The following is a 288,358-nucleotide window of genomic DNA, read 5'->3' as shown; positions in this document are numbered from 1 at the left end:
CTAGACTAAAAAACTTATCAACAAAGCTAAATCAGAAAGAGAGAGCCCTCTCTGATTGCAAGTGGGCTAAAACCTGCAGCCCAAAGATTGGTCTGTGGTTTCCTCGACCGTATCCTTTTGAGCTGACCAAAAGGACAACCTGAGTGATAACATAATGGCGACTCCACTGGGGACATCCTCAGTTATTTTCACAAATCAAGTTGGAAAACTCCATAGGAACAAAAATCAGTGTTGTCTATTCCTTAAAACTACAGATGAAGTCTGAATGTCGGCCAGGAAGCCTTTGAAACTATTCTTGCTTTGCAGTTACAGGAGTAAATAAATGTTGCTTCAGTCAATCTTCATGCTAGTTTTAAACTACAGATAGCTGTCCCAGAAATTTGATCAGTTCCTTGCTAATTCTAAAAACATTCATAGAAAATACCAAAACAAATTTAGAATCTGGCTCCCAAAAATAATTCTCGCTATACTAGGTCAAATCCAGACCCAAATCCCCCAGCTGCTTTTGAAAATCTGAACTTAATCCCAAAAATCCTTAGGAAGCAAGAACAAAGAGAAGATTTTGCTGATAACAGTCCTGAAGCAGTTCACCCAAGCAGTGTTCCAACCCCTGTCAAAGTTTTATTTCGTTCAACCCCTGCTTCCCCTTGTTCATCATCTAATTCCCAAAGCACTCCTTCCACACCTCCATTCACTGCACATACTACCATTACCACTACTGTTGTTCCAGTTGTCCCAGTTGTTCCACTTATCCCTGTTGTTCCGGTCGTCCCTGTAAACATGGCCAATAGATATGCACCCTTGCAATTACCTGCAAACCCTGGGGCTATGCCTCAGGATTATCAAACTAAAATCACATATTTTGATGGAACTGGTACTTGCACAGCCCTTCAGCATACAAAGAAGATGCAAGACTACTTTGAGAACTACGAAATAGATGGTGATAGTGTGAGAATGAAAATTTTTGTTCAAAGTTTAACAGGTGATATAAGAACTTGGTTCAGATCACTTGCTGCAAATTCCATAACCACTCCGGATGAGCTTTACCAATCCTTTACCAATAGATGGGAGAAAAAGAAAGACCCCTTACACATACTTGTTGAATACGATACAATAAAAAGAGGCCCTCAAGAGTCTGTCCTAGATTACTGTGCAAGATTCAATAATGTCTATAATGCAATACCACAAAACCTAAGACCTCCACCTAACCTTGCCTTGTATAAATTCCCTGATGGATTCAACACAGATATGGCCTACCAGTTAAAAGAAAGAACCCCTCAAACCCTTGCAAACATGCAAAATGTTGCTATTAGTGTAGAGGCCAACCTAATTGCCAAAAGAAATAGAGCTAGAATGGAGAGAAGAACCACTTTCAAAGAAGAACCCTCAGCCTTAGATTAGAAACTTGATGCTATTATCAATGGCATGCAAAGGCTGGGAGACAGAGTAGAAAGTGTTGAGAGGAAATCATCATGGGAAGGACAACAATCCAATACCATAAGGAACCCAAATTTCAGGAAAACGCAGAACACAAATGCTGGTAGGTCTAGTCTAGACCATGATATAGGACCACCTTTTCATGAAAATTATGCAGAAGCATCCCCATCTAGTGAGCCCACAGAGGACACTCATATGAACCTGGTGGATTCGAGGGCTGAGCAACAAATTTTCCTAACTCAACAAGACCAGGATGAGCATGACTTTAATCAATTTCAGACTAAGTCTGGTGAGTCTTTTGATTTTAAACAAGGCTATGATAATGTTGTGTATGAGGTCCACAAACAATATAAGCTGAGAACTAGGACCATTGACATTCCTGAACCTAACAAACCAAAGGATGGCAAACAGCCCAACAAGATTAAAGGCAAGGCTGCCATAACCGAACCAGCTGATATACATATCCCAAACCCGCATCAAGTGACTGTAGAGGACATAACACAAATGTAGCCTTCTATTGACCAGCCTCTGCCACCTTCTTCCTCGAAAGAAAATTTGAACAACATTCCAAAAAGCCCTCCTAAAACAGAAAAACCGCAATCAAATACTTCCCGTAACACTGATAAACAAGACCAAATTGCTGATACTCCAATGGAAAAAGGGAAACCTGCCTCTCACATTACTAAAACCCAATCTGAAAAATCATTTGACTTAGAGGTAGAAATAGGTAAATTGAAGATATCCATCCCCTTATTCGAACTGGCCAAACATGATGTGTATAGGCAACAAATTCAAAGGTCACTTCAAATGCCAGAGGTAAAGGATAATGTGAATGTTCTTGATGATCAACATGAGCTGCTGTTCGGTCCAGAAGTTAATGGGAAATCAACATATGGATCTGTCTTGCCCTTTTATGTCAGTTTACATATACATGACAAAGTCCTGCACAATGCCATGTTTGACTCAGGTGCCTCACACAACCTTATGCCCAAAGCTGTAATGGAAAAGTTGAACCTTGATGTTACAAGACCCCACAAAGATCTATTCTCCTTTGACTCAAGTCAAGTCAAGTGTTTAGGCCTCATCAAAGACATGTGTGTCTCCTTAGTCCAATTTCCTAACAAGACAATCCTCATGGATGTGGTGGTTGCTGACATTCCACCAAAGTATGGCATGTTATTGTCAAGATCTTGGGGAGAAAAACTCCAAGGATCCCTCCAATTAGACCTCTCTTATGCCACTATATCTGTCTTTGGGCAACCAAAGAGACTGTATAGAGAAACACTGATGAAATATGTGGTAACTAGTGAGAGCAAGCCTGAAAATTTTCCCATTTACTCAATCCATTTTGATATGGATTCTTTCATTTTATTTAATGATGAAATAAGTCCTCCCATTGATGACAAGTCGTTGGCTTTAGAACTGAACACACACATCAATGAAGAATCGGTTGCCCATACTGATAAAACTGTCAAAACAATCAAGGCAACCAGCTTACAATAAGAACCTCCCCAAACAGAAAATTCAAATCTGTCCACTGCAAGAATGACTGAAACTCTTGACACTAACCACAAGCAAGAAATCACATGGTATTTAGATTTTGATGGCTCTGTCAACAAGTTAGGAGCGGGGGCAGGTGTCTGGATTCACAATACACATAACAATCATGTAGAAGGCCATGCCTACAGACTAAATTTCAAATGCACTAATAACATGGCAGAGTATGAGGCTCTCCTCTTAGGCCTTAAACTGCTCAAAGCTCTAGGAGCTGCAAAAGTATCCATTTTAGGTGACTCTGATTTAATCATACAACATATGAAAGGTAATTTTGTTACCAATGACAATAGAATGAGGGCCTATAGGACTGCTGCCACTACTATACTCAATACATTCACTGAATCCAAGCTTGCCAAAATTTCAAGAGAGCATAACATTCATGCACACAGCCTAGCCACTTTTGCTAGTACATGTAAGCTTCCCTTTGAGTCAAATCATCATTTTACTGCTGAGATAAAACACAGGCCCGTTGTCCCAAATAATGTTAAAGATTGGCAAGTGTTCGAGAATGATGCCCAGATTAACAATTTCCTCACTCTTGAGCATGAGTTTTCAAATATTAACATTGACATGGATGCTATGACGGATGAACAACAGCAAACGAATGAAAATCAGCAGGCTGTAACACCTATAACAGCCAAATGAATGCTGAACCCAACTGTTTTTGACAATACAAGCATAAAAGAGCTGAAACAGATGCATTTGGAGGAAATAGAAGAAACAGAGGCCGAGATCATTGATCTGAAAGATAACTTTCTCCCTGCTAGCCTCACTCCATTGGAAGATATGTTTGATGCTAATGATGTTCCCAAAAAACCAAAAATGCAACCCCTAAACGCTGCTATAGAAGAACATAACATCGGGACAGCAGAGAAGCCCAAAATGATTAAATTATCTAAAAATTTTCCACCTGATCAGAAGCCCAAATATGTTGATTTGTTCAAAGAATTCCAAGATGTATTTGCTTGGAGTTATGAGGATTTGAAATCATATGACACCTCAGTAATCCAACACACCATTCCCTTAAAACCAAACCAAAATCCCTTCAAACAGAAACTAAGGAGAATCAATCCTATGCTTATCCCTTTGATTGAAAAGGAAGTGAAAAGAATGTTTGAAGCAGGTATCATAGCACCCATCATATTTTCTGAATGGGTATCCAATCTTGTTCCTACAAGGAAAAAGACAGGTGAGATTAGGCTATGTGTAGACCTAAGAAATTTAAGACACGTCTCCCTAAAATACCACTACCCATTGCCCAAAATGGATCATATTTTGTAGAGAGTAGTGGGACCATCTAGAATTTCTTTGCTAGATGGCTTTTCAGGTTTCAATCAAATACTGGTTCACCCGGATGACCAAGACAAGACAGCCTTTACCACACCGTGGGGAACATTTAAGTATGTGAAGATGCCATTCGGACTTAAAAACGCTGGTGCTACCTTTCAAAGGGCAATGGATATTGCATTTGCCAAAGAAATACATGATTTCCTAGTTGTATATCTTGATGATCTAACCCCTTTCTCTAAATCTGATCAAGAGCACTTGAGGCAAATATTCATGACATGTAGGAAATATGGCATTTCCTTGAACCCCAAGAAATCCCTCTTTGGCCTTGAAGAAGGCAAACTCCTTGGCCATATCATATCAAAGGACGGGATTAGAATTGATCCTGAAAGAATCCAAGCCATCCTCCAAATCCCATATCCAAGAAACATAAAAGAGTTGCAAGCATTCCTTGGAAAGATCAACTTCCTAAGGAGATTTATTCCAAATCTAGCTGATCTGATAAGACTGTTAAGCAACATGTTAAAAAAGGATGCCAAGGTAAGATTGTCTCTTGAAACCAAACAAGCCTTTGAGGGAATAAAATCTGCCTTAACCCAAGCCGCTGTCCTCACAAGTCCACAATTTGATAGGGACTTTATCATATTTTCTTTTGCATCTGATCACACCATAGCTGTTGTTCTTTTGCAAAAGGATGATCAGGGAGCTGGAAAGCCAATTGCATTTTTCAGCCGAGCCTTAAGAGATGCCACTTTGAAGTACCCAATCATGGAGAAGCAGGCCTATGCCCTGGTCAAAGCAATCAAAGATTTCCGAGTGTACATTTCATATTCACATGTGATTGCCTATGTCCCAAATCCTGTTGTAAAGGACATATTAACCCAAGAGGGATTAGAGGGCAAAAGAGGCAAATGGATTGCAAACATCCTTGAGTATGACATATAAATAAAACCAACCAAGCTCATAAAGGGACAAGGTTTAGCCAAACTGATGTCCGAAACAAACTTTCAAGCCTTAGACCTTAACCAATTGGACAATGACAGGAGCTGGCGACTCCACAGATCAGTGAAACCTTTTTGCAATCCCCATGGTATGCTAATATATGCTTTGTATTGTTAAACCTGTTTGCTCCCCCAGGATTTTCCAGAACTAAGAAAATATTTTTAAGAATGAAGGCTTCAAAGTTTTGTGTCATAGATGGTGCATTATTTTGGAAAAATCATGAAGGTATATTGCTTAATTTTTTAATCATGAATGAAACTAACAATGTCATGAAAGAATTCCATGCTGGTGACTGTGGAGGGCATTTATATTGGAAGTCCACTGCTGATAAAATTCTAAGGGTTGGTTTCTATTGGCCCTCTCTTTTTGCAGATGTAAATAAGTTTGCCATTTCATGTCACAAATGCCAAATCTTTGAGGGCAAAAGAAAGTTGTTGTCCTTGCCCCTTAAACCCATCTCAACTAAAAAGCCTTTTCAACAATGGGGTCTTGACTTCATTGGAGAAATCCATCCCTCTTCCTCAGGCCAGCATAAATTGATTTTAACAACCACCGACTATTTCACCAAGTGGGTTGAGGCCATCCCATGCATACAAGCCAATGACACCATCATTATCCAATTCCTTGAGTGTAACATCCTTTCTAGATTTGGCTGCCCTGAGAAGATCATTACTGATAACATCGTTGCTTTTAAATCCAAAAAAATGATCAATTTTTGCCACAAATTTCACATCACCTTGGGGCATTCCACAGCCTATTACCCCCAAGGTAATGGCTTGGCTGAGTCATCTAATAAGAGCCTGATTAATATCATAAAGAAAGTGCTAGAAGAAAACAAGAAGAACTGGCATAGAAAGCTCACAAATGCCCTATGGGCAGACAGACTTTCAACAAAGAAATCCATTGGGATGAGCCCTTATGAGCTAGTATATGGCATGGAAGCCAGGTTTCCTTCATCTTTGGGCATCCCTACTATCAGACTGTTACAGGAGATTCAGGCTGAACCAAACGACATTCAACGAAGAATCAACCAAACCGTTCATCTTCAGCAAACCAGAGAGCAAGTTTATGACAGAGCCCAGATTTTGCAAAAAAGCTCAAAAATATGTTTGATAAGAGAGCTAAGGCTGAGGATTTCTGCATTGGTGACAAAGTTCTAAGGTGGGATTCACGGAGAGAAGACAAGGGAAAAAATGCAAAATTTGATTTTTTATGGAAAGGGCCATTCGTATTTCTGTTGTTCAGGGAAATAACACATATTTTCTCAAATTTGTAGAGGGCAGCACGGCTGAAGAAGGCCCTGTAAATGGCCGAATGCTGAAACATTACCATGATCCCTTTTAAAGGGATACAATCCAGCTCTGTACATATCTCTTTGTACATTGATATTTGTATATATCAGCGCTTTGTTTTTAGTTTTTGTATAAGCAGTCTGAGTGTTAGAGGAGCGGCAGCAATGTTTGGAAAGACACAGCCAATTGCCAATATTCCATTTTTAAAGCTCTGCCTCTGCATTAATCTCGGTAAAACAGCAATAGTAGCACTGTCATATCACAGAAATTCATGGTAAAAGCAAACAGTGAGCAGCTTGCAGTCTTCAGTCAAACAGTATTAATAAGAGCGGAGCATTTTTTAATTTCACATCAGCAACTGATTCTAGACCAGAGCTAAAGGAAACACATTAGTTTTGATCTATGTTTTTCAAAGGCACAATGCTCAAGCAATACTGTACATGACATCAAGCACGCAGAAGAAAGAAGGCGATGCTATACAGTTCACAGTAATTCAGTTGAGGAGGGAGTTGTTCATATTTCAAAGTTTCACACTTTAACAGCCAGCATAAAGAAATTTTTCAATCTACAGCAACAATAGAAGATCAAGGCAGTCTGACCTGCTGTTCTTGTCTTTTCACAAGGAAAATCCATCCCCAAGTGGAGCCACTGTTAGCCTCCTGTTGCAACAAGTGTTCATCTTTCATGATTGACAGTTTTACATGCCAAATATGTCATACTTTTCATACTACAATGCTCCATATTTCTTAAAGAGGCCAAAGAAGAGGCCATGAAAATGTGCCAGTCTAAATGCCACTGTTGTATTCCAATTTTGATGACTTAACCATTTTTGAAGAATGTTCTGTAAAAGGGAAGTCCAAACAGCTTAATCTTTGCTTCCTTAGGTTTCAATTTCTTGTTTTAGAATGTAGAGAATTGATATCTGTCCAAACAGTTTAATCGTGGCAGATTTGTAGATAGGTAGAGAATCAAAGGAGCCCAACTGCTTAATATGGGCCCTTGGTAGAAATAAGTGTAGATTTAGATAGAAGGGCAGTCAAAAGAAAAATTGTAAATCAGGGTCTGTAAGTCTAAGTGCACCCAAACCAAAAAGAAGAAAAAATGCTAGGTAAGTAGGCTGGGTAGGTAGTTTTTGAGGTTGCAGAATGTTGATATGTGATCAGTTTTGTGTTTTAAAGTGATATAATACTTCAGATCACAGGTACAAGGCAGTTTTCATTTGGAGGAGCTCAAACTGGACATCTCTAACCTCCCCTTCTTCCTCTTCCCCCAAATCACTCACTAATTTCCCTGAAGAGGTCAAGATCTGCTTCATTCCTCTTAGTTTCATCATTTTCCATATCATTTGCCTGGTGAAGATCTGCTTCACTCAAAGATTTCCATTCTTCCTCTACGAGTCACTTTTCCCCCTTTGATAGCCTAAGATCCACATACTTAGCACTTTCTTGTCATTTCCATATTAACTACTGACTCTATTAAGTAAATCCCTATCTGTGTTCCCTTTCCCCTACTAAAATTATGTTAATAGCTCCCCTATATACTTATCCCCTCCCCCTGGTTGAAACATAACCATAAGTTCATTGGGAATTTCTAAGTTTATCTAAAACGCAGCAAGAACCCTCATCTCCACCCTCAAACTATCTCTTCATGCATATTACTCCATTACACAGCATAAAATTCCCTTCATGTGTATAAAAACCATCTTATTTGACTTATTTTCACCCTCCCAAGGCATAAACCCCTTGTTTTATCTTAAAACCCTTCTCAAACTGCATAAATCCATCTTTCTAGGCTTTCGAACCCCTCCTGATGCCTTTAAAAATCTGTTATAACCCATAAACCCACATTTCTAATGTTTAAAACCCCCCTCCGTTTAATAAACCATTCAAATCGCGCCGCGGGCCCCGTCCCTAATCCTCCGCCGCCTCATCTTTGCCGCCAACCGTTAGATCTGGGGTGCCACAAATCAACGGTGGGCAGGTCCTTTCCCCAGCGAAGTTGCCGAGGGTTAACGCCCGAGAGATCGGCGGTTTTGCCATCGTACTCCCGCCACACGTCACCCTCCCGGTTGTGGCGGAGCCCCCTCTGCCGAAACCACCTACGCAGATAGGCGGTGCACCCGAAACCGGATACCGCTCTCTCCCCCTTCCTGCTTCAGCATGACGTCACCCTACCGCATCACCATCCCGCGCCAGCCTCCTGCCACTGTGTCCTTGCCACGTAGCTGCCTCCGTATCGCCAAGTCACCTCCTCTGCCATCCCGCCACTTCACCGCCGTACTGGGACCCACTGTTGACGTCATGCTGATTTCATGCTGACGTCATCGTCAAAAAGTGTGAAAGGCACAAATCACAACCTAGGAAGCCCGGAATCAGAATATGAGGCAGTTTTTCATGATGGCTACAGGAAATAGGCCAAAATGGAAAGCCCCTCACTACGCGGCCCCTAGCAAGCCCGAAAGGCACAGAATGACCCGATTTTCTTCGCGAAGCATTCAGAAAGGGTCAAACACAATTTTTAAAGCAACAGAGGGCTGAACAACTGCCATGAAAGATCGATGGGACAGTCTAAACCACTCAGAAGATATTAAAGACTCCAGGATCAGCGCCAAAGAGTATCAGTTCAACAACATCAAAGTAGGTGAAAATTAAAAACCTTCATCAAAGTCAGCAAAGCAGTTAAGGCCATTTAAAAGCCTATCTGGTCGGGATTAGTGCACATTAATTCCATAAAACAGCAGCAAAACCAAGTTAGAGGTGGAGATAATGGACAAATCACAGTTATTACAGGAGGACTGCACTGAGCCACCCAGGACAGACATTAACTCAGTTTTGATACAACTGCCCTCAGCGCAGCTCAAAGATATTTTCATGCATTTATTTCTGGATAAGATTAGGTTAAAGTAATCATTTTCTTTCAGACCTGTTTAGGTCGGCTATAATAGATTAATTTTTGGATAATTTTCCCTATTTATACCGACCCTCTGTATTGTTTAAAGGGTTGGTTGGTTGATAATCTTCATTAGAGACTCGCATTAGATATTTGAGATGTTTTACTTAATCAAAGATTGCTGAAAAGCTTTGGGGAAACGACTATCTGCTCTATGTCTAATGGTTTGAAGAATTGAATGTGGAATTCTTGTGCTGCAATATGAATCAATAATTGTTCCTCACCTTTGTTATTTCAATTTCATTTATGCTCAAGTTGCAGAACGAAGGATTGGTTTAGAATTTGCTTAGCTGCACTCTATGCTCAGTTTTTGTGGCTTATTAATGTTTTCTTCTTGATTTAGGCATAAATATGAATTCTGTTATGGCTCATGTTTGACATATTTCACATATGGATGACTGTTATCTAGGAATTCTTAACTGCTCCTAGATAGGGCTCATTTATCTTCTTTCTGCTAACCTGAAAGAGAGATTCTTAATTGCCCCTCATTCCTTAGCCATTAATCCATCTCTTTTACCTTGAATGATTGTTTCATATGCAGCTGGCTTGCTCGATATTCCTTCTTGTGACCAAGAAAACGCACCAGCAGTCCTACTCCTTGACTCCACGCCCAATGGTTCTAAAACTTTCATGCTATCCCTGCCTCTTTACTTGAAAGCATCATCCTTCCCCCCAAAAAACAAAACAAAACCCCTTGAAACTCAATAACTAGCCTAAAAACCTTATCAACAAAGCTAAATCAGAAAGAGAGAGCCCTCTCTGATTGCAGGTGGGCTAGAACCTACAATCCAAAGATTGGTCTGTGGTTACCTCGGTCGTATCCTTTTGAGCCGACCAGAAGGACAACCTCAGTGATAACATTAATAAAGCTATTTAAGTTTTCCTCCACATTCTTGTATGCTTTATGATATATGCAGTGGTGTGGTCAATATATATCTAGTCCTATATTGTTTATGATTGTAGATCTCTCTTCTTCGATAGTATTATGCCGCTTTGATTCCATAGGTGCTCTTCGAAGCTGGGTAGATGAAGGCAAAGTGGCAAGGATCTGTTAGTAGGGAGAGGAACCAAGCAAGGAACTAAGCACAAGACTGAGGTTGGTGTCCTTCGTTCCCCTCTTATCTACTTCTCATAAAGGAAAGTGAAAGTAGTTTTAGTTTGTTTGTTTCTAAGATAGCTACCAGTCTTAGTGGGACTAGCAGCTCCGAGTGGACACTAGATTTCCCGATAACAAAATGGCAACTCCACTGGGGAGCGAATAGATTGTTTTCTTGTCTATATTTGTTTGTTTTATAAACTTACAGACGGAGCCTGAAGTTAAGCCAGCTAGCCTTCGAACTGCATTTTCTATGCAAGTGCAAAGTAGATCAATGTTGCTTCAGTCTATCTCCGGGTTTTGTTTATAAACTGAACAATCGATTTGCAAACCTTCTAATTGCCCTAGTGGTTTCTCTAGTAACCTCATTAGATCAACCCATGTGATTTATATTTACTGAACATCACTTGCTCGCCCTAAATCCCTGAACTGAGCTGCAAAATGTGACCAAGAGCCAAGTAAAGTCTCATCCTGCTACCATTGCACCCTCTCTTCAAGGAAGTCTGTATGCATCGCACCTCCCATGTGCAGTAGATGGGATGCATACTGGATTCCCTGTGTTATAGGTGCGATGATCCGAAAAGGCTAATTTTGCCTCTAGGTTTTGGTTTTTCTTCACTCTTTTCAGCTCTATTCAGGAGTTTTGCTATCTGTGATTAGTATACCACTGTGGAAACCCTTTTCCTTTCCATCATTCCGCCTCCATTGTGCAAAGAACTGTAAAAATTTTTATGTATTGTGTGCCATTTTTAGTTCTCTTTTACACAGTAGTAGTGTAATCGAACTATCGTTTCTTGATTTGGAAGTGTCGCAAGTGTCATTTTCAGTCATAGAAAAGAATCCTATCGTTCTTGGTGGTCGATTATACAATTACTCTTGTATTTGATATTTGAATTAGTAGTTTTTCAAGTGTCGAAAGTAGTTTTCAATTCAAAATTGCAAAGTGTCGTCATTATCTTCCTTTCGTTTTTGAAGAGAAATTTGTTAGTACTGTCGCTTTGAAAAGATAATTCAGCTTTGTACTTAGTGTTCTTCTCGTCATTCACACATTAAGAAAGCTGAAAACAAATACATGCATGTGTATTTTCATTTAGACTGCTTGTTGGTTTGATTTAGGACAGTGCATCTAATGTGTGCTCTCTACTCTATGTTGAAAGAATATCATCTCTCTTTCTTTAGTAGCTAGAATTTTCATTACAAAAAGAAGATTAAACGATTGTTTATCATCTTAGATTTCATTTTAGGAATTGTATATCTACATCACGCGGTGAAACTGAAACGAAAATTTCTTAAGAAAGATCAACTGTAAAATAAATTCAATGAACATAAAAATTCTTTAGAACCTAACGTACAACATCTAGAAGTCTAGGCTAGAGACGTATTCTGGCGTCGTAAAGCCTGATAACTGTCACTTTCATTGTTGGTTGGGTGATTCCTCCTCTTTGAGATGACAAGTGCCAGTATGGACTTGTGCTCCCACGTACCGTCAAGTATATATTGGGAGACCACAATAGGCTATATCCTTTATCCATAGGAAGCCGTGTCTGCCGCCCATCGATCGCAATGCACTGAACATAGCATTCGGGATGATTGACTGCCGTATCGTAAAAAGTATTCTATAGTTTTGCGATTGGTTTGGTAATCCCTCTGTCTAGATTTCCAGAGCAGTCTCTTTCATTCCTTTTCAGACTCCTTAAAGGAAAAGGTCCATCTGAGCACTTGTCACTTCAGGCTCATTAAAAATCGAAGGCAACTAAAGTCATCTTTTGTTTTTTCTCGACTCTTAAAAATTGAAAAACAAGTTGTGTCAAAGCGTCTAAAATTCATTTAATTTGGTAACATTTTCCCCTTTATCTTTAGTTGATTGAGTAATCCACAATCGTGGAGGAAATTCAATTAAAACCCCATCGTTCGTGGAGACTTACGAGTCAACCGTCTTTGTCTCCAGAATCAAAACTATTCCGGACAAAGCGAACTCGTTTAACCAGTTCAAAGTCCCCTGGTCGGGTTGGAACAAGGGTTTCGACACCCTCGGAGACTCTGGTTACTCCAAACATTTCTGGTATCCCTGCCCTTGCAGAACAAGTTCCACAGCCACAAAAGGACATTACAACTGATCCTAGTGTGAGGATAAACATTTCTATACCTTAACTGGCTCCATCTACAGCTGATTCGGAAGGTGTTATTCCCAAAACATCTGTCACTGTAGAATCTAAACCTTCTTCGGCACCGGAAATATTTTATGTACCTGACAGTCTTCCTCTTCCACCAGGATTGATTGCTATAGAAGAGATTGTGGAGGATCCCCCATCTAGTACTCCATCACATTTTGGAGTTGGGATCACCCTATATTCTTCTTCGTCAGAAATTAGTCTAATGTTATCAGAAGTTCCTGTAGAATCGCTAGGAAATATTTTGGATAGACTAGATATGTCTGAACAACCGTCGACATCTAGGACTGTGTCATCTGACACAGCAGCGGCAGAACTTCCTGCTGCCACTCCAACAATGTTCGCTGGTGTACCGTCTATCGCAACTAGCTCTCAATCACTGGATGGAATCCATCCAGGGGCTGTTTCAACAGTATGGTATGTTCCCATTTGTTCGTCTGGAATAATATATGGAATCTCTTATGTTGAGTCTCAACAAATTGATCCCTCGCAGTGTCAATTTGGGAAATCTGGTCCTCAAAGGCAAATCATTCCCTTAAGCACTGGATTACCGCCATATGGGGGGCAATATGCCCTTTCATTGTCTCCTCTGGGAGGTCAAACATACGAGAGTTCGTAACAGAATTCAAGTTATGCTGGAATTACATCCAGTGGTTGGATGCCAATACTGCCTCAACAACCAAGAGTTGTATACTCAATGCAACAAAGTCTACCTATGTCAAATATCCCCACTACACCGGCTATTGTGATGGTGTCGCAAGTACAAGCGTTACCTATTGTATGCCAACCTCAAGTTTCTCAAGTTGCAATCCAACAGCCCCTTGTCTCTATGACGCCACCACAATCATCGATTAGTGGCTTCTTAACTGGAGTGACCTAGGCTCAAACGAGTACCATTACCCCTCATCTTGGTCAAACAGCCAGTATTGGAAAACAGCACATGGTCTCACAACCATTGCTGGTGCAATATCAACAACCACGATTCCAACAAGTTTACCGAGGATCTGAGCACCAAATATTTGCAAGTAATGGGCAGTCATATATTCAAAACAGTCAAAATCAACCATTTCATAATGGTTATGCCATCAACCTTACCAAAGTTATCAGCATCGAATGCACTATGCTAGTATGCAAAGACCCACTGCTCAGGCAATCCCATCTTATCCTGGGTATGCTTCGACGAACCTGAATCAATAGTTTCCCTTTGTGGCAACTTTAGAGTTACCAGATCTAAATCGGCTAACAAATGATCCAATCACTTACGCCCCTTGGTGGCTAGCGATTCCTCATAAAACTCCGTCAAATATTCCTAAATTTAATGGAAATCCAAGTGAAGACCCGTCGAATCATGTGATGACCTTTCATTTGTGGTGTTCAGCTAACACTCTAAATGATGATTCGATTAGGCTTCGCCTTTTTCAGCGAACTTTAACTGGTCCGACAGCAAAATGGTATATCGAATTGCCTAGATCTTCATTTGATAACTTCAGTGCCCTAGCCACAACCTTTTTAACCCATTTTTAGCTACCCATAACGTATGAAACGGGAACAGAGCTTCTTACCAATTTCAAGCAAACGATGGCCACTCACATATCTGATCATATTCATGAGTGGCGACGTCATCGTAGAATGGTTAAAACATAAGTTCCTAATCAACTGTTGGCTGAATGGGTTATTAAGTCATTGTTACCTTCTATTACAGAAGATGTGGCAAAAGGAGGAGTCGTCACTGAAGAACAAGTTATTGCTCATGTGCAATGATAGAGCCTAAATATGCCTTAGGCTGAAGGAAGGCAAATTTCAGGATAACCACAAATCACGCTCAGTCTGGTAGCTAGCCCTACCAAAACAGGAGAGGGCTCTCTCCGAGTCACACTCAATAAAAATAAACAATAGGGTCTGAGATGACTCAAAATGAATACTGATTTTAGGCTAGTAAATAAATATGAAAGAGGTGATTTAATGAATGACTGAATTTTTTGGGCTGTATGGGATGAAGGACAACATGAGCAGGGAAATTGAATCAAAGACGCGGAGTATTTCGTGAGGCAAGATAGGCAGGAGGTTTAGCAGTCAAATTGAAGTAATATGGAGTGGAAAGACCATTGAGTGGTTGAAAAGGGCACAACCAATTAATCCTTTTCAAATAGAAGAAGACACACTGAGGATGAATGCTTTTCCAAGGCAAAGCAATAAACTTGATTCTACCTTTCTTACTTAAAAACATTCAACTGGAAATGATTATGAATGAACTGTAAAACATAACAGGATACGCATGAAACAGAAAGAAGAAACATATGCTAAACTCATACCACATGAATCTCATGAATCACAGCTGCATCATTTTATTAATTTCCTGGCCAAAATGTACAATGAGGCGCTGAGTTTTCTTTCACACCTTTCCCAGAAACTCCAACCCTTTACAAATGATTTTCAATACAATAAATAAACTCCACTATGAGAAAATGGATCGACCAAAAATACGGGATGTTTAATCATTATTAACAGAAGATGAAAAGCCAACCATCTGTAAAAGGAGCAGCGTTCAATATGAAATCTGTTTGATGACCAATGAGTAGGCAGAACCTGTAGCGCAGACCTTCTGAGTCGTAACTGAAGACAAAAATAGACCTGTGATCCTATTTCCCCTGCTATGGTTGATGTTTTCATTTAAATTTAGGCATTTCGGTCTTTGACTGTTCACCTTCTCTTTGTCGTTTGAATAAAAACCAAATTTTTATAATTAGCGTCATTTGCAATATTTGGGGCGCTTTCATTTCGATGTCACAACCTTTTAGGCATGTTATTCCATTCATATATAGTGATGATACGAGTAAAGAACATCGTGGAACATATTCCATACGCCTATCAAAGATTTCCATCTAGATTTCCTCGGCCTCTTCTATTCTTTGCTTTTTGACAAGAGCATTCAATAACATGTAGTATTATATGATCAGATTTCACCCATTGATAAGTCTTTCACCAACATGGAGCGAGAAGAGCCGAGTGATTTGAACTCTTGCAGAGCAATGATAAAAATTTGCTTTTTCTGCCCTATGCACCACGCGCGAGCCCAACGTGTTGCACTCACTGTATGCGCTGCGCTCGTGGGAAAATACACAGTGGCAGGAGGCCATGTGCGCCGTGACCTCCCAATGCGTCGCACCTTCTCCCAATGTGCCGCGCGCATTCCAAACACACAGTTTCACCTCGGCTTCTTTGATGTAAAGATGCCATTTGAAAAAGGCCCAACAGAGGTGCCAAGTGAGTCCATTGCAACACAATTCATCAAAGTATTGTGGGATCGGCAAAAGCTGGTTGTTTCTGGTGAGTTTAGCTTTTCAATTTGGCAGTGAATGTATGTTCGACTAGGAACAACTATCTGGCGTCTCTTCAATGGGTTGAATCTTGAGCAAAAACAAAATGTTTTAAATCGAGCTTCATTGCCATCTAAGTCCAAAATATTGCCCTCAGATCTCCAAATCTCATTCTTGACAGAGACATTTACTGCCTGGTACTCTTCAGTTACCCAGAATTCAAAGTTGAATAACTCATGGCAAGAAGTCAAATGTCTTCTTAACCCCGTAAAACTGGCGCAATGAACCAAACAAAAGGGCAGGAGAAATTTTCAGTAACTTTTGTCTTCTGCAATGTATTATTATAATACCTATAATTGAAAATCACATTTCCAGCCCTCAATCGAATAATACGGCTGATGAGCATAATTGCAGATCCTTCCCATTACAAACATTCCTAGGGTCCACACAACTACGAGGCAAATATGTGTGTTGTTGAGCGTTTTGAGCAATGTTTGACCATTTTTGGGCCTCTGGCTGTATGCGCCGCGCAACAGGCCCAATGTGTCGCGCGTCACCAGTGCGTCGCACCACTGTAAATTTACATTGTGTGTTCATGCCTAGTGCGCCGCACCCCTCCAGTGTGTCGTGCCAGTTGCCCAGTGCGCCGCGCCTGGCAACTTAATGCGTTTTTCACCCAATTTCTCACTTGATTGCCCTGCCTTGCTTCTCTTTTACAAATGATCTTTTCAAATGAAGTAATTGCTTATAAACAAAGAGCCTTTGAGATTTTAGTTCATGAAACCCACTTTCATAATGTTTGCAGAACTTTGGCATTTTCACATAACTCTGTTTTTTGCTTCCACTTTGATTTGTTGAACTGATGATGAATCTCTTTGTCTATTCTACAGGGATGAATGGCCTGGAAATTTGCAAAGGATGACCAGGGCTGCTCCTAAATATTTTCACAATTGAAAAACTTTGACAATTACATGACAGAAATGACAATTTTCTTCAAAACAGAGTTTTGAAGAAAAGTCATGATCAAGCGATATAATGATGAAATTTTGCGATGAAAACTTATTTGGAAACCTCCCTCATATGCCTGCTGATGTTATTAGTCATTCTGAAGACTAAACCCTAGACCTAGTGACTGAAATGACTTGCTGATCAAGAGACTAAAACGGGACTGTAAGTGACTTTAAAACTTGATTTTAATGAACAGACCTGAGCCAACAGGGCAAGGCATGAGGGGTAATGAATGACAAGACCCTTCCGTCAGATTATGGCATGCCCCTAGTGGAATGCAGATGATCTAGCTGAATGAGACACCTAAACATGAAATGCAACCAAAGAGGTTTTGATCTCTGACAGAGGGCTGAACAGACCGACTCTAACATTGGCTCCAATGTGGATGGTAGCTCCCGCTCCTTGGAGGTGCCAAGAACTGCAGATCTTTGGGAGAGCAGACGGTGCCTTCGTCCATTGGGCTATGGAGTCATTATTTTGACAAACAACACAAGACTTTGACTCATTTATTGACATGAAACTTGACTCAAACCAACTCAATTATGAAACCAAAATGACCGAAAAACTGACTCGAAAAACTGAACTGAAAACTGAAATCTTTCTTTAGAATTATAGCCTTCACTTTGAGCCCCAGACTGAAGAAAAGATCACAGCACACGTTCTTGCAATGAAACTAAAATAAAATGGTATTTACAGTGACAATGGAAACAGCAGAAACAACTCAGAAATGATACCGCTTGAGCAGTCGACCATTGACCGGCCCTCCTAGACAATCTTCCTCGTTCATCTCCTTCAGAAGAAAGGCATTCTAACCCCGATATGTTGCAATCTTGAAGGGACCTTTCCAGAGATTCTCGAACTTACCGTGCTTACCCTTTTCCTCATTCCTTGCATCCCACTTCAGCACCACATCATCCAACTGAAATCTGTCCGCCTTTGCTTTTCTGTCATAGATTTTCTTAATCTTCTCCTGCAACTTGGATGTGTTTTGGAAAACTTCTTCTCTTGTCTGCTACAAATGGATCATTTGATTCAATCTTCTCTGCATAGGATCGTCTTCACTACCGGCTTCCTGAAGAATTCTGACTACCGGAGCTGCGAGAGAGGTAGGAAACATTGTATCAACTCCATAAACAAGCTCAAAGGGGGACATACCAATGGATTTCTTCTGACTGACCCGATCTGCCCAAAGTGCATTGACCAACTTCTTATGCCAGCTCTTCTTGTTGATTTCCAGCATCTTCTTAATGATTTTGACTAAATATTTGTTAGAAGACTTCGCCAACCCATTGCCTTGCGAATGATAGGCAGTCGAGTGACCCAAAATGATTTTATACTTGTTACAAAACTAAATCATCTTCTTTGATTTGGAAGTTGTTGCGTTATCAGTGATCAACCTATTCAGGCAACCAAAACGAGACAAAATGTTATTCTCCAGGAATGAAATAATTACCGCATCTATAGCTTGTCTGGTGGGAATTGCTTCGATCCATTTCGTGAAATAATCTGTTTCCGTGAGGATCCACCGATGCTGACCGGAAGAAGCGAGATGAATTTCACCAATGAAATCCAACCCCCACTGCTGAAAAGGGGCACTCACCTCAATGGGCTTAAGTGGAAAAGGCTGTAATTTCTGCCTTCCTTCAAAAATCTGACATTTATGACAACTCTTGACAACCTTATATACATCAGCAAACAATGTCAGCCAATAGTATCCCGCTCTCAGAATTTTATTTGCCGTTGTTTTCCAAAAAAGGTGACCGCCACAATCTCCTTTGTGGAAATCCTCCATGACCTTCTTTGCTTCTTCTTCCACCAAACAATTCAACAGAACGCCACTGGGATCTTTCCAATAAAGTTCAGAATTTAGAATGTAAAACTTAGCAGCCTTTAATTTGAGAGTTCTACTTTTGTTTCTAGTCATGCCGGGTGGTGGTGACAAATTCTGAAGCACATATATGATATCTGAATACCACGGAGAAAGAAAAAACATTTCAGATACCTGAATTGACGAACCTTCCTCATTCTCATCGGACATAGCAGCAATCAAATTTATGTCTAAGGCGTGCAAGTTTGATTCGGCCATTAACTTTTCCAATCCTTGTCCTTTAACAAGCTTTGTGGGCTTTATTTCCACATCATACTCCAAAAAAGCTGCAATCCACTTGCCTCGTCTTCCTTTTGGATCTATCTGCACTAAAACATCCTTGACAACAGCGTTAGGAACATAAGCCAAAATATGAGAATGCAGAATGTATACCCGAAAATCTTTCAATGCTTTCACAAGTGCAAGGGCTTGCTTTTCAATGATGTTGTAATTTAAGGTTGCATCTCTTATAGTTTGGCTGAAGAAAGAAATTGGTCTTTCGTGCCGATATTTTTTCTACATTAACACAGCTGCCATATTATGCTTTGAAGCAAATGAAAATAGTATAAAATCCTGAGTGTAATCCGGGCTGATTAGAACTGGAGCTGAAGAAAGAGCCAATTTTACTAGATTGAAAGATTTTACAGCCTCTTCTGTCCACTTCACTTGGCTGTCCTTCTTAAGCATGTTTGTAATCTCTCTTAGGTGTTCAGCAAGATTAGGTACAAAGCGGCGCAAAAAATTCATCTTATCATTAAAAGATTGAATCTCCTTCCTATTCCAAGGCAGATCAATTCGCTGAATCGCTTGTACACGTGCTGGATCAATACGAATGCCATATTTTGAGATAATGTGCCCAAGTATTTTGCCCTCAGCCATGGCAAACAAGCTCTTCTTCGGATTCAACGACACACCATATTTTCTGCACTTTTGAAAGACAATTTTCAAATGATACATGTGTTCTTCATCTGATTTGGAAAACACCTTCAGATCATCAAGGTACACAACCAAAAAGACATCCTTCTCATTTGCGAAAGCCAAGTCCATTGCCCGCTGAAATGTGGCACCAGCGTTCTTCAAACCAAAAGGCATTTTAGCGTAATGAAAAGTTCCCCACAGAGTGGTGAACACTATTTTGTCTTGGTCATCTTCATGGACCAAAACTTGGTTATATCCAGAATAACCATCGAGTAGTGACATACGAGATGCTCCAACTACTCACTGAAGTATATGATCCATTTTGGGAAATGGATAGTTATCTTTCAATGCACTTTATTGAGATTCCTAAAATCAATGCACAAGCGAATCGCACCTGTCTTCTTTTGTACGGGCACCAAATTAGAGATCCAGTCAAAAAATCTGATGGGAACAATGATTCATGATTTGTACAACCTATTTTGTATCTCCTTTTCAATTGATGGCAGCAGTTTTGGATTTAGCCTTCTCAACTTCTGTCTGAAAGGTTTCTGATTAGGCTTAATGGGTATAGTGTGCTGAATTATATTGGTATCATATGTCTTTAAGTCAGAATAATCCCAAGCAAACACATTAGCAAAAGATGACAGCAAACTGATATATTTGGCTTTTATCTTTTGTGGCAATGCTTTAGACAGTTTTACCATTTTTGGATTTGCAGCTGTTCCGATATTGACCTCTTCAACACCCTTCTCTGTTGGCTGCAATGTTGGTTTGCGGGCTACGTCATCTTGATCAAAGAGTTCTTCTAAAGGTATCAAGCCTTTAGGAATAATGTTATCCTTTAGCTGCAACACTTCCATTTGATTGATCTGCACATCATCTTTGCCATCATCATTTTCTACATCAACTGAGGTATCTTTGAACTTACCTTTGTTTTGTAGAAAATCATCAATCTCCTCATCATCTTGGAAAACTTGCCAATACCTCTGATTGTCTAGGACATTCGGACAATGCTTGACATGGATTTCGAATTTATTACTAGAGTTCATTGGAATCTTCAAGCTACTTGCTTCCTTAGCAAGTGCATCAGCAATGCCATTTTGGATACGAGGCACACACATCAAGGTGTACTCTGAAAATAATTTCAGGATGTCTAGAACTGCATTCCGGTAAGCCTGCATTCAAGGATGCTTTACTTGATATTCACCTTTGACTTCCTTAATCACCAATTCATAGTCACCGTATACAGCAATCCTCTTAGCATTCAAAATTCTTAGAATTTTTAGGCCAGCAATCAAAGCTTCGTACTCAGCTTCATTGTTCGAACAATCAAAAGCTAGCTTGTAAGAACATATCCGCACCTTACTAGGCACTTTGTTCGGAGCGGAAAAAGGACTGCGTACCCATATACCAATTCTAGCACCATCATTTCCCATGGCACCATTGAAATCCATGGTCCAGAGACCATCTTCATCTTCTCCTAAGTGCTGAAATTCTGTTGGCTCTGTTTTTCCTGCTCATTATCCATTACCTTCAGCTGATTTCTCAATGGTGTTTTGTTGTTCTTGTCCTTCTTTCTTCAAAAATTCTCTGAAATTTTCTACTATTTCTGGAATATCATCTGCTACAACTAACTAACTATCAATATCATTGAAACTATCTAAATACAAAACAAAAGACTCTAGATCGGTATGTACATAATTAATCGGATGATTAATTGGTTTCTCCTTGCTTGTAATCATGTATTTCATTTTTTGTTCCCAATACAGTTTTCTCATTTGGCCAAACATAGGAATCATTACATAGGAGAAATCTAGTTGGAGTGTCCCTTTCACTTTTGCTGCCCCAGACCTGGAAAGAAGCATACCGAATTTGGGAGGAATATCTGCCACAAAAATATCCATCAAAACATTCTTCATTGGGATTTGATCTAGACTTACAACCAAGTCTTTGATGAGCCCAATATATCTTACTCTGCTGGAATCAAATGAATAGAGATCATGGTATTTCCTGGTGATGTCCAAACCCAGCTTATCCATGATAGCCTTTCGCATAAGATTGTGGGAAGCTCCGGAATCGAACATGGCATTATGTAACACAAAATCATGAAAACTTAAACTGATATAAAAAGGTGGCACATCACTATCTGGAGACTCACCATTCAATGCTGGCCCAAAAATCAATTCAGGTTGATCATGTTTGACATTCACCATATCAGACATTGGATCAAAATTCAAAATTTTAGAAACTTGCCCTCTGTAACTATTGTTCCTCATTATTTCAGTTAAGGGGATGGATACCTTCAATTTAGAAATTTCATTCTCTAAAATAAAAGCTGAAGTCTTTTCTACCTCTTTGATTGGGACATCTTTCTTTTCATTTTCTTTCATTACAGTTGGCTGATTTGATTTTTCTGCTGATGGTGATTTGTTGATATTAGGATCAACTGCCTCTTTTCCTTTCTTTTGTACAATAGGTGAATCATTCTTTGATGCTGAAACTTCCTTCCTCTTCTGAATTGGGTTAACATGCACATCTCTGTTTCTAAGTGAATATTGTCGTTGCTGAGCAGACAGAGCATTCATATAACCTCTTTGATACTCATCTAATTCTTCTTCCAAAACTGTGTCATTTGCTAGAATGAAATCTGCATCTTTGTGTGCGGCTGAACTTTCTGCATACTCCTCATCTTCAGTAATATAAATAGGCAAATCATCAGGAGTAAAGAAGTGGTTTTCTTCCCCTATCACATTCCCTTCCTCATCTGACTTCGGTCCATGCACAAAATTTTGCTGCAGAGGTGGCTGTACTGGCTGTTGTGCTATCTGATCTTGGGTTCCCTGCTCTCTCTGTTTTTATTCTATATTGTGGCTGCTGCTAGCCACGGAAGTTAGGATTTCTAACTTGTAGCTCAGGTTTTTCAAGTTTCACCCTTTCAAACATCTGCTCTACCTTCCGGAGTAATTGATCTATCGAGGAAGACTCTTCTTTTACTGTGACCTTCTTTTCTGCTTTTTCTCTAGCCCTCTTGGTCAGCAGATTTGCTTCAACGCTGACCGCGATCTTCTGCATGTCTTCCATTGTGGCCGGCTCTCTCTCTCTTAGTTGATAAGCCATGTTAGCATCAAAACCATCCAGAAAATTCATCATGGCTAGCCCCACAGGTGGCCTTAGATGATCAGGAATTGCATTATAAACGGAATTGAATCTAATGTAGTAGTCTTGGACCGACTCACCAACGTTTCGCTTGATCTAATCATATTCGGCAAGAATTTGAAGAGGATTATTTTTCACTTCCCAGCGATCTAAAAATTGTCTTTGTAGCTAGGCCAAGGTAGTGATACTTGCAGCCAGCAAAGCTCTGAACTCTTTCCTAACTTCACCCGCAAATGTTTGTACAAAGAGTTTCATTGTCACATTTTCTGCATCGATCTCATGAAGGTCACAGAAATCTACCATTATGTCCACATGTTGCTAAGAGGTAATGTTGTGAGGAGTGCCATCAAACAAAGGAATTTTTCTTTGATAATCTGCGAGCATATCATCCAAAACTTGAGGCAGCACAAGAGGTGCAAAACGAGCAACCATCACTCTTGGTGAATTTGGTCTTGGGGATGTTGGAGGAGTGGGTGCACTGATGTGTGAGGCGTATGAGGAGGGGTGTGCGGGGGAGAAGCAATTTTAGATGTAGAAGGAGTATATGGAGGTAATTTTTTGTAGGAGTTGCAGATGTAGTTTCTAGGAAATCAATGAGGTTTGAAGCCACAATTGAAGTTTGAAGCTATGTCACAATATAATCATCAATTGACCAGTTAGCCCTTTCAGTTTCTAGGTCTACAAGAAAATGCGGATTGGGGATAGTAGAGCCAACAGGATTTTCGGATTTGGTCTCAAACAATGATATTTCAAACTGCTCATCAAAACCAAGCTCTTCAAGATACTCAAAAATGGCAGGACATGAATGGGATTTGAACACAGGAGTTATAGAGCTCTCTTGACGAAGAAGTCTTGGAATCAAATTGAGATTTTCGTAGATAGGAGGAGTATCTAGACCTGGATTAGCTCTGGTATATCTTCTTGAAGCCAGTTTGTTATTTTCAAAAGATCAAAAGGACATAAACAACTTACTCATCCTATCAAATCCTAAACTTATCATCCGGAAGCTTAGAATTATCAGAAGTACTGGGGTGTTTGAGTTTGCAGGTTAAGCCTGCCATTTACGCAACGAAGAAGACTAACAAACAAAGAATTTCTTCCCCAGTGGAGTCGCCATAATGTTAGAGCCTAAATCTGCCTTAGGCTAAAAGAAGGCAAATTTTAGGATAACCACAAACCACGCTCAGTCTGGTAGCTAGCCCTACGAGAACAGGAGAGGGCTCTCTCCGGGTCACACTCAGTAAAAATAAACAATAGGGTCTGAGATGACTCAAAATGAATACTGATTTTAGGCTAGTAAATAAATATGAAAGAGGTAATTTAATGAATGACTGAATTTTCTGGGCTGTATGGGACGAAGGACAGCATGAGCTAGGAAATTGAATTAAAGATGCAGAGTATTTCGTGAGGCAAGATAGGCAGGAGGTTTAGCAGTCAAATTGAAGTAATATGGAGTGGAAAGACCATTGAGCAGTTGAAAAGGGCATAACCAATGAATTCTTTTCAAATAGAAGAAGACACACTGAGGATGAATGCTTTTCTAAGGCAGAGCAATAAACTGGATTCTACCTTTCTTACTTAAAAACATTCAACTGGAAATGATTATGAATGAGCTGTAAAACATAACAGGATATGCATGAAACAAAAAGAAGAAACATATGCTAAACTCATACCACATGAATCTCATGAATCAGGGCTACATCATTTTATTAATTTCCTGGCCAAACTGTACAGTGAGGTGCTGAGTTTTCTTTCACACCTTTCCTAGAAACTCCAACCCTTTACAAATGATTTTCAATACAATAAATAAACTCCACTATGAGAAAATGGATCGACCAAAAATAGGGGATGTTTAATTATTATTAACAGAAGATGAAAAACCAACCATCTGTAAAAGGAGCAGCGTTCAATATGAAATCTGTTTGATGACCAATGAGTAGGCAGAACTTGTAGCGTAGACCTTCTAAGTCGTAACTGAAGACAAAAATAGACCTGCGATCCTATTTCTCTGCTATGGTTGATGTTTTCATTTAAATTTAGGCGTTTCGGTCTTTGATTGTTCACCTTCCCTTTGCCGTTTGAACAAAAACCAAATTTTTATAATTAGCGTCCTTTGCAATATTTGGGGCGCTTTCATTTCAATGTAGCAACTTTTTAGGCATGTTATTTCACTCATATATAGTGATGATACGAGTAAAGAACATCGTGGAACATATTCCATACGCCTATCAAAGATTTCCATCTAGATTTTCTCGGCCTCTTCTATTCTTCGGTTTTTGACAAGAGCATTCAATAACATGTAGTATTATATGATCAGATTTCACCCATCGATAAGTCTTTCACCAACATGGAGCGAGAAGAGCTGAGTTATTTGAATTCTTGCAGAGCAACGATAAAAATTCGCTTTGTCTACCCTGTGCGCCGCGCGTGATCCCAATGCGCCGCACTCACTGTATGCATCGCGCTCGTGGGAAAATACACAGTGGCAGGAGGCCATGTGCGCCGCGACCTCCCAATATGTCGTGCCTTCTCCCAATGCGCCGTGCGCATTCCAAACACATAGTTTCACCTCGGCTTCTTTGATGTAAAGATGCCATTTGAAAAAGGCCCAATAGAGGTGCCAAGTGATTCCATTGCAACACAATTCATCAAAGTATTGTGGGATCAACAAAAGCTGGTTGTTTCTGGTGAGTTTAGCTTTTCAATTTTGGCAGTGAATGTATGTTCGACTAGGAACAGTTGTCTGGCGTCTCTTCAATGGGTTGAATCTTGAGCAGAAACAGAATGTTTTAATTGAGCTTCATTGCCATCTGAGTCCAAAATATTGCCCTCAGATATCCAAATCTCATTCTTGACAGAGACATTTACTGCCTCGTACTCTTCAGTTACCCAGAATTCAAAGTTGAATAACTCATGGCAAGAAGTCAAATGTCTTCTTAACCCCGTAAAATTGGCGCAATGAACCAAACAAAAGGGCAGGAGAAATTTTCAGTAACTTCTGTCTTCTGCAATGTATTGTTATAATACCTATAATTGAAAATCACATTTCCAGCCCTCAATCGAATAATACGGCTGATGAGCATAATTGCAGATCCTTCCCATTGCAAACATTCCTAGGGTCCACACAACTACGAGGCAAATCCGTGTGTTGTTGAGCGCTTTGAGCGAGGTTTGACCGTTTTCTGGCCTCTATATGTATGCGCCACACGGCAAGCCCAATGCGTCGCGCATCACCAGTGCACCACGCTAGTGTAAATTTACACTATGTGTTCACCCCCAATGCGTCGCGCCCCTCTAGTGCGCCGCGCCAATTGCCCAGTGCGCCGCGCCTGGCAACTTAATGCATTTTTCTCCAATTTCTCACTTGATTGCCCTGCCTTGCTTCTCTTTTACAAATGATCTTTTCAAATGAAGGAATTTCTTATAAACAAAGAGCCTTTGACATTTTAGCTCATGAAACCCACCTTCATAACGTTTGCAGAACTTTGGCATTTTCACATAACTCTGTTTTTGCTTCCACTTTGATTTGTTGAACTGATGATGAATCTCTTTGTCTATTCTGTAGGGTTGAATGGCCTGGAACTTTGCAAAGGATGACTAGGGCTGCTCCTGAATATTTTCACAATTGAAAAACTTTGACAATTACATGACAGAAATGACAATTGAAGTCATGATCAAGCGATATAACGATGAATTTTTACGATGAAAACTTATTTGGAAACCTCCCTCATATGCCTGTTGATGTTATTAGTCATTCTGAAGACTAAACCCTAGACCTAGTGACTGAAATGACTTGCTGATCAAGAGACTAAAATGGGACTGTAAGTGACTTTAAAACTTGATTTTAATGAACAGACCTGAGCCAGCAAGGCGAGGCATGAGGGGTAATGAATGAAAAGACCCTTCCATCAGATTATGGCATGCCCCTAGTGGAATGCAGATGATCCAGCTGAATGAGACACCTAAACATGAAATGCAACCAAAGAGGTTTTGATCTCTGACGGAGGGCTGAACAGACCGACTCTAACACGCAATATTTAGATTTGATCTATACTCAGCCTGGCATGCTCTATGATAAAATCCTTGATGCTCCTAGACCGGAATTTTCCATTCCTCCCTCTCGTAAATCAAACAAAGACTCTCATGTCGGGGACGGTGTGATAGGAACGACCATCATGAAAACCGTAAAGGCTAAGTCAAAGAAGGCCCATATGGTTTCAGGTCAAAATGCAAATGAAGAACTTCTCACGTCAGAAGTAAATGTCGTATCAACTGACAAAGGCAAAGAAACCAAGCAACCAGGAGGCAAGAAGAAAAAGAAAGGGAAAAAGAAGAAACAGGAGTCGTCCCCTGAAAAATCTTCTGCAAACCCTTCTAGAGATAGGAAACCAAATCGTCCATGCCTTATATGTGATGAGAATCATTAGACAAGAGAATGTCCATATAAAGCCGAGCTTAGAAAATTCTTCAAGAATTCAAAAACCTCGGCGGTATTGACTGATCCGTTTCCAAATCCAGGAACAAATCTAGTTGCTAGTGACAATGCTTCCCCATCCCAAGTGCTAATGTTGACGATTTCAAAGTAGCAAATGATGCTTTGATATCGACAAGGAATAAAGATTACAGGAATCCACAGCTGTCGGACAACAAGGCTAATGATCAACCTAATAGTTCAACAACAACTTCAACCGAAGTTGTGCGACCCATCATTCCTGAACTAACGATAAAGCCGCCAAAGGGAGTAGTACATAAATCGACATTTAATCCTTGTGCCAGAGCAGCACAGCATTATAACATAGTGGAGGATCTGGCCCAATCACCATCCGCTATGTTGACACTTGAGGTACTGCAAAATTGCCCCTCCCAAAAGCAGGCTTTATTATCGGCGATAGGTGGGATTGACCCAATGGATTCCAATCTGGTGTCCTTTAATCACAAAGGATATGACCCTCAGTTACCAGCTCAACTAACTTTCCTGATTCAAGTGAAAGCCCTCAACAAAACTTTTCATCGAACAATTATTGATGAGGGGGCATCTACATGTATGATGTCGATGAGTTGCTGGAAAACTATAGGATCTCCACCCTTGTCACGATCTTCGACGACATTAAAAGCATTTGATGGACGAACATACACCCCATATGGGATTTTAAGTAACTTTCCAGTCGAACTGGGGGGAAAAACAGTATAAATAGATGTTGAAGTAATTGACAGAAACCTCGATTACAACATCCTACTGGGAAGGCCCTAGATATATGCTATGGCAGCCGTTGTGTCAACCTACTTCAAGAAGATTGCATTTCCCTTTCAAGGAGGAATTACAATCGTCGACCAACAAACATTTCTCCCCAATAGTTCACAAGTTACAGGAAGCATTCCAATGATCCATGGAAGCCCTCATTCGCTTCAAAATATCGGAGTAGGCCTACTAAAAGACCCTATATTAATGGGGACTTTTTCCCTACCGCCTCCAATCAATCTGGCGAAAGTGGCAACAGTAGGAACCTACAATATGATATCTTTTATTCAAAATATCTCTGAAAATGATATTAACATGGATCATCTGCTGGTATTTCCTCCAAGCACAATAGAAATATTGTAGCAATCAATGTTTTCGGCATGGGAGGCAAACCCAAATCAACGCTCATCAAGAATTTAGATAGATAGGTCTAAGGAATATGGCACCCCTACAAATTCTTGGTCGCAAGTACATTCTGCAGACCAAGGAATTGTTTAGTCAATGATGATTGACGGGGCACCATGGGAAGATTACCACCATCGTTCCCATCTTCCGGATTACAACGAAGATACCCCTACTGACCTTCATCATCCATCAGTTTTTTACTTTCTATCAAATACTGTAAATACGGTGGATTCCGAGCGAAACTTGTCCAATATTGAAGAGACTATCGCCATAAATATCTCGACCAAAACAGATGTTGTAGAGAATATTCATGTCAGCAAATATTGTTCTCCTTCAGAACTGGAAATATATCACGCTCTTTTTCGCGAATTTAGAGATGTCTTTGCTTGGTCGTATGATGAAATGCCAGGCATTGACTCGAGCATAGTTGAACACGAAATTAAGATGTATCCAGATGTCAAACCGGTACGACAACGGCTACGGTAGGTGCACCCCAAGAAAGCCACTGCCATCAAGGTAGAAGTTGAAAAACTTCTCCATGCTGGTTTTATTTACCTGGTTCCTCTAACCGATTGGGTATCGAATATTGTTCTTGTAATGAAAAAACAAGGAACGATTAGAGTGTGCATTGATTATAGGGATGTAAATCAAGCTTGTCTGAAAGACAACTACCCTACACCCTTCATTGACCAAATAATTGATGAATGCACCGGATGTGAAATATTTTCATTTATGGATGGATTTTCCGGGTATAATCAAATAAATATCCACCCACAGGACCAGTCAAAGATTGCATTTATTTGTCCGTGAGGCACATTTGCGTATTGCAAGCTACCCTTTAGTTTAAAGAACGCAGGGGCAACATTTCAGAGGGCAATGAATTACGCCTTCCATGACACCAAAAAAATCATTCAACTATATCTCGATGATCTTCTGGCTCATTCGCGACAGCAGACCGATCATCTGCATCATTTGAGAGCGATATTTCTACGCTGCCGACACTACAAGATACGACTCAATCCACACAAATGTGTGTTCTGTGTCAGTTCTGGTCGTTTACTTGGCTTTGTGGTCTCAAAGGATGGGATTCGTCTCGACCCATGTAAGGTTCAGGCAATCATTGATTTGCCTCCACCTTCAAATCTACTTCAGATTCAGAAACTCCAAGGGAAAGTAAACTTTCTAAGGAGGTTCATTCCAAATTACACCGAACTTGCTAAAGGTTACACTCGTCTATTGAAAAAATAAGTACCCTTCGTCTAGGATCAGGTCGTGCAAGCTTCCTTTGATGCTTTAAAGGAATCCCTAATAAAAGCATCATTAATGTACGCTCCTAATTATCAAAAAGACTTTAACCTGTATCTTGTTGCAGCGGATATGACCATCGCAATGGTTTTAGTTCAAGAAGACAATGGAATTGAACATCCTATATATTATTTGAGTAGAAACTTAAATGATACAGAAAGCAAGTACTCCTACGTTGAAAAGCTATCTCTCGCAGCTGTTCAAGCGATATAGAGATTTCGACACTATGTCTTCTTTCGAAAAACCACCATTTTGTCAGATTGCAACCCCATGACTTATATATTGTCACGACAGTTGCTGGGGGGGAAATATTCAAAATGGATAGCAATTCTACAAGAGTTTGATTTGGAATTTATAAAATCCAAATCGAAAAAATCCTTGGTTTTTGCAAAGTTACTAAGTGATCTCCCATATTCGTCCAATGATGCAACATCAGAAGAAGCGATCGTGGACTAATCTTTGTTTCTAATATCTTCAAGCAATCCGTGGTATGGAGACATAATCATCTATCTCCAAACCCAAACATATAGGTCTAATACCTCACGCTTGGAACAACGATGCATTCGATACCAAGCAAAAGACTACATGATCGTCGGTGATACACTTTACCATCATGGTGTCAATACAGTTCTGAGGAGGTGCCTCACCCACGAGGAGGCCGAAAAAGTCCTGAATGATTGCCATTCAGGCACGTGTGGGGGGCATCAATCTGGTTACGCTACGGCGCAAAAGATTTTACGAGCAGGATACTTCTGGCCAACAATGTTCAAAGATTGCATAACCGCAGTCAGAAGTTGCCATGCATGTCAAATCTTTGATCGAAAAACCAGAATACCACCCGCACCTCTGCAACCAGTAGTTGTTGTTGGGCCATTTGCCAAATGGGGCATAGATTTCATGACATGTAACCCCACCTCGGCCGGGGGGCATGGGTATATCATAGTTGCAGTAGACTATTTTACCAAATGGGCCGAGGCGATGCCTACATTAAACAACAGCGGCGAAACAGTTGCCCTCTTCTTTTTCAATCATGTAGTCTCCAGATTCGGCGTTCCACAGGCCATAGTCATAGATCATGGATCGCATTTTTGCAATCACATGATGGTTGAATTGACTGCCAAATTAGGGTTGTCCCATGACAGCTCTACTCCGTATTATCCGCAAGCTAATGGACAAGTTGAGGCAATCAACAAGGTCCTGAAGCGGATGTTGCAAAGGATGATTGGAGTCCATAAAAGGAGTTGGCACCTGATCCTGTACTTGGCCTTGTGGGCATACTGGACATCGGCGAGGAATGCAATTGGGTTTACACCATTTCAACTGGTGTATGGCCTGGAAGCAATCTTACCCGTTCAGTGTGAAAACTCGTCCCTCAAACTCGCCGTCGACCTTCTCCCCGGAACTTCAAAAGAGGAGGCTCGTTTCTTGGAACCAATCCAATTGGATGAAACCCATCATGATGTCGCTTTGGCTAAGGAAGCACATAAGAAATGAGTCAAGGCGTAGTTCAACAAGAATGTCAAACCCCGTGTCTTCTCAGAAGGTGACCTGGTCTTACTTTACGACCAGGAGTCCGATAAATTGGGAGCAGGCAAATTCAAGTCTTTATGGATGGGCCCCTATATTGTTAAGTGCATGTTAGCAAAAGGAGCCTACGAGTTAGTGGATTATGATGGGACTCCACTGGCGCAACCCCTCAATGAGTTGTACCTTAAGCGTTACTATGCTTGACTCAAGATAGTAACCCCTATGCTTTTGTTACATTTTTGTTTTCGCTAAGGGTAATTGTTTTGGTTAAGTGATCCACTTTTACGTTTGTTGCAGATGTTGGACCTATTGGAATCATTTTTTGGATATGCCGACGAAGCGAGTCGTAGTTCGCGGAACCTATCTTCTACGGCTTGGGCCATCTTCGATCCAAGCGGCGAGTTAGTGAGTTTCAGAGGGGTATGTATTGGTCGGTCAACGAACAATATTGCTAAATACAGTGCGTTGATAGAGCTCCTCTCTGATGCCATTACGCGTGGCATACACCAACTCGTCGTCAAGCTAGACTCACAACTCGTCATCCTACAGCTCACTGGTATCTACTCCATACGGAATCCAGCTATCTATCGCATGTTCCTAAGGGTCAAGATTTTGGAAAGGCAGTTTGATTCTATTCAATATCAGCATATTTCCAAAAACTTAAACACATTAACAGACTCATTGGCAAATTATGTGTTAGATAGACATTTGCAACATTTATAAAAGAAGCATTTCATCAATATTTGCATCAAGATCACGTAACTCAACCAAAATAAAGCTCCGAAAATCAAAAATATATATATAATTGTTTATGGTTTATACATAATGTTCTGTAACCAAGAAAAAATCGGTCAAATGACCCAAAACTCAAAATGCTAGGGGGCACCCTAGTCTAATGATGCTGGTGATAACAAGTCACCGCCTGTGCAATCATGCGTAAAAGCCTAGTCCATCGACTCGGCACACCAGTAGTATGTCGCTGCAACCTCAGAGGCAGCTCGTCGGTCCTCACGTCTGGAATACCAAGAGTGAGACCCTCGACCTGATCCTGCAATGTTGAAAGAGTCTTGGCCACATCAAGGTCGCGAAGGATAGCCCTCCCCACAGCCTCTCCTGCTGGAACGGCAGCTAGTGCTCTTAGACGTATCGCTGACCGAACTGGTCCAATATCTACACGAGCACATGAGTTTTGATTAGTCTTGATAGAAGAAAGCACAAGAACATTATAAAAAGAAACGATAAGCAGAGATATGGTCAGATAATTTACCGATAGCACCCCACTGCTCACCAGCCGACAGCACCAAATCCGGGTCACCCCGGAAATCCATACCAGCATATGGACACTCGGAAAAAACCATCTCCTGACGGTTGAACCACTCGAAGAAGGTATCAGAGAAGGAAACCTGGGACTGACCAGCATGTCGGGCCATGAGGTCGACCCATCTCTGCATCTGTGGCTCAGTCGGTGGAGGTAAACTAAGTGAAATGTACTGCAGCTGCATCAGTGGGATCTTTTCCAAGGCGAAAGCGGTCAAAATAGAACCATAGCCGAAGTTCTTGGATTTTTCGCTTTTTACCTTGGTCAGTTGTTCTTTCATCACAGGGAGTACTGCGTCACACCAGTTGAACACCTTTGGTTCAAGGCATTCCAAGGCGTACTGCATATAGGACCTGTTAGCCACGTGAAGAGCCGCACTACCAGCCAGTCTAGCAAAAGTGAACAAAATGGTCCTCAAGGACCGGTCAGTGACATCTCGGATGTTGATCTTTCCATCTCTACTCGGCTGAGATCCCTCTCTGCAATACCGGCGAATATAATCTCTCACGGATTCGCCCCCACGGGCGGAACCTGATAATGAAAGAGCGGCACCACGCCTCGATAAACCTGTCAAAAATAGATGTCCATGACAGTCAAGGGGATAGATTTGCCTCTGATCTAGAACACCTAGTTGGTAGGATACCATGCATCGAGAAAATATTACAACAAATTGATTTGTTGCCTCATGCTAGAGATGCGGAAAAACTTGAGCAAGCCGCAGTTCTGCAATTCAATTACCGTACCCGGATCATGTAAAGCAACCATGTCCTCTTCTTCATGCTCGCATTCTCACCATGTAACAACCATTTTGCTCTGATGAATCTCTGCAAAACAAGCAAGAGAAGAGTCAGGGTCCTGATTTGGCAAAAAACAGGCAAAAATTCCATGAGAAAACAGTGCAAAAGTTTCCCTTCTCATGCCCATCGCACCCCAGTAGTGTACTGGGTGAGATGCATACTGACTAGCCAATGGCCAGGCTAGTATGCATCGCACCTTTTGATATAGAAAGGGTGCGATGGAGCCAGGGCAAATTTTTCAAACCCCAAGGGCTCAAAAAAATAGGGAAACATGCTCAGAATTTAGAAAGGAAGGAATACAACTGAAGAGCTCAGGTTTAGCTCCTACCTGGTCCAAACGGCACTGAGAATCATCGACAGAATCTCCCAGAATCAGCTGGTGAAAATCAAGGGGGAAAAGCGCCTCCAGAGCCCCAACGAACCAAAGTTCAAATGAAATGGTAAAATGAGGGGTAAAAACCACTTTTAAATTACTTTCACGTAATTCAAGTAAAATATTAGTGTTTTAACTCATTTGTCAAGCATATATTGTTCATTTCTAATTGGTTTGGCGAAGCAATTGAACAGGTAGTACAACCTTTGAAGGAACAAAGTGGTCAACGGTGAAATCAAATAATCAATGACCATTATCACAAGCAGATTTTATGTGAGGTTCAAGCTCATTAAAAATAAACCTAAGCAATGAGCAAATGTTTCCCCCAAAGTTTAATCTTGTTAAAAAATGAACTAATTTCCGGTAAATAACCATTGTGAATGCATTATCGTCAGCTTTTGAGCCCTAGTCGTGTTCTCATCATCACCTCCACTCTGTTTTAGCTGATCATTCACCTCCATTTGATTGTTTACCCCTTTTGAGGAACAGTTGCGAAGAGTGATCCTACTAGCCATCCTTGTGACACTATCATGATTGGAAAATTCCAAACCTTACCTAGAATCAGCTGCTACCTAAATTTATCACTCGTTCCTCAAAAGATGAGTCTCCTTTAAGCTCTTTTCATCTGACTCATAAAATATGAAAACATTGCCGAGCAATTGGCCTCTCCAGCTTGTTAAAGCGACTGGAAGTTCTATCCCTCCTCTAGATTTTAATATTTTTGGACCTAAGGGATTATTACACAAAAAGATCGAGCGCTTGTTTTGTTCGGCTCGTTAAATTTACCTAAAATTCATCCCTTTCATATTATTTTATACTTTTTCAGACTTAAGGGATTATATGACAAAAAATGATTATTGGAGTTTCCTTTACGTCCCTTTCAGACTCTCTAAAATTGAAAAGGACCGAGTTATCTTTGTCATTAAACTCGTTAAAACCGAATAGCAACAAAATTGTCCATAAAGACAAGAACGAGTTTCACTGTCGCTAGGCTCGTTAAAACGTAGCGACGGGTTTTCCCGAAGGGAAAATTATAGAAAAAGCATATGTTATCCTCCTCAAGCTTGATAAAAATAAAGAGGTACTGGTCAGCAATGACTGGGGAAAAATTGGGAAGAAAACTTGAAGAAACTTTATTGGTAGCAAGTTGCTCTTGAACATGACACTTTCACTCCACGTCCGAGTCGGGTTGGGTTATTCTGTTCACCGATCATATCACCATTGGTCCATCGCACCATCCATTTTTGGGGTTAACGCTACCAATCCATTTCAGTTTCGCCGGTATGTTCAAGAGAAGTTGCTTAGAGAATTCACCTGTGTCTCATCCACTGCAATACATTCACGCTCCATTCTTTCATGACCACCACCCTGAACCCTGTATCATCAGATCGTTTTCACCTCCAAAAATCATTTACTCCGTTCTGTGTTGTAGATGTGGGATTCATTAAGGCCCTCCTACAATGAGTCGCTTCTTGTCAACATCAGCTCATTATCCAAGAATTCGACTTAGGAACAACCCTTTCAGTAGTTTGAAGCTTGCATGCCTCAATGGCAAGTTTCTCACTTCCGGCGACAGGTTTACATCAATGGCCTTCGACCGAAAGATTTTGCGTGGTGTTCAACACCAAGTCCCTTTTTCACACCACGTGAATTGTACTGTAGTACCTTGAGGGTCATCATCATTATCAGTGATTCCTCTCGCACATGTTAATAGCTTACATCACTGGCTGGTAATCAGGCGATGTCTTTCCATGTTCGACTCCAGAACATCTTTCACATGGATCGGCTTGTACTCCGAGTGAAGATTGGACGAGTTTGAAGACCCTGGATCTAGTTTCATCCATCCGGGCTGCGATATATTCAGGAAAATAAAGACATCGAATGTACATCATTGTTGCACAGATGATCATCCGAATCAAAGGATGATGGCTCTATCAGAATCATCAGTCTGCCACACAGACGGTTGTCTGTCTTATGTACATGAAAATGAATTTATAAAGTTGAGCATGGGAATGCCCGCCTCAGCTAGATCATGAAAAATATTATGAAGATAATGTATTGTATTGTATCTTATTACAGGTCGCCTTCCAGCTCGAAAAAACTTCGGATCCTCATGATAAAGCATTTCACCCGACATCAAAAGATTAACAACCTCATGCTTTAGGGGGCAACTGTTATAGAAATTTTTGGGCATTGCAACCCCAATCATACATGTCCATAAACCAAGGGCTCCTAAGTCCCTAAAAGTGTTGCTTCACACCCTAAAGGAACAAGGTTAGATGATTACATCATCTCCTAGAAGTTCTCCACAGAAAACTGCTAAGAACTGGTCAAAGCTGGACCATACAGGCTACCCAGTGCAGAGGGTGCAATGCATCTCACCTGCCCAGTGTAAAGGGTGCGATGCATACTGGAAATCCCTTCTGTATGGTGCAATGGGTGAGAGTAGACAAATGGTAGAGACAGTTTTCAAGGTGGATCGTCATGGAATCTTCTAGAAACTTCTCCTGTGACACTTGCCTCTCTGAATTCGCCCAGGGATGAGTAAGAGATCATCAATCTCCAAGTGGAATCAAGAACTGTCAGAGAGAGGACAGTAATTAAAATCCTAGAAGCTGACTCACCCCCCCGCAATCATCTATATATGGATCCCTCATCCCAGAGATCCAAAGGCTAGAATTTTGTATCTTGAAAGGAAGTGTTGTTGGTTTCTTGGTGGAACATCATAGTGTTGGGTGATCTAAGCTTTTCATGAGGTGAAGAAGGGCTTTCATGCTAAGAGGATGACGTTGGGTCAGAACAATTGGTTGTAATCCTCTTTGCTTTTCTTGATATTAATAAAGCTATTCAATTTTTCCTCCACATTCTTGTATGTTTGATGATATATGGAGTTTTGTGGTCAATATATATCTGGTCCTATATTGTTTATGATTGTAGAACTCTGTTCTTCGATAGTATTATGCTGCTTTGATTCCACAGGTGCTTTTTGAAGCTGGGTAGACGAAGGCAAAGCGCAAGGATCTGTCAGAACGGAGAGGAACCAAGCAAGGAACTAAGCGCAAGATTGAGGTTGGTGTCCTTCATTCCCCTCTTATCTACTTCTCATAAAGGAAAGCGAAAGTAGTTTTAGTTTGTTTGTTTCTAAGATAGCTACCAGTCTTAGTGGGACTGGCAGCTCTGAGTGGACACTAGATTTCCCGATAACAGCATACAACTTGCACAACTGTACTAGCTAAATCCTAACTAACATGACTTCATTTCTTGAAATAGAATATTTACAGAAAACATAAAATAGTAAGATGTCATGATTGACATGATCAGAAAATATCTTCATCTTCACTGGTGAGGTTCTGGAGGAAGAGTTGTTGGGTCGATGATCTAGAGTTGTGGAGGATTTACAAACTGGTCACATTTTTGCCATAGTGTTAGGTGCGGTAGAGGAGAGATAATCAAGTTTTGATAAGAAATATTAAGACCAGTGACCCCTACATAATTGGTCTTGGTGAAAAACAAAGTCCTCACTAGCAAAAGTAGTTGGAAATCTCTCCTTAGATAGTTCACAACTATCCTTCCCTTTAAGGAGGAGGTCTTCTCGTGAGAGGAATCAGCCCTTCTCTTAGCCTCTACAAGCATATGATTGTATTTCTCCCATGGGATCAATCCTCCTACGAGGTCCCAACAACTAGACAGTCTAGCTCTAACCCTCTACTCAAATTCTGAGTGAAAAAAAACAATGTCCTTCAACACCCTTTCTAGACATTCCTCAACCTCAACCCTGGTTGTTTCCTTTTGGATCATTTTAAATACCTCCATGATTGCAGTCACCCGATCTACCATATATATGGCCCTCAACTCGCTGAGTGGTTTTTCATTGATATACTTAATGAATCTCTTGGTTTTCTTAGCATTATTTTCAAACTCCTCCTTGGCGGATAGGATAAAGAACTCACAATATTTGACTGCAACCTTTTTCTCTGCCATCATGGTCAAATAATCCCAAATATTCTTCTTCTTTTTTATTATCTCATCCTAAATCAGTTTTTTAGCCTATAGGAAGTACATGTTACCTTTCATCTTGTCTTTCGGTTCAGCAATTTCTTAGTTTGTTGTATATATATTTTTACTGATTAGTTCTACATTTTTCTTGGTAATTTCCAGTTGTTTCTACTTTTGAGTAAGGAATTTCTTGGCATTGTCTAAATCCATCTGTACTTTCTTTAGTTCTCCTTTTGAGAGTTGCAACTTGGTGAGGGCCTTAGTGAGCTACTCTATGGGATTTTGAGGATTCTTTGGCACAATCACTGCATAAATATGAAAGTCACTTTTTTTTGGAGCTCTGCTACCTGTTGCTTGAGGACCACCACTTCATTATTATGGTCTATCACTCCTTAGATAGGATATATTTTTCTTCCTCCACCTGTGCAAGTTCTTTGGATTACACATGTTCACTAGTAGGCATTTTCACCTTATGCCTCAGTTCTTGGATCTCAACATGTGAACTCTGGATAATAGTTTCTACAGTAGCTTTATCTTCTAGGTTGACTCTTAGCTTTACAATCATTTCTTTGAAGATCTCATTTTGTAAGTGTAGAGCTCTATAATTTTCTTTCTTCTGCTTTAGTTTTGTTGTAATCTTCTCTGAGAGATTTTCATCTTTGTTGATGGTCATGGAGTTCCTACTTAATTCACTATACATCATCTCTCCCACCTGCCTATGGAAATTGATTTTGTCTGGAAAAGGGATGATTGTTAGGTCTAGAGATAAATCCATGGTCCTAACTTGTGAGCATGATGGGAGGGACTATGTTGAGGGGTGATATAGCGAAAATTTCATTTGATTCTTCTCCAAGTCCATAGGACCCAAGAGTCTGGTCTGATAGGGGACTGAATGTGATGCCAGTTGTTGTTGCATCTCTTATTTGGCCTTCTTGTTGCTTTCCTCTATCACCTTCCCTATTGTCCAACTAGATTCTGGCATTGCTAAGCTCATAGGGGAACTCAGTAGGGCTACTTCTGTAGATGAAGAGGAAGAAGCTTGAAGTGGATCTTATAAGGTCACCTAGAAGCTTGGTTGATCTGGCTTTGTCTCGGTCAACATGGTTTCAATCTCCATTTCTGTATTAATAGGACGGGAATCAATATTAGCTTTCCACTCAACTTATGACCTGGGTTCATGATCATAGGTTGAGGCATTAATAACTTTTCTTCTTTTAGATATGATAACATAAAGGTCATAATTCCAAATATCCCCCATTTTAAATTTTAGTTCTTTCAACATATTTTCAGCATACTAAAGAGCTTTCCTGGTGTTTACAACAAAGGGATCTATTGGCTTTCCCAACTTAAACATATATCCTTTCTTAGCAGGAATGAAGTGGATTTTATCCACGTGTAGGATCTGTCTAATGAATTCCAAGGAAAATATTCTCATTGGCATAAAAATAGGTAAATGGTAAGGAGGGATCTCACACCCATAAATCTGAATTTCTGTGTATTCCACAAACAGGTACCAATCACCTAGCCTAGTTTCCTTACTAATCTAAAGGATTTCTTTTTTTTGAGGTAGAATCCTTCGGGGAGAGACATTCTGGATGATTTTGTATGAAGTATCCATATAAGTGGATATTAATTGAGAATATCCCTCATTATTGGGTTTCTATCTGACAGCAACATCCCAATCAAAAATAGAATTTCATTGTTTGTGTGAATCCATGAGGTTGAGACCCATGTATTCAAATTCATCTACATGGGTATATAGGAACAAATAAAACATTATGGAGTAATATCTGGAAAATGAAGTGACAAAAAAATGATGTACTTGGAATTTGATGGGTTCAGCTAGGAAAGAAGGTATATCGAAAAAATGGTTTCGTTGCATCATTGTTCTCAGAAACCCTATAGTGGATTTGGTGAAAATATTGACATCATCCTCCCCAAACATCTGGGAAATTATAGTAAGGATAGGTTGCACAACCTTTGTAAAGGTGGGTACTGGAAAAGTATCAGCAACAGGTAAGGATTGGTGGCTTGGGACCAAAATCATCTATAAGAAGGCTCATTGTTCCCCATCTAGGAGGGATATATAGTTGTAAAAGAGGGTTGTCTCAGTAAATTTTGTTGGTTCAGGAGAAATTGGGTATACCATAGCCTTTTTAAGCAACTTTGGAGTTATCTCTAGGATTTTTACTCTAGTGGATGATATAAAACAATTTTTCTCCTCGACATAAGATGAGGCAAGCCACAAAATGAACTCTGGAAAGTGATAGATAGATGGCGCGATTTGGTAGTATAACCCTGATTCCACTACTCTGAAAGGGTCTTCTCCTTTGACATAGTGGTCATACATGTCGAACCGGAGGTCTAATAGGCAGTAGGGGTATACTGGGTTGGATATTTGTGACTCTATATCCATGAGCGGCTCAATGTTGGATGACGGTTTGGCTTCTCACGCTTTTGGATTTTTGGGGCCCAGTTTCTTCATTTTGAGCATGAGGATAAAATATACTAGTAAAAGGCTTGTGGGATACTTGGTTGACCGGGTGAGAATCAAAGAACGACGTTGGTGGGAGCTCTGGAGCAGTCCGATAGGTGAACAACGTCATAGACCAGTGGAACGAAAGGAGAAATCGGTTGCAAAAAATATGAATTTGAATTCAAACGGATAAAGGGTTGGGTCTTTAGAGGTGGAAGGAAATGGTCATCTGATGTCAGGTGAGGTCATGAGGGGAGGACACGTGGTGGAAAGTGGTTGGAAGGGTGACAAGTGGATGTTGGGGGGAATGCTTTATTGTTACCTCGGTTTTCGCTTGTTGGAATTGTCGGCGATCAATGCATGGCGGATGTGGTCCCCACCTCTCTTCAACCAGTGGATGAGAAGGATACAGGACCAAGCCGATACCTCCCATAGTTAATATGGGTCGTAGATCTGCATGTTGACTTTTCAACTCCATGCAATGGCACAGACATATCAATCACACAAATTTCCCCCCGCAATGACTCTGGGGGTCAGTTGGGCTGTGATGAATGTTGATCCAATCAGGCACCTGCTCGATCTTTAAACATGGACCCACTTCCCTTTGGCTTTCAGCTTATCATTTTGGCTTTTAGATTTCGACTTTCCCTTTTGGATTTCAACTTGTCATTCCGGCTTCCAAATTTCAACTTTCAAATTCCGAAATTTTAGATTTCTCTTCCAAATTTAAACCGAAGGAAATATTTTTCTAATATTTCTTTTTCTGGAGGGAATTTGGTATGTTGCTAAAGCCAAATTTTATCCCTTTAGCCAACCTAGATTGCACCAGTCCTTCTTTGTACCAAGGATGAAAAATAAGACCATTTGACACAAATACAAGATGGTACGATAGATCACAACACCCTACAATTATACATCGTGACAACCAAAGTTGCAAAAGGTTGACTAAGGACCCAATGTTTCATGCTAGAACAAAGCATATTAACAATAAGTACCACTTTATCATAAGCTTGGTATGAGATGGAGTCATGAAGCTACATTATATTTCTAAAAATGAACAAGTATTTGATATTCTAACGAAGGCCCTTCCAAACAAGAAGCTTGAGTACTTAAGAAGCAACCTTGGTTTGGTGGATATCTCTTCCCTGGTTGAGAAGGAGTGATGATGGACATTATATTCTCTTATTCACGTGTCATGCACTAGGCTAGGACTAACAACCATAAGTCTAAGTGAAGGCCATGAAGGGAGAATGGAGTTTGGAGGATTGGATAAGCATCTTAGATCAGTACTTCTTGAGGATTGAGAAATCCAAGATAGAAGTATATAGATACTCTTTGAGGATGAAGTAGGGAATCCAAGACAAGATTATTCGAAGAGGATTTATATTCTTTGAGGATTGGGAATCCAAGATAATAATAGTCCTAAAAGGACATACCTATTGAACATCTGGATGGGGTATGTGCCTTAAGAGGTAGTGTTTTATATCACATAAATCTTCCCAGCATTATACTCTGAAATAAGAAGTGTTTATTATTTAAAGGCCTTGTTATGTTGACAATGTTTGTTATGATATTGATGCTTAAAATATGGCTTATCAATCCAATTATTCTTCTGACAATAATTCAATTTGAGAATCCTTGTAGCACATGATGGATTATGAATACCTCCCTATTTAAGAGTGAGCGTTGGAGAATGTAACTAGATTTGGTCTTCATAATGACTTTTGTAATCATTACATTGTATATTTTATACAAAAAGAGAAAAATAATTTTTATTTATTCAAGCATGGGTTTCATGCTCAAAGTATAGGTCAAAGCATGTTCTTCATGCTTCTAGAGCTTGTTGAGTCAAATAAGAATTATTTTCATGTATTATAGTCCTATTTCAACTTCTTGTAACAAAATAAAATCATTATTTTTTATTCTAGAAATCCAATTTGTCCTCGAAGACCAAGTTAGCTCATTCATGGACAAGTCAACCTAAAAGGGGCCTATTCAACTTCTTGAGAAGTGTATAAATAGAAGGGACTTAGACTCATTTGATAGATCACACACAAGTTCTATTTGTAATAGTAAAGGAAGCATTTTCAAGAGTGAAAGTCAATAAGAGAAGGACAAGTCTAGATTCAAGGAAGGAGACCTGAAATTTGGACCATTTTTATTCACATGTTTGAATAATAGGGTTTCTTGAGCAAGTTGCAGGCTGAATTGAAGACATGAAGTTGCAGGACTGAAACTTTGACTAGAAAAATTTTACCTTCATTGAATCTCATGGACTTCGACTTGTTTGAAAAGATCTTGTTGGAGGGTTGACTTGGTGCTTGGGAGGAATCTTGGCTTTAGTCTTTGGGTCTTGGAAGTCTAATTTTAATTTTATTTTATAGGAAGAGAAGTATTCTTTCTCTGTTTTCCCCTTGGAGGGTTTTTTTCCCTAGCTTAGAGCCTATATCTTGTGTACTTTGTATCTTTGTGATATTTTTTGTTTTGGTAAATATCTAATGAAGAAGAAACAAAAGTAATAAAGGCCAACAAATATCACAAGTAATTATCAATTTAAGGAATAAAATCTAATATACAAACACTTTGAATTTCCAACAAATTGCACATCTACATGACACTTAAAAGATTATGTTTGAGTCCTTTAATGCACTAAAACATATTTTTCTTTATCCCTACCATTGTCAAGGCTCATGGCCTCTTCTAACAATTCTTTCAGATCCATTGTCTCCAAAGGTCACATTTCCTCCTTTTTCTTCTCTTATGGTAATAAATTTCTTTTGAACTTTTTTCATGTGTCTAGAGCATTCGTTATCAACCTACCATTGACTTTCACTGATTTGAGCATACATAACTAGTCAACATTTTTCTGTTGGTGGTGTTGGCATTATGATACAGGTATTTTCCTTGATGGCAACTCACTCAAATGAAAGATCACAGTACAGCAGGTTAACAGCAAAGAATTACAGATTAGTCTACATAGAATGAATAAAGAGAGGTATACGCAGGTTCACCTTGACCAATGTACGTATACACGCAGGTTCACTGACCACAAGTAGTGTATAAGTACACACGCACTTTCACCGAAGGAAAAGCGCGTATACCTTGGAAAACTAAGTTTTTGGTCTGAAGTATTTGGTCCATGGTATTTTGATCCATGGTATTGGTCCAAGGTATCTGGTCTGAGGTATTGACCCTAGGTATTTGGTCCAAGGTATTGGTCCTAAGTGGTTTTGGTCCATGGTATTGAGAAAGGCCTAAAACTATAAAAGGAGGAGAAGATCATTAGGCCAAGGTGTGCAAGTATCGAATATTTGATGAAGTGTGAGATCTAGTATGCATGTTATTGGCTTATGGTGTTGTGCTTGATCTAAACCAGGGATGAAGCTTAGCAGTTGATGGAGGATAAGATCTAATGATGGATCCAGATATTAAGGATTGAAATGAATTATCTTTATATGGTTTTATCATGTTTATTCTAGATCTGTATACTGACGCATGTGTTGTTCTGTAAATATTATTATTTAGGTATAACTAAAGTCTGGAATAGCTATAGAATTATGAATTATTATTTACAGATGTATATGCTGGTTGGCTTTGGGAAAAGCACGTATACACGCAGGTTCGACACATGGAAGTAGCATATACCTTATAAAATATGTTTAAGTTGTTTCTGTTTGCTGTTGTAGAGTTTTGGGTTCTGGTTTGGGTTCTGGTTACTGTATTCTGGTGACAGTATTCTGAATGATCAAATTGATGGGTTGTCAAAGTGATTGATTGATTCGGTTGTGGTTGGTTCAGAAAGTGATTGATTGATGCAGATGTATTTGATGATTGAATTACATTAATGATGTTGTTGATGGATCTAGTCTAAAAATTTATGAAATGTGGTCCTTGGAGGAAGAAAGAAGGTCATAGCCTTCTGTAGGTCGCAGCCTACGTACTAGTAAACATATTAGCTAGTACAAGACTTATGGGATTGTAGCTCCCTTCCAGGAGAAGCTGAAGAACAAGAGAAGGTTGTAACCTTCTGCAGGTAGAAGCCTGCGTACTGGTATAAGTCTGCACCAATACAAAATTGTAATCTTTTTTTCTTATTATTAAAAGAAGACAGAGACGACAGCAGCAGGTGGTTTTCACCCACATTGGGTTTCCACCTTATATCTTGGTGTTCACGTGTGTTGCTTATGTGTGATGCTTTATTCTTATTTTAATGCACTATCTAATAAATCTCTGATATACTGGTTAAATTTCAATGCATGATAAATTGGGTAAATCAAAAGTTCTCTGCATATATGCTGGTTGCCTTAAGTACAGTCGCGTATACACGCTAGTTCACTTAGCTGAAGTAGCGTATACAAATCTGTTTGGAAAATTAAATTATTGATCTGATAATATTGATTCACCCCCCTTCTCAGTATTATTTCCAACAATTGGTTTCAGAGCAGGTCCTTCAGAAGAAGCTTGATCGCTTGAATGGAGATCCATCATCATGAGTAATCAATAAAGCGTGGGATCCATCAGACTGCCAATATTTGATGGGAGCAACTTTTTTATTGGAAGATAAGAACCACAGCCTATCTACAATCACTTGGAATAGATGTCTGGGAAACCGTGGAAGGAGGATGTACATTTCCATCAGCAATTCCTACAGATACGGCAAGTAAAAAGCAATATGAAACCAATGCCAAGGTTGTCAATACATTATTGGGAAGTCTATCACAATCAGAGTTTGTCAAAGTTATGCAGCTCAAATTAGCCAAAGAAATATGGGACAAAATCGTTCTAAGCTACGAAGGAGACTCTCAGGTAAAACGTGCTAAACTGCAAACTCTCAGAATTCAATATGAAACTCTTAAGATGCACAATGATGAAAGTATAGCTAGTTACTTCTTATGTATAGATGAGTTTGTTAATTGCATGAAGAATCTGGGTGAAGAGATAAAGGAAGTTACCTTAGTTGAGAAAGTTTTAAGATCCTTGTCTGCTAAATTGGAATCAAAAGTATCTGCCATAGAAGAAAAACGGGATCTACAGACTATCACTATGACACAGCTTCATGGAATATTAACTGCCTTTGAGATGAGAAAAGGAGGCCCGTCAGATATGAGATATGTCGCATTTAAAGCTTCAGCAAAAGGAAAGGAAGAACTCAATGAATCAGGACATATTTCAGAAGAAGAAGATGAAGTAAACTTTGTCAAGAAGATTCAATGGGGTTCCGGAAGATTTAGAGGTAAACTACCTTTCAAATGTTTTGCCTATGGTAGAGTCGGTCATTATGCTGCCAAATGTCTTCATAAAGATAAATATGATAAAGGGAAGGAATTTGCAAAATGGAATAGAAAACAAAGTGTAAGTAAAAAGAGTTACTATACTCATGAAGATAGTGATGGTTTATCAAATAGTGATGAAGATGAAAATAGTAATGACTATATACTTCTAATGGCTTATGAAGATGATAATTTTTGGGATGCTTTAAAAGAAGATGACCTTCATGAAGAAATCTCTAAACTCAAAATCTGTTTAGAAGAAAAGAATATGATTATAGATACCTTGACATACCAACTTGCTAAAAGAGAAAAACAAAATGAAAAACTAGAATGTAAAATTGTGGGTCTAAGAAAGGATCTTGAGAAAACAAAATCTCTCAATCTTAGATTTTCTAAAGCATCAGAAACCTTAAATGAAATTATCAAAGTGCAGTGTTCCCCTCTGGTAAATACAGGTCTTGGATATACTAAATAAGCATCTCAATCACAGAAGTTGTTAACCTCCACTAAAAGCTATCTTGATGCAACAAAGAACAGTGAACAGTATGACAATTGTCAGCAAAGGCATAAAGCAGATCACCAGGTAAATCAGGCTCATTTTGCTTCAAGGTTGAAAATAAGCCACAACCAACCTTAGGTAAATCATACTCAATTTGCTTCAAAGATGAATATCAATAGAAACTACAATCACCAAGTCAATAGATTCGATAATCGCATGAACTTCTTTAATGGTCAATGTTTCTCATGTCATAATTTTGGACACAAAGCTACTCAATGTGTTTCTTACAAAACCATCATGACTAGAGAAGCACGAAATCAAAGGAATGTGATAGGGATCAATAAAAGTTCCTACTGTAACTTTTCTCTTCTTGAAAATGAAATAGAATTCTCAATCTGTAACAACTTTGGCCATGAAGAATCTGAACGCAGGAGTAAATTTCGGCAAATATCTCAAAAGGAGCAAACTCCATTAAATCCCAAAATATGGAGAAAGAAAGAACTACAAACAGAAAGATGTGGTATAGCCTTGTATGCAGAAGGACAAGAAAATCAATGGTACATCGACAGTGGATGCTCAAAACACATGACAAGTGATAGAGAAAAACTTCACGCATATAATTCCTTAGAAAAGGAAAAGAATGTCTCATTTGGAAACGACACTCCTGCTGTCATAAAAGGTAAATGCTCTATTTTCTTCAAAGAAAAGGTTAAAGCTGGGAATGTTATGTATGTAGATGGCCTAAAGCATAACATGTTGAGTGTCAGTCAAATGTGTGATCAAGGAAATGAAGTGGTGTTTCGATCAAATGGATGTGTTGTTCGTGAGCTTGATACAGAAGAAACTGTGATCAAAGGTACAAGAACTCCAAACAACTTATACATACTCAAGGGAGGACAACAATAGTACTATCTAAGAAAAAATGATGAAAAGTAGCTATGGAACAGAAGATTGGGACATCGAAGCTTTTCTCAAATAAGAAAAGCATGCATATTCAAGGCTATTCGTAATCTTCCAGATATCAACATTCCTGAAATACAATATGCAAACCATGTCAATTTGGTAAGAAAACTAGATCTCACTTTTTTAGAATCTAAACTCAGATAATCCACGGTATTCATTTTTCTTTATCGACATTTTGAGTCTAGACCAAGACTCATCATCAGGACTTGATTTACAAAGGAGAGAGAGAAAACAGTGTTGATAAATAGGGTTGAGGTTGAACTGTCAAGAATGTGAGCTGACCAGTTTCATGATTTGAATAAACTAGATTATTTTTAATATTTCTAATATATATTCTATTAAGGTTCTTTTTAATTTTATTTATTATTTATGGGTCATTGTTATAGATATATATTAATTTCTTTTTTTTAAATGATGACTTTGTTTTAATTATTTGTGACTTTTATGGTAATTATGTTTATATTTTTAATTTGTTACAAGGTTTTTTAAGGTGTATGTATTATACAGCTAAAAGGAAATGTATTATAAAGCTATATATGCTTAGGATGATTTTAATATTTACTATTCTTATTATTTTTAATATTTAATATTCTTCTCATTTTTAGTATATTAAAGTTATTTTTATTTTGTTTATTATACATATATTATAAAGCTAAAAGATCATAATGTTTTGTTTTAACTAATTGTTAAATATTTCTAATTTTTGTTTATTTTTCCTTTAATATATTTAATTCATGTAAGATTTTAAGAGGTTAATGAGTTATTAAAGAAGAGCTTTGGCCTATAAGCTACAAGGTGATTTACATAAAGATTTAAGGGAAGGGGGCGATTTGATCTAAAGAAGGGAGGATGAGAGGAAAGGGAGGGAAAGGAGGGTCAATTTTACTCTATGGGGGTGAGGAGAGAGGTCCAATTCTTACTAATTTCTAAGCCTCCATCTCTGTTGAGGTTATGGGGGTGTTTTATGATTTCAAGAGCCTCCCGGACTTTTCGCTTGAAATGGTGTTTTTCATTTGCAATGACTTTTATGTTTTCAAGGCATATATGGTGGTTTGTCTTACCAGCATGTTCTGCCAAGGCCGAGGAACGGGTTCTTTCCCTCCGAATATCTGCACTATGCTCTTTTAGCCTAATACTGACTGATCTACCTGTTTCCCCGATATATTGCTCTCCACAGGAGCAGCTGATGATATAGGCACCTTTTTGTAGGAGATGTTCCGGGTTGTCTTTCACTGATTTCATTCTTTGTCTAATAGTTGTCAAGGGTTTGAATGAGGTTTTGATATTCTTTTTTAAGAGAATTTTGGCTAGCTTGTCTGTTACACCCTGAATATATGGTAGGTGGGCGCTAGCAGCTGGGGGTTTGCTAGTTTTGTTTTTATTGTTTCCAGTTTTGGCTTTTTTAATGGCTTTGAAGATATCTTTATTATGGTATCCTAGTTTGGAAAAAGCTCTTTTTAAGTAGGTGATTTATTCGTCAGTGTTGCTTTCATCTGAAATTCTGCAAGCTCTAGTGAAGAGGGTTTGAAGAACTCGGGCTGGGTGGTGGTGGGAATCTGCGTGGAGATAGTTATCAGTATGGGCCTTTTTCCTAAACACTTTGTGACCTATAGAACCATCCTTGTTTCTAATGAGGAGGATGTCCAGGAAAGAGATGCAATTATTATCTTCAATTTCCATTGTAAATTTTATGTCCTTAGAAATGCTATTGAGATGGTTTAGAAAGTTTTTCAGTTCGTCCTCTCCGTGGGGCCAATCCACACTGGTGTCGTCCACGAACCTGATCCAAAACTAGGGTTTTAATGGGTAGGTGTCTAGGGCCTTCTTTTCAAACTTTTCCATGAATAGATTGGCTACAATAGGTGAAAGGGGTGATCCCATAGCCACTCCCGATGTTTGCTCAAAAATCTCCCCTTGGAATGTGAAGAAGGTGGATCGTAGAGAGACTTCAATTAATTTTGCAGTTTGTGGGTCTGCCACCTCTTTCACAACTTGTACTGCTTCATCTAAGGGAATTTTAGTGAACAGCTGGACAACATCGAAACTAACGATTTTATCACCTGGATCTATCTTAGTATTTTTAATGAATTCCACATATTGGCTGGAATCTTTTATGTAAGAACTGGTCTTACCAACAAGCAGAGCTAATTTTCTAGCGACATATTTTGCTAATTCGTATGTGGGTGATCCAATAGTATTGACTATAGGTCTCAAGGGGACATCTGCTTTATGATTTTTGGGGCTCCATAAATACGAGGGGTAATTTCACCGTCAGGAGTAAGGTGTTTTATTAATTTTTCATCAAGATTAGTCTCTTTTTCAGCTTTTTTGACAAGTCTTGTAATTTTAGAGATGGGGTTATTTTCAAGTTTCTTGTAGCTGCCACTGTTGTATAAGTGGTCCTTCATTTTACTTATGTAATCATCATGATTCATTATAACAGTGGCTCCTCCTTTGTCAGCTTTTAAAATGACAATGTCTTTGTTATTCCTAAGATTTTTTAGGGCTCTGAGTTGCTCTTGGTTCAGATTCGTTTTAGGGGGTCTCACTTTCCTAAGGATAACTCCACATTCTTGTCTGACAAGCTCTTTGTCTTCTTCTTTGAGCGTTTACCCGTGATGTTTGTTGGCAAGTTAATGATGTTGTTGTTAAGCGGAATCATGCATGAGTTGGAAGAAGCTTCTACGTTGTCCACTGCACCCTTGTTGCGTGTTTTATTATTTCCCATCATGTTGTTGACCAATGATTTCATGCTGCGCAGTTCATTGTGCTCGTTTGACCCCAATTCTGTATCTTTTTCCAGAGTTCTGATTTGTTCGAGCTTTCTGTTAGCGTTCTGCGTTTTTGCTGGCTAGAGTTGTATTCTGCTTCAGCGTTGTCCATGTCTGATGTATTAGTCCCTCCTCCATTTTCTGCACCTGGTTCCAATTCATTCACGCTGGGTGTCCATGTCATTATTCTGCATGTTTGTAGCCTGGAGCTGCCTTCTGCTTCAGCGTTGTTTTTGTCCATGCATTGATTTTCTGTTTCAGACTCTGCACTATTCATTATTATCTGATATTCATGAGATTCATCATTATCTGCGTGTTTTATTTTCCTTGATTCTTTGCTGAGTGGTTCAGTTCTTCCGATTTTGTGCGCTTGAAGCCACTCTAGTTTCTCCAGCTTGTTTTTGTGCTTAGTCTGCGCTGTTTGTCTTTCATTTTCAGCTTTGAGCGCTGCGCAGGAATCTATGACTTTCCAAAGGTCTTCTCTGATCTTCGCTGCAAGTTTTAGGTGGGCCTCAAAGGTTGCTGTAGATAATTTCCATAACAGAATTCTGCACCTGCGTATTTCAAGGCAGATTAAGGTTTTACTGAGTTTTTCAAATGCTCTATGGTTGTGCTGGTTGTATAATCTGTGTTTGATGCAAGCAAAGGTTGGAGTAAGATTAGAATCTCTGCATTGCTTGAGAAAGTGAAGATCTGCCTCATTCCTTTGTATTTTAACCCTTATCTTTTCGAGAATATGTATCTCCTTCCATGTTACCCCTCCGTACAGGTTCAAGATAATGGATTGCAGATTTCTGTGGTTCGGTTTTTTAGAATCGAAACTCGGATAATCCACAGTATTCATTTTTCGTTATCGACGTTTCAAGTCTAGACCAAGACTCATCATCAGGACTTGATTTACAAAGGAGAGAGAGAAAACAGTGTTGATAGATAGGGTTCTGCCTCTTTCCTTTGTATTTTAACCCTTATCTTTTCGAGAATACGTATCTCCTTCCATGTTACCCCTCCGTAAAGGTTCAAGATAATGGATTGCAGATTTCTGTGGTTCGGTTTTTTAGAATCTAAACTTGGATAATCCACAGTATTCATTTTTCTTTATCGACGTTTCGAGTCTAGACCAAGACTCATCATCAGGACTTGATTTACAAAGGAGAGAGAGAAAATAGTGTTGATAAATAGGGTTCTGCCTCTTTCCTTTGTATTTTAACCCTTATCTTTTCAAGAATACGTATCTCCTTCCATGTTACCCCTCCGTACAGGTTCAAGATAATGGATTGCAGATTTCTGTGGTTCGGTTTTTTAGAATCTAAACTTCATTGAAATAAGGGTCAGCTAGTAAGCCTCTTGAACTTGTTCATACTGATTTATAAGGACCATGAAGGAAAAAGTCACCTTGTGGAGAAGAATACTTTATATTGTTCATCGATGATTTTTCCATAATGTGTTGGATGGGTCTTCTAAAGCATAAAGATGAAGCATTTGAAAAGTTCAAAGCCTTCAAAGCTTTGGTTGAAAATGAATCAAATCGCAAAATCAAATGCCTTAGATCTGATCAAGGAGGGGAATTTACCTACAATGAATTCTTTGACTTTTGTGAACAACATGGAATAAAAAGGTAGTTCTCCATGCAAGGACTCCTCAGCAAAATGGAGTGGTAGAAAGAATGAACATAACTATTCAACAAATGGCTCAAGCTATGCTAGATGAATCTGGAACTCCTGCAACCTTCTGGGGTAAAGTTGCATTCGTCGTTGTCACTATTCTCAACCAAGCAAATGTTTGGGTAAACAGGACTCAAACTCCACATGAACTTTGGTATGGTAAGACTCCTACTGTAAAATAATTTAAAGTTTTTGGAAGCAAATGTTACATAAAAATGACTGATGAACTTGGTAAGGTATTCTTCTTGGTTACTCTTCCAAAAGTAAAGGATATAATGGTATAATAAAAAGACTTGGGAAAATTATTGAAAGTATTAATGTTGTGGTTGATGAAGCATGCAAAAATCCAAAACAGATAAAAACTGAAGATTATGACAATGAAGAAGATTGGGATAATTTTCCCATATCAAATCACACTGATTCTGAAGAAGAAACCAATGAAGCACCATAAGAAGAGATAACGGTAGAAGAAAAGACTCTGTCTAGGTATGTTTAGAAAAATCATCCAGAAACTCAAATTTTAGGGGAAAAAGAGGCAAGTGTACAGACAAGAAGAACTATTACAAAAACCTCAAGCTATTTAGCATTACTATCCTCCACTGAACCTCAAAATGTAAATGAAGCATGCAAAGATGAATGTTTGGTCAAGGCCATGAATGAATAACTTGAGCAAATTGAAAAGAATAATACTTGGGAATTAGTTCCCAGACCCCATGATAAGAATATCATAGGAACTAAATGGATATTCAAAAACAAGCTGAATGAAAATGGAGAAGTTATTAGAAACAAGGCCAGACTTGTTTGTAAAGGATAAGCTCAACAAGAAGGTATAGATTTTGAAGAAACTTTTGCACCTGTTGCTAGCCTTGAAGCCATAAGGATGTTTCTTGCTCTTTCTAGTTTTCATAAATTCAAAGTATACCAAATGGATGTAGAATCTACCTTCCTTAATGGAGACTTAGAAGAAGAATTCTATATTGAACAACTAGAAGGACTCATTCTTGTAAATGATGCAAAACTTGTATGCAAACTCAGAAAGGCTCTCTATGGTCTAAAATGGGCTCCAAGGGCCTGGTATTATCATCTTGACAAATATCTCCACCAACAGGGTTTTTCAAAGGGGTCAACAGATAGCAATCTATATACAAAGATTGACACTGATAAATTGCTAATAATTGTTGTTTATGTTGATGACATCATTTTCGGTAGCAATGAAAAATCCATGAGTCAGAATTTTGCTTCAGTAATGCAGCAAGAATTTGAAATGTCCTTGCTTGGTGAGCTTACCTATTTTCTTGGTCTACAAGTTCAACAAAATAAAGATGGTATTTTTCTTTCACAAACCAAATATCTCAAACGAGTCTTGAAAAAGTACGGCACTGAAGATTCTAAACCACTATGTTCCCCAATGGTAACACGATGCCGTCTCAGCTCAAATGATGAATCAACAGTAGTACCTCAACCAACTTACAGATCCATGATTGGCAGTCTGCTTTATCTAACAGGTACCCGACCTAACATCGTGCATGCAGTAAGAATAGTTGGAAGATTCCAAGCAAATCCAAAGGATCACACCATCAGGCAGTCAAAAGGATTTTCAAATATCTTCAAGGAACACAAAAATTTAGGTTATGGTATACTAGAGATACAGATCTTACTCTTCATGCATATATAGATGTAGATTGGGCAGGAAGTGGTGATGACAGAAAAAGCACTAGTGGTGGTGCATTCTATATGGGTTCCAGGGTAGTGTCTTGGTTCAGCAAGAAACAAAGGTCAATTTCATTATCTAATGCTGAAGTAGAATATGTGGTTGTTGCATCTTGCTGCACACAACTACTTTGGATGATGCAAACCTTGCAAGACATTCAAATCACATGTACTCCACCCATCTCCATTCTATGTGATAATACAAGTGCCATCAGTATTTCAAAGAATCCAGTCATACACTCCAAGACCAAGCACATACCCATCAAATATCATTTTCTACGTGAACAAGTACTTGAACAAAAGGTCAAATTGGAGTATGTTCCCTCCAAAGAACAGGTTGCTGATATATTCACTAAACCACTGCCCAGAGAGACATTTGAATATCTCAGACAAAAGATGGGAGTAGTTGTTGCATCATCCTATTGTTAAATCCTATTTTTTAGAGAAAGGTTGTTATACGCGAGTTTCATAAAGCGTAGTCGCGTACATACACGGGTTTCTATGGGCACAGTCGCGTATATGTTGGTTTGAGGAAAAGCAGTGGGTCAGACTCAAGAAAAAGGGGTCTGATATGGTTTTGTCAATTATCTACTCTGTTTGATGATGGATACAATATGTTGATAACATGTGGAAATATGTTGGTCCTCATAAGTTGTTGACAACTTGATGTATATCTGATTGATGTTGATGCCTTGATATTTCTTACTGATATATGCAATAATTAGATCTGACATTGAACATCTGGCACAGGTTCAGGGGGAGCATATGCTTCTAATAATTCATTGTTGGCATTATCTTAGAAGATCTTGGTACAGATCCGCATAATTGTTTTGATTCAGGTGACTCTTTTGATGATGGAAATATACAAGTTGTTGATCTTGATGTTGCTGATGGTGCAGATCATATATGGTGTATGATAGTTGCTGATGACTATCATGGTCTTGTTTAGATTGGTTGTCCTTATTATAAATGTCATGTATATCGTTTAAAGTAAAGGTCGTGGAAATACCTAATTTGTAACCCCACTATGCATGGGATGGATGATGTAATATTTCTTGTTTTTGTCATGTATAAACAATTGGTATATCCCCACTTGGTTGGGTGGATGAGTCAAATTTGGTATATCCCCACTTGGTTGGGAGATGGATGTATGTATGAGTCATTGGTGATAGGAAGGTCATTGGTGATGTATGTATAGAGTCATGTTTGCAGACTTTTCTTGTGCTCAAGGGGAGCATGGACTCAATCATGGGAGCTCAATCAGTACACTTCATCATATCAAAGAATTCAGCATGTACTCAGGGGGAGCATGACCAGCATAATGTATGTCAGAAGGGGAGCATGACCCTTTGCCCTTGATGTCAAAGTGGGAGAGTGACTTGGTGTTGTTGTTGCCATCAAGTCCAAAGGGGAATATTGTTGGCATTATGATACATGTATTGTCCTTGATGGCAACTCACTCAGATGAAAGATCACAATACAACAGATTAACAGCAAAGAATTACATATCAGCCTACACAGAATGAAGAAAGAGAGGTATACATAGGTTCAACTTGACCAAGGTGTATACATGCAAGTTCACTGACCACGAGTAGCGTATACGTACACACTCACTTTCACCAAAGGAAAAGCGCGTATACCTTGGAAAACTAAGTTTTTGGTCTGAAGTATTTGGTCCATGGTATTTTGATCCATGGTATTGGTCCAAGGTATCTGGTCTGAGGTATTGACCATAGGTATTTTGTCCAAGGTATTGGTCCCAATTGGTTTTGGTCCATGGTATTGAGGAAGGCCTAAAACTATAAAAGGAGGAGAAGATCATTAGGCCAAGGTGTGTAAGTATCGAATATCTGATGAAGTGTGAGATCTAGTATGCAAGTTATTGGCTTATGGTGTTGTGCTTGATCTAAACTAGGGATGAACCTTAGCGGTTGATGGAGGATAAGATCTAATGATGGATCGAGATCTTAAGGCTTGAAATGAATTATCTTTATATGGTTTTATCATGTTTATTCTAGATCTGTATACTGACGCATGTGTTGTTCTGTAAATATTATGATCTGGGTATAACTGAAGTCTGGAATAGCTGCAGAATTATGAATTAATATTTACAGATGTATACGCTGGTTGGCTTTGAGAAAAGTGTGTATACACGCAGGTTCGACACATGGAAGTAGCATATACCTTATAAAATATGTTTCAGTTGTTTCTGTTTTCTGTTGCAAAGTTCTAGGTTCTGGTTTGGGTTCTGGTTACTGTATTCTGGTGACAGTATTGAATGATCAGATTGATGGGTTGTCAAAGTGATTGATTGATTCGGTTGTGGTTGGTTCAGAAAGTGATTGATTGATGCAGATGTATTTGATGATTGAATTACAGTAATGATGTTGTTGATGGATCTAGTCTGAAAATTTATGAAACGTGGTCCTTGGAGGAAGAAAGAAGGTCGTAGCCTTCTGTAGGTCGCAACCTACGTACTAGTAAACATATCAGCTAGTACAAGAGTTAGGGGGTTGTAGCTCCCTTCCAGGAGAAGCTGGAGAATGAGAGAAGGTTGTAACCTTCTGCAGGTAGAAGCCTGCGTACTGGTATAAGTCTGCACCAATACAAAATTGTAAACAGATTTTCTTATTATTAAAAGAAGGTAGCGACAACAGTGGCAGGTGGTTTTCACCCACATTGGGTTTCCACCTTATATCTTGGTGTTCATGTGTGTTGCTTATGTGTGATGCTTTATTCTATTTTTATTGCACTGTCTAATAAATCTCTGATATACTGGTTAAAGTTCAATGCATGATAAATTGGGTAAATCAAAAGTTCTCTGCATATACGTTGGTTGCCTTAAGTACAGTCGCGTATACACGCTAGTTCACTTAGTTGAAGTAGCATATACAAATCTGTTTGGAAAATTAAATTATTGATCTAATAATACTGATTCACCCCCCTCTCAGTATTATTTCCAACAGGTGGTTCATCCTATTTTTTCTTCCAAAGCCCTTCTCTTGATTTTGTGGAACAATTTTGTGTCATATGTCCAAAATTTTCACATCTATAACACTTTATATTGTACCTAGATAATGGAAAAATTGAATTATGATTTATGTTATTGAAGCCATAAGTATCTTTGTTCCTATTTTCTACGAGCTTGTTCTAGAGGTTTGATGAGAACATCTTTCATAATCATTTTTTGCACAACCTTTACAATATCTTGCTTGATGTCCAAAATTTTTGCATGAAAAGCAATGACCAAGAAAAATTGTTTGATATCTTGTTGTGTATGATTTCCTTAATGAAACAATTCTTCTTAAGTTGTTCTACTTTGGAGATGATCCAAATTTAAACAGGAATGCAACAAATTACAGATATAGCCATACACACAGAGATGCAACGGAAATAAAACTTCCTTTCATTAATATCAAAGAATTGAAATATGCTTACATACAAAATGGAAATAAACTAGCTCATGCGATGGTACCTTATCTCTGAGAAGAGATGTAGCGGCTACATGCCTCTAAACTGTGTTACAATGAGGCTTGAAGGCCTATTTATTATTGAGAAACAATGGAAAACCCTAACATCCAAAAATATAACCCTAGGAGATGAAACACAAAACTATGGGCCCCATTGGGGTAAGTTGGTACATCAACTTCTCGGGGTCGTAAATTTGGCATACGATCTTCGTTTGACGCACAGGATACCTAGTTAGAAAGATCTATCTAAGGACTACTACTAACAAAAAATATTGAATTAAATACTTGTATTTTCCATTGGTGGTTTTCCCAAAAAAAACGTCGTTTAGGGCCTCAAAACAGCTCCGGAAGTTCAAGGTCCAAAAAACTACTAAAAATAGTAAAATGTGCTACAATAAGGAAACTGAAAAACTGAAAGAAATAATGGTGGGGATCCAAGTGGAATAGGTGGGTGGACACCAATATCCCCCTAGATCATTCCTCCCCCCTTAGGAAGCAATGGTCCCCATTGCGTTGAGTTCCTCCATGAGATGAGGAAACTTTTGCTGAACTTAGTCCCTGGTGAGCCACTTGCCCTGGTGAAGGAATTGGCCTACTTTGAGAAATCGATATAGTTGAATCCTTTGTTGTCGGTTGTTCTTGATCTATGTGTCCATAATCCGATCAGTTGTGGCTTTTTCCATATAGTCTGGGTTTAACTCTATTCGTGTGAGTTGTTTAGCAATGTCAGATGTGTCCAACAATGGTGGAAGGTAGGGCCGAAGGCGATCCACATTGAACACTGGGTGCAAACCAAGGAAATGGTGGAATATTGAGCTCGAAGGCATTGTCACCTAATGCCTTAGTGATGGTGTATGGCCCATATTGGAGCGGGCGAAGCTTGTGGTGGGGCCCAACAAGGCGCTCCTTCTACAAATGTAGCCAAACTTTGTCGCCCACCTGGAACTTGTGTGGCTCCCGATGATGATCATGTCATTGCTTGTATTTAGCATTGGCTCTGTCCAATATGTCATGGAACTGTTGGTAGATGTGCTGAATGTGCTCAATGATTTTGTTTGCCTTGTCGGCTTCGGACTGGACATGAGTCGAATCTACCTTAGTAGCTGCAAATGGTATGGCCACATCAATGGGACATAGTGGCTGGAACACCAAGCCCACCTGAAAAGGGTTGTGTCCAGTTGAGCTATGGAGAGTCTGGTTATAGATGTGTTGGACATATGGGAGGCTCTCATCCCATGTGCATGGATGCTTTGAGTTGTACATGCATAGAATGTGTATGATCAATTTGTTGATGGCCTTTGTCTGGCCATCAGTTTGGGGATGGAAAGATGTGGACTTAGTGAGCTTGGTGTCCAGCATCGACCAGAGACTGGACCAAAATGTATTGAGGAACCTGTTATCTCGATTTGAGATGATAAACTGTGGGATCCCAAAGTGTACCCACACTCATTCAAAGAAGAGTTTAGCAATGGCTTTTGTTGTGATATTCTTCTTGCAAGCTTCCATAATGGCCATCTTTGAGAATTTGTCAACGACCACAAAAACACATTCGTTTCCATGCTTAGTAGAAGGAAGGCTCGACATGTAATCCATGGAGATGGATTCCCAAGGTCGACTAGGGGTAGGCAACGTAGTATAGAGGCCTTGCTTCTTAATGGTCAGTTTGGAAATGGCGCAGGCAGTGCAAGATCTGATGTACTTCCCAACATCCTGTCGAAGATTCGGCCAGTAGAAATACTTCTGCAGTACTACCACTGTTTTCTTGACCCCGAAATTCCTAGCGACCCGACTATAGTGCGATTCCAAAATCATCTTGGCACGCTCACTTGAAGGAACACAAAGTTGTCCCATGTGGCATAACAGTGCATTTTGTAGGTGAAAATTTGGCATTTGTTGACCCTCCAAGAGCATCTAGTATGTGTGTCCAAATTCTGGGTCACTTTTGTAGAGAAGTGTCCAATCAAAATTCTCGTGCCCACAAGAGTTGAGCACAGTGGTTAACACCATGATTGAGGGTCGGCTGAGGTAGTATGCAACATTATTGGTGTTGCCCTTCTTGTACTTGATATACAAATGGAATTTTGTAGGTATGTGGATCACTTATGATGGTGATCATTCTGCAACTTCCCTTATGTCTGTATGAACTGTAGGGATCAGTGGTATGTGTGGATGACTGTTTCCTTCCCAAAAATGTAATTCTTCCATTATCGACAGGCCTACACAATGGAATAAATCTCTTTGTCATAAGTGGGATACTCTTGAACTGTGTCTGAAAGTGTCTCACTATGATATGCCACTGGATGCCCCTGATGCGTAATGTAGTCAGAGGCATCTGTCTCGATCTCAAATGGTTGTTGCAAGTCTGGTAATGTGAGCACTGGTGCAGAGAAAAGGCGATGTTTCAATTTTTTGAACACCTTCTGTTGAGATTTAGACCAAAAGAATTTTTCTTTCACTCCTCCCTTGGTGACTTGACTAAAGGGCTAAGTGATATGAGAGAACCCCAACACGAACCTGCAGTATAAATTGGCAAGACCCAGAAAGTTGCGGAGCTCTGTCATAGTGGTTGGGGCTAGTCAATCCCGAACGACTTGGATCTTGGTTGGATCCACATGCACCCCCCGTTCATTAATAATATATCCCAGGTACTGAACCTGGGTCATGCCAAAAGTGCATTTCTCCAAATTGGCACACAAATTGTGTTTCCACAATGTTTGGAGAACCTGTTGGATGTGGTGGAGGTGCTCTTCTCAAATTTGGATGAAGATTAGGATGTCATCCACGTATACCACTACAAATAAGTTGGTGAATGGCTGCAAGATGTCATACATTAGCCTCATGAAGGTTTCATGAGCATTCTTCAATTCGAAAGGAATAACTAGCCATTCAAAAATGCCCTCCTTGGCTTTGAAGACAGTCTTCCACACATCAAAGGGTTTGATTGGTACCTAGTGATATCTAGACTTCAAGTTCATATTGCTGAAATATTTCCCCCCTTGAGCTATTCCAGAAGGTCATCAATCTGTGGGATCGGGTACCCATTCCAGACAGTGATCTCATTCAGTTCCTGGTAGTCAATACAAAGCCTCCAAGTCCCATCCTTCTTCTGTACCAACATGATAGAGCTCCCATAGGGAGATGAACTCGGCCAGATGTGACCTTTCTATAGCAGCTCTTGAATCTTCCTCTTGATTTCGTCGTTCTCCAAAACAGAGCGTCGATAGATTGTTCCATTTGGCAATGACACACCTAGGGTCAAATCGATGGAGTGCTTAACCTAATAGTGCAAAGTCACCCCTGCCAAGGAGGTGAAGATGTCCTCGTACTCCTCCATGACCTTGTCCATCTGTTGTTGTCATGCGAAGGGTCCCTATCTAAAGGTCATGGCCACCATCTTCTTCTCTCCTTGAGGGCATATCATCAGAAAAATAGATTTCCTGGTTTTGGAAATGAGCTTACTGCATTGTTTTGCAGTGACCAAAGAGATGGTGCTAGGCAGTGCTACCTCCGGTATCCTGTACACCTTATTTCCCAAGGTAACAATAACAGTGCAAGGCCTTGACTCATACACAACATGTCACTTCCACAAGTATGGTTGGCCTAATAATACATCACAAACAACAAGAGGAGAAACGTCACATAATACCTCATCCATAAAGGGCTTGATGTTGCATGGAAGGTGACATTGTTGGCTGATGTGAAGATCTCATCCTTGGTGAAGCCACCGAATGGTGTACAGTTGTGGGTGTGTTGCAGTCGATAAGCCCAGCCACTTGACGACCTCTGCTGAAATGAGCTTCTTTTGGCTCCCGTTGTCGACAATGAACTGTAGCGGGCAACCCTTTACCCACATCTAGGAGTGGAAGAGGTGCTCCTCCTCCTCTGTATCTTCGGGTTCCTCCTTCTGGATCTTCATGGTGGCAATGGTGGCATTGGGCTCCACATCGATAATCTACTTCCCTTTTTCATTCCCCTTGTTGGGTTCTGACTCAAAGTCATAACATGTGTCTGATTCAGAAGCCTTTAGCTCGGCCACCAGTGACCACTTGGCCCGACACTCACTTGTGTTGTGAGTGGAGCTCTTATGGAACTCACACCACTTTCCCATGTCCTTATTTGGCTTCGTGGTGTTGTTCTTTTCTTGTGGATTTGGCGGGTCGTCCTGGGTCGCCCCGCCTTGGCTTTGTCCTTTGTTCTGCAATTTTGGGGTACCTTTCCCTTACTTCAGATTTGCAGATCCAAAATCTCGCTTTTTCTATTTAAGCTTCTTCTTGATATTAACAGTGTATCGATACGTTGTGCCGAGTGAGGAGATGTCTAGGAACTCCATCTCATCCTGGATGTACCTGTGTAGGTAGTCGCAGTACTTGAGTACCAAATGTTTCTCAGAATCCTTGATACCCAACTTTGTGTGAAGGGTATGAAAAACATTGGTAAACTCTGGCACGTCTTGGTCCCTTCCCTACCACAACGTGGTCCACTTTATGTATTTATCCTTAGAGCTCCCGACAGGGTAGTACTTCTCCTTGATGGAATCTCGGAACGAATCACAGGTGGGTGCGATTGAAAATAGTGAAGACGTACTTTCATCTTTCTACTTGCAGTAGGTTTCCCACTAGTCCTTGACATGGGGGGTGGCTTTGAGAAGAGGAAAAGTAATCTTTTCCCAACTGGAAAAATCATGAACAAAAAAATATCCTTCTAGCAGATTTAACCATTTATCTATGGCGTCTGCATCTATTTGGCCCTCAAATATGGGAATGTCAAAGCTTACTTGTACCTTAAAAGGAGTAGTGCCTCCATAGTGGCTGAAGGATGTGGATATGTCGCCGGTGGGCAACCATTGAAGGATCTGGGCAAATTTATCCATCATTTCGTTCGTTTGTTTCTCGAGGGCCTCCTCGAGCAATATTTTGATAGGATCTCTTGCTCCTTCATATTTCTTTTCTTCCCCCATGGGCGGATGTTAGGGTTTGTGAGGTTGATCTTGCAAAGGTTCAACTAGATCGAGCCCTAACTCCTTATACCCCAACCTCATTGGGGACATGCAAAGAAGGATCAAGAAAGAGTGGACCGCTATGATACCACTGATTCAAATTTAAACAGGAACACAATAAATTATAGATATAACCATACACACAGAGATGCAGTGGAAATAAAACTTCATTTCATTAATATCAAAGAACTGAAATATGCTTACATAAAAAATGGAAATAAACTAACTCGAGCAATGGTAGCTTATCTCTGAGAAGAGATGTGGCAGCTACATGCCTATGAACTGTGTTACAATGAGTCTTGAAGGCCTATTTATTATTGAGAAACAATGTAAAACCCTAAATATCCAAAGCATCCAAAAATCTAACCCTGAGAGATGAGACGTCAAACTATGGGCCTTGTTGGGGTAAGTTGGTACATCAACTTCCTGGGGTCGTAATTTTGGCATATGGTCTCTGTTTGATGCACACGATACCTCATTAGAAAGATCTATAGGAGGACTACAATTATTGATATTTAATACTGAGTTGAAAACTCATATTCACTACCGGTGGTTTTCCCAAAAAATGTCATTTAGGCCTCAAAATAGCTCCGGAAGTTCAGGACCCGAAAAACTGCCAAAAATAGTAAATTGTGCTACAATTAAGGAAACTGGAAAACTAAAAGAAGAAATGGTGGGGGTCCAAGTGGAATAGGCGGGTGTGCACCAATATCCGCCAAGATCAGGAGAAGATTCAATTTTATGTTGGTCCTTGTCCCTCATCTTATTGCTACCTGCATTGTGAATGAACTCCTTGGGACCAGCAACATAACTTTTTGGTGTAGCAATGTTTCCAGACTCCTCCCGACTTCTTTCCTTTCTTTTATGTAGATTGGAGCTTTCAATATTTTCTCCAACTTCCTTTTTTGGTGACTTAGGGCTTTCATCTTCTTTGTATGAAGTCTCACCCATATAACCAACACAAACTTTGTCACTTCTCCTCTTATTTGTTCATGAGGTATGAACCTCAGACCTACTTATGCTGCCCTTTTCCTTCTAAAATAGAACCAAATTAATTCTTGAGTGATGGCTAAAACTCTCCTCCTCAACATCTATTTATAGTGTGTGTGTGGCTGAAGTAGGGCTAACTCTTACAAGGGTATGTGTGTGTGTGTGCATGTATATCTATATATATCTATATATATATATATATATATATATATATATATATATATATATATATATATATATATATATATTGTAGGAATTTACAGGGTAAGTTCCTCAGACAGAACACCAAAGGACACCACTCACAACCAGATCGCAGATCAATACACCAGTATTTTTGACGTGGTTAAAACCCTCAAAGAAGGAAACAGTCCACGGCCTGACCCAACGCGACCACCAAATAACTTTGATACCATGTAGGAATTTACAGGGTAAGTTCCTCAGACAGAACACCAAAGGACACCGCTCACAACCAGATCGCAGATCAATACACCAGTATTTTTGACGTGGTTAAAACCCTCAAAGAGGGAAACAGTCCACGGCCTGAGCCAACGCGGCCACTTCAGGCAATTTATTAATAAAAGAATGAAAATTTACATAAGCTTCTCTCATAGACGGATTACCCTACAAATGACCCTCCATGCGCTTTAAATAGAAATCATGGACCAATCGGGTGTCAAGCCACGGATCAAGTGTCGGTAATACCAAGAAGAGAATGAACCGTCGGATCACTACATATCGTGACCGTCGGATTGTAAGTTACAAAATATACAAGGTAAAGAAACACACTTTACCTAACTCTATACCTAACTCTATACTAGACCAAGTTGTACTTAACTATTTCCTATGTGTCGGAATATCCTAACATATATAAGAGGAAAAACAAATTCTCCTAATCTATGAGAAGTTATAAGGCTTGCCACCTATCACTGGAATGGTCTTGAAAAATGCTCATTGATTATGTAACTTTCCCCTCTATTAGGAATTCCTTTGACTTCAATTAAAAACATTTTCATCGACAAGTTAGGCCTCACTAATGGACTTTTATAAGTTAATGGTTGTAATGTTAATTCAACAAGTCTATTAGTTAATTTGTTAATGCTTTTATCTTTACATGGTTATCCTTGATGTCTTTTTTGTCTTTGTCCCATTTTTGTACTAATTCTAACCATTGTTTTGAAATCTTCTATTAACTTGTCAATTCTATCACCAAATATTTTTGGTGTATCTCCTATTAATTTATCATTTTTGTCCCATAATTATTTTTGCAACTTCTTAATCTTATTCATAAGTTGCATGAAACTAATAGTTTCACATTCATGATCATGAACATATGAATTAAGCTATTATTACAAACCATTTTGGAGGTGACATTATTCTTCTTCTTTGTGAGACCTACTTTAATTTAATTTATACATATGTATATAGAGTTTTATAATTATGAAAATTGACTTTATCATAAACTTATTATGCATTTTAACCAACTAGATTTATAACCTCCCACAAAAAAATAAATAAATAAATTGAGCGATGATTTAGAGGGCATGAACTTTGATGATGGCTTATTCAAATCTTATGTCACCCCAATAATTTTATCATGTGACTGTGCAAATGATGTCAGCGATTGCTTACAGAAGAGTTAATAGGTTTATGTTTTTCTTGTAATGATTCAATGAAGTTTTAAGGGTAATGTATGGTAACTAGGGATGGAAAATATAATTGGGAAAGGAGGGATATATAATATTTCAACATATGGTTGGTTGCTAGCAAAAATTTACCCACTATTAGGGACAAAACTTGGAAAAGAAACATCTTGTTTATTTTATGGTTTTGATAATCAAATTACCTATTTTGACACTTCTAATGATATTTACGATAATTATGGAAAATATTTTACCATATTTAATAGAAAAATTTTCCATCAAATTATGTCCCTACCATTATGATGGTGTGAATGAAAATTGGTGGAAATAAGAGTATATAATTTTTATAGCAGTGGTGGTACAGACATGATCCAATTGTATAAGGAATGCAATGAAAGGAAATGAAACACACACACACATTCACAAAAATATATTACAAGATGCTGAAAGAAATACCTTTTAACATAAATAAAGAACCCTTTATGTCCAAAATCCTAAGGTCCATAAAAGGTGAAGCACCAAAATGTTTGTGGGCCCCAAGGTGGTTAGTTGGTGCATCAACTTCCTGTGGGTGCAACTTTTACAAACAATTTCCCTTTGGGGTGCACAATATCTCATATAAAGAATAATTCAAGGACTACAACTTTTGGGTAGGGCCAAGGCATGCCATTGAAAACCTAGCCCCCCAAATGGCCAAAAAACATTTTTTAGGGCCTCAAAAAGCCCCAAAAGTTTGGGACCCAAAGAACCATAGAAAAACTCCAAGAAGATAGAGAATTATTGAGTTAGTGGAAGAGGTGGATGGCCACCAATATCCGCCTAGATCACGACAATAGATAGTATCCTTTTGGAATGGTGATTAGGCATATAGAGCATACAATTTTTGAAGGCCACTGAGGTAAGTGACAACTATATGATAGGTGGTAGATTGGTTATATAGGCGACTATATGGGAGTTCTAAATTGGAGTTTGTACAAAACAATAATAAAGGGAAACTTGATTCATTGGAATGATATATGGAATTAATACACAATTTTTCCAAATGAATGGATCTCATACCAATGGAACAAACAATTCACACACACACATATATATAGCGATAGAGAGAGTGAGAGAGAGAGAGAGAGAGAGAGAGAGAGAGAGAGGAGATGATATGAAATCAACCTAGTGACAATGTATAAATATACATTTCTAGGTCACAAGGTGAAGAGACATATGACCCTTCATGTTTCTTTAATATAATTGTCATTTTTATTATCATTATTACTGTTTAATGGTATTAGTATTAGTATGCTTATGACAGTGTCAAAGGAGGAAAATTGGCACCCCTTCGTGAAACAATGACCACAAGATTTAGTTAATGTGTATTGAGGCTAGAAATTGAGTATGCCTTGCATCACCAACTACAATATCCAATATAAAATAATATGATACAATTTAATCTACAAAATGCTGACATGTGTGTGAGCAAATTAGCAAAACAAAGTTTTTGTGAAGATGTTTAGAGAACTTAATACATGGGCCAAGAAAGGGTTTGAAACCCTACAGTGAAGAGGATACAAAAACCCTTCTTTTGTAGCCCTCAACGAAAATGGCACTAGTATATAGTCTCTCATGTCAACTAAGTGGTTAGGAAAAAATTTCCACTAAGGAATAATTTCAATCAAATCTAAGAGGTGAGCCCTCCACAAAGGCCCTAAAAATAAACTTTGAACTCTTGGGGTTTTAATGATAATCCTATCAACAAAATTCTTCATAAAACCCCCCAAAAAAATGAGAAAAGCACATAATACCATTATTGTTCTAGAAATTAAAAAGAAAAAAAAAATAGTGAATTTTGGTTGAAATGCAAGAAATATAGGGTGCATTTCCTTAAAACAAGACCAATTTGTGAAAATAATTCCTCAAATTCATTAGGAAAATAAATAAATAAATAAATAAATCACCAAAATAAGAGGGAACAGATGGTAAATAATTTTAAAACCCCTGAAAATTGTTATTGTGCTGAAAGCAAGCTGAAAACCTTTAATTTCAAACTGTGCTTCCTTGAGAAATATAGTATTTTCCTTAAAAAAAGAGGGAAAGGAGAAGAGATTTTCCTTGAAAAGGGAATAAACATATCAAAAAAATTTCTTAACACTACTAAAAGGACTGAAAAATACTATATAAAGAGGTTGCCAATGAAAAATACGTAGAAACTTGTTAGTCTGTTAGGTCCCTATAATATTAGTAGCCCCCTTATTGTTATTTTTAGTGTAGACTTTATTGTTATTGTTAGTGTATCCCCTTATTGTTATTGTTGTGCCCATATAGCCACCATATCATTATTGTTGTGCTCCATAGAAACCCACTATTATTATTGTTGTGCCCTTACATTATTATTGTTATGTAGACTCTAATTATATTATGACCCCTTAGACTCCTATATATACCAAGGAGATATTTTCATTTGTATCATCCAAGAATTGTTAATTTATGTGATGTAAAGGAGGTTCCCCCCTCTAAGAGGCTATTTCTCAATTTGTTGATTTATATTTTCTTCTATTTTGTGAGGTGGTTACATAAGATTAAAGAAGAAAAGATAGATCAACCAGCTCACAAAATAGAAGAAAAGATAGATCAACAAATTGAGAAATAGCCTCTTCAAGGGGGAAACCCCCTTTACATCACATAAATGAATAATTCTTGGATGATAAAAATGACAAGACCTCCTTGTTATATATGGGAGTCTAAGGGGTCACAATATAATAAGAGCCTACAAAACAATAATAATGTAAGGGCACAAAAATAACAATAGTGGGCTTCTATGGGGCACAACAATAACAATATGGAGTTTATATGGGCACAACAATAACAATAAGGGGCTTCACTAAAAATAACAATAAGGAGGCTACACTAATAATAACTATAAGGGGGCTACACTAGTATTATAGGGACCTAACATGCCCCTCTCCTTCCAAAAAGTGTTTTCCTCAACTCTTGAGTAGTTATGGATGCTTCTGTATAAAATTCTCATCCTCCCATGTGGAATATTCAGCGAGTAAGTTCTTCCACTTAATGAGATACTCGGAAATTGATCAATTATGTAGCTGTCGGGTTCTTGTTTCTGTGACTACTTCAGGCTCCAATATGATTTTTCCTTCTTTGTGAGGTTTTTGAAATACTATTTGAATTGGTAGCTTATCATCGATAAACTTCTTTAAGCATGAAACATGGAAAATTGGGTGTACTCAAGAAGATGTGGGAAACTCCAATTTGTATGCCATAGTACCAACCTTTTGCAACACTTTGTAAGGACAAAAATATTTGGTGATAATTTATTATCCTTCTTAGCTTGCTTGAGGGACATTTGTTTGTATGGTTGTAGCCTTAAAAATACCCAGTCGTCTACATCAAAACTTCTTTCACTACGATGTTGATCTGCCTGTTGTTTCATTCGATTATGTGTGAAAGTGAGGTTATCCTTTAAGAGTTGGAGAACTTGTTGTTGACGCTCAATGTGATCTTCCAATGCTTGAACCTTATAATTTTCTCTTAAAGATGATGTGATGAACGGTGGATGATATCCATAAAGTGCCATAAATGGGGTTATTTTTGCTGCAATATGGAAGGAAGTGTTATACCACCATTCATCCTAAGGTAACCACTTTACCCATTGTGTTTGTTTATCATATACAAAGAAACGAATATATCCTTCCAAACATTTGTTCACTATCTCAGTTTTCCCATCAAATTGAGGATGATAAGATGAGTTATGAGCTAATTGAGTACCAAGACAAGAAATTGATTGTGTTAAAAAATTTCGAGTGAAAATGGGATCTCTGTCTCTTACAATAATAATTGTGTTTCCATGTAGATTTTGAATTGTTTCCATAAATGCAGTAGCAATTGAATTGGATTTAAAAGGATGAGAAAATGCACAAAAGTTTGCATATTTGGTAAGTTTATCAATTACCACCATGATGACACTCTTTCCTTTAGACTTGCGTAAACCTATGATAAAATCCATTAAGACCTCCTCCCAACACTGACTTGGAATGGATAATGGTTGTAATAGACTCGGGGTCCTACTTGTCTCAACTTTATTTTGTTGGCAAACCAAACATTCTGCCACAAACTTCTGAATATTGGATTAAGGCCATCCCAAAAAAATTCCTTCTTGACCCTGTGATAAGTTTTTAAAAACCCTGAGTGCCCTCCTAAGGGGGAGGTGTGCAATTCCAAAAGAATATTTTGTTTGAGTTGGGAATTCTTATGCATATATAAGAGATATTTGTACCATAATGAATCATTTTTCTATATAAATGTATAAGATGTACTAGGGTCTTGCTACAACTTTTGAATGAGTGTCCACACCTCTTCTTCATTCCTCCATTCATCCCTTCAATTATCCAATCAGGTTGGATAATAGAAATGGGACAGAACAATGCTTTCACATCCTCATCCTTTCTTGAAAGTGCATTTGCAACAACATTTTGATTCTATTTTTTGTAGATGATTTCAAAGTCATAACCCAACATCTTTGTGACCCATTTTTGTTGCTCTTATGAAGATAATATTTGTTCCAAAAATTATTTAAGACTATCATGATTTGCTTTTACCTTGAAGTTTCTTCCCATTAAGTATGGTCGTCATTTCTTTAGTGCATGTAGTATTTCCAACATTTCCTTCTCATAAATAGGTTTGTGTAAATACTTTCCCTTGATTGGACAACTTTAAAAAGAAATGGGTCTTCCTTCTTGCATTAAAATAATACCAATTCCATTTCTTGAGGTATCACATACCACAATAAAGTTTTTTTTTAAGTTTGGTGTAGCTAAGACCAATACTTGGCACATTTACTCGTTAAGATGTTCAAAGGCATTAGTTGCTTCTGGAGTCCAAGAAAATGCATCTTTCTTCAGTAATGTTATTAGAGGCATTGTTATTCTCCCATAATTCTTAACAAAATTCTCATAATACCATGTCAACCTGATATATCCTCAAAGATGCTTTAGGTTAATGGGGATTTTCCATTCTTTAATGGCTTTAATTTTGTTAGGGTCTACCTTAACACCCTAATGAAATACAATATGACCCAAATATTCCAAATCCTGTACCCTAAAGAAACATTTGGAGGTTTTTGCATATAATTGTTTCTCCTCCAATAGCAGGGAAAATTTTAAGAACCCCCCCTAAATCTATAAATATAATAAATGGGCGAATCTTCATGGTATATAGGAAAAATGGAAGGCGATTTTATCAATAATATAATATGTATATATAATTTTTTGGCGAATCTCTCACGAGGCATGGTGAATATTTTACTCAATTATAAAATCTTGTAAGATCTTGGCGAGTCTTTCACTAAATAATAAAATTTTGTAAAGTCCTAGTGAATCTTAGCATAGGCTACATGCTAGTTTAATTCCCCCATTTAAATAGGCTACATTCCAGGTGAATACCATGGGTCAATACCATGTGCCATTTTGGTGAATACCATGGGTCAATACCATGTGCCATTTTTATTTTTATTAGAATATTTTACTCAATTCTAAAATCTTGTAAGATCTTGGCGAGACTTTCACTAAATAATAAAACTTTGTAAATTCTTAGTGAATCTTAGCATAGGCTACATGCTGGTTTAATTCCCCATTTAAATAGGCTACATTCCAGGTGAATACCATGGGTCAATACCATGTGCCATTTTTATTTTTATTAATTCTAATATTAGGGTTAATAATGGTTTTTTGCATGGTATTAATAACAATCTAGTCCATGGTATTTGTCCCATAGTATTTTGGCCATAGGTTTCACCTAAATATAACCCATTTTTTGAGTGTTCGTAAGTATAAGGTGACTTATGGAGTAAATATAAAAAAATGTTTTATTTGTTTACCATACCTCTCGTTTATTTATATTTTTATTAATTTACCATACCTCTTTTACAAATATGATATTTGGCCCATAGGATTCACTTAAATAAAACCTCTTTCTTGAGCCTTCATAAATAGAACGAGGGTTATGGACTAAATATAAAAAGAGGTTTTATTTATTTACGATACGTCTAGTTTATTTATATTTTTATTTTTATTTATTTACCATACCTTTTGAGTAAGTATAAAAAGACGTTTTATTTATTTACCTTACCTCCACTTTACTTATATTTTTATTTGTTTACACCCTTACATGTATATAAGGTGACTTATGGAGTAAATATAAAAAATGTTTTATTTATTTACCATACCTCTCATTTATTTATATTTTTATTAATTTACCATACCTCTTTTGTAAATATGGTATTTGGCCCATAGGATTCACTTAAATAAAACCTATTCTTGAAAATGGGCAAATGGATTCACTTAAATAAAACCTATTCTTGAAAATGGGCGAATGGATTCACTTAAATAAAACCTATTCTTGAAAATGGGCGAATGGAAGGTTGTAAGTCCTAATTTCAAGGGCTAAATTTACCTTTTTTACCCTCTCCCTCAAAATAAGGTGGGCTATTTGAGGTGATTTGTAAAAATGTACTATGATACAAAATATTCGCCCACTAAAAATTTAAAACCCCTTAATTTCACCAAAGGGCGAACATTCGCCCCTAAAATTATCCTTGTCCAATAGTTTCAGCACCATGTTAACATGTTGAACATGAACCTTCCAAGACTTGTTGTAGATTAGTATATCATCAAAAAATGATAAAAAAAAATTTCTAAGGAAGGGTTTGAAAATGGATTTCATCAAACCTTCAAATGTGGAGGGTGCATTACTAAGGCCAAAAGGCATGACCAAAAATTCATAATGATCTTCATGAGTTCTAAATTTTCTTTTCAAGAAGTCGTCATTCTTCATCCTAATTTGATGATATCCCAAATGAAGATCCATCTTGGTGAAGTAAATTTATCCATGTAATTCATCCAACAATTCATCAATGATGGGAATGGGATTAATAGTGATCTTGTTGAGCTCCATATCATCTAGACACACACCATGATCCATGCTTCTTGTGCACAAATACTACTGGAGTAGAGAAAGAACTTTGAATAGGTTGAATTATACCAACCTCTAGCATTTCTGCAACCATATGTTCAATTTACTCTTTTGGGAATATGCAGATCTGTAAGGCCTAATGTTTGGAGGAACGCTTCCTGGAATCAAGTGAATAGCATGACCATAATCGAGAATTAGTGGGAGGCCTTTGGGAGTCTAAAATACCCTGGAATGATTTTCCAAATACATTTTGGAGATCTGGAGAAATATATGATTTCGATGTTTGAACCTATAGTGAGCATAATCGTGTAATTATGCCTCATTTTTATCTCTTTGAAAGATTTGTCATGCCATTAGAGCTAATTCTCTTCCTTGGATTCCCTATGATGCTCCTTAATTCAATTTCCTTTCCTTCCCAAAAAAAATTCAAGAAAATTTCTTGAAAATTAAAATCTATCATTCCCAAAGATTGTAACCATTGGACTCCTAGTACAACATCAGCACCACCCATTGGAATGGAAAGCATTGGAATATTCAATACATATTCCCCCATGGTTAACTTGATATTATGGCACTTTCCAGAGCAATTTATAGTTCCTATATTTGCAACCATCACTTGATAATTTGGTGTTGGATATAGAAAGTAATCCAATTCCTTAGCTATCTTACAATGAATAAAATTATGGGTACTACCTAAATCAATCAACACTATTACCTTCTTCTTATTGATATATCATTTTATCTTAAGAGTTTTAGGAGTGGTAATTTCCACCAATTCATTATAATATATGGTCAGATTCATTTCTTCTTTATCTAGGGTTGGTTCCTGGTGTATATCCTCTTCTTTTGATGTTTCTTGTTCCTTTTCTTCGTCCTCTTCACAATCTATGTAAAATAATTTCTTCTCAACAGACTTATGACCTTTAGTGTAATTTATATCACAATTGCAAGCAATCCCTTTTACTTTTTGTTCCTCCAATTGTTGTGGTGTCAACCTTGTAGGTTGTGGAATTCTAGGAGCAACAACACTTCCGTCTTATAGTTATGAGTGGTAGACTTTCTTTTTGCTATAATTTTTCTTTCAAATTTTCTTGCCACCCTAAATTCCTTCTCCAATGAATCAGGTTCCCAAAGGAAAACCTCATGTTGGATGTTATCCTTTAAAGTACCTATGAGGACATCAATACTATGTTCCTCTAGAACACCAACTACCTTGATATTCAATTTTTGGAAATCCTCAATGTGCTCCGCTATTGAACCCTTTTGTTTGAGGTTTATCAATTGCCTAAAGAAGGTGTTTCTCTTTGTATCCTCATAATTTGCTATCATTTCCTCTGTAAAAATTGACTAAGTGACTAGTGGCTTACGAGGACAAAGTCATCGATACCATACAAACTAATTGGGTTCTAAATATAAATATGCAATGCGTACCTTTTGTGTGTTGCACATCATGTAGATCAAAATATTTCTCCATCTATAGTATCCATGTTACCAGATCCTTTCCATCAAACTTCCTCATATCGATATTTGGAATGTGGTTGGTCTTGAACCCAAAGTTAGAGTCTCTGAAATCATGATTAACATTCCTTTTGTTCTCATCATGAGTTTCATGGAATACCTTTTTGCCATTAGGAAGCATTTCTTATAGCAACTTTGTCAAACCTTCCATGTTTGCTTTTAATACATCCTTCAAACCTTCCATGTCTTCTTTTAAACCATTCTTCAAACCATCCATATTAGTTTCCATTTCATTTTTTGTTACTCTTTGCGAGAGAAAAAATTGTTGCAATTACTCTTCGAGGGCTATTTCTCAAGTCATTGATCTATATTTTCTTCTATTTTGTGAGCTGGTTGCATAACATTGTCCAAAAAGTTTCCCAAAACCATATTTTCGGCCTTGAAATCCTAAAAACAATATTGGACAATGAAGGAGGAGTAACACTATTCCTAATACCATGTTAAAATCATATATCTATTGTTAAAATGTCAAAAAATCTTAAACCATTCATGTAGAAAGCTTCAAATTTATAATAACATTACTGAAGAGTATATCATATCAATGCGTGTGTGTGTGTGTGTGTGTGTGTGTGAGAGAGAGAGAGAGAGAGAGAGAAAGAGAGAGAGAATCCACAAACAACAAATATATGGAGTCTATAGCCTAAAAAATCAATCACAATATTAACACAAGATGATGCTACAAATGAGGCATGATTTGTGTATTTATACACATATCATGAGGTGGAGAAACAAATTAAGGGAATTTTGAGGTCCAAAATGGGCCTCAAAGAAAAAAAATTATTACCAAAATTATCTTTAAAAGAACCAATAAAATTCAAGATGATGATTTCATCACTAGGGGTAAATATTTTTGGAGAGTGAAGAAGAAAACTAATCATTTTCATTATATTTTTGGCTTTTCTCCTTATAGGTTCGCTCAAATCTCAAGTTTGGGCACTCATTGGATGCACAATTAAATTACACATCAAATGAGTATCTATTTTGCATACTTTTGAGTATACTTGCACTGAAATTTTTGAAAATACATTCAGAATTATTTTTTCATGTATTTCAATATTTTCCTGGGGTGGATCTAGTCAAAAGTATGTGAAGTGGGTACCTGTTTATGCATCCAACAGGCACCCACACTTGACATTGAGTAAACCTATAAGGAGATAAGCTAAAAATACAATTAAAAATATATATTTTTCTTTCTTTTCCTTCAAAAATGCATAGCTCTTATTTCATTATTTTCCATTGGAAACACATTTTAGACCTCAAAATTCCCTTATGTTCGTCCATGAGGGGCTTATGGACCCACATAAATGTTTCGGTCAACATTTGTTACTTAAAATAATGTAAACAAATGTGGACTAGGTCAACACTTAGTCATAACTTAGTAATACAATCAATGAGGGTGATTAGCCATAAATGAAGACATCTCAAGATTATAATCATTCCAACTTCCAACAATGAATCCCCCAACTTCTACAACTTCTTACGAGCCACAGATCAATGGAATTATATTACCATTTTAAGTGTAACAATCATGGATTCACATACGTTCCTTCATTATTAAGAAGATAAAAAGACTCATAACATGGAAGAATAACATTGATCCATGAATAATGAATAATTATCCCCACAAATGGTAAGAAGATACCTTTCCTTGCAGGAGATCTACTATTTTCCCCCTATAGATGATCTTGTAATGGTGATCAAAGCATCAAGAAGACAAAATCCTAATGCAACTTTCGTATTCTTATTTTCAAAAAACATTTATGCGTGAACTTAGGAACATGTTTAAAGAAAACTTGTACTTGGACACACATACAAGTCAAATTAATGAGAAATATTTCTAGGGAATCATGTGGAAAAAGGCACTACATTCCAAAGAGCAAGTGTCAAGGTCGAAACATCCATGCATCTCTTTTCCCCTTTCCCTCTTGTGGTATCATTGTTCCCTTGTTGCTTCCCCAAGCAGCCTTCTTGGTGGATAGTATGTTATTATGTATTATATGTGCACATCTTTTCACATACATAAGTACACCATGGCAACATCATCCTAATGGTTTTAGAAAACATATCATCCACACAACAATCTTAGTCCATTATTTGACTCAAACAAATTCCTTAGTTGGGTCTTTGCCTTGGGATCCATTGTAGAAATGTTCATAATGCATTTCATGTTATTAAAATGTAACATCATTATAAATCAATTCACATGACTCAACTCCCATCACATAAACTGGATGATATGAATAAAACATTATCATTTTTTGGTGAAACTTAACTTGGTCATAGAGTCATTTTGACACAATAATTAATGGGTTTGTTGTTGGTAGTTTATGGGCCAAAGGTTTTAGTAACATGGGTTTTCTCATAGTATTTAATGTAATATATATCCCATTTTATGGCTTGATGATTCCATTGTGAGATTTATTTTGGCCAAGAATAATAGATTTATTACAAGCTAATTTTCTTCGTTTATGGTTTCAAGGATAATCATGGTATTTTTATTGCTATGTGTTTTATTAATGTTGGTAGTTGATTATTTTCTCTCACATTTTAATCAATACAAATGGTATAAATATCCAATAAGCTTTGGTTCTCTATTCAGAACAACTTGGGAATTTCTCTTTCGATGATGGACTCACTATGGTTACAATGGCATGCATATGTACCATTCTTGAAGCTCAAAGGGTTTTCCAAGTGGATGATAGATGGACCAAAATTGTAGCATATATCATGGTGGATTGGATGCACAAAATGATAGGTATAATCTATTATGATGGAGAACATTTAATTCTTGGTGAGATAGATTTGCATACAACGCCCTCATTAGTTGCAGAGGTCACTACATTGAAAATGATGGCATGGTTGGAAATTTCTATGGAAAATATATAGATCAAGAATACAATAATGAAGATAGAGGTTTGATGGGGAAAACATAGATATTGCTAAAATGCAAATGTAGATCACCATGCTTCTGTCTGGAAAAACAAGGGTTTGAATGATGTCCTTGAAGATCGATATAGGACACAAGATGTTTCTAGTTGTTGTTGGATAATGAGGACAAGCTTGATGTAATAATAGAGTGATACCTGAGCAAATGGTTGCCACTGTTTCTAGCAATAGCTTGCTATGTGATGATAAAAATTATTGCCAAAATGCTAAGGTCCGGGACTTAGATGATGAGAATGGCATAATCGAAGTTTAATTTGCAATATAAGATTGACGAGGAAACTAGATTTGTGATGATCAATTTCTAGAGCATTGGTTGTGGTGTGCAAGTCCACAAGGAGAGTAGTAGGAGTTGGGGTCGGCGATTGAGGTCAAAGAAATGAAAAGGCAAGAGGATGATGACATAAGCACCAGCATAGCACCATTAAATTTAAAAAATTACTATAATTGAGTTTTTTTTTTTTATTGCATGTAATGGGCAAAAATGCTGAGGTTCGAGACTTGGATGATGAGAATGCAATAGTTGGAGTTTACTTTGAAATACAACAAGATCAACAAGTCAAGTAGATTTGTGAGGATCAATGCCTAGAGCATTGGTTGTGGTGAGCAATGCCACAAGGAGAGCAATAGCGGGAGCATTGCTCACCGAGGTCAAAGAATGACAAGGTTAGAGTATGGTGACGTAAGTTCTAAGATAGCAACATTGAATTTTAAAAAAATTACTAGAACTGAGATTTTTTTTATTGCATGTAAATGGGCATAAACTATAATACCTTATTAGACATACATACCCATGATATATTACCATTAAATTATGGACGTAGATCTAGGTGATATGGGAGAGTATGTGGGACTCCTAGATACCCTTATTATATACTTTAAGTGGGGTAGGGCCTTGGGGGGTGAGTGGTGAAGGCTCACTTGGTTGGTTTGGTCAAGGGAAATCATAAGTCAATTTTAGAGGGAATGTGAGGTGAAACTTAACCAAGTCAAGCTTAACTTGACATTCCTCCCTTTAAACTTGATTGGTCAAGTTTAACCTAAAATTCCCCTCTTTAAAATTGACTTGGGGTTTTCATTGACCAAATCTTCTAAGTGAGCCTTCACCATTTACCCCCAAACCCTACCCCCTTAAAGTCTATAACTAGGGTATCTGGGAATCTGGCATTCTCCCCCTATCACCTAGGTATACATCCAAACTTCACCAGTAGTTTACCAAGGGTGCACATGTTTAACTAAGTCTAATTGTTGTATGCCCATTTACAATCATAGAGCCAATTTGATACGCTAATTACCATTGGTAGTCTACATGCCTAAGGTTCCATTAACACATGGTTTTTCCCATGGTATTTAATGTAATATAACCTATTTAATGCCTTAATGAATCCATTATAAGATTCCTTTTGACTACGAGTAACAGATTTATTATGGGTTGATTTTCCTATTTTGGGTTTTCTAAGATAATCACAGTGTTTTATTGTTATGTGTTGTATTATTGCTAGTTATTAATTATTTTTTCTCACATTTTATTTCTATCAAATGGTATCAAAGAAAGGTTAACCTAGAATCTAAGGAGTCATAATGGTTTAATGCCAATACTACAAAAGATGATGAAGAAAAATAGGGTGTCCCATGACAAATATGCTAAAGTAAATAACTAGGGTTTCAACAAAAGAAATCCCATGAGGCACTAGAACGAAAATTTACCATGCACATGAAAGAGAATGAGCTCGAGTGCATAGAGAGCAACTACAAGAGTTGGAACAACCAAGGGTTTTGGCAACACAAGGAAACCATTGATTGTGTGAAGATGAGAGGATGATGGCATAAGTGTCGGGATAACAACAATTAAAAAAATGTTTTAATGGAGTTGAACATTTTTGCATGTAAATGGACATATGACTAAGACCTAGTAAGGCATGCATACCACTAGTAAATTACTAGTAAAGTTTGGAGGTAGACCTAGGTAATATGGGGGACATGATGAATTCTTAGATACCCTCGTTATATACTTTGAGAGGGGTGTTGAGATATGTAAATAAGTCTAATCTTCATAATGAGAGATGTAATCATGATTTTATGTATTTAATGTAATAAGAATAATAAATTTATTATTATTGATCTTAAGGCATGGGTTTCATGCTCAAGGAAATTTATTTTTAGGTAAATCTCCCATTGTGATCTCTTAGGACTTGTTATTAAGTCATTAAGGTCACTGTCATATATGAAAGACCCATTTAGGAAAGTTACATTATGTAAAAGAAAATTATTTGAGTCAAGAAACCTTCCAAGATCAAGTCAAAATGCATGTAAAATTTCGGCCCTTCCAAACATGTCAAGTCGACCTAAAAGTTGGAACAAATCGACCTATTTTTAAGGTATAGAAGGCTATATAAAGGAGACTAGTCGACTACCTTGAGAGGATGTATCAATCATAAGACACTCGACCAAAGATCACTGTAATCAGTGAAGGAAGGAGATTAAGCAAAGAAAAGGAGGCATATCTTAAGGATTATTTTGGGTTAAATATCTCACACATGCAAGCCAAATCTAGGGCATCCATTGCAAAAAGGAGATCAAACTACAGTCATGCTATAGGAGTCGAATTCTGGTGTCAATAGAGACTAAATTGAAGACCAAGATCTTGAAGAGAAGGGACCTTGCTTAGCGAAGGAAAAATAAGGATTTAAACTACCATTCTACCTCACATGTGCGAGAATTGCAGGAAGCTACAGGAAGCCAAAAAATTCAGGAAGAGAATTTGTCTTGTATTGTAGGGTCGAGGTCAAGAAGAAGGAGAAGTTGCAACAATTTCTAGTCAAAGTTGATTGTGTTTAACTTGAAGAGAAAAAAGAAAAATTTGACTTGATCTTGGAAGGGTTGTTGGTCAAGGGTATAGGTATTGGAATTGGCCAATTGAAGATTCTATAAGAAGAAGAATTATGTGATTTTTCCTCTCAAGATTGGAAAGGTTTTGGCCTTGGCTAATCGCCTATATCTTGTGTCCTTTGTATCGTTTGTTCATTATGTTTTGGTAGTTGTTTGATGAAGAGAACACAATATTAATCAAGCTAAAGAAGAACCTAATTAAGAAAAATAAAAAGTCTTCACAAGCAGTTATCAAATAAAAGAGAAATCATCTACACTTGTTGCCCCTAGATTTCTCAACATCGTATCAAAGCTAAGGTGACAAGTCAAGGAAGGGTAGCTCAACAAAGGACATTCAAGGACCAAAGTTCTAGAAGATTATCAAGGGCATCAAATCATCAAGAATATCCTCTCATCTTCAAGGCATTTCAAGGACAAGGATTACATCATCTTGAAGGAAGTCAATAGAATAAAACCTACAAACCCTAGTTCATTCAAAGAAGGATTCTACACTTAAAAGAATTCTTGGGAACCTCACTAAATCATCAAAGAGAAGACCTTAAACACCTCCATGAAAGGAAGGATTTTGAAACATATTGAAGTTTACGAGGGAAGAAAGAGAAGGGGTTTTCATCATCTTCAAAGAGCCAAGGTGATCTCCCTCTCTTTGAAGGATCACTTTTGAAGGCATCTTCTATCATTATCATCATCATAAAAAATCAAGAAGGCAACAAATGAATATATTTTCATCAAAGAACATCTTCTCAAATAAGTATCTTTATGACCACATCTGAATCTATCAAAATTCCTTTTTGCAAGGAAAGAAACAAGTTGGTTGGGGCATCAAACTTTCTTGCATGGAAGAAGAGGACAGATTTGATCCTCATAGAAAATGAAGTCATGAATCATGTTAAGGGCTCAATCACTAAACCTCTAGAGGAAGAAGCTCAAGCTCTTGAAAAGTACATGAAAGGGGAAGTAAGGGCTCAAAGGATTCTCATAGAATCCATTAAAGATCCCCTCATACCCTATGTATCAAAATTAGAAACATCAAAAGAAATATATGACAAACTTGTAGAATTGTTCTTCATAAGCACTGCAGGAGAAGTGATCTCATTAAGACAAGAAATCTACAAGATGAAGATATCAAAAGAATAAGGAATAGCCTCATACTTTATGAGGGTGTCTAAAATAAGGGACCAACTACAAGAGTTGGGAGAGATAATGTTTGACAAGGAAATGACTACTATAGTGCTCAATGCACTACCAGAGGAATGGGGTAACTTTACATCAAGCATCTATGGGAAGAAGGAAGCTACTCCATTCAATGAAATATGGTCACTATGCAAAATTGAAGAAACTAGGTTGAAGGCAAAAACTGATGTAGGATCAAACAAGCAAACTCAAGCATATGCTGCCATGGAAAAGAGGAAAGGAAAGTTTGGGAAATTTGGTCCTCAAAAAAGGAAGAAGAATATGGCAAAGGTTCAATGCTATGGATGTCAATAATATGGGCACTACAAGAGAGATTGTCCTAAACTCAAGAAGGACAACAACAAAAGATGAAGAGAAGGAGCCCATGTCATTGAAGAAGTGGAAGAAGATGAAAAGAAGAATTCCAAGAAGGAAAAAGTAAAACATCTCTACTATGGTTGAGATAAGTCTTCTCCACTGAGTTCTTTTCAGTTTTTGTAAAATATGGCTATCATGGTAGGAACCATTAGAAGCATGATAGGATGCATCATTTTAGGATATGGCATCATAGGAACATATGACTAAAGCAAGAGATCAAGACATCATCATAAGAAGTTGAAGTAGAATTCTATGATAGTCATCATTAGAAAAAAGTAGCTCTTGGTAATCTCATTAAAAGCATAGGTAGCACTTATGCGTAGAAGGAAGTCATCTAGTATAGATCTCATCATACATAATTGGAAAGGAGCATTTGTAGGATGAGGATAATCAAGATCCTCTATTGGAATCTTCATTAGAAGGTTCATCTCTTGGAAGAAGCAAGTGTCTCACTAACAGTACCACCCTGGATGGGATTCACTATTTGAAAGAATGATGATATGATGACAAAATAATGCAACATGTCAAAGATGATTGAAGCACTCTCAATAAAGGACAGGAAGTTGTTGAAGGAAGTCTAGCTGGCCAAATAAGAAAAGAGGTATGTATGCATATGTTCAATGAGTCAAGTCATGTAATTATATAATTGCAAATAATAAGGATGCATGCCCTACCTCATGAGCATAATCCAAGGAAAAGGATCTCATTCATTAAAAGGATGAATGAAGGCATGGTTGACATATTAAGTAGATAAAATCAACATAATATGTCCTCATATGGAATATGAGGTGGTTGACAAAGATGAAGGAACTCTTATTGGAAGTTCCCGGGAAGTAATATGTGAATAAAGAGAAAATAAGAGATTGTGAAATATGCAACTATGGAAAATGCAATCAATATCCAATGACTAGAAGAATTGACTATGATATCTCCATGGGAAATATATGAAACCCTTAATGTAGTTTGGAAAGAATGGAAACCCTTGACATTGAATACCTTGGAGATGTGTCAATATGAATGCAGGATGTTGATGTTGTGACACGCGGATGTCATGATGAAGGGCCATCACAAAAGGTAACTTTTGATGTGATGTTAAATAATATTTGGATGGGCTAATATAGGGCAATCTAAAAAAAAGTTTCGATTTCATCTACAACTGATACTCATGTGGAAGGATGGAAGATCCTGAAGGATACATGATGTCGAAAAGGTAGCTGTATGAGGAAAAACCATATATGGTCCAATAGATCAATCCCCAATCAAAGGAAGGATGACATGACTACCCTAATTCAAGAAGGAAAGTGATGGATGACCGAAGCCCTACATAGAAGTCCCAAATATGAAGGCTCCATAATACTAAAAAGAAATTCATGACATCAAATGGAGGAGCGCTACAAGCAGCTGAAGGTCCCATGATCTCCACCAATGAGGAAAGAGTTGTTGTTGGAAACAAGTCCCTAGTTAAGAAGGAGCCTGGAAGCAAGTTTCTAATTAAGAAGAAACTTGGAGGCAATTCCCTAAGCTAAGAAGTAGCTTGCTCAAGTCCCAGATTAAGAGGGAGCTTGGCTACATTCCTTCATAGGAATGGGTATATCCTCCCTAGTTGAGAGGGAGATATAGATACATCATTCTTGTCTTCACTTGGGAAGAGAGAATGGAAGATTGGGTAAGCATCTAGCATCTGATACTCTTTGAGGATGTGGTGGGGAATCTGAGACAAGAGTAGTCATAAATGACCGATATTCTTTGAGGACTGGGAATTCAAGATAAGAATAGTCCTAGAAGGACATACCCTGTGAACATCCAGATGGGGTATGCTCCTTGAGAGACAATGATGAAGGTATTTATAAATCATTAGTCTCACGGGCATTGTGATATGATCTTGTGGAGTCATAGAGTTGTTAGTCAAGGCCTTTCTATGTAACAATGCTAGATGATATGATTCTATACAGAGGGGTTACCAATTTGAATCTTCTTATGAGAATTCTTCATATTGAGAATGTCCAAGTACCTTGTATGAATTATGAATACCTCCCTAGTTAAGAGGGAGTGTCGAGATATGTAACTAGGTTCAATCTTCGTAATGACAAATGTAATCATGATTTATGTGTTTAATGTAATAAGAAAAATAAATGTATTATTATTGAACTTGAGGCATGGGTTTCATGCTCAAGGAAAATTATTTTTAGGTAAAGCTCCAATTGTGACCTCTTAGGACTTGTTATTAAGTCATTAAGGTCATTGTCATGTATGAAAGACCCATTTGGGCAAGTTACATTATGTAAAAGAAAATTATTTGAGTCAAGAAACCTTCCAAGATCAAGTCAAAATGCATGCAACATGTCAGCCCTTCCAAACATGTCAAGTTGGCCTATTTTTAAGGTCTAGAAGGCTATATAAAGGAGGCTAGTAGACCACCTTGAGAGGATGTATCAATCACAAGACACTCAACCAAGATCAATGAAATTAGTGAAGGAAGAAGGAGATTAAGCAAAGAAAAGGAGGCATATCTTAAGGACTATTTTTGGGCTAAGTATCTCATGTGTGCAAGCCGAATCTAGGACGTCCATTGTAGAAAGGAGATCGAACTGCATTCATGCTATCAGAGCCGAATTTTGGTGTCAATATAGACTAAATTGAAGACCAATATCTTGAAGAGAAGGGACCTTACTTAGCGAAGGAAATAGAAGGATCTAAACTACCATTATACCTCACACGTGCGAGAATTTTAGGAAGCTACAGGCAACCAGAAATTTCAAGAAGAGAATTTGTCTTGTATTGCAAGGTCAAGGTCAAGAAGAAGGAGAAGTTGCAACAGTTTCTCGTCAAAGTTGATTGTGTTTGACTTGAAGAGAAAACAACAAAGTTTGACTTGATCTCGAAGGGTTGTTGGTCAAGGGTCTAGGTCTTGGAATTGGTCAATTGAAGATTCTATAAGAAGAAGAATTCTGTGGGTTTTCCTCTCAAGATTGGAGAGGATTTGGCCCTGGATGATTGCCTATATCTTGTCTCCTTTGTCTCAATTTTTCATTATGTTTCGATATATGTTTGATGAAGAGAACACAATTTAATCAAGCTAAAGAAGAACTTAATTAAGAAAAATAAAAAGTCTTCACAGAAAGTTATCAAATAAAAGAGAAATCATCTACTCTTGTTGCCACTAGATTTCTCAACAAGGGGTAGGGCTTGGAGGTGAGTGGTGAAGGCTCACTTGGCTAGTTTAGCTTGATTTAATCAAGGGAAACCCCAAGTAAAATTCAAAAGGGGGAATGTTAGGTTAAACTTGACTTGGTGGGAGTCATTTTGATACAATAATTAATGGGTTTACAATTGGCAATTTATGGGCCCAGGGTTTTGTTTACCCATTGTTTTTTCTATGGTATTTGATGTAACATAGCCTATTTAGTGGCTTGATGGATCCATTATAAGATACCTTTTGGCCCAAAGTAATAATTTGTTACAAGCTAATTTTTCTAGTTTAGAGTTTCCACAATAATCATGGCGTTTTATTTCTTTATGTTTTATAATTGCTAATGATTAATTATTTTCTCACATTTTAATCCTAACATATTTACCATATTATAATTCAAAGGTCAAGATTGAAATATTACATATGAGATAGAAGGGTAAGATTTATCCAAATAAGTGCTTTGTAAAAGATATAAAAAATGATCATAAATTTATTGTGGGGGGCATAGCATAACATAGTATTTACAAGATTCTAACAAAAAATTTAAATAATAATACCCATTGCACAAAACAAAATTCAATCTCTTTAGTGGCAAAGTGTGAGGACAAGAAAATCAAGGCTATGTTTTATGAAAAACAATAAATTGATGAATTATATACATCAATTCAAATATAAACTCTAGAATGAAATTGAAACTCTATCGGGGAATCAAAGAAAATGGTAAATGAGAAAACCACTAAATCATAAATTTGAGGATTGTTAGTATATGCATGTAAGTAAATTGGGAGCCTCATAAAGAGAAGACAATTGAATTGTAATTCTGAAGATTGGTTGTATAGGCATGCAAGTATTGTTGTAGGAAAAATCATCTTTCAAGAAAATGTTTTCTTGAGGATATGTGAGAACATTGTGGAGAGGCTGATCACACTATACATGGGGATGGTTTCAACCTATATTTGAAGGGTCAAAAAAAGCATTCCCCTCATCAAGCAAGCATTATAATATCTAATTGGGATATAATTTAATTTAATAAATAAAGAAATGCTTAGAGCTTTAGGTGTGATAACACGAGGATTGAAATTAGTATGTCCTAAAACTACTTTTGCTTGGCTAAGAACTCGTCTTCCTCGGATGTAAGGAAACAAGTTAATGGCCCAAGACCCAAAGGCATCTGACAAGAGCGAAAGCCTTCCCCATTATGGATCACCAACAGGTAAATCCAAGTGACATGGTTTTCCTTGAATAACAATGATGATTCAACTTACATTTGAGGATAACAACCAATGATGGTTGTCCTTGTTGTTGGTTCGACAACTAAGTTATGATAGGTTTTCCCACTGTTTAAAAAGGACACAAGGTTAAACTTCACAAAACTTTCCATGTGAAGATGATTTTGTCAAAAAGGAACATATTTCGTATAATTGTATCATGTAAACAAAACCTTGTAAATGGATACCTTGTCAACATGGTGCAATTTTGAAATCAAAATTTGGAAGAGGGTACTAGTTTTGTGTGTGGCAGAATACCAAAATTTAGGAGAAGGTGCTGCAAGTTCCACGTGTGAACTAAACATTACAAGGGAGGGGGTTAAGTTAGAATATTTAATGTTTAATTGTGTGGAGCTCTACATAGTTCACCAATGCCTAGGGTTAAGAACCCTAGTTATGAGACAACCTTTTGAATTGTCTCCCATTCTTATTATCCAAAACAATATAAATTGGGTTGTATCTCATCATTTGTATATTGTTGAATATGGAGATAAAAGATAATTATGTTTAGAATTAAGTTTTTTATTAGACAAATTCAATCTCTTATTTGTTGAAACTCTTCCTTACATCTCATAGGAATTTTGCATTGGTGGGATCTTTAACCATGAAACTTTTTACTTTGGCCTATTTTTAGAAAACCCAAATCAAAAGAAATTTGAATATCTAAGTAGATCAAGACAAAACTTCATCTACCTACCAGAAAGGTTAAGTTTGTCCACTATTTAACTCACTCTATGTTTATATCTATGGTGTGCTTTTGTGTGTGGTCTCTCATGTATGTTGCTTGTTAATAGCTAGAATTATGTCATTAATTAGCTTGTAAATAGCCTCACCCCATATTCCTTGGAGGCCTGGAACAATATAAATATTAGGTTGTACCTCTTCATTTGTTCATTGCGATAAGATTATTGTTCATAGGTGTGCTTTTGGGTGTTACCTACTTGTGTTCCAATGTGTTAATAGGACAAAATGTCTTCGCCAACAGTAAGGGGTTTTCCCCAAGAAGGAACCCCAATCACAACAATGTTACATTTATTGTTATCACCAAATTATCACTGGGGGTCCAAAAATTAAATTATCGGCAATATCAAGGAAAATATTAAAAAAAAAAATTATCAGAAAACTTTAAAAAATACAAAAATAATATCTTTTTGTTTCAATTTTTTTAACTTCTAAAACAACATCAACATCAAACAAACACATTGCTACATAAATATGAAAATAAAATCGATATAGAAGATGTATAAGACATCAAATGATACACCACATATTGATGTTGAAATATGATATTTGTTTAAAGTCATAAGATCTAATAGAATCATATAAAATCATATCAAAATCATATATAATCATATAAAATTGATATATCTCATGAGATGAACCATGGCAATGAAAAAAACATATTTCCCTTTGTTTCCTTGATGGAAAATAGCCACAACGTCCTCAACAATGTTATTAAAACTAGACCAAAAGATTGGTCAACCAAAAAATACATAAAATATTCAAATTTTGAAAAGAACATATAATTCATATGCATCCATATGAATCCAAATTAATATACACAAATATGCAAAAATTCTCTTGTATATAGCAAAGGCACATATAACCAAAAAATCACCAAGTGCAATCCACTTCTGAATCAAAATAGATCAATTGAGAGGCTTTAAATGAACTCTGAAATCCAAAGAAAATCATGCTACAACAAATAGCTACATAACATCAAAATCATTGCTTATATTGTGATCCTCCTCATCAAGATCATCTAAACATTAAAATAAGATAGAAAAAGCTTAACATCCTAATCAATGATTTTGCCTGAGGGAAGTGTACAATTGCACTAGGTTCATGAAGGAGGAGCTCAAAAGTCAATGTCACCAACATCGAGGTACATAGAGGGTTTGGTGATCTTGATTAAATGTTAGTTCCATACCCTCATACATCACATAATCCACTAGAAACATTGCAATCCCACCAATACTAAAATCCTAAAAACTATTCAAGTCTCCTGGATTTTGAATGGAATCTAAAATTCTACTTTCTCCATATGAATTCCAATGAGGTCGAAACCACTCTCAAAAGTCTTGAGTCAATTAATGGTAATGTTAAAAACTTACGTAAAAGGATGAAAATAAAAATAAAGGAAAATGTTACATTTACTTTAAGAATTTAATATTACCATTAACTACTAGGGTATGTATCTCATGAGATGAATCATGGGAAATGAAAACAAAAGATTTCCCCTTGTTTGCTGGATGGAAATGGTCAAACTATCCTCACTTCTCAACCCCCTAACCTTTAAAAAATTAGAGTTAAAAGAATAAAAATTGGCAATAAGTGGAAATTAATAGAGATAGGGCCATAATTTTGAGATTATCTTGATAATTACCTAAATTATCATGATAATTTAAAAAACGAAAATTATTGCGATAATTACTGCTGATATTGTTCGCAATAATTCTGATATTATCGCAATAAGTGCAACACTGAATTAGAGTTCCAGTTAGATTCCCTACTCCAAATAGTAAGGAGTTTAATTGGGCCCCTTCCTAGATGAACCCCCCACTATTGTCAAAGACATTTTGTCCTGTCAACACATCCGTTGAAAATTGTGAACAGACATCAGAGAAATTTAATTGGAAAATTTTGTTTTGCTTAGCATTACGATTGAACTCTTGTCCATGGAAGGACTTGTTTAATATGCTGATTTGGCTGAGGTAACTAACATAAAATACTATTCTGCCTGATTCCAACCTAATTATATCGGTGGCAAATTTGTTATAACTCCACAATATATTTTAAAAATCCACTCTGTATTTACATTTCTTCGACTAAATATAGAGTTTCACAACATCACCTGCAAACAAATGTTAATAGAAATTATTTTCATCAAGTTACTAGTCAAAGGTTAGAAGGCCACAGATTTGTCTAACCTGAAGAAAATTTTAAATTGCAGTTATGATACAAACCTTATCATCGCAGTTGTAAGGTGAGAAAGTAATGTTATTTACTGAGATCTGAAATTCTGAATACACGTATCCAATTACCTGTTATTGCTGTTTCAGATCTCTTCCTTCAAAAAAAATATCCCCAGTCCATAGTACGTAAATTTGTTATGACAAAATGTTGACCATCATCTACATATATATAGTGAACACTATGCAGGATTTCATTACAAGTTTATCCATGACTTCCATTGATATGCCCCTTATTTCATTGGACAACAGAAACACAAAAGAACCATGATGAGAAAAAAGTCAAAACATAACTGTTAATGATAATATTTAGATTAAAAATACATGGAAGATAGAAAAGGGAGGGAGACATAGTATTAATAACTAGCCCTTGGTAATTTCCTAATTTATGCCATAAATATACACAGTGGAATTGAAAAACATGACAGAAATCCAGTTCTTATGTCAGCCAATAGAAGAAAGTCTAGGCTCTGTTGTACTTCAAGCCTCAAAAGAGCATTGTACAATTTATAGCCTTTCAAGTCCAAAGAGTCTCATAACCATTTTCATGTCCCTTCGTCACAAAATAGAAGACACTTGTTCCTGACAAAAAACAGAGAGAGCAGTCACAAGCGAGATGGAAGAACCTTGTTTGCATAAACTGAGTCTTCCATGTTCCTACCTTGTCAAGGGCATTTTGCAATTGTTGCTCTATGGAAATATGACCTCTTTGAAAAGTTGAGAAAATTATTCCACAAGTAGACAAACTAAATCTAGACATCTTAAGGTAGAAAGAACACAAGTTTTGAACGACAATATACTCTCAATAAGAGGTGACAGAAACGTCGTGTACAGAGTCTGCTATGAGAAGATAGAACAGATTCATAACACCTGTGTGCCTGATTTCGCTGCTGTATTTGGCCTGTAATTTCAGAGTTTCATTATAAATCTTTACACTTCCAGGCTCAGGATAACATGTGCTCATTCCAACAACATAACCAGTTTCATTACCGGGCTCGCTTCCTTGACCATAAAGTGGTAAGGATGAACAAATCTCTCGACCATCCTAATCACCACAAACTATGTTAAAACTTTACGTAAGAGTAATCATGGGGCAAGAAAGCAACAATCATACATTTGATTCATTCAAATATACTGTCTTTTATCAGAATCCCTAACCCTAAATTCAAAAACTGAAAAGAAGGATAAAGAAACACAACAAAAGAATATAAAATCATTCTTCACTTCATCCATTTATCGCTCCCTATTTTTTAAGTTTTAGCAAATCAGTCAAACTTTTAAGGCTAATGCCATGGATAAGAAACTCATACTTGACCATAAAGTACCGAACCAAGTCCTCCAGTATGTTGGTGTGCAACACCATAAATGACATCCCCCCCTCGTGGTATAGCCATGCGTGCTTCCCGAGTGTCAATGCATTCACTAGGAGGACTTCCAGCAGAGCATGGTGCAACATCATATTCAACCTGAAACAGCATCAATTTGAAAAAACATGGGATAGTGCTTATGGAAGTTGTAATGTAATGTACGATTTGCTCCTTTCCAAAATTATATTATGATTCTTAATTGATGAAATTAAAGATTAAAGTTTAAACTAAAAATGGTAAACAAAAATCAGTGGATGCAAAAGTTACCCCTCGCAAAGTCCACCTGTTTTGTCTAAGAAAATGCAAGTCAAAACAAGAATTATCGTATTTTGCTTCAAAATATTTATTACTTCGTATTTTGAAAAAGATCCTCTGAAGTGCATGGGTGACTTACAACTATTACGAGGGACAGATATGAATGATTGCTTTTCTTCTATCTCTGCCACTATGTTGCTAGGTACACAAATTGATATCTATATACAATGTTATTTTGCACACAGGTATGAATGTGTGAAAATTGTTGTTTAGAATATGTGATTAGCCCAACTGAATCTGTTGAGAGGACATATTACAATTCAGAAGTAAGAACAGCTCTCTGATTCATGCAAAGGACCTACTTTAGGAGTTCTATCATCGCTATCAAGGGCATGTACAAACTTAGGCTCATGGATATTTATTTGATCAGTGTACAGCCATCTTAGCTCCTTATAAGGCTTTTCATTAGGGTAGACTTTGTGATAACAGGGAGCATGTTCAGGTAGAGCAGGGATGTATTCTTTGGGGGTGAATGTAATTGTGCATAGTATTTGTTGGGTGGCTCCAGCTCTCTAATCCAATCCTCTCTCTAAGGTATTTGGCATTGCTTGAGGACTTCTGCCTTATTTGTCCTTTGGAAACTCTAGTTCAAATATGTTTTTGAAAATGAGGTTTGTTCTTACCTACCTTTTGTCATATGTAGAAAAGGAGGTTCATATGTAGTTGTCGGAAAAAGAGTTTTTGTTGATCAAGGATGCCAAAGCATTGGACTCTAGTGCCTACTTTGATTTTGTTGTTGTTCTTATTGCTTTAAGAAAGAGAATTAAATAACATTGTATATATCTTTCTGCCTTGTGCTTATTTTTCTTGGTGAATATAAGAATTATCATAATTTTTTTTAAATAGCTTATTTTCTCGTTTTTCAAGTAAATATGATGATATCTTAAGGGAAATCATGATTGTTGATTGTTGGTAGCATTGGATGTGATCTAAGTCTCAAATTTTGCAGGGAGGTTTGGGCACATGTATTCCAAAGAACCCAGAAAGCATTTTGGGAAATTCCACCCAGTGACAGTTTTATTAAAATAATTAATTATTTTTAATGGGTCCTCGTGACCACTATGTGTCAACAACCCATAGCAGTACACCCCCTTTTTTCGCAAAAGGGATAGTGCCTGATCAACATGTCTGTGCTGTTCAATTATCATCATCAGCTTGATCATCATGTTATATTGTAAACCCTTTCTGCATGTGTAAATTGTAAATAATCTCAGTAGATCCGTGTCGTGTATGTAATTGCCTAGGTAAACCTATTTTTCTAGTGACGATTTACATTCCAAGAGGTTTTTTTGTTTCATCAATCCATTACCGGATGGTCGACAGAGTTTTCTTTCAGCCTTACCCCAAAGCCGGAGTGGATTTTGTCACTGGGATCTTAGGGGAGTCCTAGTGTTCTAGATCGAGTCTATGTAAAAGTGATTTGGGAATAATCCTAACTATTTGGTTAGGTTATTTTATTACAAATTGCTTGGTCTGCTGGATTATATTTGTGTCGCAGAACTAGGTAGTCTGTGAGAGTCTATTTCAGATGGGTTTTCCCCTTGTGATGTAAAATATATGAAAATGATGATGTAAAGTGTCTTGAGGGTTGAAAAATTAATTTATCCCCTCATAGGTTAATTAATTAAATTTTCTAGCCAAAAATTAATTAAAATCATAAGCTAGAAATTTAATTAATTATAGGTCCTAGGTAAATTTAAATTTTCCAAAAGCAAAATTCGTGGGTCCTTAAAATTCAAATTTTAAAAGGTCCCAGGACTAAGGTAAATTAATTATTTTGCTAAATTTTAAGCCTTTGGTCCATGGGGTTTAAGTCAAAGTCAATTTTTTTAGGAAATTAACTCAAAATTTTTATTTTTGAGTTAATTAAAATGCATTTAATTGAAAAATTCGAATTTCCTCAAGAATTTAAAATTTCGACGGATGAGATTAAAAGAAATTTTAATCCTCATCAACGGTCGAGATTGCTTTGACGAGAATCACTCGAACTAGCCGTTGGAGGATTTATCTTTAAATAGGAGGTCATTTGTCAGTCAGTCTATCCGATCTCTAGATCGTGTACTAAGCTCTCAAGCTCTCTTGTATAGTTTTTTGAATTAATGCAAAAGTCTTTGGGGTTTCAATGTGTTGTAGTGTTCCTCTTCACGAATTTATGGTAACATTGTTTTAATTTTTGCTTAATATTATGTGAAAACTATCAATCAATAGCTCTCTTAGAATAATCTGAATACAAGTATTTTATTTAGTTTGTTGGATCTAGGGTAACATTTTTAATTTTGATTGAAGTAGCAGGTATCTCTATTTCTTCAAAATTTTATTGTTGTTCTATTTCTCTACTTGATTTGATGGTTGATCTAGTGTTTGCAGAAGATCTCTCAGGTTCTCATTGAGCGTTTAGGGATAGTTTTCGGTTGGACCAGCGAACTTTCAACACATTTTCTGAAGAGCCCACTTCATATAAGCCTCAAGATTTATCTAACGATAATCTTTTTTCTGCATGGTGTTTTTGGGATAGTACCTCTCTAAAATTTCAAAATCTTTTAAATATTTTGTGGAAATTTTGATAGATCTGGCTATTAAGAGCCTTAGATTATCATATCTGGAAGCAGAGTTGGACTCATACTCCTCATATCTGATAGATCTGTAAATTATTTGTATAGATCTGTAAATTATTTGTATAGATCTGTTATTTACTTGTGTAGATCTGAAATTTTGTAACATAATTTTGAATTTTAACACATGGGTTTTTGAGGTTTTCTCTATTTTTGTACATATTGGGTATTGGGTTTTTCTCTTTTCACTTGTGCAGAAATAGATCTGAGAAATCAGCGAAGAAAATCTTCAAATCTGAGCTAGATCTAGACCCTGGAGGGCAAGATCTGGGCTCAAAGATTGTTTACATGAATAGATCTGAGAAATCAGCCAAGTAAATCTTCAGATCTAAGCTAGATCTAGACCTTAGGGGGCAAGATTTGGGCTCAAAGATTGTTTGCATGAATAGATCTGGGAAATCAGCCAAGTAAATCTTCAGATCTGAGATTTTTTTCAAGCAGATATGGGGGTTTTGAGACAAATCTAGGTCTTGGAGGGCAATATCTTGTCCCAATTATTTTTGCAAGGTCAGCCATTAAACATTTTGCAATAAATCTGAAGATCTAAAGCAAAATATTTTTTTCAGAACAAGGGTTTCAAGTTTTTGGACTCCTAAGCTCAGATCTACCTTCTTCTAGCCCAATGTTAGTTCTATTAGCCCTGTGCTAGCTCTCATTGGCCCTAGATCCCCTTTGCTCCATTTCTGATTTGAATATTTAATTTTCTGAAGCTAATCATTGGTGGGTTTTTGCAAAAAAAATTGGTAAAAATTTGTGTTTCAGATATTGAATTTTTTTTGGCAACTTGGGCAAGTGATCTTCAAGGCCTAGGGCCTAAGGGTTTGATCTTTAAACCATCTTTTTCCTCACGGTTTTCTACAGCAGTCATATAGTGGTGAAAAACACATCTAAGTGGTTTGAAATTAACTAAAAATTTGCTAAATAAATTAATAAGTCATTTATGTTTGATGTGTATAAAGAATTTGGTCTAGATCTACATTTTGGGTCACTGTTATCTCTGAATAATTCTGTTTCTGAAGTCTGAAATATAACAGTGGAAAAATTTCATGTGGGTTAGCCTAAAATCAGTTCCTAAGTTGTCTAATACATTAAGGAATTAATTTCTTGAGTTGGGCATTCATCATTAGGCTTATTTCATGTTTTAATTGCTGGCTGTAATAAGTATATTAGATCTGATATAATTCCAGAAATCACATCACAATAGGCTGAAAAATTTTGTGGGCAAGTTCGGAAAAATTTCGGTAAATTTTTGGCATAAAAATATCACTGATAACTTATTGTTTTCATTGTCATATTGTTGTTGTCATAAAGTTTTTCTTACTGTTGTCCTAAAAATTAATTTCTGAAAAATTAAGTACTCTATCATGGAATTCTGATAAAATGCATATCTTTTGTTTTATAAACTGAGTATTTTTTGAGCATCTGTTGACATTGATTACAAAGAAGTTTTTGTTCTCTTTGAGCTATAATTGCATCAAAAAGATTTGAAATAAGTTTGTGGTTTAATTGTAATATTTTCAGGGGTTTATTTTTAAGGCTTCATCCAATAAAGCGAGCATTTTATTTTGGTAATTAAGGGCTTTTGCGACATAAGCACTTTTCATCCTTGAATCTAACTTCATCTCATCTTCTAATCATCTCGTGCGTTTGCATATTAAGTTAGTTCTACATAACTAAAATTTACTTCCAAGCATAAGATTGGTCGATAGACAGATAGATCTTCATCCGTCTGTTCTTGAGAAGCATGTTTTAATAGTACTTAAAACGGTGACCTTGCAGTTGTCAGAGCCATAGTTCTCTGCAGCGCCGGAGGCATCGGGTATGTTAAAAGTTCATGAGAGGTATCGTTAATCACACCTTAGAGTTCTTCTTCTGATCTTCTTTCTGCCAATTACTATGAAATCAAACTCAACATAGAAAGGATTGAAGGATTTACAATCTAGGTAGGCATTTAACTAAAATTAACCAAGATTCTTGCATCTCAGATTAGTTTTAGGATTTGTATTTCATATAAGATAGTCATTCATCCAAGCAGCAGTTGCTAATCGATTACTTGATCTTAATTTCCCTTGCAAGATCGTTGACTCCATAAGGCACTAGTATCAATCGTTTAAAATCTAATCAAATCCTAAGTCTTGATAAATCTTAATCAAGTACTTGATCGCCTCGTTGTGTCTCCCAAACTAGTTGGTTCCCAACTAGTTCTTCTTTATTCCAAACAGGGTCTACCCTCCTAAGCCTACTGTAGGGAGATGGCTTTAAACAGAGAGATTGGGGATCAGGGTAACAGCCCTCGATCTGAGCGTTGTCGCGGTGCCTAGACATTCTGTGCGACAAGAGGTCCCTAAGTCTAAACTTAGGAAATTAAAATAATTAATGGATATTAATCTAACTGTGAGTGTAACTTCTAGAAGAAGATAAGGATCAAGCATAAATGATCTTAGCCATTGATTAGCTTCTAATCTAGGCCGTTGAATGTCAACGAGAAGATTATTTAAGGAGGCTTGAGGGTCATTTGGAATGTTGAATAATCTAGGGAAAGTGAAGTTAATGTGATTCTTGTTGTCATGATAACTATTTGTGAGGTTCTTTTAAATTTTCTTATTAGTACAATCTTTCCTTATTATTAGAGTGTGTCTGCTTAGTTCATCAAATAGCTACCAAAATCAAAAGAGATGAGAACACAAGATTTTTGGCTTTCTACTAGGGCCAAAAACTCTCACTATTTGAGAGGAAAACCCACACAAAATTCTTCTTAGAGAAATTCCAATTGACGAATACCAAGACCTGGAACCTTGACCTAGTAAGCCATTCCAAGACCAAGACACCAATCCTCTTTTTTACATTGTTGAGATCATCATCATCACTGCTACTATACAGAGTTCAATTTCATCATTGAGGCCATTACAATTGTACCTTCACCGAGATCATAGTTGCGCCTTCTCTGAGATTATTAATGTACCTTCACTGAGATCATCTCTGCAACCTTTCCTGAGATTATCATTGCGTCAACGAGGTCATTATACTAATCTTATCTTCATCATGATCTTGATTTCATGTCTTCATTGATATACAAAGATCATCATCATAATGTTGTCTTTGGGACCATGGTTATTATTCTAAGATCATGACTTAAGTTAAGAAACTATTTTCTGAGGGATCATAGTCATACCGAGACAAAGTATGCTGAGAGTGCATTGTGGAATCACTGTTATGTCGAGACAGAGTATGCTGAGCATACTCTACCTCTTTAAATATACCGAGATCATGACTGGATGCCGAGACAGAGTGTGATGTGCTTCCTTATCATTCTTGCTATGCTAAGATGAGACAGAGATTGCGTTTAGAGTGACTTCGTTGAATATGCCGCGATTGTACCCATTCGAGACTTATACTTCTTTAATGCGGATCACAGATTGCAAAGGCTTTCGATACCTTCAGACCTGTACCCATTCAAAAATCATCCTGTGATAGTCCTCCGAAGATCTCAGACTAATCCGAGTTCTTTTCCCAAGAAATTTCAGTGGCATTACTGTTCTCATCCAAAGTTGCAAAGATGGATGCGAAGATCTGTTTTATTGTGATTACTCTAGCTGTGTATATATAGTTGTCATTTCTCCATAGTAGGCCGACTTGACCCATGGAAGAGGTGTGTCGTTTATGCAAGCCGACTTGTCTGCTTTCACTTCGTTTTGTTGGCCGACTTCATCAAGAGTAATCGTGCTTGTCATTGGAGGGCTCTTTGACTCTAGTATACATTAGGTTGACTTATATTCATTTCATGCATGCTCAAGAAGAGCTCTTTAACATGACTTGACTCTTTGACTCTCCTAGACCTATGTAATGAGCAAGAAACTCATTACAAAAATAATATTTCTTTTTCTTGATAAGTACATAGATCAAAATTAAATTTGTAAATACTAAACATAGTTACACTTTCTTCAACACTCCCTCTTAACTAGGGAGGTATTTATAATGGTACTTGTTCATTCTCAATTGAAGAATTTCTCATAAGAAGAATCGGATTGGTAACCTCTATTATAGCATTATAGTAACCAACATTGTTTCCATAGCAAGGCCTTGACTAACAACTCTATCTCTTATTAGATCAGAGCAAAATGTTGGTGAGACCTGTTGACCACTACAAGTCAACGGCCCATAGCAGTACACCCCCTTTTTTGCAAAAAGAATAGCACCTAATCGATGTGTCCGCATCATCCAGCTATCATCATCAGCCTGATTGTCATGTTATAATGTAAACCCATTCTGCATGTATGTGATGTAAATAATCTCAGCAGATTTGTGTCATGTATGTAATTGCCTAGGTCAACCTATTTTTCTGGTAACAATCTACATTCCGGGAGGTTTTTTGTCTCACCAATTCATTCTTGAATGGTCGGCAGAGTTTTCCTTTAGCCTTACCCCAAAGTCGGAATGAATTTTGCCACCAGGATCTTAGGTGAGCCCTAGTGTTATAGATTGAGCCTGTGTAAAAGTGATTTGGGAATAATCCTAACTATTTGGTTAGGTTATTTTATTACAAATTGTTTAGTTTGCTGGATTATATTTGTGTCGCAGAAATGGGTAGTCTGTGAGGGTCTATTTCAGATGGGTTTTCCCCCTTGTGATGTAAAATATATGAAATAATGACGTAAAGTGTCTTGAGGGTTGGAAAAAAAATTTATCCCCTCATAGGTTAATTAATTAAATTTTCTGACCAAAATTAATTAAAATCCTAATCCAGAAATTTAACTAATTATAGGTCCTAGGTAAATTTAAATTTTCCAAAGGCAAAATTCGTGGGTCCTTAAAATTCAAATTTTAAAAGGTCCAAGGACTAAGGTAAATTGATTATTTTGATCAATTTTAGGCCTTTGGTCCTCAGGGTTAAGTCAAAGTCAAAATTTTGAGGAAATTAATTCAAAATTTTAATTTTTTTAATTAATTAAAATGCATTTAATTGAAAATTTTGAAATTTCCTCAATAACTAAAATTTCGACAGATGAGATTAAAAGAAATTTTGATCCTCATCAACGGTCGTGATTACTTTGACAAGGATCACTCGAACTAGCCGTTGGAAGATTTATCTTTAAATAGGAGGTCAGTTGTCAGTTGAGATCATTCGATCTTTGAGCCGTGTGCTAAGTGAAAGCTCTCTTGTAATCTTTTATGAACAATAAAGAAAGACTTTGGGGTTAATTTTTGCTGGTGTTACTCTTCGTGGAAATGTTGTAAGATGTGTTATTTTCATGCATAGATTTCCTTTTAACCATTGATGATAGATTTCTGAAGAGTGACTTGAGCACAGATATCTTGCTCAATCACTGGGATTTAAATGGTAATTTAAATTTTGAATATAATAGTAAGTATCTTTATTAAATCTGAATTTTATTATCGTTTTCTCACTCTGCGTTAATGGTTGAATTGAATTGTGTAGGAATTTTTTGATTTTTAGATCATCAGGCATTCGGGGAATTTTTCAGTTGGACCAGCCAACTCCCGATTCATATTTTCTGAAGAGCCCATATTAAATATGATCCCAAAATTATCATAAGATATTTTTTGTGGGTGATGCATCAAGGGTTTCGAGCTCAGTACCTCCTTTAAAAATTCACAAATTTTTTTATCTTTATTTTTCTGTGCTAAATCGATAGATCTGGCTGTTGAAAACCTCAAATCATCAAATCTGGGAGGGGAATCAAACTCCCACTTCCTAAATCTGATAGATCTGCCATTTATGTACATAGATCTGTAATTACTTTTTTTTAGTTTTGTAACTTGGGTTTTTCTAGGTTTTCGTTTTTTTTGGGTCATTATCATTTGGGTGTTTCTTGTTGTCCTGTAGCTGCAGATCTGACACTGAAAGTTGTGCAAAGTCCAAATCTAGGCTCTGGAGGGTAAGATCCGGATCTCTGAGGGCCCATTAGCATCATTTTGGCAGTGATAATATCCAGATTTCACAGTCTAAGGGTTTAGATTTATTTTCAAATCTGGAAATTTTCGTGAGGGTTTCATTAAGAAATCTGAAGCAATAATTTAATTAGGATTTCTGGAAAATTTTTAAAGGTTCTGGTGGAAGTTCTGGCCCACCATTTTACAAATTGATTGGCTGCCTGGTTTTGGGGTTTACTGTGCAATTTTGAATTTTTTTTACAAGACCCTCGCTGCCACCAAACCCTGTATTTTCTCATCCTCTAGCATCAAATTCGTTGTTGCCATTTCTGCTTGCAAATCCGAGTTTTCTTTCCCAACCTACATCCTCCCTTCAACCATTGACTTTCTACAATCTATACGCTGCCTATCATCGCTGTCTGCTGACCTGCGTTTCCCAAATCTACTAACCCTCATGCAATCCCATTTGCTAGCCCTCTATCCTCTGCGCATTCTACTCTCACCCTAAACCTGCAAACAAACTAAAAATAAAAACGTTGTTTTCTTTCCATAAACCAGCCATTATTTACTAATCCCTCAGCTCCATCGACCTTCTACCGTCGAGTTTCCTCCCTCAACGCTGCCATAGCTCCATTGCCCTCTACCTGTGGCTTCCTTCTCAGTGTTTCTGACCTGCATTGTTCTCCCCCATCGCAGCTCGAACTCGTTTTCTCTCCACGCAAATCTGCCATACACCCGTTGCTATCTCCGCGTCCCTCATCCACTGCTCGCTGCCCGTCGTTTCTCCCTTGCCATCACCGTAGTCCATCCTCCCATCGCAGTCTCTCGCTTTCCCCTCAAGCTCCTATCACTGCGCATTCCGTACTCCTTTCTGCCGTCACTGCTCTCAGACCTGCAGATGCACAACAAAACACTTCGATTTTTTCTTTTTATGAATACGATTAGGTTAGTTCACTTTCTTTGTTTTATTTCATTTGTATTTTAGTTGAAGCTTAGGGTTAGCATATTCATCTTAGTTTCATTAAATTTTAATTTAGTTTTGGTTTCTTTAGATAGGTAGCGTTAAAAAAAAATATTTGAAGTGTGTTCTTGTTTTGATTTAATTAAAAATAAAAAAATAAAAAATTCAATTTTTGTTTTTATTTAGATAAAAATAAAAAATCACTAAAAATATCTAAAAAAATTTAAGAATATAAAATCTAGAAAACATTAAAAAATTAAAAAAATCCCTAAAAGGTTAAAGGGGCTTCACATAAATTTCATTTTATGTGACTTTGAGACATCCTGAATTTTTTTAAATCAAAAGTAAATTTTTTAGTGTTAAAAGTTATTTTTTAAATTTTTTGTGTGGCCTCTGGCCCATTAAAAAATTTAAAATATATTTAATCTTCCAATTTACTTTGGTCACATTAAAAGAAAATTGGGATTAAGTCTTGCTTAGCAAATTGAGAAAAAGATTTCCTAAAGGACTAACTAAATTTGTCAAATTTTTAATTCCTTCGAAGTGTCTTTTGTGCTAAGGATAAAATCTAAAGGTGAACTTTTGTGGTATTAGTATTTGTCATTTCTCTATAGTTAAATGTGCTTAAATTTTTATATCTAAAGATTAACTATTGGAAAGTGGTGAATTTCCTAGATTTGGGTCACTAAGCATAATCATTTAAATTCTAGGATCTAAACTGGTTAGCATTTAAATTTCGTGGTTGTTTAAAGTATTTGTATCTCTTGAAATTTAATTGCTAAGACATTGTGCATCTAGAGAAATCATCATCATTGCTTGAATTATTTAATGCTCGTTACATGTTAGACATTTTGCAAATATTTTCAAGCGATTGTTAAAGAATTTTATCATGAAATTATAAATAGATTTCATATCTCTGTTTCCTAAGCAGCAGTTGCTAATCGATTACTTGGTCTTCATTTTCCTAGCAAGATCGTTGACTCCATAAGGCACTAGTATTAACCATTTAAAATCTAATCAAATTCTAAGTCTTGCTAAATCTTAATCAAGTACTTGATCGCCTCGCTGTGTCTCCCGAACTAGTTGGCTCCTAACTAGTTCTTCTTCATTTCAGTTTTTCCATAGGATCTACCCCCTTAACTTGCTGTAGGGAGACAGCTTAAACGAAGAGATTAGGGATCAGGGTGACAACCCCCAATCTGAGCGTTGTCACGGTGCCTAGACATTCTATGCGACAACAAGACCAATGACTATAGACACCTTCATCATTGTCTCTCAAGGTACATACCCACTCAAGTGTTCACTAAGTATGGCCTTCTAAGACTATTCTTATCTTGTGTTCCCATCCCTCAAAGAATATTGGTCCTCTTGCCTACTCTTATCTTGGATGCCCTACACATCCTCAAAGAGCATCAGATGCCAAATGATTACCCAATCCTCCATTCTTTCTTCCCAAGTGTAGACAAGAATGTTGTGTCTATCATGTGTCTAAATTTCCATTCATGGCCTTCACCTAGACTTGCCGCTGTTAGTCTTGGTCTAGAGCATGACACATGAAATAGAAAAACACAACTGCCACTCCTTTTCAAGCAGGGGTGATCTAATCCAAGCTCCCTCTTGATCAGGGACCTATCAAAGCTCCCTCTTAGCTAGGGACTCTTCTATACATCATCAACTTCTTCTTCATGGGTCCTTCAGCTGCTTGATCAACTTCTCTCCTTGATGTCAGAAATTCAGTTGAGCTTCTTCCTTGTGTTGAAGTTTCTAAGTTTACTTAGTTAGAAACCCTCCATGCACTTTATCTAATTTATTCCTACCTACTCGTTATTTTCCTTAACAAGTTATTTACAACGTAAATACTGAAAATAAACACTAGTGCATCCTCAACATATTACAAATCAGCAACTAAAAGAAACAGAAACAAACACACGAATATGACACCATTATTTTTGGACTAATGTCCCCACAAAAACCCAATGTGGGAAAACTAGTGCAGCTATCTGAGGGTTTTCTTATTAAGCAATATCAAAGTACAATCTCAGTGTCGAAACTGGCCTACTCAACAGAGAATTTCCTTGGCAGTAATGCCTCTCAATTTCTGACAAATCTCCTAGCTGAAACCCCGGATAATCCTTCTGGCAGCTACTCAGCGTCTCTGTCTCTCTATACTCAAATGCCCCTCAGCTGTATCTCCCGATCACTAATTCTATCTCTCTTAGCAAACCCCACTCTAGAAAATAGAATGACTGATCACTCTGGTGTATTCAAGTGACCCTCAAGCCTCCTCTTATACTTTTCCTGTTGACATATCAACGGCCGAGATTAAGTCCCTAATCAACGGCTAAGATTAGATCTGGCTTGATCCATGTCTTTTGGACCATTCTAACACAAATTCATATTAATACGCATTAATAATTTATTTTCCCTAAGTTTAGACTTAGGGATTCCATTAAAAATATTAATTATTTTAATATTTCCTGATCTGTTTAGAATCTACCCAAACCCTTTTTGGGTATTGGAGATCTCATGTGCCCAAACCTCTCCACCAAATTTCATGGCTAGAGCACATCTGATGCTACCCCAAATCAACACTCCCTCTTAGTGAGGACTGTGCTCTAGCAATACTCCTCACTGAGTATTACTCTGATCATCCGGCATCGGTACCTGTGCTCAGGCTAGGCCTTCCTGCCCAACATCCTTGCACTGCTGCATCCTGTACTGCTGCCCAAAGTTCTGCCACTGCCACTGCTGCATCTGTACGACAGTTCCCTCTGCATCTGTTTTGCTACTAGTCCTTTCTCCCAGCACTGCATCCGCACTGCACCTCCTCTCATCATGTTGCATCATGCTACCTACTGCTGCACTGTAACTCAGTTACTGAGAAGTAAGTAACTGATCTCCCAATCTGACCTCACTGTTGGGCTAGAGACACCCACTGATGCTGAAGCTCCCTTTGCCGCTGACAAGTGTGTTGTCACACAGACTGTTTAGGCAGCGCAACAATGCTCAAACCGAGGTTTTTCACCCTAATCCCCAATCTCTCCATTTAATCTGTCTCCCTAGGCTAAGGGGGGTTGACCCTATGGGATAAAGGAAGACCAACTGAGAACCAGCTGGCTTGGGAGACACAGCGGGGGGAAACAAGCACTTGATTGAAATTAGATTAAATCTTTAAATGCTTTAAGACCAGTGCCTTAGTTAATGATCAAATAATTGTTTATCAACTCCTGCAGAAATATGAAATTTGTAATTCCACGACTAACAATCATTTATCATCAAATAATCCAAGCACTGATAAATTTCACCAAATGCAAGATGCACAATATTTTAGCAAATAAATTTCAAAAGATTAAATATTTGAAGCAATCACGAAATTTAAATGCTTACTAATTCCATAAAATGATTCACCACTTTCATATAGCTAATCTTCAGATAAAATTTAAGCACATTTAACTATATAAAAATGACAAATATTAATACCACAAAAGTCCACCTTTAAAATTTTTAGCCTTATCAAAAAAAGATACCAAGGAGAAAAATTAAACTTGACACTTAATTTTTCCTTGATTAAGCAAGACTAAAAAAATTTAAATCGAAATAATTTTTTTTATAAAAATAAAATAAAATAAATTTAAACAAAATAAACCAAAACCTAAAGACTAACTCCTTTTATGCTTTTTAGTATTTTTTTATCAAAGTTAAAACCAAAAAAAAAATTGAACTTTTATTATTTTTTTTTTTTTTATAATTTTTATTTTTATTATTTTTTTTATGATTTTAAATCAAAGTTAAAAATATATCAAAATAAAAGAAACAAAATTGAAACAAATTCCAAACCTAATTCCCCTTTCATTTTTAGGACCTTTTAAATAAAAATAAAAAATAAAATCGGGCCTTTAAAAATGAAAAAACGTAAAATAAAAAAAAAAAAACGTGAATCTTATCCTAAACAAAAACGCAGAACAAAACTAAACCTAAATTTCACCACGCATAAAGAAATCGAATTTTTATTGTTTCATGGTGTGTGCAAGTCATGGCAAAGGCATGAGAGAAATTCAACAGCGTGAATGAAGGGTGATCAACGATGAACGCGGGTTTGATGTTTTGATGAAGACGCCAAAAGCAATGTACCCACGGGTTGGAAGTGCGTAGATTGGTGAGAGGACTTGACAGCATAGTATGTAAGAGGAAATGCGTGGAAGAGCATGGTGGCTTTGAGGATGAATGCAGACCTAGCAGGGAGCAACCACTAGCAGCTTGGATATGATGAATGGTGGGCTTCTGCGGATTTGGAGTGATGGACGAGGAGCTGATAGCGCAAGGGAGAAACGATCAAAGAAAATCAAGGTGTCTTTTGCTGCGTATACACACAGGTCGACTCAAGGAAAACAGTGACAGCGGAGGAGGATTTATTTTGCAGGGACGACTGCTGCGTGAGGTGGATAGGGCCACGATGGAGCTGAGGATGGCACGCAGAACTGTGTGAGGGTTTGAGGAAATGAGGGACTGGATGGAAGAGCTGCAACTTGAAGGACGCAGGTAGCAAGGGAGCTACGGCAAGGAACAAAAATGGAGCTGTGTTGAAGGGTTTCAATGACTGCGGATGTAAGATGCGCAGATGTAGTGGAAGAAATGCATGCAACGGGTTAAGAGAATGGACGCGGAAGAGCTTTAGACAACACGCAAAATCAATAGAAAGTCGTGGAATAGAAGGGGAGCCCCTCGTAAGCTATGGTAGCTGCGTGGATAGACAGTGAGGTCAGGCAGCGCGGATTTTGAGTGAAAGACACAGAACAGGTGTGGCAACAGCACGAGACTGGCTAGTGGGAGAAAGCTACATGGAGGTGAGGCAGCAATCCCATAGCCTGCCTAAAAAAAAATCAAAATTTTTTCTGTAAAATGAAACCCTAAGCAACAACAGAAAGATGAACCAGAAAACCCTCCAAATTCTCTAGTAAATTTTAAATCGCCTACTTCAAATTTGTCTAATGAAAACCCCGAAAAAAATTCAAGATTTGTACCTGCAAAAATGTCCAGACAGAATATACAATAATGAAACCTTAAAAACACTAACTAAATAATTATAGTATTCACAGTTTGAAAACTCTAAATAACCAGATTTGTCAGTATGCCACAGAAATATTTTCAAAATTTTAAGTTCGATATGAGGTGCTTCAGAAAACCCTTCATGCATTTGCAACAGAAATTCTAATGATAAGCCCGAGATCAAAACCAGTTGGGCTCTTCAGAAAATGCAATCCGGGAGTTGGTTGGTTCAGCCGAGAACTTCCCCGAACACCCGGTAAACTCAAAATCAAGGATTTCTTGCACAACTTAATTCAACCATTAACAAAGAGGGAGAAAACGATACTAAAATCCAGATCTAATGGAGATACCTGCCATCATATTTAGAAATTTAACTACCATTCAAACCCTAGCAACTAAACAAGATACCTGTGTTTAAAATCACTCTTCATAAAGCTATCATCAATGGCTGAAATTAAAATCATGCATAGAAATAAAACATCTTACAGCATTTCCGGAAGAGTAACACCAGCAAGATTTCAACCCCAAAGTCTTTCTTTATTGCACATGAAAAATGACTACAAGAGAGCTTTCTTTAGCACACGACTCTAAGATCGAATGATCTCAAATGACCCCTGACACCCTATTTAAAGAAAAATTTCCCAATGGCTAGTTCGAGTGATCCATGTCAAAGTGATCTCGACCATCGATGAGGATCAAAATCTCTTTTAATCTCATCTGTCAAAATTTTAAATGCATTTTAATATCTTAAAAAATATAAATTTTGCATTTATTTCCTCAAAACTTTGACTTATTATTATTTTTTTTTATTAATAATATTATTTTTTATTTTATTTTATTTTTTATTATTTATATTTTTTTTATTATTTTATTAGACCCTCGAACTTAGCCTTTGGAAAAAATTACCTAGGACTTAGGACTTATGAGGGGTTTAATTATTTTTCCAACCCCCAAGACATTTTACATCATGATTTTTACATTTTTACATCTCAGGGGGCAAACCCATTTGACAAAGACCCTCATAGACTACCCAGTTATGCAACACAAATATAATCTAGCAGATCAAGCAATTTGTAATAAAATAGCCTCACCAAATAGTTAGGACTATTCCCAAATCACTTTTACATAGACTCGACAAAGCACAGTAGGACTCCCCTAAGATTCTAATGACAAAATCCATTCTGGCTTTGGGGTTAAGCTGAAGGAAAACTCTGCTGATCATGGATCGATGAGACAAAAAACCTTCCGAAATGTCGATCATCACTAGAAAATTAGGTTCACCTAGGTAATTACATACATGATACAGATCTGCTAAGATTATTTACAATTTACACATGCAGACTGGGTTTACAACATAACATGATCGGGCTGATGATGATAGTCGAATGGCACGGACACGTTGGTCAGGTGCTATCCCTTTTTCGAAAAAAGGGGGTGTACTGTTATGGGTAGTTGATACGTAGTGGTCAACACAGTGCTCCCTCTCTGACCTCTACGTTGTTGCAACAACTCCCTGCATCTCGCACCATTGCACACCTCTTTGTGCCATCCTGCACTGGTGCAACACTCCTGTGCCTCTCGCACTGCTGCAGCCTGCTAGCCTCGCGTTGTCTCGGGACTCCTGCACTGTAGCTCTCTTTGCTGCTCCATCCGCATCCGTCTCTACCTACATCAGCTAGTCCTCCTACTCCTCTTCGAGCCTCCCATAGCAAGGTCTAATCCAAGAGGTTGGGTACCTCAAGGATCTTGCCCCTCATCACCTGTAGTCCGCTTGACTACAGCGCAATGTCTCCCCACTTCTGCTCAAGTGGTGCGTGTGTACTCATGGCACAGTCATCGTCTATCAAAACTTCCTTCTCTGCCCGTGTTGGCGCTGCCTTAGTCTCGAAAGACTCTCCCTTACTCCTCTTCCTTGGACACTGGGTTGCATAATGACCCAGCTCCCCATGGTGGAAGCACTTGATTTTGGAGAGATCTTTCTTCTTCCGCTTCTCCTACTTTCCCCCAGATGCTAGGGCCACATCTTCCTCCTCCTGCTTGACTTTGATCCCCTTGCTACTGCTACCCGTAGACTATCGTTTGATTTCTTCCTGGCGAAGAGTTGCCCACATCTCGTCCCAAGGTGCGAGGGTCCCTCTGCCCAGTATACTCTGGCCAAACACCTCCTGGCCTTCTGAGACAACATTCAGCGCTATCCTCCTCACCATCAACTCCTGATCCGGTGTTGCCTCTATAGCAGTCAACTGATCTCGGATCTCATTCAGTCCTCTGAGGAAGGTGTCAATCGGTTCTCCCTTCTTCATCTGATACGACCTCAACTGATTCTCAAGCAACATTCTTCTCTGCACAGAAGTATGCTGGTATAGCTTCTTGAGAGCCTCCCACATCTCAAATGTCGTTTCCTTCTCGGCTATGTGTGGTACTACATGATCCTTGACCCCGTCAAGGATAATTCTCTTGGCCCTCGCCATCGCCTCCTCGTACTTGTCATTATCATTGGGGTTGACTGGGATAGCTATTACCTTCAAGGCAAAGTTCTTGACACGATTCTTGTCAAGTACGGATAAGATTCTAGCCTTCCATACTGCAAAGTTCGATGCTCCGTCTAGTCTATCCTAGTCTCTTACTCTATGTAGTGCCATGATGCTCCTCTACTTCCCTCCGAGAAGTTCTCTGTTCGACTCCTCTGAGTCTCTATTTCCCTTCTGGAAGTTATCTTCTGGACTCCCTCTGAGTCCTGATTTCCCTCCTGGAATCCTTTTTGCCGCTGTTGAGATGCCCCCTACTCTGACTGCCTTGCGCAACCGTACCACTAATCCAAGTTCCTCGGCTGGAAACCCTCTATAGCAACTCCTCTGGCCTTGCTCTGTGAGGTACTGTTCTGACTACAGTACCTCACCAACTCCACTCTGCAATATTCCCCCAGCCTTCTAAACCCCAGCAACCTGAAAGTGAGAGCTCCTAGGCTCTACGCAATCCCGGCACCAGCAACCCGGCCTCCTCAGCCAACTACGTCAGCCCTCCCAGCTACTGCATGGCTCTGCATGAGGCTTCTCTTGCCTTCCTTAGCCTCTGCGCTGTCTCTTCCCAACTCACCCTTGATGACGCAGGCACTATGTCACCCTTCCTATTGCTACTCTGCTAGAAACGGCTTCTGTCACCTCGGGACATTTGTTTTCTACGGCTATTGCTCCGCTCGGCTAATGTCCTTTAGTCCTCCTGTGATCTGCAATCATGCTCTGATACCATGTTGAAGTTTCTAAGTTTACTTAGTTAAAAACCCTCCATGCACTTTATCTGATTTATTCCTACTTACTCGTTATTTTCCTTAACAAGTTATTTACAATGTAAATACTAAAAATAAACACTAGTGCATGCTCAACATATTACAGATCAGCCACTAAAAGAAACTGAAACAAACACACCATATGACACCATTATTTTTGGACTAATGTCCCCGGAAAAACCCAATGTGGGAAAACTGATGCAGCTATGTAAGGATTTTCTTATTAAACAATATCATAGTACAATCTGGGTGCCGAAATTGACCTACCCAACAGAGAATTTCCTTGGCAGTAATACCTCTCAGTTTTTGACAATCTCTTGGCTGAAAACCCAGATAATCCTTTCGATAGCTACTCAGCCTCTCTGTCTCTCTGTTCTCAAATGCCTCTCAGCTGCATCTCCCGATCACTGATTCTATCTCTCTTAGCAAACCCGCTCTAGAGAATAGAATGACTGATCATTCTGGTGTATTCTCCAAATGACCTTCGAGACTCCTCTTATACTTTTCATGTTGACATATCAATTGCCGAGATTAAGTCCCTAATCAACAGCTAAGATTAGATCTGGCTTGATCCATGTCTTTTGGACCATTCTAACACAGATTCATATTAATACACATTAATATTTTATTTTCCCTAAGTTTAGACTTCGGGACTCCATTAAAAAATATTAATTATTTTAATATCTCCTGATTTGTTTAGAATATGCCCAAACCCTTTCTAGGTATTAGAAATCTCATGTGCCCCAACCTCTCCACCAAATTTCGTGGCTAGAGCACATCCGATGCTACCCCAAATCAACACCTTGAAGGGAAACAATCATCGATCACTTTCCTTCTTCATTCTTCATGTCATTTATCTTATCATGGAAAGCAACCTTCTTGGTTCATATCTAGAACCTTCTTCATATGGCTACTTCGTTTCTCTTCATGCTTCTTTCAGGAATTTCCATCCATCTCATGAATGCTGGTTGTACTTGTACTTACAACTTTTGTTCTGATAACCCTGCATGAACTCTTCCAGATATTATTCAAGAAATCAAAGCATAACATTAAATCAAATCGTACCTTTCGAGATGACTCTTCATCATGACATCTTTCTGTAGGTATCAGCATCCTGCATACATGTTGACACATTTCCCAAAGATATACATTGTCAAGGGTCTCTATCTTTTCCAGACTTCCATCAGAGTCTTCTTATCTTTCAAGGAGATTTCCTAGTCAACTCTTCTTGGTCTTTTGGATGTTGATTGCCTTCATCATGGTTGCATAGCTCACGATCTCTTCCTTCCTCACACATTTCATTCTCAGGGGTTTCTAATCAGAGTTATGTAATCGTAGTTAATCACCTCATACTTTATATGAGGACATATTATGTTGATTTCATCTATTGTGACTTATGCCTTTCTGCATCCTTTCAGAGGAGGAGATCCTTTTTCCCTGATCATGCTTCTCAAGATAGAAGTATTGATCCATGTTACCTGCAACCATACGACATGACATTATACAATTTAAACATAAGCATACATACCTCATTTTACCATTAAGTCATCTAGGCTTCTTCCAGAAGCTTCCTTGATTGAAGTGTCTTCAATCCCTTGATCTGCTTCTTTTCTTATGTCATCATAACATCATCCATGAATTCCATAAGTTGGAGTTCTTGATGAAACACTTGCTTCCTCTCTAGATTAGTGAATCCTCTGATAAGGATTCCATCAGAGAATCTTGAGGATCTTGCATATCCCCATCTAGTAGATGTTTCCTTTTTGACTTGATGTATGATGAGACCTGTCCTGGATGACTTCTTCCTTTCCTTCAATGTCTAATGAGGTTCTCAAGAGTTATATCCTTCATGTTTGACTGTCATGGATTTTATCCTTCATGATTCCCATGGTGATGCCACGAGCTCTTGCTTCTAATGCTCTCATGATGCCATGATGCATCTTAATAGCATGGTCATATCTAAAGATTTAGAAGCTTATGATAGGACCCTTTTTGTGAGGGAGGCCATCTAATCATAGTGGAGATTTATTGCTCCCTCTTTCCTTGGCCCTATTCTTCAGCTTCCTCCATCTTTCCGGCGATATGAATTTCTTTTCACAATCTTTCCATAGCACTATTTTGTTTTGCTTATCAATTAGAACAATGATGATTATCTTCTTATCATCTTTCCTAGATCTCTCAATTGAGATCTCATGAAGATATTCCTTCATTATTTGATACCTTCAACTAGGTCTAAATGATATGACCTTCTTCACTCCATTTCATATATCTCTTTTATGAATCCTTTCTTGCTACGTAGGGATGAGAGGACCTTAATATGAGGAGACCTTTTTCTTGATATGTTCACTGACTTATTTTATCTATGAGGATTATGACACTCCTCCTAATTCCATGCAAGGACTTTTGATTTCCTATCCAACCCATAGATCTCCTCGCAATCATGAAGTCAATTAACCAAACTTGAATATAAAAATGAAAGATACTTGACAACTGAAGATGAACTCTTCTACTTGATCACTTTGATGCTTGTTGGAGAAAATGTATTGGATTTTTCCTCTTGGATGATCTTCTCTTTGATGGAAAGCCTTCCTTCAATGGAAAAGGTTGCTCCTTTTGATGAGGATGCTCTACTGCTTTCCTTCGATGATTTTCTTCTAGGGCAAGGAAATGATCCTTGCTTTTATAACCTTGAAGATGATGACAATGCTTTTTCTTCTTCAATATGCTTTGCCATCTTTTGTAGATCAGGATTGCTGCTAGGGTTTCAACTTTCTCCAAGCTGATGTGATCTTCATTTTGAAATCCTTCGAGCTATCTTGTTTTGTAGACATCTTGATGAGGGTCTTGGTGGCCTTTTGATGATGACTGTGGAGACACAAGTTCTTGCTGTTGTAGACTGTCTCCTTGATTGCATAGACAAATACCCTTTCTGATGTAGACTATTGTTGTAGATTGCTAGGGCAAGAACAGAGTTTGTTTCTTTAATGCAGATCTTGATGTCCTTCAGCTTGCTTTGATGTCTTGCTAGAAACTTGATCCTTGAAATGTCTCTTTTCTGCCCTTCCTTTGACTGTAACCATAGCTCTGATACTATGTTGAAGAATCTAGGGCAAGTGAAGTTAATGTGATTCTTCTTGTCGTGATAACTATTTGTGAGGTTCTTTTAACTTTTCTTATTAGTAAAATCTTTCCTTATTATTAGAGTGTGTCTGCTTAGTTCATCAAATAGCTACCAAAATCAAAAGAGACGAGAACACAAGATTTTTGGCTTTCTGCCAGGGCCAAAACCTCTCACTATTTGAGAGGAAAAGCCACACAAAATTCTTCTTAGAGAAATTCCAATTGACGAATACCAAGACCTGGACCTTTGACCTATTAAGCCACTCCGAGACCAAGACACCAATCCTGTTTTTGACACCGTTTAGATCATCATCATCACTGCTACTATACAGAGTTCAATTTCATCACTGAGGCCATTGCAATTGTACCTTCACCGAGATCATAGTTGCGCCTTCTCTGAGACTATTACTGTACCTTCACTGAGATCATCTCTGCAACCTTTCCTAAGATTATCATTGCATCAATGAGATCACTATACTGATCTGATCTTCATCATGATGTTGATTTCATGTCTGCATTGATATACAAAGATCATCATCATAACATTGTCTTTGGGACCTTGGTTATTATGCCAAGATCATGACTTAAATGAAGAGCGTATTTTCTGAGGGATCATAGTCATACTGAGACAGAGTATGCTAAGAGTGTATTATGGAATCACTGTTATGTCGAGACAAAGTATGTTGAGCGTGTATTACCTCTTTAAATATACCGAGATCATGACTGGATGCCGAGACAGAGTGTGAAGTGCTTCCTTATCATTCTTGCTATGCTAAGACGAGACAAAGATTGCATTTAGAGTGACTTCGTTGAATATGCCAAGACTGTACCCTTCCGAGACTTATAATTCTTTAATGTGGATCACAGATTGCAGAGGCTTTCGATACCTTCAAACCTGTACCCATTCAAAAATCATCCTGTGATAGTCCTCTGAAGATCTCAGACTAATCCGAGTTCTTTTCCCACGAAATTTCAGTGGCATTACTGTTCTCATCCGAAGTTGCAAAGATGTATGCGAAGATCTGTTTTACTGTGATTACTCTAGCTGCATATATATAGTTGTCATTTCCCCATAGTAGATCGTCTTGACCCATTGAAGAGGTGTGTCATTTATGCAAGCCCACTTGTCTACTTTCACTTCGTTTTGCTAGGCGACTTCATCAAGAGTGATCGTGCTTGTCATTGGTGGGATTTTTGACTCTAGTATACATTAGGTCGACTTATATTCGTTTAATGTATGCTCAAGAAGATCACTTTAACATGACTTTGACTCTTTGACTCTCTTAGACCTATGTAATGAGCAAGAAACTCATTACAAAAATAATATTTCTTTTTCTTGATAAGTACAAAGATCAAAATTACATTTATAAATACTGAACCTAGATACACTTTCTTCAACACTCCCTCTTAACTAGGGAGGTATTTATAATAGTACTTGGTCATTCTCAGTCTGAATAATTTCTCATAAGAAGAATCGGATTGGTAACCTCTGTTATAGCATCATAGTAACCAACATTGTTTCCACAACAAGGCCTTGACTATCAGCTCTATCTCTTATTAGATGAGAGCACAATTTTGGCGAGACCAATGACTATAGACACCTTCATCATTGTCTCTCAAGGTACATACCCACCGAGGTGTTCACTGAGTATGACCTTCTAGGACTATTCTTATCTTGGGATCCCAACCCTCAAGGAGTATCGTTCCTCTTGCCTACTCTTATCTTGGATGCTCTACACATCCTCAAAGAGCATTGGATGCCAGATAATCACACAATCCTCCATTCTTTCTTCCCAGGTGAAGACAAGAATGTTGTGTCTATCATGTGTCTACATTTCCATTCATGACCTTCACCTAGACATACGGTTGTTAGTCCTGGTCTAGTGCATGACACCGAAATAGAAAAACACATCTATCACTCCTTTTTAATCAGGGGTGATCTAATCCAAGCTCCCTCTTGATCAAGGGCCTGTTAGAGCTCCCTGTCAGCTAGGGACTCTTCTATACATCAGCAACTTATTCTTCATGGTTCCTTCAGCTGCTTGATCAACTTCTCTCCTTGATGTCATCAAATTCAGTTGAGCTTCTTCCTTGTAGGGCAACAACCATCGATCACTTTCCTTCTTGATTCATCATATCATTTCTCTCTTCATGGAAAGCGGCCTTCTGGGTACATATCTAGAACCTTCTTCATATGGCTACTTCTTTTCTCTTCATTCTTCTTTCAGGATTTTCCATCCATCGCATGAATGTTGGTTGTACTTGTACTTACAACTTTTGTTCCGGTAGCCCTGCATGAACTCTTCCAAATGTTATTCAAGAAATCAAAGCATGACATTAAATCAAATCACACCTTTCGAGATGACTCTTCATCATGACATCTTTCTATAGGTACCAACATCCTGCATACATGTTGACACATTTCCCAAAGATATACATTGTCAAGGGCCTCTATCTTTTCTAGACTTCCATTAGAGTCTTCTTATCATTCAGGGAGATTTCTTAGTCAACTCTTGTTGGTCTTTTGGATGTTGATTGCCTTCATCATGGTTGCATAGCTCACGATCTCTTCCTTCCTCACACATTTCATTCTCAGGGGTTTCTAATCAAAGTTCTGTAATCGTAGTTAATCACCTCATACTTTATATGAGGACATATTATTTTGATTTCATCTATTGTGATTTATGCCTTTCTGCATCCTTTCAGAGGAGGAGATCCTTTTTCCCTGGTCATGCATCTCAAGATAGAAGTATTGATCCATGTTACCTGCAACCATATGACATGACATTATACAATTTAAACATAAGCATACATACCTCATTTTACCATTAAGTCATCTAGGCTTCTTCCAGCAACTTCCTTGATTGAAGTGGCTTCAACCCCTTGATCTACTTCCTTTCTTATGTTGTCATAACATCATCTATGAATTCCATAAGTTGGAGTTCTTGATGAAACACTTGCTTCCTCTCTAGATTAGTGAATCCTCCGATAAGGATTCCAAAAGAGAATCTTGAGGATCTTGCATATCCCCATCTAGCAGATGTTTCCTTTTTGACTTGATGTATGATGAGACCTATCCTGGATGACTTCTTCCTTTCCGTCAATGTCTAATGAGGTTCTCAAAAGTAATATCCTTCATGTTTGACTATCATGGATTTTATCCTTCATGATTCCCATGGTGATGCCACGAGCTCTTGCTTCTAATGCTCTCATGATGCCATGATGCATCTTAATATCATGGTCATATCTAAAGATTTAGAAGCTTATGATAGGACCCTTTTTGTGAGGGAAGCCATCTAATCATAGTGGATATCTGTTGCTCCCTCTTTCCTTGGCCCTTTTCTTCAGCTTCCTCCATCTTTCTGGTGGTATGAACTTCTTTTCACAATCTTTCCATAGCATTGTTTTGTCTTGCTTATCAATTAGAACATTGATGATTACCTTCTTACCATCTTTCCCAGTTCTCTCAATTGATATCTCATGAACATATTCCTTCATTCTTTGATACCTTCAACCAGGTCTAAGTGATATGACCTTCTTCACTGCATTTCATATATCTCTTTTATGTCTCCTTTCTTGCAACGTAGGGATGAGAGGACCTTAATATGAGGAGACATTTTTCTTGATATGTTCACTGACTTCTTTTATCTATGAGGATTATGACAATCCTCTTAGTTTCATGCAAGGACTTTTGATGACCTATCCAACCCATAGATCTCCTTGCAATCATGAAGTCAATTAATCAAACTTGATTATAAAAAAGAAAGATACTTGACAAGTGAAGATGAACTTTTCTACTTGATCACTTTGATGCTTGTTGGAGAAAATGTATTGGCGTTTTCCTCTTGGATGATCTTCTCTTTGATGGAAATCCTTTCTTCAATGGAAAAGGTTGCTCCTTTTGATGAGAATGCTCTGTTGCTTTCTTTCGATGACGTTAATTTTAGGTGTGTTCTATGCTTAGAGCAATTTACTTCAATTTTTCATATTAGCTCAATAACAATCCCAGATTAGCAATCACATCAGCATGATAGTAAAGTGAAGATAGAACATAAACATAAATAGCAAAAGACAAGCCAAGACAAGAGGACACAAGATGTGGCATCAGCCAGGGACAAACCCCAATGTGGGGAAACCCTTGATCAATTCTTCTTATATTCTTCAATAGTTCAGCAGAGAGAGACAGATAGTACAAAATATACAAATCTGAGATTTTGTGACAGCAGTGGAAAACCCTTGACCAGAGAAGTCGATGTTGGTCAAACTGGAAAAAATCTTTCATCCAAGTATCATCAACAGGAAGCTCATCACACAAATGCAAACATAGTCAAGCCTTGACTCAATATAATTCCCAGAACATTGTAGTCTTCTTGCTGCATAAGCTGTCCCTGTTTCATAAGATAGGACATCATCCTTCATTCTCCATATGGTCAATAAGGCAGGCCTTCAAAGGCTGAGATGAACCAAGGAGAGACTTCACCACTGCAATGTTGTCCAGGTCTCATTGGCACCCTGAGAACAGCCTTTGTTGCTGGCTATGGCTTGTGGCCTAGCCCAGCAACAAGATAGGCCTCCAGTCCTTTATCAACCAGCATCCAAGCAACATTATTTTATCCTATAAGAACTTGACTCTGTTGTCAGCCCTTTCAAACATCCAACTGTTTACATAAGCTGATCTAGGGCAGATGCATTCCTTCATTATGTAACAGTGACTTACCAACCTTGCACACAGTCCTTAAGGCATGACTTAAATGTCTTCTAACATCATGTTGTCACCTACAACAATATGAATTTATACATTATCATGACAGCTGCTAGATGACTGCAGCTAGGGCAGCAGATAGGACTTCTTTGACTGCGGATTAGGGTTGCGTATGAAGCTCCCATGGACAGAGAATAGGTCCTCCTCATAAGACAGCTGCAAGAGCTTCCTTCAACTGTGGCTAGGCTTCATGACTGCGGCTAACTCTCCTTGCTAGGACAGCAGTTAAATCATCTCCTCTAGGTCTGTGTATAGATCCTCTTTCTGACTGCAGATTAAGAGTCTCTTTGTTGTTGTGTATAGGGTCAATAGACAGCGGATTCAGGCCTTCATTTAGGGCCTATATTAGCCCTCCTCTCATCTGCGGATTGAGCCTCTTGAGACAGCGTATAGAGGTCTTCCTTTCTGCTGTCTAAACTCTTCTCAATACGGTGGCTAGAGTCCCCATTCAACTGTGTCTAGGGCACACCAGAACAGCAGCTATGGCACTTGTTTGGACTGCGGCTAGGGCTTGTTAAGGCCTCCTCTATACAGCGCATAAGGATCCTTCTTGACTGCGTCTATAGGGCCCACGTCTAGATGTCTCCTCCATGACTGTAATTTAGGGCAGCGTATAAGACTAGGGCACTCCCTCTAAGACTCCTCCTTTAGGACTGCGTATAGGGCTATCCTTTAGACCTCACCTTCCACTAAAACCCAAACGAGTGGAGAGTGAGATCACAAGAGATGAGTGTCAAAATGATTTGAAGACCTCTTCTATTTATAGTAAAATGTTGAGGATAGGTTGCGGTAATTTGGTTGCTGGCCAACCCTAACAAATTGTCACATAACACAAATAAATGCATATCTCCATGAATACATGTCGGAATCGGATGATCTTTAGATCAATCCTACACCTCTCGACGAGAGGAATCCAAGAAAAATATTAGCTACCATACATAAGTAGACCCACATGGAGTTTGGCCCTAGTTGCCATTTTTAACACTCCCTCTCAACTAGGGAGAACTCCATCTGCTAATTCATCTGTCAACTCGTACTATCTTTGTTATCAATTCAATGCCCTTCATTGCTCTGCTCTGTTGAACTATGAAGAAGAAGAATTGATCGAGAATGTATCATACCATTCTCTACTAACCCGAAGTCAGTCCCATATAAAGAGAGTGTCTCATACCACTCTTACTGATCCGAAATCAGTTCCAAATAAAGAGAGTGTATCATACCACTCTTATTGATCTAAAATCAGTTCCAATTGATCCTATATCAATATCATCCTAGCATAGGGAGTATGGTAGTACACGATGCGTCCATCGGTAGTACTATGGTCCCTATCCTCATTTCCCTGCTCATTGGCCAAATGAGAGGTACTTCCCATGAGTCCCAGACTGCATGGGTAGGATGTCTCAGCAGGAGAATGATGAACAACTCATCCTACCTACATGTTGCCATGGGGTATCCCAAGGGAAGGCTGAACCACTCACCCTGTACACAACAAATCACTAGGGGCATGCTGAACCACTCACCCTATGACTGTGTCTTAGTAGGAGAAGGATGAACCACTCATCCTGCCTACATAGCAAACCACTAGGGGAAGGATGAACCACTCACCCTATGGTTTCTCATCGCTCCAATAAGTACCCCATGCCCCCTCGGAGCTCCCAGAGCTTAATATCATACAGGACCCTCAGGAGAGGGTCTCTCCACGACTCCTAGTCCTCAGAAAGTCAAGAATTTGACTTTTCTCAGGGGCTTCATCTGAATATCGGCAACCTACACATCAGTCCCAATGTGATGGAGCCTTATTGTCCCTCGTTGTACCATATCTCGGATAAAGTGGTCCCTGATGTCTATATGCTTGGAGCAATCATAGAACACGAGATTCCTCAACAATCGAATCCAACTCTGGTTGTCACAGAAGATCATGGCGGTATCCAGCATGTGTCCAAGACTCCAAATAGCTCACTAAGGAGCTTCCACAACCAGACAGCTACACAGGAGGCCATACTCTCAGCGACGTATTCGGCCTCAGTGGTGCTCAAAGCAACCGACTTCTGCTTCCTACTTATCCAGGATATCAAAGCAGAACCTAAAGAGAACCAACACCCAGAAGTGCTCTTGTGATCCTCCAAACTGCTTGCCCAATTAGCACCAGAATAACAAAATGCATCCTAACAACTCCAGCAGTGTATTTCAGTCCATGAGTGATTGTGCCCTAAAAATATCTCAGAAGATTATTGGCACCAATATAATGAGGCTCAGCCATATGTTAGCTCAACATGCTAACTGCAAAACATCTATCCGGACGGGAATTCACCAAGAACATCAATGCTACTATGAGTTGACGAAACTCAGAGGCATTTCCCAAATCAGGTCCGGCAGCACTACCGCATAACTTCTTAAAGTTAAGCTCCATCGAGGTAGTCGCGGGCTTGCAGTTCACCATTCCAAATCCGGAATCGAACTCCCTCTTCCTCTTTGCAAATGAGAGGGTATGCACCTGTCAGAAAGAGGTCGTCTACATAAAGTACCAGTATGAGAGGTCTATCATCCACAACCTTAAAGCAAAGGTTTGGATCGGCTTCACTCCTAGTGAATCTCAGCTTCAACAGATAGTTGTCAATCCTCCCACACCAAGCCCGGGGTGCTTGCTTTAAATCATAGAGAGTTTTCTTCAACCTACATACATGAGATTCCCGATCATGAATCTCAAACCCGTCAAGTTGTTCCACATCCATGGTCTTGCTATTACATGAGGGGAATGGTTGCCTTGTAAGATTTCCTTCCGTACATCTCGAAAATGTACCTTCATGCTCTTCTTTGAATTCAGGCATCCCTGTCACCATTCGTCTTACATCGGGTAAGGACTTACAATGAAGATGGGCAGACCTCCGATTCCATTGAAGACATGACATGGTCCCCATTGGACTTCCTCCAACTTGATACAAAGTGTCAACCTGAAACCCAAGAGTAAAAGCATCTTTAAAATTCCTTTTCCAAACACGTACCTTTCCATCGATGAATGCCACCTTGAAACCTTTGTCTTCCATTGTCGAAATGGACACCAAGTTCTTCTTGAGATCAGAAGAACCTCTCCACCAATTTTCATGGCTAGAGCACATCCGATGCTACCACAAATCAACACTCCCTCTTAGCAAGAAATTTCTCTAGTAATGCTCCACCACTGAACATCACACTGATCCTCCAGTACCAGTACCTGTGTTGATGCTGGGCCTGTTGCCCTACATCCATTGCACTGCTGCCTCCTGTACTGCTGCCCATGGCTCTGCCACTTCCACTACTACATCTGTACTGCAACTCCCTCTCAACATGCTGCCTATAGCACTACCACTGCTAACTGTTGCACTGCAACCCAGTTACTGAAAAGTAAGTAACTGAACTACCCAAATACTAATATCCTTATCATTCCGGAAGCCTCCCGATGCTAAAGCTACCTCTGTTGCTATCCTATGCTCCCTCTGCTGCCTCTGCGTTGCTACAAACACCTTTGTGCCTTTCGCACTGGTGCAACCACCTCTGTGCCTCTTTGCACTGCTGCAACCATCTTTGTGCCTCTCGCACTGCTACAAACCCCACTGTGCCGCCACGGACCTCTGCACTTTAGCACTGCCTTGTCGCTCCATCGCATCTTGCTTCTACCGACATCTGTCATCCTGCTACTGTCATTCGGGGCTCCCGTAGCCAGATATGATCCAAGAGTTTGGGTACCTCAAGGATCTTGCCCCTCATCTTCTGTAGTCCTCCTAACTACAGCTCGATGTCTCCCCACCTCTTCTCTAGAGGTGCATGAGCACTCATGGCACAGTCGTCATCCATCTCGACTTCTTTCTCCACCTTAGCCGAAGCTGCCTTGGAGTCAGAAGCCTCTCCCTTGTTCTTCTTCCTGGGACACTAGATTGCAGAATGACCCAACTCCTCACAATGGAAGCAATTCACCTTGGAGATGTCCTTCTTCCTCTTCCCCTGTTGTCCCGCAGATGCGAGAGCTGCATCCTACTCCTCTTTCTTGATTCGACCCCCTTTGTTGCTACTCCCCGCATTGGTCAACCGTCTGATCCCTTCTTGGCGAAGAGCTGCCCACATCTCTTCCCATCCTAAAAGATTAGCTCTGCCCAAAATGCTTTGGACAAATGTCTCCCAATCCTCAAAGACTACATTTAGGGCGGTCCTCACCATGAACTCCTGATCTAGTGTGGCCCCTATGGAAGTAAGTTGGTCCCGAATCTCCTGCAACCTACTGAGGTATAGATCTATCTGCTCCCCCTTCTGTATCTGATACGACCGTAGTTGATTCTCTAATAACATCTTCCACTGCATGGATGTGCCCTGATACAATGTCGTCAAAGTATCCCACATCTCCTTTGTTGTGTTCTTCTCGGAAATATGTGGTACTATATGATCCTTGACCCCATCAAGGATTATGCACTTTGCCTTTGCCATTGCATCCTCATACTTCTCATTATCAGCTGGGTCGACTAGGATAGCCATAGTTCTCAAGGCAAAGCCCTTGATGCGATGTCAATCTAGAATAGACAGGATCCTGGCCTTCCAGATGACGAAGTTGGAGGCCCTGTCCAACCTGTCCTGATCCCTCAGTCCATTCATTTCCATCTCCGCTCCTCTTATTGACTCCCTTTGAGTCTCGACTTCCCTCCAGGAAGTTCTCACCTAGACTCCCTCTAAGTCTTGATTTCTCTGCTGAAATATTCCCGCCAATTGTCGATCCGCTCCTCTCCGATCCTCTTTGCAACTGCAACTTGCATCTGGATTTCTTGGCTAGAAATCGGTCAAGGCAGCAATTCCCTCTACCTTGGTTTTGTCCCACTAGGTATTGTTCTGCTTCGACAGCAACAGCACCCCACCAGCTTCCTAATCCAATATGCCCATAGCTCCTTATGCCCCAACAACTGAAGAAACTGAGCCTTCCGGCTCTGCGCAATCCCAGCAAAGGCTGAATCACTCCTCTGGCCAATTACGTCAAGCCTACCTAACTCAGTAGGATGACATGACTCTTTGTGAGCCTCTTCTGCCTCTATCTGCATCTGCACTAAACCTTTCTCTGGTTTGAAATGATGACGCAGGCCCTCTGCGTCACTCCTCTGCTGCTTTCTGCTTAGGAGCAGCTCTGTCTCTCGGGACAACTGCTACTGCTGCAAATACTTATGATTATGCTGGTGCCTTCAGTCCTCCTCTGATCTTAACACTCTGATACAATGTTGAAATTTCTAAATGTTACCCATTAGAAATCCCTACTGCATTATCTTCTTTATTTCACCTACTTTTTTATTCCTTAACAAGTTATTTATTCATATAAATACTGAAAATAAACACAAATGCAACCTCAACTCATATACAGACCATCAACTAAAATAATAGACAAACACACAAGGGACATTGTTATTTTTGGACAATCATCTTCGGAAAAACCCAATGCGGGAAAACCGGTGTAGCAGTTCTGAGGGTTTTATTATTATGCAAATTTCTTGAGTACAACTAGGGTGCCAAACTCGCTCACCCAACAGAGATTTCTACACGGCAGTAATACCTCTTCTTGGAAGCAGCTTATCAACACTAGTCTTGTTGATTTGGGGTAGCATCGGATGTGCTCTAGCCACAAAAATAGGTGGAAAGGCTAAGGCGCATGAGATATCCAATACCCAGAAAGGGTTTGGGCAGATTCTAAACAGTTTGAGAGATATTAAAATAATTAATATTTTTAATGGAGTCCCTAAGTCTAAACTTACAGAAAATAAAATATTAATGTGAATTAATATAAAACTATGTTAGAATGGTCCAAAAGTCATGGATCAAGCCAGATCTAATCTTAGTCGTTGATTAGGGACTTAATCTCAGTCATTGATTGTCAACGAGAAAAGTATAAGAGGAGGCTTGAGGGCCACTTGGAGAACACACCAAGAGATCAAGATTTCGACTTTCTGGAGTTGGGTTTGCTGAGAAAGTTGAAAGAGTGATCAAAGTTGCAGCTGAGGGGCAGTGAATAGAAAAGCAGAGAGGCAAAGATAGCACTAAGAGGATCAGCGCAGTACCTGGAGAGGGGCGCAAAAGCAGCCAAGGGTTCATGCAGAGCCAGCCAGGGCTCACGCAAAGGCAGCCAGGAGTTGCGCAGTGCCTCAAAGGGCCAACGTGGGTAACGCAGAGGGCCAAAGGACTGACGCAATGCCTCCAGAGGCTGACGTAGGCCAAGTTGGAGTGACGTTGGGCTAACGCTGGGCCAGAGAGAGGCTGACGCAATCCCTAGAGTCTGATGTTGGGGCTTCGTGGGGCAGATTAGAGCTGTGAAGCTGTCGGAGTGTTTATTTGGGGTTTCAGCCGGAATATCTGCTTCCGAGTATAGAGGTACTACTGCCGAGATTTTTATCTGTTGGGTGAGCCGGATTTGGCACCCATATTGTATTCTGAAACTGCTTAATAAATGAAATCCTCAAATAGTTGCACCGGTTTTCCCGCATTGGGTTTTTCCGAGGACATTAGTCAAAAAACAACGGTGTCACTTGTGTGCGTGTTTCTGTTTCCCTCAGTTGATGATCTGTAATGTGTTGAGAGTGTACTTGCATTTGTTTAAGATATTTACATGGTAAATAACTTGTTAATTAACGGAACAAGTAGGTAGGAATAAATTAGTAAAGTACATGAAGGGTTTCTAACGGGTCAGACTTAGAAATTCCAACATGGTATCAGAGGGTGGTTGCAGATCATAGGAGAACTGAGGACATCAGCCGAGCAGAGCAGCAGCAGCAGAAAATAGTTGTCCCGAGTGACAGAAGTTGTTCCTAGCAGAGTAGCAGCAAGGAAGGGGTGACGCAGTGCTTGCGTCATCAAGATTGAGCTAGGAAGAGGCAGCACAGAGGTTGAGGGAGGCAAAGACAGGCTCACGCAGAGCCACACAGAGGCCAAGAGGGCTGACGCAGTTGGCTGAGGAAGCTGATTTGCCGATGCCGGGATTGCGCAGAGCCTAGGAGCTCTAACCTTCAGTTTGCTGGGGTTTAGGAGGCTATGGGTAAGTTGCAGCATAGAGTTGGTGGGGTATTGTCATCAGAACAATACCTAATAGGGCAAGGCCAAGGAAGAGGGAGTTGATACCGAGGATTTCTAGCCAAAAAATCCAGATCAGTGGTGCAACTACACTAACAATCAAAGTGGGGGGGCATCTCGACATTGGCAGAAAGGTTTCCAGGAGGGAAATCGAGGCTCGAAGGGAGTCACACCAAGAACTTCTAGGAGGGAAGTAGAGGAGCAGCGAGATGGCAGTGAATGGGGTAAGAGACCAGGACAGACTGGACAGAGCCTCAAACTTCGTAATCTGGAAGGCCAGAATCCTATCCGTTCTAGACAGGAATCATGTCAACCACTTCACCTTGAGGACGATAGCTATCCCAATTGACCCAGTTGATAACGACAAGTACGAGGAGGCAATGGCGAGGGCCAAGAGCATCATTCTTGACGGGGTCAAGGACCATGTAGTACCACATATTGCCGAAAAGGAAACGGCAAATGAGATGTGGGAGGCCCTAAAGAAATTGTACCAACATACTTCTGTGCAGAGAAGGATGTTACTAGAAAATCAGCTGCGATCATACCAGATGCAGAAGGGAGAATAGATCGACCCCTTCCTCGGTCGATTGAAGGAGATCCGAGATCAGCTAACTTCCATAGGGGCCACGCCAGATCAAGAATTTATGGTGAGAACAACCCTGAACGCAGTCTCAGAAGACTGGGAGGTGTTTGTCCAAAGCATACTGGGCAGGGCAACCCTTCCAGATTGGGAGGAAATGTGGGCTGCTCTTCGCCAAGAAGAGATTAGAAGGTTGAGCAAGGCGGGAAGCAGCGGCAAGGGGATTAGAATCAAGAAGGAGGAGGAGGTGGATGTTGCCCTAGCATTTGAGGGAAAGCAGGAGAAACGGAAGAAGAAGGACCTCTCCAAGGTCAAATGCTTCCACTGTGGGGAGTTGGGTCATTATGCGACCCAGTGTCCAAGGAAGAAGAGCAAGGGAGAGGCCTCCGAGACCAAGGCTGCGCCAGCAAGGGCAGAGAAGGAAGTGGAGACAGACGATGACTATGCCATGAGTGCACACACACCACTTGAGCGGAAGTGGGGAGACATCGAGTTGTAGTCAGACGAACTACAGGCGATGAGGGGCAGGATCCTCGAGGTACCTAGCCTCTTGGATTAGACCTTGCTACGGGAGCCCCGAAGAGGAGTAGTAGTACTGGCGGATGTCAGTAGAGACGGATGCAGATGGAGCGACAAAGGGAGCTATAGTGCAGGATTCCCAGGACAGCGTGAGGCAGCAGTGCGAGAAGCACGGGAGTGTTGCACTAGTGCAAGATGGCATAGAGAGGTGTACAATGGTGCGAGATGCACAGAGTTGTTGTAGCAGCACAGAGGTCAGAGAGGGAGCACTTGTCAGTGACAGAGGGAGCTTTAGCATCAGGAGTGTTTCTAGCCTGACGGAGATGTCAGAGTTGGGAGATCAGTTACTTCTCAGTAATTGAGTTGCGGTGCAATAGTTAGCAATGGCAGTGCTATGGGCAGCACGATGCAACATGATGAGAGAGGTTGCAGTGCAGATGCAACAGTGGCAATGGCAGGGCCATGGACAGCAGCACAGATGCAGAGGGGGTTGCAATACGGATGCAGCAGTGGCAGTGGTAGGGCCATGGGTAGCAGTAGCAGGCCTAGGATCAGCACAAGGACCGATGCCAGATAATCAGGGTGATACTCAGTGAGGAGTATTACTAGAGCATAGTCCTCACTAAGAGGGAGCGTTGATTTGCAGTAGCATTGGATGTGCTCTAGCCATGAAAATTGGTGGAGAGGCTAAGGCACATGAAATCTCCAATACCCAGAAAGGATTTGGGTAGATTCTAAACAGTTTGGGAGATATTAAAATAATTAATATATTTAATGGAGTCCCTAAGTCTAAACTTAGGGAAAAAAAAATATTAATGTGAATTAATATAAAATTGTGTTAGAATGGTCCAAAAGTCATGGATCAAGCCAGATCTAATCTTAGCCGTTGATTAGGAACTTAATCTCGGCCGTTGATTTGTCAACAAGAAAAGTATAAGAGGGGGCTCGAGGGTCATTTGGAGAACACACCAACAGATCAAGATTTCGACTTTTTGGGGCTGGGTTTGCTGAGAAAGTTGAGAGAGTGATCAGAGTTGCAGCTGAGGGGTAGTGAATACAGAAGCAGAGAGGCAGAGATAACACCGGGAGGATCAATGTAGTAGCCGGAGAGAGGGACGCAGAAGCAGCGAAGGGTTCACGCAGAGCCAACCAGGGCTCACGTAGAGCCAACCACGGCTTACACAGAGCCAGCCAAGAGCTGCGCAGTGCCTCAAAGGGCCAGCGTGGGTGACGCAGAGGGCTAAAGGACTGACGCAGTGCCTCCAGAGGCTGACGTAGGCCAAGCCAGAGTGACGTTGGGCTAACGTTGGGCCAGAGAGAGGCTAACGCAGTCCCTAGAGGCTGACGTTGGGGTTTCGTGGGGCAGATTGGAGCTGTGGAGCTGCCAGAGTGTTTATTCGGGGTTTCAGCCGAAATATCTGCTTCCGAGTAGAGAGGTACTACTGCCAAGATTTTTCTCTGTTGGGTGAGCCGAATTTGGCACCCAGATTGTATTCTGAAACTGCTTAATAAATCAAACCCTCAAATCGTTGCACCAGTTTTCCCGCATTGGATTTTTCTGGGGACATTAGTCCAAAAACAATGGTGTCACTTGAGTGTTTGTTTTTGTTTCCCTCAGTTGATGATCTGTAATGTGTTGAGCTGTACTTGTATTTATTTTCGGTATTTACATGGTAAATAACTTGTTAATTAACAGAACAAGTAGGTAGGAATAAATTAGTAAATTACATGAAGGGTTTCTAACAGGTCAGACTTAGAAATTCGAACAAGTCTGCCCCACGAAAATCCTTCTGACGCTTCTCCAAGGCTCTGCGTCAACCCTACTAGCCTCTTCGTAGCTCTGGAACCCCCTGCATCAGCCCTCTACCTCTCTACGTCAGCTCTCTGGCCTTCTGCGTCACCCACACAGGCCCCTCAACCTCTGCGCAGTCTCTAGCTGCCTCTGCGTGGCTCCTGCTACCTCTGTGTAGCCTCCTCAGTCACTGCGCTGACCCTCTGGCACTATATATGCCTCTCTTCTATTTACTCACTGCCCCTTGCTACAACTCAGATCACTTGTTCAAATTTTCTCAACAAACCCCGCTCCAGAAAATCGAACTGACTGATCAATCTTGGTGTATCTCCAACCAACCCTCAAGCCTCCTCTTATACTTTTCCTATTGAATCTTCAACAGTCAAGATTAAGTCCCTAATCAATGGCTAAGATTAGATTTGGCTTGATCCATGTCATTTAGAACATTCTCACCCAGTTTTATATTAATACCCATTAATATTTTAATTTTCCTAAGTTTAGACTTAGAAACCCCATTAAATATATTAATTATTTTAATATCTCTCTAACCGGGTGGAATTTCCCCAAACCATTTATGGGTCTTGGAGATATCATGTGCTTTAGCCTCTCCACCAATTTTCATGGCTAGAGCACATCCGATGCTACCACAAATCAACATAGAAAACCCTTGACCAGAGAAGTCAATGTTGGTCAAACTGGAGAAAATCTTTCATCCAAGTATCATCAACTGGAAGCTCATCACACAGATGCAAACATAGTCAAGCCTTGACTCAATATAATTCCCAGAACGTTGTAGTCTTCTTGCTGCATAAGCTATCCCTGTTTAATAAGATAGGACATCATCCTTCATTCTCCATATGGTCAATAAGGCAGGCCTTCAAAGGCTGAGATGAACCAAGGAGAGACTTCACCACTGCAACGTTGTCAGGCTTCATTGGCACCCTGACAACAGCCTTTGTTGTTGGATATGGCCTGCGGCCTAGCCCAGCAGCAAGATAGGCCTCCAGTCTTTTATCAACTAGCATCCAAGTAGCATTATTGTATCCTATAATAACTTGACTCTGTTGTCAGCCCTTTCAAACATCCAACTGTTTACATAAACTAATGTAGGGCAGATGCATTCCTTCATTATGTAACCATGACTTACCAACCTTGCACACAGTCCTTAAGGCATGACTTAAATGTCTTCTAACATCATGTTGTCACCTACAGCAATCCGAATTTATACTTTATCATGACAGCGACTAGATGACTACAGCTAGGGCAACAGATAGGACTTCTTTGACTACGGATTAGGGTTGTGTATGAAGCTCCCTTGGACAGCGAATAGGTCCTCCTCATAAGACAACTGCAAGGGCTTCCTTCAACTGTGGCTAGGCGTCATGACTGCGGTTAAGTTGTGGCTAAGTCTCCTTGCTAGAACAACAGCTAAATCATCTCCTCTAGGACTGTGTCTAGATCCTCTTTCTCACTGCGGATTAAGAGTCTCTTTCTTTCTACGTATAGGGTCAATAGACAGTGGATTCAGGCCTTCATTTAGGGCCTATATTAGCCCTCCTCTCATCTACGGATTGAGCCTCTTGAGACAATGTCTAGAGGTCTTCCTTTCTGTTGTCTAAACTCTTCTCAATACGGTGGCTAGAGTCCCCATTCAATTGCATCTAGGGCACACCAAAACAACAGCTATGACACTTATTTGGACTGTGGCTAGGGCTTGGTAAGGCCTCCTTTATACAGCGTATAAGGAACCTCCTTGACTGCGTCTATAGGGTCTGCATCTAGATGTCTCCTCCATGACTGTAATTTAGGGCAGCATATAAAACTAGGGCACTCCCTCTAAGGCTTCTCGTTTAGGACTGCGTATAGGGCTATCCTTTAGACCTCACCTTCCACTAAAACTCAAACGAGTAGAGAGTGAGATCACAAGAGATGAGTGGTAAAATGACTTGAAGACCTCTTCTATTTATTGTAAAACGTTAAGAATAGGTTGGGGTAATTTGGTTGTTGGCCAACCTTAACGAATTTCCACATAACACAAATAAATTCATATCTCCCGGAATAAATGTCGGAATCAGATGATCATTAGATCAATCCTACACCTCTCGACAAGAGGAATCCAAGAAAAATATCGGCTGCCATAAATAAGTAGACCCACATGGAGTTTGGGCCTAGTTGCCAATTTTAACAGATGATTTTCTTCTAGGGTAAGGAAATGATCCTTTCTTTTATAACCTTGAAGATGATGACAATGCTTTTTCTTCGTCAATATGCTTTGCCTTCTTTTGTAGATCAAGATTGCTGCTAGGGTTTCAACTTTCTCCAAGTTGATGAGATCTTCATTTTGAAATCCTTCGAGCTATCTTGTTTTGTAGACATCTTGATGAGGGTCTAGGTGGCCTTTTGATGATGATTGTGGAGATACAAGTTCATTCTGATGTAGATTATCTCCTTGATTGCGTAGACAAAAGCCCTTGCTGATGTAGACTGTTGTTGTAGATTGATAGGACAAGATGAGGGTTTGTTTCTTTAATGCAGATCTCGATGTCCTTCAGCTTGCTTTGATGTCCTGCTAGAAACTTGATCCTTGAAATGTCTCTTTTCTACCCTTCCTTTGACTGTAACCATATCTCTGATACCATGTTGAAGAATCTAGGGCAAGTGAAGTTAATGTGATTCTTCTTGTCATGATAACTATTTGTGAGGTTCTTTTAACTTTTCTTATTAGTACAATCTTTCCTTATTATTAGAGTGTGTGCTTAGTTCATCAAATAGCTACCAAAATCAAAAGACACTAGAACTGCCAGGAATTCTTCTTAGAGAGATTCCAATTGACGAATACCAAGACCTGGACCCTTGACCTATTAAGCCACTCCAATACCAAGACATCAATCCTCTTTTTTACACTGTTGAGATCATCATCATCACTGCTACTATACAGAGTTCAATTTTATCACTAAGGCCATTGCAACTGTACCTTCACCGAGATCATAGTTGCGCCTTCTTTGAGATTATTATTGTACCTTCACTACGATCATCTCTGCAACCTTTCATAATATTATCATTGCGTCAACAGGGTCATTATACTGATCTTATCTTCATCATGATTTTGATTTCATGTCTTCATTGATATACAAAGATCATCATCATAACGTTGTCTTTAGGACCATGGTTATTATGCCGAGATCATGACTTAAGTCAAGAGCGTATTTTCTGAGGGATCATATTCATACTGAGACAGAGTATACCAAGAGTGTATTGTGGAATCACTGTTATGTCGAGACAGAGTATGTTGAGAGTGTATTACCTCTTTAAATATACCGAGATCATGACTGGATGCCGAGACAGAGAGTGATGTGCTTCCTTATCATTCTTGCTATGCTGAGATGAGATAAAGATTGCGTTTAGAGTGACTTGATTGAATATGCCGAGACTGTGCCCATCCAAGACTTATACTTCTTTAATGCAGATCATAGATTGCAAAGGCTTTCGATACGTTCAGACCTGTACCCATTCAAAAATCATCCTGTGATAGTCCTTCGAAGATCTCAGACTATTCCGTGTTCTTTTCCCACGAAATTTCAGTGGCATTATTGTTCTCATCCGAAGTTGCAGAGATGTATGTGAAGATCTGTTTTACTGTGATTACTCTAGCTGCGTATATATAGCTGTCATATCTCCATAGTAGGCTGACTTGGCCCGTTGAAGAGGTGTGTCATTTATGCAAGCCGACTTGTCTGCTTTCGCTTCGTTTTGCTGGCTGACTTCATCAAGAGTGATCGCGCTTGTCATTGGAGGGCTTTTTGTCTCTATTATACATTAGGTTGACCTATATTCATTTCATGCATGCGCAAGAAGAGCTCTTTAACACATAGTTTTAAAAACCAGTCTTGCTAATCGGTTACTGGTCTAACCAGCCGGTTAGCAAGCCCACCAGTCGAAACCGGCCAAAAAACCCGATTCATTAGCCCATTTCGCCAATTTTTGTAGAAATTTCTGTTTTCCCACCCCGGTTTTCAGTTTCTCCTTATTTCTCCCATGTAGTTAAATGCCCATTCCCATAACCATACATTTAACAGACTGAAAAAATAAATATTGCTGAAAACACAAATTCTGGAAATTTTTCAGAATGCTGGAAATTGCAGAATTAAAAATCAGCAATTAAAAACAGCCATTAAAACACATTAAAACACTGATATTTTTGGTCAACTTGACCCTGGAAAAACCCCCTACAACTCTTGGGGAAAACCAGTTTGAGAGCTCTTCTTTATTTCTGAAAATTGTCTTTTTACAGTGAGAATTATTCAGCAAAAAATCAGCAAGCAAATTTACAACTTATCTCCTTTCCCGTGCCTCACAGCAATCTGGAAATTACAGCAAACAGGACAGCAATAAATGCTGTACGACCTCCGTTTTGTGTGCAGAAAAATCAGCAAACTGCTCCTCGATTTTTGTGCAAAAATCTGCCTTTCACTATGTGCTGAATCAGTTGTACAAATCTGCTCAACTGCTGCCTTGGAATGAGTGCCAAGCTGCTGTCTCCTTCTCCTCCCTGCTCAGAAATCTCTCTTGCTCTCTTGCTCTCCTTCTCCCAATCTGCTCATGAAAGAATGAATGACCTTTTCCTCCTTTTCCTCCTTTAATATAACTCCAAGTGACTTTTGGGTGATCTCTAAATCCAATGGCTGAGATTAAATGCTCATTTAAATCTCACTTTCTATTTTTTAATTCACCCCACTTTAATAAAGACCCACTTAGTCATTTATTTCCAAAGTCACTTTTCCTTTCTAATTTTTCATTGACTTTATAAAAGTCACTTTAAAATTAGACTTAATAACTTTATCACTTAAAGTCACTTTTAAATTAGATTTAACTTTATAAAATTATAAAGTCACTTTAGGAGAAAAATTAAATTCTTTTGGACACTTTTCCCTAGGCCAAAGATCAAAGCCTAAGGGAACCACCTGTCCTCCGGTACCAAATTTCAACACTCCCTCTTACCGAGGAAGGTGTTCCTCACCACACCCATCTTGTCTCTGAAGTAGACATGCTTGCCCCGTGGTAAGGCTTTGGTAAGGATATCTGCAACCTGCTCATCAGTGGAAATATACTCAAGCTTCACAATTCCCTTCTGAACATAGTCTCTGATGAAATGATATCTGATCCCGATATGCTTTGACCTGTCATGAAATACTGGATTCTCCGTGAGTTTAATGCAACTCTGATTATCACAGTAAATCACTGAAGGTCTCAACGGCTGACCAAATAAGCCAAACAACATCTTGCGAAGCCAGATAGCCTCACAACTAGCTAGACTGGCTGCCATATACTCTGCTTCCGCTGAACTCAGTGCTACTGACTGCTGCTTCCGGCTGAACCATGACACTACTGCTGAACCCAACCCAAAACAACACCCTGAAGTGCTCTTCCTATCAGAAGCACAACCTGCCCAATCAGAATCAGTGTATCCTGCCAATCTCACTCCATCTCCCTGCCTGTAGTCCAGACCATAATCCACTGTCCCCTGCAAGTACCGCAAAATGTGTTTTGCAGCCACCCAGTGAACCTTCCTAGGCTCACACATAAACTGACTCATTGTGTTGACTGCAAAACAGATATCTGGTCTAGTGTTGACCAAATACATCAAGGAACCAATCAGCTGCCTGTACAATGTGGGATCCACCAACTCGGAATCCGAAGCATGAAGCTTCTTCCAATTGGTGATCATTGGTGTCGACATGGGTCTACAATCCTCCATGTGGAATCTGCTAAAGATGTCCACAATATACTTCCCCTGCCCCAGGAAGAAATGCCCCTCCTCCTGCCACACCTCCAAACCCAAAAAGTAATGCATCAAGCCGATGTCCTTCATCTCAAACTCCGCCGCAAGATCTCTCTTGCAGTGCTCTATGAGTCTCTCTGCACCTGTAATGATCAAGTCATCCACATACAGCACCAGAATGAGAGGCTCCTCACCAATCACAATAAAGTAAAGGTTCGGATCTGCCTCACTCTTTGTGAAACCCATCCCCTGCAAGTATGCATCTATCCTGGAGTACCAAGCTCTGGGAGCTTGCTTCAGGCCATAAAGGGCCTTCTTCAGTCTACACACATGGGACTCCTTCCCATGCACCTCAAAGCCCTGTGGCTGCTCAAAGTACACCTCCTCCTGTATGAAGCCATTGAGAAATGCGGTCTTCACATCCATCTGGTGGATCTTCCAACCCATCTCTGCTGCTATCGATATAATGGAGCGGATCGAAGTATATCGAGCCACGGGAGCGAAGGTCTCCTCATAATCAACTCCCTCTACCTGGGAGAACCCTCTAGCCACAAACCTTGCTTTGAATTTCTCAATGCTGCCATCTGCAGCATGCTTTACCTTGTAAAGCCATCTGGAAATAACCACGGATTTGCCCTCAGGCCTCGGCACCACCTCCCAAACATCATTCTTCATGATAGAAGAATACTCCTCCTGCATGGCCTCTCTCCAGACCTGCTGGCTAGCTGCCTCCTCATAGCTAGAAGGCTCAGAGTCAAGGATGTTGGTAACCATCGCCATATAACTACAAAACCTCTCAGGTGGTCTACTCTCTCTGACCGGCCTCTTCGGCTCAGCAACAGATGTGGCATCTCTCAAGGTGTCCTGAAGCCACTTGGGCTTCCTCTTCCCTGAGCGCACTTCTCCCACCGGAGAATGAAACTCCTCCTCCTCATCATCATCAGTAGCCTGAACTCCTGACTGTCTGTCTGCTGTCCTCCTGCCTGCACCTGAACCTGTAGAAGCTGAGGTACCGTGTGAACTGTCCATCAGTGGACTCCCTAGTGAACTGCTCTGCATGCTGCCCGGAGCACCACCCCTCTGGCTCGATGAGCCACTGCTCACTGACGGACCTGACATCCTCATAGATGTACCTCCTGATCCTTCTGATCCATGCCCACTGGATCCCTGCGACTGACTCAACTACTGCTGAGGGTCTGGCTGATCCAGATACTCTAACTCCCGTGACCTCCTAAAGGCCCTGTCCTCCTCGAACTTCACATCCCGTCTGACAACAACTCTCCTCTGTGCAGGAATGTAAATCCGAAAGGCCTTTGAGGTCTCACTGTAGCCCATAAAGATACCCTTCTCTGCGGTGGGCTCTAGTTTGGTCCTCTTCTCCTTGGGTATATAGGAGTATGTAATGCATCCAAAGATATGAAGATGACCAAGATCAGGCTTCTTCCCAGAGAAAGCCTCCTCCGGAGTCATGTGCCCCAAGGCACGATGCGGACTCCTGTTCTGCAAGTAAACAGCTGTGTTGCAGGCCTCTGCCCACAAGAACAATGGCAACCCCTGATCATGTAACATGGATTTGGCAGCCCCTATGATGGATCTGTTCTTCCTCTCCGCAACCCCGTTCTGCTGGGGGTTGTAAGGAACAGTGAACTCCCTCCTAATGCTTGCCTCCGCACAATAGTCAACAAACTCTCCAAGGGTGTACTCTCCTCCATTGTCCGACCTCAAGGACTTGATCTTTCGACCTGTCTGAGTCTCCACAAGAGCTCTGAACTCCTGAAACCGCTTGAAGACCTCACTCTTGGTCTTCAAAAAATAAATCCAGGTCCTCCTGGAGTGATCATCAATGAATAAAACATAGTACTCATATCCACTCAAGGAAACATGAGACATCCGACCGCTCACATCGGAATGAATCAAATCAAGTATCCCCGTCGCTCTGCTGTCACTGCTGGGAAAAGGGGATTTGGAAAATTTGCCCATCACACAACCTCTGCAAGTATCAAAGTGATCAGTACTGAAATCTGGCACACCTGTAGTGATCTCCCGCAATGTCCTCAAGGCTCCATGATACATATGTCCCATCCTGCGGTGCCAAATCTCACACAGCTCAGAATTGCTAGCTCTGCTGTCGGTACTACTGCTCAATGCCAAAAGGGGTTGGAATGCAAACTTGTACACCTTTGCATGGCGTACACCTATCACTCTAGCTGAATCAGCTGGAGTGCCCCTGGGATACATCAACACCTGTCCTCCCCTGAACAGTACGTCATATCCTCTGTCCTCCAAAGCTGAGACGGATATGAGGTTCTTCCTCATCCCTGACACATAAAGAACCTCTGACACCTTCAAGGGAGGTTTGGACTCCCTCTGAAATGTCACTGTCCCCACCCCGACTGCTCTAACAACTCTGTCATCACCAAGTACTACCTCAATATCAGTGCCACTCTCTGAAAGCTCTGAGAAGTACTCACGGACTCCTGTCATGTGACGTGAAGCCCCACTGTCCACATACCAGATACCTGTAGATGCTCCGCTAATCGAGGGAAAAGCATGCTCCCTCTGAACCTGTGTGGCAGGTGATCCTGCACTAGAGGACTCACATGTAGTGAACGCAAACTCCCGGTCAAAACGACCTGCAAAGTCCTCAATCTCTGCTGAAGCTACCACGTCCTGGTTCTTCCCCTTCTTCTTCTTCTTCTCCGGACACACAACTGCATAGTGTCCCATCTTTTGACAATTCCAACACTTCACCTTGGAATAGTCCTTCTGTGTGTTCCCCTGTTTACCTTTACCTTTGCCTTTGCCCCCACCACCGCTTGTGGAAGCCTGCTTCTTCCCTTTGCCTTTCTTGCCTCCTGCCACCAGTGCTACATCCTCATCCTGCTCAACTGGCTTGGCTGCCCCAAGCTGTCCTTTCCTGATCTCTGTCTGAATACAATCATCCCAAAACCTCTCCCATGTGGGAAGGGTCTCACGTGCACAAACCCCATCAGCAAAGTTCAACCATGAACGGGGGAGGCCATTCACTGCAATCCGCACCAACTCAGTGGGTGGAATGGCCTCTCCAATCGCTGCCAACTCATCTCTCACATTGGTAATCTTTGTGAGATATCCAGCTGCACTATCATTCCCCATCTTAATGTTCTTCAGCTTCTCCTTCAGGACCATCTTCCGGTTCTCATTGGTACTCTGGTAGAGATTGGACAATGCTGTCCACATCTCATGGGCATTGCTCTTTCCTCTCACATGAGGAATGCAATGGTCTTTGATTCCGTCTAGAATCAGCCTCTTACCCTTATTGTTCTTCTTTTTATACTCAGCCAACTGAGTAACATCAGTGGGCACAACAACAGGGTTCTGTGCGGTATGCACCATGATATCCCAGACTTCTGCCTCCTCAAAGATACTCTGCATTCTCTCCTTCCAAACACTGTAATTTGTATGCCCATCCAGCCTATCCTCCACCCTCAATCCCAATGACATCCTGCTGTCCTAACACTGAAAAATAGCACTGCTGTAGTAAAGATAAAACTGCTGTTTATAAAAAAATCAGCTTGCTGGAATTTTCTGAGTGAAAAATCAGCAACTGTAATTTTTCCTTTTGCTGTCCCAAACTGCCCTTAAGCACTCAAGCTCTGATACCATGTAGAAATTTCTGTTTTCCCACCCCGGTTTTCAGTTTCTCCTTATTTCTCCCATGTAGTTAAATGCCCATTCCCATAACCATACATTTAACAGACTGAAAAAATAAATATTGCTGAAAACACAAATTCTGGAAATTTTTCAGAATGCTGGAAATTGCAGAATTAAAAATCAGCAATTAAAAACAGCCATTAAAACACTGATATTTTTGGTCAACTTGACCCTGGAAAAACCCCCTACAACTCTTGGGGAAAACCAGTTTGAGAGCTCTTCTTTATTTCTGAAAATTGTCTTTTTACAGTGAGAATTATTCAGCAAAAAATCAGCAAGCAAATTTACAACTTATCTCCTTTCCTGTGCCTCACAGCAATCTGGAAATTACAGCAAACAGGACAGCAATAAATGCTGTACGACCTCCGTTTTGTGTGCAGAAAAATCAGCAAACTGCTCCTCGATTTTTGTGCAAAAATCTGCCTTTCACTATGTGCTGAATCAGTTGTACAAATCTGCTCAACTGCTGCCTTGGAATGAGTGCCAAGCTGCTGTCTCCTTCTCCTCCCTGCTCAGAAATCTCTCTTGCTCTCTTGCTCTCCTTCTCCCAATCTGCTCATGAAAGAATGAATGACCTTTTCCTCCTTTTCCTCCTTTAATATAACTCCAAGTGACTTTTGGGTGATCTCTAAATCCAATGGCTGAGATTAAATGCTCATTTAAATCTCACTTTCTATTTTTTAATTCACCCCACTTTAATAAAGACCCACTTAGTCATTTATTTCCAAAGTCACTTTTCCTTTCTAATTTTTCATTGACTTTATAAAAGTCACTTTAAAATTAGACTTAATAACTTTATCACTTAAAGTCACTTTTAAATTAGATTTAACTTTATAAAATTATAAAGTCACTTTAGGAGAAAAATTAAATTCTTTTGGACACTTTTCCCTAGGCCAAAGATCAAAGCCTAAGGGAACCACCTGTCCTCCGGTACCAAATTTCAACAATTTTTGCCCTAAACCAGTGCTAACCAGCTGCTTTAGGACGAAACCGGCCGGTTTTGTATCAAATCGGCCAGTGCCGTCCTAAACCAGCCAGTTAGAGGCACGCCCACCGTAAACTCCAAAAAGCGTATTGCTAACAATGTTTTAGGGGTTTTGGGGGAAAACTAAGGGTGTTTTCCCTCCAAAAACACCCTCTCCAAGCCTTTAAGAGGCCCCTCTCACTCTCATTTGTCTCACACAATTGATTTGGAGTGTTTGTGAGTGTTTGTGAGTTTGTTTGTGAGCTTGGAGAGTGTTGAGTTTTTGCTGAAGTAGTCATCTTGGAGTTGGAGTTGGAGCTATTTTGGAGATAGTGTGTAGCTGTCAGTGGAGTTGCCATCTTCAAGAGGAGGCTAAGGAAGTTAGTTTGCATTTCCAGGTAAGAATTTGCACTTGAAAATTCCTCAATTGACTGTTGTCCATGAATTAAATTTTTTTATGTGTTATAAATTTATAAACTTCTCACGTCTATGATCTATCATCTATGCTCTGAACTCTCTAGCTCTATGCTATCAAATTTTGTAGCTTGCATGTGCATTTTTTTCCTACATTTATCTTTGGTTTTCCATGTTGCTTAGCTACAATTTTTTTTTTAAATGGCAGATTTCTTTGCAAATTGTTATTATTTCAAGCAAACATGGCTCCAAAAGGAAAGGACAGTGCATGGGCTCATTTTGATGTAATTCATGGAAAAATGATATGCAAATTATGCCATAAATCTATTGGAGGTGGGGGTATTCTTAGGTTGAAACAACACTTGGCTGGGATAAGAGGCCAAGTAAAGCCATGTGATGCACCAAATGCACTGTTAGGTCCTATTAGGGCAGAATACATTTCCAAGCATGAAATTTTTTATGAGGATAAGGCTAGGGAGAAGGCCATCCAAGATGAAATTGCAAGGAAGAGGGGGAATTATTAGAAGCCATGAAAGAGAGTGGGTATGATGATTATGAGATTCAAGACTCCTGTTCTATCCCTTCCACCAATGACCCCTTTCACTATGTTCATCCTTCTTTTGGCCAACCATCAAAAGGAACAAAGAGAACAAACATCCAAAGTTATTTCTCATCTTCTGCCAACATTGCCTCTTCTAATCCCACTTCCTCCCAGCCAAGTTCTCAACCCACTTTGGATCAACATTGGAAAAGACAATGCAAAGAAACTTCTCATCAATACATTGCTAGATGGTGGTATGATTCAGATATCCCATTTAATGCTGCTCGCTCACCTTATTACCAACCTATGTGGGACTCTGTTATAGCTATAGGAAAGGGCTTCAAAGGCCCTAGTATGCATGACTTGAGGGGAGCTCTTTTGCAAAAATAGATATCTTCCATTGATGAGTATTTGGTTGAGTTTAAAGATTCATGGCTCAAAACAGGTTGTTCCATCATGTCAGATGGATGGACCAATGGAAAGAACCGCATTATCATTAATTTCCTTGTTTCTTTCCCTCAAGGAACCATGTTTTTGAAATCAGTTGATGCATCTGATAAGGTAAAGGATGCAGCCCTTCTATTTGAGCTTTTGGATAACATTATTTAGGAAGTTGGGGAGCAGCATGTTGTGCAGGTCATCACTGATAATGCCTCAAACTATGTTCTTGCTGGAAAGATGCTTGAGACCAAATATAAGACCATATTTTGGACTCCATGTGTTGCACATTGCATAGACCTCATGCTTGAGGATATAGCCAAAGTGGAGTGGGGAAAAAACACTGTAGAGCATGCGAAGTGCATTACAAAATACATTTACAACCACTCATGGGTATTGAGCCTAATGAGGAAACACACTGAGGGCAAAGAGCTTGTTAGGCCTGCAATTACGAAATTTGCAACTCACTTCCTCACGTTGCAATGTCTCAATGGTCAACATAAAAACTTGTAGAAAATGTTTTCCTTTGAAGAATGGTCTGAATCTCGATGGGCTCGTAGACTAGATGGAAAAGACACTAAAAAGAAAGTGTTAGACACTTATTTTTGGAAAAGGTCTCTAGAGCTTGTGAAAATTACCGAGCCCCTTGTTAAGGTGCTAAGGATGGTGGATGGGGAAAGATTGGCCATGAGCTACATTTATGAGGCTATGGATCAGGCAAAGGAGTAGATACGGGCAGCTTACAAGGACAAGTTAGCTAAATGTGGCCGTATATGGGAGATCATTGATAACAGATGGAACAATCAACTCCATCGTCCTATACATGCAGCTGGGTATTTTTTGAACCCAGAGTATCTTTATAAAAAATGGCTAGGAGATCTGCATGATGGGGAGGTCAGAGCTGGATTGATTGAATGCTTGGAGCACATGGTCCCTAGCCATGCAGACTAGTTGGAAATACATAGACAGCTTACTGTTTTCAATATGGTAGGTGGTACTTTTGGCAAAAACTTGGAAAAGATGGCAAGAGAGGTGGACCAACCAGGTAAGCAATTCCAATTTCCAATTTGTTTTTCTTTTCAAGTTAAGATTGTTTACGTTCTTTACAATTCAAATTATAAACTAAAGTTACTAATTAATGTCTTTTTCTTTGCAGCACATTGGTGGGAGTCATTTGGTGGCCAGTGTCCTCAATGAAAAGGTTTGCAATTAGAGTCCTCAGTCAAACTTGCAATGCTTCAGGTTGTGAGCGCAATTGGTCTGTTTTTGAGCGCATACACACGAAGAAGAGAAACTGTTGAAACAAAAACGGTTAAATGATCTTGTTTTCGTGCAATACAACCTTCGACTGAGGAGGAACCAAATGATGAGCAAAACACCTGATCTAGATCCCATTGTGTTGGATGATATTGATCCAACATCAGAATGGGTGGAGGAGATTGAAGATCCTGTGTTTGAGGCTGATTTTGATATCGACATGGCTTTAGCGGGGAATGAAGCAGATTATGTGGCGGCATCAGAGCTAGGATCAGTAGCCGCATCAAGGAAAGGCAAAGAACCAATGGAAGGCACTAGTCGTGCAGGTCGACAAACTCGTGCTTCCATTAGGTCCACTTCTATTGTCATCGGTGGCATTGATACTAAGGTTGCAGATCAGGCTGAGGCATCCTCAGACTCTGAACCAGATGATGTCTATGTAGCTCCTGATGATGATCCTGTGTCTAGTAGTGGTGATGAACTTGATGATTGATCATGTGTACACTACAGACTTGTAGTAGGCCAATGGCCTCATAGCTTGCAGCATTGTTTTTGGACTTTATAGGCCATTTAGAGCCTCATTTCTTATGTATTTTGTTATTTTGTCAATGATATGTATTGCATTCGGTGCCATTTTGATATATTCACCTTTGCATGGTATATAAATGAGCAAATTTTGCATATTTTGTCTCTATTGGCTTGGAATCATGGTTTTACATCTTAAAAATAGTTTTGTTTCATTAAAAATTAATTATTTAATGTATTTTTTAAAACTGGTTCGTTTAGACCAAATCAGTCCCGGCTAGACCGGTTCCGGTCAGTAAACCGGTTCATTAGGTGGACCGGTCCGGTCACTGGTTCCGGTTTTAAAAATATTGCTTTAACATGACTTTGACTCTTTGACTCTCCTAGACCTATGTAATGAGTAAGAAACTGTTAAATTATGGTATGTTCTATGCTTAGAGCAGTTTACTTCTTTTTCTTCTTATTAGCCACTAATTAGCAATCACATATACATTAAGTAAAGTGCAGATAGAACATTAAACGATCGACAGAAAACAAGCCAAGACAAGAGACACAAGATCTGGCGGCTAGCCAGGCACAAACCCCAATGCGGGGAAACCCTTTGAATCTTCTTTTATCTTCAATAGTTCAGCAGAGAGAAATAGTACAAAATCAAAATTCTGTAATTTTATATCAGCAGCAGCAAACCCTAGATCAGCAAAGTCAAATGAGATGAAATTGACCTCCAATATGCTTTGTCAATTTCCCGGTCAACTAGTCTTCGAATGGCCTGAAGAAGCAGCCCTTAAACAGCCCCAAATACACAGTCAAACTGCAGTTGACTGAAGTCAACCTATTGCCCCAAACTAGGGCAGTCAATGCTGGTCAAACCTGAGGTCACGTTGCCTCGATTTTCGTGCCAAAAACTGCAGATTGCCTAGGAGAGGCAACCACACCAAAACCGCACTCTTCTAAGGTCAACGCTTGGTCAACGCTGGTCAAAGAGACCTTCAGCAACTTCTGCGTCCTTCTTGCCCTACTGCGTCCTCCTCCTTCCCACGTGTGCGCTGCTCCTTCTGTAACCCAAAGCTAAGGAGAGAGAGAGAGAAGAAATGAGTGAGATGAGATGATGAGAAAAGGAATCAACCTCACTTGTATTTATATGATTCACTGCGCATGTGTGCCACACATTTAACTGTTGGCTGACTTTGACAATTTGTCAAGTAAATACAAATAAATTCATATCTCCATAAATACTTGTCGAAATTGGATGATCTTTAGATCAATCCTACACCTCTCAACAAGAGGAATCTAGGAAAAATATCAGCTGCCATAAATGAGATGACCCACATGGAGTTTAGCCCTAGTTGCCAATTTTAACACTCCCTCTCAACTAGGGAGAACTCCATCTGCTAATCCGTCTGACCGTCGGTACTGTCCCAGCCATCAAATGCACTGCCTTGCACTAGTGACTCTACTCTACTCTGTTGAACTATGAAGAAGAAGAAATGGTCGAGGATATATCATACCATCCTCCACTGAACCGAAGTCAGTCTCAAAGTGTGTCATACCACTCTCACTGATCCTAGATCAGTGTCATTGATCCCAGATCAATGGAGGTCATCCTACCATAGGGAGTGTTGTCACACAAATTGTCTAGGCAGCGGGACAACGCTCAGACCAGGGGGCTGTCACCCTGATCCCCGATCCCTCCGTTTAAGCCGTCTCCCTGAAGCAGGCTAAGGGGGGTAGACCCTATGGGATAAATGGAGACTAACTGGGAATCAGTTGGCTTGGGAGACACAGCAGGAAAAAACCAACACTTGATCGATTTTAGAATTTGATTAGATTATTAAATGCTTAAGACCAGTGCCTTATGGAGTTAATGAAAACCAAGTAATTAATTAGTTGCTACTGCTTATGAAGTAATTTAACGATTGCTTGAAAATATTTACAAAATACCAAACATATAACGAGCATAATATAATCCAAGCAATGATTAATTTCACCAGATGCAAAATATTCAATAGATGCGCAATGCCTTAGCAATTAAACTTCAAAAGATCAAAATTCATTACTCAACCATGAAATTCAAATGCTAACCAGTTCATAAAACGATTCATCACTTTCAGATAGCTAATCTTCAGATAAAACTTAAGCACATTTAACTATATAAAAATGACAAATATTAGTCCCACAACAAAAAGAAAAAGACATTAAAATGAATCGCCAATTTTTAATTAGTCTTTTTCAAAAAATTTAGCTTTTAAATATTTTTATTATTTCTCTATTTTTTAAATATAAATTAAACCCTAAAATAAAACAAGAATATAAAATAAAATAAAATAAAATAAAAAACAAAAAAATAAAAAATAAAAAAACTTAAGGATTAAATATTTAATGCTTTTGGGATTTTTTATATTTTTTATATTTTTTTGATATTATTTTTAAAATCAAAAACTAAACTAAACTTAAATAAATCTAAAATCAAAAAAAAAAAAAGATGAAACCAAAACATTAGAATCTAAAACTTAAACCTTTTATGATTTTTATATTTTTTCTTTTTTTGAGTTGATTTTAAATAAAACAAAACTAAACTAAAAAAAATGTCTAACTCTAAACTAAATGAAACTTAAAATAAAAAAAATAAATATATACAATTAAAATGAAATCTAAAACTAAAAATTAGTAAAAAAAAAAAAATTCTAATTCTAAAAAAACTAAAACTATAAAATCAAAAGTAAAAAAAGGTCTAACTCTAAAGCTTTATAACAAAATGAAAATTTCTAAAAAACAAAACTTAGTTCTAAATCTAAATCTAATGCTAACTTTATAAAATTCAAAACTAAAAAAAAAAAAAAAAAAAAATCGATTTTTAATTTTTTAATTTTTGTGTATGTTAAAAACACACTTCATAAAAAAAGGAAATACGCTATCCTAAAAATAAATAAAGATCAAATTCCTTTTTTGATTTGATTTAAAATAAGACTAAGCTAAACTAATTCTAAGACTAAATAAATAAATAAAAACCAAATGAGATAATAAAAAAAAAGAGAAACTACTCTAACCCTAATTGTATGCATATATCACAAAAATAAAAAAAATCGAAAGGCTTGAGTGCTTGTATGTATGCAGGTGTAGCGACGGCGGAGGTGAAGAGCAAGATGCGTGGAGGGCAAGCTGGAGCCGTAAGGGATTTTGAAAACTTAGTTGCGTAGGAGGGAAATGCAAGTTATTGCGTGGAGGGAAAACGAGTTTGCTGCGTGAGGGTGAGGAAAAGACGCAGATCGATGGATGAGAATGGAGCAGCGTTGAGGGACGGAGCAAAAATGACTGCGGAAAAAGAACGCAGATTTGGAGCAGCGGATGAGAGGTGCGATTGGATGAGGTTTTATGCAGGTCCAGGGCAGCGAGGAAAGAGGAAAACGCAGCAGAGAGGCAGCATGCAGCACGCAGGTTTGAAAGGGCAGATGGCAGCGGTGAAGGAGAATGCAGATTTGGGGATGGAAAGGCAAATTTGCAGCAATGGACAACGTGAAAATGACAGAGACAAGGACGCGGTTTTGGGCAGCGTTTGGAGAAGCCAGAAGAGGCAGCACGCAGGTGAATTGAAGGGCTAGAAGAAATGCGTGGAGGAGAGCTGAGGTTTCCGGATGAGGAAGAGAGGGAAGACCTGGCAGCGTAGAGGATTTTTGAAGGCAAGAAAAACTGTAATTTCCTTGCAGGTGAATGCTGGGCAGTGTGAAGCAGAGGAATGAAAGCGGAAAATGAAGAAAGGATTTGCAGCAGCGCTTCTTCCACAAATACGTAAAACTTTTTCAGCAAGATGCGAAACTTCAACCCCAGGCAGCAACAAAAATACCCAGTTACTTCCAACAAAAAAAAAATTAAACGCTGAATCCAATGCTTCAGATTTATTTGAAAAACCCTCAAAAAAATTTCTTCAGATTTAAATATTTTGGAACTCTTAATTTTTTTTTAGATTTAAAGAAATTCAAACCCTTGGACTGCAAAATGCTAGATAATTTCCTGCAAAAATGATGTTGATGGACTTCCAGATATCCAGATCTTACCCTCTGGGGTCTAGATCTGGACTCTGCATAGCTTTCAGCTTCAAACTTGCAGCTGCAATACAACAGAAAACACCCAAACACACAATGACCCAAAAAACCCTAAAACCCAAAGTCAAAAAATTGAAGAAAATTACAGATCTATATACAAAAATGGCAGATGTATCAGATCTAGGGAGTGTGAGTCTGACTCTGCTCCCAGATCTGATGATCTACGGCTCTCAACAGCCGGATCTAACAATTTAGCACAGAAAAATTAAAAAAATTTGGATTTTTAAAGGAGGTACTAAGCTTGAAACCCTTCATGCAGCACTCATAAAAATATCTTATGATAAGCCCGGGATCAAAATCAAACTGGGCTCTTCAGAAAACGCAGATGAGTAGTTCGCTGGTTCAGCCGAGAACTTCCCCAAACGCCCGATGATCTGATAATCAAGGATTTTCCTGCAAAACTCAATTCAGCCGTCAATCATAGAGCGAGAGAACAATAATAAAATTCAGATCTAATAGAGATACCTGCTATTATATTCAAAATTTAAATTACCATTCAAACCCCAGCGACTGAGCAAGATACCTGTACTCAGATCGCTCTTCAGAAAGCTATATCAATGGCCAAAAAGAAATATATGCATGAAAATAATACATCTTACAACATTTCGATGAAGAGTAACACCAACAGAAATTTAACCCCAAAGTCTTTCTTTATTGCTCATTAAAAAAAAAATTACAAGAGAGAGCTTTTCGCTTAGTACACGATCACAAATTGAATGATCTCAAATGACCCTTGACACCTTATTTAAAGGAAATTTTCCCCAATGACTAGTTCGAGTGATCCATGTCAAAATGATCTCGACCGTCGATGAGGATTAAAAGCTCTTTTAATCTCATCTGTCAAAATTTTAAATATATTAAAATTTAAAATCTTGCATTTATTTTCTCAAAACTTTGACTTATTATTATTTTACTTTTAAAAATTTTATCTATCTTTTTAATTTATTTTAAATTTTATTTTACTTTATTTTTTTATTTTTTAGTTATTGTTTTACTTTTTAATTTTTTATTATTATTTTTTTATTATTTATATCTTTTATTATTTTTATTGGACCCTCGAACTTAGCCTTTGGAAAAATCACCTAGGACCTAGGACTTATGAGGGGATAAAACATTTTCTAACCCTCAAGACACTTTACATCATGACTTTTACAATTTTACATCTCAAGGGGGAAAACCCATTTGACATAGACCCTCATAGACCACCCAGTTCTACGACACAAATATAATCTAGCAGATCAAGCAATTTGTAATAAAATAGCCTAACCAAATAGTTAGGACTATTCCCAAATCACTTTTACATGGACTCGACCTAGCACACTAGGACTCCCCTAAGATTCTAATGACAAAATCCATTCCGGCTTTGGGGTTAGGCTGAAGGAAAACTCTGCCGATCATGGATCGGTGAGACAAAAAACCTTCCAGAACGTAGATCATCACTAGAAGATTAGGTTTACCTAGGCAAATACATACATGACACAAATCTGCTAAGATTATTTACAATTTACACATGCAGACTGGGTTTACAACATAACATGATCGGGCTGATGATGACAGTCGAATGGCACGGACATATCGATCAAGCGCTATCCCTTTTGCGAAAAAGGGGGTGTACTGCTATGGATAGTTGACACGTAGTGGTCAATAGAGAGTACAGTAGATACAACGATGCGTCCATCAATAGTACTACTAATGGTCCCTAACCCCATTTCCCTACTCATTGATCAGATGAGAGGTACTTCCCATGAGTCCCAGACTGCATGGGTAGGATGCCTCAACAGGAAAACTAATCATCCTGTCCACAGGAGAACGTATCATCTTGTCCAATAGTCATTGCAGGAGAACTAATTATCCTGGCCCACAGGAGAACTAATTATCCTGGCCCAGAGGAGAACTAATCATCCTGTCCCACAGTCGCCACGGGAGAACTAATCATCATGTCCAACAGTTGCCACAGGGTGTCACAGGGGAAGGTTGAACCTTTCACCCTGTACATAGTGCACCACCAGGGGATGGTGAGTCGCCCTGTGATCGCATGTCGCTCCAAGAAGTACCCCGCGCCTCCCTGGAGCTCCCAGAGCTCAATATATGCATCATACACGACCCTCATAAGAGGGTCTCTCAACGACACCAAGTCGTTCTTAGAAAGTCGGGAATTTGACCTTTCTCAAGGGCTTCGTCAAAATGTCGACGACCTGTTCATCTGTACCGATATGTTGGAGCCTTATTGCTCCCTGTTGTACCATATCCCAAATATAGTGGTACCTGATATCGATGTGCTTGGAGCGATCATGAAATACAGGATTCTATGATAAACGAATCCCACTCTGGTTGTCACACAGGATCACGGTAGTATCCAATGTGAATCCAAACAGCTCACTGAAGAGCTTCCGCAACCAGTCTGCCTCACAAGAGGCCATATTAACAACAATGTACTTTGCCTTGGCGGTGCTCAAAGCCACCGACTTCTGCTTCCTTCTCATCCAGGATATTGAGGCAGATCCCAAAGAGAAACAACACCCAGAAGTGCTCTTTCGGTCCACCACACTGCCTACCCAATCAGCATCGGTATATCCAAGTAGTCTCACATCTCCGGCAGTGTATCTCAACCCATGAGTGATTGTGCCACGAAGATATCTCAACAAATTCTTAGCACCAATCCAATGTGTGTGGTGAGGTTCAACCATATGTTGACTCAACGTGTTGACTGCAAAGCATATATCTGGACGGGAGTTCACCAAGAACATCAATGCTCTGACGAGTTGACAATACTCGATAGCATTTCGTAAAATAGGTCCGGCAGCACTACCACTTAAATTCTTGAAGTCAAGCTCCATTGGGGTAGTCACGGGCTTGAGGTCCACCATACCAAATCTCTTCAATATTTTCACCACATACTTTCCTTGAGATAGGAAAATCTCCCCTGGTTTCTGCCAGACTTCCAGTCCTAGGAAATAGTGCATCAGTCCTAGGTCTTTCATCTCGAACTCGGAAGCCAACTCCCTCTTACATTTGAGAATGAGAGGGTCTACACCTGTTAGAAAGAGGTCGTCAACATACAACACCAGTATGAGAGGTTTGTCATCTTCAACCTTAAGGTAAAGGTTAGGGTCAGCTTCACTCCTAGTGAATCCCAGCTTCATCAGGTAGCTATCGATCCTCTCATACCATGCTCGGGGTGCTTGCTTCAGCCCATAGAGGGCTTTCTTCAACCTACACACGTGAGATTCCTGATCATGAATCTCAAATCCTTCGGGTTGTTCCACATAGACTTCCTCTTTGATCGAACCATGCAAGAATGTGACCTTGACATCCATCTGATGTAGGTTCCATCCTTGCGAAGCAGCAAGGGCTATGATAGAGCAGATGGTGGTATATTGAGCAACAGGTGCAAATATCTCGTCATAGTCTATACCTTCCTTCTGAGAGAAGCCACGAGCGACAAAACAAGCCTTATACTTTTCAGCACTTCCATCAACTGCATGCTTTATCTTGTAAAGCCATTTCGAAGTGACAACTGCTTTGTCCTGGGATCTGGGGACCACATCCCAGACATCGTTTTTCATGATGGACTCACATTCCTCAGTCATAGCATCCTTCCATACTTGATGCTTGGCAGATTCTGCAAATGGTGAAGGCTCATTTTGGATGATCGTGCTCATGATGGTTAAGTATCCTTGATACCCGGTCGGCTTCTTACTTTCCCAGAAAGTCCCTCTGGGTGCAATGTGTCCTTCAGCATCATCAAGTGTCCCCCTAAGCCATGAAGGCCTCTTCCTAGAAGAGGAAGGCTCTTGCGGAGGGGGATCAATAGGATCCATAGGTTCTTCCACATCGAGCATCGTCTCATCTTCCTTTTCCTTTGGATCCCTGGTGTCAGCTTCTTTAGATCCCCTTTGAGTAGGAAGACTGTCAACTTTGCTAAGAGCCATATCTTCATCAACGGTGACATCATGGCTAATCTCGATTTCCCTTTGACCAGGCACATAGATTCCATAGCCCTTAGTATTTTCATTATAGCCCACGCCTTTCTTTCCAGATGCACCCAATTTATTCCTTTTCTCCTTCGGCACATGAAAATATACAGGACTTCCAAAAATTCTAAAATGAGATACATCAAGTTTCTTACCAGTGAACATCTCTTCAGGAGTCTTGGAACCCAATGCTTGATGAGGGCATCGGTTTTGCACATATACGGCGGTATTCGCAGCTTCGATCCATAGAAACTTTGGAAATCTTTGATCATGGAGAATAGCATGAACAACTTCCACAATCATACGATTCTTCCTTTCTGCCACACCATTCTGCTCAGGAGTATATGGTGTTGTAGTCTCCCTCTTAATGCCAGCCTCTTTGCAAAAGTCATGGAACTCATTGGATTCATACTCAGTTCTTAATATCTTGATCTTCTTTTCGGTTTGATTCTCAATCAAGTCTTTGAAGTGACGAAACCAAGTGAACACTTCATCCTTCTTTTTCAAGAAGTACATCCAAGTCTTGCGAGAATAATCATTTGTAAAAGTGAGGTAATATAAATATCCTCCCAAGGAGTTCACAGGCATCATACTAGATATGTCTGAGTGAACCAACTGCAATATATCGAAGGTCTCGTTTTGGCTTGAGGGGAATGGTCCCCTTTTGAGCTTCCCTTCAGCACATCCAGGACATACACCATCTTGCTCTACTCGAAACTGGGGCATCCCTGTCACCATTTGTGTTGCATTGGGTAGAGCTTTATAATGAAGGTGAGCAAACCTCCAATGCCATAGTTCGGACTGAAGTGATGTGTCACAAGACATGACACCCAGCGGACTTCCTCCGACCTGATATAATGAATCAACTCGAAACCCAAGAGTGAAAGCTTCTTTAAATTATTTTTCCATACACGTACCTTGCCATTGATGAAGGTCACCTTGTAGCCTTTGTCTTCCATTGCCGAAACGGACACCAAGTTCTTTTTGAGATCGGGTACATATAGGACTTCTTGCAAATGAATTGTATTACCCTGATTCAATTTAAGAGTGACATTCCCTACACCTTTCACGGGATATTTTGCGTTGTCCCCAAGAACAATTTCCAGGTTGGTCTCCTTCTCTATCAGATTAGAGAGAGCTTCTTTGTAACCAGTGAAGTGCCTTGAGGCACCACTATCAATAAGCCAATTTTCCAGCGAGTCCGGGGGAGCAGTAGTAGAGAGGGCGACTGGTAGACAATATTCATCTTGCTTAATTTTAACAACGTTAGATTCATACCTGCAGTTTCTTTCCTTTTTGAAGGGTTGTCCTCTTCCTTGATTTCCGGCATTTCTTTTACCTCTGCCATTTGACCTGCCATTCCTTTGATTGCCTTGAGAGTGATTTAGGTCATCGTCATGGTGTGAGTCCCCTTTATCAGGGCACTCCCTTGCATAGTGGCCCATTTTGTTGCAATTGTAACATCGTCCTTTTCTTCCATCCTTCGGTCCAGCCTTTCCTTTGGATTTAGCCCCAGAATTGTTTCTTCTTTTATCATGAGAGGAAAAGGTAGAGGGATTGCCTTTAAGTGCGGGCATTTCTTGCTCTTCCATCCTTGTTTCTTCTTGAATCCTGGGATGACATTATTGTTGAGAAGTGTAGTCCTGAATATATACCATTCAAGTGGCAGTCCTCTAAGAGTTGTGATAGTCATTTCCCCGTCAGGAACTACTTCCCCAATAGATAGGAGATCATTCTTGATCTTGGTGATCCTTAAGAAATATGCTTGCATAATCTCATCTTTTCCCTTCTTAATTTCCTTCAGCTTATTTCTAAGGAACAAAACTTGATTTGCATCATTAACTTTAAATAAACTCACCAATCTATCGTAGATTTCCTTGGGGGTGGTCAGCTCGGAAACATATGCCACCAGGCGCTTGTTGATAGAGTCCTGGATGATCTTCTTCGCTTTGAGCTCTCCCTTGGTCCACTTGCTTCTGGCAACAACGGATGCATTTGATGGAGGCGCAACAATATTGCCTCTCACATGGTCCAACACTTCCTAATCTTTTAAAGTCAGATTGAGAGACATCTTCCATCCATTATAGTTAGACTTCTCACGAAGCTTGTCTTCAGCGGGGAAGAGTGTTGAGGACCCCATGAAGTTTTTAGGGTAGCCTTGCCAACCTTTGGTGATTGCTCTTGCTCTTGCTCTTGCTTGGGCTTTGTCTTCACCTCACCTCTGATACCATGTTAAATTATGGTATGTTCTATGCTTAGAGCAGTTTACTTCTTTTTCTTCTTATTAGCCACTGATTAGCAATCACATATACATTAAGTAAAGTGCAGATAGAACATTAAACGATTGACAGAAAACAAGCCAAGACAAGAGACACAAGATGTGGCGGCTAGCCGTCACAAACCCCAATGCAAGGAAACCCTTTGATCAAATCTTCTTTTATCTTCAACAGTTCAGCAGAGAGAAATAGTACAAAATCAGAATTCTGTAATTTTATATTAGCGGCAGCAAACCCTAGATCAGCAAAGTCAAACTTATTCAAATGAACTATGGATGCCATTTCTATCTTGACTAATGTACATATATGCATGTTTTCATATATTCTGCAACTAATTTGTTATTCTAGATGTTTTTTTGAATATATATACATACATACACATACACTCCTGAGGATTTTTGGATAATGATGCTCCCGATGCTCTGGCTCTCAAAAATGCTCTCGCTTTGTGCAACATTGGTTAAGAGAATGTAAGATCATTAATCTCTAGATCATGGAAAGGATAATTCACTTAGGATCAATGAATTGAACTCCAATATTTGCTTATTTGGAGAGGAAATATAATTTTTGTGAAAGTTGTTTGGACAGGCATATGCAAGTCAGTTTGTTCACATGTGTGTGGCTGTCTTCATTCGATGTCAATCAACTAATTGGCTTCTGGATTCTCAGTCTTATATAAATGAAGTTAGCTTCTCACTTGAAAAGAACGGAATGGTCCTAAATAATGATGGTTGTTGTTTGTGATAGTTCAAAAGTCCATGTCTTTAAAGTTGTACAGAAAACATGTATAGGTATTTCAGAACTTCAGTTATACTGTTATATCTCTTGATTATCAGTGTGATATAAGATGCACTTTAAAAAAAAAGTGCTATGCATTTATGAAAGGTAGTGGTTTTTCCTACTGTATCTTTCATACCATTCAATATGAAGAAAGTTTGTACTCAATTTAAGAAGTTCTTCCCATGCTAGAAATTGCATAATGTAACACAACTAGTTCTTTGGATCTGATGTGCACCCACATTTTGCAACCAACAAAGGAAACATAGAGATAAATTGGTCAACAACTTACCTGGCAACCAACACCTCTTGATGAACCATTAGACCGCTCTCCAGTATCTGTAACATCAAGGATATATGTTCTAACCGGGACAATACTTTCATCCCAGTTCATCCAATACACAGTGTATTTCAAGTAGAGTGTCCTATTCTCTCCTTGAAAGCCCTCTTTTAGTTGACATTGCGTCCCTTCATAACAACAATATAGACCTCCAATATAATTTTCTCTTAGTGGACGACCATATTCATCTTTAGTTACATTGTAAAGGTTGCATCTGCATTCTGTACAACCTAGTGAATTTACAACCCCTCTTGTATCAATGGCATGCACATTCAGCATCCAATCCACTTCATATCCTTCAGGAGTCTGTTTAGGATCTCCGACAACAATACCATATGGTTCGGGTATGAAGGTGCTAGTATGACGTGTTTCAGACCCAAGGCCAAATATTTGACTAAGAGAGTGATTCTGACAAATACCATCATTCCCTGCAATGATATAGTTTGAACTGTGAAGTCTCCTAGTTTGTGTTTTGGTTTGCTCTTCTGTCAAGGGAATTTTATGGTAAAGCCTTTCCACCACCCAGTGATGTAAGTAGGTCTCATATAAAGGAATTGAGTTCCCCCCTTCATCTACAACCTCAGCATCAAAACCCTTGAGAGCAATATGGCCTTTTGGAAAATCAATACTGAGATATATTTTATTCTAAACCTGCCCAGGTCCCAGAACAAATGCTGGAGATCTGAAAACTGCAGACTTGAGTTTTCTTTCATTTGACTCCGTAGGCGTGACAATGACTGATTCAGCATATACTGTTGCAATCCATATGAGGGCTAAAAGCATACATATCTTTGAATCCTTATGCATTTTTACCAAAAAGTCTGCATCCATAAAATTACATAAAAATAAATATTAAAATACAAAATGAAAAATATCAAAGAACAGACAATCAGAATTTGTAGAAAGTGAGAGATTAGAATTTATGTTTCTAATTGAATTGATGATATCATTCACTAAATTACTCAGCACAAGAACATTTAGAAGTCTACTTATATTCAGAATAAAACTGAGCTCTAAGAATCTGCAGAATTTGAAGATGGATCTATTACAGGCATTGATATCACAAACCTTGGGGTTTTAGATTATTATCTTAGGATGAAAGTATGGCAAAGACATCAGGGAATGTTTCTTTCTTAGACCAACTATGCCAGCGACCTACCCAAGAAATTCAAGATGATAGTCTGGGAAGCTACAAACACCTCAATGGACCTTGGCACACAGTTAACAAAAGATGAAGCACAGAAGCCTGTTAGCACAACCTTGTAGGAATCATTAGTGGGAAGTTTGATTTATCTGACCATAACTTGGCAGCTATGTTGCAGGAAACGTTGCCCCCAGGCCCATTTCAGCCAGGAAATGAAATGGAAACGCATACCGTATAGCCTGGAAACGAGTTTCCGGCCGCACTGGCATGTTTCATGCTGGGGAAACGTGGCCAGTACGGCCGGAAACGAGTTTCCAGGCCGTACGACAGAGTTTCCACTTCATATTGGGAATTTTATTTTATTTTTTTTGTTTTTTCGGTTCTAATTTTTTATTGGGTGGATAAAATATCTTGTGGATGCTTCTAGATGCCTCTCTCAACAAATCTCAAAATCAGCCTTTATTATATATATGAGGCTGCAAGTACAATAAATACTATGAGGCTGCAAGAACTATAAAGACAAAAGACCACTGCGCTCTTCCTCTTTATATAATAAAGGTTCATTTTGGATATTCCAATATTGCTATTTTCATTATGTGATAATTCATGAGTAAATGCGATGTAAATTCAATCATAATGTTTAAACTTTAAATGTAATAAATTATAATGTATCATGTATGCTTTATGATTGCACATAACATTTTTTAAATGTCCTAAATTCTAATATATATATATATATATATATATCGTGTTTCCCCATTTCCAAAATTTGGGGGGGTCACGTTTCGTACCCGTGTCCGTTTCGGAAACTCGTACCTGTTTCCCCAATTCGTGCAACTTAGCTTGGCAGACATCAGTTGGTTATTGGCACAGTAGTGGAACCAAAGATTAGTAATTATAAACCTCTAAAAGATATTTTTGGTACAATAAGGGAGCAAGAAATTAGAACCTAGCACACACCAGGATCAGCGAAATGACATTTGCTGCATAGACTAATTCTGACTAGGTTCAATGTGCAGATGACGTGAAATTGACATATGGTTATGCTTTTCCACTGGAACAAGGGTGAGTGATTGTAGGAGCAAGAAACAGAGATCTGTTGGATTGGCCTCAACAAAGACAAAATATAAAAGACATTTGAATCAATGTTATCAGAACCGAACAAGTGATGGAACCGGAAAACCTTGTGGGCCAGAACTAGAATTGGTAAAAAAAACCAGAGCAAAAAACCAATCAACGAAAAACACATAACATATTCAAATTGTAAAGAAAAACATATATATTTATGTGCATCCATATGAATCCAAACCATTTATATGCAAATATGAAAAAGATCTCTCATTTATATAGCAAGGGTGCATATAACCAAAATAGCACTTAGTGCAAAACATCGTTGAACCAAAATACATCAAGAAGCAGCTCTAAATGGCTTCGAAAGTCTAAAATAAGCATGATACTACAATACTATAGCTACAAGTGCTAATGGCCATCATCATAATCATCATCGTCCTCATCCTCATGTGCCGAATGAGTAGCCTCTAAGTCTGCAGTGGGATTCTGTGATGTCCTCACTAAATAATTTTGCTCAGAAAAATTCCCACTTCTGCAATTTTGGCATTAGAAAATATTTTGGGGTGTAAAACTTGGAAAAGTGGGTTGAGAAAGCACCCATTTAATTTTTGGAGAAAATGAGGCTATAAACATCAGAGAAAAAGGAATAATTATTTTGCTAGTGGAATGTGGGGACCACAAAAAGGGAAATTCGACCCCCTTGAGGAATTCGCACTAGAGGAAAGAGGGAAGAAGAAAAGGAGGTTCGAATTAGTGGAATGGGGGACCCACCAAGGGAGAAGGGACCAACATCTATAAATATCACAAGGGAGTTCCATTTTTGCATCTTTTGTCCATCTATTTTATGAGATCGAACTCTCTCTTGGAGGTTGTTGAGCAAAAAAGGAGCAGTGCTGATTAGCACAAGAGTTTCAAGCAAAACTCTCCCTCATTTCATAGGACTTCGAGTGTCTCCTTGGTGAGGCTTTGGGGGGTCTACTTCAGGGCTTCCACAGGAGTAAATTGCAGGAGTTTCTCTCAGCTTATGTGCACTACCTGGGCGTAGAAGTCAGCCTTCTGTGATTGATTGGAGAAACTTCCTTTGATTGGAGATTCCTGGCATTTGCAGGAGTATTTCCTTTGGCGGAGGGCAGAAATTGGCACCATTTTACAGGGATAAAACAGAGAGATATTTGTGGGCCGAATTCTTCTATTTTTGGGCTTGCACAGGTCTTATTGTGCAGAGGTCTGGGCTATAGAGAATTGCTGGATTTTGGGCTTGGAGAAGTGGGTCATTTCCAGAGGAAATTTGTAGTGATTTCTCAGACATTTTAGTGGAGGATTTAATTCATTTTCAGCAGTGTTTGTCTTGTTGTGCATAGAGATAGGTTGTTTGGGAGATTTGCACTAATTAGGGCTTTTTGGGTCAACTAGAATTTGCCAATACTTTTGTGGTTTTTGTGGGTTTGGTGTGAGGAGATCCAGATTAATTTTGCAGAATTTTTGGAGCACTTTTGAGGGCAGAAATCATCAGTTCTTCAGTGGCAGCAACAGAATTTCTGGGCAGTGCGAATTACTTGTTTGGGCCTTTTTCCAACACTTGGGTCTACATCATTTCACCTGTGTTTTGCATGCTTGCAGTAGCAAGCCCAAGTTCAATTGTTCTACTCTATTTTATACCAAATTTCCAAGATTGTTAATAAAATGGCTCAGATTTCCTCCTCATATTCTATGGTTTACTGATTGTGCATGCATGTGAAAATTTTTGTTGTTGTAGCTTAGTGCATGTCTCTATTATTTACTGAATATTTCCATTAGGAATATTACAGTGGTATCATAGCATGTTCTTGGCCAACTGTGGGAAAAAGTAGCAGGTGATGCCACCTAGATACCAAGGAGTAGTGTTCCACGGAGCCAGAGGTAGAAGAAGAGGATGTGGTAAAGAAGAAGGACTCGACCCTTTTTCTGACACAAAGCTTGATAACGCTGGAGAGCACATGAAGGACCAAGGAGGCAATGAGCAGCCTCAACAGAATGGACAGAATCAATTGTTGGAGGAGCTAATGAGGATGAACCAACAAATGATGAGGCAAAACCAACAGGTTCTAGATATGATGCACTAGATTATGGGTTTGCAATTGCAAAACATATAGGGACTAGCCAACAACAGAGAAGGTGGGTCCTGAACAAGAGAGGGGAGCCACATGCACGCACACACGAACCAACAGTCGAACACCCACACTTATGGCCAGACTAACAGACCCACGATAACTTATTTCCTAGAGGAACCAGAGTCGAAGAGGAAGCCAGACACATTTGCTGATTTGATGAGATCTTTCACTGATGGGGTTGATGAGTACAAAGCATTGGATTCTAGAGTCAGGAGGATCTTATCTTTTGGGGATTTTTGCCACCTAAAGGAGAAGTACAGAGCTGGAGCAGGTATTTTAGAGGAGGTCAACAGCATCAAAACCATGATACACAGAAGTTGGTAGGGAAGGTAACACTGCCCAATTTTGATGGATGAGCCAGGAGTTCAGCTAGGGTATGGATTCAGAAACTAGACACATTTTTTCATCTAAATCCCATAAGGGAGACAAATGGGATTAGATTTGCCACTCTGCACTTGGACGGAGATGCACAGGAGTGGTGGTACCATGGATTGGTCACATTAGGACATGCTTCTATTACATCCTAGACTGATTTCATGAGGAGATTGGTGGAGAGATTTGACCCGAAGGACCCTGAATTACACTTCTAGGATTTGGCTAACCTAAAGCAAACAAGCAGCATTGAGGCATATATGGCAGAGTTCCAAAGACTAGCTATGATGTTCTCTAACGTTTTAGAGGCGAGATTGATCATGTTATTCATTGAGGGGTTAGCAGAGACTTTGCATGGTTGGGTGAGATCATATAGGTCGGTATGACTACAAAATGCCATCAATCGAGTCAGGGACATGCTTGATGCAGTTCCTGAAACTAGAGCACCGATGCCTCCCAGACCTGCCTTTCCTCGGAAAGGTAAGGATGTTAGACCTCCTTAAAAGGAATGGGTTGGACGAGGATAGCTAGATGACGATACCAAGAGAGACCTTCAGAAGAAGAGATTGTGCTTCACATGCTAGGAGCCATGGTCTCCAGGACATCATTGTACCAAGGGAAAATCCCACTATATGGAGGTGTTCTCAGATAGTGAACTAGAGGATGAGGAGGTCGAGCAAGAGACAGCTAGAGGAGGGAGCAAGCCATAAGGATCAGGAGGAGGTCCACCTCTTCCTACAGGAAGTGTCATTGCTTCACTTCGGGGAGTCCCGAAGTATTTGACATTACGGATCAGGGGCACAGTTCAAGGACAACGTGTTTCAGTGTTGGTAGACAATGGGGCTGCCCACAACTTTATTGGCACGCAGATGGTGGAGCATAGAGGTATACATACAGAGGCCTTTGAGGGGTTTTCAACATTGGTGCCAGGAGACCAAACCATGGAGTGTAATAGGTATGTCCCCATGATGACAGTGACCGTGGGGAACTATTCTGTGACAGACCACTTCTTTGTGGTTAATGTGTCAGACACAAATGTGGTGATGGGTGTCCAGTGGTTGTATTCCTTAGGGCGTGTTACTATAGATTAGAGGAGATTGGAGATGGAGTTTATGGGGTCAGATCGGAAAATGGTGGTATTGAGAGGCATGCATTCATACCCACCACAGACAGTATGAGCTCATCAGATGGAAGTCAATTTGAGACAAGGAGACATAGAGTCGACAGCGGAGCTACGAAACTTAGAGACAGGGGATCAGACACGACAGCCACATCCAGACATTCTAGCATTGTTAGAGCAGCACCACGTCGTATTTGGAGACATTCCCCCTGGCTGTCCACCTGATAAGGGTTTTGAGCACACCATAAGATGGAGTAGGGGTTACATGCAGTCATCACTACTCCCTATAGACATCCCAAGGCCTACTGAGATGAGATTGAGAGGGCTATACAAGAGCTATTGGCTTTGGGCCACATTAGGCCAAGTTCCAGTCTCTTCACTTCTTTGGTGGTGCTAGTGAAGGAGGATGAGACCCTTCACATGTGTATTGATTATAGGGCCCTGAACAAGAGGACATTGAAGAATAGATACCCAATTCCGCGCATTGATGTGTTGATGGACAAGCTTAGAGGAGCTAAATTCTTCTCTAAGATAGACCTGCGCTTTGGGTATCATTAGATTTGGGTGAGGGAGCAGGAAATCCCGAAGACTACATTCAGATGCCACTACGGACACTTCAAGTTTTTGGTTATGGCCTTTGGGCTTGTTGCACAGTTTTTGTCAAAGTTCCAAGGAAGCGGAAGTACCAATTTTTTCAACAGGATCGGACTATCTATCAGCAGTTCATGTGTCATTGTAAACCCATTCTACAAGTTATGTAATGTAAATGATGCTAGTAAGACCGTGAATGTATGTAACAACCTAAGTAAGCCTATTTTTTTGTGAGAGTTTCATCCTAGGAGGTTTTTCGTCTCACTGATTCATTTGTGTTTCTAAACACGGACGGTTGGCAGAGTTCTAGTCAAATCTTATGTAAAAATGATTTGGGAATAATTTAAGCTATTTGGCTAAATTATTTTATTACAAATCACTTGGTGTACTAGATCATATTGTGTCGTACATTGGGTATGCTTTTTGAGGGTCTAAGTCGAATGGGTATTCCCCCTTTGAGGGTTCAAATTGTAAATCTTATGTAAAAAGTATTTTAATGCATGGTTCCTCATACTTGGACAACATGGTTAAAATATTAGAAGGCGGAAAAAATAATTAATCCCCTCAAAGTATCAATTAATTATTTCTTTTGGCAAAAATAACTAAATCCTAAGCCAAAAAATTAATTAATTAGAGTCAAATTTAAATGTTTTAGGAAAATTAAATTTTCTAAGTGAAAAATTCGTGGGTCTTAAAAAAATTAATTTTTGGAAAGTTTTTGTATACATTTGGGGTTTGGGTGTTTTATTTTCATTTTTGCAGATGAGATCTATTGAAATCGAGAGAAGAGGCTAAAGTAGAGCTAGATCTAGGCCCTTGAGGGTAAGATCTAGTTTCCAAGAATTTTTTGCAGGGCCAGCCATTGAGAAATTTGCAGTAGAATTCGAATCTAAAGGAGAATTTTTTTTTCTGAAGCAAGGGTTTCAATTTTTAGGCCTTTTGGGCCCAAATCCAACCTCCTCTAGCCCAACGTTGCCCTCTCTCCTTCCCGCGTCATCCTAAAAGGCCCAGCATCTTCATTATTTGGTCTTTTAGGGCAGGTTGTAAGCCTTGGAGGCCCCAGTCCTCCCTCCTAGCCTCTGCATCAGGGATTTAGGCCCTTTTGAGGGTTGGTCGTGGGCCTAGGAGGTCTCAACCCCCCTTATTCTCCCTAGGCAGAAACCCTAGAGGGTTTGTCGTGGGATTTTAAGCCCCTAACCCTAGCCGTCTTGCCCTCAAAGCCTCAGCGTCCAACCTTTGAGCCCTTACCCCTCTAGCATTGCCCCTTTTTGGCCTTCTCTTGCCATTTTGACCCCTGATCTGCCCTTCTAGCCTCCTCTTCCCTCAACGCTAGTCCTTTTAGGCCTAGCGTTGGCCCTCCTTGGCTTACTTTTCCCTAATTTCCCTAGTTCCATTTCTAAAATTTTCAAGACTGACTTCTTGGTGGTTTGCAAGAGAAATTTGCTCAAACACGTGTTTTCAGGTACAAGATCATTGGAGAAATTTTGGGCAACTTGGGCAAGTTCATCTTCAAGGCCTTGGGCCTAGGGTTTGCTCTCTAAACCCTCATTTTGCCTTTGTTTTATTCAATTAGTTGGCCCTCCTTGGCTTACTTTTCCCTAATTTCCCTAGTTCCATTTCTAAAATTTTCAAGACTGACTTCTTGGTGGTTTTGCAAAAGAAATTTGCTCAAACACTTGTGTTTTCAGGTACAAGATCATTGGAGAAATTTTGGGCAACTTGGGCAAGTTCATCTTCAAGGTCTTGGGTCTAGGGTTTGCTCTCTAAACCCTCATTTTGACTTTGTTTTATTCAATTAGTGATAACAGTGATACAATAGCCCTAAAATCACATTGGTCAAAATCACTTAAAATTGCAAATCTTAAATTTTGGCCACTTGGGTATCTAGGATCTAGCATAGATCTAAATATTTACTTGCTGGAATTTTATGTGTAAGTCACTGAATCAGATCTGCAATTTCTGAATCACATATCTAAAGAGGGCTCAAAAAATTGATTATTTTTCAGTTTTGATAAAAAAAAATTGGGCATATTAAGCATTGGTTGTAGCATCATTAGTTTGTTGATCTATTGATTTGTTTACTGTTGTTATGAGATATATTAGATCTGATCTAGGACTGAATATTGCATCTTAAAGTGGTTTAAAACTCATATTTCACTTTGTCAAGTCATTGGGCATTTTACCGATGATGATGATGATGATGATTAATGTCCACTAAGACCAATGCAGTCTATTGGACCTCAAGAAAAGAAAATTGTGATTCTTCAAAATCTTGTTTCTGTGATCAAAAAGAAGAGAAAGAAGCGCTCCAAGATTGTTATAGTTGGGTTGGCTTAATAAGTCAAGAATATTGGAAGGGTAGCAGATGTTAGTGAATTGAGAGCGGATGTAAAAGTCGAGTAGTCTAAAAGGAAGTTTTTTTCATCTTCCACCTTCTTAGTATTGCAAAACTGACAGATTATATCATCCCTGGGAGTCTTGGGAGTAGACCATTGTCCGGTTTCACTTTGAAGCTCATGCGAATTAGTTCTTATCCTAGCGATGTTCATTTTTTCTTAGTGCTGGTCAACATAGAGAGATAATTTTGGTTATTAAGGATGGGGTTGATCACCTCCTTATAGTATCTTAGCTTCCTTTTACCCTCCAACTCCTTATCATCCCACAACTTGTCCTTAAAATTGGACGTAATAGTATCTTTGACACTATCTTTGCTTCCCATGACGATCTCCTCCTTAATTCCCCCAATGGCATCCTTATACCATCTGCACTTGAAGCAAAGGTTGGATTTTGACTAAAGTTAGAAGCAATTTTTGGGAGCCTTTTGGATTCCATGTTGTAAAGCTTCTTCTTATACATTAGATATTTAAACATAGTTGTACTTTCAATGGGAGACAAGCCAACTTTGATCAAGAGGATAGGATAGGGAGTATTTCCCTTGATCTTTAGGTTGTCGGTTATGAATTGCTTTTGAATCATCTTAATCTTTCTCCATGACTCTATGGATATACTGCAACCCCAAACTTCACATCCGTATAAGACAACAGGGGTGACGAGAGTCTCAAAGAGGAACCTTTTTTTATTCCAAATGTTGTTACAACTTTCTTAAGAGGTTTGAAAATTATAAATATATATTGGCTAAGCATTGGGAAATTTTTCCACCTCATAAGTTTGGCAATTTTCATGTTAAAGTAATTTCATTACTGCTCTCATAGAGTTAATAAGTGCTGAAATCTTATTGTTGATTTTGGAATCTAACACTTGCTTATCTTGAGAATTTGTTAACTTGGCACTTAACACACTCAACATCTAAGTTTTGACTTTCTAATCTCATTGATGGTCTAAGTTGTTTGTGCATTGAGATCTAATTTGCATCATTGTGTTTGACATCTAATTGAGACATTGTTAAGAAATCATTAGATAATTTCTCTAAGTTAGAGATCATAATCTTAAGAGGCTTTAATATCTTGGTTGTCTATCTTAAGCACTTGGCATCTTAAGTTTCATTGGTTATCATTCTAAGTAAGCATCTCAACATTGGTCATTTGGTATTTTCTAAGCATCTTGTGGAATATTGTTGAATATTGGCACTTGTATCTTTAAGCACCTGTCTTGTCTTAAGATTGTTATCTAATCATTGTTAAGTACTCTGGCTATAAGATAATTCACACTAAGTACTTAAATAACATAAACAATCTTAACTCAAGAAGACTTCACTCAATCTATCTTGCATAAGCATCCTAGGACTTAGTTTGCATTAATAATTTACCTCCAAGCATAAGCTTGGTTGATAGACTCCTAGGGCAACCCTTTTCCAATTAGCTTGAGGGATTCAACTCTTCTTAGTGGTTAACACAGTGACCTTGCAGTCGTCAGAGCCACAATCTCTACAGCGTCGGAGGCACTGGGTGGGTGGAACACAGGGGGAGGTATTGTTAATCAAGCCACTGCCTGCTTCCCGTTGGCTTCCATTTCACAACCTACTCTGAAGATTGTTTCTCAAAACAGTTAAGGGAGAGGTTCAACTTAGACTAGGCATTTAAGCTAAAAATAACCAACATCCTTGCATCACACCTAGCTCTTAGGAATTGCATATCATATAGGATAGTCTATCATATTAAGCAGCGGGTGTCCATCCGGTTACTTGGTTTCAATTTATAATAAGCAAGAATTGTGACTCCATAAGGCACTGATCTCATCTTTAAATCTAATCTAATCATTAATATTGCTAAATTCTACCAAGTAGCTAGGCCACTCATCCGTGTCTCCCAAGCAAGTTGGTTCCCAACTTGTTTTCCTTCACCTCATTCCATAGGGACTACCCCCCATAGCCTGTTGTTGGGAGATAGCTAGAACAGAGTGGCCAGGGATCAGATTGACAGCCCCCGCCCTAAACGGTTGTCACGATGCCTGTACAATCCAGGCGACAACATTTTTTGGTGTTGTTGCCAAGGATATCTTATTCTCGACACTTCAACGACATCTTCTCAATCTTTCATCTTTCATCATTTCACTATCCCGCCAACACCACATTTTTTTCCATTGTTGATATCTCTTCATATTTTCATCACCTTATCTTTCTTCCTCTCACTAATCCTCTAGCACTTGGATATTCCGGTCCGTTTCTTGTTTGGGTGGCGACTCCACTTATTCATCCATTTTTCTCAGACAGGAAGCTCTCTTTGATATCCACCTGCTTGATCCTTGACTAAATTTTCGGTTTTTTTCTTTTTGGATCTTGGAGCTAGATTCATGTTCAAGTGGCGACTCCACTTCTTCCATTTCTTACAAGAATTTTTGCTAAAAGCTCGCTTCTTGTGGATCTCTTGATTTTCTTGAGCATGGATTGTTAGTTTTTGTAGCATCGTATGTGTTCTACCCTTGAAATTTTGTGGAGAGGCTAGAATACATGAGATCTCTAAAACCCAAAAATCGTTTCTGGAAATTCCCCCTAGAAATGACTTAAATAGATTATTAACCAGTTTTTAAATATTTCCTAACTCTAATCTTTGGGAATATCATTAATTAATCAGAATTAATTAAGTCAAGGTGTGAATCATCTAGAAACTCACATGGATCGAATTCAAGTTAATCCTAGCCATCGATTAAAATTTAATCTTGGCCATTGGAGTCCCAGCAAAGGATTATAAGAAGAAGTCGATGGGCAATTGGAGAAAACACTGGAGAGGTTTGATTTCTGAGTAGATCGATTTCCAGAGTAGCAACAGTCAGTTGCCAGAGAGAGATAGAAATCGAAGCAGTGAGAGAGGAGCAAAGATAGTGAAGCCGGAGAAAGGATTCCAGATCTGGTGAGTGAATTTGCAGAGAGGCAAGTGAGCCACATTGAGGCTGACGCAGAGCTGCGCAGTAGCCTCTAGAGGAAAAGTCGATTTGCTGAGGAAGATTGACGTTTTCAGTTCCAGAGGCAGGGAAGGAGTCCCAAAGTGTCGGAGAAGCGTCTTTCTGGTCAACAAAAGGAAGAACGACTTCATCAGAATTCAGCAAAAGGCAAGTCGTCTAGCCAGCTACGTAGAGCAACGCAGAGGCTGACGCAGTGCCTCAGAAAGACAAAATTCTGAAGGTAGGTTGTGATGGGAGATTGCCTATGGGGTGAGGAAATTTCCTCACTAGTTTTTTTTCCAGTATTTTTTTGTAGGATTTCCAATTTCAACATCCAATTTTACTCATTAGTTCCTTGCTTCTTAATATTAAAACCCTCAGTTGTTGCACCGATTTTCCCAAGTTAGGTTTTTCCACGGACTTTTGTCCAAAAATCACTGTGTTATTTTATGTGTGCGCTAGCATTTCTTCCAACGTTTATTCTTCCGCAGTTTTATTTGTGTGGGTTACAGTGTGAGTTATTCAATATTTGTTGTAGGAAACACTAAATAAATTCTTAAATTAACAATTAGTAGAATAGTTTCCAGTTGCTGCAAAAGGATTTCGGTTGTGGAATTTCACATGGTATCAAAGCGCAGTTGATCAGCGGGAGAGCTCAAAAACGAAGGAAATGAATTTCGCTGCTCAGCAAGGGAAATAGACCGAAATTCCCAAGGGCAGCGCAATACTTTTGCCAAGAGACCAAGTTGCTTGAGGAGGATCATTGTTTCTGAGAGGGGCAGAAAAATTCGATCCTTCAAGATCGAGTGATTCCTGTTGAAGAAAACGTAACTAGGTTCAGTTTTCATTATGACATGTAAAATATAATCTTATGACAAGCAGACATTTAGTGTTCCTTGCAGCATGGGTTTCATGAGCAAGATGTATTTATCATTAGAGAAAGACATCTTCTTGATGTCTTTAGGACTTTCTGTGTCTTAAATATAAGTATTATTACAGTCATGTCAAAGGATTTACGCTTCAATGAAACTACTGTCACTATCCCTTGCTAGTCAGCTGAATGACATACTCAATGGTCTCCTTAAGTCGGCCTGATCTATGGCTCACATGTCGGCATAATAGATGTCAACGTTGACCTATATGTATAGCGCATAAAGTGACATTTCAAGACAAAAACTTCGAATGAATTTGTAGAAGAAAAGAAGAGGTGAAGTATTACAGAACCGCAGTCTCCTTGTGAAGAAGTCTACACTGTTTCTTGGTGAAGAATACACAGAACCACAGTCAAGTAATGAAGAAGCAAGTCTCTGTCTCTCGGTAAAGTCCACGCATGACCGTAGTCCATTGTTAAGATACATATCATCTCTCAGTACAGTACTACTATCTCTTGGTTGGGCATCCGCATATACATATATTCTCGGTACAGTACTATTGTCTCTTAGCTAGGCATCCGCAGTCTCTGAGTGAAGCATACTTACTCTCTCGGTGGAAGTTGTACAAGTTCACTGAGACATGTTGAAGCCTGGATACACTATAGTCTCATAATGAAGCCTACTTGTCAGTAAAGTTTCGAATGATCCAGTGAAGAAATAGTGAAAGGTGAGAAGGTCGAAGACAAGGAGTACAGTGTCATAAAGACCGTGTTGATTTGTGGTAGCATCGGATGTGCTCTAGCCATGAAAATTAGTGGAGAGGCTAAAGCACAAGAGATTTCCAAGACCCATAAATGGTTTGGGGAAATTCCATCGAGTTAGAGAGATATTAAAATAATTGAGATTTTTAATGGAGTTCCTAAGTCTAAACTTAGGAAAATTAAAATATTAATGGGTATTAATATAAAACTGGGTGAGAATGTTCTAAATGACATGGATCAAGCCAAATCTAATCTTAGTCGTTGATTAGGGACTTAATCTCGGTCATTGAAGACTCAATAAGAAAAGTATAAGAGGAGGCTTGAGGGTCAGTTGGAGATACACCAAGATTGATTAGTCAGTTCGATTTTCTGGATCAGGGTTTGCTGAGAAAATTCGAACAAGTGATCTGAGTTGTAGTGAGTACATAGCAGAGAGGCAAAGATAGTACCAAAGGGCCAACGCAGTGATTGAGAAGGCTACGCAGAGGCAACAAGAGCCACACAGAGGCAGCCAGATACTACGCAGAGGCTGCGGGACCTGCGTGGGTGACGCAGAAGGCTAGAGAGCTGACGCAAAGAGGCAGAAGGCTGACACAGGGGGGTTGAGAGCTACGCAGAGGCTAGCAGGGTTGATGCAGAGCCTTGGAGAAGTGCTGGAAGGTTTTTCGTGGGGCAGAATAGTGCTGGAAAATTGAATCTCTGCTTCCGAGAAGAGGTATTACTGTCGCGTAGAAATCTCTGTTGGCTGAGCCAGTTTGGCACCCTAGCTGTACTCAAGAAAGTTGCTTAATAATAAAACCCTCAGAACTATTGCACCAGTTTTCCCGCATTGGGTTTTTCCAGGGATGATTGTCCAAAAATAACGGTGTCCCTTGTGTGTTTGCTATTATTTCAGTTGATGATCTGTATGTGAGTTGAGACTGCATTTGTGTTTATTTTCAGTATTTATATAGATAAATAACTTGTTAATGAATAAACAAGCAGGTGCAATAAACCATATAATGTAGTAGGAATTTCTGACGTTTCAAACTTAGAAATTTCAACATGGTATCAAAGCATTCCAGATCACATGAGAACTGAACGCACCAACAAAAATTAGAAAATTTGCAACAAAAATAGTTGTCCCGAGAGACAGAGTTGTTCCTAAATAGAAGGCAGCAGAGGAGTGACGCAGAGGGCATGTGTCATCATTTTGAGCCAGAGAAAGGGCCAGCACAGAGGCAGATACAGGCAGAAGAGGCTCACGAAGAGCCACGTCATCCTACTCAGTCAGGTAGGCTTGACGCAGTTGGCCAGAGGATTGATTCGGCCATTGTCGGGATTGCGCAGAGCAGAGAGACTCAGTTTCTTTAGTTGTCAGTGCCTAAGGAGTTGTGGGCAGATTGTGGATTAGGAAGCTGGTGGGGTGTTGTTGTTTTCAAAGCAGAACAGTACCTAACGAGACAGAACCAAGGTAGAGGGAGTCGCTACCTTGACAGATTTCTAGCCAAGAAATCCAGATCTAAGTTGCAGTTGCAAAGAGGATCGGAGAGGAGCGGATCGACAGTTGGCGGGAAGATTTCCAGCAGGGAAATCAGGACTTAGAGGGAGATTTCCAGGAGGGAAGTTGAATATTAGAGGGAGTCCAGAAGGAGGAGCGAAAATGGCAATGAACGGACTGAGGGATCAGGACAGGTTGGACGGGGCCTCCGACTTTTTCATCTGGAAGGCCAGGATCTTGTCTGTTCTGGACAAACATCGCATCAAAGGCTTCGCTTTGAGAACCGTGGCTATCCCAGTCGACCCAGCTAATAATGAAAGCTATGAGGATGCAATGGCGAAGGCAAAGTGCATAATCCTTGATGGGATCAAGGATCATGTAATATTGCATATTGCCGAGAAGAACACGGCAAAGGAGATGTGGGATACCTTGACAACATTGTATCAGGGCGCTTCCGGGCAGAGAAAGACGCTGTTGGAGAATCAGTTGTGGTCGTATCAGATGCAGAAGGGGGACAATATAGATCTATACCTCAGCAGGTTGCAAGAGATTCGGGACCAACTTACTTCCATAGGGGCCACACAAAATCAAGAGTTCATGGTGAGGACCACCCTGAATGTAGTCTCCGAGGATTGGGAGACATTTGTCCAAAGCATTTTGGGCAGAGTTGATCTTCTAGGATGGGAAGAGATGTGGGCAACTCTTCGCCAAGAAGAGATCAGACGGTTGACCAAGGCAGGAAGTAGCAGCAAAGGAGGTCGAATCAAGAAAGAGGAGGAAGAGGATGCGGCTCTGGCATCTGCGGGACAGCAAGGGAAGAGGAAGAAGGACATCTCCAAGGTAAAGTGCTTCCATTGTGGGGAGTTGGGTCATTATGCAACCCAGTGTCCCAGGAAGAAGAATAAGGGAGAGGCTTCTGACTCCAAGGCAGCTCCGGCTAAGGCAGAGAAAGAAGTCGAGACAGATGACAACTGTGCCATGAGTGCTCATGCACCTCTAGAGAAGAGGTGGGGATACATCGAGTTGTAGTCAGGAGGACTACAGAAGATGAGGGGCAAGATCCTTGAGGTACCCAAACTCTTGGATCATATCTAGCTACAGGAGCCCCGAGCAACAAGGCAGTGCTAGAGTGCAGAGGTCTGTAGCAGCGCAGTGGGGGTTGCAACAGTGCGAGAGGCATAGAGGTGGTTGCAGTAGTGCAGAGAGGCACAGAGGTGGTTGCAGCAGTGCAAGAGGAACAGAGGTGTTTGCAGGAGTGCAGAGGTAGCAGAGGGAGCATAAAATAACAGCAAAGGTAGCTTCAACATCAGGAGGCTTCCGGATTGACAAGCATGTCAAAACTTGGGTAGATCAGTTACTTCTCGGTAACTGAGTTGCATTACAGCAGTTAGCAATGGCAATGCTATGGGCAGCATGGAAAACATTTGAGAGAGAGTTGCAGTGCAGATGCAATGAGGAAGGACCAGCAACAACACATATGCAGAGGGAGCTGTAGAACAAATGTAGCAGTGGAAGTGGCAGAGTCATGGGAAACAGTGCAAGAAGCAGCAGTGCAGTGGATGTAGGGCAGCAGGTCCATCATCAATACAAGTATCGTTGTTGGAGGATCAGTGTGATGTTCAGTGGTGGAGCATTACTAAAGCACATTCCTCACTAAGAGGGAGTGTTGATTTGTGGTTGCATCGAATGTGCTCTAGCCATGAAAATTGTTGGAGAGTCTAAAGCACATGAGATCTCCAAGACCCAGAAATGTTTTGGGGAAATTCCACCCGATTAGAGAGATATTAAAATAATTAATATTTTTAATAGAGTTCCTAACTCTAAACTTAGGAAAATTAAAATATTAATGGGTATTAATATAAAATTGGGTGAGAATATTCTAAATGACATGGATCAAGCCAAATCTAATCTTAGTCGTTGATTAGGGCCTTAATCTCGGCTGTTGAAGACTCAACAAGAAAAGTATAAGAGGAGGCTTGAGGGTCAGTTGGAGATACACCAAGATTGATCAGTGAGTTCAATTTTCTGGAGTGGGGTTTGCTGAGAAAAGTCGAACAAGTGATCTGAGTTGTAGCGAGGGGTAGTGAGTACATAGCAGAGAGGCAAAGATAGTATCAGAGGGCCAGCGCAGTGATTGAGGAGGCTACGCAGAGGGAACAGGAGCCACGCAGAGGCAGCCACAGACTGTGCAGAGGCTCAGGGGCCTGCGTGGGTGACGCAGAAGGCCAAAGAGCAGACGCAGAGAGGCAGAAGGTTGATGTAGGGGGTTTTAGAGCTATGCAGAGGCTAGCAGGGTTGACGCAGAGCCTTGGAGATGTTTGAATTTTTAAGTCTAACACGTTAGAAACCCTTCATGTACTTTATTGATTTATTCCTACCTACTTGTTCTGTTAATTAAAAAGTTATTTACCATGTAAATACTGGAAATAAATACAATTACATGCTCAACACATTACAGATCATCAAATGAAGGAAATAGAAACAAGCACACAAGTGACACCGTTGTTTTTGGACTAATGTCCTTGGAAAAACCCAATGCGGGAAAACCAGTGCAGCTATCTGAGGGTTTGATTTATTAAGCAGTTTCAGAATACAATTTGGCTGCCAAATCTGGATCACTCGACAGAGAAAAATCTCGGCAGTAGTACCTCTCTACTCGGAAGCAGATATTCCGGCCGAAACCCTGGATAAACACTCCAACAGCTCCAATCTGCCCCATGAAACCCCAACGTCAGCCTCTAGGGACTGCGTCAGCCTCTCTCTATCCCAGCATTAACCCAACGTCACTCTGGCTTGGCCTGCGTCAGCCTCTGGAGGCACTGCGTCAGCCCTCTGGCGCTCTACGTCTCCCACGTTGGCCCTCTGAGGCACTGCGCAACTCCTGGCTACCTCTGTGTGAACCCTTGGCTTCTTTTGCATCCCTCTCTTCGACTACTACGCTAATCCTCCCGGTGCTATCTCTGCCTCTCTGCTTCTATATTCACTGCCCCTCAACTGCAACTCCGATCACTCCCTCACCTTTCTCAGCAAACCCAGCCCCAGAAAATCGAAATCTTGATCTCTTGGTGTGTTCTCCAAGTGTCCCTCAAGCCTCCTCTTATACTTTTTCTCGTTGACAAATCAACGGCCGAGATTAATTCCCTAATCAATGACTAAAATTAGATCTAGTTTGATCCACGACGTTTGGACCATTCTAACACAATTTTATATTAATTCACATTAATATTATAATTTCCCTAAGTTTAGACTTAGGGACTCCATTAAAAATATTAATTATTTTAATATCTCCCAAACTGTTTAGAATCTTCCCAAACCCTTTCTAGGTATTGGAGATCGCATGTGCCTTAGCCTCTCCACCAATTTTCGTGGCTAGAACACATCTGATGCTACACTAAATCAACATTCCCTCTTAGAGAGGATTGTGCTCTAGTAATACTCCTCACTGAGCATCACTCTGATCATCTGGCATCAGTCCCTGTGCTGATGCTAGGCCTGCTGCCCAACATCCTTTGTACTGTTGCATCCTGTACTGCTATCCATGGCCCTGCCACTGCCACTGCTGCATCCGTACTGCAACTCCCTCTGCCCCTCATCGCTTATAGTCCACCTGACTACAGCTCGATGTCTCCCCACTTCTTCTGAAGTGGCACATGAGCACTCATGGCATAATCATCGTCTGTCTCCACTTCCTTCTCTACTCGTGTTGGCGCTGCGTTGGTCTCGGAGGCCTCTCCCTTACTCTTCCTCCTTGGACACTAGGTCACATAATGACCCAGCTCCCCACAGTGGAAGCATTTGACCTTGGAGAGGTCCTCCTTCTTCCGTTTCTCCTACTTTCCCTCAGATGCTAAGGCAACATCTTCCTCCTCCTTCTTGATTCTAATCCCCTTGTCGCTGCTTCCCGCCTTGCTCAGCCTTCTGATCTCTTCTTGGCGAAGAGCAGCCCACATTTCCTCCCAATCTGGAAGGGTTGCCCTGCCCAATATGCTCTGGACAAACACCTCCCAGTCTTCTGAGACTGCGTTTAGGGTTGTTCTCACCATCAATTCTGGATCCAGCATTGCCCCTATGGAAGTCAGTAAATCTCGGATCTCCTTCAATTGACCGAGGAATGGGTCGATCTGTTCTCCCTTCTTCATTTGGTATGATCGCAGCTGATTTTCTAGTAGCATCTTCCTCTGCACGGAAGTATGCTGATACAACTTGGTCAGGGCCTCCCACATCTCCTGTGCCATGTTCTTCTCGGCAATATGTGGTACTATATGATCCTTGACCCTGTCAAGAATGATACTCTTAGCCCTCGCCATTGCATCCTCGTACTTTCGTTATCAGCCGGGTCAACTGGATAACTATCATCCTCAAGGCGAAGTGCTTGACACGATTCCTGTCTAGTACGGATAAGATTCTGGCCTTCCAGACTATGAAGTTTGAGCCTCCGTCTAGCCTGTCTTGGTCTCTTACTCCATGCAGTGCCATTTCACTGCTCCTCTACTTCCCTCCTGGAAGTTCTTGGTATGACTCCTCCGAGCCTCGATTTCCCTCCTAGAAACCCTTCTGCAATGTCGAGATGCCCCTCTCCAATCGTCTGTGCAACTGCAACACTGATCTGGATTCTTTGGCTAGAGATCCACCTCGGCATCAACTCCCTCTACCTTGTTCTTGCCTTGTTAGGTACTGTTCTGACTACAGTACCCCACCAGCTCCCCTCTGCAACTTACCCACAGCCTCCTAAACCCCAACAAACTGATGGTTAGAGCTCCTAGGCTCTGCGCAATCCCAACACCACAAATCAGCCAACTGCATCAGCCCTCTTGGCCTCTGCGTGGCTCTGCATGAGCCTGCCTTTGCCTCCCTCAGCCTTTGCGCTGCCTCTTTCTAGCTGAATCTTGATGATGCATGCACTGTGTCACCCTTTCCTTGCTGCTACTCTGTTAAGAACAGCGTCTGTCACTCGGGACAACTGTTTTCTGCTATTGTTGCTCTGTTCGGCTGATGTCCTCAATTCCCCTGTGATCTGCAACCACACTCTGATACCATGTTGAAATTTCTAAGTCTAACACGTTAGAAACCCTTCATGTACTTTACTGATTTATTCCTACCTACTTGTTCTGTTAATTAACAAGTTATTTACCATGTAAATACTAGAAATAAATACAAGTACAGGCTCAACACATTACAAATCATCAACTGAAGGAAATAGAAACAAGCACACAAGTGACACCGTTGTTTTTGTATTAACGTCCCCAGAAAAACCCAATGCGGGAAAACTGGTGTAACTATCTGAGGGTTTGATTTTTTAAGCAGTTTCAGAATGCAATCTGGGTGCCAAATCTGTCTCACCCAACAGAGAAAATCTCGGCAGTAGTACCTCTCTACTCGAAAGCATACACTATGGCTGAAACCTTGGATAAACACTCCGACAGCTCCACAACTCCAATCTGCCCCACGAAACCCCAATGTCAGCCTCTAGGGACTGCGCCAGCCTCTCTCTGGTCCAACGTTAGCCCAGTGTCACTTTGGCTTGGCCTGCGTCAGCCTCTAGAGGCATTGCATCAGCCCTCTAGCCCTGCGTCACCCACACTGGCCCTCTGAGGCACTGCGCAGCTCTTGGCTGCCTCTGCGTGAGCCCCGGTTGGCTCTGCGTAAACCCTTGGCTGCTTTTCCATCCCTCTCTGACTACTGTGTTGATCCTTCCAGTGTTATCTCTACCTCTCTGCTTTTATATTCACTACCCCTCAGCTGCAACTCTGATTACTCTCTCAACTTTCTCAGCAAACCCAGCCCCAGAAATTTGAAAGCTTGGTCTCTTGGTGTGTTCTCCAAGTGACCCTCAAACCTCCTCTTATACTTTTCTCGTTGACAAATCAATGACCGAGATTAAGTCCCTAATCAATGACTAAGATTAGATCTGGCTTGATCCATCCCTTTTGGACCATTCTAATACAGTTTTATATTAATTCACATTAATATTTTAATTTCCCTAAGTTTAGAGTTAGGGACTCCATTAAAAATATTAATTATTTTAATATCTCCTAAACTGTTTAGAATCTTCCCAAACCCTTTCTGGGTATTGGAGATCTCATGTTCCTTAGCCTCTCCACCAATTTTCATTACTAGAGTGCATCCTATGCTACCCTAAATCAACAGGAGAAGCACTTGAAGGTTTTTTGTGGGGCAGAATAGTGTTGGAAAGCTGAATATCTGCTTCCGAGAAGAGGTATTACTATCGTGTATAAATCTCTGTTGAGTGAGCTAGTTTGGCACTCTAGTTGTACTCAAGAAAGATGCTTGATAATAAAACCTTCAGAACTGCTGCACCGGTTTTCCTGCGTAGGGTTTTTCTGGGGACGATTGTCCAAAAATAACGGTGTCCCTTGTGTGTTTGTCTATTATTAGAGTTGATGATCTGTATGTGAGTTGAGACTGCATTTGTGTTTATTTTCAGTATTTATATAGTTAAATATCTTGTTAACGAATAAACAAGTAGGTGAAATAAACTAGATAATGCAATAGGAATTTCTAACGTGTCAGACTTAGAAATTTCAACAGACTGAAGACTGTGACAGTGCAAGGGATAGTGACAAACATATTGAAGGTAATCCTTAGTCAAAAGTTTTATTCAAGGGTCTTAGCATTTCATCTACTGAACATCTATAAGAAGAGATTCAAGGGTTTTACTCTCAAGAGGAGAGTTTTTGCCCTGGCTTGGAGCCAACATATTGTGCACTTGTTCTACTATTGATCTTATGTTTTGATACTGTTTGACGAAAGCACTAACATAACAACGATAAGCATATTAAAGTAGAAAGACAACTCAAACATTATCAATAAGTTTAAAGAAGAATCTCTAAGAGATAATTTTCCCTAGATTCTTCAACATGGTATCAGAGCTATGGTTCAAAAGAGTATGATGTAAATTCTTCTCTTGTCAAGATCGAAAAGATTCAGGATATAAAGGATTGTTTTCAGCTCGATCCGGAACATTCCAAGATGAAGACATATGGGTAATAGACAATGGAGCTTCAAGACATATGACTGGATATCACAAGCAACTCAAGACCTTGTCTAAAGGAAAATCTTCATACTCAATGGAACTAGGTGACAACAAAAGTTATCCTGTCAGAGGAATTGGATCAACATCAATTGCATTGAAAGGTGAAGGTAACATTCATCTCAACAACATATTATATGTTCCAGGTTTGTACAAAAATCTAATTCCAGTTTCATCTCTAGAAGAAAAGGGTGATAGAGTTGCTTTTATTGATGGTAAAGTAGTAGTTTGGGCTAAAGATTCAAGCATTGAAAAAGCTAGAGCCATTGGAGTTAGAGAAGGCAGATTATACAGACTCTCATCTCCTCTCAATCAAGCACTTACCCACATTGAGATAAGCCCATGTGAATTATGGCATAGAAGATTGGGCCATCTCCATTACAAAATTCTACCAACCCTAAATTCCATTGCAAATGGAATTCCAAATCAGAGAGAAGAACATGACGGAATATGCAAAGGCTGTGCCCTGGGAAAGAGTACAAAGAAGCCATTCGCTAACAGCACATCCAGAGCCCAAGAGATTATGGATCTCATTCACTCTGATGTATGTGGACCTATGTCTAAATATCTTGGAGGTCATCTATACTATGTTACATTCATCAATGACCATTCAAGAAAAACCTAGGTGTATCTACATAAGACGAAGGATGAAATTTTTACAAAATTTCAAGAATTCAAATCAGAAGTAGAAAATCTTATAGATAAAGATCCTGAGATCAGATAATGGAGGTGAATACACTTCCAAATAACTTATTCTTTACGTAAAGAGGTTGGTATTAAGAGGAAGCTCACTACAACCCTGAACAAAATGGAGTAGCTGAACGTAAGAGCAGAGCTATAGAGGAAAGTGTCAAGGCTATGCTCCATGATCGAGATTTACCAAAATTCTTGTGTGGAGAAGCAACAAAAACCGCAGTATATATTCAAAATAGAAGTCCTCACAGGTCTCTTGGCAATATCACTCCTGAAGAAGTCTTTACTGGAAAGAAGCCTAATATTGATCATCTCCGGATATTTGGATGTCCAATATATATCCACATTCCCAAGGACAAAAGGAAGAAGCTAGATCCTACAAGCAAGAAGGGAATCTTTGTTGGATATAGCAACTCTTCCAAAGCCTACAGAATCTACATAAAGGAAGGACACCAAATAGAAGTAAGCAGAGATGCAATTTTTGATGAAAGCATTGCCTTCAAGAAATCCACGGATCTCCCATCTGATTCTGATGAAGAGGATCTCCCTATGTTTGAAGAGGAAGCATCTAATGAAGAAGAAATCTCTCATCATGAAGAAGAAGGTCCTAGTGAACCTATCAAAATCCCTGAAGGAAGAAAAAGACCTTACTGGTTAACATCCACTCTTCAAGAAACAAAAGGTCACACGGAAAGCCAAACCTTCAGGGAGAGAAAGAAACTAAAAAGGTACTCAAAATATGAAGCATAAATATCAAAGCTCATTGATGCAGAAACTTCTACCTTTGAAGAAGCAGCCAAACATCAAGAATGGAAAGATGCAATGAATGAGGAGTACCAATCTATCATGAAGAATGGAGTTTGGGAAATTGTCCCAAGACCAGATAACAAGTCAGTGGTAACCTCCAAATGGTTATATAAAATCAAGCATGCAATTGATGGAAGCATTGACAAACTCAAGGCAAGATTCGTGGCTCAAGGCTTCTCTCAGGAAGAAGGCATTGACTATGAAGAAACCTTTGCTCCCACAACAAGGTACACCACAATCTGATCTCTGATATCTCTGGCAGCATCCATGAAATGGAAGGTACATCAAATGGATGTCAAAACCCCATTTTTGAATGGCACCATAGATGAAGAAGTCTACATCGAACAACCACTAGGATATGAAGTAAAGGAAAGGGAGACTCATGTTTGCAGATTAAAGAAGGCACTCTATGGCCTCAAGCAAGCTCCTAGGGCATGGTATTCCAAAAGGATGCATACTTGCAAAGATTGGGTTTCAAGAAAAGTACGGTTGATCCAAACCTTTACATCAAAATAGAAAATGATGAACCTGTCATCATACTTCTATATGTAGACGATCTTCTAATCACTGGGATCGAAGAAAGGATTCAAGAATGTAAGAAGATGCTAACAGCAGAATTTGACATGAAGGATTTAGGACTCATGCACTACTATTTGGGCCTAGAAGTTTGGCAAGAGCCAAATGAAATTTACCTGGGACAAGGAAAGTATGTGATCGAATTACTAAAGAAATTTGATATGATGGAGTGCAAACCTATGACCACTCCGATGATCACAAACTTGAAAATGTTAAGAAACTCTGAATCCAGTCCGGTAAATCCTACCAAGTATAGACAACTAGTAGGATCTCTAATGTATCTAGTGAATACTCGGCCAGATATAAGTTTTGCAGTAAAAATTCTTAGCCAATTTCAAATGGAACCAAGACATGATCACTGGATAGCTGCAAAACATATATTGAGATATCTACAAGGAACCATCCACTTCTGCCTAAAATATGAAAAGGGAAGAATTATAAATCTAGAAGGATTTACTGATTCTGACTAGGGAGGAAGCGAGAAGGATGGAAGAAGCACTACAGGAGGATGTTTTAACCTAGGATCCTCCATGGTCTCTTGGATGAGAAAAAAGCAAGAGACAGTGGCCTTAAGTAGTGCAGAAGCCGAGTACATTGCAACTTATGAAGTAAGCAGGGAAGCAGTTTGGTTGAGAAAGATGCTATCCGATTTGTTTGCAGGACCATTGAATCCTAGCATCATGCATTGTGATAATACTAGTTGTATAAGACTATTCGAAGACCTAGTATTTCATGGGAAAACAAAGCACATAAACAACAAATGCCACTACATTCGAAAGTTGGTACATGATGGTGTGCTAAAGCTGGAGTATATCCCCACCGCTGATCAAACTACAGACATTCTGACAAAGTCTCTGCCCAATAAAAAGCTTATGTATTTCATAAATAAGCTTGGCTTGGTTGACATATCTTCCCTAGTTGAGAGGGAGAGATAGACACATCATCCTTGTCTTCATTTTGAAGAAAGGATGGAGGATTGAGTAATCATCTGGCATCTGATACTCTTTGAGGATGAGTAGGACATCCAAGACAAGAGTAGGCAAGAGGATCGATATTCTTTGAGGACTGGGGACCCAAGATAAGAATAGTCCTAGAAGGTCATACTCGATGAACACCCGGGTGGGTATGTACCTTGAGAGACAATGATGAAGGTGTCTATCATCATTGGTCTCGCCAACATTGTGCTCTGATCTATTAAAAGAGATAGAGTTGTTAGTCAAGGCCTTGCTATATGACAATGTTGGTTATCATGATGCTATACAGATGGATTACTAGTCTGAGTCTTCTTATGAGATCTCCTTAGTAATGAATAGTACCATTTAATGAATATCTCCCTAGTTAAGAGGGAGTGTTGAAGAAAACGTAACTAGGTTTAGTTTTCATTATGACATGTAAAATATAATCTTATGACAAGAAGACATTTAGTGTTCCTTGCATCATGGGTTTCATGAGCAAGATGTATTTATCATTAGAGAAAGATGTCTTCTTGATGTCTTTAGTACTTTCTGTGTCTTAAATATAAGTATTATTACAATCATGTCAAAGGATTTACACTTCAATGAAACTATTGTCACTATCCCTTGCTAGTCGGTTGAATGACATACTCAGTGGTCTCCTTAAGTCGGCCTGATCTATGGCTCACATGTCGGCATAATATATGTCAACATTGACCTATATGTATAGCGCATAAAGTGACATTTCAAGACAAAAACTTCGAATGAATTTGTAGAAGAAAAGAAGAGGTGAAGTATTACAGAACCACAGTCTCCTTGTGAAGAAGTCTACAGTGTTTCTTGGTGAAGAATACACAAAACCACAGTCAAGTAATGAAGAAGCAAGCCTCTGCCTCTCGGTAAAGTCCATGCATGACCGCAGTCCATTGTTAAGATACATATCATCTCTCGGTTTAGTACTACTATCTCTTGGTTGGGCATCCGCATATATATATATATATATATATATATATATATATATATATATATATATATATATATATATATTCTCGGTACAGTACTGTTGTCTCTTAGCTAGGCATCCGCAGTCTCTCAGTGAAGCATACTTACTCTCTCGGTGGAAGTTATACAAGATCACAGAGACATGTTGAAGCCTGGATACACTACAGTCTCATAATGAAGTCTGCCTGTCAGTAAAGTTTCGAATGATCCAGTGAAGAAACAGTGAATGGTGAGAAGGTCAAAGACAAGGAGTACAACGTCATAAAGACCGAAGACTGTGATAGTGCAAAGGATAGTGACAAACGTATTGATGGTAATCCTTAGTCAAAAGTTTTATTCAAGGGTCTTAGCATTTCATCTACTAAACATCTATAAGAATAGATTCAAGGGTTTTACTCTCAAGAAGAGAGTTTTTGCCCTGGCTTGGAGCCAACATACTGTGCACTTTATCTACTGTTGATTTAATGTTTGGATAATTGTTTGATGAAAGCACTAACATAACAACGATAAGCATATTAAGGAAGCAATACAACTCAAACGTTATCAATAAGTTTAAAGAAGAATCTCTAAGAGATAATTTGCCCTAGATTCTTCAACAATTCCAGAGGCAGAGGGAGAAACTCGGTGCTTTCGTTGGGTAGATCTCTAGCTAGACGCAGGGGTTTTTCAACAGTGAGAAATCTATAGGGTAGTAGTTAGAATGATTTCTCTATTCATGATAACAGCGTGTGATGCCTTTTTACTTTTTCTTACTTATTAGCTTATTCTCTTATTATTGTTTGTTCTTATCATCAAACAATTACCAAAACAAGAAGAACAATAGTACATAAGAACACAGGATCCGATATAAGCTGCAAGCCAGAGCCAAAATCTCTGCACTTGAGAGGAAAACACGTAAATCTCTTCTCTTCTTATAGATTCTTCAATTGAGGAATTCCAAGACCTCTAGACCAATACCCTTCCAAGACCAAGTTCGACCTTCTTGATGATGTGCTTCCGTTGTCCAAGTCAAACCCAGTCAAATCTCTTCCAGCAACCCAATTTTGTCCCCCAGCTTTAAAATTTCAGCCCCTGCAACTACTACTACATCCACACGTGTGAGCAAAATTTAGCCTTCCAAGGCCTCCCAACAACTTTGCTTGGCTTTCTTCCTTGTATAGGACTAGTAGATGACCTATTAGGCTCCTCTTACAACAACTTTGATCCTCTTCCTACAACTCGAGAATTTCGACCTTGAAGTAATAAACCCTAGCCTTCCTTCTTCACACGTGTGAGAGAGAAGTAGCTCGAAAACCTTTTTCCTTCGTCCTTCTCCTTCTTCACTAGCCTTCTTTTGCTTCTCCTTCGCTTAGATGATGAAAAGTAAATGTGTGTCCAGACTCCAAGGGAGGTCGAGTTCCTTCCTTTATATAGGCTTCTATGGTGGATGAGGCTCCTCAAAATAGGCTGACTTCTTAGCTGCCAAGCCGACTTGGTCTTGGAGGGTATTTCGACACTTTTAGATACAACAATAATTCTTTTTACGAGTTACAATGTGTCTGATAGGGTCTTCAACATATAACAATGACTCTGTTGACTTCTTGACCAAGGACAAACCCTAGAAGCACTCAATGGGTGCTTGACCTATAAAATAAAAGACCATGAGCGAGAAACCCACGCTCCAAAAATAACAATAATTTTTCTTTAATTTTACAATATACAAGAATCAAAAGTATATTTCATATTTATGAAAACCAAACCTAGTTACACATTTTTCAACAGATGACAATGCCTTTTCCTTGATTTTCTTTGATGGAGAGGCTTCAAGATGCTCCAATTTTTAGTCCTTCTTTCTTTGAGTGGAGGTAGTCTCTTTGAGGTCTCCTTCTTCTCGAGGTAATGATTGTGCGAGGTTCCCAAGAATGTTTCAAGTGTAGAATCCTTATTTTAGGGTTTTGAGGTATTCTTTAGTAACTTCCTTCAAGATGATGGTATGATCTTTGTCACATATCAACTTTTCATCAAGGATCAGATCACATATTGGCAGTCCATGTGTCATGTTCATCCTATTCTGCAAGTTATATATTGTAAATGATCTTAGTAAACCTTGAGTCTATGTAACAACCTAGGTAAGCCTATAATTTGATGATGAATTCCATCCTAGGAGATTTTTAACCTCACTGATTACTTGTGTTTTTCGACACGGCCAATCAGAAGAGTTTTTTTCCTCCAGCTTAAACCCCCAAAGCTAAGGTGAAATTTATTGTTGAATTATTAGGTGAGTTCTAGTGTTTTAGATGAGTCTAATGTAAAAGTGGTTTGGGAATAATTTAAGCTAATTGGCTAAATTATTTTATTACAAATCATTTGATTTACTAGATCATATTGTGTCGCAAATGGATTATGTGTCTTGAGGGTCTAAGACGAATGTGTATTCCCTCTTTGAGTCTTGTAAATGAAAAATCATATGTATTAGAGGGTTGGAAAAATAATTAATCCCCTCATGTGTAAATTAATTAATTTTTCTAGCAAAATAAAATTAAATCCTAAGCCAGAAAATTAATTAATTAGAGTCAAGTTAAATTGTCTTAAGAAAATAAATTCTCCAAATGGAAAAATTCGTGGGTCTTAAAAGAGTCAATTTTTAAAGGTCCTCCACCAAGGGAATATTGTATTTTTCAAGAAAATTTGGACCCTTGGACCTTGGTGGTTAAGTCAAAGTCAAAATTTTGAGGAAATTAGCTCAAAATAATTAATTTTGAGCTAATTAAAATGGAATTAAATAATAAATTCGAAAATTCCTCAAAAATAAAAAATCAAGGGCCAAGATTAAAAGATCTTGAAGTGTTTATCAACGGCCAAAATTATTTTGACAAGGATCAAAAAAACTAGCCATTATTTTTCCATTTGGAGGATTTATCTATAAATTAGAGAGTCAATTGAGTCTCTAGTGATCTTGATCTCCGGCTAGAATTGTTGCTGAAGCACTTTGTAAACTATTGTCCTACTGGGAATTATTTTTTCTACTCTAACAAAGGACTTTGGGGTGCAACTCGAGGTGTTCTTGTCGTTGATCTGTGGTATGTATTGACTATCGGCCTCCTATGTGGTGCTTTACTTCATATAGTTTGAGATAATACATAGTGTTTGCAGGTACTCAATCCTTGGTCTCCAAGTTCATAGATTGTGAGCAAGGATCATCTTGCTTGGATTCCTAGTTTTTATATGGCGGATTAAATCTTCGCTAGGGCTATAGTGAGCAATAATTTTTCTAAATTGTTTTAGCCATTCTTTCAAGAAAAAATATTATAAAAATTGTTTTCTCAAAATTTATTTAAAAATCCCATGTACAATTTGTAAAATAATTTTGTAATTTTAAGTGTAAATTATTTTGGGGTTTTAGATCTATTGTGTATATATTTGGGGTTTGGGTGTTTTTATTTTCACTTTTGCAGGGTGGATCAAGGGATCAAGTGAGAGAAGAACTAGATCTAAGACCTTGAGGGTAAAATCTAGTCTCTAGACAATTTTGCAGGCACATTTACTAAAGATTTGACTGCAAAATTCAAAGCTGGAAGAGAATTTTTTTTTAAGACACTGGTTTTCAATTTTTTGCCCCCTCTTGCCATTTCAGCCCCTAATCTATCATTTCAACCCTTTTATCCCCACAAATTGGCTTTCCTTAGCCTTGTTCTCCAATTCTTGTACTATTTTGCCCTAAAAATGTCCCAAAATCCTAAGATGAAGTTTTGAGGTTAAATACTTGGCGGTTTGGCAAGCTTAAGGTCTCAAAATTCATATTTTGCAAGCGGCAACGTGATCCCAAAGTTTCAACGATTTTCAACAGTGGGATCTTTAAGGCCTTGGGCCTAGATTTTGACCTCTAAACCCTTGGTTTGCTTCATTTTATTACAACAGTTAAATCATTGATATCGAAGCCCTAAAATCATATTTTGATTGGTCAAAATAGATTAAAATTACAAAATCTATATTTTCACAAGTTTTGGCTACTTGGGCATCTCTAATTTGACCTAGATCTAACATTTTAGCTCGCTGGAATTTACTGCATAACTGTGAAATTCAAGTTTGAAATATTTCTGAAGCATATACTTGATAAGAATCAAAAAATTTAAATTTCAGTTTCCGGCAAAAACTTACTATTTTTAGACAATTTGGGTAGCGTATTCAATATTTTTAGTTTGCTAATCTGTGACTACTATAATAAATTTATCAATTCTGAAATTTCTGAATCACATATCCTAAAAGCCCTAAAAATTGAAAATTTTGAGTTCTAGTGTATTTCTACTATTTTTGGGCATACTGACCAACTATTTTTGACACTTTTAGCTTGTTGATTTGTGGTTGTTTACTATTGTAAACTAACAAATCAGACCTGAAATTTCACTAAATACATCATTGTAAAGTGTGCTAAAGAAGTTAATTTACATTTCGGGTCAAATTGGAAATTTTATGTTTCATGTGTTGGGCAAATTTCATCATTTGAGGTGTTTTTTCTCACTGTTGTCATAACACTAATAAGTTCTGAATTTTAGTATTATTGCTGATATAAATTGAGTCTGTCATAAATCTGAATTTGACTTATATCATCTTAGCCTAAAACGTTGTCTGTCTTTGCACTCAAAATCGGACATTGATCTTGTTGATTGGCATAATACGTTGTGTTAATAATCATTGGTGGATAAATTAGTTACTTGGTATCTTGTATCTCTTAACACATATCTTGTTTAAGATTGTATCACAACATTGTTAAGTACTCTTGCCTTAAGAAAAATTCTCAATAAGTACTTAAATAACTTAAGCAATCTTAACTCAAGATAATCTCACCCATAATCTATTGCATAAGCATATTAGATTTAGATTGCATTAATAATTTACCTCCTAGCATAAGCTAGGTTGATAGAGACATAGGACAACCCTTCTTATCTAGCTTGAGGGGCCTCAACAACTCTTTGGTGGTTAACATGGTGACCTTGCAGTCGTTAGAGCCACAATCTCTGCAGCGCCAGAGGCATCGAGTGATAGGAGCCTAATAGAAGGTATCGTTAATCAGGCCCTAGCTTGCTTCCTGTTAGCCTCCTTCCCACAACCTACCTTGGAGCCCAACTTCAAAATAGTTAAGGGAAGGTTACACTTAGACTAGGCATTTAACTAAAATTTACCAAGATCACTGCATCTCACATAGGTTCTAGGATTTGCATATCATATAGGTTAGTCAATCATTCAAGCAGCGGGTGTCCATCCAGTCATTTGGTTCCAATTTATAAGAAGCAAGAATTTGTGACTCCATTAAGGCACTGGTCTCATAATAGAAAATCTAATCTAATCAATAATCTTGCTTAATTTCAACCAAGTGGCTAGGCCACTCATCCGTGTCTCCCAAACAAGTTGGTTTCCAACTTGTTTTCCTTCATCTCATTCCATAGGGACTACCCCCCATAGCTTGTTGTTGGGAGACAGCTAGAACGAAGTGGGCAGGGATCAGAGTGACAGCCCCCGTTCTGAACATTGTAGCAGTGCCTGTACAATCTGGGCGAAAACAAGTCCTATTGAGGCACTTTTGACCATGAGATATGCTAGATTTTGTGTAGTGTTCCTACTAGGAAAATTAATAGTGATATTAAGCAAAAATACACATGTAACAGAAATAATCAAACAACAATTAAACACCCATAATTTGCACCAAAGTTGCGCCAAACTGGGTCATTTTATTATCAATAGGACAGTACAATGCATGGAATATGTTCACCTGGGCTTTCCAGATCAAGCTAGAATATCCCCAGGTGAGAAAAGATGCTACTCAGATGCAAGGAAAGACTTCTCCTCAATGTTTTGCGCTGGCCCTGGAAATTCTGCAACTGCGGCTAGAAGGAACCCTGGTCTAAGCCCCAAAAAGTGCTAAAAAATTCCAATAAATTAATCTTGGACTCTCCACCACAAACCCAGAAAACCCAGGAAAGGTTTGGACTAGTTCCAACCTTCCAAAATCACCCCCAATTTCTAGAAGCTCTTCCAATGGCTGGAAAATTCGTCCTATAGGAAATCAACCTCTGCAACCCCTCCAAAATGCTGAGAAAATCCCCCAACAATCCTTCTTACACCTCCTAGCAAGCCAACCCCAAAATTTCTCAGCCAAGTCTCCCTCATAGTCAACCCCACAAAGAACTGCGCAGCCTAGAACACCTTATGCGCAGGCCCCAAGAAGAATAATTCCACTGGGCAATAAACACTCCCTCAGCCCACAAATCCACTTGAAATATGCTGCAAATTGCCCAAGGATTGGACCTGCAAAACCCGGAGCTAGCTCCATTGGAATACCTCTCCACAAGAGCATGTGGTCCCTTTTTTTGTGCCCAGATTGCTCCACAAAGCAGCTCGAGTCACCTATAATCTGCTCCAAAAAGACTCCAAGGAATTATGGTAATGCTCTCCTAGGGTGGCACTCAAGGTCCATCGAAGGAGTGAGGTTTCCCCTTAAAAATCTCTGGTGCTAAACAACACTTTGTGACACAGCTAAACAGCGTGAGAAACAATAGTGTAGTTGTCAAATTAGCAAAAGGTTCTAAATGTTGCCTTCAACCCTCTATTTATAATTGTTGCCTCACCTTTCCTTGTGGGTCCCTCATCCAAATATTTTGACCTCCTTCTCACAAAATCGATTTTCCTCCAAGGGGTGCATATTCCCTTGAGGGGTGGCCCCCACATCTCACCAACTCTACTTCTTAACCATTTTTCTAAGTTGGCATCCAAAAATGCAAAATTGTGGATCACCTCCAACCGGATTTATTGAGAAGGGACATTACAGTCCTCCCCTCCCAATTGTTGTTTGTCCTCAAGCAACTGTAGTGTAGGATGTTGCAAGATCTACTCACCCTCCCACATGGCACTCTCAGCTCGCAGGTCCCTCCATTTGACCAAGTATTCTTTGATAATCCTGCTTCTCAGCTTCCTTTCCCTTGTCTCCAAAATGGCCTCTGGTGTCAGTATCAAGTGCCCCTCATCATCTAAAGGAGGTAGTTCAGTGGTCATTGTAACCTATTGTCCCAAGTCCTTTTTAGGCATGAGACATGAAACACATTGTGGACCCTGCTTTTGCTCACACGATACCTCTCCAACTCTCCTGGTAACCCTACAAGGCCCATAGAAATGGGACTTGAGTTTTTCTGCACCCTTTTGCTTGAGAGTGGACTTCCAGTAAGGTTGGAGCCTCAAGAAAACTAGGTCCCCAACCTCAAAATGTCTCTCCACTCAGCCCCTAACTACATAGAGTTGTTGCTAGTTCTGTCTTGTCTGCAGGTTATCCTTGAGGGTTTTAAGGATATCTTGACTCTCCTATATCCAGTCCTTGGCCCCTGGGGCCCTACTATCTCCAAAAGCCACATCAACAAATGTCAGGGCATCATAACCATACAAGGCACAGAAAGGAGTCATACCTATGGACATGTGGTGGGTAGTGTTGTAACAATACTCGCCCAAATGCAACCACTTCACCCACGCCCTCTGTTGCCCGGTCACGTAGTTGCACAAGTAGCCCTCCAACCATTTATTTACTACCTTTGTTTGGTCGTCTGTCTGAGGGTGGTAGCTCGTGCTGGGAGTGAGCTCCGTCCCCACAAGCCTAAACAGCTCCTGCCAAACCCCCCCCCTATGAACCTGTTGTCCCTGTCACTCACAATGGTCTTGGGGAGACCATCAAGCCTAAACACCTCTCGAAGAATAGCTACCACCTGTGAGGTTGAATGTCGAGCTGGAATGGCGAAGAAGTGGACATACTTCGTTAATCAGTCCACCACCACATAAATATAGTCTCACCTTGCACTGTTGGCAATCCGGTGATGAAATCCATCGAGATTCTCTCCCACTTCCTCTTAGGAATAGGGAGAGGTTGCAATAGACCTGTCGGATGTATCTGCTCCACCTTATTCCTCTGACAAGTATCACACTCCCAAACATGCCTCAATATGTCCTCCTTGAGGCCCTTCCAAGTGAAACGCTCTCTGATGGCCCGGTAAGTCTTCTGGAACCCCTGATGTCCGACCAAAGGTGAGTTATGAGCCGCCTGTAAGATCTTCTCCTTCAGTTGAGAGCCAGGCACTAAGTAGATCTTGTCCTTGTAGTAAATCACCTCATGCATCACCCTGTATCGCTCATCTTGTGCCACACCATCAAGGATCTCGCATGCATGCTTATCCTTGGAGTACTCAACCAGTAATTGTGCTCTCCAATCAGGGGTGATGCTCATGAGTGAGAGGGTCGTAGGCCTCCTAGACAAAGCATCTGCCACCACGTTCTGCTGGCCCTTGACATACTCTCTGTCAAATTCATATGTCTGGATCCTGCTGACCCATTTCTATTGCCTCTCCTCTAGTTGCTTCTTCTCTAGGTGTTAATTTTTCATAGGGCTACATTGTTCTTTGCTTTGTTAATTGCGTTTCTTCATTAACACATTGAGTTCACCCCATAACATTATTTAGATTTACATTATTATTCATCAGCATATGCAACTATGTAGAAAGAACAATATCATCATCATCAATGCAGCGGAACATAAAGGAACAATAGAAGAAAAGCATGCACACATAGAGACACCAGGATTGGTCGGAGACCAGGGCAAAACCCACTACAGGGAAAACCCTTGGAAATTCTTCTTCTTCTTAGATCGTCATCAAATGATTCAGCAAAAGAGAGTACAATGATCCATATCTTCATTAATGCAACAAAACAACTAGAACATCCATAATATGACCTTAAACATGCTTATACTCAAAGACCTTGATTCTGAGAACTGTAATGCACTGTCACTAACTGTAGTCAACTGTTGAATATGGCTGTCACTGAGCGGAATCTTCGGAATACTGATACTTCATCTTTTGGTCCCAGACGCATGCAGAGATACTGTGTGCGAGCGTCTAAGACAGATTTAGACGCTCTCTGGAGAACTGGATGAGTGCGTCTAGGACAAATCTGGATGCTCCCAAGAGAACTGTATGCAGGCGTCCGGGGTCCAACTACACTGCAGAAACCCTAGCCTCCCGGACGCTCCCTTAGACACCATGTTCGAGCGTCCGAGATTGATCTGGATGCTCTCAGAAGAACTGGATGTGAGTGTCTAGGGATCAAACAAAACTACGGAATCCCTAGCCTCCGGAACGCTCCCTTAGACACTATGTGCGAGCATCTGAGACTTCCCAGATGCTCTCAGGACCATATTGTGCTAGCGTCTAGGGACGAAAAACTTTAGTTACGTGCGAGCGTCCGTGACTCAAAAACCCTAGACACGTGCGAGCTTCGATCCTGTAGTTTCAGACCCTTTATGCGAGCTTTCCTCCATCAGACCTGTGCGAACCAAACAATAGAAGAGAGAAGAGAGTGATTGATGATTGTGTCCAAATGAGCTTGAGGTCTTTTCTATATATAGGCTTTCATGAGGGTCCACTTGATGTTGAGGCCGACCTATGCAAATGTACATGTGCTTAGGGCCGATCTAAACCAATATACATGAGTAAATAAATAAATTAAAAAACCAACTTCTGCTTGTCCAAATAAGGTGATATTTAGGTCGATTTTGGTCCTCTCGAAAAGAGGAATCTATTGCAATTATTATCTTCATCATATGAGTTGTCCAAAGTGGAATTTCACCGCAATTGCATAAGTTTAACACCAGGAAGAATCGAAGATTGTTGTGCTCAGTCTTCACCTTAAACCAGTTACCCACCAAGTATAGTCTGAAATTGGCCAATGCATGCATGATGGCCAGCATCTCCTTGTCATTTATGGAGTACAACCTCTCATGTGGCTGTAGCTTCCGATTCTCGAAAGCAATAGGGTGGCCATTTTGCATCAATACTGCTCCAATGCCCTCCCCTGATGCATCACACTCCAATACGAAGGGCTGAGAAAAATTTGGCAATGCCAAAATTGGGCAAGTGCTCATGACCACCTTGAGGCACTCAAAGGCCCCCTACATGCCCCCTGCATTGTGTCTATCTAGTTGAATGCTCCCTTCTTCGTGAGGCCTGTAAGAGGTGCAACTAGCTATGAAAATCCCCTCACGAAGCGCCTGTAATAGGTGCATATGCCCAGGAACCCCCTCAACTCCGTAATGTTCCTGGGTGTGGGCCAGTCAATGATGGCACAGATCTTCTCCTGGTGGAATTTGACCCCATCCTTGCCAATCACATGCCCCATGTACAGCATCTCAGTCATCCCGGAATCGCACTTGGATATCTTAGCATAAAACTGTTGTTGCTCCAAGTGCTCCTCCCACCTCCTGCTGTAAATGAGTATATCATAGAAGAAACCCAGGACAAATCTGCGTAGGTGTTTGCGGAACACATGGTTCATGCAAGACCGGAATGTGGCGGGAACATTGGTGAGCTCAAAAGGCATCATCAAGAACTCAAAATGCCCATAATGGCACCTAAAGGCTGTCTTCGGGATATCCTGCTCATGCACCCTAATCTGATGGTACCCCGAGCGCAAGTCTATCTTAGAGAAGTACTTAGCTCTTTTAAGCTCATCTATCAGCTCGTCAATCCGGAGTATGGGATAACATTTCTTCAACGTCTTCTTGTACAATGCTCAGTAGTCAATGCACATAGTACCACTAATGAAGCATAAGGGCTAGTACTCGGCCTGATATGCCCTGGCGCCAATAGATCCTGGATGGCCCTCTCAATCTCGTCTTGATAGGCTTTGGGGTGCCTGAAAGGGGTAGTGATAACTGTGTGAGCCCCCTCCTCCAGCTCTATGGTGCGGTCAAACCCTCAATCTATAGTGGTCTTCCTAATGGGATCTCCCCAAAACACCTTTGTACCTCTCCAACAAGGCCAATATGTCTGGATGCACTAGCTGTGTCTACGTCCCTGTCTCTTAGATCCTGAGCTCCATTGCCCACTCTATATCTCCACACCGCAAGTCCGCCTCCATCTAGTGAGAAAAGACTGTCTGAGGTGGGTAGGAGTGCATACCTCTCAGCACTACCAACTTCCCATTTGGGCCCGTGAACTCCATCTCTAGCTTCTGCCAGTCAGTGGTGACCCGCCCCAACGAGAACAACCATTGGAAACCCATCAGCACGTTGGTGACCAAAACATCTACTACAAAGAAATGGTCAGTGACAGAGTAGTTCCCCATAGTCTCGGTCACGCTGGGCTCATTCATGCATAATGACCAGCAGTCACTTACTCATTGTCTTGGTCGGCATTCATTATATACGTAATTACGTCATTCGAGATAGGAACCAGAATCACCCACCTCCTCTTTTCAATTTACTTATTGGGTCTCTCGTAACTAAAAAAGAGTTCGACAGGCTCACCCTTGCACTAGGACCCTTTAGGGGGCTCGACCATTAGGGAGAGGAAGCGCAAGCCCCTCCGGGACCTTGCCCTCCTAACGTCAAGCAAGCGGGTTCATTTGACTTACTTTTTGATCAGCTCCCTTGGCGGAGGTTTTTCAAGATTCCCCTACTATTATAGCATTTTCAGGATGCGTAAGCAGGCTCGACTGTTAAGGCCGCCATCACCTTTAGGGTGCGTAAGCACGCTCGACTAATAAGGACCGGAGGCGCTCGACCATAGGACCTTTAGGTACTCGACCATAAGGGAGAGGGAGAGGACCCTCACCATATGAATAGTGAGTGACTCCGGTCCTTATTAGTCGAGCGTGCTTACGCACCCTAAAGGTGATGGCCATTTTGCATCAATACTGCTCCAATGCCCTCCCATGATGAATCACACTCCAATATGAAGGGCTGAGAAACATTTGGCAATGCCAAAATGGGGCAAGTGCTCATGACCACCTTGAGGCACTCAAAGGCCCCCTACATGCCCCCTGCATTGTGTCTATCTAGTTGAATGCTCCCTTCTTCGTGAGGCCTGTAAGAGGCGCAACTAGCTATGAAAATCCCCTCACGAAGTGCCTGTAATAGGTGCATATGCCCAGGAACCCCCTCAACTCTGTAATGTTGTTGGGTGTGGACCAGTCAATGATGGAACAGATCTTCTCCTGGTGGAATTTGACCCCATCCTTGCCAATCACATGCCCCATGTACAGCATCTCAGTCATCCCGGAATCGCACTTGGATATCTTAGCATAAAACTGTTGTTGCTCCAAGTGCTCCTCCCACCTCCTGCTGTAAATGAGTATATCATAGAAGAAACCCAGGACAAATCTGCGTAGGTGTTTGCGGAACACATGGTTCATGCAAGACCGGAATGTGGCGGGAACATTGGTGAGCTCAAAAGGCATCATCAAGAACTCAAAATGCCCATAATGGCACCTAAAGGCTGTCTTCGGGATATCCTGCTCATGCACCCTAATCTGATGGTACCCCGAGCGCAAGTCTATCTTAGAGAAGTACTTAGCTCTTTTAAGCTCATCTATCAGCTCGTCAATCCGGAGTATGGGATAACATTTCTTCAACGTCTTCTTGTACAATGCTCAGTAGTCAATGCACATAGTACCACTAATGAAGCATAAGGGCTAGTACTCGGCCTGATATGCCCTGGCGCCAATAGATCCTGGATGGCCCTCTCAATCTCGTCTTGATAGGCTTTGGGGTGCCTGAAAGGGGTAGTGATAATTGTGTGAGCCCCCTCCTCCAGCTCTATGGTGCGGTCAAACCCTCAATCTATAGTGGTCTTCCTAATGGGATCTCCCCAAAACACCTTTGTACCTCTCCAACAAGGCCAATATGTCTGGATGCACTAGCTGTGTCTACGTCCCTGTCTCTTAGATCCTGAGCTCCATTGCCCACTCTATATCTCCACACCGCAAGTCCGCCTCCATCTAGTGAGAAAAGACTGTCTGAGGTGGGTAGGAGTGCATACCTCTCAGCACTACCAACTTCCCATTTGGGCCCGTGAACTCCATCTCTAGCTTCTGCCAGTCAGTGGTGACCCGCCCCAACGAGTACAACCATTGGACACCCATCAGCACGTTGGTGACCAAAACATCTACTACAAAGAAATGGTCAGTGACAGAGTAGTTCCCCATAGTCACGGTCAAGCTGGGAACATACTTCGTGCACTGCATCGTCCGGTCTCTAGGTACCAACACTGAGAACCCCTCAAATGTCTCTATACGTATGCCCCTCTGCTCTACCATCTGGGCATCAACAAAATTGTGGGTAGCCCCACTGTCCACCAATACTAATACACGTTGCCCCTGCACCATGCATCTAATCCGAAGTGTCAAGTACTTTGGAACTCCCCGAAGTGAAGCTCGTGTTGAGAAATCCAAAGCATGGCAAGTTAATTGGTTTCTCTTACTATGACATTAACTTGTGATGTTTCATTATTATTATTCTTTCTTTCGATTTATCTTTTCTTATCATCAAGACTAATGCCAAACAACAAATAGAAGAGGACACGAGATGTATGCACGCAGCCAGGGCAAAACCCCACTCTAGGGGAAAACCCGGTCAAGAATTCTTCCTTCAGTAGATTAAAAACAAGATGAGATGACCAAGACTCTCACAACCTAACCTAGAGACTCCCTCCATCAAGTCAACTCTGTCAGACTTTGATCATTTCTTAATGGTGACATACTTCAGTTTTGTGGCACCCAAATCATGCTCATGGTTCTATATCATCGATCCTCAGTGCTATGAAATAGCCTCGTCCTTGGTCCAATAGTAGTTCTTATAATATTTCCACAGGCATTTGTACCGAGCCCATAAACATATCATTGCTTTAGCCCATAAACATATCATTGAATTTGTATCAGTTCAGCCTGCATTCTTCTCTGCAATTTATAGCGAATATACATCTTCATAGTACTATGATTTCACTGAACCCAATCTCTAAAGATGATCTGACTTGTCTCACTATGAACTTCTTCACTATCATATCCGAACTGCCTACTGAGATTTACAATGAAATTATACCGCACTTGTTTCTGAGCTCACACGAATTCATCTCTGAAATTTTATCCGAATTGTCTCACTGTGATTAGCATTGAAATTATGCCTATAACATCTGCACGTATCTCAGAGATCTCACAAATTCTTCTTTGTGATTTTGGTCGAAGGTGCACATGCCTATATATAGTTGATTCCCATAGTAAATAAGCCGACATGACTTCTTGAAGAATGTGTCCCTATATTAGGCAAACATGTGTTCTTTGAGGGAAGCCGACTTGATGGAGACTTTGTTGAAGAGACTGGCTTGATGGAGGATTTTTTGACCAAACAATAATTGACTTTGTCAACAACCTAAAGCCTACAATGGAGGCTTGACCTATAACAATTGACCCAAGCATGAAACCCATGCTTTAACAAGTCAATTAAAATAATAATAATAAATTCTTTTTGCTTTCTTTTGACAAATATATTTTATTTTGACTTAAGTACAATTATGAAGACCGAACCTAGTTACATTCTTCAACACTCCCTATTAACTAGGGAGGTATTCATATTTACATATAAACAAAGAGGTACATGGAAGATCTCAAAAACCATCATATACGAAGAAGTTTAGGCACCACAATGCCATGGACTAGATTCCTGACCAAGGAAATCTATCCAAGGTCTCTCAACAATTTAGGCACCGCAATAACATGGACTAGATTCCCGACCAGGGAAATCTATCCGAGTGGGACTAAAATGGACTCAAGCTTTCAACCTCTCTAGGTACCATCAGGCTTACTTGTTATCCATCAACCCAGGGATCCAGTTTTGTATCTGAGGTCAGAGCTCTATGACCAACACCACCCTCCCAACTTCGGGACCTAGACATAAACACAAAGTGTCAGCGAGATGTCCTCCCAGGCAATGCTTCACTCACAAAGGCTCAACACTCCTTGATCCAACAGATCAAGGACAACAAATCTCTCTCGATCAAACTGATCGATAACCAACACGCTATCAAAACATAGAGAGGTTTACCTGTACAAACACAACCCCAATCAGCAGTACACTTTCAAATGTACACAATCAAATACAAACCTCTGGGGTCTTTCAGACAACTGATGTTGCTTCTCAACATAGTAGGATTATCAACTGAATCTTTGACAGAAAATTCCTCAATCATACACTTTCCTTTCCTACTTCTTATGCAGCAACATGTCCTTCAAAATGCATTCTCCAATCAAAACTATGCTATGCACTCCCTCTCAACCAGGGGTATTTCTCCTATCCAAGCTCCCTCTTAATCTCAGGGAGATCTCTTTTATTTGGGCTCCCTCTTAACCCAGGGAGATCAGCTTCTTCTTATTGGAGAATCTTTTATTGCTTCCATCCTTCTTATCAAATTCATTCATATATCATGCTTATCACATCAACTTTACTTACGATCATCTTCACCATCTTGAAGATGATGTACCTGCACAACTTAGATAGCAAGTACAACCAAAACTATAGAAGCATGAAGTTAGCCATATCAAAATCTTATAATAATGGAAGCATTAGACTTTACAAACATAATTAGCAAGAGACTATATTTCAACTTCTTGCCCTAAATCACATCAACAACTCAAAATATTAAACTCATCTAGGGTTTCAATATTCAGTTCTTTCATATAGCAAACCCTAGAAACAATTCAAACAAGTAATGTGTCTAACAACCATCAAAATTCATATGTTAGACTCGCTAGGATTTCATACATGTCCTAGATTTCCTACATGAGCTTCAACAATCAAAACCGATCACAGCTTAATCAACAACATAACTAGCTTCTACTAGGGTTTGATGTACACCCTAGATTTCTCATTTACACAATCTCAACAATCACTATATAGATTCATAGATTCCAGATTTTCATATCACACATGCTAGAGAATTTAACTACTACTAGGGTTTAGCTGCAAAACATTAGATTTCCCAAACAGCATTACCCTAGACTATCAAACTCAGACAAGGGCTTAGATTAAACCTTATGACTTATGACCATCAATAATTAGGTCAACACACATATCTAGGAATTCATTATCATGCATGAGCACATCATATTTTAGACAACATTAATACATAAGGCATATACCGACCTAGACCAGGCTAGGGATTCAACCAATGGACACATACCTAGGGTTTCATTCCTAGGACTTTACATAACAAGGGTTTTGCTTATATACCCAACCAAACCCTAAAATCATTCAGACAACATGATGATACCAAAACCCCAAACATGACATCATCAACGAAAAATTCAAATAGCATTTCCCAATAACTCTAAGCAGTTTTAGGGTTTCAGACATTAACATTAGAATACCCTTAAGTTAGGGTTTTCCAGAGAACCTGTCTAGGTTCTATAAGAACAATCAAGAATGTAAGGAGGGTAGATTTATCAAATGATGAATCACCCAATCAAGAATCTTTAAGATTCAAGGAAGCTAAACAAATAGATGTTAGTAATACAAATTTCAAAATAAGATGAACGTACTTTTTATATTGAGAGAATTTTATAAGGTGTATAGTCTAAGACATACTTAGAGATATTTCTTGACAAACATTGTAAGAATTTCTTGAAGTGTTCTCTTTAAGTCATGATCTTTTATACCTGAAATAAATACTTCCAAGCAAAACATGTGATACCAAGAACATGATTTTAATTTCTTAATCTAGATTTTCTATGTAACAATGGAGGATGGAATCAAGTTATTCTATTTTGTTTGACATCTAGATTACTTTATAAATCCTAGAAGATAAGGATTAAGGTTCTTGTATGTTATTTTATCTAGACTAGAATTATATGGACCATCTAAGATTAGATATAATAAAAGCTTATAAATATTCGTACCTCGAGTTTACATACCTTGAACTTCTTTGATTGAGAGATCAATGTTTCATAGGACTTGATGCTCTCCTTGGAAACTATAAACACATTGTTAGATGACTAAAGCATAGAAATCACAATACTTACTTGAGTTAGAAGTTGTTCTCAAACTGTTGAATGTTGTAGAGAAGGCTTGCAAGAAAATAGCTTCTACAGGACTTCATATAGACTACTTCTTATGCTGTCATAAACGACTTATTTTTGCTGATTGAATTTAGACCTCATAACACGTCTTATTGTCATCTTTCTGGGATGGATTCTTGTCTTCTTCATATTGGTGTCGGTTCCTTCTTGAGTGATAGTATCTTTGGCCTGTGATTCTTTCTATGCAGACTCAAATATATCTCAAATAACTAGGACCTTATTATGCAACAACTAGAAAGTTCGGATCACATACTTCTCAAATTGTAACTTGCTTTAAAAGTTACTCATATTGTATATCTCAAATAATGACCTTGTCTTTTCGTGCTTCTTAGAAAGTTTGGATTACCATTGTAACTAGGATCTCCTCGAACTTATGCATGAGCTTAGAATCACCACAGAATAAGTTTAGATAAGGTTCAGACTTTACGTAAGATCCTTGCATTCTCCCACAGAGATGATATTCAGACTTCCAAGGAGATGACATTCAAATTTCCATAGAGATGACAATTTGAACCTTTATGCTTCATCACAGAGATATTCATATTTCCTCGTACTCTTCAATGATTGTTCTTCGATAGCTTCCCAGCTCTAATATCATGTTGAGAAATCCAAAGCGTGGCAAGTTAATTGATTTCTCTTATTATGACATTATCTTGTGATGTTTCATTATTATTATTCTTTCTTTCGATTTATATTTTCTTATCATCAAGACTAATGCCAAACAACAAATAGAAGAGGACACGAGATGTAGGCACGCAACCAGGGAAAAACCCCACTCTAGGGGAAAACCTGGTCAAGAATTCTTCCTTCAGTAGATTCAAAACAATATGAGACGACCAAGACTCTCACAACCTAACCTAGAGACTCCCGCCATCAAGTCAACTTTGTCAGACTTTGATCATTTCTTAATGGTTACATACTTCAATTCTGTGGCACCCAAATCATGCTCATGGTTCTATCATCGATCCTCGGTACTATGAAATAGTCTCGTCCTTGGTCCAGTGGTAGTTCTTATCATATTTCCACAGGTAGTTGTACCGAGCCCATAAACATATCATTGAATTTGTATCAGTTTAGCCCAAATTCTTCTCTGCAATTTATGGCAAAAATACATCTTCATAGTACTGTGAGTTCACTAAACCCAATCTCTGAAGATGACCTAAATTGTCTCATTGTGAATTTCTTCACTGTCATATCCGAACTGCCTTCTGAGATTTGCACTGAAATTATACCACACTTGTTTCTGAGCTCACAGGAATTCATCTCTGAAATTTTATCCGAATTGTCTCACTGTGATTAGCACCGAAATTATGCCATAATATCTGCACTTATCTCAGAGATCTCACAAATTCTTCCCTGTGATTTTGGTCGAAGGTGCACATGCCTATATATAGTTGATTCCCATAGTAAATAAGCCAACATGACTTCTTGAAGAGATGTGTCCCTATATTAGGCTGACATGACTTCTTGAAGAGATGTGTCCCTATATTAGGCCGACATGTGTTCTTTGAGTGAAGCCGACTTGATGGAGACTTTGATGAAGAGGCTGACTTGATGGAGGAGTCTTTGACCAAACAATAATTGACTTTAGATGTCTTTTTTTGGGATTCAACTACATTAATTAAGTCATTCATCTCTGACCATTTCCATGAGAGGTAGTCGTAACTAACTAATATCTCATGATTTTTGAATAGTCCACGACCTTGCACCCAGGACTTCCCGGGATGTCACCCATCCTAGGTCGCCTCTGGCTCAAGCACACGCTTAAGAGCTAGAGGCAATCTGGGATAGGTGACCTCCCGGGAAATCACCTATCCCAGTAACTGGGACTTCCCGGGAGGTCACCTATCCCAGATTGCCTCTGGCTCTTAAGCGTGTGCTTGAGCCAGAGGCGACCTAGGATGGGTGACCTCCCGGGAAGTCCCGGTTACTGGGTGCAAGGTCGTGGACTATTCAAAAATCATGAGAAATTAGTTAGTTACGACTACCTCTCATGGAAATGGTCAGAGATGAATGACTTAACGCGGTTGAATCCCAAAAAATGATATCTAATATAATGCACTGCGAGAGCCCCTCCATACTTAAATCATTGACTTTGTCAACAACCTAAAGTCTACAATGGAGGCTTGACCTATAACAATTGACCCAAGCATGAAACACATGCTTTAATAAGTCAATTAAAATAATAGTAAAAAGTTATTTTTTCTTTCTTTTGACAAATATATTTTATTTTGACTCAAGTAAAATTATGAAGATAGAACCTAGTTGCATTCTTCAACAGCTAGTACGCCCCCAAATGGAGCAAATGGTCCTCCTCCCTAAGGTGTTGGTGGTGCTCCCCCTACGTCTGTGGCCCCTCATCTTCATGACTAGCCTCTAACTCAACCTCCTCCTCCAACTCACTGTCTAAGTACACCTCAATTTAATGGACCTTGCTCTTGGTGCACTTATGCCTTGGTGCCTAGGCTCCTAGCACGTGAAGCACAACTTCATCCTCATGAGGTCCCTCCTAGTCTCATCATCCAACTAGCCATGTCCAGTCTCCCTCTGAGGTTGACGAATGTCTCAACGTCCCTAAAGAGCAGTAGGTCTAGTGGGTACGAAAGCCCTGGTCTTCGGCACTATGTCAACCATATCATGGGCCGTGGAGATAGCATCCATTAATGACACGAGCTTGTAGGCCCTCACCCAACCATGCAAGGGTTCAGCTAACCCCTCCACAAACAGCATAACCAACCGAGCCTCTGAAATGTCAGATACCATCACAGCCAGCCTCTGGAACTCCAAGATATAGGCCTTAGCGCTGCCTGTCTGTCTCAAATGGGCCAACTCTCTGAAGTGTAGCTTTGGATCCTTCCTGTCAAACCTCTCAATCAGTCGCCTGGTCAACTCCATGTAAGAGGTAATGTGGGTGTGCCCTAGTGTAATCAGGTCGTGGTACCACCACTCCTGTGCATCTCCCTCCAAATGTAGCGTAGAAAACCGGATAACATCCGTCTCTCGCATGGGGTTCAGGTGAAAGTAAGTATCTAGCTTCTGAACCCAAGCCCTGGCTGAACTCTTAGCTGACCCATCATAATTTGGGAGTGTAACCTTCCCTGCTATCTTCTGCACCTCCTGACTAGACTTCCCTCCCCTGTAATGAGCCCCAACTCTTGTGGCACGCCTCTCCTTGAGGTGAAGGAACTCCCCAAAAGACATCACCCTCTTGATCCTGGGGTCTAGCCCCTCATACTCATCAATACTTGAGGCAACTGAGTTCACCAAATCTACCATAGAACCAGGTTCCCTCTCTTGCTTGGGCTCGTCCATGAAATGGGGCATGGTAGGATGGCCTGTTTGGCCATGCAGAGGGGTATGAGGTGGTTGGTATGTACGACTTCCTCCCCCTGCTCTAGAACCCCCATCACCTTGGGGTTCTGCCCCTGGTCTATCATTCACATGTAGGCCCATCACCTGCTGCATCATGTCCATCATGAGTTGGCCTTGCCTCAACATCTGTTGGTTGGTCCTCAACAACTCCTCTAGGATCTAGTTCTGTCCTCCTTGTCTAGGTTTCTTTGTATCCTCCTGGTTCTCCATGTGCCCTCTTATGTTTTCCACCTCTGTATCAGAAAATGGGTCTGGTGCTCCCTCTCTACCTCGACCTCTACCTCTTCCTCTTCCACAGCCCCTCTGAAAAACAACTCCTTGGTATCTGGGTGGCATCACCTGCTCTTGTCTCCCACACCAGCCAGGAACATGCTTTGATACCACTGTAATGCTCCTACTAGGAAAATTAACAATGATATTAAGCAAAAATACACATACAACACATAAATATTCAGACAACAATTAAACACCCATAATTTGCACCAGAACTATGCCAAATTGAGTCATTTTATTATCAATAGGAGAGTACAATGCATGGAATGTGTGCACCTGGGCTTGCCAAAACAAGCTAGACAATCCCCAGGTGAGAAAAGATGTTCCCCAGATGCAAGGAAAGACTTGTCCTCAATGTTTTGCGTTGGCCTTGGAAATTTTGCAACTGTTGGTTGGAAGCAACCCCGATTTGAGCCCCCAAGAGTGCTCAAAAAATTCCACCAAATTAATCTTGGACTCTCCACCACAAACCCAGAAAAACCAAGGAAGGGTTTGGTCTAGTTCCAACCTTCCAAAATCACCCCCAATTTCTATGAGCTCCTCCACTGATTGGAAAATTCATCCTACAGGAAATCAGCCTCTACAACCCCTCCAAAATGCTAAGAAAATTCCCCCAACAATCCTTCTTACACCTCCTAGCAAGCCAGCCCCAAAATTCCTCAGCCAAGTCTCCCACACAATCAACCCCACGAAGAACTGCGTAGCCCAAAACACCTTCTTCACAGGTCCCAGGGAGAATAATTTGACTTGGACAATAAACACTCCCTCAGCCCACAAATACACCTGAAATCTACGGCAAATTGCCCCAAGGATTGGACCTGCAAAACACAAAACTAGCTCCACCGAAATACCTCTCCACAAAAGCATGTGATCCCTTTTTCTGCGCCCATATTGCTCCACAGAGCAACTCGAATCTCCTACGATTTGCTCTGAAAGCCTCCAAGGAATTATGGCAATGCTCCCCTAGGGTGGCACTCAAGGTCCACCAAAGAAGGAGTGAGATTTCCCCTTAGAAATCTTTGGTGCTGAACAACACTTTGTGACCTAGCTAAACAGCTTGAGCAACAATGGTGTAGTAGTCAAATTAGCAAAAGGTTCTAAATGCTGCCTTCAACCCTCTATTTATAATTGTTGCCTCACCTTTCCTTGTGGGTCCCTCATCCAAATATTTCGACCTCCTTCCCACAAAATCGATTTTCCTCCAAGGGGTGCGTATTCCCTTGAGGGGTGGCCCCCACATCTCACCAACTCTAATTTTTACCCACTTTCCTAAGTTGGCATCCAAAAATGTGTTAGCTCCAAAATTGCAAAATTGTGGATCACCTCTAATAGAATTTATTGGGAAGGGGCATTACATTTTGAGTGTTTTGAGTTCAACCAAGGTAAAAGCAAGCCAAATCAACACCATCGTTTCAATGAATCAAGCCCTATTTGAATTTGGCCCTTGCCCTAATGCTAGTGGCTTGCCTTAAAGGATCAAACAAGTAAGAAAGGAGGAGAACAGTTAAAATTTTAATGAATTTTGGTCATCAATAGGATCCCAGTGCCTTTCCTTACTTGGGTGATGGAGACTTAGGGATTTAAACTATAGACATGTCAGATTCATGCATGGAGTAAGGGGGGAACCCTAGTTTTTCACTTCCAAACCCTAGCTATGTTTTTATGAAGGGAGAAATTAACTAGAAGAATGTTCTCTAGGAGATCTCTTAGGGATTTCAAGGAAAATAGATTAAACATGCAATAATTCACCAAGACTTTCCAATAAAAATTTGCATTTAGACAAGGAACAAATAGAAAATCCTAGCAATATTCCATTACATGTAAACCAATAGAATATATGTAGTAAATACTCACGAATTTTCCAAGAAAACACCTTTATTCAATCCCAGAAAGATGTCTGCAATAAACAAACTAGTCTCTAAATAAGATCACATCTCCACAAGTAACGAAGTACAAGAAGCTACGTCAAGTTTTTTTAAAGAGGCCCAAATCCACAAGAGTGATGATGAAAAGGTGAATGGAGTGATCCTCCTTTTATAGAAGGTCTATCACTTCCATTAATTCAACTAAAATCCCCTAAAACAAGTTTAATGTTGAGTAGACACAAAGTAAATGGGTTACAAGCCAACCCAATAGCTCAACAAATCAAATATGCCAATGTTTGCCCACACGTGTGAGCCGTAATCCCTCTATAAGCATGATGTCATGCCATTTTAGGGCTCAAAGTACTCCAAAAGTGTAAGGGAAGGGTTGGATGAGTCTCTAAGCATCATAATCAACCTTAATTCGAGAAAGGATCCTCAAATCAAGCCTCAAAGCATTTCCATGTGTCCAAAATCTGGTTCTAGGTGCCCTACGTCATCTCCATCTATGCCATCTAGACAATGTGGTGCATCTCTGAGGCTCCATCAAGTATAACAAGCCCTCCTCAATCATCTTGGGGGATAATCATCCTCATCTGGGCTCTAGATCAAGGCATGCCCATCAAGTAGTGTCAAGGCCAGCCTGGGGGCATGCTAGGTCCACTAGTACATCATCAAGAATCCTTAATGGTAAGCAAGATAAACTCAACATTCTGGCATCTGAGGGTGCTCTGGGGTGTCCATCAACTGCTAAGATCATCAAAGTGCCCAACGCTCTGTTGTAGAAGGGCAACATTGCATCTACAAGATCACCATGCTCTCTAGAAGATTAGTATAGTATGGGCATCATGTGGGGTAAGAGTAGAATAATGTACCCTCAAGGCCTCAATTTCTCTGTGCAAAACTACCAGGAAAAACCATCTCAAACTCAAGTGAAAGCAACCATTCATTAGAGACAATAACCATAGATGCATCTAAGTGGACCATACTTAATTGTTAAGGGCATAATAATACTTCAAACTGAGATCACCTTCAAATATCTAACTAGACCAAGTCCTGTAAAAGTGTTCCCTACCTTTGTAGGGGTGGCTAGGTAATCAACCCTATTAGGTGCTTCCAACCCCTAAGGGGAGGTGGCATTTCCAAGGTCAACCCTTCAATTCATAGGTGTTAGTGACAATAGGTGGCAATGGGGGAATGACTTCATGGCTAAGTGCCATGGCCAAAGTACCAGTTGATGGAGGTCCACATCCTAAGTGTATGGATGTAACAGACGGAGCAATCGTGAGGGCATGAATAACCCCTTTCCTCATCTTGCTTTTTCCTCCCTCTAATGCGCCTTTTACTTCTTTTTTATAATGCTTTTTATATGGTGCATAGCTTAAGGATCAAAGATTTTTCTTTATAATAAAGCACTTGTTTTACAATTACCCCTTAAGATGAGTCAATTTCTCACTCATTAGGGTTCGGACATGCAAGGGTTCCATATGATGCGATGGAGCATCAAGTGCTCAGGAATTGAGTTGTAACAGCCCTGGTAAAAATTCCATGTAATAAAAGTTAATAAAGGTAAAATAATAAGCATGGTCGATGGGACACTTATTCCAAGCTGAATGTTGGGCAAAACATCCTACGGTGTGTTCATTTGGTTTATTATGGCTAAGGAAATTGGCAAAGGCAATGGCTAAGGCTTTGGAAAGACAGAATGGCATTTTTGGCACATTTATTTATTAAAATAATGGAAATTAGGAGAAAAGGGAGGTGAAAGGTCACAAGTTACATGTGAGGAGGAAATTGAAGGAAAATAATGGAAAATGAAGAAAATAGAGGCCTCATTCATAAAAAGGCTTCTGAGGATCAGTTGGTAACCTTTTGCCAGTTCAATTTTGGAGCTCTCTCATTATTCTCTCTCTCTCATACTCTTGGAGACTTAGATTTTTCTTGGAGCACTCTTGGAGGGTGTGGCATACTTGGATTTTTGGAGCAAGAAGGCAAAGGAAGAGCAGGAAAGCGCAAGACAACATCGGCATCAGCAGCTACAACAGGATTTGCTTGCAATTACCGAGTTGCATGTATGTTTTCCTAACTAGTTTTGGCATGCATGGCATATGCATGTGGTTTGTTGGTTGTGATTTGTCATTAGCCTAGAGGATGGTTGATATTGATAGTGGATTGCCTAGCCTTACCATTTCCTGGATAGCCAAGGAGATTGTGGGTTTATTTTCATTGTTTTGTTTTGGTTGGTTCTCATGTTTCCTTAGCTTGGGTTGAGTTATTAGTCCTGAAGCCTTGGTTGGACCAACACTCGGAAGCCCTATAACAACTTGGGTTGAGTTACTAGTCCCGTAGTCTTAGTTGGACAAACGCTCTGGAGCCCTTGGTGGGTTGAGTTACTAGTCCTAGAGCCTTGGTTGGATAAACACTCTGGAGCCCTGTAAGGCTTCGATAGAGACCAATCTGGTGATGGTTTTGTGATGTTTGACCGTGAGGTGGAATCACTGTTTGATGGGTTGAGGTGGTTGGCCTATGGAAGCCCTGGATGGTTTTGGATTGATGTGTTTTATGAGATCCCGCATTCATGCTTGGAATATGACATGGGGGTGTAGGCTAAAGAGAGATTTGGCTCAGCCATTCTACGGTCCGGTGGAACGTGGAAGTCCCATCCCAGGTTTTGATTTTGCTTCATCAATATGAGGTTATTTCTCCTTCTATTTCTACGAGTATTATACTGAATTATATGCGGTTTATATGGTTGTGATTTCATTGGTATTTCTGCTGCTATTATGCTAGTTATGTATATGTGTTTTATGACAGTAGCTATGTATGGCTCTCATCATGTTTTTACTTGTAAATTAATGAACAATGTATCTATGATCCAATGGATGAAATGGCAATTGATGTGTTGAGGCATCAATGCTACTTAGCAATTCTCAGCTAAGTATGAGACCCCTATGCTCACATCTGTTATTTACACTTGTAGATTACATATTCGTGATATGTTTGACGAAATGTCTGTCATGGCTAGTAGGGGTCCAGTCAAGGTCTCATTCAAGTGCTTACATTTATATTGTCATTTCCTTGTTATTTTACTATTCTGAAGCTATGATTCAATTCTGGGCAGTGACCTGGGATCTGGGCCTGAAAAAGTGGCTCAAATCTTGGGGACACTAGCACAGCACTGACAAAAAGAGTCCCTGGATGCTGGCTTGCAGGCCTATCAGAACGTTTAGAGGTCCCTAGACACTGGCATGCCCATAGCATGAGAGCGTCCAAAGGTCAAGTGGTCCAAAAGCTCAATGGGACCCAGGGTCTGGTTGGCAGAAAGGTTGGATTGGTTCTTGAGGGTCATAAAGTTGATGTTGAATGTATGTATGGCATGTTTCCATCGCTTCCACTTCCTTAATGAGACTTAGGAGGTCGAATCATATCACAGTGGCCTCTCATCGCATGTTTACCCTGGCTGGCCAGTTGCTTGGGTAGATGTGGGAGGAGGGTGTTACATGAGTGATGGATAATGAGGGGGTTAGAACTCATGCTGGGTTTTTTCCCTTGTGCTAATTTTGTCCCGACCATCTTTTGCATTTTTAACTTTTCTTTTTCTTTTTTTGTGGGCATCTTATGATTTTTCATTCTTATAGCCACATCAACCTCCAAGGCAAAGTTTTCTGGCCCTACTCAAGGATATGGATGTGTGAGTGCCAGATCCCAATGAACCAATGACAGTCAACTCGAAGGATGGAGGTGGTATCAAGGGAATGATGAAAGATGTTAAGTATGGAATGGAAATGGACGTGCTACTTCAATCCAAGCTTCCCAAGTAGTGTCCCTTTTATAATCCTAAGGCCTTATAGAAGGTATCGTTGGACTAAGGCTAAAGACTAACCCTCCTGGTAAGGTGAGAGAACAAGTTTACAATGAAGATCAGTGAATCATCAAGATTGCCCTTTTATCCGTGTTAAAATTCCCCAAACATTAAGTAAAAGCACCTTGTTGCCGCACAGATTGTCACGACAACGCTCAGATCGGGGGCTGTCACCTTGATCCCCGATCTCTCCCTTTAACCCTGTCTCCCGCGGCTAAGGGGGGTAGACCCTATGGGACAATGGATGACCAACTGTGGACCAGTTGGGTTGGGAGACATGAAGGGGAAAACAAGCACTAAATTGATTTTATTAAGTTTATAGACCAGTGCCTTATGAAATAAATGATGAAACGATTATTTGTCGAATGCTGCAAAAATATGAAATCATTAACAATCGTTTATCATCAAAATACAAGATATTCAACAAATGCACAACGCCTTAACGATGATCCAGCAATTAAACTTCAAGAAAAATTAAATGCTTTAAAAGATCATAAAATTTAAATGTTGGCCGCCACCACTTTCACATAGCCAACTTATAAATAAACATTAAGTGCACTTAGCTATAGAAAAATATCACAAGAAGACAACAAAATGATTTTTCAATTTTTAGCTAAGCCTTTCCAAAATATTTTAATTTTTAAATATTTTTTATGATTCTAAGCTAAAAAAAAATCAAAATTGAAATCCTAAATTAAAATCTGATCTAAAACCATAAAATAAATTTTTTTATTTTTTATTTTTTTTTAATTTTTTTTTTAAATCTAAAAATTAAACAAAACTAAAATGCTAACTAAAGTCTAACAAAAAGGGAATTTTTTTTTTATCTCTTTTTATATTTTTTATTTTTCTTTTGATCAAAATTCAAAATGAAATGATACTAAATTTGAATTTATTCAAAAAAATAAAAACAAAAGAAACTACGTTAAACAAACTTAAACCTAAATAAAAAATCTAAAACAAAAACCTATTTTCTAATTTTTATGATTTTATTATTATTTTTTTTATTTTTTATTCTTTTAATTTTTATTTTATGATTAAGATCTAACTTTAAATAAAACTAACTAAATTAAAACTAAAGCTTAAACTAAATTAAATTAAAAGAGAAATCAAAAATAAGCTTAACTCTAATTCTAAATCTAATTCTAACTTTTTGAAATTTAAAACTAAACGAAAAAAAAGGAAATCGGAATTTTTTATTTATTTTGTTATTTTATTTTTTATGAGATTTTTTTTAATTGATTTTTTATTTATTCTAAAAAATAAAATAAAAAACTAAACTAAACCCTTTTTAACTTTTTTGTTTTTTATGAAATTTTTTTATTTTACATAGAAAGTCCTAAGTTAAAAATTTTTAAAAATAAAAAAATAAAACTGAATTGAAATGAAATTAGAACCAAAACGTAACAAAAATTTAATTCTAACATTAAGACCTAAATTAAATCAACGCATATGCACATATCGTGACAGAAACACCTACGCTAAACATGAAAATCGATTCTTTTTTGTTTGCTTGATGTTGTTAGTATGCAGGTTGGAGGATATACACAGCGAGGAGCACGCAGAGGTTATGGCAGCCGCTGTGGAATGGCACCTTGACGGGTTTGCAGCAATGATGGACGGATCTGAGGCGGCTGTGGAAGGGAAGGGATATGAGAGTGAGAAGGAGTGCGATCAGAGGATGTATAGCAGGTCCAAGGGTTGAAACGGCATAGGGAGGAGCAGAATGCTTGTAGGGATATGTAAAAAAAATGCCTGGATAATGGGTGTTTTGGCTGCGGATGGACAACGTGGAGCTGGAATGGCAGCGGGATGAGGGACTCACAACAGCCGCAGAGGAGGATGGATGCAGTGAAAGGGAGTTTCGGTGGCAATGCGTGGAGATGGTTGCGTGAAAGGTGGCGGCTGAGAAAATGGATTGATGCGTGGGCAACAGAGCAGCGTACAGGATCTGAGGAGAGATGAGCGAGCTGCGTGAGGATAAAATGCAACGTGAGGGTTTCAGTTTTTATTTTTATTTTTTTTTATGTTTTTTGCAGGTTGAAGGCTTGGACGGCGTGAGAATAATCGATGGAGCAAGCAGGTGGACGATGCGATGAGTGATAGCTGCTGACAAAGATGACTGAGTGGACAGCGAGAGGATCACTGCTATATATACAACTGCTTGAGACTTGGCAGCAATCCAGGAGCTGTGATAAAAAGAATTTGAAAATTTTCAGTAAAATGAAACCCTGAGCAGCAGGCAGCTCTGATAAACCCTCAAATTCCCTCAAAAAATTTGAGAATCCGTTGAAGATTATCCCTGCAAAATTTTCAAAAAAGACCTGTACCTGCAACCTGAAGACAAAGGAAACAAACAGCCAGAACCTGAGAATGCAAAAAATAAATGAAACCCTAAAAAATCCAGCTAAATAATTACAGTATTTACAGATTTTCGACTCTTAAGCAGCCAGATCTGTCAATAATCCACAGTAATATTTTCAAAATTTTAAACTTAATGTGAGATACTTCAGAAAAACCTGCATGCATTCATAAAAAATTTCAAATGATAAGCCCGGGATCAAGAACTGGCTGGGCTCTTTCAGAAAACACAATCCGGGAGTTGGCTGGTTCAGCCGAGAACTTCCCCTAACGCCCGGTAATCTGAAAAAAGGATTTCCTGCACAGCTTAAAATCAACCATTAACATAGAGGGAGAAAACAATAGTGAAACCCAGATCAAATGGAGATACCTGCCACTATATTTCAGAATCTAAACTATCATTCAAACCCCAAAGATCAGACAAGATACCTGTGCCTAGATCAATCTTCATTAAGCTATCCTCAATGGCTGAAAATAAAATTATGCAGAAAAATAAAACAATCTTACAGCATTTCCAGAAGAGTAACACCAGCAAGATTTTTAACCCCAAAGTCTTCCTTTATTGCACAAAAAATGACTACAAGAGAGCTTTCTTTAGCACCAGACTCTTAGATCCAATCTGATCTCAAATGACCCCTAGCACCCTATTTAAAGGAAAATTTCCCAACGGCTAGTTCGAGTGATCCATGTCAAACTAATCTCGACCGTCGATGAGGATCAAGATTTCTTTTAATCTCATCCGTCGAATTTTTAAATGCATTTTAATATATTAAACAATTAAAATTCTGCATTTATTTACTCAAGATTTTGACTTATTATTATTTTATTAGTTTATTTTATTTTTTTAATTTTTTAGTTATTTTTTTTATTTTTTTATTTTTAATTTTTAATTTTATTTTTTTATTATTTATATCTTTAATTTTTTATATTTTTGTTTTTGGATCCTCGAACTTAGCCTTCGGAAAAATCACCTAGGACCTAGGACTTAGGACTTAGGACTTTTTTTTTCCCATAAGGAAAAAGTCGTAATTTCTATTAAAAGGAAGAAATTACATTTTGCAGATGCATATCGCATATTCATATGTGGCCGCTGGCCAGTCAAAGTTCACAAAAATACCTGAGTGATCTGGATCTCCTCGCAGGGAGTCTAACTGTTATAGATACAAAATTTAAATACCAAAAGCTTGCTCTACGCAGAGAGCACTGTAATAGTCATCATGAACTGTACAAAAAGTATGTCAAAAAAGGATGCCATTTTCCAAGTCTGTTATTATGGATGGGTCTGTGACCCATTCCTGTTAAGATCTATATAAGGCCTGTGATAATATTGATGGAATGTTCCATCAATCTTTTCCTGTATCAGCCATTGGTCTAGATGGCTATGCGCTGCTTCTTTTGACAGTTGGTCTGCTTCTGCATTCTGTTCCCTGTAGATATGACGACAGTCAAAAGATTCAAATGAAGTGATCAGTCTTTTGGCTTCGTCAAGTATATTTCTCAAAGAGTAAGTAAAACAATGTGATGCAGAGTTTATCCAATTGCAAACAATCTGGGAGTCACCAAATAATTGGAGGTGTCTGCAATGTTTTTGTATTGCAAAATATATGATATGTTTGGCTGTGCTAAGTTCAGAAAAATTATTGGTGCCATTTGGAAGTTTAATCTGGATCCTAAAGCAGTGAGATTCATTCAAATATAAGACAGCACCCCCGCCACATCCTGTGTCCTGTGCAGAGCCATCAAAGAAGGCCCATGGCTTGGACTTATCAATGGTGAGAGGAGTAATAGAGCGGGCAGGTATATTTCTATCAGTCACAGGAAGGAGATTGTAGTCTGCAATAGTATGGCTCAGGATGGTTGGCCAGTTAGGGGGTCTGTTATTAAAGATGATATGATTCCGGGCTATCCAAATAGCCCAACAAACAAGCAGGGGTAAGTTTATGAGCTTGCCAGAGTGATCTCTGATCCAATTGCTCCAAGCATCCTTGATGTTTGTCCCATTCCATTCCTTGAGATCGGGTATTTGAGTTGATATACTGTGCCAGAGAGATCTAATGACAGTGCAATGGATGAATAGATGATCAGTGCTCTCCTCTTCACAACAACAGAGGTGGCATCTGAATGGGCCGTGGAAGGATCTTTTCAAGAGGTTTTTACCAGTGGGGATTTTGTCAAAAATGATGTTCCACATGAGTAAACGACATCGAGGTGCAGCCTGGAGTTTCCAAATCTTATTCCAGTGTGGAAGGATGTCCGGTGGCTTATATGGTTCCATTAACTTCAGATATCCCTCTTTCGGAGTATAAAGTCCATGTTTAGCAATGGCCCATATGAGTTCATCAGGTCCTTCTGACAATCTGATATTAGCTTGTGTGAGGGCCTCAGTAAAATTGTTCCATTCTGTCTGCCACTGATCCGGGATGCCCAAGGATGCCGATGAGTACCAGGCCTGTTGTAGAAAGACAGAGTTTGCATTGTCACCGATATGATTAATATGAGTTATGCCCCTGTTGTGTAGGTGTCTGATAAGGCCATCCGAGAGTCTGTGCAGGTTGCCGCATCCTACCCAGGGATCTATACCAATCCTTACATCCTGCCCACTCTTAATGCGCCAGGTAATGCCTTCCCTTAGGAGCGGAAGGGAGAGTAAAACTGCCTTCCATATATTAGAGATATTGAGTCCTGGGTTGTGTTGCTGTCGGAACCAATCCATGAGATGGGAGGGTCTGATATATTTTGCTTGTGCTACACGTGACCAGAGGCTGTCGGTAGTCAGGAGCTGCCAGCCAAGTTTAGCAGCTAGGGCTTTAGCAAACAGATCTAGTCTCTTGATACCCCATCCACCCCATCTTTTAGGCCTGGCAATGGTGTCCCATTTTACCCAGGCAAAAACTCTCCCAGGCTGTTGTCCATTCCATAAGAATCTGGTGCAAATGCTCTGTAATCTGTTTAAGACTCCTCGAGGAATCCAAGCCAGTGTCATCCAGTAAACAGGCGTGGCTTCGATGACAGCTTTGATAAGTATAAGGCGACCTGCTCTTGAGAGATATTTATGATACCAGATATGGAGTCTTTTCTCCACCTTGGCAAGGAGCCAAGTCCAATCTGCTATTTTGTAGCCGAGAGGTTTCAGCCTGTACCCCAAGTACTTGATGCCGTCAGTAAGCATGGATGAGGCGAAAGGGAACCGCTGGGATGCATATGTAGATTCATGGCGAGAGCAGCCAACTGTCGTAATAGTAGATTTACTGTCATTTATCATCATCCCAGTAGCTAGTTGAAATAGTAGAAAGATATTATGTAGTGCTGTGATATCACCCAGCCCTCCGTTGAGGAATATAAGAATGTCATCCACAAACAGTAAGTGCGTAAGGAAAAAATTATCAGATATGCAGATACCAGAGAGTTGATGCCTGTCTTTAGCTGATATGATAAGTCTGCTCAGACCTTCCATTACCAGCAGGAATAGGAGAGGGGAGAGGGGGCAGCCCTGTCTGAGCCCTCTTTCCGATGTGAAGAAGGGAGTGGCCTCCCCGTTTAGAAGAACGCTGTAAGCAACCTCAGTAATACAACACATGACCCATTTAATGAAAGCAAAGGGAAAGCCGAGGTGAGTCAAGAGTAACCTGATGTATAACCAGTTTACTCTATCAAAGGCTTTTGAGAGGTCGACTTTGAGGATCATGCCTTTTTGCTTTTTAATATGAAGGGTATGAAGGAGTTCCTGAGCAGTGGCTATGGCTTCATGAATCTGGCGATGGTCAAGGAAGGCAAATTGTTCAGATGAGATGTGGCGAGATAAAATAGGCTTCAGTCGATTGGCAATAATCTTTGCAATGATCTTGTAGAGACAATTGCAGAGAGAGATGGGTCTGAAATCATTGAAAGATGCAGGGTGATCAGCTTTGGGGATGAGGGCGATGAAGGTGGATTTGATGGCCATGGAGACCCTGCCAGATTGTCTGCAAAGTTCAATGATTTTCAAAAGATCGTCTGCCAATATGTCGAAGAAGGCAATGTAGAATTCAATGGTCCAACCATCGGGGCCTGGACTTTTATCCTTCTTGAACCATTTGATGGTTGCTTCCAGCTCGGCCATAGTCACCTCCTTAGTGAGATCATCGTGTTCCTCCGGATCAACGAATCTGGGGAATTTCTCAGCCACTCTCATAATTTCAAGAATGTTTGATTCACGGGGAGCTTTATAAATGTTCCTGAAGTGATCAGTTGCTAGCTTAGATAGGTGCCTCTGAGAAGTAACCATATGATCCTGTTCATCCTTTAGTTCCCATATAGTGTTAATAGCCTTTCTCCCATTGGCGAATCTGTGATAGAATCGAGTGTTGGCATCCCCTTCAGCGAGCCATATGGCTCGGCTACGCAGCCTCCAGCTTTCCTCTCTGTCCTTCAGGATCTGGGTTCGCTTTTCTATAAGAGACATGTATAGGTTTTTTCTTTCCTGTGAGGGAAAGATGCCACCATCCTCATCTTCATGTGAAGCAATGATATCTTCAGCCTCCCTCAAGGATTGATCATCACGGAGTCTCTTTTGGTGTGCCCAAATCTTAGAGATCCTTTTGAGCTCCGATAATTTCCTGATGAAGCCCTCAGTGAAATATTCCTCCTCATCGATAGGGTGACTCTGCCAGTAATCGGTGACCATCTGAATGTAGGAGGGGTCTTTTAACCAGGAGGAGTTGAATTTGAAGGGGCTCTTAATTTTGTTATGAATATCAGAGAATTCCAAATATATTGGTCTGTGGTCGGATATGCCACCAGAGCCCACCCATTGCCTTATACGAGCAATCCTGTTATGGAGGGGCTCTTTAATAAGAAATCTATCGAGCCTCCTGGCAAGACTCTGATCACCACTTCTGTTGTTTGACCATGTGTGTTGTAATTTTGTCATGGGGGTGTCAATCCAGTGGTGTTCATCCAGAAGGGTAGATATAGTATCCGAGAAAGGATCAATCCTGGCTGCGTGCCCCCATGATTCACAGAATCCCATGGTGAAGTTCAAATCCCCTCCCAGGATAATGTTATCCTGTTGAAAGAGTACAGAGTTCAAAAGAGAATGCCAATAGGCAGCCCTGTCAGAGCAAGGGCCATATACATTGATGAGCCTGAGTTCTGATTCCATAGACAGTACATAGGCATCGATGCCAATGAAACCTCTGCCACCCCAGGTGTTAATGATTCTCAGCGCTCTGTTGTTGATACCAATCGCCAAACCACCGGATCTCCCGGAAGCGTCTATAGCGTGGAAGGTCCAGTTGGGCAACCAGGCCTCGAGGGTTGGAATAAGGGAGTCCGCAGTACAGAGGGTTTCTTGCAGAAAGATAATGTCCGATAGAGAGAGGGAGAGAAGTCTCCGAAGGGCTAGTTTTTTGGGTGTACTAGCAAACCCCCTACAATTGAAGGACAAAATCTTCATGACGGATGAGTGGCAGGGCTTTTCAACGCTCTAAGGGCCCTGAAGATGGTCTGTTGTCGTCCAAGAGCGACTTCAGCATCAGCAGCATGTCTAGCTTTAGATAAACGGGAAGGACGCCCCCGCGAGAGCTTCTGATGAGAAGGCGAAGGGTCGAGGTCCAGACCAATGGCGTCAGAACCATACCCTCTAGTCCGGGGGCGGAGAGAGTACCGGGGAGGAGCCGGGGAGGCGGGCGCCGGCAACGGATCGATCGACTGCGAGGGGATAGAAGGCAGACACGGCGAAACGCAAGTAGAGGGGGAGGGGATGGGACAGTTAAGAGTGGAGGGAGGGATGGGCAACCGGGAGGAGGGCAATGATGAAGCAGATGCGAGAGAAGGAGAGGATACATCCTGATGCAATGAGACAGAGGCAGCCAGATCATGCATGGAAGAATAAATAATAGAAGAGGAGACAGCTGACATACCCGGTGTATCGTCGCCCGCCGGTTCAGAGTCATCTGGAACGGGGGCAGGCGATGAACGGGTGGGATCCTCCGCCAGTGATCCAGCTGGAATGGGTGGAGCAGCTTCAGCCTGTTCAGGAGTCTCCGCGGGCACCGCAGACTGTGGCTGGGCAGGTGGAGGGGAGGGACGATCCTGAGCAGCTTCCTGTGCTTGTGCCGGCCCTTTTCTCAGCAGTGGGCAGTCCCGATAGAGATGACCAACCTTATGGCAACGGCGACATCTGTAAGGGATCCCTTCATAGTCTATGCTCTGCTTCCTGGAAAAGTCCCTCCACTGAATTGTGATGTATTCTTGAAGCCCTCCCCTGGTATCCAGATTAATGAGAAGCCGCGCATATGCCATCATACCTGTGTGAAGATATGATTTGTCATAATCCATGTAGACGCCAATAGCATTACCAATTCTGCGGAAGATATCTTCAGACCAAAATTGCAGGGGGAGGCCGGGAAGTCTGATCCAAACAGGGCCAATTCCGATCTGTTCCGTGGCCGGATCGAACATGGGAGTCCAGCGCTTAAGAAGAACCGGGGCATGTTCAAAGTGCCAAAAAGAGGAGAGAACCCAATTTGTGTGATCGGCACGAGCGAACCGTAATGCGAACCATCCCCTCACAAAGGTTTGCACGAAGGGGATGTCAACCAAGTGTTGTCCCCAAACTTCTGTAGCCCAGGCTTTCAAACGTGCAGCTGAGTAATTTCTGCCTCTGATACGACCCACAAGAACCCTATCTGCAAATTCCATGATGTCTCCCCACTGGATGTCCTCCTCGAGCCGGAGGAAAATGTCCTCCTCCCTGGATCTGAAACAACGGTACTTTTTACCCGGGCCTGGTCTCGGCGGATGAGGCTGGGGGGGGTTCGATACAGGGGAGGAATCAAGCCCGCGAAGAGGGTTAGTGGCGGGAGCAAGGGGAGGGGGGATGGAACCAGCGACGGGAAGTGAATCGGAGAGTGGAGGAATATCAGTGAAACAACCCGAATGTGAGCCGGCGGCAGGGAGGGGGGAAGGAGGGGGAGCAGAAGACGGAGCGGCAGAGTAGGGCCATTGAATCGCAGCGGACTGAGAGGAACTAGGGTTAGGGTTAAGGCAACCAGCGACAAAACCCAGAGTGGCCGGCGAGTGAGGCGGTGTAGACAAAGCCGGCCAGGTGGGGGGAATATCCGGGAGAATAACGGGAAGGTGTCGCGGGGAATCACCGGCAGAGTAAGCAACCAAATTGACCGAAGGATCCGGGTGAAACATACCTTGTGAGGTGGAATAGGGCGTACGCCAGATGGAGACGCCTTCCAGCGGATCTTCGGTGAAATCGACAGCATCTAGGTCCTCCATGTTGCCAGCTAGCGAACCCCTCGGAACGGCGGGCACCTCGAAACACAGGTAACCAGGGAAAGATACGGGTTGCGGCAGCGAGGCGTAACGGCAGGGAGGATATCAAACGGCAGGGGCAGAGCGATGCGGAGACGGAAAGCTGCAGAGCGTCGGATGCTGGTGGACTGTCGAGAAACGGCGACGGTTGCGAAGGTAAGGTAACCGGGAGAGGAGCAGGGAACGGGCACGGTAAGCTGCAGACAAGGGTTTCACGACCGAAACCCTAACCGTATCTGCCTCGCACTGCAATCCACATGTTACCCAACTCTCTCGAATCCCTCGACCAACATATTATTGAAATCATGAAATTAGGATTTTCATCAAAAGCCTATCAGGACTTAGGACTTATGAGGGGATTAAAACATTTTCTAACCCTCAAGACACTTTACATCATGACTTTTACAATTTTACATCTCAAGGGGAAAACCCATTTGACATAGACCCTCATAAACCACCCAGTTCTGCGACCAAATATAATCTAGTAGATCAACGCACTAGGATTCCCCTAGGATACTAATGACAAAATTCATTCCGGCTTTGGGGTTAGGTTGAAGGAAAACTCTGTCGATCATGGATCGGTGAGACAAAATACCTTCCAGAACATAGATGATCACTAGAAAATTAGGTCCACCTAGGCAATTTACATACATGACTCAACTCTGCTAAGATTATTTACAATTTACACATTCAGACTGGGTTTACAAAACAATATGATCGGGTTGACGATGACTGTCGAATGGCACGGACATGTCGATTAAGCGCTATCCCTTTTGCAAAAAAAGGGGGTGTACTGCTACGGGAAGTTGACACATAGTGGTCAACACACCTAATTGCAAGATGGTCAAAGTATTTGTTGAGTGGTAGCCCACCTTCATTCAGGAGGAATGCCAGACGATGAGAGGTGCATGGCCAATGCAAATTTCATAGGAATGTGGCATATACCATAATCACTGAGCAATGTATAGGACTGCTAGCTAGCTAAATGTCCAAGATAGGAGAAAAAGTTTTCTCCTATAGGACCCATTTAGGTGGGTAACAGGGTCTTTCAAGGCTGGATGTTGTGCCAAAGTCCCTTATTGCCCTTGATTTTAGGTAGATATGTCATTTTTGAGAGCTAATGCCCCTAAAATTTGTACATGTAGCATGATGCCCCTCATTAATGTTAGTTTTTGTAGCATCGGAGGTGTTCTAGTCTCAAAACTTTGTGGAGAGGCTAAAACACATGAGTTTTCCATAACCCAGAAATCGTTTTTAGAAATTCCACCTAGAAGTGTCTCAATTAGATTATTGGCCTATTTTTAATTATTTCCTAAGTCTAAACTTAGGAAAAGAGATTAATTAATATTTGAGATAAGGTGAGAATCACCTAGAAACTCACACGGATCCACTAGGAATTAACCTTGGCCATTGATTAAGTTTTAATCTTAACCATTGGAGGTCCAACAGAAGATTATAAGAAGAAGTCGATGGGTAGATAGAGAATACACTTGTGAGAACCACAAAGAGTTCAATTTCCTTGGAGAGTTTGATTTCCCAGAGAGCCAACAATGCTAGAAGAGTTTGAGCTTCAGTAGGGAAGTAGAGACAGAGAGGGCCAAGGACAGTGAGGTCGGAAGAAGTTTTTCAAATCCGGTGAGTGCATTTGCAAAGAGGCCGAAATTTCTCTAGGAGGTTGCACAGAGGCCTCATTGGGTAGTTCAATTTGTTGAGGAAGGATGACGTTTTTAGTTCTAGGGGTCGGGCAGAAGTTCTAGAGGGCTAGAGAAGCATTTTTCCAGACAGTAGCATGCAGGATGGCTTGATCTTCAGTTGTTCCGGGTTGATCATGTAGCAGATTGCACTAGGGTGACACAGAAGCTATGCAAAGTTAGGTGGATGACTTGATTTTCACTGGCAGTTGAATGTCGGGATTGCTCGAAGTGAGGCTAATTTCCCTCAAGACATTTTTGCCAATATTTTCTCTGCAAGATTTCTAGCATTCGACATCCAGATTGTACTCAAATAATTTCACTACTGCATAATAATAAAACCCTTAGCTGCTGCATAGGTTTTCCCAAGTTGGGTTTTTCTGAGGACCTTTGTCCAAAAATAACTGTGTTAATTTTTATGTGTGTGTGCTAGAATATTTCTCAGTTTCCAATTTATCTTCTACAAAATTTAATTTGGTGAAAATTGCAATAGAGAATTATTCGTCGTTTGTGTGGGCAAATGAGTTGTTAAATTAATTAACAATTAGAAGAATAATTTCTAGTTGCAATAGAAGTTGAAAATTTCACAAATAATTGTATTTTAGATTAATTAATTAGTCAAAATGGCATTTTCCCCTTCCATAGCTTAGAGTAGGGACCTTTAGCTTTAAAAATTAGAATCTCCTAAAATAATATAGGCACATTTCTTCTCATTTTCTCATGGTTGGATTGGGGGAGAATCCCTTAGCTAGTCTGAATTTTTTGCAATTTTATCTTCTTAAATTTTCTTAGGGAGGGATAAGTATGGCGACCTCTTGGAGAGGACTTACTGATGTTCATTTCACTCTTTTTTGGACAAATATTGGTGAATCTTGGATGAATGAATGGAAACCTATGTACGTGGACTTCTTTTTTCCTGGTTGTGTTTATGGATGATCATAATTTAGTATTAAGCAAGTGGGCACAGTGTTACATCTCCATTATCCCTCTTAAACAAACCCTTCACCCAAGTCTCTGAGGCATTAGCAAGTGGGATCCTGCCCTTATCTTGTCCTTGAAGATTGAAAGGCCTAAGGACAATGAGTGGACTTCCCCTAGCCTAGTGAACCTAAATCTACTCCAATCCTTTTCAAGTGAGTTGATTCTTGACCCCATATGCCCCAAAAATATATTGGCAAGCTAAGGCACTTGTATTCTATGCACTCATCACCACTTTTTTCTTTTAAATCGTTTAAACTATTTTGTTAGGGTCTAAATCTCCTTTTAATTCCCAGTTGTGTGTGTTTAGGGATCTTACCTTTAAACTCAAATATGGTAAAACCTTAGCAATCTTATCTCAAAGATCCACCTTAAACTCTAATTGTTCAAATCTTTTCATTGGGGCTCTTGACCTGGCTTGTCTGAGCCATTTGATCCCTAAGATCTACTAGAGAGAGACCTCCTTGAGCTAGAGGAGAGTTGGGAAAAAGAAAGAGGAGGTGACAATGGTCCCCTCTTGAGTACAGCAGATCTCGCACTTTAGCTTTTGGACTTTATCTCAAAAAGTGCGAGATTTTGTAAAAAAAGAAACAATCAACACCATCCAATTTTGATGAAACTACCTAATCCAAGCCTTCAAATATTGTAGAAAATGCTTAACATGCCTCATCAATGATTTCGGCTCGATTAAGAATATGTTTTTCTCTTAGGACATGATAGAGGAGCTCAACAATAAACACTACCAACATTAGGTTACACAGAGGTCTTGGTTCTCTTGATTTAAAAGCTAATCCAATGCCCTCATACATTATAGAATTTAATGGAAATGCCATAATCCTACCAATCTTAAAATTCTAAAACTATTAATATTGGTGAATTGAATGGGATATGAAATTCTACTTTCTCCATATCAAGTCCAGTGAAATTGGAACAACTCTCATCCATACAGCTCTAAGCTTATTCCTTAGAAGAATCTTTTAGTTGATCTTCTCACTCTGATATGGAGTGACTAATGCATCAAACATTTCCTTACCCATGGTCTTCCTGGTGATGTGAAGGATCAAGTGGTCCTTCACGGAGGTGAGGGTGACTTGCTTTGTCTTGACCATCTTTTTATATCCTACCCATTGCACAAGATCAATGAGCTCTACAATGGTACAACCTTTGTTTCCGTGAAATCCCAAAGATCATACTCCTCCAATAACATCTATACCTGACACTTCCATAGAATGAAGTTGGAGGGACCTTCCAATCTATCTTCATATATAGGACTAAATGTAGTCATACAATTGCTGACACAAGATCAATAAGCTCTATAACCTTGGTCTCCATGAAATCCCAAAGATCATACTCCTCCATTAGCATTTGTACCTAACACTTCAATAGAATGAAGTATCATCCCTTAACCATAATGTGCCTTCAGTGCATAAATAGATGATCCAAGTGAAGTGTGCCTCTATTAAAGATGAAATGAGCCATGCAAACATCCATCCTCCTAGAGATCTACACCCTAACTAAGAGTAAAAATCCCTCAAGAAGCTGCACCTAGTCTATGAATTGTGCCTTCTAACTAAATATGCATGTAACTACTTACTAAATAATGACATAGAAATGGAATTAAACTACTAAACATAGAAAAGAATCTAAATTGTAGCTCGACCAAGGATAGCACATGCGTGCACCCTCTATCTATCTCTCCTCCACAAATGCCCTACACCCTCTTAAATACTACAAAGAATTGCTAAAAGGAGAAAATACTACGGATGTTGTCTACTCTGTTGGAAGAGAAAGGAACCATAGCTAGAACATAGTCCAAGCTATACCAGATAGAAAACTAACACTAGAAACCCCATCACATCATAAGTTGTGACCGGCAATGACCTGATTGTGCCATTGCAGTATAGGCAATAGAGATATCAAGCGACCCAACCCCATGGAAAAGGGCATCATTTAGATGGACAAGGATGGGAAGCGAGTCATGAATTACTGCTCTAAGGTCATGAATCATTTCCCATTACCATCTTTACTACCTGCCACAAACTGTTCTTTGTCATTTTGCAGGGTATTCTCCATCTAGTAACTCCGTGATACCTCCTATTTGCCAAATATAAGGATCTTGCTATGGGTGTAAATTACGGGCACTCATGCTAGTAATATACTTTCTCATTAATTGCATTATTGGGAGTACATTGTTTCATGATTTGATCTTTATAATTAATTTCAGGTGCTTAAGGCAATCTGTTTGTAAGCATTAGTCTTTGGGCAAATCCCCAGGGCTCATTGTCAATGCATCCTATGGTCCTAACTTTTCAGCTGCCACCAAAATGCATATTTCTTTGTCCCATTTTCTCCTTTTGCACTCTTTAATGGGGCATGAAGACTTCTCATCACAACTTTCTTCCAAATTCTCCAAACAAATTTCACAGAATATAGTAATACACAATGATGATGCTTTGGAGTTCCCCAAATGTTAGGTCTGTCCAATCCCACATGTACAGGCTCCAAATAAATTCTTTATTCTGACGTGATTCCACATTTTTAAGATATTCTGACCAAGTTGTGAGCAGCTTTCTCACCAAATAAAAATTGTATCCAATCTGAATCCAATCACTATTTCCCCTTTTTCTTTCAAAATTTGATAGTTGCTCGCTTAATCTGTTATACCATTGCACTATTTATCCCTTTTCTTTCCAAATTTTATAGCTGTTCACATAATTTGTCATACCATTGGGGTCCCAATTTCTACAAAAGTTTTATTATATTATTTCCAAAGCTGTGAAGTACTGCCTCCTTTCAAGCTTCAAGAGCAATATAATACTATTCACTGTTCAGTCTAATGTTGTAAAGGAAAACTTAAACCATTGGTCTTGGGTTTCACAATTATGCATAGAATTGGTCAAAGTGTAATTTCAATTGTCTGTTAAAATCTAAACACCATTTCAAGTACAACCATAGAAAAAATTCTCTCAACAATGACAACCTTGATGCGGAAAAATAATTCTTTATGGGTGGATAGAAAGATTAAACCTACCCCTTCCCCTTTTTAAAACACTTCATACAAGATCTACTTTAAACTTAAGTTGCCTTTGCTACAAGCCATGACTTAGTGATGTCTATCCTGTAAAAGTAACTAAGGACTTTCTCTCAGCATCATCCACATATAACAAGGCTGTCTTAGCACGAGAAGCAAACTTGGTAGGTTTTCAAGTTAAGTCATCATTGTTGTAAGAGCTCCAACTTCCTACTAGACCATAGCGCATGATGCAGGAGCACATTTAGCCAGTGAAAATAAGCTACATGTAGTAAATAAGTTGCGAGAGCACACTTAGCAATCTATGAATAAATAGGCTGAATGAAAATCAGATAGGATTAGATATTTGTTATTGGCCTTAGATGAAAAGGTGCAAAGGATAAAAATTGGGTTGTCAATAATTCCTTAAGAGAAAATTTGTAGATGTCAAAAAAAAATTGCAGTCCAAGACAATATGCTGAACTAGGAGTGAAGATGACGATAATTGGGAAGAACTTCATGGAGATAGTCATGGGAATAAGATCTTCCCCTAATCTGGTTGTCAGATTTAATGCAACAAGGATGTTATTTTTTGTAGCATCAAATGTGTTCTAGCCACAAAATTTGGTGGAGAGGCTAGAATACATGAGATCTCCAAAACCCAGAAATCATTTCTGGAAATTCCACCTAGAAGTGTCTCAATTAGATTATTAACCATTTTTTAAATATTTCCTAAGTCTAAACTTAGGGAATATGGTTAATTAATCAATATTAATTGAGATAAGGTGAGAATCATCTAGAAACTCACACGGATCGATCTAGAGATGATCCTAGCCATTGATTAAGTTTTAATCTTGGTCGTTGGTGCTCCAATAGTGGATTATAAGAAGAGATCGATGTGGTGATGGAGAAGACACTTGAGCAGTTCGATTTCCTTGGCAGATTGATTTCCTGAGTAGCAGCAGTCAGTTGCCGGAGAGAGCCAGAGATCAAAGCAGTGAGTGAGGGAGGGGCAGGAACAGTGATCCAGAGGAAGTTTTCTAGATCCAGAGAGGCAACAGCAAGAGAGGCGAGTTTTCCCAATAAGGCAGCGCAGAGGAATGCATAGTTGCTTCAGAGAGGGCAGTTTGATTTGTTGAGGAGAAAATTCGTTCTCAGTTCCAGTTGTCGAGTAGAGGTTCCAGAGGGCCAGAGAGACAATTTCCTCAGCAACAGAAGGCAGAACGACTTCATTAGAGACCTGTCAGAGGCTTGACGTCATAAAGACTGTGTTGTGCAGCACAAAGGCTGACACAGAGGCTTGACGTCCTAGAGACTATGCAGTGCAGCGCAGAGGTTGACACAGAGGCTACAGGAGGTCGAGCTCTCTGTAGATAGGTTGTGTCGGGATTGCTTGTGGAGGAAGGGTAATTCCCTTCAATAATTTTGACCAGATTTTCTTGTTGTGGATTGCCAGTTTTAGGCATCCAGATTGTACTCATATTTTCATTGTTGCATAATAATAAAATCCCTCATTGTTGCACCGGTTTTCCCAAGTTGGGTTTTTCCGAGGACATTTGTCCAAAAATAATTATCTCATATTTTATGTGTGTGTGCTAGCATTTCTCAGTTCCAGCGCTATTTATTTTCTGCATTTTTTATTTGTGAAGGTTGCAGTGTGTTTTATTCAATATTTGCCATAGCAAACTGCAAATAAATTGTTAAATAAAATTAACAATTAGGAGAATAATTTCCAATTGCTACAATAGGATTCCATATTGGAATTTTCACATGGTATCAAAGCGCATTTGATCAGCTGAGGAGCTCAAAGGCAAAAGAAGGAATTTCGTTGTTCAACAAGCCAAAATTCCCAGGAGCTGCACAATCCTTTGCCAGGCAATCCAAGTTGCTTTAGGAAGTTTGATTTTTCTGAGCATATAGGTAGAAAAATCAATTTTCCAGGTCGAGTGATTCCAGAGGCAGAGGGAGTAGCTCAGGTTTTTTTCGTTGGGCAGATTTCTGGTTCGACGCAAGGGTTTTTGCAGCAGTTTGCTAGAGCAAAACCAGTGTGGGGTGGAAGAGATAAGCACACACAATAGAGGGAAAATTTTCCTCAAGGAACTTCGAGTCTCAGAAGTTTGATTTTTCTTTCCAGATTGGCAGTATTTGTGAGCAAATCTTCTCGCTCCAAAAAAGAGTGCGAGTAGCAAAGCAGAAGGAAAGAGGGATTTTTCAACATTTTCAGAGATGGTCACTGCAGGGCTTAGAGACCAGGATAGGTTGGATGGAGCTTCCAACTATGTCATCTGAAAGGCTAGGATGTCCTTCCTTCTACATGAATATGGCCTGAAAGCCTACATTGATAATGTAGTGGCAGTTCCCCAGGATAACGAACAGTAGAAAGAATACAAGAAGGAGATGGTGCGAGCGAAGCGGTCGACCCTAGATGGAGTGAGGGATCATATAGTCTCACATATAGCTAGCAAAGATACTTCCAAACAGATGTGGGATGCTCTCTCCACGTTATACCAAGGAACTTCCGAGCAACGGAAGATTTTTCTTGAGGAGAAGTTGAGATGCATCCGGATGCAGAAGGGAGAAGGCATAGATCCCTTCCTTACCAGGATTCAGGAGGTGCGAGACCAGCTGTCAGCTATTGGGGCAGCGCCTCAACCCATGAAGCTAGTGCAATTGGCCCTCAATAGTGTCTCAGAGGATTGGCAGGTCTGTGTCCAAAGCATATTGGGCAGAGATAGGCTACCCGAGTGGACAAAATGTGGGCCAATTTGCAACAGGAGGAGTTGAGACGAGCTCTGTTAAAGAGTTCCATTAGTGGCAACAGTAGTAGCAGATCGAAGGTGGTGAAGGAGGAGGAGAATGTGGCCCTCGCATCAAAGGGTCCTAGTCAAGGGCAGGGGAGCAGAGAAAGAAGAAGGACCCGTCAAAGGTCAAATGCTTGAGATGTGGTGAGCTTGGTGGCTACAGTACCCAGTGTCATCTCAAGAAGAAGGACAAGGAGGAGAAGCAGGACCAGCAGGCAGCTTCAACAAAGATCGACAGGTTGTCCTCCAAGTTGGAGGAAGACTTCGCGATGTTCTCAAATATACCTCCAGGAGTGAGGTGGGGAGATTTAGTACTGTAGTCCCAGAGAACTATAGAGATTGTGCAAGGTCCTTGAGGAGTCCACCTCATGGATCATTACCTGGCTACAGGGACCCACGGTATTCAATAACAGGATGGATCAATGACAGTTGATGCTGTCAGTACTAGAGTGACAGCTGCAGACTAGTCGCAGTCATAGGTTGGGGAGAGTAGTGCAGTGTTGACAGCAGAACAGGTGGCTCAGTGCAGACTTGGCAGCAGCGCAGATGCTTTAGTGACAATGCAGATGCTAGTAGCAGTCAGAGACTCAGGAGACAGATGCATCATACTGAACATAGTTGATTCAGTATTTTGGATGTTTTTCAGTTGTAGATGTTGCAGTTACAACAACAACAGACGAGAGGGAGTTGCAATGCAGATGCAGCGTTGGCAACAGTGTGGCAGTGTCAGCAGAAGCACAAATGAAGCGTATATCAAAGTTGTGTAGTGGTTGGTGGGCAGCAACAGCGAGACACCAACAACGTGATAGGAGATGATACAAAGACAAAGTGTTGTTGCAGGGTGTGCAACAGTAGAGCACATTCCTCGCTAAGACGGAGTGCGGATGTGTTTTATCCACGAAATTTGGTGAAGAGGCTAGAATACGTGAGATCTCCAAAACCCAAAAATCGTTTCTGGAAATTCCACTTAGAAGTGTCTCAATTAGATTATTAACCGTTTTTTAAATATTTCCTAAGTCTAGACTTAGGAAATATGGTTAATTAATCAATATTAATTGAAATAAGGTGAGAATCATCTAGAAACTCACATGGATCAATCCAGAGATGATCCTAGCCATTGATTAAGTTTTAACCTTGGTTGTTGGTGCTCCAACAGTGGATTATAAGAAGAGATTGATGTGGTGGTGGAGAAGACACTTGAGCAGTTTGATTTCCTTGGTAGATCGATTTCCTAAGTAGCAGTAATCAGTTGTTGAATAGAGCCAGAGATCGAAGCAGTGAGTGAGGGGTAGGGACAATGATCCGGAGGAAGTTTTCCAAACCCGGAGAGACAGCAGCAAGAGGGCCGAGTTTTCCTAGTAAAGGAGCGTAGAGGACTACGCAGTTGCTTCAGACAGGGCAGTTCGATTTGTTGAGGAGAAAAATCGTTCTCGATTCAGTGGCCAAGCAGAGGTTCCAGAGGGTCGGAGAGATAATTTCTTCAACAGCAAAAGGAAGAACGACTTCCTCAGAGACCATTCAAAGTCTTGATGTCATAGAGACAACGCAGAGGCTTTAGGAGGTCGAGTTCTCTATAGGCAGGTTGTGCCAAGATTGCTTGTGGAGGAAGGGTAATTCCCTTCAATAATTTTGCCTAGATTTTCTTGTTGTGGATTGCCAGTTTCAGGCATCCAGATTGTAGTCATAAAAACCCTCACTGCTGCACCGGTTTTCCCAAGTTGGGATTTTCCGGGGACATTTATCCAAAAATAATTGTCTCATATTTTATGTGTGTGTGCTAGCATTTCTCAGTTTCCAACACTATTTATTTTCCGCAGTTTTTATTTGTGAAGGTTGCAGTGTGATTTCTTCAGTATTTGCCGAAGCAAACTGCAAATAATTTGTGAAATAAAATTAACAATTAGGAGAATAATTTCTAGTTGTTGCAATAGGATTCCATATTGGAATTTTCACAAAGGGGAATTAAGATAGGAAAGAAAAATAATTTAGGATTGATAAGGGAAAACATATATTATTTCAAAACTTGGAACAGGAAAAAAGAAGATGAAATGTTGCAAATGTTGCAAATTTCCTTGAACAGGGCCGCTCAAATTCGTTCCACAATGGGAGAAAGATCTAGGAGTGAAAACAAGTTGCATATGCACACATTTACAAATTTGCAAGGGCACACTTAACAAACTGTGGATAACCATTGGCATAGAGATAAGATAGGATTAGATAACTATTTTTATAACTGTAGTAAAGATAGATTGGGATAACAATGGAAACTCACTACACTCAAATAACTTAGAACTGGATGTTGTAATGGAAAACTAGAGTATAAAATTAAAAAATTTCAAGCTAGAAAAATTGTCGCCATTAACTATAGGTAGCTGATTTCTGATTGGAATAAATTAGGAGAAAGTCTGGAGGTTTGGATGGGTTGGGGTTGTTGGTTATAAGGAATACCTTCTCTACTTTTAATCTATTTATTGTGAAGTTGATTTTAAAATGAATCATTGCTCGCTCCTATATTATCATTGTTGATAACATGATGTATGCTGTTGGAAATTGATGAGTTATGGGCCTACTGTGTTGCCCTATGTCATAATATTGTCAAGTCAGAAATCCAAGACCAAAGAGTCAACCTCCAGTAAAATTTGGATGTGTCCAAGAAAATGGACTTGCTATGATGGTAAAGGAAGACTAGAAAGTTGTTATTGTTGAAGAGATGATGATGCAAGTAGGTTTGTGGTATCAGAGCAAGTCACTCCTTTAGGCCTGATCTAATTCTTTTTTAATGCTCCTTTACTTAATTTTTTTTTCTCTGCTCTAAATTTTTTGCTACTAGCATCCTCCCTATTTTCTAGCTGCTACAGTTTCTTATTTTCCAGCCATTCTACATTCACTTTCTTTCTTAGTATTTATCTTTTTCATCACACAGCTGCATTTCCATCTTCCATCTCTTTACCCATCTTCGGTCTCCTATCCTGTCTTTTTTTTCGTACCACCTCTCATCCTGCATTTCCTCACTTACCTCACGATTATGTTATTTTTACTGCAGCCTTTCTCTACCTCCATTTTCTACGTATACCACTACCAATGTTTGTCATTTAGTTCTCACCTATTTTTGCTCATATGTTTCCCACATATGTCAGTCTGTTAATCACATTTTGGAGGGCTTCGTGGTCACTTCCTCTCAACTATTCAACAGATTGCCACCACACAAAAGAAACACACATAGCTAAGGCCCATCTACTCTCTTTTTTTGTCATAGTTCCTCTGCCTCATCACAACATCTACAGAACCCATGGCCACTTTTGTTAAAGTCTGCAACATATTCGAAGTTTAGGTATATCTCTGGTGTGGCTTGGTTCCGTTCCCCACCCAAAATCCATGAGTTTTTATATCAGGAGCAACATTTGGAGCGGGTTCCCTTTGGAGATGTGTCCTCCCACCCCGCTTTAGTAGGCAACTGCTTCACATTCAGCATAGCAGCATTCGGCTTGTGTTCCTTTGGAGATGTGCCCTCCCACCCCAAGCTACGTAGGTACCTGCTACTTCATCAACAGTCAACACAATAGCATTCGGCTCAGGTTCATTTGGAGACGTGCCCTTCCACCCCAGGCAATATAGGCACCTGCTACTTCATCAACAATTAACATCACATCACATCAACTCCAGCAGCATCCAAAAGTCATTTTAGTCATGGCTTCACACTTAAACAGCGAGGCGGAAAGCAGGGGATGCTTTCCATCTAAACCGGGACGAATTGGGCAGCCAGCTGCCTGGCTCATAATGGCAACTTATAAAGCAGAAGGAAACATCTCTTCCTAAAAAGACATAATCATAAAGGAATATCTAATTAGTTAGTTAGCTTTTTCCTATGCAAATCATTTTGGCAACTCATTAGGAAGAAGGCAAATTCTAATAATGTAATCTTTATAAAAAGGCTAGCAAGCCTCATGGTAATACAAGTTAATATATTTGAGTCTTTTTCCCTTATTGTGTATTATTGTGTCCTGATTCACTTGTTTCTGAGTCGAGGTTTTGGAAGATCCAGCTGAGAGATGAGGCTCTCTAAGCCTCACCTCCGATCAATTGTAGATCAGTTTGCACCCAAGAAATGGTGCAACACATGAAGGAGAGTTGGTTGAAGCCTGAAGCAGGTGATCCGTTAGATTTGGACATTGAAGAGGAACTTTACTACCAACAAGAGAGTGATGCACCTGAAGAAGAGAGCAAAATGGTAGACAAGAAGCATGCAAGAAGAATTTCATACAACAGTTTGCAGGCCCCATAAAATTGCAGATGAAGAAAAAATGAATGAAGTAAACCAAAACAAACAAAAAACATTGTAGATTGGTGAAGTCATGATAGGCATAATGCCTATACAATAGAGAGAATTTGTTGAAGTACAATCCGAAGGTATGGAGGGTTTGTTGTAGCCGAAAGAAAAAGAAAGCTTTGATTAAGTGTCATGCCGAAGAGAGGAATTTATGGCAAGGACCACTAGTATATGGAAAAATCAAGGGCAGAGGATTCCCTTAACGAAGATGAATATGGAAATGTTGTAGCAAATAGTGAAGATAGTTAATAACTTAATTGTACGCAGTTCTTACAAACAGAAATAGAGGTACCAAGGAAATAGGTAGTGAAGAGATTGTAGTAGAGAGAATTTGCAATTGCAGCAACAAAGGTAGATGATGAGGATTGCGAGATTGAAGTAATGAGGCAACGAAAGGCACAACAAGATGAGATGCCTATGGGAAGTAGGTGTTTCCAAATTTGATGATATTGTTAAACTATTTGAAATTACTGACCTGTATGTAGATGATGCAGAGAAAAGTTAGACCATATTTGGACCAAAGAAAAGGATAAGGATCTTCTACAAATGAAATGGTGCAAGAACCAATGTTGCAAATATCATGTCAGTGAATATATCATCAAGGGTTTGAAAATAAACTGATCAGCAAGATCCGCAAAAAATGTCAGAAATTATTGCAATATATTAGCAACCATACTTGGACCTGAAAAACTCGAAAAATATTGGAAATGGTCACCTGAAAATCTAGGAAAATATTGGGAAAAATCAGAGATATTTGCAACAGTGGCAAGAACACACTGAAAAATATGTGGAAGATGGCCGTGAAGACAAATTTGAGAAGAGGAGGTCGTATGGTGATGGGTCTTTTGATCAATAAAGTAAGGAAGATCTCGTAAAATAAATGGCTACAACGGATCAGATTATTTATTCTACACCGGATCAGAATCAGATTGTGGAAATTCACCAAGAGTGAAAAGAGTCAAATGGGACTGGCTATGGCAATAATGGTGCAAAAGATATAAATTGGGATATCAATAATCCCTTGAGAAGAAAATTCGTATATGTTAAAAGACAATAAACTCAATATTATTTGAGCTCTGGATAGATTTATATTTCAATTTATTCTTCATACCTCTCTGTGCTTGATAAATCCAAAGTTAAAATGGATCTTCCCTGGTGTATACTTCATTCTAACAATTAAAATGGTCCTCTGATCTTTGTCGCTGCAAGCAGCAGGTTATATCATTTGTGGTATCAGAGTATTGTCGGTGGTGTTGTAAAATTTCCCATTCTATGGATGCTTAAAATTTGATTGATGTGTCTGTGGCTATCAGAATATAGTGAGATCGGAGAATTCTTAATGTTGCAAGCCAAGGGAAATTGATGATTTCTGGGCCTACTACATTGCCCCGCATCAACCCAACAGAAAAATTCCTATTCTTAGTCTGTTAATCATCACTGCCATTCTTAGAAAAAGCTGTGTGTTACTTAATCCAAAAAAATTGTCTAGAGCCTCGACTGAAAATGCTTCTAGGTGCTTAGCAAGTTTTGTCACAAAGCGATTATTATTAAGCACGTATGCAATGGCAAATATCTTCCTGAATTGGAATTAATAAGCGATTATTATTAAGCACGTATGCAATGGCAAATATCTTCCTGAATTGGAATTAATATGAACGTCTTTTTTATATGTTTCGAAAAACAGAATTTACACCCAGCTCCCTCCATTTGAAACTCATGCCGCCCAGCTAGGAAACACCACAGCGAGAATGGAACCCTGGACAACAGCTTAAAAACACTCTGTCTACCACCATATAACCAATGCCCCCTTGGCAATAGATAGAGAAATTCAAAATTATGTGAGTGGAGAAGCCAGTAGCTGGCTAAAGAGAGAACCACAGGCAAACAAAGACGAAAGAAGACCCCACAAAACAAGTGAACCAACACTTGCAATCAAAATTATTATATCAATGACGGATAACATGGACTATACCGTAAATCCATACGGTATCTCCCAGGGGTTCATCATACATAACATTTTTGTACTACATATCCACTATGTCAGGACTTATACCCAACATAGGTTAGTGTTCATAACTGTGGAGAAATCAATAGAATTGACATAAACTTATCATGTGAACTGTAACAGAATAGAAATTCAAGAGACAGCACAGCTGAACGACAATAATTGATAGAAAGTACTAAAGTTTCAAAGGAGAGAAGTACAAACCCAAGCAACATAAAACATAAACCTCCTAGTCTGATTGATTGGCTGTGATCCTTCAAATGGCTTGTCGAGCACAAGGATTCCAAGCAACCACGTACAGCTCCAATTCTGATGGATTCTTTGTGATCCTGACTTGTCAAGCACAAGGATTGATATCTGCCAGTTAAAGCAAAGTTAATGATGGGGATGAATAAATACGGCCATATTCAAGACTTTTTCATTAAACACGTCACACATCAATGTTATCGAAGTCAAAATGATATGAAACTGTTTCGAAACTCTCCCATAAAATATTTGATGTTTGCGTCACCTCTGATGTCATTTCGCCTGTACTGTTTTGCCAAAATGATCACCCGTGATGTAATTTCGCCTCTTTTTTAGATCAGAATGAAATGAATCTACTTTACATTTTGCCTGGTCTGTTTTGCCTAAGTCCGTGATGTCATTTGGCCTCTTTCTTAAATCAGAGTGAGCCTGTTTGGCCTAAATGATCATCATCCGTGATGTCATTTGACCTCTTTCTTAAATCAGAATGCTAAATCTTCAGGAAAGACCCCCCAAAATTAGTAGAAATTTTTTGGAATGGTAAATTTTAAAATTATTTTTTTCCTAAAAATAATATAAAAAATATATATATATATATATATATATTTTTATAATAATTTTTTTATTGGAATTGTAGATTTATTTAAGTATTTAAATATTCAGAAACACATTTTAAATAATATTTAAGATTTTATTAAATTAAATTTTAATTAAGTAAATAAAAGAACAAGTTTTCTATAAGTCACATTAAATTTTCTTTTCACTCATATTTTCTAATATTATTTTATTTAACAATCAAATGCTAAGCATTTTAAAATATATGTCATTGATGACATTTGTAATGGGTCATACCGAGCTACCTGGATAGCCAGGTCAAATAATTGTGGCGTATTATATTGTCACGCTTCTTGTTTTTGAAACTAACTTTGAATCTGTCATTGAATATTAATCTGGGTGCAGCCCAGACTTGAATTGAATTAACAGTAGTTGTCACCATTTCTACGCTTCTGATATTCTAGAAGCAGCCACCATTAATGGCCTCATGCTGTTTGCCTTCTTGCTTTCTCCGTGTTTAAACAGTCTTGCCTTTTTCTTGGGAAGTGTTTTATTGAGATCAATAATTAAATGAACCATTTGATTGAGAAAGGTGGCATTTCATTGAACGAAAAATATTCTCAGCTCTGTAGTATCAACGAGAATTTGGGTAGTCTCGATGAAGTTATTTCAGGCAGCGGCTTGAACAGAACCAAATTTCAGAGCGCAGTGCAGATGGGTCGTGGAGCATGGGCGAGTGCAGACAATAGAGATTTCAGGTAGCGGCTTAAACAAAACCGAATTTCAGAGAGCAGTGCAGGTAAAAGGTAACAGGTTCGGCATTTTATTGTTTACAGGTAACAGGTAGCATGAACAGGTGGGCAAGCAGAGGACAGGGTTTTGTGAGCACAGTGGACAGGCAGCGTGAACAAGGTTTTGTGAGCACAAAGCAGTGAGGCAGTTAACTTCTAAATAAGTAAACGTTCAGAACATGGAAAACGCTCAGAAGAGCCAAGGCGTAAAGAGCAAGGAAATTTCAGATTTTGTGGAAACAAATCATTTGGGTCAAGTCAAAATTGCTTCAACAGACAAAACAGGAAGGTGGATTTGGGTAAACACAAAGCAATATGAGGGCATTTTAAGGCGTAGGATTGCTCGCCTTAAATGGGGACAAATGAGAAGAAAACCGATCAAGATCAAGAAAAAGAAAAAGAAAATAAATAAGAGAAACAAAAATAAAGAAGAATCAATCATTTACAGTCCCACATCTACACCTCTTACTTGGTCATCAGATCTATATGTCCAAGAACTGATGAAGGTCAAAACAAGGCTGGAGATTGTGGAAGCCAGAGAACAGGAAAGAGACCGCAAAATTTCAGAGATCACAGTTGCAAACCAATGTCTAATGGAAGGTAATAGAATTTTAAAAGAATAGGTAACAATGTTACAAGAGGCTCTAGAGACGGGGAAACAAGAATGGCAAAGCATAAAAGAAGTAATAACAACAAACAAAGATGTGATAATTTCTAAACAAACTCAAGTAGATACACAGGTATCTCAGCAAACAGAAATTTCCAAAGAGAAGGCAAAAATGAACAGTGGGAAAGATAGTCCAAAAGAAATCAAAGCTAGAGCTAAAGATGCTAATGGTTACATAAGGATAGAGGAAGAAGAAGATGCAAGTGATCGCAGAGCACATGAAATAGAACAAAAAGAAAGACATGATAGAAAACAAACTTTATTATCAGGGGAATAAGAGATTATGGGAAGAATGAAAATACTCTCAATTTGACAAGAGACTTTCTGAAAGAGAAACTACATTGGAAAGGGCAAATTTGCCAAGCAAGAAGGGTTGGGAGGATATGTGAAGAGAGGCCTCGACCCATAAAAGTCACCATGGCATGCGTACAAGAAAAACGATATCTTTTGGGCAAAAAGAAACTCTTGAAAAGCTCATACTTCTTCCTCAATGAAGATTTAACCAAAAAACAACAAGAGGAGAGAAGGGATGAAGTGGAGAAAATTAGAACAGCAAGAAATGAAGGGAAAAGGGCATGGTTGTACAATGGGAAAGTCGTTATTGTAGTGTTTGGGCCTCCAGGAAAATTAGGGTAGCAAGCTGACAGTAAAGAAAAAACAGAGAATTCAATAATAGAGACGAAAACAACAAGAGCAGCATGGACAAAAAGGGGTGAAGACTCAAATTTGAGTCTTATGTGCCAAACTGCGTAGCAGTCAAATCCTACCCAGGTCTACCTAATTTTAGTTTGTTGGAATTGTAGAGGTTACTCTTGGAGGAGGGGACCTGGGTTAGGGCCTATTGCGGAAGGTAGAGACATAATTTGTCTCACGGAAACTCATGAGCATGATGGTTGCAAAACTCCTGTGTTTGACAGTTATTTGAAGTTGGCAGTTTGGAACAAGGTAGCAGAAAATGGCAAAGGGTATGGGGGAATACTAGTTTTAGTGAAAGAAAAAGAAGGTCGTCACATTCAGTTAATTAAATAAGATGCAAATAAACAATATTTATGGTTGAAAATATAAGAGAATGAGAATCACATAAGAATTGCAGCATGTTATTTTGCCCCTCAAGTCTAAAAAAATTACAAAAATAAGGGGCTTGACAGCAAGGATCCATATGCAGCTTTAAAACAAGATATTTCCGTGTACTCTCAGCAGGGAGAAGTTCTTTTAGTGGGAGATTTCAATGCTAGAACAACAAATAATCAAGCTAGCATCCTTTGTTGCAAAGAGGATAACAATCCTATTTGGCTCACTGAAGAGGAGAATCCCCAATGGGTGAGGTGTTCAGAAGATGACAAAGTTAGCAATCATTTTGGAGATGAGTTGCTTACACTGTGTGGGGCTTTCAACCTAATTATTTGCAATGGTCTAGATAGATGGAAAAGGTTTGGGAACTTCACTTGCAACACATACAATGGGGCAAGTGTCATTGACTATGTGATGTGTTCACAAAGCCTAATAGAGAAGATAGATGAAGTTAGTATTGGAGAGCATATTTGGGACTTAAAATCAGAGCATAAACCAATTTTTATAAGGTTATCATAGTTAGAAGAAAGGCAACATAAGAGGAAAACCCAATGCTCTCGACAATCACTATCAAGGGGCAAAATTCTTCTAACACAAGAAAATGGTACTATCTTCAAGACAATGTTAGAGAGATTAATTCAGAAAGAGAAAACTAGTTTCAAACGCTTCAGCAGCCATGAGTTAACAAATATAATCCAAAGTGCACTTGAGAAGTGCAAAAGAGCAAAAAATAGGAAATCAGAATCAAATTGCTTTCCTGTAAATGCTTGGTTTGATGAAGAATGCAAAATGGCAAGAAGAACCTTGAAAAAGATAGGAAAAGAGAAGAGGAATGTAAAGTTATATACGCAAATACTAAAAAGGAAAAAAGATGAGTTCATGCAAACAAGGAGAGAAGAGTTAATATATTTAAGCAAGAATAATCCAAAGCTTTTCTGGTAGGAACTGCAACCAAGGAAGAAGCAAATTGAAAATAATATTACAGCCAATCAATGGTTTGATTATGCAAGGCAATTCTATGAGAAAGAATCTGAGGCGGAGTCCCCCCCAGGATCAACACAAATTCAAAGCTCTGCACATTACAGGAGGTGAAGAATGGAATTAAGAAGTTGAAAACAGGAAAGGCAAAGGACTTGGTTGAACTTCAAGCAGAATACCTAAAATGGGGAATGAACGCTCTTGCACCGCACATCATGAAAATATTCAACAACATCATTCAGTAAGGATTCCCAAGAGACTAGACAACTAGCCTAGCAATACCGCTTTTTAAAAGTGGAGACATTAATAATCCATCCAACTATAGAACAATTATCATCAATCCTTTGTTTGCAAAGCTTTTCAGTAGCATGGTAGAAGACAGAATTAGCAAGTGGGTAGAAGTAAAAGAAAAGAGGGCAAGAGGACAAGCAGGTTTTAAGCTGAAACATTCTACAGTGGATCATGGCATCACATTGAGACACATTGTTGAAAAGGTTTGGGAGGACAAAGAAGGAGTATTTTTCTGCTTTGTTGACTTCAAAAAAGCATTAGACACAGTCCCTAGGGATAAGTTGTGGCGTAGAATGGAAGAACTTGAAATTCCTGTGAATTATAGAGCCGTTGTCCATAGACTTTATGAAGAAGTGAAAGTCAAAATTAGAACCTCAGCAGGTATTTCAGAAAGCTTTAGAAGTGACATTGGAGTCAAGCAAGGTTGCCCTCTATCCCCCACTCTTTTTGGTCTATATATTGATAAATTGGAAAGGTGGCTAAATCTGCAAGGGGGAGATGGTGTTCGGTTGGGGGAGTTTGTGATAAAGCTTCTTTTATGTGCTGATAATATTGTATTGATTTCTAAACCAAACCATGGATTGCAAATGCACTTATATGCCCTTGAGCATTTTTGTAGAGCAGTGGGGATGCAAGTCAATACTAGCAAGACCAAAATAATGATTTTTTCTAATAAAAGGAAACATAGCCAACATACTTTCTCCTTTGAAGACAACATTCTTGAAGAAGTAAAGGAGTATAAGTACCTTGGGATTGATTTCGAAAACAAACTCAATTGGGAGGACTACAGAAAGAAGAGAATTTTAGGAGGGTGGAAAGCATTATATGCTCTTCAAAATAGATGTAGAGAGGAAGAGTTATGGGATTGGAAAACGATTAAAGTGCTTTTTGGACTCCTAGTTTGTCCAGTGATGCTATGTGGGTGTGAATTGTGGGCTAGCAGCACTCCCGTCTCAAAATGGAAACAAATTAAGAAAATCCAAAAACGCATGATCATGAGCAAGTTCAAAATAAAAAGTTTGGTACCTTATGAGATAATGTTGAGTGAAACAGGGGCAACTTCCATTGAAGCAATTGCTATGGTGCAGCTCATAAGATACCTAAAAAGAATTGAACAAATGAGAGTAGGTAGATGGCCTAACATTATCTTCAATGAAGGCATCAGTGAAAGAAAGAAAACATGGATGAAACAAAACTACACATGGATGCAAAAATGGGATATCTACCCCAATGCCTATCCCACAAATAGCAAGGAGCTAAAGGATTTTGTTATGGAGAAGTTTCGTAAAAAGGTATGCGGAAAAGAGTTGGGTAGAAAGAAGAAATATTACATTGAGGAATTCAACCCTACGCGTGATTTACAACAAAAATAGTTCATTGGAGCTAGCATTTCATGGAGGGAAAAGGTTCTTATTGCTCAATTAAGGACCAACTCACATCAACTTCGGTGTGAAACAGGATAGTGGAAAAAGGCCTAAAGAAGCTTGGGAAGAAAGGGTGTGAACATTTTGCACGTCTGGGGCCGTGGAATTGGAAAAACATTTCATTTTGAAATGTGATGCATTCAAAGACATCAGAGAAAGTTATGAAAACATGGTAGCATCGGTTTCTTGGCATTGTCTTTTTAGCGAGGAGATTGTTGGAAGGTCGGGTCATCTCATCATCAATTTGAATCGGAAAAGCATTGAATTGCAAAAAGCGAAAAACAAGGAAGTAATGGTCTCATAGACTATTTTTAGTCTCGTGGACCTTAAAATATCATTACATTTCATTTCATTTACTTAATTTAATATATGTCATTGATGACATTTACTTAATTTTCAAAATGGTCAATTTGATGGATGAGTGAAAATTTTACTCCCATATGTATATATAACTCTAATATCTCATATATGTTGCAAATAAGATTGCAAAAAAGAAGTCAATGATCTCACTTGTTGAGACTTTAAGATTAGTACCATGCTATGTGACACCCACAATACTAAGACGTCAAGATTAGATTCCTTAAAAAGCATAGAATGCCCCATAGTTTTGAGATTCCAAGATAAGCATACACTCACCCATAGTGGGTCTCCATCTCCACTTACATCATGCAATCCTCATGCTGCATACTAAAACCTAAATCCTAACACTAAATCTTGAAGCTTCAAAGTTAGCTTGAGTTAGACACTGGCGTGCTATATAAAACACAAACCTATGATGATAAAGTAATCAAATTGAAGGTTTTTTTTTTTTTGTCAAATAGAAATAATGAAAGAGTGTAATTGATACTTTTTTTGTTTGCATGGGTGAAATAGCTATTTTGTTTTGATTTTGAGAGCTATGTAGTTGATTTTGAGAGTTATGTAGTTTCTTCAGTGTTAGTACATTGGTGATAAATCTAATTTTTTTTTAAATGGAACTATTTATGAGTTTGATTAGAAAATTGAATCTATTTCATGGTTAGATATAAAATCTTAAATGTGTTGTTACCAAGGTAATGATGTATTATGTATGTTCATACTTTAATATGAATGCAAGTGGAGTGTTAGGGTGTTAAAGTGCAGATCAAAGAGCTCCATCCTTCTTACTTATCGGATGATTATGACTTTTTTTCAAAGTGCATGGCCTATATATTATTATCGCTTGAAATGTTATTGCATGACCTTATCAATGCTTAAACTTGTTTTGTTATTTATAGGGTCTTCCTTCACTCCAACTCATCATGTTAAAAATTGAAACTAATTGTTCATCTTCAAAATACATTATAGTTCATGGGTTTGACCAAGCTACTTGAGATTTTTTAAAGAACGGTTCAACATGATTAGTGATTTAAGCAAAGTCTTTCGGTAGAAATCACATAAGAGAAATTTTTGGCCCACGCGTTTCGAACCAACAAGTGTGATTCATCATCAGGACCAGATGAAGAGGCAAACCATGGCAAAGGCTTAAATAGAGAGCAATGTAGAGACATAATTTCAAGTAACGACTATATTTGAGCAATAATATTTAAATTATGATATTAATTTATTAATATATTAAAAACAAATATTATTAAGTAACGGTTATATTAAATGGCTAGTTTTTGAAAAATAATATTTAAATAATGATATTAATTTATTAAAAATATTAATCGATAATGGCTATATTAAACAGCTAATTTTTGGAAAATAATATTTAAATTAATTTATTAAAACCAAATATTACTAGTTTTTGAAAAATAATGTTTAGTTAATGATATTAGTTTAATAATATTTAAATTATGATATTAATTTTATTAAAACCAAATATTACTAGTTTTTGAAAAATAATATTTAGTTAATGATATTAGTTTAATAATATTTAAATTATGATATTAATTTATTATTTTATTAAAAATATTAATAAGTAATGGACGATTAGTTTTTGGAAAATAATATTTAAATTAATTTATTAAAACCAAGTATTACTAGTTTTTGAAAAATAATGTTTTTAATAGATTAATAAACTAATATCATAATTTTAATTATGATATTAGTTTATTAATCTATTAAAAACAGTATTTTTCAAAAACTAGTAATACTTGGTTTTAATAAATTAATTTAAATATTATTTTCGAAACTAGCCATTTAATATAGCTATTACTTATTAATATTTTTAATAAGTTAATAAACTATTATCATTATTTAAATATTATTTTTCAAAAACTAGTAATATTTGGTTTTAATAAATTAATTTAAATATTATTTTCCAAAAACTAGTGGTTTAATCTATTAATATTTTTAATAAATTAATAAACCAATATCAATATCTAAATATTATTTTTCAAAAATAGTCTTTTAATATAGTCGTTACTTTATAATATTTGTTTTTAATATATTAATAATTAATATCATAATTTAAATATTATTGCTCAAATATAGCTATTACTTGAAATTATGTCTCTACATTGTTCTCTATTTAAGCCTTTGCCATGGTCTGTCTCTTCATCTAGTCCTATGATGAACCACACTTGTTGGTTTAAAACGCGTCCGCCAAAAATTTCTCTTATGTGATTTCTACCGAAAAACTTTACTTAATTTATTATATCACAGAAAATACAAAAATGATTAGTGATTGTATGTAATTGCACCAAATCATCATTGTAAATAGATTTGACTGAGCTATTTGAAAATTTTTAAAAAATAATTCAACATAATTAAGGATTATAAATAATTACATCAAATTATCAAATAATTTAGTAATAACAATAAATACAATTAAATATATTTGATCTTTTCAAAGTAATATAAAATACATATTCCATAATGTTATTTAATTGAACTATATTGTATGGTCAAAAAAATAATAGAAGTTTTATATTCACCAAAAATTTACATATATAACATATTTTTATTTAAAAATGATTATTAAACATTACATAAATAACAATTAAAAATATTATAACAAATTTACTTAATCAAATCTATAATCTACTTTTCTTGACAATTGTTAGAAACGAGAAACCAGATTTTGCGCCATCAAATTTATACCCTGCTTTCCTTAACAAAAAGCCAAAATTTGAATTCCAACATTATTATATTGTGCTTTTAGCTTCACCATCATTGTGAGCTACACGAATATTCAACAAGGTGGACCCATGGTGAAGGCCCCACATGAGGTACACAAGGGGGATATGATGGTTTCGATGAATTGTTTTGTTTGGCCTTACTTGCGCTCCAAGTATTTATTTTAATTTTAATTTATTTATTTTTTAAATTTGGTTTTTTTATTATTTGGAAACTTTGAAATTTTTTTTTATTTTTTTGTTTTTTTGTTTTGTTTTATTTTGTTCCGAAGAATAGGGGATAATTTTTGAGGCATTTTGATGGATTTTTTTTTAACATTTTTAAAAATGTGTGATGTGCGATGGTAAATTGGAATATCTATAATATATTTGAATCGTGTTAATAATATTTGATATTGATTTTTTATTTTAATGAATTTATCTAAATTTATAACGCTTATGATATATTAAATATTTTTGAATTGTGTTAATTTATAATTATAATAAGATTAATTGATAGTTGTAAAGTAGTGTAGTTTTTTTTTCACTGTTAATTAAATGATTAAGGTAGTGTGGGGTTTGTGTTTTGTTGTTATTTAAGAATATTTTGATTTCACAATCGTTTTTACAATTTATCATTATTTTCACATTCGCACATGTTTCATTTATACCTTCGCATTTCGCACTCCGCGCAATAAAAGCCACCTCCGCACTTCACACAATGAAAGTTTCATATGCTCCTTCGAGGAAACATGATAACACAACTAAGTAAAAGCATAATCATGACAAATTGAAACCTTTTACGGAAGACATCGATGGGTGGTGGCAAACTTGCACAGTAAGCTTTTAGCACTGTCGCAGTCATGTAGAGGTGGCTTTGTGTTTCTTTTGTTATTTTTTTATTAAATTTCACACAATTAATGTGAGGAGTACGAGAGAAAGGGTCTGTGGAGGAGTTTGTGTGCCTTGCTCCACACACACTTTCTCCTCCACTCGCTTTCTCCACACACCAAAATAGAGCTTCTACAAAGAATCAAAATGCAATGCCAAATTAATGCTCCAGAGTGAAGGCGTTAAAGATCATGAGATCGAAAGCCATCGACGCATAAGCATTGTTTGTGAAGATTTCTTTCCAAACACAATGAAGTGTCAAACAATTGGTTTTAACATGCTACTAATGCAATAATTGTTCAAACTGCTCTTTTATTACATTTTCGTGTAAAGATATTTTTAATTTACTGTTTCATTGGAGCTATCGATATGTTGGCACGATTAAGACAACGTCAGGTTCGTGTTTTATCATTGTTAGAGAACACTCTGCTTCCAAAATTGTCGTTATTCTCGTCTCTACACACTTCTTCCATACATCTCCACCTTGCAGATGACTTCTTTTGCACATGCACTACTCTACACAATTGTTTCCCACATTTGTTATCGATATGTCAATGCCAATCATAGAAATGAAAATATTTTAACTTTCTATGTAGTCATGTGCTCATGTATTTTGATTAATCATTCATGAGGTTAATTTATTAAATCATAATTGTATGCATTTGGTGTGATCTCTTTTGTTAAAATTTTTTCACACAATTATGTGAGGGTGTTGGGGAAAGGGAATGCACAGGAGTTTGTGTTCCTTGCTCTGGACACGAATTCCACACACACACTTTCTCCCACACTCCCTTTCTTTGCACACCAAAATAGAGCTTCTGTGAAGAATCAAAATGCAATCCCAATGTAATCGCCTCCTCCCACATTTACCCACTTTCACCAGTTTGCTCGGGGTAAACATGAGTTGAGGCTCACTATGATAAGACTCAACCTCTTATTGTTGAAGTTTCTAAGTTTACTTAGTTAGAAACCCTCCATGCACTTTTTCTGATTTATTCCTAACTACTTGTTATTTAATTAACAAGTTATTTACAATGTAAATACTGAAAATAAACACTAGTGCATGGCCAACATATTACAGATCAACAACTAAAAAAAACAGAAACAAACACACCATATGACACCATTATTTTTGGACTAATGTTGAAAATAGCAACAAGAAATGATAAAAATAGAATCCAAAATATTCCAATTTTAATTTGTCCTTGAATTAAAATTGTGAATTAAATTCGAATTTAGTCTCACCAGCTGCTTGGAAATAGTTAATTAATTCATTATGGATTAATTAGTTGGAGAAATTCAAGTTAGAAGTCTTTGTGCAGTCATGCAACAATTATCCCTTAAATTAAGGAGATTATCCCTTAATTAAGGAGATAAGATTGAGTTATATTTGAGTTGTAATTAGTTAGCTCAATTTACTGAGTTAAGTCCAGTTAACTTAGTTCCAAAATGTTTGAGGAACTAATTCTGAGTTATCAGTCAGTTGATGCATGCATCCACTCAACCAATGTACCCTAGATAACTGAATATTCCCTCATCAGAAACTCATGCACGTCTCTTCTGAGAAAGACCCAGTTAAGCTAAATGTCAAGGACAATGTACTATCAGTTGCATGTGTTTTCCTATAAAGGAAAATCATGCATGCAGTCAAGGTAAAATTCCTTGAGGATTGCGCAGTTATAACAGTGTGTTAGAGCAGTGTGTGAGAGCAGTGTTACACTGGGTGAAGGAGATCATCCCAGAGGTAACTGTGCAAGGAAATAGGAGCTTGGAGGGCAGAGGAGAAGGCTTGTGAGAAGCTTTGATTGCCTGTGAGCATCCAGGAGGATTGTATTGAGAGATGGCTAGCTGTGAGAGCTAAGGCTTTGTATAATTATGAGGTATTTCCACCTTGTATGATAATACAGATAGTGGGGTTTTTAGCTGAGGCTTTCCCCTGAGTAGTTTCTGTGTTTCATGTGCATCGATTCTTCATCTGGTTATATGTGTTCAGCTCTGATTCAACTCGATCTTTAAGCTTCCGCAAATTGAAAGTAGAAGTAGATTATAGTATTTTGCTTTGGTTATATTGCATTATCGGGTTAATCTATTGTCAGATTTTCTACATAGATCTCAGAGGTAGATTTGTAGAGAATTTGCAGAATTTCTACATGGTATTGGAGCCAAGTTTATCGGATATGTGAATAGTATACGAAGAAGAGAATTCAAAGTTTGAAGTTCAGGGTTGCTCGTGCAAATTGACTTCTTATCATACTTCAAGGTTGGCCAATGGCGTTCTTTGGCTTGAGACTCAAGTATGCCTTGGAAGGTAGCTCGAATTACATAGCATGGAAAGATTGCATGGAGGCTGTATTAGAAGACAACGGCTTGAAGGATTTCATTGATCAAGAAATCCCAAAGCTAGGTTCAACTAATGCACAAGAGTTGGCTGAGTGGAAGAAGTGTGTGGTGAGGGCGAGACGGATCATCCTTGAGGGAGTTCGAGACCATATTGTCTCGAGTCTCCATGGGAAGGATACTCCATATTCAATGTGGAAGACATTGAAGGACCTCTACCAGAACAGTAGCGACCAGAGGAAATTGGTGCTCAAGGATAAGCTTCAAAGAATCAAGATGGAGAACGACGATACTATTTCCACATATCTGAACAAGCTCACCACTTGCAGAGATGATCTTGGAAGTGTGGGAATAACTACTACCGATGATGATATGGTGAGCCTCACTCTCCTTGGCCTTCCAAAGAGCTGGAATAGCTACCAGGACTCTATGAATGGAAGGGAGAAACTGTCGGATTGGGAACGACTGTGGTCGGATCTCATGCAGGAGGAGATCAGGAAGAGCACACGAGATGGTTCTTCATCTAAGGATGATGATGCAGAAAATGTGGCCTTAGCGAGTAAGGCAAGGAAAGGGAAGGGAAAGGATAAATCGAATTCTTCTCATGGAGGGAAGAAGGGTGACAAGTCTAAAGTGAGATGCTTTAATTTTCACGAGATGGGACATTATGCAACTAATTTCCCATCGAAGAAGTCTAAGAAGGGATCCTTGGAAGGATCGGAAGGTGAGGCATTAGCCTCTTAGTTCGAAATGGACTTTACCCTCATCACATGCATGGTGTCATCGATGATGGGTTGTGTTTGGTATCTTGACAATGGAGCCTCATTCCACGTGACCAGTGATAAAAGTTTGTTCAGTGCCTTGGAGGAGAAAGACCTCAAGATGCGCATAGAGATGGGTGACGATGAAAGGTATATTGTTTCAGGAGTGGGTACGATTGCTTTTAAGAGGAAGCATGGAGCTCCTATCACCTTGACAGATGTGAAGTATGTGCTTGGACTGAAGAAGAACTTGGTATCAGTCGTGATGTTGGAGGACAAAGGCTACGATGTTGTCTCCTGTAAGGAAAAGGTTTTCCTTAGACACATCCCCATGAGACAGGTGAAATAGATCGGTTCATGAGTTAAGAACCTGTATGCTCTTGAGGTTCAAGATGCATGCAAAGACTTGAGGAGCAAGGCAAATGTTAGAGACTTGGTGGTTGAGAGGGAGAGTAAATTACCTCTCAACATGCAGCCCCAGAAGAAGTCTCAGACAATTGTGGAGGAGCCACAATTGGAGAAGTGAGCAGAGGGATCACATGCAGCTATACCTCCAGGTGTTAGGTGGGGCGATGTGAAGTGATAGTATCAAGAAGGCTGAAATTGGGCAGGGTCCATTGAGAGGTTTTATCTCATGGATCGTACCTTGCTATGGGAGCCCAAAGTACATAGTAGCGGGAGGAATCAGTGGGATTGATGCAGTCAGAGATCAAAGTGACAGGGGCTAGAGCAGTCAAATACTGAAGAGCACAGAGATGGATTGACAACAGTGCAGAAACTCTGAGTCAGCAGAAGCGCAAAGTTTTTAGTTGACGGAGGCAATAACAGTTAAAGACTTTAATGGCAGATGCATCATACTGATTCAGGTTGGATGTTTTTTTTTTTTTTTTTTTTTTGTTTCTGGAGTTGCTAGAGCAACAACACTAGAGAGAAGTGTTGCATGCATAACATTCCAAAGGTTCACGATCGGGATCAAGTTGAGTTCCTTTCTTGTTGAGAGGAAGTGTTGAAAATAGCAACAAGAAATGATAAAAATAGAATCCAGAATATTCCAATTTTAACTTGTCCTTGAATTAAAATTGTGAATTAAATTCATTATGGATTAATTAGATGGAGAAATTCAAGTTAGAAGTCTTTCTGCAGTTATGCAACAATTATCCCATAAATTAACGAGATTATCTCTTAATTAAGGAGATAAGATTGAGTTATATTTGAGTTGTAATTAGTTAGCTCAGTTTACTGAGTTAAGTCCAGTTAAATTAGTTCCAAATTGTTTGAGGAACTAATTGTGAGTTATCGTCAGTTGATGCATGCATGCACTCAACCAGTGTACTCCAGGTAACTGAAGATTCCCTCATCAAAAACTCATGCATGTCTATTCTGAAAAAGACCTAGTTGAGCTAAATGTCAAGGACAATGTACTATCAGCTGCATGTGTTTTACTATAAAGGAAACTCATGCATGTAGTCAAGGTAAGGTTCCTTGAGGATTGCGCAGTTCTAACAGTGTGTTAGAGCAGTGTGTGAGAGCAGTGTTACACTGGGTGAAGGAGATCATCCCAGAGGTAACTGCACAAGGAAATAGGAGCTTGGAGGGTAGAGGAGAAGGCTTGTGAGAAGCTTTGATTTCCTGTGAGCATCCATGAAGATTGTATTGAGAGCTGGCTAGCTGTGAGAGCTAAGGCTTTGTATTATTCTGATGTATTTCCACCTTGTATGATAATGCAGATAGTGGGGTTTTTAGCTAAGGCTTTCCCCTGAGTATTTTATGTGTTTCATGTGCATTGATTCTTCATTTGGTTATATGTGTTTAGCTCTGATTCAGCTCGATCTTTAAGCTTCCGCAAATTGATAGTAGAAGTAGATTATAGTATTTTGCTTTGGTTATATTGCATTATCAGGTTAATCTATAGTCAGATTTTCTACATAGATCTCAGAGGTAGATTTGTAGAGAATTTGCAAAATTTCTACAACTAATGTCCCCGGCAAAACCCAATGTGGGAAAACTGGTGCATCTATCTGAGGGTCTTCTATAGGTTTTAATCCCGTACAGAAATTACCTGCATTCGAATTCTAAGAACAAAAAATAAACAATACGAGAGCATAACACATAAAACACATATACACAAAGATTTTCCCCTGGATCCCAAAACTGGGACTACCAGCTTGATTTTTCATTGTGTTCCTTTCAATGTTACAATACATATTTATACATGTCGAAGCATCCAATACCATGGACCGAAAACCATCATGTCCAAAACCATGTGCGAAAACCATGCACAAAACCATAGGTAGGTCTGCCCAACCTAATATAGGGTCCAAATTTTTTTTCCCCGGGGCGTTGGCCCAGACCCCGTAGAGGGGGCTACCCACCCCCCTCAAACCCCCTGGACAGGGGGAGCTGCCACCCCCCCTGCGCAATTGGTGCAACGAAGGGGGGGCTTCGCCCCCCCTAACCCCCCCAGTTAACTACGTGGGCTAGTCATGGAAAGAATATAACACAACCCAACATTCTCCCACTTGTTGTTTTCTTTCCACAGGGGGCCACAGGAGAGCTTAGTCATTTATCCAGCCCTGCAATGCCCATTGTTTCTCTACACCAAGAGAACTTCTCAAAGCTCACAGATTTTGTCAATGCATCTGCAGTATTCTTCAAAGTGTCCACCTTTACCAGCAACACCTTTTTGTCTTCTATCATATCCCTCAAAAAGTGATACTGAACATCAATGTGCTTTGTCTTTGAATGGTAAGCAAGGTTCTTTACCAAGAAAATTGCACTTTGGTTGTCACAGTCTATCCTTATAGCTCCCTATACTAACCCCATACTTGAACACAATTTCTGCAACCAAACTGCTTCCTTGCTTGCATGAGTGGCTGCCATGTATTTAGCCTTTGTAGTTGATAGTGCCACTACAGATTGTTTCTTAATCATCCAACTGAATGCACCTCCAAATAGGTTAAACACATACCTACTTGTAAATCTTCTCTGATCCAGATCTCCAGACTAGTCCGCATCAACAAAGCCATGGATATCCAAAACTTTGTCAAATCCTGGTCTTCCTTGGTAGCACAAACCATAATCACTAGTGCCACGCAAATACATGAAAACCCACTTCACTGTTGTCCAATGCTCCTTCCTTGCTTTTGACATAAACCTTCTCAATACTCCCACTACATGTGCAATGTCTAGTCTAGTACAAACCATTGCATACATCAGGCTACCAAATACACTTGCATATGGAACATGGGACATATCATCTTCCTCTTCTTCTGCCTTGGGACACTGTTCAACAGATAACTTTACACCTATAAGAATAGGAACCTTCACTAGTTTACTATCCTACATATTAAACCTCTGCAGTATTGTCTCGACATACTTCCTCTGGTTTAACTAGAGCTTCCTCTTTTCCCGTTCTCTTTTAATTTCCATGCCCAAAATATAGTTTGCAACACCAAGATCTTTCATGTCGAATTTGGAGGATAATTGGGTCTTCAAATCCTGGATAATTTCTTTGTCATTTCCAACCAGCAACATATCATCCACATACAAGACCAGATAAATAACACAGTCACCAATTAATTTAAAATACACACAGTGATCTGCCTTGCTTCTGGTGAAGCCAAGTCCCCGTATAAATGTATCAAATTTCTGATACCACATCCTTGGTGATTGTTTTAACCCATACAGAGACCTCTTTAACTTGCATACCAGTTCTTTCTTACCCTTCACCACAAAGCCTTTAGGTTGCTTCATGTAGATCTCCTCTTCCAAATCCTTGTGAAGAAATGTTGTCTTCACATCCATCTATTCTACCTCAAAATAAAAAGCAACATCAACAGATAAAAGTAATCTAATAGAAGCTACCTTGGCAACAAGAGAAAAAATATCACCAAAATCAATTCCTGGCACTTGGGAATAACCTTTTGCTACCAACCGAGCTTTGTATTTCTCCACCTTTCCTTCTACATTTTTCTTCTTCTTGAACACCTATTTGCTCCCAATGGATTTCCTTCCAGCTGGCAACTCCACCAGATCCCAAGTCTCATTTTTGTGCAAAGATGCCATTTCATCAACCATGGCCTCTTTCCAGAGTTTTCCATCCTCTGAATCTACTGCTTCCTTCACAATTTTGGGATGATCATCAGTAATAGATAAAGCAAAATTTGAACATAAAACAGATGGACTATACCTTTGTGGCTACCTTCTTTCTCGAACTGATCTTCTCACACCCGAAGTTTGTGGCTCTTCATCTTCTGATTCCTCTTCTGCTGTAGAGTCTGATTCTTCTTCCTTAAGCTCAAACTATATCTTCTCAGGGTCCTTTGGTTGGACTTCATGTTTAATAACATATTTCACCTCTCTGAACACTACATCTCGGCTATACACAACCTTCCTTGTTACTGGGTTCCAAAGCTTATAACCCTTTAAACCATCCTTATACTCAAATAAAGATGCACTTTTCAGATTTACTATCAAACTTGGTTCTTTTCTCCTTTGGAACATGTACATATGCATCACATCCAAATACCCTCAGATGTGAAAGAGAGGGTTTCTTACCAGTCCATACCTCTTGTGGAGTCTTATCCTCCAACGTTGATGAAGGTGATCTGTTGACCAGGTGACATGATGTCTCCATCGCCTCTGCCCATAATTCTTGTCCTAACCTGGCACCATTGAGCATGCTTCTTGCCTTTTCCATCAACGTCTTGTTCATTCTTTCTGTAACTCCATTTTTCTCAGGTGTGTATGGAGTAGTCTTCTGCCGTGCTATACCACACTTCTTAGAGAATTCTTCAAATTCCTTGTTTCAAAACTCTCCACCGTTATCTGACCTCAGCACCTTTATCTTCTTCTCTGTCTGGTTTTCCACCAGAGCCTTAAATTCTTTAAACCTGTCAAAGACTTTAGATTTCTTCTTAAGGAAATATATCCATGTATTCCTTGAGAAGTCATCTATAAATTATACATAGCACATAGAATTACCCAATGATGGAACCTTCACAGGTCCAAACACATCATTGCGCACAAGCTCTAATATTTGTTTTTCCCTCTTACCACCAAAGGGGAAACTCACCCGATTCTGCTTCCCATATACACAATTTTCACAGAAATCAAAATCCAGAGAGCTATTACTCATACCTTCTACCATACCTTTACCATGAAGTATTTGAAGGCCCTTCTCTCCAATATGTCCAAGCATTTGATGCCACAGCATGGTCTTCTCTCCAGAGACCACTAGATTTTCTGCTCCACTTTCAGGAACCACAGAACTATTGCACCCGTCAACAACAGTGCTACCTTGCAGCTTGTATAGAGTTCCAGTCCAAACTCCCCACATCAATACCAATGCTCCTCGAACCATCTTGCAGGTATCCTTCTCGAACACTGTTTTTACACCTGCATCATCCAGCTTGCTTACATAAATCAGATTTATGGCCAATGCAGGAATATGCAGAACACTCGGAAGTGTTCTAACCCTTCCACCTTGCAACTTCAACTTTATTTTTCCGCGACCAGCGATTCTAGCATTCCTGTCATACCCCAAGAATACATCACCACCATCATATTTCTCATACTCGCAAAATCACTCTCTATGGGGAGTGAAGTGAAAGGATGCACTGAGTCAATAAACCATGCCTCATGATCTACATGTTTACTTGAAGAAGCCAAGTACACATCCCCACCTTCATCTGAGGTGGTTTTCGCCTTTGTGTCAGGAGCATCATCAGATCCCTTTCCTTTGTCAAGAGCTTTAGATTTACAGTCCATTTTATAGTGCCCTTCCTTTCTGCATTTCCAGCACACCACCTTTACAGGTTTCCCTGGAGATTTAGATCTCCCACTCGATGACTTATTTTTTGTTATGTTCTGGGACCGTCCTCATACAGAAAAGAAATCACCATTCTAGCTCTCCATACTTTTTCGTCTATCTCCTCCATCAGTAAGGATGTGACTATTTCATCAAACTGGTAGAGAACACAACAAATTGATGCACTTATCTTCATCTGAAATTTTAATATCAACAGATAATAACTGACTTACCACAATATTAAATGCGTTCATATGCTCTGTTACTGAGTCTCCATATTTCAACCTCAGGTTATACAGCTTTTTCCGTAGGAATAGTTTATTCACCAGAGACTTAGATTGGTACAAAGTCCCTAATTTGTCCCACAAAGCCTTAGCCGTAGCTTCCCCTGATACATTCAGCAATATTGAATTTGAGACACACAATCGTATTATGCTCTTTGCTTTCCGATCCAACTTCTTCCATTCTTCATTAGACACTCCCGTTGGTTTAGTACTCGGATCTACCGTGATCCACTAATCTTTATCCACCAACACATCCTCCATTTGAGTTTCCACAACTCAAAACTCTGACCATTAAATTTCTCGATCTCTATCTTTCCATTGCTCGCCATCTTCTTTCACCACCAGAATCGATCTTGCAGATCTCCCACTGAACAGGGTCTACCATAGGCCCGAGCGAAACCCCTCAGCAACAAGGGTGTCCCCTTGAAGCCAAAACAACTTTGATACCAAATGTAGGTTTTACCCCATACAGAAATTACCTGCATACGAATTCTAAGAACAGAAAATAAACAATACGATAGCATAACACATAAAACAAATATACACAGAGATTTTCCCCTGTATCCCAAAACTGGGACTACCAGCTTGATTTTACATTATGTTCCTTTCAATGTTACAATACATATTTATACATACCCAAGCATCCAATACCATGGAACGAAAACCATCACGTCCAAAACCATGGACCGACAACCATTGCGTCCAAAACCATGGACCGAAAACCATCGCGTCCAAAACCATGTGCGAAAACCATGCACAAAACCATAGGTAGGTTCGCCCAACCTAATATAGGGTCCAAAAAAAATTTCCCCGGGGCGTTTCCCTGTACCTCGTAGAGGGGAGCTATCCGCCACCCTCAAACCCCCAGTAAGCCCCCCGCTGTGCAATCGACGCAACAATGGGGGGGCTCCGCCCCCCCTCTAACCCCCTGGTTAACTATGTCGTCTAGTCATGGAAAGAATATAACACAACCCAAAATTTTCTTATTAAGCAATATCAGAGTACAATCTGGGTGCCGAAACTGGCCTACCCAACAGAGAATTTCCTTGGCAGTAATACCTCTTAGTTTCTGACAATTCTATTCGCTGAAACCCCGGATAATCCTTCCAGTAGCTACTCAGCACTGATTTTCCCCAGAAACCCTAGCATCAGCCTCTCTCTAGACTGCGTTAGCCCCTCTCTATCTCATGCTAGCCCTACGTCACCTCGGATGGGTCCGTGTCAACCCTGGGAGGCCCCGCATCAGCCCTCTGGCCCTTTGCGTCAATCACGCTGGCCTCTTTGAGGCTTTGCACAGCTCTCGACTGCCTTTGCGTGGCCCTGGCTAGCTCTACGTCACTCTCCTTGGCTACTGCACTGCTCTCTCGACACTATCTCTGCCTCTCTTTCTCTCTATACTTAGTTGCCCCTCAGCTGCATCTCCCGATCACTAATTCTATCTCTCTTAGCAAACCCCGCTCTAGAGAATATAATGACTGATCACTCTAGTGTATTCTCCAAGTGACCCTGAAGCCTCCTCTTATAATTTTCTTGTTGACATATCAATGGTCGAGATTAAGTCCCTAATCAACGACTAAGATTAGATCTGGCTTGATCCATGTCTTTTGGACCACTCTAACACAAATTCATATTAATACACATTAATATTTTATTTTCCCTAAGTTTAGACTTAGGGACTCCATTAAAAATATTAATTATTTTAATATCTCCTAATCTATTTAGAATCTACCCAAACTCTTTCTGGGTATTGGAGATCTCATGTGCCCCAACCTCTCCACCAAATTTCGTAGCTAGAGCACATCCAATGCTACCCCAAATCAACACTCCCTCTTAACAAGGATTGTGCTCTAACAATACTCCTCATTGAGTAATACTCTGATCATCCGGCATCGGTACATGTGCTAATGCTAGGCCTTCCTTCCAAACATCCTTTGCATTGCTATATCCTGTACTGCTACCCATGGTTCTGCCACTGCCACTGTTGCATTTGTACGACAGCTCCCTCTGCATCCGTTCTGCTGCTGGTCCTTTCTCCCAATGTTGCATCTGCACTGCACCTCCTCTCATCATGCTGCATCGTGCTGCCCACTGCTGCACTGCAACTTAGTTATTGAGAAGTAAGTAATTGATCTCCCAATCTGATCTCCCTTTTGGGCTAGAGACACCCACTGATGCTGAAGCTCCCTTTGCCGCTGACAAGTGCTCCCTCTCTAACCTCTACGTTGCTGCAACAACTCCCTACATCTCGCACTATTGCACACCTCTCTGTGCCATCTTGCACTGGTGCAACACTCTTGTGCCTCTCGCATTGTTGGAGCCTGCTAGCCTCACGTTGTCTCGGGACTACCTCTGCACTATAGCTTTCTCTGCCACTCCATCTACATCCGTCTCTACCCACTCAGCCAGTCTTGCTACTCCTCGACGGGGCACTTGTAGCAAGGTCTAATCCAAGAGGCTGGGTACCTCAGGATCCTGCCCCTCATTTCCTGTAGTCCACCTGACTACAGCTCGATGTCTCCCCACTTCCGCTCAAGTGGTGCATGTGCACTCATGGCACAGTCATCGTCTATCAAAACTTCCTTCTCTGCCCGTGCTGGTGCTTCCTTAGTCTCAGAAGACTCTCCCTTACTCCTCTTCCTTGGACACTGGGTTGCATAATGACCAGCTCCCACAGTGGAAGCACTTGATCTTGGAGAGATCCTTCTTCCACTTTTCCTGCTTTCCCTCAGATGCTAGGGCCACATCTTCCTCCTCTTGCTTGACTTTGATCCCCTTGTTGCTACTACCCGTCTTCGACTGTCGTTTGATCTCTTCCTGGCGAAGAGTTGCCCACATCTCATCCCAAGGTGGAAGTGTCCCTCTGCCCAGTATACTCTGGACAAATACTTCCCAATATTCTGAGACAACATTCAGAGTTGACCTCACCATCAGCTCCTAATCCGGTGTCACCCCTGTAGCAGTCAACTGATCTCGGATCTTATTCAGTCCTCCAAGGAAGGTGTCAATCAGTTATCCCTTCTTCATCTGATATGTACTCAACTGATTCTCAAGTAGCATTCTTCTTTGCACCAAAGTATGCTGGTACAGCTTCTTGAGAGCCTCCCACATCTCAAATGTCATTTCCTTCTCGGCTATGTGTGGTACTACATGATCCTTGACCCCGTCAAGGATAATGCTCTTGGCCCTCGCCATCGCCTCCTCATACCTATCATTATCATTGGGGTCGACTGGGACAACTATTACCTTCAAGGCGAAGTTCTTGACACGATTCCTGTCAAGTACGGATAAGATTTTGGCCTTCTAGACTGCGAAGTTCGATGCTCCGTCCAGTCTATCCTGGTCTCTTACTCCGTGTAGTGCCATGATGCTCCTCTACTTCCCTCCTGGAAGTTCTCTATTCGACTCCTCTGAGTCTCTACTTCCTATTTGGACTCTCTCTGAGTCTTGATTTCCCTCCTGGAAAACCTTCTGACGCTATCGAGATTCCCCCTACTCTGATCGTCTTGTGCAATTGCACCACTGATCCGGGTTCCTCGGCTAGAAACCCTCGGTAGCAACTCCTCTGGCCTTGCTCTGTTAGGTACTATTCTAACTACAGTACCTCACCAGCTCCACTCTGCAATATTCCCGTAGCCTTCTAAACCCCAACAACCTGAAGGTGAGAGCTCCTAGGCTCTGCGCAATCCTGACATTAGCAACCTGACCTCCTCAGCCAACTGCGTCAGCCCTCCCATATACTATGTGGCTCTACGTGAGGCTCCTCTTGCCTTCCTTCGCCTCTACGCTGCCTGTTCCTGACTCACCCTTGATGACACAGGCACTCCGTCACCCTTCCTTCTTGCTACTCTGCTAGAAACAACTTCTATCACCTCGGAACAATTGTTTTCTACTGCTCTTGCTCTGCTCGGCTGATGTCCTTTAGTCCTCCTGTGATCTGCAATCATGCTTTGATACCATGTTGAAGTTTCTAAGTTTACTTAGTTAGAAACCCTCCATGCAATTTTTCTGATTTATTCCTACCTACTTGTTATTTACTTAACAAGTTATTTACAATGTAAATACTGAAAATAAACACTAGTGCATGCTCAACATATTACAGATCAACAATTAAAAGAAACAGAAACAAACACACCATATGACACCATTATTTTTGGACTAATGTCCCCGGAAAAACCCAATGTGGGAAAACCGGTGCAACTATTTGAGGGTTTCCTTATTAAGCAATATCAGAGTACAATCTGGGTGCCGAAACTGGCCTACCCAACAGAGAATTTCCTTGGTAATAATACCTCTGAGTTTCTGACAATTCTACTGGCTGAAACCCCGGATAATCCTTCCGGCAGCTACTCAGCACTGATCTGCCCCAGAAACCCCAGCGTCAGCCTCTCTCTGGATTACGTTCGCCCCTCTCTGCCCCACGTTGGCCCTGCGTCACCCCGGATGGGTCTGTGTTAGCCCTGGGAGGCTCTGCGTCAGTCCTATAGCCCTTTGCGTCAATCACACTAGCCTCTCTGAGGCTCTGCTTAGCTCTCAACTGGCTCTGCGTGAGCCTTGGCTGCCTCTACGTCACTCACCTTGGCTACTGCGCTGCTCTCCCGACACTATCTCTGCCTCTCTATCTCTGTACTCAATTGCCCCTCAGCTACATCTCCTGATCACTAATTCTATCTCTCTTAGCAAACCTCGCTCTAGAGAATAGAATGACTGATCACTCTGGTGTATTCTCCAAGTGACCCTCAAGCCTCCTCTTATAATTTTCCTCTTGACATATCAACGACTGAGATTAAGTCCCTAATCAATGGCTAAGATTAGATCTGGCTTGATCCATGTCTTTTGGACGACTCTAACACAAATTCATATTAATACACATTAATATTTTATTTTCCCTAAGTTTAGACTTAGGGACTCCATTAAAAATATTAATTATTTTAATATCTCTTGATTTATTTAGAAAATTCCAAAACCCTTTCTGGGTATTGGATATATCATGTGCCCCAACCTCTCCACCAAATTTCGTGGCTAGAGCACATCCGATGCTACCCAAAATCAACACCTATATGACCTTAAGGAAATTGAGTCAACAAATTAAGACCATATTGACTTTCCTCAGGTGTTACCGGACCTCCAGGAGCTACCCAACCCCTTCAAGTGTCCAACCCCTAAGATAACTCTCTCTTTCATTGACCTAGAGCCTCAATCACTCCTTGACAAGGCTTCCAAGCAAATGTAAGCCTTTAGTCACTCCCATAGGCCTACTACCCAGCGACTGTGGACTTTTCCAGTCAGTTCTATGCCAACGACCCCGAATTCTGAGCCAATTTTTCAGGGCTAGGACTCAGGCCTCTGTCCAAAACTCAATGAAACTTCTAGAAATGATAAATAACATAGAAACAAAGTTTTTAAACCAAAACTTGAACAAGGACTTGACCTGACCCCTCCCAACTAGGACAGGCATTCCGTCAAACACATGGTGAACATACAACCTACATGTCATGAATGCATACATGAACATAGTGATCTAAAACTTATCTGAGGTTTAACAAGAAGGACCAATTCCTTTTGACAATAGCTGTCATAACACCATTTAGGCCATGCATTCACTAACCAGCCATTCATTAATTAAAATGTGATAAAATCCATACTTAAATATGTCATATAACCATGCTTATAACTAGCATATAACCAGGTAGATAACAATGGTAGAACAACCATTAAATCCACATAATAACAAGTATAATTACTCATCAAATACAAGAGGGACTTATCTCTTATGGAGTCGTCTACGGAGGCGGAGGAATTGCCCTGATAGCCAAAAGTGGCCGAAATCCGGGCAAAAAAAATTCAAAAAATCTTGTAGATGCAGTGTTTGAATAATGTTTTTGATGTTTGAAATGGATTCAACACCATAAAAAACCTCTAAGGCACCTAAAATTATGAAGTTTGACAACTTTTACATGGATTTACAAAAATCCCTGCAGGATTTTTTCAAAATATGGCCGGAATTTCCATAACTTTCAGGGAAAAAAAATCATAATCATTAGACTACGACATCTCTTATTAACCATATGCAAAATCCAACAAAGTCAAGGACTTCCATGTACCACCTGACCATAGATTAGGTTGAACCAAATCTTTCTTTCAACCAATCACCCTTGTGCCATATTCCAAGCATGAATGTCAAATCTCATGGGATAAACAAATCCATAAACAACCAAGGGAATACAGAGGTTTAACCACCTCCACCCTCACCATACCATGGTCTCACCTAAACCGATGTTGAGATCACAAAACCAAACTAATCTTGGATGCCTCAAAATTCCTTCACCAACCCTTGAAGACTTTTCATGTCTCCACCCACCTATTGAGGGATTCCCGTAGAAAACCATCTCTACCCGAACCCTTGGTATTTTCTTGATACCACCTCACTCGGATCCAAAACCTTTTGGAAATCCGAAGCTCAACTAAAAAATAAGCCCATCACACCATGGGTATCCGGAAATGGAAAGGAAATTAGGCTAAAACCAATGTCGAAACCCGGAAAAACCCATGACAATGACAACAAATAAACCAAATACACACATGCATATACCATGCATGCCAAAAACAACTAGGAAATCATACATGCAACCTATTACATGCAAGTATTCCCGCTAAAGCTGCATGATCGAACCTTTCCTTGCTTGACCCTTGCTTTCCTTTTCTTTCCTTGTCCTTCCTTTGGTTTCCTTTACCTTCCTTTGGTTTCCTTGTCCTTCCTTTGCTTTCTTGCTTTCCTTCTCCTCTTGGTGCTCTTCTCCTCTCTGAGACTAATTCCAAAACTGAACTAACAAAAGGCCCCAAACTGATGCTTTGATGCCTTTTTATTATTGATGCTTCTAATTTCTTCATTTTACTTAATTTTCCTTCAATTTTCTCCTCACATGCAACCTTTGACCTTTAACCTCCCTTTTCTTCTATTTTCCTTTATTTTCATAAATAAAATACCAATAATGTATTTTTTCCTTTTCAAAGTCTTTGCCATTTCCTTTGCCAATTTCCTCTTAGCCATAATACACAACAAGTGATGCCCACTAGGACATTTTTCCCAACATTCAGCTTGGAATACATGTCCCATGACCTTGGTCTTATTTTGAGATTACCAACTTCATTACATGAACTTTTAACTCGGGGTTATTACAAACCCCTCCCCCTTAGGGGAACACTGTCCTCGGGGTTGTTACAGACCCCTCCCCCTTAGGGGAACACCGTCCTCGGTGTTCTATGACACCTACAACCAACAAAACTGCTAAAAACCAAAAGCATAATGCCTATGGAGCTTTATAACTTAGCTCGTTGCAATATTTAAAATCAAAAACCTACTCAAAAGAAAAAACCATCATGAAAACCATACCGCTTATTACAATGAACGATACATAGCCTACATTTGATCAACCATATCCCATGTAGCTTCATCGGGCGCAAAGTGCTTCCACTTCACTTTAACCTGCTCGATTGGTTTGTTCCACAGCATGAGTTGTTTTTGCTGTAATTTGCACTGAGGTTCCAGCTGGAATGCTTCTTCTGGTTCCACCTGCAATACAAACCAATCAATAACATGATCAACATCCTTTACATATCTTTAAGCAATGAAACATGGAAAACATCATGGACTTTCATTGTCGGAGGCAATGCAAGTTTGTAGGCCACTAGTCCAATCCTCTCAAGGATCTCAAAAGGCTCGCAATATTGTGGTGCCAACTTGGCACTACTCAATCCTCAAGGAGATCCTCTTGGGCTTGATGTGAAAATACACATGCTCCCCAACCTAAAACTCCTTAAAATCCCTGTGTTGGTTTGCATAACTCTTCTGTTGGTCTTGTGTTTTCTTTAGATTCTTCTTTATAACCTGCATTTCTTATTCCATTTCTGCCAGCATATCTGGTCCAATAAGTACCTTATTCACTGGATCACTCCAGCTAACGGGAGTATTACAACTCTACCCATATAGTGCCTCAAATGGACTCATCCTCAGTGATTCCTAATAATCATTTTTGTAAGCAAACTCAACCAATGGAAGGCACTCTTCCATATCCCCTGCTAGTGCATGACATACATCCTTAGCATATCCTCCAGAATCCTGTTGACCCTCTTTGTCTATCCATCTATCTGTGGATTATAAGTTGTACTGAAGGCCAACTCTGTCCCCAAACCTGCAAACAACTCCTTCCAAAACTTGGAAGTGAACTTAGCATCCTTGTCCGACACAATATTCTTCGAAACACCATGCAACCTCACGATCTCCCTGATAAAGACTTGTGCCATCTCACTAGCTGAATAAGTAGGCTTCACTGAAATGAATTGAGCTACCTTGCTCAACCTATCGTCCACAACCATGGTAGAATCATGTTGCCTCGATGTCCTCAGAAGACTTACAATGAAATCTATGGAAACGACCTCCCATTTACATTCTGGAATCAAAATAGGCGAAAGCAACCCACCTAGATGCTTACACTCTTCTTTCGCTAATTGACATTCTAGAAATCTAGCCACAAACTTTGCCAATTCCTTCTTCAAATTCAGCTAATAGTAGAACTTATTCACTGTTGTCAATGTCTTTTGATAGCCTGGGTGACCTAAATATGGCTTGACATAAAACTCCCTCAAGATAAGATTTTTGAGTTCATTGTTGTCTGACACATAGATCTTGTATCTGAATCTCACCAAACCATCTACTGTGAGATGATAATCCACATATTGATCATCTGTACCTTGTTGTAACCTGTGTCTAAGCTCCCTATACCAGTCATCCTGTTTTCCAGACTGTAAGGTCCGACTTGTAAATCTATCCCATACGAGCTCACAACTGCAACATGGTTCATCTGCACTCTCCTGCTGAGAGCATCTGCAATCATGTTCCCCTTAACCTTAATGTATATGATCTTGAAGTCAAACTCACTGAGCATGGCTAACCACCTAGCCTTCTTGGAATTCAAATTCAGTTGGCAAAACATATATCTCAACCCACTGTGATCGCTTATTAATACAAACCTCCTACTAAGAAAATAATGCCTCCACATCTTCAAGGCATGAATAATAGCTGTCAACTCAAGATCACGAGTCACATAATTCTACTCATGCTCATTCAGTTTCTTGGACTCATAATACACCACCTGTCCCTCCTGCATCAAGACTCCACCAAGTCCTCTTTTGCAAGCATTTGTACACACTACGAACTCTTTATCCGGATCTGTAATCATTAGAACTAGGGAATTTGTCAACTATTACTTCAACTACTCAAAACTATCTACACATTCCTCCATCCATTCAAATTTCTTACATTTTCTTTGTAATGATGTGATAGGATATACGATCCGTGAGAAGTTCCTGATGAACCTCCTGTAGTAACCTGCTAACCCCATGAATGACCTTACTTCATCCACATTCCTAGGAGTTGCCAACTCCGTGATAACCCTTATCTTTTCTGGATCCATTGTTATGTCTTCCTTGGAGACAACATGTCCCAAGTAATGTACCTATTTCTGAAAGAAGACACGCTTTCTAATCTTGGCATACAGCTGATGCTCTCTAAGAAATCTCAGTAATGTTGCTAAATGTTTAACATGCTTTTCCTCATTCTTATAATATATCAATATATCATCAATGAATACAATCACAAACTCTTCCATATAAGGACACAATACACTATTCATCAAGCACATAAAAGTAGTTGGGGAATTAGTTAAACCAAAAGGAACCACAACAAATTCATAATGCCCATACCTGGTTCTGAAATTAGTCATGTAGATGTCCTCCTCTTTGATGAGTCCCTGATGGTATTCAAATCTCATATCAATCTTTAAGAACACTGTCGCTCCTTTTAACTGATCAAAAAAGTCATCGATCCTCGTCAATGGGTACTTGTTCTTGATCATGACCTTGTTCAGCTGCCTGTAATCAATGCAGAACTTGAGAGTGCCATCCTTCTTCTTTACGAACAATATTGGTGCACCCCAAGGTGATACACTGGGCGTAATATATCCCTTATCAAGCATTTCCTTCAGTTGCAACTTCAACTCTACTAACTATGGTGTGCTCATCTTGTAAGGAGCCTTTGATGCTGGTGCAACTCCTGGTACCAACTCAATAGAAAAGTCCACTTCCTTATGGAGAGGAAAATTCTGAATCTCTACTGGAAACACATTGTGAAACTACTGTAATATAGGGTACCTCTTAAAGATTTATGCATCCTCATCATCCTTACCCTTGTCACTAGAAATATGAACTACAAACATTACACATCCTTTCCTGCAACTGCGCTTAGCCTGCATAGCTATGACCATCATAACTGATGCAGGCTTCTTCTTTCCTTGCAAGATTCTCTTTTCCCCATTATCATCTAAGCACTTAATAGCCTTGTCATAACAATCTACTTTGGTCTTGTGAAGGTACAACTAATCCATACCCAAAAGCATACTATATCATCCCAATGGTAGTATATTCATATGTGCTATTATACACATACCGTTCAGCTTGAATGCACAAGCTCTTACCCAATGATGAGCTCTCTTCTTAGTACATGTAATCAATTGCAGCAACCAAGAATCTTCATGCACTTCATTTCTCAAGCCACAATTATCCACTAGGTTAGGATTACCATAACTATAATTAGATCGAGGATCAATCAAAATAGAAACAACTTGACCACAAAGCTTACCTTCCATCTCAATAATAGATGCCTCATGATCTGCTTGCTTTTTGTCCACAGCTACATAAATATGAGGAATTCTATGACCAACATCCCCAACTGTCTGCGCCTCCTGGGCGCTATAGATTTGAAGCCTGCAACCCTAGTACAATGGAAAATCCTTCTTGTGATGATCTTTGCCACATATCCGACACTGTAACGGTCCCCTACCATCACCTATATTTTGTTTCTCTCCAGGCTGCAACCCATGTCCCTTCTCAACTACATTAAACTTCTTGTAAGGAGTAACATTTTCTTTCTCACCTGCATCATGAGGTCTTCCCCGCTTTGGTGGCCACTTCCCTTTAACTTTCTCATTCCCCTTCAAACACTAGTACAAAATGGCTAATTAGTTACTAAAAAAATGACTAAAATTTGCATATAAACGATCATTTTTCATTTAGTGACCAATAGTGGCTAATTTACAATAGCTTATAACATGACCAAATTTTAGTCGTATTTAGCTTAGTCATTAATTGGTCGTCTCAATTTTATCATCTAGTAGTATATTTAGTCATTAATTGCCACAATTAATGATCAAATACATAACAAGATATACTACTACATGATCACCTGAGAAAACCAATTAATGACCAAAGAAATATGACCAAAATGTTAGTCGTGTTAGTCATATATATGCAAAGTTTAGTCATCGTTTGAAACCAATTAGCGACCAAAGAAATATGACTAAATTTCAGTGGTGTTACAAGATATTATAAATTAGTTACTAATAGTTGTATATATGCAACATTTAGTCATCATTTGTAATCACAAATTTATCATTTATAGTAGTCATTTATCTTTTTTTAGTAGTTTCATATTCATTATATAAACGATTGATTAGTAGTTTATATTCATTTCATTTGCTCTCATTAATAATCATTATAAATGACTAATTTAGTCATTTTATATTTATTTTATTTGTGTTCGTCATTAATCAATATAAACTACTAATTCAGTATTTTTGGATTTATTTTATATGTTCATTATTAATCAACATAAAGTAATTAGTATTATTTTGTGACTAAATTAAAAAAATGTCATACAATGTAGATGTTCGTCTAATATGAAAACAAAAAATTACATATGTTAATTACAATACTAAATAATATCAAGTACAACTATAAATAACTTCAACCACATAGATTATATTATATGAAATGTCAAGTATTACAATATGAGTTTCCAACTAAATATTGGTTGGACTACAATTTACACATCAAATATTGTTTCATCACTTCAAAACATTATCATTGTGTTGTCAAGGCATTGCAAATGAATTCACCAACTCTAAAGGCATGACTATCAATTTTTACGCTTGTGTCTCATGTGGGATATTGGCTTTAAGGGTATCATTAGACTAGTTCTTTTCTCTCTCTCTTTGCATTTGTCACTCCAGTGTTATTATTCTCCTCTTTCTTCAATTCTTGTTTGGGTATCATGTGCAAGAAGGGTCATACTCTTGTTTTCTGCCATATTCCATAGCTCCAATGATTGCAATCAAACACAATAAAGATCAGCAAATCACATTTCTCAATCACAACGTCTATCATTGCCAACTCTTATAAGGAAATATCTCATATTAAATAACTAATAGTTTCGAAGTCAAATACTGAACATGACTAACCTGATAGCATCCAATTACCAAAAGTTACCAACTCTTACAAAGAAAAAAACCCATATTAAATAAATAATAGTTTTGAAGTCAAATACTGAATGTGACTAACTTGATAACATCCAATTACCAAAAGTTTTGGATAGCTTGGATGAAAGACACATGAATGGAATTTATTTCCACTACAACTTTGTTCATGTACACATTCACATTCTTTTCCAGAATGAAAAGACCATACCCTAACAAAATCCTCACTTACATTTGCAAAATATTCTCCACTTCTATCCCAACAAACTGAGTACACATGCCTTGTATGCCTATGAAATAATAAATATATTAAAGATACTAATCATTTCCAAGCCTTTCTTTATCTAAATCCGATAACTGTTTATAACCACTAAAGATATTTCCAATTTTTTATTATTTTTTTATTATTTATTATTTTTTTATTTTTTTAATTAGAAGATACATGTATCACATGTGGAAACTGCATATACCTTAAGTAAACCAATTTCAACAAAACTAAGAGAATCAACAAACTCAAAATCGTCATCTAATATTACTTACAAGTTTAGTGTGCATAACAAAAAACTAACTATGAATGCAATATAACACAAAACATACTTGTGAAGAATGCAAATTGTGCTCAGTCTCAACATAAAAAAATGATACAACATTTTCTGTAGTGGCTGCAAGAAGTCTGCCAACTCCTGTTTGAAATCACACTTGACTCATACCACCCTGTGAAGTAAGTTAAATCAAGAATAAGTCTTTCAAAATTTAATGTGTATAACATCTTATCTAGCATAGTGAATTCATCACAATTAATTACACATCTAAAAAGCTTATACTTTATAAATTGTCCACCTTGAATTTTTTTGTGAAAATGCCCTGATTAGCACTATAATAACACATTTCATTTTCTCCATCACAAGAGTAGAGTAGATCATTGTTTGGATGGAAATCAAGAGACATAACAATTCCTAAATGACCAGTAAACATTCTCAATGAATAGTTTGGTTGTAACAAATAACAATATGTTAGAATGATTTGACCTGTCTAATACAAGATTTGGGAGCAACCACTCTTTAAGAGAGAATGCCCATTGAGTAAATGCTTGGATGAAATCAACTTATAACGAACATCCTACACCCAAATCTATTATCAAAGATTAAAATAACATAAAATTCAAATGCTTGCATGTGCCAAGAAGGTACCAAAGCATCCCAACCAATGAAAGCAACAACAGGTGCTAGATGGGTATAATCTAGAAACTAGTGTACTTAGAATTTATTAAACCAAGGTTAGTATTTCTGAAATCGTAAATCAAGCAATAAATGTATTTTCATATTGAACGAAATATTTTTATTGAATTTATAACAGAAGCAATGTTAAGGTCTGGAGGAAAAAGAAATTCTAAGCCCATTATGCCACAAAAATGCAAGAGAAAATGAGAAATCTAGGCATCATTTAATGAGAGGATGAATTGTTAGTATTCAAAGTTTAAGAGGACAACAATATTATAAAATTGCAACAATATATCAAATGTGTCGCTAAGATCTTAAGAAAACCTATCATGCAAGGCCCGTGATCATTATAAAGATGCAACAATATATCAAATGTGTTGCTAAGACCTAAAGAAAATGTATCTTTCAAGTCTCTTAAGGGGCATTATTTGAGAGGGGATAATTGAACCATCTTTTAATTTTAAGGGTAAAACAATACTTGACATCCAATTACCAAAATTTTTGGATAGCTTGGATGAAAGACACATGAATGGAATTTATTTCCACTACAACTTAGTTCATGCACACATTCACCTTCTTTTCCAAAACGAAAAGGCCATACCCGAACAGAATACTCACTTACAACCACAAAACATTCTCCACTTGTGTCCCAACAAACTGAGTGCACATGTTTTGTATGCCTCTGAAATAATAAATATATTAAATATACTAATCATTTCCAACCCTTTCTTTATCTTAATCTGATCAATGTTTACAACCACTGAAGATATTTCCATAACATATTTAAAAAAATAGAAGATACATGCATCACATGTGGAAACCTCAAATTCCTTATGTAAACCAATTTAATCAACAATCTCAGAATCTTCATCCAATATTACTTAGAAGTTTAGTGTGCATAACAAAAGACTGAATGTGAATGCATGATAACACAAAACATACCTATAAAAAAAATCAAATTATGCTCAGTCTCAACATCAAAAATTGATATAAGATTTTCTGCAATGGCTGCAAGAAGTCTACCAACTCCTGTTTGAAATTGCACTTGACCCATACCACCCTATGAAGTAATTGAAATCAAGAATAATTCTCTTAGAATTTAATGTGTACAACATCTCAACTAGCATAGTGCATTCATCATGATTAATTACATAGAGCTAAAAAACATATACATTATAAATTGTCCACCTTAAATGTTCGTGTGCAAATGACCTAATTAACACTACAATAACACATTTCATTTTATCCATCACAAGAGCAGAGGATATCATTGTTTGGATGGAAATTAAGAGACAAAAGTTCCTAAATGACTAGTAAACATTCTCAATGAATAGCTTGGCTGTAAAAAATAAGAAATGTTAGAATGATTTGACTTGTCTAATACAAGATTTGGGAGCAACCGCTCTTTAAGAGAGAATGCCCATTGAGTAAATTCTTGGATGACATCAACTTATAATGGCCATCCAGATCCACCCAAATTTATTATCAAAAATTAAAATAAAATGAATTTCGAATGCTTGCATGTGCCAATAAGGTACCAAAGCAACCTAATAAATGAAAGCAACAACAGGTGCTAGATGGCTATCATCTAGAAACTAGAGTACTTAGAATTTATTTAAACCAAGTTTAGTATTTCTGAAATGGTTAATCAAGCAAGGAATGTATTTTCAAATTGAATGGAAGATTTTGGTTGAATTTATAACAAAATAAATGCAAAGATCCGAAGGTAAACAAAATTATAAACCCATTATGTCACAAAAATACAAGAGAAAATGAAAAATCCAAGCATCATTTTGTGAGAGGATGAATTGTTAGTCTTAAGAGGACACCAGTATTTGAAAGCTGCAACAATATATCAAATATGCTCCTAAGATATCAAGCAAACCTATCATGCAAGGCCATTGATCATTAAATAGATGCAACAATATATCAAATGTGCTGCTAAGATCTGAAGCCAACCTAATTTGCAAGTCCCTTAACGGGCATTATTTAAGAGGGGATAATTGAACCATCTCTTAATTTTTAAAGGTAAAACAATACTTGACATCCAAATACCAAAAGTTTTGGATAGCTTGGATGAAAGAACATTGAATGGAATTTATTTCCATTAAAGCTTAGTTCATGTACATGTTCACCTTGATTTCTAGAACGAAAAGACCATACTATAGCCACGAAATATTCTCCACTTGTATCCCAACAACCTGAGTGCACGAGATTTGTATGCCTATGAAATAATAAATATATTAAAGATACTAATAATTTCCAATCCTAATCTGATAAACATTTACAGCCACTGAAGATATTTCCACAATACATTTAAAAAATTAGAAGATATAAGCATCACATGTGGAAACTACAGATACCTTAAGTAAACCAATTTAAGAAAAACTAAGAGAATCAACAAACTCATAATATTCATCCAATATTACTTAGAAGTTTAGTGTGCATAACATAAGACTAAATGTGAATGCATGATAACACAAACATACCTGTAAAGTATGCAAATAGTGCTCAGTCTCAACATAAAAAATCGGTACAACATTTTCTGTAGTGGCTGCAAGAAATATGCCATCTCCTATTTGAAATCGCACTTGACTCATACCACCCTGTGAAGTAAGTGAAATCAATAATAAGTCATGCATAATTTAATGTGTACAACATCTAATATAGCATAGTGCATTCATCGCTATTAATTACACAGAGCTAAAAAACGTATACTGTATAAATTGCCTACCTTAAATGTTCTTGTGCAAATGCCCTAATTAACACTACAATAACTCATTTCATTTTCTCCATCACAAGGGCTGAGAAAATTATTGTTTGGGTGGAAAAAAAGAGACATAACAGTTCGTAAATGACCAGTAAATGTTCTCAATGAATAGCTTGGAGTTAACAAATAACAATGTGTTAGAATGATTTGACTTGTCTAATACAAGATTTGGGAGCAACCACTCTTTAAGAGAGAATGCCCATTGGGTAAATGCTTGGATGTAATCAACTTATAATGGCCATCATCCACCCAAATATATTATCAAAAATTAAAATAAAATACAATTCAAATGCTTGCATGTGCCAAGAAGGTACCAAATTAGCAACCCAATCAATGAAAGCAACAACAGGTGCTACATGGTTATCATCTAGAAACTAGTCTACTTAGAATTTATTTAAACCAAGGTTAGTATTTATGAAATGGTTAATCAAGCAGGAAATGTATTTTCATATTGAATGATTTTTTTTTCTTGAATTTACAACACAAGCAATGCTAATATCTAGAGGAAAACAAAATTCTAAGCCCATTATGTCACAAAAATACAAGAGAAAATGAAATAACCAAGCATCATTTTGCGAGAGGATGAATTGTTCGTCTTCAAACTTTAAAAGGATAACAATATTAAAAAGATGCAACAATATATCAAATACGCCACTAAGATCTCAAGAAAATCTGTCATGCAAGGCCCTTCATCATTAGAAAGATGCAACAATATATCAAATGTGCTGCTAAGATATGAAGCAAACCTATTTTGCATGTCCCTTAATGGGAATTATTTGAGAGGGGATAATTGAACCATCTCTTAATTTTTAAAGGTCAAACAATACTTGAAAAAAGGAAAAACACATGAATGGAATAGAAAATGTGCTATCAAAAGCGATTTCATGAATTTTTCTTGTTAGTATCTCTCTCTATTCATGATGACTTATGTTGGAAGCTAAAGAAGTTGACTATATGGAATCTATTATTTTATTGTCTTCCTTGTTCAATGTTTCCCATGCATGTACGAAAGTTTATAATATATACAGTAACAAAAAATAGATAGGTCCCCAGCGACACACGTACAAAGATCAAACATGTGAATTTTTTCAAGATTGATCTTTTTCTTCAGAAATAAATAATAATCTAGGGCATATATCATTTAGAAGAACAATATTGACCCATTTATCTTTGTTTGGAAACATTTGCTTCTGAACACATGATTGATGAATTATAAGTTAATATCCATATCAGAAGCAGAAAAGGGGAAATAAATTGCATAATGACATTGATGAACTATAAGTTAATATCCATATCAAAAACAGAAAAGGGGAAATGAATTTCATACTGACATTATTTGTATCCCAAAACGTGACTATTTTATTGAATGACGATGTAGGCAAGCGAGCTGAGTTGGAACTAAAACACACATCAATAATTAAAAAGTTATGCTCTTCAAGGGTACTTTCAACTCTCGGTGTCTCCATATTCCACAACATTGCCTACATTCACACATAATATTTCATAATAACTTAGTCACCATTCCAATCCTTATACAAATTGAATTGTGAATGTCGGACACAGATGGAAACCATTCCTTACCTTCTTCTCATGTCCATCACTGAATAACAATTTACCATTAGAAAAGAAGTGGCATCATACAACTTTACTCGTACTAGCTCGAAGGCAACCAAACTCACTAAAGGAAAACCCTTTAAGTTAAAAAAATGTGTTTGTGTTGACATGATTGGTATTTATAAAATTATATTTAATCTAAAGGATGCCAACAAATATCATGAGAACCTCAAATAATGATAGAATATTTACAAATGGTCTCTCTATTTCTTGCTTGATGCAACATTTATAGTGATTTAGTAATCTCCCTACTTGTACAGCTCTAGCTTGGACCTATTTCTCATACCTTTAGTGACATCCATTCATCCCCCATCTAGATCTCCTAGATCTGTATCATCATGTAAAAATGACTCCAGATTGTCATCCAATAATCTAGATTCCATCCTCCCAAAAGCGATCCATATCAACCTGCAGTTAAAGTTATTTATCATCATACTGCCAAAATAGAGTGCTCATGAGACTGTACACAACATTTTTTAGAATACTTTACTAGGAAACCTGCTAAAGAAGTTTCAATTTAAGCTTAGTAAAATTATTTACAGAACTGTAAATAAATTTTAATATCCTTACCAACTGGTTAGATGGGGAAGAAAGCATCCCATCTGATCCATACATAAGTAGAGGCTTTGATGAGTTAGCATTGTGCTAAAATGCACCTGCCATAGACAACACATCACCAAGTGTCTACGTAGATGGTGTTGAGAGTGCAGAGCTTGGGGAAGGGCCACCATTATTCATTGTTTTAGAACCAATTGCAAGACCGGAAGAGGAACCAGGTTGTTTCCTTGTTCTTGCAGTTTGAGTCTTGGAGGCATCCTTTCAAGACCAGTACAACACGACAAAGGTAAGCCCCATTTCAAATGGAAAATATGAAAACTTGTGGCTTTGACATTTTGGAGTAAATTCCATTCATCTAACTCAAAACAACATAAAAACTATTATCATTGACCATGGAAATATATCTTATGTACTAGTACATCTCTACACCATAAAAAACATATGCAACCCAACTAAATATTCTTGAGCTTCTTATACTTCCACATGATTACCTTTCCTGGACCGGTACTGTTGGCACCACAACTTGGCCCCATCATATTGTATACTTGATCATTTCCACGAAATGAGTTTGACAGGCTTCTATCAATTATAAGTGTAGCTGCACTGTCATCCTACTGCTGATGAGGATTGTTGTAACACACTCCCTTATCTACTCCGAGAACTGGAGATGGTCACCATGCTAATCTAATTCCCAATTTACTGTTACGAGGATGGGGTTTGCAAATTTCACTCTTTTTTTTGTAATTTTTCTACACAATCGAGAAGTCATTAGAAAGTTAGAAACAATGGCCCTTCTTCAGCATTTCCTTCAGCAGTTATACCCTCTTGAAAATTTCCTTTCTTAATAGAAATGGATATGTATACATAAAAAAAAACCTTATCCGCAGGTGGGTAATTTATTCCATAATCTATTTGGAAATGAAGAGGTTCCCCAATCTTTGACACTATTCCATTTGGGATCAATGACTTGAGGTTTCTTAATACAAAATTATCTGATAAAATATCCTTCCCAACAACAAATGATAGACAACAACGATAACATGCATAACTATCTAATATGGTAAGCTTTACAACTCTAATATGTAATATGATAAGCTTTAAAGCCTTTCCAAGTATGAAACTAACTTAATAGGACATCAAAACCAATTACCCCATGCCCTGTATGTACACTCATGATATGTTAGAGAACGCTACTTATACCTGATTTACATGCCTTTTCCAAGCTATAATATGATACCATTAAAGTATGGAGCATCCTCGCACTTGAAGGTGTAATGAAAAAGGAAAAGGAAGAGGTTTTCTTTTTCAACATTACTTGTTGTCCTTCAATGAAGGAACTCTCATTTTGTGCCCTTTGGAATTTACGAGATAGGTATAATAACTACTACAAGAAGGCACAAAAAATATCTTTGGTTTTTCTCGGAATGGTAAGGGAAATGATGCCCGTTAACTACTTCAGGAAATGGGAATAGAAAGCTTCCAGCCTAACCAAATCACCATGATAGGTGTTCCCTTTACATGTAATCATTTTGGTCCTAGTGGATGAAGGTTACCACCATATTAATTCTAGGAGTAGAGATCTTTTCATCACACCCAAGACAGATTACCTTGCTCATATTTTCATACAAAGAATCTATATGAGGTAGAGGAATTCATTTAAGTCATGCCCTTTGGACCTTACATGGTTACGTTGGCATCCCTATTTGTTGCTTGTAGGGACCATGTCGATGGGGAGCAAATTGAGTGCAGAATACACGTTTGAGTTGGAACCTTAAGTTTTCACAACATATATTGTTCTATTCAACATGTATATTGCAATTGTTATATGGGTTGAGGTTTGAAATGCAAGAAATGTGACGGATGACATTAAAGCGAAAAATGAACAACTAGGATGTGGTTGGATTGAGGTCAAAAGTAAGGTTCATATATCCCTTGTGGGTGACCAATCTTACCCACAATCTAAAGTATATCATAATAGAAAGCCTGATTGCCTATGGAGGAGAATGGATGTTGCCAAGCACAAGTTTTCTTCATGATATGGAGGATTAACAAAACTTATAGATATGATAAAAATATATAGTAAACAGAGCAAGACAACTGATTCCTTCTATGAAATTAATCAAGCCTTAAATGTGTACAAGAATATTGCACAAGACATCTAATTGTAAGCCTTCCTTGAGGACATACAATATACTTTTGTATTATCCAATTTCAAAATAAGTTTCCCTATTGGGAAAGGAGTACGCAGAGTGCCTGCATAAATCAAGCAAGGGAGGCCAAAATTGAATAGGTAGGTGCCAAAACCTTTGTACAAGCAATCACATGCCTGTCTTCTAGTCTGATCCCTACAGATCCCAATAGCAAGGAGTTGATGCCTATCATTAGAAATCAACTTGGGGGATTTTTGTCGAAGACTCTGGCCCAATCCAATATTAACCAAAAGAGTTGTAAAACATTCCATAGGGTGATTTGGTAGAACACTCAATCTATCTTGATAATGGGTTATATAAGATGTCTGAATTCTCTTGCATTCAAGACATGAGTCATATTCCTTCAACTAAACATGAAATATTTTCGTTAGAAAAGGATATGGAAGGGGCTGTGACCACTATACCTTCTTCTTCTTCTTTACCTTATCAAGAAAGAAACATAAATGAAATAGATGCTGGGTTGCCATTAGTGCCTACTGTCCAATGCTTCTTCATCATTAGAAGGGAAAACTTTGGAAGTATAAGAAAAAAGGGAAAACTTTGGAAGTATAAGAAAAAATCTTTTTATTTGCATCATATGCAAGCAAAGAGTTTGAAAATGTATCTTTGAAGGAGGTAATGATTAGTGGATCTCAGAATACGGATACTGATCCTTGTTCTATCCCCAATTCATCTGATGGAGTTGAAAATGTCACATACAATATTATAGTTATAGGTGCCACTAGACAACTTAAAATTGAAGAGATTGTTACTGAGGTGCAAAATTGTTGAATGGGTAGTGCTAAGCCATTCACACCCCTGAATGAAACAAAGAGTGGCGAAGTAGAATAGAATTGAGCTAGTTACTGTTCAACCCAATGTTTCTCAAACAAAGGGAGTAGTTGTGCCATGTGAAAAAAAATGGTCCACCCCAACATGATCATGCAGAAGAGACTATGATCATAAATAGGGATGAAATAGGCCCTACAACATCATTTGAATAAGTCAAAGAGGCTGTTATGAAACCAGCTCACAAAAAGATAGAAAAGAGAGATCAACGCATTAGAATTCAGCCTCTTCGGGGGGGAAACCTCCTTTACATTACACAAATGAGAAATTCTTCGATGATTCAAATGACAAAACCTCCTTTCTATATATAGGAGTCTAAGGAGTCACAATATAACCCAACCGACCTAACAATAATAATATAAAGCCACAAAAATAATAATAGAGGGATTCTATGGGGTACAATAATAACAATATGGGGACAATAGGGGCACAACAATATTAATAGGGATACAACTACAATAGTAATGGGGTAATCACTAGTATTATAAGGACCCAACATGCCCCTCTCCTTCAAAAAAGTGTTGTCCTCAACGCTTCAGTAGTTCTGGATGCTTCTGTATAAAATTCTCATCCTCCCATGTGAAATATTCAGCGGATAAGTTCTTCCACTTGATAAGATACTCTGAAATTGATCGATTTCGTAACTGTCGAGTTCTTGTTTCTGCGACTGCTTCTGGTTCTAATATAATTTTTCCTTCCTCGTCAAGTTCTAGCAATATTGTTTGAACTGGGAGCTTGTCACCTATAACCTTCTTTAAACATGAAACATGGAAAACTGGGTGCAATCGAGAAGCTGCAGGAAGCTCCAATTTGTATGCCATAGTACCAATCTTTTGAAACACCTTGTACAGACCATAATACTTTGGTGATAATTTATTATCCTTCTTAGCTTGCTTGAGAGACATTTGCTTATATGGTTGTAGCCGTAGGAATACCCTATCACCTACATCAAAACTTCTTTCGCTGCGATGTTGATCTGCCTGTTGTTTCATTCTATTCTGTGCCAACACGAGGTTATCCTTTAAGAGTTGGAGGACATGCTGTTGATGTTCGATGTGATGTTCCACTGCTTGAACCTTAGAATTTTCTCTTAAATATGATGTGATGGATGGTGGCTGATATCCATAAAGTGCCATAAATGGGGTCATTTTTGTTGTTGTATGGAAGGAAGTGTTATACCACCATTCAACTAGAGGCAACCATTTGACCCATTGTGTCTATTTATCAGATACAAAGCAACGAAGATATCCTTCCAAACATTTGTTTACTATCTCAGTTTTCCCATCAGATTGAAGATGATAAGATGAGCTATGGGCTAACTAAGTACCAAGACAAGAAAATAATTCTGTCCAAAAATTTCCAGTGAAAATGGGATCTCTGTCACTTACAATAATCTTTGGGTTTCCATGTAGCGTTTGAATTGTTTCCATAAATGCAGTAGAAACTGTACTAGCTTTAAATGGATGTGATAATGCACAAAAGTGTGCATACTTGGTAAGTCTGTCAACTACCACCATGATGACACTCTTTCCCTCAAACTTGGGTAAACCTGTGATAAAATCCATTGAAACCTCCTCCCAATGTTGGCTTGGAATGGATAAAGGTTGTAATAGACCTGGTGTCTTAATTGTTTCAACTTTATTTTGTTGGCAAACCAAACATTCTGCCACAAACTTTTGAATATCTGATTTAAGGCCCTACCAAAAAAATTCCTTCTTAACCCTGTGGTAAGTTTTTAAAAATCTTGAGTGCCCTCCTAAGGGAGAAGTGTGCAATTCCATAAGAATCTTTTGCTTTAGCTGGGAATTCTTACAGAGGTATAAGCAATCTTTACACCATAACGAATCATTTTTCCAGCTAAATGTATCAGATGTACTGGAGTCTTGTTGTAACTTTCGAATAAGTGCCCACACTTCTTCGTCATTCTTTCATTCCTCCCTTGCTTCATTTATCCAATCTGGTTGGATAATAGAAATGGCGCACAACAATGCTTCCACATCCTCATCCTTTCTTGAGAGTGCATCTGCCACCACATTTTGCTTCCCTTTTTTGTAGATGATTTCAAAGTCATAACCCAACATCTTTGTGACCCACTTTTGTTGCTCTTCAGAGGATAATCTTTGTTCTAAAAAGTATTTAAGGCTATCATGATCCGTTTTTACCTTGAAGTGTATTCCCATTAGGTAGGGTCGCTATTTCTTAAGTGCATGGAGTATTGCCAACATTTCCTTCTCATAAATAGCTTTGTGTAAAAACTTTCCCTTGATTGGACGACTTTCAAAAGAAATGGGTCTTTTATCTTGCATTAAAACAGCACCAATTCCATTTCTTGAAGCATCACATTCCACAATAAAGGTTTTTGTGAAGTCTGGTGTAGCTAAGACCGGTGCTTGGCACATTGCCTCTTTAAGATTTTCGAAGGCCTTTGTTGCTTCTGGAGTCCATGAAAATGCATATTTCTTCAATAATGTTGTTAGAGGTGTTGCTATTCTCCCATAATTCTTAACAAACTTGCGATAATACCCTGTCAACCCGAGAAATCCTCGCAGATGCTTTATGGATGTGGGGATTTTCCATTCCTTAATGGATTTAATTTTGCTAGGGTCTACCTTAACTCCTTCATGAGATACAATATGACCCAGATATTCCACCTCTTGTACTCCAAAGAAACATTTGGATATTTTTGCATATAATTGTTTCTCCTCCAATAGTTGTAGCACCTTGTCAACATGTTCAACATGATCCTTCCAAGACTTGCTGTAGATTAGTATATCATCAAAAAATACTAACACAAATTTTCTAAGGAATGGTTTGAAAATGAAATTCATTAAACCTTGAAACGTTGAAGGTGCATTGGTAAGGCCAAAAGGCATGACCAAAAATTCATAATGACCCTCATGAGTTCTAAATGCTGTTTTCGGAATGTCTTCAGTCTTCATTCTGATTTGATGATATCCTGAACGAAGATCCAACTTGGTGAAGTAAATTGATCCATGCAATTCATCCAGTAATTCATCAATGACAGGAATGGGAAACTTATCTTTAATAGTGAGCTTGTTGAGCTCCCTATAATCCGGACACATGCGCCATGATCCATCCTTCTTGTGCACCAATACTACTGGAGCAGAGAAAGAACTTTGACTCGGTTGAATTATACCAGCCTCTAGCATTTCTGCAAGCATACGTTCAATTTCACTCTTTTGGGCATAGGAATATCTGTACGGCCCGATGTTTGGAGGAACACTTCCTGGAATCAGATGAATAGCATGATCATGATCAAAAATAGGTGGGAGACCTTTGGGAGTCTCAAATACCTTGGAATGATTGTCCAAGACTTTTTGGAGATCTGGAGATATAGATGATTCCAATGTGGAAACATCTAGCGAACATAATTGTGCAATTACACCTCTTTGTTCCTTTTTTAGAAGCTTTGTCATACCGTTAGAGCTGATTATCTTTCCCGGTTTCCCCGCAATACCCCTTAATTCAACTTCCTTTCCTTCCACAGAAAATTTCATGAAAAGTTCTAGAAAATTAAAAGCTATTGTACCCAAGGATTGTAGCCATTGGACTCCTAGTACAACATCAACACCTCCCATTGGAATGGAAAGCATTGGGCTAGTCAATACATATTCTCCCATGGATAGCTTGATATTATGGCACTTTCTAGAGCAATTTATTGTTCCTCCATTTGCAACCATCACTTGACACTCTGGTGCTGGATATAAGAAGCAATTCAATTCTTTTGCTACCTTACAATGAATAAAATTGTGGGTACTTCCTGAATCAATCAACACTATTACCTTTTTCTTCTTGATTTGTCCTTCTATCTTGATGGTTTGAGGAGTGGTAATTCCCGCCAATGCATTACAAGATATGGTCGGATTCATTTCTTCTTTATCTAGGCTTTGTTCTTGGAGTATATCCTCTTCTTTCGACCTTTCTTGCTCCTTTTCTTCTTCCTCTTCACAATCTATGTAGAATAATTTCTTCTCAGCACACTTATGACCTTTAGTGTATTTGCTATCACAACTGTAACAAAGCCCTTTTGCTCTTTTTTCTTCCAATTGTTGTGGTGTCAACCTTATAGGTTGTGGAAGACTAGGGGCAACAACACTTCCATATTTATAGTTGTGAGTGGTATGCTTCCTAGTTTCCATAATTTTGCTTTCCATTTTTCTTTCTAACCTGAATGCCTTCTCTAATGAATCAGGTTCCCAAAGGTGAAAATCATGTTGGATATTATCCTTTAAAGTCCCTATGAACACATCAATCCTATGCTCCTCTGGAATATTTTTTACCCTTATGTTCAATTTTTGGAACTCCTCAATGTGCTCCATTATTGAACCCTTTTGTTTGAGACTTATCAATTGGCTAAAAAAAGTGTTGCTTTTTGTATCCTCATAATGTGCTATCAATTCTTCCATAAAAATTGCCCAAGTGATAATTTGTTTACGAGAGCAAAGCCATTGATACCATAAAAACTGATTTGGTTCCAAATATAAAGTTGCAATACGTACCTTTTGTGTGTTTTGCACATTATTGAGATCGAAAAATTGCTCCATTTGTAATATCCATGTTGCGGGATCCTTGCCATCAAACTTCCTCATATCGATTTTTGGAATATGGTGGGTCTTCGATCCAACATTAGAGTCTATGGAATCATGATTAACATTTCTTTTGTTCTCATCATGAGTTTCCTTTACTACCCTTTCACCATTAGTGACCATTTCTTGTAGCAACTTATTCATATTTATCTTCAATTCTTCCATCTTATCATCCATGCCATCAATTTTAGCGTCCATGCCATTCATCTTAGCTTCCATGCCATCCATATTAGCTTCTACGCCTTTCTTTAAAAAATCCATCTTAGCTTCTACACCTTTCTTTAAACCATCCATCTTAGCTTCTACATCTTTCCTTAAACCATCCATCTTAGATTCTGTTTCTTTTTGTGCAAGTGACACTTGTTGCACTTGGTCTCATAATTTTGATATATCATATTGCATTTCTTCCTCTTCTTCATGAGTCATGCTAGAGCTTTCAGGTTGCTTACTAGGTGTTTGCATTTTCTTTCCTCGGGGCATCAATTACCGATTAAAACTAATTTTTCAAACCAAGCTTATGAAAAAAAAAAAAAAAACACACACCTTTTTTCACTTTGTAGAAGCTTGATATTGAATCTGATGTATCTCTGCAATTTCGGATCATCCATTTCTGAAATTGCCATCTATAGTATCCCTTTGTGTCCTCTTTCCAATGCCACCAGTTTGATCCAAATTTGATTCTCCAAGGAAGAGTTATGCACAATATCCCAAGATGACCTAATTATAGACTAGTTCAGTAGAGCGAACTTGTACGACATGCCACGAGTCATTGTTTTGACCTTTGGATCTAAAAAAGATATACAAGAAACTACATTCCGTCCTCTTTCTGTACCTTCTTACGAAATTTCAATCTGATGCTCAGGGAGAAAGTTATGATGATTTTCCCCAGGTCACCTATTTGGAATGTAATTCAGGAGTCTGCAAAAAGACCAACTTCCTCAGATCATATCTTCGCAAATATAGTGCAAAAAGCTTTGAAATTTGGAGAAAATATTCAGAGCGATTTCTTCTCAAATGGGTTTTTTTTTAGCTTCTGAAACGTTGCATAAAAAAAGTTATAGCGAAAATGCCACGATGACCTATTTGGAGCAGCGAAAGCCTAGAATCCAAAGCTCTGATACCAAATGTTATGAAACCAGCTCACAAAAAGATAGAAAAGAGAGATCAACGCCTTAGAATTCAGCCTCTTCAAGGGGGAAACCTCCTTTACATTACACAAATGAGAAATTCTTCGATGATTCAAATGACAAAACCTCCTTTCTATATATAGGAGTCTAAGGAGTCACAATATAACCCAACCGACCTAACAATAATAATATAAAGCCACAAAAATAATAATAGAGGGATTCTATGGGGCACAGTAATAGCAATATGGGGATAATAGGGCACAACAATATTAATAAGGGATACAACTACAATAGTAATGGGGTAATCACTAGTATTATAGGGACCCAATAGAGGTAGTTACCATGTTTAGAGGAATATTTGATTGGAAAGCGCAAGAATTTTAAAGAATTTTAAGGCTGAGCTTCATAGGTTGCAAAAAAGTGACCCCGAGTTAAAAAAAAACAACTTATTGCAGTAGACGATGTGAGGGCACAAGTTCTGAAGGATCTAGACAACAACAAATTATCTGACCTTTTTTGGGCTGCAAAGGGCTAATATTTGACAACATAGGCCTATTCAAAGCATTTCCAAGGATTGAAAGGGTATGCAAGTGAGTTATGGCAGTAAACAACCTTGAAACCCTATCCGAGACATGTGGCCCACCTTGAAGTGTCATTTCGTGGCAAACGAAATTGTTTAAAGGGTAAATCTTTGGGGTAGTAAAATAGCCATGAGACCAAATCTGAGGCAACATCCCATTTTCAAATGCTAGCATAGGAAGATAGAATTTGGAAAACAAATATCCAAAGGAACCCTTTGTGACAATAAGGGCTTGCTTAAACCTTACTGAGGTTGACCGTTGCAGACTACCCCATAAGGGTTCTTTATCACAACAGTTGATACATAACATCAATGCATCAATCTTGAAATTCTATTGAAGTCAGTGGGTCTATTTGAGATGGAAACTGTGGCAGCAAACCCTCCTGAGATCTAGTTTGGGGTAGTGAAGGACTATTTAGGGAAGCATAGGCTATTTCAAGGATTGTTGAAGCATCAACTCACATTTTCTAAGGAAATATGTCGACTAGGGCTTTATCTAGGCCACAAGGGTATTCTGTGGCAACCATTGGATTGTGGCAACAAAGAGGCAATGCAATATGGCTTATTCTTGAGGTTTAAGGTCAGACTAAAAGTATTATTATAATATGGTTTGTTGATGCATTAGTAGTTGTTGTGTATCTAAAACTGTAGTGTGAAATTTGGAAGGACTATGGGTTTATAACCCATTATGTATTGTTGTATTGGTTTCATGCATATGAAAGGTTGGTGGAATTTAAGCTGGTTACACTGTTTATTGTGTTCAATATTGTCTCTATTTGCAAAAATTGAAAGAACATTATGATACTAGTTAGAATACAAATCTTATCATGTGCTCTTATTAACCCTAAGAGAAAATTTTCCCTAAGGGGTACTATACATCTAGTATAAATACAATGTGGTAGCATTAAAGCAATTCCTAGAACAATACTCAAAGCAGATAAAGAGACAGAATTGAATAACTAAGTGTCTACCTAAAAACCCAAATATCTAGCCAATAGAACATATAAAATAAGGTGAAAGTCCTAGAAAGTATAAATGCAAGAAAAAAGAGAGAATGCCAAGCTCTATGGAGGGTGGCATTAGCACTGGTTCTTAGAGTTACAACTTACAATAGAGGTTGATCTAGAACAAAAGATAATGCTGGCTACCAAAGATGTGTGAGGAGGCAATTAGCAATACTTGTAAAGGGGCCAACACATAACAAATGGTACCCTCTGATGAGTCAACGATACTTAGAGGACATGACCATATCATCAAATCACAAGCACAAGAAAATGGAAGCCTAACTCCCCTGACATTCAATGATCCAAATGGATCCTAGAATACTCTCTAAGTCTTGAAATCTTCTTAAAATAGTTTAAAAACCCAAAAAAATCGCATGAGAGGAACCTTCAAAAACAACGGAAAACACTATCGACAGCCAAAATTATGAAGAAATAGTGAAAAAATGGGTTATCGGCAATTTTTCACAGTAGCCGTCAGATCTGGCCGATCAACAGTCCAGATCTGGTTGGCAAATCACAAATCGGCAGTGACAGACGGAGGAAATTGGAGCGCACCGCTTAAAACTTGCGATGGTGATCGGCGGATTCAACGAGGACCGTCGATCAAGCGCACTGATCGACGACCCACGTTGCATCGCAGAATCACTATCGGAGATTACAAGAGAACTTACAACGGCCCAGGGTTATCGCGATATGCGATTGCGATAAATCACATCGCGATATCGCAATCGGAGAAACACAATGGAGCGGGGATTATACACATGTATATGTGCGCTGCGATTAGTCGGACCCAATGGCTATATAAACATTATTGCATAAGATTTGAGATCCGCTGAAAGGCATTTTTTAATTTATTTTCGCATATTTCGTTATTTAATGAATTACAAAGAAATAATGCCTATGTGATAAAACCCGGATCCGAAGGGGTTTGGGAGTGAAAATACATAATATTTGAAATCCGTCATAAGCCATTTTTGCGGTATTTTCACAATTTTAATGTATTTCCAAAATGAAAAGGAACAAGCATTGCGACATGCGATAGTGACTTATAGGTGGACCCGATAAGAGAATAGGGTGCAATTCTGAAGGTTTGAAGTCCAGATGAACAATGATTTTGGCAGAATTTCACAGTTTTGAATGCATTTACCTGTGTTAACAGAAAGCGGTCGTTTCAGGGATTTCAAAGGCCCGATGCACTCACCCATTGCAGATTAGGTGGTCACCTCCCCTTAATGCATTGTGCAATGATTATTTAATGCTAGAAGAGGGATTCGAGCAGACAGAGGTCGGGAGATAGAAAGTCGAGAAGTGGAAATGAACAGGTAGAGCAAATTGGCTTTAAAGCCATAGAAAACAGAAGACAGAAGCAGGCAGTGCCAAGACAGAGAGCAAAGACAAAGACAGAGAGTGATTGAGAGAGTTTGTGTACTCAGAGAGGCTTGAGAGGTTCAAGCAAACTCTTGCTGTTGTATATGTTGTGTGTTGAGTCTCAAATTGAGCTCATACTGTTGTAAAACTCTGTTTGAAGACATAATAGAGAGGTCACCACTGAAGGCTGGACTAGGAGATGTAGCCCAGGAGTATTGGGTGAACTCCTTATTAAATTTGTTGTGTTTATGTGTGTTGTCTATTATGCTTCTTTACTGCTTCATTGTTTGTGTATTTCACAATCTTATCGATCCATTGCATAAAATAACATAGGCAAATCCATGCACATGAGTTTGTAATACCTTATTAATTGTTAAGATCTCATTTTTAGATCAAGTGGTATCAGAGCTTTAGGTTGCTAAGGTTAGACAAGCTTGTGCTGGATTGGTGAATGATAACTAGGTCAAAGCTCAAATTAGGAGAAGGAGAATTGGTTGAAGCTAACCCAGAAATAGGAAGAGTCTATCCTAGGAGGAAAATGGCAGAAGAAAATCCCTTGGAATCAGACTCTTAGTTCATGGATAGTTTCATGACCATGAGAGCCATGGTAGAAGAGATGTATCGAGAATTTAAGAAAGGTCGAAGTGAAGATTCTTCAACCTCCAAACAAGACAAAGGAACAGAGGAATCTCTTCTAGATGGCCATTCTGAAGGCAAAGGGAAAGGAAAAGAGCCTCCTCTAACAACACCTCCTGATAGCCCTGAAAATAAAAAGAAGAAAACATCTTTGATTAAGTTAGATGTTAAATTTGATTTGCCAATATATGATGGAGAATTAAATGCAGAGAAGCTAGATAACTGGATTAGATAGATTGATGTGTATTGCAGGGTGTAGAATATTGATTCAGACAGGAGTAAAATTCAGCTGGCCAACCTACGCCTTGGAGGAACTGCCTTGGTATGGTGGGAAGGTAGGACACAAGCTGACTTGAAGAAGCATGGTAAAATTCTTTCTGTCTGGAGTGAATTTGTTTCTACCATTAAAAAACAATTCTATCCACTAGCTTATATGCAACAAGCTATGATGAGTTGGCAAACTCTTCGCCAATTAAAAGGGAAAAGTGTACAAAGCTATACCCAAGAATTTAGAAAAAGAGCTTTAATTCTAGGCATTTCTTTAGACTCACTTGAAACTTTGTTGAAGTATATAGGTGGTCGGCATAGTTATTTGAAGCACACCATTCTCATGTTTAACCCTACTAGCATAGATGAGGTATCTATTCAGGCTACACATATAGAGGCTAGAGGCAAGAATGTGAACCCAGAGATTGGGGGATCATCAAAACCCACTGCAAGCAAGAACAAGGAAAAGAAGAAGCAGAAATGGAAAGAGAGGAAGGAAAATGCTATACAGAAGGCCAAACCTTCATGCACTCACTGCAAGAAGGATGGACATGATGATGAACATTGCTGGTCTTTGCATCCAGAGCTGAAACCCAAGAAGTTCGATGACAAGAAGAAGAAGGCTGCTACTGCTGCTATACAGAAGGATTTGGGGTCAGACTCAGGTGATGAAACAACAGTCACAACTACAGGTATAAAAGGTTATCCACTTTAGAGAATGCAGAGATCAAGAAGCAGGTACATGAGTTGCTCGAGAAAGGGTTCATAAGACCAAGCACATCACCATGCAGATCTCCAACCGTGTTGGTGAGGAAGAAAGATGGTTCATTGAGGATGTGCATTGATTATCGAGCATTGAATAAAATAACGATCAAGAATTGTTATTCCCTTCCTCACATTGATGATCTATTGGATCAACTAAAAGAAGCTATTTACTTTTCCAAGTTGGACTTGCGTAGTGGTTACCATCAGGTCAGAGTAGCAGAGCAAGATGCATGGAAGACTGGTTTCAAAACAAAGCAAGGGCTGTATGAATGGCTAGTTATGCCTTTTGGCTTAACTAATGCTCCTGCCACTTTCATGAGAGTTATGAATGATGTACTCAGGCCTTTTATTGATGATTCTGTAATTGTATATTTAGATGAGTTTCTTGTTTTCAGTAAAACATGGGAAGAACATTTGAAGCATGTAAAGCAGACTCTAGATGTTTTGAAAAAAGAAAATCTCTATGTTAAATTATAAAAGTGTGAATTTGGCAAAACATATTTAAATTATTTGGGTCATATTGTAGGGGGTGGTGAATTGAAGATAGATCCCTCTAAGGTTGAAGTCATTGCAAACTGGCCTGAACCCAAATCTGCTATAGAAGTTAGAAGCTTCCTAGGAGCAACACAGTATTGGAGAAAGTTTATTGCTAACTTTTCCTTAATTGCAGCTCCATTACATGCTTTAACAGGATTGAACAAGGTGTTTCAGTGGGGAGGCAAACTTTAGAAAGCCTTCGACACCTTGAAAGAAAAAATTAGTACAACACCAATACTAACATTGCCAAATCTTCAAAGACCATTTGAGATTGAAACAGATGCTAGTGACTATGCCATGGGAGCAGTGTTGATGCAACATGGTAAACCCATATGTTATCATTCTGAGACATTTAATTATGCAGTAGTTAATTATCCCACATATGATAAAGAATTGTATGCATTAGTGCAAAGTGTGAAAAAGTGGAAACATTATCTATTGGGCAAAGAAACAGTTATACATACTGATCATCAACCACTTCAATATTTACACTCACAAACTAAATTGCAGCAATCAAGACACTATAGGTGGATGGGTTTTCTACAACAGTTTCATCTAGTCATCAGGTATAAGAAATACATACACAATAAAGTTGCAGATATGCTATCCAGACCGATTATAAATGAATCTACTATACTTAAGCATACCTCAGTATTGCATGAAAGCTACACCGAACAATATGTTCAAGATATAGATTTTAAAGATGTATATGCAACTTTAAGTCATGGAAAACATGTAGAAGAATTGGATTGTCATATTAAGGACAAACTCTTGTATCATTTGGGAAAGCTATGTATTCCACAAACTGAAAGATTTAACATAATTCGGGAAGCACATACTTCTTTGATATCAGGTCATTTTGGTGTAAGTAAAATAGTTGCATAGCTGCAAAGATTCTGCTATTGGCCAAAAATGCATGAAACAGTTTCTAGATATATTAAAGGGTGTACCATGTGTGCTAAAAGAAATCCCAACAATAGAAAACTAAGCTTGTACACTCCACTTCCAGTTCCTTCTTCTCTCCTTGGGAAAGTGTTTCCATGGACTTTGTTGGGGGATTGCCTAAATCTAGAAAAGGTCATGACTATTTATATGTTATTGTGGACAGGTTCAGCAAAATGTGTATTTTAATACCTTGTAACAAACAAATTACAACTGAACAAACAACGAAATTGTTCTTTCAGCATGTCTGGGTGCATTTTGGGTTACCCACTTCCATAGTATCTGATCGAGATTCCCGATTTGTTGGGAAGTTTTGGTCAAGTCTGTGGGAATTGATGGACACCAGACTGAAGAAGAGCACAACCTTTCATCCACAAACAGATGGCCAAACAGAGGTGGTCAACAGGACAGTGATCTAGTTGCTCAGGGGTTATTGCAGCAAGCATCCCAAGCTTTGGGATGAACATTTATGTTATGTGCAACATGCTTACAACCGTGCTAAGCATTCTTCTACACAGAGGTCTCCTTTTGAGACTTGTTTTGGTTTTATACCAAGGTCTCCCTTGGATTTTGTCTTTGAAAAAGACATAGTGGTTGATGGACACAACGATGTGGACAAAGCAACTAGGTTCATTGAACATATCCAAGAAATTCACCAGGCAGTGCAAGAACAGCTGGAAAAGAGCCAAGCCAAGTACAAGGCAAGGCATGATAAGCATCAGATGGAGCATAGCTTCCAAGTTGGTGATCAAGTCTGGCTGTATATCAGCAAAGACAGAATGCAAGGTGAAGGAAAGAAGCTGAAGCCAATAAGGTATGGGCCTTTCAAGATACTTGAGAAAATTGGTGAGAATGCTTTTCACCTTGATTTTCCAGCTTACATGCACATCTATTTAGTGGTAAATGCAGAAAATTTAAGACTGTTTGAACCTTAATTAACTGAATATCCCGAAGAGCAAAGTCAATTGCCTTCTATTGATGATCTGTTGCCTGAATATCTCAATGAGTTACAGGAAGATACAGTTCTGGACAGGAAGGTGAGAACCATGCACAGAGGGGATGTTGAGTACCTAAGAATTGGACTCAAAGGTTCAAAACCCAGCAATGCAAAATGGATAGAGATTAGACAAGTGAGGAAGTTGTATCCTCACTTGAGTGATGCTTTAAAACCAACTTTTGGTGGTCCAAAAACCTTTTCAGTGGGAAGGCATGATCCAAATGGATCCTAGAATACTCTCTAAGTCTTGAAATCTTCTTAAAATCATTTAAAAAACCAAAACAATCGCATGAGAGGAACCTTCAAAAATAGCGGAAAACACTATCGACAGCCAAAATTATGAAGAAACAATGAAAAAATGGGTTATCGACAACTTTGCACAGTAGCCATTAGATCTGGCCGATCAACGGTCTAGATCTGATTGGCAAATCGCAAATCAGCAGTGACAGGCAGAGGAAATCAGAGTGCACCGCATAAAACTTGCGATGGCGATCAGCGGAGTCAACGAGGACCATCGATCAAGCGTGCAGATCGACAGCCCATGTTGCATCGCAGAATCGCTATCGGAGATTACAAGAGCGCTTACAATGGCCTGGGGTTATCGCGATATGTGATTGCGATCAATCGCATCGCGATATCACAATCGGAGAAACACAATGGAGTGGGGCTTATACACATGTATATGTGCGCTATGATTAGCTGGACCCGATGGCTATATAAACATTGTTTCATAAGATTTGAGATCCGCCAAAAGGCATTTTTTAATTTATTTTCGCATATTTCGTTATTTAACGAAATACAGAGAAATAGTTTCGATGCGATAAAACCCGAACCCGAAGGGGTTTGGGAGTGAAAATACATAATATTTGAAATCCGTCATAAGCCATTTTTGCGGTATTTTCACAATTTTAATGTATTTCCAAAATGCAAAGGAACAGGCATTGCGACATGTAATAGCGACTATAGGCAGACCTGATAAGAGAATAGGGCGCAATTATGAAGGTTTTAAGTCCGGATGAATAGTGGTTTTGGTGGAATTTCATAGTTTTGAATGCATTTACCTGTGTTAGCAGAAAGTGGCCGTTTCAGGGATTTCGAAGGCCCGATGCACTCACTCGTTGCAGATTAGGTGGCCACCTCCCCTTAATGCGTTGTGCAATGATTTTTTAATGCTAGAAGAGGGATTCGAGCAGATAGAGGCCGGGAGACAGAAAGCCGAGAAGCGGAAATGAACATGTAGAGTAGATTGGCTTTAAAGCCATAGAAAACAGGAGACAGAAGCAGGCAGTGCCAAGACAGAGAGCAAAGAGAGAGAGAGAGAGTGATTGAGAGAGTCTATGTACTCAGAGAGGCTTAAGAGGTTCAAGCAAACTCTTGCTGTTGTATCAAATTGATCTCATACTGTTGTAAAACTCTGTTTGAAGACATAATAGAGATGTCACCACTGAAGGCTAGACCAGGAGATGTAGCCCAAGAGTATTGGGTGAACTCCTTATTAATTTTGTTGTGTTTATGTGTGTTGTCTATTATGCTTCTTTACTGCTTCATTGTCTGTGTATTTCGCAATCTTATCGATCCATTGCATAAAATAACATAGGAAAATCCATGCACTTGAGTCTGTAATACCTTATTAATTGTTAAGATCTCATTTTCAGATCATTCAAGGTTGTGGGAAAGAGATTCTTGATAGAAACCTGGTTGCTCAAGAAACCCTAAGGGGTAGGCCACTAGACAAGGGCAGTTTATAATGGATCTATTTATGTTGAGAAATATAGCTTGGACAAGAACTTCCATGTATGTTCAAGGTGAATGTTTAAGAAGTTTTATATTTAGATGTTGAGTCTAAAGAAATTTTATTCGTTAATGACTTACACTATAATATTAATCTCAATCATAAATCTCACCAAGAGATTAGGGTTTTGATAAATCGTGGTTTTAACGAAAAGTAAAAAGGCAAATCAAGATAGGGTTCAAACACAATTCTTACTAGATAGGGACAACAACTAAAAGAGAATGAGAGAGTAAAGCACATTAGCTAGGAGAAGCATTACCATACCACAAAGGCTATACAACAAATATCCACAACCATACAAATTTTTACAATGTCATACTGTATTGAATCACAAGTAATACAACCATACAACAAGGTGTATAATAGAAATTGTTGTTTACGCAATTCCCTACACGTTGTACCTCTTTAGCAGGCCATACAACTCAAGTTGGGGTGGATTTGTTTACCTTGCAACTGCTAGGATTTAGTAGCTGTGGAGATTCCCTTATTAGCAATATTTACTTGAATGATAAGAAGATTTGACAAAGAAAATTATGTGCATGTGTCTGAATTATTTTATGCTTCTGCTATTTACTATTTTTAGTGACTAGGTGATTCTTGCAAGAATTATTTGATTAACAAAATATTAGGACAATGATCACCTAGGAATAGGTAAATCCATAAGGTATCAGAGCTTTTCTCTAATTTATTTTTCAAGGGTTTCAAAGGTTGTGCTTACCTATTTACATGATCTAGAAGTTTGTGCAATAGATCTTAAGAATGACATCAACTAACCTCATATTTGAGAACATATTGGAAGGTGCCTCAAATTTACTATCTTATACATCATCAAAGATGTTATGCCTAAAGATCCACAATAGTTCGCAGCTTAAATGAAGGAACTTAAGGCCAAGAAAATGACTATGGATGTAATAAAGGATCATTTTATTCCTCACATAACCATGAAGAAATGAGTTAAAATATGATCCACACCCTGGTTGGGCTCTACCAAACAAAGTCTCTTTTTGTGGGATCTTGGATTCCTCATTACAACAAGGATGATTTAATTGATTCCTCCTCGCAATTGGGATATTGCATCCAAGTTTGATGTATAATAAATTTAAGTATTTAAACTGTGTATCATCAGTTAAATGTAGGTACGTATCTAAGTTTCCCTTTTGTATATATACAAATATACCGATCCTCATAATGGCCAATTGACAATATGCCTTTGAAAAATGTTCAACTAAATCCTCAACAATAATATATATATTTCTTCATGGAATATATGTAAATCATTTTTAAGTGAAATTGACAACTCTTCATTTTATTTTCACCTCAAGAAAGTTGACCCTTCTCAACACTTGATTGATCCAAGATTAAGATGGATCCAAGCATGATTCCAATGGGTGCTTAGTATGTGAACGATAGGGCATCTTGGTATATGACGTTAGCCCATTGATTGTTTTCTACTCTAAAAGCGCACAAGTCAAGGGTTTAAGTTGAGCTTAGTGATGATTCAAAGTATCGAGTAACATGGGTTGGTACTATTCCCTTTCAACTCTAGCCAAGTTACTCTTTAGAATTTAAAGATGCTTTATTTGTTCCAATTCTCAAGAAGAACCCACTTTCAATGTTCAATAATGGAGTATAAGGGCTATATAGTAGTGAACCAATAGGTCCTCATTAGGCTCATGGAGTCTAACCCAAAAGCATACTAGGTGAGAGGGGTAACAAAAGTCAATCTATAAAGGTTTCCCCTGTCAAAACCTAGTTCACAACAATGACAACTTGTGCGAGGTGTGGCACAAGAGGATAGTGCACCACGTCATAAATCATTTCCTATTATAAGGGAGATAGTCCCATGTTTTCTAGATTTCAACATTGTGCAATAGGTTGCAAGCAAAAGGTGCACATTTGGTAAACATGCCAAGGCTACTTTCCCAAACAACAAGCATAAACCTAGGAAATAATACCTTAAAATTGATTGGGAAATAAACCTAGTCTCCAATACAAAACAAGAATTGTGATTAGAATATGGATATGCATCAAAGATATCATGCACAACACATGGCATTCCATGATACTAAGCAAAAAACATCAATCTAATCTAAAAGAAAGTGAGTGTACTATTCAACACAAAACAACATTGGCAATCACCCTGGTCCAATACACTAACACATTAATCAACTCTGCAAGGTACTCTTAACAAGGTGTCAAACTATCATCACCATAGCCTAGCCACTCATTGAATAAATCATTATGGTTGGAAAAATAAGTGTCACCTTTCCGGTGAATTAAATCAATGCATCGAGATGCTGGTAGACTATTTGGATTTGTCAATGTTATCAAAGAAAGAAGTATTTTTATGCTACATAAGCCACTATAGTTTAAAATTTTAATAATGTGTTCTATTTGAAATTTGAATTATGTTTCTTTATTTCCTATTTTTCACTGTAATGAAATGCAGTTTAATTTTCTTTTTTATTTGTTGTAGATTTGTTGTGGCTAAATTACAATGCAAAAGCACCAAATTTATAGAAATTTTCTATTCTAATACTCAACCAAAGTTATAGCAGTTCAAGATCTCAACCAAAGCTATAGCACTTCAAGATGCAAACACAATTGGACTGTGTTTGAAAAAATACACTCGAAGAAGCACAACAGGTTAGAACCTCAACTAATCAATTATGATAACTATAATTTATGACCCTCTAACATATTCATGAGCCTCAAAACACACTAAATTTATTATGATCATCTTATAGGTTGGATTTCACACATCTTAATGATTTGATATATGCCCACTACAAGCTTTGAGCGTGGGCGAGACAACTAGTAAATATACCTGATACATACACCATTTCATTGGACAATATTAATATGTAGAAGTGAAGGGTGAAGTAAATGTTCCTATTATGGAGAAGGTAAATACATGGTTAGAAGAGGAGCAATAACAACAAGTATAGTTGGTAGGGGAGGAAAAACAAGAGTAGGGGGGAAGAATGACTTTGACATAACAAAGGGTGATGTGGCAACAGAACACCACTTTCTACAAATATTAATAAAGCCACACAAACCAACCGACATCACACAAATGATATAGGACCTTCTAGTGGAAAACAAACAAACCATGACCTTTTCCAACAACAGGGAGAGAGATATTTGATACTACATAGCTAGTTGTTAGATTTGCAAATGTAGATGATTCGTGATGATGCTATACATTTATATATTAAATGTCATTGATTTTCGGTTGTCCACTTTTGAGTCCTTGATTGGAAAGCTATCAAGGTTCAAGATTAAGTATCAACTTTGACATATCATTTTTTATTTGGCATCCCCTACGTCATATGTATGGATGTTTTTTTCCATATTCATGTGTTGTTATGTTTATTTGAGATTGTTGGTTTATATGTTACAAAAATTGAAAAAAAAATGAATTTATTTTGTATTTTTGTTTTCCATAGATTGATGAATTTTGATATTTTTTTCACCTACGTTGTTGAGAAGTTGTATTCCGAAAGCTGCCAATTTTTGCCAGTGCCAATTTTTCACAATGATCCTAGCAGTTCCTTTCAACAAGGCTAGTGGTTCATAGATAATGCTTAGATAGTTATTTGCAAGCTTTGGAGTAAGGATCACATGATAATCTAGAAGAAGCCTTTAATTATTATCAGAGAGCAGGAGGATCTTTATCATCAAAATTTTCATTAACTCAATATGTTGTTATCATATAGCCAAAATTTATAATTAGTTTGTTGAAGTTCATGAACAAAATACAATGTATTGGTTTGAGCTACAAAAATCACGGTATCATATGTTGGCTAGAAAATTCACACAGATTTTACAAAAGCCTTACGGGAAGCACCAAAATATGCCATTATTTGTGCTATGGGTAGTGAAGGAATCAAGGGTTTTGTAAACTAGGTTAAGAAAGAGCACCCTTCTCAGAGGCAAAATCTAGTCGTCATGTTGCCACAATGTATTTGAAGGTTTTTGTCTCTTTCTGCTTATTGCGAGAGAGTAACTGTTTATTGCTAGAGTAAGGGACTGACTCTATAGAGATCATTCAGAATCATAAATTTTCTCCTAATAAAGTATCAATTTTCTCCTAATAAAGTATCAATTGTATGGTGGCAAAAGTGGCAACTAAATATAGGAGGACTTCTTAATCACCTTGCTGTTCAGATTGATAAATATGAGCAAATTGAAAATGAAAATTGTCAAAGTTGATGGTCTTCTTTCTTAACAGGTTTAACTCAACATGCAAAATTTTTAAGAGGTATGAGAGAGTTGCTTTCAACCTTGCAAAAATGACTGCATAGGTGAAGAATGTCATTGGGTAGATGGTCTTCATTTGAAGTTTGACTATATGAGAACCTTTTATGCATTGTTTTTTAATTTTGACACATTGGATGAGGCTAGATGCATTGAGGAAGTCATGTAGTTCTAAATCAACATTGAGTATCACAAACTCTATTTTGTTTTGATAGGTGATTTGTCCTTTCTACGCTAGCATATATCCATATTAACCCTAGAATTATCCAGCACTGTGAAGGATCAAATCCATCAAGGTGTGAATCTTTTTGAGAGTGAAAAAATTTGAGACTTCCACCCAAAAAAATAAAATAAAATCCCTTTCTGAAATTGATAGAAGCAGGGTTAAGAAAAATGCATGTTGGTTTTCTTTTAGGTTTACTTTTTAATTAATTTTTTAGATTCTCTTTGACACTAGAGACTAGAGACCAAATTTTATTCGATTTTAATTGATATGCATGACACATGTGATACATGTCACCACACTGGGCCGTTGAATGCACTTCTCAGCACAAACATGATTTCGAAAGCGAAAGGATAACACTTGATGGGCTATTTAGAGGAAACTGGTGATGACATTAGGAATTAATGTTTGCACATTTTATGCTTACACCAATAAATAAAGGGGCCAATAAACAACTTGAAGAATATCATGTACACTTACCTAAGGGGTCAAGCATCATGAAAGGGGTAATGACATCAACATTGGCTATTGGGAGAAATAGTAAAAATTCTTGACCAAAGAGGGTAAATGACAATGGAATCTAAGAAGAGGTGGTCATGTCCACTCCTAAACATACGTAAGATTGCATCTTGTGTTTATGACAATGGAATCTAAATAGAGATGGATTCCATTCCTAAAGAAAGAAGATTACATCTTGTCTTCTATTAGGGATGCATATGAAAGAGATTATGAGGCCAGAAATTGTCTAGCAGGGAAGACAATAAAAATGACCCAACAAATATTTGCCTCAAATGCCATATAAAAACGTTTGGAATTTTGAGGACTTATTGTCTTCAACCCATCTAGTCTAAATTCTCATTTGTGAGGCAACTCTATTAAAGGAGACTACAATCTTTGTGTGTCGAGACAAGTATTAGGTAGATATATTGATAAAGTTTTTAAATACCTCAAACATAGCTTAATGTTCCTTCATGAATGCAAACATCATTCAATATCCCTTAGATGAAAATGCGTGACATATGGATTGTTGAAGAAAATTATCAAAAGATTTGGTGTTAAGCTAGTTGGACTTGAAAGTTAATACACTCATTCTTGATACCTAAGTGATCCCCGATAGGCACTGCCATTTTTTGTTCGCAAATGGAAAAATAAAGTCATAAATTAAACTTGGGTATATCATCAGTGAAAATGAAAATAGTATTTTAACTTATTTAAGGAATCAACTAGTGTAACACAGGGTAGCACATTCCAAAATAGGACTCCCTACTGAGAATGCCATAGGAAGCCCATACATACCTAGTATTTAGGCTACTTTGGGGTACACCAAAACTATCCAAAATTCACATCCTCTGCATGGGCGTACCTGTAGAGGAAACTTGTGCACTCAAGGGACACACATAAGTACCCACCACTGACACCCACTTTTTAGGATAATCTAATAAATAACTTAAAAAACTAATCACTAGTTTCCCACCCTTTTCTACTCAGTGCCATCAACTCTCCTACACTTTATAAACCTAAAAAACCACAAAGATTAATGATTATTTCCTAATGCCCACATACCATGTTGTTGCCTAGAACTTGTTTTTTGTGTGTGG

General features: G+C 39.1%; 2 pseudogenes across 1 annotated transcript; both read right to left on the bottom strand.

Moving 5' to 3' along the window:
• Nucleotides 1–88,037: 88,037 nt before the first annotated feature.
• LOC149200423 (uncharacterized) lies at nt 88,038–227,337 on the bottom strand (annotated as a pseudogene). The gene is made up of 5 exons (XR_016253842.1): nt 227,110–227,337; nt 150,117–150,985; nt 89,077–89,232; nt 88,567–88,811; nt 88,038–88,348 (listed from the first exon to the last, which is right to left on the bottom strand). The product of XR_016253842.1 is annotated as an uncharacterized LOC149200423 (transcript).
• Nucleotides 227,338–258,217: 30,880 nt separating this feature from the next.
• LOC149200422 (transcriptional corepressor LEUNIG-like) lies at nt 258,218–276,178 on the bottom strand (annotated as a pseudogene).
• Nucleotides 276,179–288,358: the final 12,180 nt, after the last annotated feature.

The sequence above is a fragment of the Pinus tabuliformis genome, chromosome 2_1 (assembly GCF_031772625.1).
Source record: "Pinus tabuliformis cultivar Carrire ecotype Pingquan chromosome 2_1, CPIR1, whole genome shotgun sequence".
Classification (NCBI taxonomy): domain Eukaryota; kingdom Viridiplantae; phylum Streptophyta; class Pinopsida; order Pinales; family Pinaceae; genus Pinus; species Pinus tabuliformis.
This window is presented reverse-complemented; position numbering and strand designations above follow the sequence as displayed.